Raw genomic sequence first — 277377 nt, forward strand, 5'->3', positions numbered from 1 at the left:
GACAGTCTTTCCTGCACCAGATTCTCCGCTTGGAGAAAAAAAACAGATCAATTAGCAGCAGACACATCTCCTTTTAGTGAACTGAACAAACCTTGAAAGACACAGACTTGTGATGTAGAGCATACTGTCAATGTTACAGTATGTTGTTTATGTAAAATAATGTGTAGGTTGCTAAGACTTTTCTTCGACATTGAGTTACATTGATTTCAGGATTACTTTGTTAGACAAATAATTTATAAAATTGGCAAACTTACGTGATGAGGATGGACTGATTATCACGGTCTGTAAATAAAAAAGTAACATATTTTCAGATTATTTACACAATTGGTCCATTTAAAATCAGCTTTGTCTACATTATTTAGTCCAACATTTGCTAGAAATGTACAACAATGATGTGGAGTTATAATAACCTATAATTTCAAGCCTTTAAAAACAAAATAAATAGCTTCTATAAGCTGCTACTTGCTTAATAGATGTTTTTAAAGTTCAAAACATTGGATATATACTGTAATAGTTGCTCTCTTCTCATATGATTTTCCATTTTAAACAAGCAAAGTTTTGGCGCACTTCTCACATACCAGTGAGCATGAACTGATAGGCGTTATCAGAGATGGAGAAGATGTGGGGTGGAGCCTCAATCCTCTTCTTGCCTCTGTATCCTGATACAACCCCTGAATCATACACTGGGAGCCACTTGTAGGGGTTCACAGTCACGCAGAACAGCCCTGAGTAGGTCTGTGAAGACAGACAGGATTTCTATTAACGTCTTTCTTTATTCATCGTTTCATCTACTGATGTGATGTTTAGGTCGCTACTCACGTAGATCATCCACGCTGCGTATCGCTCTTTGAGGTTATACAGCACAGAAGGCTCGCTGAGGTGGGTCATCATGGCCATGTCCTCAATCTTGTCGTACTTTGGAGGGTTCATGGGGAAGATTTCAGTGTCTTTAACAGTGAGAGTCTGTTACAAGGAGAGAAACAACACAGGACTTCAGTTTTTACAGTGGACTGATGATGAGAGCGAGCTGGTTAGTATTCATTATTATTTATATTACAGTCAGAGGAATCATAAAACCACTAAAATATCAGTTTAAAACAGATAAATTATACTGCTGAACATATTATGTTCTCTCACAAGACATGCACTTTATGCACTGGTATGTCAACAATTACAAAATAAAAAACTTCACACAGAGGAGCACACTGTCTGTCACTCTTGACAGTTTACTGTGAAATTAAAACTGTTCAACTTTTTTTTTTTATTCCACTGTCATCACGCTCACCTTTCCAGTGATCGTATCCACGGTGGCTTTGCCGCCTTCTTTCTTAGTGAGTTTCCCCTTGAGGTACATCTCTGCCGGCTCAGTCACAAAGTATGCAGTTTTAGCATCAAAGGGAGTGTTTTGAGATTCAATTCTCTCCTTTTCAGATTTCCGGAGGTAAATGGCCGCCGGGCCGAAACACTGCATCTCAGCGTCCCCACTCATCGTGACCCCTTACTGCATAAAAAGTATGTAAAACAGGACAGCAGTCATTTATTTCAGTCATTATTTCTTGTCATGATGGTACTTCACGAATGAACAAAGCTGATGAACAGAGAAACATGGACAAAGGTATAACTTTACTTATTTATGTTTCATGCTGAATGAAAAAGTTAAACACAAAAGCAGTTTACAGTTTGTAACAACAGGGGGAGATTGCTACTGTATAACCTTTTATCTTTGTTGATGCCATGACTTGTTACATGCACCAATAAATGCTTGTTTAAAAGTCTCAGACACTCTGGTGTAAAGTAACAGTGACAATTTCTTTCTTCTTTCTAATGATGCATATGTTTGTTAATTGATTTGCTACCGATTCCACACGATGTTAAGGTTTAATGAACATATAACAAAGTCTGACTTATCACATATATACTGATTAAAAGTGTCCTGAAACAAAATGAAACAGTGGTAAAATAAATAAATCACCTTCTTCCCTCCCCTCAGATGAACAGATATTGATGGGCTAATGAAGGTTCTGAAGAAAGACACAAATCATTTTAATTAATAACAGTAATCAAACAATTTCATATTGAAGATGAACTTACTGTACACTGACGTCCTGGCATAAACAAGATAGTTCTGTATTCACTTTGTGGTGTTTGGAAATTCGTGATCATGCCCTGCATTGTTCATTAAGCAGCTGGTTTTCCTCCTGCTAATAAAAGACTGGAACACACTCACCTTGACTGGGCGTCTGTCAGTAGTTGGGTGCGTCCAGCCTCCCTTCTTATATAGAGAGATCAGTGTTCACTCAGCAGAAATGACCTGCTCTATTTGGTCATGTACTTTTAGGCTCTCATGCTTGAGTATTTTTGCATCTAATCTGACCTCTGGCGTCTTTTGTCACAGGACAACACAGCCAGTTTATCACAGATTAAACGCATGTCGCTTTCACTTTCAGAGTCCCTGGTTTAAAGAGGTAAGTGATAAGAATTTAAATGAGAAATATGTACACAGACTATTCTTTGAAATGATTATGGTTAATCAGTGCATCCTCTACAGACGGCTTATTATTGGTGTCGTAACCAGAGGAGCCCAACTTTATCAACTAGAACATACGTGAACAGAATTTTGATGTGATGCTCTTTCATTAATAGGAATTTTAATCAGAATTGTTTGTTTTAAATACAAACCACTATGTCCTTAGTGGCTACAGCATGTGTCGAGAGTGAGCACATTAAACGTTCGTCTCATAGTAAACTATTTTACAGAAAGAGCATGGTGCCACACAGTCACAGTTAAACAACATACTGCATTTAAAGGTGTATAAATAGATCAAGACACATACAATGCAGCATTTTTTTTTTTAAATCAGTGTAAATATTGTTCTGGCAGCCGTATGGGTTACTGAAGTTCAGACATTGTTTTGGTCTTTACAATAATCTCCTTAATGCACCTTGGCACTGCAGAGGATCCGACTTTAGCCGTGGAGAAGCTCTCATGTGTCACTGGTATTCTGTTGCAGAAGCCTTGCAAGTCTTTCCTGTGACAAAGGGACAGAATTGGGCCTAACAGTTGCTAATCTAAGAACCTGTGAAAATAATGATACCTCATGATGGCAGAAACACTCGACGAGGTCTACGTTTCACAAAATCCTAAACTTAATTTGATTTGTTCTGTAGGAATGAAGGACAATGGGAAGAAGAACAATACTCGTATTTATAGCGCTTTAATTTCCTTTGTTGTTTAATTCATGCATCCAGGAGAGATCCAGTAAAACATGACATGTGTATCCTGTGAAAATAACTTGACAAACAAATGGTGATGGCATTTGCTTTGAAGTTCCCTTGATACAAAAGTCCACTACAAATCCCATCTGCCACTGTTATGTCAGTGTCATTACATCCAAAACTGCAAATAAAAATGTTACTATTTCACAATACTTTCATACACAATATGTATTTCTATACTTAATTTGCAGTGTGACATTCTGCCAGCAGTGTCATGACATGAAATCCTAAAAACTACTCCACTTTGAGTGATAAAGCCTGCCAAAGTGTTGAATTATCTCGTTATGGCATCCAACGGTGGAAATCTTCTGGAGCAGGGCCAACGTTTGAGTTAACGTGACAAGATTCCAAATGCCACATCACGGCATCACACTCTCTGAGTGAGAAATGTATGACAAGGGGTCAAGTAGAACTTTAGTTTGTTACAAATGTTGGCAACACTTTACTTTGAGTATTTTGCATTCATGAGCAGTACATAAACACTCAATAAATGGTTTATAACATACTATTGTACAATGTAGTTTTACAGTGTTGAATGTGTTTGTCAACAACTACATAACTAGAGGCTGGTGTATAAACAGTTAACGAATGACTATGAATATAGTAAAACACAGTTTTAATGATGTAAAATATGTCTTCATAGGAGAAGTTGTTTACAATACTGGACATTAATAAACATAAATGAATATCTGCTTACAACTACATTGTGTGTTATAAAGCGTTTATTATAAGTTTGTATAATTGTAATGAATACTAAATAATGCTGTATAGCTCCACATAATAGAAGGTATAACACACTTGTGCAATAGAGAGGGGATAATAAAAGTTGGACATTTTTTGTCTTCCCTGACACATTTTTTTGGGGGGATACAGAAGTAATTTCACTCGATATCCTTTAAACTGGTCTAACAAAAGCAGTCCTGTTTTTAGACATGACATATAATCCCAAAGAATTTGGGAATTTGCAATTACTGAGGAATATTTTAGGCTCCACAGCCATATATTGGCCTGATTATAGTGCATAAAGGAACAGACAGGCAATGATTGCAGGGGTCCACCTTCTATTTATGTACTTATTACTTTCCAGCAAGTCTGCAGTCTGAGTCATTGAAATTTGTATGAAAATGTGCAACACAAATAAACTTGATTTACTGCCGTCTGGAAAGTGAAGGGAGCTGGTGTGGACCTTGACCTTTTTGTTTGAACTTGGTTTCATGGAAAGGAAGGAGATCTGTAAACACTACAATATCATTCAGTACTCTCACAAGTGTGTTTAGGTGTCAACACAGTCATTTTCAATAAATCTAAACAAACCGACTTTTCATGGGGGCTCCAGACAAATGATTTGTAAGTGCAGAAATTAAAGAGGTAGTAGACGATTGTAAAAGAACAGGACATACTATATTTAAGAAGTGAAAACTTGTTGTTGCCATGTTTTCTCTCTCTGGCCGCTGATATTTGTATACATGACTATTAGGGAGCTGTCTGGAACGGAAAGGGTGTAAAGTTTATAATTCTCTACTGACAGTGCTCTAACACAGTCTGAGGCTTCATCTTTACTATTTTTGACCCAATTGGCCCTAAAATCTGAAGGTTGTGAATCCACAGAATGACAAATATTTAGTGGTCTGCCGGCTCAGATGTCTGACTTTCCTGTTGGTTTATTGGGGCTTGATGATCCTTGAGCCCAGACAGATGACAGGCATGTTCGTCCTAAATGGGGTCGTCTAGCTGGGTCAAAGGGCCTCAGCTTAGAGACCGTCTCTGAAATATGATATTGCGAACATAATTACACTCTCTCTGCCACATCACACAGAGAGGTATTGGAATATTTCAAAATGCTCATAGTTTTTTACCAAATTTATTAATTTTCAAATACACTGAGTTTGATTTTTAACAGTAATCTGGGTGTTTCTCAACTGATTATGATTCAAAGTACAACACCAGTGTTTACAAAAATGAGTGATGTAAACAGAACAACTGTACTACAGCATCTGATTCATTCAGGTTACAGGTTGTTTGATGAGTTCGACATGGCCACCATTAAAAATTGTGTATTTCAACTCTTTCTATCATTGTCACCTTTGTATATTTAGATTGTTGTAATGAATTGTTTATGTGTATTTGTGTTAGCACACTTGCTTGCCGGAAATTGCCACTTGGGAAACAAATAAAGTATTTTGACTTAACCTGATTAGAATTGACTTTTAGTTTATACCTTCATTATTGATAATACCTTAGCAGCCTGCAGTTCAAATCCAACCTGCGGCCCTTTGTTGCGTGTCGCCCTCTCTCTCGCCCCCTTTCTATGTCTATCTTAAGCTGTATATCTAATAAAGGTAATTAAATCCCCCCTACAAAATAATAACAAAAAAGATTAGCAAGCTAATGCAAAATAAAACTGAAGAACTACAAATTATTTGAAAAGGAGAAAAACTCCAGAGCATGATCATTTAAACTGGATATTTCTATCATTAAATGAAGCATGAAGGCTGCTTACTTCAAATAACAACCATATCAATAATCAGTTGTTAGTCAATGACCCTTTCATCTCCTCGCTGCTGAAAGTCAAAGTTAAAGGTTTGTTTTTAACAACTCAACTGTGCGTATCAGACATGAGAAACAACCACCTATCCTGGTGGCTCTTGTGACTCGGCTACGTGTTGTGCTTCATAAAGTCTCCTGGTTTATTTGTCAGTAAACGTACAGCTCTATTGTCCAATGTGAAATCCTCAGTGAACAGGTGATTAGTTTTGTGTCTCCAGGTTGTTTGAGACAGGCACTTGTGTTGTCTCAAGGGCGCAGATGTATTTATAAACCCTTTCTTTAAATGGTCTTGTTGTACAGTGTGTCCTGACAGATGAACTGAAGACAAGGCCATGCTTGTAGCTTGACCTTCCCTTAAGGCAAGTGTTTGTTCCCCGTGAGTGGCAAGAAGGGGATCAAGTTATATGATGTGTAGTAGTTTGCATTCTTTCCCTGTTGAAAGATGACCCTAAATTGGCAAAGATGGGGAGAGGGCATTAGGAGCTAAATACTGAGGACTTCACACCCTACGAAAGAGGTCTATATATTCAATAAAATGTGAAACCTGATCTCTTGTGCTCCCGGGTGTGCTTATTAGGAAGAAATACAAATATAGCTGTCTCCTCAGCAATGTTCTCAGAGCTCAGCCATTTGTCACTGCCTCAAGTATTATTGTGGGACAACCTTTGATATAAAACATTCCCTTCCTCGGTGGTCCTAGTCTCAAATATAACAAACACATTTATGCTTATAACAATATATCGTAGTCTTACGTCTTAAAATCATATTGTGTTTATTCACTGTGTGTCAAATCTTACTCAGCGCTCTGCTGCAGCAACTGCTTCCACTGATACCAGATAAATAAACACAATTTTAAAGGATTACTGATTAATGAGACGGAACAATCAATCACTTTTGTCAAATTTATATGAATGTCCAACAAGCTTTAGGACTCAAATAAAAGTAATAACAGAATGAAAAATGAAAATATGGAAATCGTGATGTACGACTTACAGCACATAAAGTAGTAAAAAGTCCTTAACAGATAGGGATATAACTGTCTATCATTGCAGAAGTAGTTACAACATCAACGTATATATCTCTGCATTCTCCAGAAAATCTGTTAAACCAGTTTGAAATGTCTGTTTTTGGCTAATAAGTGATCAAATACCTGACAAATCAAGAAACGTCATCACATTGCCCATAATGCCTCAATATTAAATCTATTTAAGAAGTAGTTACCTCTGTATAAATGTTAGAGGAAAATATCTGATGCTAGACAAATGCATATCTCCTCATGTTGTCTATTTGCAAGCGTTAGTATTCCTTCCTCCAGTTAAGTTTGTCTTTGTTCTTTCCTTCTAACAGTTAAATACTGATTCATTTCTCCTCTCTGTCCTTTTGCTCCAGTCCACTCTTCATAAAACCATTTCTAAACTATAGGATTTGAGAAATACATGCCAACCAGATTCATTCTGTTAATTATTATCGTTTTCTTTACTTCATCTTTTAAGAATTACTAGTACTAGAATATTACTTCATCCTGCCCGTAAGGTATTTTGCTTTTGATGCAGATCAAGATTTTAAGTCCGAAAACTTGTCAAGCATCAAGTAAGGTTGTAATTTCCTTATTCAGTGGACAGCAAAATGCTTTAGTTCCTATAATGAATCTTAACCTACAGTGTAGTTACCTAACCATAGACATCACTGTGCACAGACACACTGAGGTATCATTGTGTGTTGTGGTTCACTAATAGGTCTATTTCCATCACAACTTGACACAGTGCAACATGTGTTTTGAAGCCCATAAAAACTGTAAGGTCACTAGACTGTCAGTAACATTATCACCACGAGGCAAAGATTTGCAGTTATCTTAACCTGCAGGACTTTTACATGTTAACAGGCGACAGTTGACATCCCGCCTATTTTGAATGGTGGAGCTACACGCGCTGCTGCTCACGCTTGAACACTAAATACACAACTCAGAATCTGTTTATCTCCAGTGTTACTATTAGAAATTAGCTTTATGTTCTCCTGATAAAAGTTTGATGATTCGTCTCATTCCTTTTAATTTACTTTTTTAAATGTATAAAGAATGTCAATACTTGTCTTCTGCTAAATGAATCTCTGCATGTAGTTGGTGAATTAATGGAGTGAAATTGTTTTTCTGTAACACTATAGTATATACTTAATAATCCTCAAGAGTTGAGACATTGGCTTATTTGTTTAAAAATATTCTCTGTGTACTTTAAAAGAATATGACTTACATTTGAAAGTTCCGCTTGTAACGTTTGTGTTTTATTACCGCCATACATCCTTTGAATTAAGTGTGAAGTGAAACCAATATATTAATGACATAGAAAGGGTATTCAATTGCATGGAGATTTATTTCTTGTTACACATCAGACAAAAACATCATACTGTATGATTTCTTGTACTGTGTCATGTCTGATGCTCATTCTTCACCCTCCTTTCCTTTTTGAATCAATACAAAAGAGACAGTAAGAAGGTAGTGGTTAAACAGTTTGTCAAGATGTAAAGATACAGAAGTTCCTTGAATGAACATCATTGGTGTACAGAGTGAAAATAAATAAAAATGAACATACCCTGACGATCTCACGGCTTTTGGCTCTCAGCTTGTTCACCTGAGACTCAGCGATGTCAGCTCTCTCCTGAGCTTCCTCCATCTCATGCTGCACCTTCCTGTACCTGGACAGGTGAGTGTTGGCCTGCTCCGCCTGGAAAGCATAAAGTTAAAGCGGTGATATGTTGAACAATCTTTACAAACATATGAGATTAAAACCATTAGATGACGGCGCATTATGCTGTCAGTCCTATGGTGTTAGGAAAGGTGTCACTGGTGTGATGCCTATTTGCATTGCATGCGTCAAATATTTCACACTCACAGCCTCCTCAGACTGCCTCTTGTAGGATTTCACTTTCAGCTGCAGCTTGTCCACCAGATCCTGAAGTCGGGCGATATTCTTCTTGTCCTCCTCAAACTAGAGGCGGTATAGAGCACGGTTTGTCAGACCAAAACTAAAGCCAATACCATCCTCCCAACGTGTTTTAGGAGGATCTTTGCAGCATGCAGTACGATCCAACAGACATCTTCCAACAGGAAGCCACTTCAGAAAAATTGTCAAGAGCAACCAAACATCCTACAAACTCTGACAATATGAATTTAAGCACAACAGCAGATACAGTTACACAATGTCTGTCGGGAATCCTTCAGTCCTGTCAATCAAGCTGCCTGTGGGAATTGAGTTTACATGAAAGCGTTCCTTCTCTTTACAATTTTTCATAGTGTAAATCTGTAAAAATATCTATAAATATCAATCATTTGGTCAACCTAATCTATGCACATAACCACATGTATTTATAGCTGCAACAGCAGAATGCCTATATTTTAGCTGTGATCCACTCTTAATCACTTCAGTATATCGGAGCTTCAGACATATGATGGCAATTAATGCCCTCTAGGGGTTTGAATCATATTCCACATCCAGTTTGACTTTAGCAGCACACATTTTATGATAGGAGTTGTGTCGCTATTCAAATTGAATTGGTGCACAATGCAAGTTTTAGGTTTTGGTTCTCTGTACCTGGTAAGTCAGTTCCTTTACCCTGCGTTCATATTTGCGGACTCCTTTCACAGCTTCAGCTCCACGTCTCTGCTCGGCCTCGACCTCCGACTCGAGCTCTCGGACCTTGACAATAAGAGGTGCAGATGTTATGGTGACAGGACTCAATATGCTTGAACAGATGACAAATCTTTTATGAGCTTGTTGGGTAACATGTTTGTTACAAGTAGAAAATGCTGGAGGTTGTAAAGGCCCTGAAATTAAAGCTGAAATTCAGCAATTTAACACCAATCATGGTTTCATTTCAAATCCAAATTGCAAGAGCACAGAGTCAAAAAATAACTTAAATAAACAAATGAACTTACCCTAGCCTCCAGTTTCTGGAGCTGCTTCTTGTCGCCCTTTAGGGCGAGATTCTCAGCTTCATCCAGACGTTGCTGCAGGTCTTTCACTGTCACCTCCAGGTTCTTCTTCATCCTCTCCAAATGAGAGCTGGTGTCCTGCTCCTTCTTCAGCTCTTCTGCCATCATCGCGGCCTAAACATAAAGTGATTGTAAGAAGGGCAACGAGCAGAATGATCAAAGAAAATACACCTACTTTGTAAACCAATTGTAAAACAAAAGGGGAGATTGCTACAGGATAGTTGTAGATTTAACACCAGGGCTGTTCCAAATATAATTGTTGGGGCTCCGGAGCTTTGCTAGTAATCAACAGTGAATATTCAACTCAATCTGCAGCGTGTGCTGTGACAGCAGGAGCGCTTTACTTCTTGGGTTGTAGGCATCACAGACTGATGTCATTAAAGTAGCACAGTTCCTCTGCCACACGCTCACATGTTTTTGTTTTTTAAAATAGAAATGTATCATGATGGGTCCACGAGGGCCGTTTTTACTTCTCCAGTTATTAGTCATCAATTTAATTTAGCTGTCCTTTATTTAAAACAAGGGTACGGGAATGTCTCTACATTGAGATCCAATATTGGACCTTCGGTAAGCATATGGGTTTTTAATGAAACAATAAAAACATGCTAAATACTACGACAGAGCTCACATCAGTGATGGCCTTCTTGGCCTTTTCTTCAGCATTTCTTGCTTCCTGGACAGAATCTTCCACTTCACCCTGGACCTGAATGAGGTCAGCCTCCAACTTCCTTTTATTGTTCATAAGATTTGTATTCTAAAAAGGAAAAAAAAATATATAGTAAGGTTTCTACACATTTAGGGATTTATATTCAACAGTTGTTAAAAAATACAGATATATAATACCTGAGAGTGCAGCAGTCCCACACGCTCGCTGGCATCAACCAGCTCCTGTTCAGCCACTTTGCGGCTTCTGTCTGTTTGCTCCAGTGCAGCTCTCAGCTCCTCGATCTCAGCCAGCATCAGGGTGTTCCTGCGCTCCACCATGGCAACCTGCTCCCTCATGTCTTCCTGGCCTCTTACGGCTTCATCAAGGTGCAGCATCGTATCCTAAATGGTAAAACATTGAAAGATTTGTCAGCAAACACTTTCCGCTTGTTTCAAGGCAAGATGCTCTGCCACAAATCCTTGAGTGGATATACCTTAAACTGTCCCTGCACGTCTCTTAGCTGTTTCTGGGCTTCAGCTGCCTGGCGGTTTGCGTGGCTCAGCTGAATCTCCATCTCGTTGAGGTCTCCCTCCATCTTCTTCTTGGTTCTCAGGGCATCATTCCTGCTCCTGACCTCGGCATCCAAAGTGCTCTGCAAGGATTCAATCACTCTCTGGCAGTTCCTCTTGATCTGCTCCATCTCCTCGTCTTTCTCTGCAAGTTTTCTGTCGATTTCATTTTTCACCTGGGTGAGCTCGAGCTGGATACGGATGATCTTTGATTCTTCGTGCTCCAGTGTAGCCTACAAAATGAAATATACTGTATGTTGGATAACTTCAGAATTTAGAAGTTGTTAAGTATACAGAAAGTTGCAGTTTTTGGATCAAGATCAAGATTCCTAACTCCAGAGTTCCTCGTTTGGCTTTTTCTTTGCAAACAAGTTGATTTTTATACCTCTGCCTCCTCTAGGGCAATCTGGACTTCTGCTCTCTCGTTTTCTGCTGTCTTCTTCCCCTTTTCAAGCTCATGAATTGTCTTTCCTGATTCAGCAATATGTTCAGTCAAATCAGAGATTTCCTCTGTTGGAAAAAAAAACACAACACAAAATTCACATAATGCAATGTGCAATTTTTTAAGTGTAATTATAGTATTGCATAAATTATTTATCAAATTTTCAGATCAGATCAGACACAGGAGCCCAAACTTCAATATTTTGAGTGTTATGTTTATAAAAACAATTCAACTCACATTGATTGTTTTTCCTTAATTGTGAATGTTTCAAATATTAAGTAAAGAATGCATTTAATTTCAACAATCACATGCAGTATTTGATGTCTTACGCTGCAGGTTCTTGTTCTCTCTCTTCAAGGTCTCCAGGTGGTCCAGAGTTTCTTCATAAGAGTTTTTCATTTTAAACATTTCTGTGCTTAAAGCGCGAGCCTCCTTCAGAGCCCCTTCAAGCTCTGCCTGGTTCTCCTCATACTTCTGTTTCCACTCTGCAAGAACCTGAAAAGTAAGAAACAAATTAGTGTTTTCTGTCACCTCATGTTGAAACAGTACAATACGAGATATATCTAACCTTGTCAAAGTTCCTTTGCTTCTTGTCCAGGTTAGCAGCCAGAGCATTAGCTCTCTCCACGTCAATCATCATGTCTTCCACTTCACCCTGCAGTCTCTGTTTTGTCTTTTCCAGAGAGGCACATTTTGCATTCACAGCCTCGATGGATTCTTCTGCATCCTGAAGACGCTGGGCGAGCTTTTTCCTGTTAAACCATATATGTGATGAGTTATAGAATTGATACATGTGATAACAGACTCAAAGCTCCTATGGAGGTGAATCCCTCCCAAACAACCAACTGAAAGTGCGTTCAGTGCTACAGTGGAAGAGCTTAAATTTGTCATTGAAAGTGTTCATACAAAGTTAACATTGTAATGACTTACTTAGCCTCCTCCAGCTCCTCAGTGCGCTGAATGGCATCAGTCTCGTATTTGGCTCTCCACTGAGCCACCTCGCTGTTGGCCTTTGACATTGCCCTCTGCAGCTCAGATTTGGCCTCCTGCTCCTCCTCATACTGCTCTCTGAGCAGGTCGCAGTCATGACGAGCTGACTGAACAGCATGAGCCAGGGCGTTCTTGGCCTAATAATGACAAAATACATGATGAGGCAAATCAAATTTCGTCTTTGAAAAAAATACAATAGATTATTTGCTGCTACATTAAACAAAAGCATACTGCAATACCTTAACTTCATCCTCAAGGAGCCTTTTGAGCTCCTCAATTTGATGAATATAAGCCTGTTTTCCCCTTGTTAGCTGTGAAACTAGAGACTCCTTTTCTTCCAACTGACGACCAAATTCCCCTGATTGGAAACATTTTCTTAGGTTAGTGATCAGTGCTGACTTACATTGTAATGTTTTCTGAAAGGTTGAAGGCTCAGTTTGATTTAATATTCTCATCCTAAATGTTGCTCTCACCATTTTCAGTCAACAGCCTGGATCTTTGAACATTAACCTCATTTAACTGACGCACATGTTCTTCATTCTGGGTCTTTAATTCACTTAGTTGATCCTCAAGAGAACGGCACATTTTCTCCAGGTTACCCTACGGACACAAATCAACGTTAAGTTCACTGTAGTCATAATGCTAGTACTGTTGACGATAAAACAGAAATTGTGTTTATTTTTATTCTTTAAATAAAAGAAACATTTCTAAATTTTACTTTTGATTTGGCAATGGACTCCATATTGCTGCTGAGGTCATCGATCTCCATCTTGTATTCGCTTTTCTCTTTCTCCAGCTTCTGTTTGACTCTCTGGAGGTTATCAATCTGTTCTCCCAGCTCTGCCACACTGTCAGCCTGCTTCTTGCGGAGAGCTGCAGCGGTGGCCTCGTGCTGCAGGGTGGACTCCTCCAGATCACGACGCAGCTTCTGAAAGTCGGCCTCACGCTTCTTGCTCATCTCGATCTGAGCAGACGTTGCTCCACCAGCTTCTTCCAGCCTCTCGCTGATCTCCTCAAGTTCCCTGGAAAGATCAGACCTCTGCTTCTCCACCTTGGCCCGAGCAGCCCGCTCAGCCTCAATCTCCTCCTCCAGCTCCTCAATACGAGCCTGTGACAAACACTTATAAGTCTCAAGTAAAGCCCACGCTGATTATTGACGCTTGTAAGAATAATTCACTATTCCCAATCCTAGTTATGGCTATGGTTTTACAAATGGTTTAATTAGAAGCATGCAAGTGAAACAAAAATGTTGTTGATATATTTTAGTGAGTGTATTCCTGAATTTCATTCCATCCATCCAGTTACTTTCAGAAGATTACTGTAAATATATTTGTACATATTTTTGCCTGATACAATCACTAATATTCAATAAAAATTCCCTCAACAAAGCCTGAACATATATTTACACATTACCTGCAGTTCCTTGATTTTCTTATGAAGTTGAACACCGAGTGACTGTTCATCTTCTATCTTTCCAAGAAGCTGACTCATCTCAAAGTCCCTCCTTAGATGGAAAAAACAATGAGAAATGTTGGAAGCGCGCTGTTAATTTGGGAATTGTTATAAATAAGATTCATTATAACATACTTCTTAACCTTCTCGTCAGACTGTTGCTTGTCGTTCTCCAGATCCATTATGGACTCATGGGCCAGTTTCAGATCTCCTTCAAGCTTTCTTTTTGATCGCTCAAGATCCATACGTAGCTTCTTCTCTTGCTCCAATGAACCTTCAATCTAGTAAAATCACATATAGTGTAAACAGTTCAAGTGGAAATCCAGAAATACTTTAGTGCACTTGTTTTAAACAAAAACACAGCCTCTCACATCGTCCACTTGCTGCTCCAGCTTGGTCTTGGCCTTCGTCAGACAGTTGACTTTGTCTTCCTCTGCCTGCAGATCATCAAGGGTCTGCTGATGGGCCTCTTGGAGGGCTTTCTTCTCTTTGGTCAACTTGACAATGGTCTCATCTTGAGATGTCATTTCCTCAACCAGGTTTTTAACCTGTATTCACAATATTGTGAAAAATATTTTAAAGGGTTTAAGCTTTTTACAAGATCCGATTTCAGGCCTTAAGGAAGATTTACCAACCTTGTTCTCAGTGGCGTGCTTCTCCTTTTCTACTTTGGCCAGGGTGAGCTCCAAGTCATCAATGTCTTTCTTCAACTCAGAGCACTCGTCCTCCAGCTTCCTCTTCTTTGCAGTCAGCTCACCATTCATTTCCTCCTCATCCTCCAGTCTCTCAGACGTCTCCTTGACTTTGGCCTCAAGGTGGATTTTTGATTTAATGAGAACCTCACACCTTTCCTCTGCATCACTGAGGGTTTCACCTTCCTAGATTTGATACATGACATCAAAATGATAATTAATTAACTTTAAAACCAGGATCTCTGAGAAAGCAATTCCCACTTTCTTTGTAACGTACAGCCTGAATTTGTAGCTGCAAGTCATTCTTCTCCTGCAGCAGAGAAACCATCTTCTCCTCCAGTTCTTTCTTCTTAGCCAGAGCCTTCGCGAGATCCTCTTTCATCTTTCCAAAGTCCTCTTTCATTTGGACCATCTCTTTTTCACTCTCTGCACTCTTCAGCAGAGGCTTTATTCTGAAGTACAGCTTCATCCATGGCCAAGTTTTGACATTCATGAATGAGCGAATGTTGTACTGGACGGAGTAAATTGCCTCCCTGGGGAAACAAGAATCCAGTTTTTTAGAAACAGATGCTATTATTAAAAAAACTATTTCTTATTGCTGCAAACCTTACACCCCTTTTTGTGTGTTGAAATTAAATCTCAACAAATTAAAAACAAAGCATTGTTGAATTCAGGATACTGTGTTGTGGACAGTTGACCTCTGTGACTAAGTCTTAGCTGAGGAACTCCTGGCCAATGTAGGAAGAGCCATCAAAAGGCACCCCAGATGTGAACCCATTGAGCTGAGTTGCCACTTCTTCTCTGCGCTTTCCTCCAGAGCAGGAAAGAGATCATGTGGTCCATCTGATCAAGAACTGCAGTTATGTAAAGATTTACAGTATTTTCAAGACTCAATCTACTGTTATCTTTTTTTACTCGTGTTTTACTTGTGTCGCGTTGTGTAGCATGACTTTTCCTTGGCAGTGACTGACTCAATGTCCAGGGTATGAGCAAGAAAACAAAGCCTCACTGTAAGGCTGTCACACTTTATGTTTGCACTGGACTTGTTAATCCACCACTGTTACTGTACAAGTACAAGAGCTTCATGAAGTAAAATTAGGCCACGTACATGACACTAAACCTGCACTGATAATAATATAACATGCTGTTATCAAAAAAAGTTATGAATCAAAACATTTTGGCTGTGAGTGCCACAGTGCATAACAAAACAATCAGCCCACCTTCTCTGCATCATTTTGGCAAATTCTTGTCTCATGAGGAAACCTCTGCAGAGAGCCTGAGTCATTGTGACCAGTTCAACCAGTTTCTCATCTCTCATCTCCTCAAGCGTGCCCAGTAGTCCAGCCTTGAAGAATACCTGACGATAGAAGTAATAGCATTGATTTAACCAAAACGTGTTTTGTTTCAAGCTACACAGTGATTTAATTATATTTGATTGTAATGAAGTCTGTTTATTTACCTTGGTATGGCCAAATCGATACTGTGATTTTTCCACACTAATGGATTCCAGCAGTTTCTCTGAGGCCTTCTTGTTGTCAATAAACTGTCCCTCAGGGATGACACTAGCATTCAATACTTTGTATCTGAAAGGATTGGTTTAAATCAGATCATCAACAGAACAGAATCAAGAAATGTGGACTGAGAGGTACAGAAATAGCTTCTGCTACCTCTGCTTGAAGTCAGCGTAGAGGATTCTGCTGGGGAAACCTTTCCTGCAGATCCTGATACCTTCCAGCACACCGTTACACCTCAGCTGGTGGATAACCAGGAAGTTCTCCATGAGACCTTAAACAGAACCAAGCACACCAATGTAATCGCTGCTGATGAAGACCTTGTGCAGATCAGTGTTACATAGAGGTTTGTCATTTGCAGAAATCGCCGTGATTTCAAACAACGACTATGGGACAGAGAGCCTAACCATACACAAAATGAACAAGAGTGAGTTATGCGTTCATAAAGACCTCCCACATCCTAATTGCTGTGAGGAATTTGAGACTTCTGTTAGTTATAGACATGACATTTTTAGGACTAACCTGGTGTCTTTGATTCATTGGGAATCAAGCAGCGCACAAAGTGTGGGTGAGTGCTCCTCAAGTTGGACATCAGCTTGCCCAAGTTTTCCTGTGAATGACAAATCCTTTATTATACATATTTTCCCCAAAATCTTGACACTGACATGACTACACTATCTATAGTGTTTCATAACTTAGATAACAACACAACAAAAATAAATTGTGACAAATGAATGAGCTTAACATTGAAGTTTCAGTTTGTTCAGGTTGAATGGGAGAGGTTTTGTGGTACGTCTGAACTTAATTATAGGAACATTTATACATATGTTTTTGCTATTACCTCAGAATTTTTGTTAATAATAAATGTTTTGAAGATAATCAGAATGAAATTTCAATTTGCTGTATCAGAAGATTGAACCCAGACCATTCATGTTGAAGGTCTCCCTAATCAATACACTACCTTGATCTGCAGCAATGTGGATTCAGGTAACAAAACTGGCGTGCTACAAGAACAAATCTATGATTTTAACAAGTCACAACTACATGCTTGCTTCTTGTGTAAAGCTTAGTGTTAGGATCTCCTTTTATAAACAATCCCTGCAAAGTGGGCAGTCATTCATATAAGCATTTAAGAGTGACCACAAAATGAAAATACCCTGAAGAGAGCCGACACAGTCTGGAAGGAGCCACCCTTCTTCTTGCCGCCACCCTTCTTTCCACCTTTACCATCTGTAAAAAAGGATTTACAATTTTTATTTTCATTCTGCAATTTGTTTTACAAATCATTTCCAAGCATGATGGCATTCATGTTGCTGAATATTGGCTACTTTTTATATTCGTATCTTAAATTATTTGTACAAGCCCTCTTAGCTTTTCTGAAACCTTCCCTGTAAAAAATCTAAACTAGGATATACTGGTGATGTCTGACTGAAATGACTATGATGCAGTACATTTCCTTCGATACTTCATGTTGTGTAATTCCTTATATACGTATAAAAAAAAACTACCTTCTGCATGTGATGCATAGAGGTGAGACAACAGTTTGACTGAAGACTTCTGGTAGAGCTGAATCACTGAGTCATTCAGGGGGTCTTTGTTCTTATCCAGCCAGCCAGTGACATTGTAGTCAACAGTGCCGGCATAGTGCACCAGGGCGAAATGGGCCTCAGCTTTGCCTTTGGCTGGTTTGGGTTTCTGGAAGGGAGCACTTTTACCAAGATGCTGGTCATACAGTTTGTTCTTGAAGGTGATGTCTGTTGCCTTTGGGAACATACACTCCTCTTCAAGGATGGAGAAGAGGCCCATTGGCTGTCATGATGAAATGATTATTTTAAACAAAAGTTTTCAAGTCATCGGATAGTTTTCTGTTTGTGAATATTCAGCGTGTCTCTCACCTTCTCAATCAGCTCAATGCAGGCAGCCAAGTCCATGCCAAAATCAATGAACTCCCATTCAATTCCCTCTTTCTTGTACTCTTCTTGCTCCAGGACAAACATGTGGTGGTTGAAAAACTGTTGCAGTTTTTCATTGGTGAAGTTGATGCACAGCTGCTCCAAGCTGTTGTACTTGTGATGGGACAAAAGACACAGTGTCAACCTTCATTGTGCTGGTTCAATCTGTAAAAATTAACAAGTGCCATGTATTGTTTACTCACATCAAAGATTTCAAACCCTGCAATGTCTAAGACACCAATGAAAAAGTTTCTGGGCTGCCTGGTATCCAGCATCTCATTAATTCTGACGACCATCCACAAGAACATTTTCTCATAGACAGACTTGCTGAGAGCCATGACGGAATTATGCACCTAAAGATTGAAATAGTTGGAGTTCTGGTTATTTGGAACAAGGGGTATTCATATATTAGGTATTACATTTATGTTCATTCACTTATATTGTTTTATGTAAATTACCTGAGGCACCGTTTGACCTTTAACCACCATTTCATTGCCGACCTTGACTCTCGGGTAGCATAAAGCCTTGAGCAAATCAGCAGAGTTCAGGCCCTGGAGGTAGGCGATTTTATCTGCCTCTGAAAAACAAAACCCCCCAAAATGATCACTCAATAATGCTAATAAGTTACAACGGTGATTAACGACGATATAAAAATCGACAGTATTTTTTACAAAATCCATCCATTCATCCTGTGCTGCTTGTTTGGATCCAGGTCACTGTGACAGCAGGCTAAGTGCAGAATAAGTGGAGGCTAAGTGCAGAATAAGTGGAGGCTAAGTGCAGGCCATGCTAGACATTGTTCTCATCGGTCAAATCCTCCAGCTCATCCCCGGGAATCCTAAAGCATTTCTAAACCAGAAGTGATCCAGCATTTTCTGGGTCGGCCCCAGGGTCTGATCCCCGTTGAATGTCCCCAGAATACATTTCTTGGGAAGCATCTGGGAGGCAGCCTCAACGGATGGCCAAAACACCTCAACTGGCTCCTGTTAATCCAAAGGACCAGTAGGTCTACTCTGAGCTCCGTGGACCCCTCAGCCTGGCCTTAAGGGGAGGTTGAGACACCCTAGACACCCTAACTTTTACAATGCCATTATTCTCAATTGTGGAAGCATGATTGAATAAACAAATACACAGAATATAAGTTAAATTCTGATTAAATGTATGCAGTGACAAAAAAAAACATTCCAGTATGTTTGTAATGATTCATTGTTTAGTATAAAGAAGCATTTACCTTCAGTGCCATCGGGCTCGGCCTGCTCTTCACGCTGCTTCTGCTTGAACTTCATGTTTCCATGATGGACCACAGCTCCAGTCAGCTTGTAAATGCCTATTTTCTCTTCGCCAGTGAAGCCCAGGATATCAATGGCAGTCTGCAGAAACCCAGATTTCTGTTATTATTTTGTCTTTCAGTAAAGGATCCTCATTGCATACAAAGGTTTCCTGGTTCACTGTGTGTTGTCAGTTGCTCCAACAAGACATAATAATAACATCTTAGAAACCCTTACAGTATGTGCAATATTTAATCACTTTAAAGTTAGAGTGTAAATGTTTTGGATCTTGCAACATGTGTCCTCACATCAGTGGCAATGAACTCCTCAATATCGTCAATACTCTTGACAGTGATTTCACCGTGACTGATCATGGGAAAGTCGTAAGGGTTGGTGGTGATGAGGAGAGCCTCTGAAAAATATTTATTGGGTTTCATCATACAGAATCAGGTGACGCATGTGTTTATACTATAAAATGATCTATGGCAAAACGTCTCACCTATCAGCTCAGGTTTGTGGCCTGTCATGAGCTGATAGAAGATGTGGTAGCTCCTCTCAGCAGACAGCTGGAACGTCACTCGAGACTTCTCCAGCAGATCTGTAGAACAAGGTGATGATAAGCTGGTTTACAGTTTGTGCTTTCATGACACCTTCTGGATAACGATAGGCTGGAGGCTTACATGTTTCAATATCAGCTGAAGCCAACTTTCCAGTTGATCCAAAATGGATTCTGATGAATTTACCCTACAGAAGATAGCGGTTATCAGTGTGGGCATATTTGTGACTGGAGCAAGAACAGCATGCCTCTCAATTTTGATATTGTACAACATTCTATAGTGTAAAGACAAATACTGAGTAAAGAGTACTAGCATATCTTAAAAACAGCCACTATATTAAAGACGCAGGATTTTGTGAACCAAAACTTACAAAGCGGGATGAGTTGTCATTCCTCACAGTTTTGGCATTACCATAAGCCTCCAACAAGGGATTGGCTGCAATGATTTGATCCTCCAGCGACCCCTTAAAACAACGTCATATGACATGTGTTTGTATTCACACTTTCATATATATTATACATATTTACAGTATATAATATTATTTACCTGCATTTTTCCAGAGGTCTGCTCAGATTTCTTTCCTCCAGCCACTGCAATTGTCGCAAAGTACTGGATGACACGTTTGGTGTTGACAGTCTTTCCTGCACCAGATTCTCCGCTGTGTTCATAAACATAAATGGATTTTACAACAGTGTCTAATACTTACACTGTAGATAATATGTAAAAATGGTCACTTACGTAATCAGGATTGACTGGTTTTCTTTATCTGCAAGACATCAAAATGGTTAGGAGTTCTCCTAAAATGCACCTGCTATATTTCTGGACACACAATGGCTTGCAAACTGAGTGCCTGAGTACCTTGGAGCATGAACTGATAGGCATTGTCAGAGATGGAGAAGATGTGGGGTGGAGCCTCAATCCTCTTCTTGCCTCTGTATCCTGATACAACCACTGAATCATACACTGGGAGGTTCTTGTAGGGGTTCACAGTCACGCAGAACAGCCCTGAGTAGGTCTGTTATAAGAAGAGCACATTTCTATTAAATATCACCTTCATACTTGCATACTGTATAAACAGTGCAACCACTGGTCTTACATAAATCATCCATGCTGCGTAGCGCTCTTTGAGGTTATACAGCACAGAAGGCTCACTGAGGTGGGTCATCATGGCCATGTCCTCAATCTTATCGTACTTCGGAGGGTTCATGGGGAAGATGTCATCGTCCTTTACAGTAAGGGTCTGCACCAAAACAGTGAAGAATTAATTCTTAGAATGTGCAGTGCCATAATGAAATAAAGAGTGAGGATTTGTCGCATTAACATTACTTGTGTCTGTTATATTATATAACAATAGATGTCTACATACCTTCCCACCCTGAATTTCAACTGTGGCTTTGCCACCTTCCTTCTTTACTAGTTTGCCCTTCAAATACATCTCAGCGGGCTCCGTCACGTAATAAGCTGATTTGGCATCAAAGGGAGTGTTTTGAGCTTCTACCCTCTCCCTTTCAGATTTCCGGAGGTATATGGCCGCCGGGCCAAAACACTGCATTTCCGCGTCCGTACTCATGGCGCCTCTGTAATTAAAGTGTAAATTAAAACATAACAAATTGAATTAATAGAAAGACATTTTAAGATTCATCAAAATTAATCTAATTAAGTAACTATTTGCATGAATGTCATTTACCTTTTTGTTGCCAAGTGATGAAGTTATGTGGGTACTAAGAAAAAGTCAAAATCAGATTAGCATAAGAAACACATGCAACTTTCTGCAATCCTAACTCATCATTTAACTAAGTAAAAGCACTGATCACGGCATAAAGTGTGATAGGAGACTCACCTACGTTGACAGGCCGTCTGTCCAAAACGTCTGACCGGGCCTGGGAGTTCTTCTTTTATACTGAAATCTCTGGACAGCACACAGGAACAGCACTCCTGTTTAGGTCACTCAGCTTGTCTAGAGAACGATATCAGATGGCCTTCTTCAGCCAAACTGGTGTCACCTAATCCCATATGATACAAAAACAGCATTAACAATAAATAAAACCCCAGATTAAAATAGTAGATTACTGTCCAAAAACCAAACAGCTGATAATGACAATGCACTCTCAAACCTCAATGTGTTTTACTAAGTGGTTTAACGAGAAGGAATAATTGATATAAACTGTACTTTTCAGGTACATGTGTATAAATGAAAATTAGGAATTAAGATGTATTCCTCAAAATCTTTGTGAATGTGGGCCAGAAAGTCTTATTACAGGATTATGTTCTCTATCTGCATGCAGACAAGTTTATTACACCATCAAACTAACTTTCAGCAGTGACATTGTTTAAAACGTCTCTTGAGCATAGGGCCAAGTGTTCAGTTAAGGCTAATTTAAGATCCCATTATGGTCCATTATACGTTGTGTTTTCTCTCCAAAGAAAGATGACACCTGGGCCGCTGTGAAAGTATTCTCTTGTGGTGTGATTATGTTGCAATAAAAGGTGACATTCAATACCTCTGGCCTTTCTTTCGACTTATTAGGACTTAAAGCAAATATAGCCTCCAGCTCATAAATGCCCATGGTCTTAATATTGCAATTGTTGACAAATGCACTGAATGCTTCTGTTAATTACATGTCAGATGTATTTCAGCATCCTGTTACTAAGCACCTCAGAAAAAAAATCCAGGCTGTGAAGCTCCGTATTCTTGCTTCAGACTATCAGTATTGTGACTAGGTCATAACCTCATCAAGTTCAATTTAGTTAGGTTCTGTATCGTGGTAAGTAGAGATCTACAACAGAGTTTGATGGCCACAGCATGGTGCTAGCATTGCTTATTGTTTGCTTATTGTTTGGTTCCTGCAGAGGCCTCTGATGCTGGATATGCTTGTGCTGTATTTGTAAAAATGTGCCAACCAAATGAGTTGCGTGTAACCGAGTCATTTATGGTACTTACAGTTGATATTGTTTCAAATAACAAAGAAAACTCTCTGTATTTCTTAACTGTAGGCATTAAGCAAGTGCAGTGTGTTGGGTTAGGGAAAAGTTAGTTAGGAAAATATGATCTTGAAATTGTTCGATGAGAACTTCTTGTGGTTTCTCAATTACAATTAATATTAATCATAATTGTGAGTTGTGTTTATGTTCCAGTACGGCTTGTATCAACAAGCAGAGATGACAAGATAATGTGTTAATTTTTCCACCTGTTATCTTATCATTTTGTTGTATGGGATGGTCTGTATTGTGTAAGCCACTACTGTTATATCAAGTTTGCCGTTAACATGTATGTGCTAAAAAAGGTAAATGACAAACAAATAAAAAAAACCTGGGAAGCTCACAAGCATATATGAGATTAGATATGCTATAAAATATAAGATATATCTGACCAGTGCAGCTGCTCAAAGCCTAAAATTCTCAACACTAACAAACCTAGTTTACCATTCTCTATTTTCTAAATTGGTTGATTTATAAGCCTTCATCCACTGTATCAATTTGTTAAAAAAAAAAGAAGAATAAACTGCAAATATTTGCCTAAATGGAAACAGATCAAAAGCTTGTTCACATGATAGACCACCTGTTGGTTTTGGGTAAACACCATCTCGTCTTCAGGGTGGCCAAGACATTTTTGAAATCCAAAGCAGCTAATATTCCCATGTGTGTGATAAATAAGACATCTCTGTGCAGGTGTTACATTGCTGAAAATGTTGTTTGGTTGTGTGTGTGTGTGTGTTACCATTTACTCTTGCGTGAGAGAGACATTCATACAAGTGTAAGAAAAAGAGGAAAAGAGAGATTTTCTTGAGTCGACTCCAAAATAAAAACGGTCTGAATTTACAAGTGGGCCTTTGCATTTTTTGTTGTTAGTATACATGTGAAGTATAAAGTATTTAATATCATGGTTTTGTCTGCATTTAGATGTGTAGTATTCATACCATTGAATCGTTTACCTGTTGATGATGATAAAAAGACGTTTGTATTACCGTTATATCCATTTCATTTGAGGCTTTATGAAATTATACAAACATGCTTTGTATACAACACAATGGCTTTTTGTTGATAAGTGATGCAGTGACTGTATGATGAAACTCCCTGATCTGACCTGAGAGTAAAACTAACATTTCAAAGTATGTAGGGATTCCAGCCATGTAAAATTCATCTTCTTGTCTTCAGACTCTTAGTCATGTTCGACATATTTGTCTTGATGTGCTGTTAAATATTCAAAACTCAATACTTGCATAATTGAATAAAACCTGAGTGTCTTAATAAAGTCAGTGTTAAAGGCTTTTTAACTCTTATATAGTCCAAACATAATTGCTGAGTAATGATAACACTCTAAATTAGTTTGTGAGTGTGCATGTAAGTAATGTTAATTGTTCATAAAGAAAGCCTGTGACCCCCACTGACTCTGACTCTTACATCCCCAGGACATTTTCTTACTGTTACACACCCTTGGACATACTTTCTGTTTCTATATTTAAATACACTTGCCACTTTTATAATATACTTGTTTTAAAGTACTGTTATTTGTTTGCTTGTTACCACATTGTATTGTAAATTTTAATATTTTTAAATTATGCCTTGATCATTGTTTGTTGTTCATTGTATATTGTTTATTTTTATTTGTATTGTTTATTGTTGTGCACCAATCACCAAATCAAATTGTAACGTGTAACGTACCTGGCAATAAACGGTTCTGATTCTGATTCTGATTCTGATTCTGACATGGCGACGACTGAGCCGGTGACTAGCAGTCAACAATGTTAACAACACGCACAGTGCAAACAAGGGGAACAGTGCTGACAGAGCTAATTGTGTTTAACGGAGGGGGAAGAGGAGGGTGGGTGCTATGCTGCCATGATAATGCCGTCACTCAGGAAGGTGTTATCAGCAGTAATCACCCGTGTGAGTGCAGTGCAGAGAGGGGGCCATGAGCATCGGGGCCAACAGAGAGACTCACATGCACGAGCGGCCAGCCTGGCTACAAAAATAAACAAGAGAGAAGCTTGGATTACAACACACACAAAGAGGGAGAGCGACTTCATTGTTTGCTCAGGTGGACATTACTCCTGTATTGTATTGAGAACCTTTAACACAGGACGTTCTCCACACAACAGATATGCGGTTCAACACATTTGCTTGAATACACTCTTACAGTTCTGTCCATAAGTATCAGCTATGTTTAAGTATATAGTATTTCTTTGACAAATTTTAATAAAACGTAAGATTTCATTTGAATTAAATTCGAATAACTAATAAATATTACATATGCCCATCATAAATAATTGGCTTATTTGTCTCTGGTTAGTAATTCTAAAATATCACGTTTAATGTTTATTCTTTAATCTTTCATAACTACGTGTGTCCAACAGTTGTGGATTTCTCTGTTTATTGCACACATTGCTTCGTCTTGCATTTAGTATTTCATTTATATTGACTTGTTTTTAATTTCAGGTCATTTCTGTCCCCTACAGATAAGTGGTTCTTTGGAAGGGACTACAGATGAACATCCAGTTCTTCTCTCCACTTTGCATGTTTGCCCATTTCTGAATGAGTATTCACATCTTGCTGTATTCCCAAGACACCATTTTTTCATCCAGAAATGCTTTTTATTACAGGTACATAAAGTTAATTTGGATGATTCATTGAGGTTGTTAGTTTTATTTCCATTTATAATTGAGTATTTTGTCATTTTTCCTGGAACAATTTTAGATGTTCTCCAAATAAATTCCATAAAACTGATTTACAGCAGATTTAAGTAATAAATATCATACCTTCAGCTATCTTTGGTGTTCAGTTGACCTCGATCCATCTCACCCAGGTCTCTTTTCTTCTTCTTCCACTTTCTGTGTACTGTAGATCAGGAATAATACAGCATCAGTTAGTTGGTTTAGTTAGATTGTTTTCTATATTAGATAATTGGTTTTATTGATTAGAAAAGTGCAAATCAAGGGTTAGGGTTAGCTTTATCTTGTATGTCATTGTGAAATGGAGGTTAACTCAACCCATTTTAAATATGACATTTGGTTTAGTTGAGTAAAACACAGCCTGTGACAATTGCTGTAAAAAGTCTTCTTATTTTTAATAGAAAACCTGCATTACAAACTGTAAGAAAGTAGTATTTTTGGTGGTTGACCAATATTAGGGATTCAAAGTCAGGCTGCTTTGATAATGACCATTCCTCTTTTAAAAGGATAGTTTCACAATGTTCTTGTCTGTCTTGAAACTTGTAACATGCCGATATGAATATTGAAATAGTAAACACTTGTCTTAGGAAACGCAAAGACAGAATTTTCTTTTTACTAAACAGACTGTTGCTTGGCATTTGTAATTTGTCTTACTCAGGCTGTTTAAGCCCCAACCTCTACATTAATCTGTCTCTTGTGAGTTTCCCAGCTTAAAAGGATGTGTAATACTAAATAGCTGGAGTTCCTGTTTAACCAAAACATAACTGCCATGCTATTTTCCCCTTGGGATTGACGGACTAATGTCTGAGTGAATTGCTTAATGAATATTTAAGTGTCTATACTGAGTGCATTACATAAGCTGTATACAATAGGTGACACATAACCTTCTTGTTATGTGTCACTGACTAAACTCTGCGACTGGCTGAACTGGTTTTATTTTAGTTGCACATTTTAAATCATATTCTCAAAAAACGCAATATAAGAGCTGCCCAATATAAATTTAAATAATAAACTACAGTAGTTCGCTACTTTTGAAATTAGATAATAGTGAAGTAATGAATTAACAACTACAACTGGAGACAGGAAAGAAATTAATTGAACCATAATTTCCATATTTCAAAGTGAATTAAATGAAAACAGGCAAAGATGTGAACAGTGAAATACTGACATGTATGTACTAGAACCACCATCTTAAAAGGGTTATGAAGGACTGTCCAGGGCTTTTCTCTGCATTATGTCCAATGTGTGGTGAAAGAGATTCCAACATGTCTTTGTGACCCTGGATAGGAAAAAAGTAAAAATGAAACATTAGTAAATTCATAATTATAAATGAGTATTCACAACTTTTTATCATTAATGACTTAGTGTTAGAATACTTAACTCACTACTTAAGGCATGAGTTGGTGACATGGTGTAATGCCAAGACACTAGAGGTTGATGATAGATAGAGTAGCTGGTGTCAAAAGCAGCATGTTTGCGCCTTTGCAACTTGAGGCTCCCTCTGGTGTTTATACAATGGCAGTGACCCCCACCACAAACACGAATACACACACATCCTTGTTGTGACAGTCCTTCACACTGCCAATGAACTGACAGTGCCCCAAGCATTCACTCTCAATGTGGTCGTTAAGAGAAGTTGTTCCTGCACAAAGTTTTCGAAAGAGCAATTGATTTTCATCATACAAGTGATGCGGAAAGGCCAATTACAGTGTATCTCGAAAAAACTTTAAAACTTAATTTGCTGAGTGTCATGAGTGAGGTCAGAAGCTTCCAAAATATCATGTATGACTAATAGATTGTTGGAGTCCCCACCCACTTTTCACTCTAATCCCAGGAGCTCTACTGCAAGATGGATAAGTAAGCAGGGTCAGAACCCAACACTGAGACCTAATTTTAACCAACAAAGCCTAAAGGTTGTCACAAACAAAAAGTTATGACATTTTTCAAAATGAAAGTCACCAATTGCAAATACGATGTATACGTCCTGATGCATGAATTACACCAAAGCAGTTCTGATACAGACATTCTTAAACAGAACACATTCTCACACAAAAATAGGCTGAAAACAGCTTATTTCCAAGAAGTCTGACACAACTGCAATTTTGTTGTACTTTTATAATGGTAATAAAGTTCAAACACATGGGCACTGAAAGTTTGAATTGTTTTACTTCTAAAACAACCATAAGTACCATTCCAAATAGTCGGAATGATTGCCGTACCACAACATACAGCCAAACTCAAATACAGGGTTTGAAAGTCAGTGCAATTACTGAAGTTCAAAACGCAGGCACACCAGCACTCATCTATAAAATGTAAATGAAAATATAACAATGCAGATTTGTAATTACAATTTACAAAAAGTATTAAAAATGTTTGTACTTACAATGTTAGATATGGATGCTACTGCATATCCATGCTCTGTGACCAACTTGTAGACTGGAATGTTTCTCAACACTCACCTTGGTTTGTTATCCCGGGTCCAGTTGTTGCTGCTTGACAAATAAAGAAACTGACACACGGAGATCAAAGGACCTTAAAAAAAAAACAATAAACCTCTTGAGCATTTGGTTTGAGCATCAACACAAGCCTGGTGCTATATTTGAGTTTTGCCCTAATAAGACAGATGATTTCAGAGCAGGTTTCATGTAACACATGTTCATTGAAGACAGAGGCTCATTATATCTTGTTGGTAACCACTTCAGAATTTCTTCTTCTTAATCACTACCCAATACTCTTTCCAATGGAAATAGTGCCTGATAGCCGTCTACCCACACTTTTCTGTGCCACATTCTTGGCAAAGACATTTTGCCGTTGCGGAAGAGTACACTTGCCATCAACAAAAAGATCTCTTACCCACATACTGCAGATTTTAACAAACAAAACAGTTTGAATTCCCTAAACTTTAGGAAAAAGTGATACACAAAGACGATCACGGTGAGGTGACTTGTAAAACATAAAAGAGGTACTGCTGGAATCCATCACTCAGCTGCTCTACATTTCAGGACTGTCTCAGTCTCCCCTGTTTGTCCCCTAAGATCAAGAATGAGAACAGCTGTTGGCACTGTTGTGACAATGAATCCCTTGGGAATTGTTTCCTTTTCTTTGAAGCTCATTGGCACTCATTTCATTGTCTAATAATTTCTGACATGTAAGGACTCTGAAACAGTATATCAGTGACTTTTGAAGGCTTCTCCAAAGCATGGCAAGAGACTACTATTGTGTCAGGAGGTTAAAATGACGCATTAGTCACACCTTTGGACTGTCTGTAACTGCTGAACTAAGCTTGTGTAAAAACTGAACCAACTTCTCCTACCTTATTTGCATACACAGCAGTATTAAGATGTAGAACTAACTTCACATCTGCTTGCTACATTAATATGTCAAACTCATAGGTACAAAAAATAAATAAATGTGTGGTACATCTGAAAATATTGCTCTTATCTTCACAATTTATGACATTTATTACTAAAGGTAACACAACACGCCTAATAGGTTTTGCCAAAAATCACGGGAAAATGGATAGTATATATATATATTTTTTAACTCTATTTACTGCACATTCAAAGTCTGACAATGATCCAGCAAGGAGGACATCCCATAAACTGTGTAATATGATAGCTAGAAGTAAGACCTACTGCACAAGCATGATGCCATGCAACATGACCAAATACAGAAATACACGTACGACAGGCTCCCATCACACTGTATAAAAAGGCACAGCAAATCTTCACCAAGGACAGGGACCCAGCAAAGGTACGTTTCTTTAGTGTCTCAGACATATTTAGAGTCATTAAACTACTCCAGTAAAAGATATTATATACTACCATGCATCATTTTTATCAACTTATTGTGCTTAAAAGATAGAAGATAAACATTGTATTACAAAAAATGTTTGTAAAGTAATATATTTAAATTAGATTTCTAATTTTTAACCTTATTTTAAAATAGAATATGATCAATTCTCTGATGTAGCCTCTCTGAACCTTACATGTTTGTTCTTTTTATTTAGCAGAAGTCTGCATTGAAGTCTGTCAGAAAAACCCCCGGCTCACCTGGTATCATTCAAGGTAAATTACAGAGCTGAATGATTTTGAAAGAATATCTGATTGGTTTTATTACTAGTACACTCTATTCTAAAGGTTGTCCCCTATGCAAATCACATTGCTGAGTTCTGGTATGCTAGCACCTGTCTCTACTTAACCAATCGTAATGGTCAAGAATTTATTTGAGGATGTTGCAGAGGTCACTACTTGGGCACCCATCTATCTTCCCTTGTATTTAAAATGAATGACCAGTATTTTCATCTCTTGTGCAGTAAGGGGTCATCATGAATATCGACCCAGAGATGCAGTGTTTTGGCCCGGCGGCCATTTACCTCCGGAAGCCAGAACGGGAGAGGATTGAAGCTCAAAACACTCCCTTTGATGCTAAAACGGCATACTTTGTGACCGAGCCGGCAGAGATGTACCTCAAGGGGAAACTCACGAAGAAAGAAGGCGGCAAAGCCACCGTGGATACTATCACTGGAAAGGTGAGAATGAATGCACTAGAATTAACCGTTTTAGAGTGCTTAACATTTTTGATGTAGAATCTGGACAGCTGTGACATGTTAACTATTTGAAGTATGTAACTATATATAAATTCTACTGTCATAAATTGGTTTGCCGACGGACATGAATAATTTGTAATCAGTTACTAAGATTTTAAATCTGACATTAGACAACACATGACTGCTGGACAGCAACTAATCTTATTGTGGTGCCTTTTCTGTCCTTGTAACAGACGCTCACTGTTAAAGACACTGAAATCTTCCCCATGAACCCTCCAAAGTACGACAAGATTGAGGACATGGCCATGATGACCCACCTCAGCGAGCCTTCTGTGCTGTATAACCTCAAAGAGCGATATGCAGCATGGATGATCTACGTGAGCTTTGTGTTGGAGAGATATAACTTTTATTGCATATAAATGTTTTTGTAGAAAAATGTATCATTGTTTCACATTTCATACTGTTATAGACCTACTCAGGGCTGTTCTGCGTGACTGTGAACCCCTACAAGAACCTCCCAGTGTATGATTCAGGGGTTGTAACAGGCTACAGAGGCAAGAAGAGGATTGAGGCTCCACCCCACATCTTCTCCATCTCTGACAATGCCTATCAGTTCATGCTCCAAGGTACTCAGGCACTCAGTTTGCAAGCCATTGTGTGTCCAGAAATATAGCGGGTGCATTTTAGGAGAACTCCTAACCATTTTGATGTCTTGCAGATAAAGAAAACCAGTCAATCTTGATTACGTAAGTGACCATTTTTACATATTATCTACAGTGTAAGTATTAGAAACTGTTGTAAAATCCATTTATGTTTATGAACACAGCGGAGAATCTGGTGCAGGAAAGACTGTCAACACCAAACGTGTCATCCAGTACTTTGCGACAATCGCAGTGGCTGGAGGAAAGAAGCAACCTGAGCAAACTGCAGGCAAGATAAAGGTAAGAAAAGTTGGACAACATTAATATGAAATGTATACATTTTTTTTAAATGATTGCAAGTACATCAACAACATGAATGTTATTTATAGGGTTCACTGGAGGATCAAATCATTGCAGCAAACCCACTGTTGGAAGCTTATGGTAATGCCAAGACTGTGAGGAATGACAACTCATCCCGCTTTGTAAGTTTTTTGGGGTATTTCTCTTTCACTTGAAATCGTTTGTTATTTTGTGTTATTCACTGTGACATTAATCTAAATGTTAATCTATTTTTGTATAGGGAAAATTTATCAGAATTCACTTTGGGACAACTGGAAAGCTGGCTTCAGCTGATATTGAAACATGTACGATTTTTTTGAGGAACTCATTGAGAATAATCAGTTTTATTACATGGCCAACTCCTTCAACCGTGCTTCACTGGAGATTTCCCTTGTTTTTCCACAACTTAAATCAATACAGATCTGCTGGAGAAGTCTCGAGTGACGTTCCAGCTGTCTGCTGAGAGGAGCTACCACATCTTCTATCAGCTCATGACAGGCCACAAACCTGAGCTACTAGGTGTGAGATTATTAAATAATATTGTCAGTTATTCTACAGAAAGTGAACAACAATGGTTCGTCACAATATTGTTATATTTACATACTTTTCCTCCCTTTTCTTTAGAGGCTCTCCTGATCACCAAAAACCCTTATGACTATCACATGATCAGTCAGGGGGAAATCGCCGTCAAGAGTATCGATGACATTGAAGAATTCATCGCCACTGATGTAATGACAACTTCACTTTGATGACGCATTTACAGATACTACAAATCAGTCTTATGTTCACTTTTATGATTACTATTTTCTATAACGTGCACTGAGTTAACAATCTGTGATATCTTATACATCACTATTTAAAGTTAATTTTAAAATGAAGGAGACAGAATAGAACTAATAATAATACACCATTTGGATTTTTACCAAAATCCTGCTGCTGTTTGCTTTAAATCAAAGTAAAATGTATTGCAGCTGTTTACCTCCAAGACTTATCTAGGTATGTGTTTTAATCCGACTCTTTATTTCACAGACTGCTATTGACATCCTGGGCTTCACTCTAGAAGAGAAGGCAAACATCTACAAGCTGACTGGAAGTGTGATGCATCATGGAAACATGAAGTTCAAGCAAAAGCAGCGTGAAGAGCAGGCTGAGCCCGATGGCACTGAGGGTATGAAACCTAAACACCATGAACTTAAATGTAGTGGTCAAGTTTTTGCCATGTAAAAGAGAACATGTGATTTAAAAGCACATTTATGAAGTTATCCTAGACCAGGTTTTATAGATGACCATTTGTGTTCTTCTTCTAGTGGCAGATAAAATCGCCTACCTCATGGGTCTGAACTCTGCTGATTTGCTGAAAGGACTATGCTATCCCAGAGTAAAGGTCGGAAACGAGTATGTGACCAAAGGTCAAACAGTCCCTCAGGTATGGGAAGTCATCAAGAACACACACACACACACTCAATGAGAAAAAATGTTTACACATGATGACAGATGACTGTCTTCTATTTTCTCAATTAAGACACTTTAACGTATATTATGGCTTTCTTGAAGTTTGTTGGATTACACCTTTGTATGCTTTTTTCACCTGTTTAATCCTCGAAATGTAGAATAAATATTGCTAATTTTCACAACATCCTCGTTAATATAGTATTACTGATTTGTCTCAGGTCCACAATTCCGTCAGTGCTCTCTGCAAGTCTGTCTATGAGAAAATGTTCTTGTGGATGGTCGTCAGAATTAATGAGATGCTGGCTACCAAGCAGCCAAGACAGTTCTTCATCGGCGTCCTGGACATTGCTGGGTTTGAAATTTTTGATGTAAGTATGTTTGGCTGATTGATACTACATAATCGTATGCATCTTCATTTAAAGCTGTCACTAAAGGCTTTTTCTTGACCTTCGATATTTAAATTTGTGCAGTACAACAGCTTGGAGCAGCTGTGCATCAACTTCACCAATGAAAAACTGCAACAGTTTTTCAACCACCACATGTTTGTCCTGGAGCAAGAAGAGTACAAGAAAGAGGGAATTGAATGGGAGTTCATTGATTTTGGCATGGACTTGGCTGCCTGCATTGAGCTGATTGAGAAGGTGAGAGACACGCTGAATATTCACAAACACAGAAAACTATCCGATGACTTGAAATCTTTTGTTTAAAATAATCATTTCATCATGACAGCCAATGGGCATCTTCTCCATCCTTGAAGAGGAGTGTATGTTCCCAAAGTCATCAGATGTCACCTTCAAGAACAAACTGTATGACCAGCACCTTGGTAAAAGTGCTCCCTTCCAGAAACCCAAACCTGTCAAAGGCAAAGCTGAGGCCCATTTCTCCCTGATGCACTATGCCGGCACTGTTGACTACAATGTCACTGGTTGGCTGGAGAAGAACAAAGACCCCCTGAACGACTCAGTAATTCAGCTCTACCAGAAGTCTTCGGCCAAACTGTTGTGTCACCTCTATGTAGCACATGCCGGATCAGAAGGTAATCATTTGAAAGAACAAAAGTTGGAGGCGTTCTCATTAAAACTTAAAATATATTTGTTGATATGTAGCTACAGTACTCACTATTAATCCAATATAAATACAAATGTATCAAATTTGTTCAAGCTAATAATTCTAATTAAATGTTTATGGTACAGCTGAGGCTAGTGGGAAAAAAGCCGGCAAGAAGAAGGGTGGGTCTTTCCAGACCGTATCAGCTCTGTTCAGGGTAAGTATCACAAATGACTACCTCAATACATAACCACAATACGATATGTACACTAATAAATTCCCAAATACTGTCAACGGTAACATCCAGGGAAATAGACCATGTCGTTTTTTTTTATTCAGTAATAATTTGATTTCTTTTTTATATTTCAGGAGAATTTAGGCAAGTTGATGAGCAACCTAAGGTGCACTCATCCTCATTTTGTACGTTGTTTGATTCCAAATGAATCAAAGACTCCTGGTAAGCCTAATTTAAGTATTCATTCATTTATTCAAACACTACTGTAATTATGCAAAACAAGACTGAATTTGGCATGTCTTTAAGGTCTCATGGAGAACTTCCTGGTCATCCACCAGCTGAGGTGCAACGGTGTGCTGGAAGGTATCAGGATCTGCAGAAAGGGCTTTCCCAGCAGAATCCTTTATGCTGACTTCAAGCAGAGGTAATTATTAAGATTATTCATATCTTTATTTATATTATGACCAATTATTCATTGTTGATTAATTTCCCTCCAATCAGATACAAAGTCTTGAATGCCAGTGTCATTCCTGAAGGACATTTCATCGACAACAAAAAGGCCTCAGAGAAACTCTTAGGCTCTATTAATATTGACCAAACTCAATACAAATTTGGACACACAAAGGTAATCTATTTGTCTGTTATGGATGTGTGTTTTCTTTTTTTATCTACTTAACCTGATACTGTAAGTCAGCGTAACCATCACGTCAAGTAACTCTTTGTTTTAGGTGTTCTTCAAAGCTGGTCTGCTGGGAGCTCTGGAGGAGATGAGAGATGAGAAGCTTGCTGCCCTGGTCACAATGACTCAAGGTCGCTGCAGAGGTTTCCTCATGAGGAGAGAGTTTGTCAAGATGATGGAGCGCAGGTACTGTAGACAGATAGCTTTATACATCAAAAGGCACCTACACTTACACATTTGAAGATGACAACCAGATTGTAATTTTCAAGCCAAATATTTACTTTGAAAGTCCAAATCCCAAAGCCCCTCATCAATACAGCTTTAAGAATCTAAAATAATTTGTTTATTCACTTTGATCCCTGTTTTACCCAGGGAGGCAATTTACTCCATCCAGTACAACATTCGCTCATTCATGAATGTCAAAACTTGGCCATGGATGAAGCTGTACTTCAAGATCAAGCCTCTGCTGAAGAGTGCAGAGACTGAAAAAGAGATGGCCCAAATGAAAGAGGACTTTGGAAAGATGAAAGAGGATCTAGCGAAGGCTCTGAATAAGAAGAAAGAACTGGAGGAGAAGATGGTTTCTCTGCTGCAGGAGAAGAATGACTTGCAGCTACAAATTCAGGCTGTACGTTACAAAGAAAGTGGGAATTGCTTTTTCAGAGATCTTGGTTTTAAAGTTAATTAATTATCATTTTGATGTTATGTATCAAATCTAGGAAGGTGAAACCCTCAGTGATGCAGAGGAAAGGTGTGAGGTTCTCATTAAATCAAAAATCCACCTTGAGGCCAAAGTCAAGGAGACGTCTGAGAGACTGGAGGATGAGGAGGAAATGAATGGTGAGCTGACTGCAAAGAAGAGGAAGCTGGAGGACGAGTGCTCTGAGTTGAAGAAAGACATTGATGACTTGGAGCTCACCCTGGCCAAAGTAGAAAAGGAGAAGCACGCCACTGAGAACAAGGTTGGTAAATCTTCCATAAGGCCTGAAATCGGATCTTGTAAAAAGCTTAAACCCTTTAAAATATTTTTCACAATATTGTGAATGCAGGTTAAAAACCTGGTTGAGGAAATGACATCTCAAGATGAGATCATTGTCAAGTTGACCAAAGAGAAGAAAGCCCTCCAAGAGGCCCATCAGCAGACCCTTGATGATCTGCAGGCAGAGGAAGACAAAGTCAACTCTCTGACGAAGGCCAAGACCAAGCTGGAGCAGCAAGTGGACGATGTGAGTATCTGCATTTAAAAACAAAAGTTTAACTTGCTTATAAAATAGCAAAAATCTCTCTTTTACATTTAGTTTTCTTATGATCTCAGTCATGGTTGATTTGGTGACACCTGTGGTTACTGATTTAAAAGCACTGACGATATGACTGTTATGTTGCTTTATAGACACGTTTTGATTATCTATCACAGTTAACACTTATACAGCTTTGACACAGTGTTAAAAGAGTGAACAGTAAACACTAAAGCTATTACCAACTGGACAAAAGTGTACCAAACTATACATATCATCAAAAATGGAGTTTGATTTTCTGAAAATAATAACGATTATAACTTAAATTATATAAAACATCTATTTCGTGGACAGCTTGAAGGTTCTCTGGAGCAAGAAAAGAAACTCCGTATGGATCTTGAGCGAGCCAAAAGGAAGCTTGAAGGAGATCTGAAACTGGCCCAGGAATCTCTAATGGATCTAGAGAATGACAAGCAGCAATCTGACGAGAAAATAAAGAAGTAAGAATAAACAAACGTCATCCTTTTACCTACTTTCAATCAATTATTTCATTGGAGGCACTTCTTACACGTAACTTAAATGCAACGATTTATTCTGTCCCCTGCAGGAAGGACTTTGAGACAAGCCAGCTTCTGAGTAGGATTGAGGATGAGCAGACTCTTGGAATCCAGTTACAGAAAAAGATAAAAGAACTGCAGGTAAAATTTGTAGTACTAGTCGAAGGTCAAAGGAACATTCAAATATATTGAAAGATTTTAATTTGAACTCGGTGGGTTTCAGGCTCGTATTGAGGAGCTGGAGGAGGAGATTGAGGCTGAGCGGGCTGCTCGGGCCAAGGTGGAGAAGCAGAGGTCTGATCTTTCCAGGGAACTTGAGGAGATCAGCGAGAGGCTGGAAGAAGCCGGTGGAGCAACGTCTGTTCAGATCGAGATGAGCAAGAAGCGTGAGGCCGACTTTCAGAAGCTGCGTCGTGATCTGGAGGAGTCCACCCTGCAGCACGAGGCCACCGCTGCAGCTCTCCGCAAGAAGCAGGCTGACAGTGTGGCAGAGCTGGGAGAACAGATTGATAACCTCCAGAGAGTCAAACAGAAGCTGGAGAAAGAGAAAAGCGAATACAAGATGGAGATCGATGACCTCAGCAGCAATATGGAGTCCATTGCCAAAACAAAGGTAAAGTAACAACATTTCACTTGCAACAGCGTCAACTAAACTTACTCTGCCTTTATTCTGCTTACACTGAACACAACTTTCAATTTCAGGCTAATCTTGAGAAAATGTGTCGTACTCTTGAGGATCAACTGAGTGAGATAAAGACCAAAAATGAAGAACATGTGCGACAGCTGAATGACATTGGGGCGCAAAGGGCAAGACTGCTAACAGAGAATGGTGATATATATATATATATATATATACATAAATAATGTATTTTTTTTACTGGTCCTGATCTTATATTTCCAATACAATGCCCATATTTGCATTTTGATTAGTTTTAAATCTCTGTCTCTCCTTAGGTGAGTTCAGTCGCCAGCTGGAGGAGAAAGAAGCCCTGATCTCTCAGCTTACAAGGGGCAAGCAGGCTTACACCCAGCAAATTGAAGAGTTCAAGAGGCACATTGAAGAGGAAACAAAGGTATTTGCACATTGAAACCACGAACACCATCAAAGAACTGCAACGCTAAGTTACACACGTTTCAGTTAATAAAAAAGGTCTCTATTCATTTGTAAGGCCAAGAACGCCCTGGCTCATGCTGTTCAGTCATCTCGTCATGACTGCGACCTGCTCAGAGAGCAGTATGAGGAGGAGCAGGAGGCCAAATCTGAGCTGCAGAGGGCAATGTCAAAGGCCAACAGCGAGGTGGCTCAGTGGAGAGCCAAATACGAGACTGATGCCATTCAGCGCACTGAGGAGCTGGAGGAGGCTAAGTAAGTCATTACAATATTAACTTTGTATGAACACTTTCAATGACAAATTTAAGCTCTTCCACTGTAGCACTGAACGCACTTTCAGTTGGTTGTTTGGGAGGGATTCACCTCCATAGGAGCTTTGAGTCTGTTATCACATGTATCAATTCTATAACTCATCACATATATGGTTTAACAGGAAAAAGCTCGCCCAGCGTCTTCAGGATGCAGAAGAATCCATCGAGGCTGTGAATGCAAAATGTGCCTCTCTGGAAAAGACAAAACAGAGACTGCAGGGTGAAGTGGAAGACATGATGATTGACGTGGAGAGAGCTAATGCTCTGGCTGCTAACCTCGACAAGAAGCAAAGGAACTTTGACAAGGTTAGATTTATAGTTGTGCCTTTTTTTGCTTAAATGAAGACCCTAGAATTGTCAATTACTGAAACACATGAGTCTTTTTATGTTTTAAGGTTCTTGCAGAGTGGAAGCAGAAGTATGAGGAAAGCCAGGCAGAGCTGGAGGGAGCTTTAAAAGAGTCTCGTTCTCTCAGCACTGAGATGTTCAAGCTGAAAAATTCGTATGAAGAAACTCTGGACCACCTGGAGACCTTGAAGAGAGAGAACAAGAACCTGCAGCGTAAGCAAACTTGTAAAAAAAGCAGAATACTCAAATAGGCCACTAATTAAAAGCATTTAAAGTGGTCTGGTTGTACAGAGATTTCCAGAGTACATCAATGAAGCTGTGGCGTTTGCTTTGAATGAAGGGAAAGGAGGAAGAGTGTTCCCCCTAGTGGGCACACATGAGTAATGTGCAGGATCTATGATTTCAAACTAACATCCAATGAAATGCAATGTTGCAGTTAGTTTTTTTATGAATGTGTGAATGAAGTGTACCGTATACTAAATTCAAATGTCTACCAAGGAGACAAAACAAATAATTCAGCTTACACCTACTTACATACCGCTTAAACCTTGTTTCTTACAGAGGAGATCTCCGATTTAACTGAGCAAATTGGTGAGAGCGGAAAAACTATTCATGAACTGGAGAAAGGGAAAAAGATTGTAGAGGTAGAGAAGTGCGAACTCCAGACATCACTTGAAGAGGCAGAGGTACTTTCTAAGAAAATTTCTCTCATTAAATGCAACTTGAAATGATGCTGGGGCCTGGGGCTACACAATATACTTTTTTTTTTTTCTGTCAAGGCTACCCTGGAGCATGAGGAATCCAAGATTCTCCGCATTCAGCTTGAACTCACCCAAGTCAAGGGTGAAATCGACAGAAAACTTGCAGAGAAAGACGAGGAGATGGAGCAGATCAAGAGGAACTGCCAGAGAGTGATTGAATCCTTGCAGAGCACTTTGGATGCCGAGGTCAGGAGCAGGAATGATGCCCTGAGAACCAAGAAGAAGATGGAGGGAGACCTCAACGAGATGGAGATTCAGCTGAGCCACGCCAACCGCCAGGCAGCTGAAGCCCAGAAACAGCTGAGAAACGTGCAGGGACAGCTTAAGGTATGGTGGCTTGCTGAAAATAATTAAAATAAAGTTTACTTTACTCAGACTGCATGGCAATTATTTTATTTTTTTATAATTACTCATAAAGGATACGATACTGCACCTTGATGACGCTATTAGAGGTCAGGAAGACATGAGGGAACAGGTTGCCATGGTGGAGCGCAGGAACAACCTGATGCTGGCTGAGATCGAGGAGCTGAGAGCTGCACTGGAGCAAACAGACAGAAGCCGCAAAGTGGCTGAACAGGAGCTGGTTGATGCCAGCGAGCGTGTGGGACTGCTGCACTCTCAGGTAAGATTCAGCGAAGATTCAAACAATCACATGTGAAACCCTTAACGACCAAAAATAATACTTTGTAATCCAACCCAAACTATTATCGGTTTAGAATACCAGTCTCATCAACACCAAGAAGAAGTTGGAAACTGACCTCATTCAGGTCCAGGGTGAAGTGGAAGATTCTGTCCAGGAAGCAAGAAATGCTACAGAAAAGGCCAAGAAGGCCATCACTGATGTGAGTCATCCTTACGCAACTTAACTAGGGTTGGGCGATTGTTTCTATTTTCATATCGTCCAATCGTGGATACTCGAGATCGACGATAGGTGAATTGATCGCCAATGTGCAGCGCCGCGTGGCTCAGCTCTGTAGGAGCTTTGAAATAGAACCTTTAAGCTTTTTGCAAGGACAGTAAAAGTTACATGAATAAAACTTTAACAAAAGTGTAAACATTTTATTTAAAATATCTAAACATTAAAAACAAACCACTTTAATGGCAATGTCTCAAACAAAGGCAAACATTCAAATGTCCATGAGTCTGTGCTAAGTGCGACAATAGCACAGCATCATGTATCTTTATTATTACAATCCAAATCATATCACACCAGTAGTAGGGCTTCTCCTCAATGTCTGGTGCTCTAGGAGTTGAAACATCAGACTGCAATGAGTTTATATCCAATAATACGAAAATCAACAACATTTCAGGCTGCCATGATGGCAGAAGAGCTGAAGAAGGAGCAGGACACCAGCTCTCATTTGGAGAGGATGAAGAAGAACCTGGAGCTGACAGTGAAAGACCTGCAGCACCGCCTTGATGAAGCTGAGAATCTGGCCATGAAGGGCGGCAAGAAGCAGCTCCAGAAACTGGAGGCTAGGGTAAGTGCCATGAGGACAAACCTGTTCATATTTACTGAAAGTCAAGACAACATCTTGCTTTGTAAAATCACTCAATTCTTCTTCATTCAAGGTTCGAGAATTGGAGTCTGAAGTTGATGCTGAGCAGAGGCGGGGTGCTGATGCTATCAAGGGAGTGCGGAAATATGAGAGGAAAGTAAAGGAGCTTACCTATCAGGTAAATTGCTATTTAATTAAAATACTAAAACTTAAAAAAACTGCAAATCCTCATGATAAAAATGGTAATGAAAACAGTCGGCTTAATTTACTGTTGGGCCTACATTACAATGTTGTATTATTCCTGATTCACAACAGTTTGAAGAGGACAAGAAGAATATTGTCAGACTTCAGGATCTGGTGGACAAGCTGCAGCTGAAAGTGAAGGCCTACAAGAGGCAGTCTGAGGAGGCTGTGAGTACACTTCATTATTGATAACGACACACTGAAAATGTCACTCAGTCCACAGGTTTTGACGTCACTGTGGCTTGTCATACAGGAGGAGCAGGCCAACACTCACCTGTCCAGGTACAGGAAGGTGCAGCATGAGATGGAGGAATCTGAGGAGCGTGCTGACATCGCTGAGTCTCAGGTCAACAAGCTGAGAGCAAAGAGTCGGGAAATTGTCAAGGTAAAAAAGAACTTTCTGAGCTGAATCAATATTGTATAAATGCTCATTTTAAATAAGGATACAACTTTGCAATTTGTTTATAAGGGCCATTGTGGAGCATTTATTTTTATTTTCAACCTCATCACTAGATGCCGCAAAACCTACACACTGGACCTTTCAATTAAAATTATCTGCAAATGTTGAACATGCTTTTGTTCTGTCATTTCAGGTCAAAGATGCAGAGTGAAGAAGAAATCAAGGTTATACAGTAGCAAGAAGCCATAAAATATGAGTATCTTGTTACTTGTTCATTCTGGCATGCTAATAACCATGCTGTGAAAACCAAAAGTAAATAAAAAGTAGTTTGTTGCATCTTTTTCTTTTGTGTCCTTTCATTTTGATTACTGATTTAATGAGTGAATAATTAACAGTCTTGCACACTTAAATGTTCCAAGCCTTTGGGGGCTTACATTTTGATTCATTGTGTAGCTTAAACCACTTAACACGAGTAAGTTATATAATAAAATGTAAGAATCAAATATGGTCAAATATATATATTTGTATCAATTTCTATTTAATGAAGTCTTGGCCATTTATCTGAACATACTTTGTTTATGTTATATTCCTTTATTGCAAACATCTATTTAAAAAAAACAATTTCAAATAATATGTATAAGTAATTGTATTTATTATTTGGTTGTATATCCTTTGCAATCAACTGCCTTCTTATAGACATTGCTGCTATCAGCATATACCTGTTTTGTTTCTTTGATACTTCTTTGCCTGGTCTGTATACTTTTAGTGCACCCATCTATACTTAACTGTTCAGTTGGATTGAGATCAGGACTTGGTCAGTCAAATACATTGGGCCTTTCTCAATACCCAAGTTCACAAGTACGGACTTGTGAACTTTTGGAGTCTGGACTTGGAGTCCAGACTCCAAGTCCATACTCCAAAAGTTCACAAGTCCAGAGAACGCAGTAGGGACAATTGGAACAGCAGCTTACTTGATGACATCACCACCTCAGCTGGTCTTGCTAATGAGTTTAATCCGTATTTTTACTGTAAAGTATTTTTACAATCAAACTAAATATGACAACCCTGCTGTTTTCATTTTCATTTAAAATAAAAAATTATATATATATATATATATATATATATATATATATATGGATCAGATCCGGATTGCTGTACTCTTTGCCGACGAGGAAAACGCTACAGAGACGTCAATACCAGCGGCAAGTTTCAAAAAGACTCGCCGAGATCAGGCTGTTCTAGGCGGGCACCGTGAGCGCTGAGCCCCCGGTGCTGGCGGGGTTTACTGCCGAGATCAGGCTGTTCTAGGCGGGTAACATGAGCGCTGAGCCCCCGGTGCTGGTTTACTGCCGGTCCCGCTAGCAACACCTCACATCTCCGAAATCGTCGGAGCATATTTTTAAATCGGCTGAATCTTTACAAACCGACCACAGATTTGATGCTTTAACAACTAACTTCTCGCCTCAAAACATCCTAAAATTACTTTCTGTGACTTAACAACAGTAGTATTTAGAAAGTTTCAACTTCCAGTTGTGTGATTTCTCCTCCGCCATTGTTTCCTGTTGCTGGTGCAAAATGCATTCTGGGATATTTGGCTGTCCCAAGTACAGACAAGTCACCTCCGATGCATACCGGGTCAAATGGGCGGAGCGAGCCACATCCGGGCATTTGGACCGTGCTTGGCTTAATGTGAACTTTGAATTGGAACAGTACTTGGGCTGAGACTGATGACGTTTCAAAAGTCCACGAGTTCACAAGTACAGAGAAGTACGCATATTGAGAAAGGCCCATTGTCTTTTGTCCATAAAACCCTAATAATTACAAGTGAGAGAGGAGTATATGTTCATGCATGTATATGTGTCTGTCTAGTAGATCTTTATTATTGGACGTACAGTTTTTTTATGTTTTACACTTACTTTGGCAATGTAAAGAGACAGACAGAACGAGAGAAATGTATAAAGACAGGAGTGTGGTATTTGTTCAGGTCACCAGAGGTCACCATTGAGCGTTAGGCAGACTGTTGCCGTAAATAGAGCTCGGGCGATGGCGTATATATATTAGGATATACTGCAGACCGTGATGTTATGTTCTTCATGGTTTTTTTATCGTTTATTTTAGATAGTGATTATTGTACTCGGTTGATGCTGGATCAGGTGTATGGACCAGGTTTTCTGAGATGAGCTCCGCTGTGGTTTGGGATGCGCAGTGCGCCGCTTTGCGTCCGCTGCTGACTGGGGCTGCTGCAGTGTAAACAAGACTGTCCGAGCCTGCAGCGCTGCTGTCAGTGGGCGAAACGATAACGACACAGTGTCAATGGTAGTTGACTTCTCATCTTAAACGAGCACGGCTTCATAATGAAACCTCCGTGTTGTTGTTTTTCAGTGCGCAACGACTCAATATCTGCAGCGGAGAATCTGGCTTTCTTCTTTTTAATTCAACTGGACATCTGTCAGACAGCACATCTGCTCTTTCTAACTAAGTAGCCAGCAAACGTTCATCCTATCGCTGGATTAATCAGATGGACTTTGCTGTCGAGGAAGCAACAACTCCTTCTTGAATCAGGAAAATGAGTGACAACCAGGAAACATCAGATGCCGAGGAAGACACTACTCCGTCCGGGAGCGCGACCTTGCCGCTCCGGCCGCCGTGCGACCGTCTCCCTTGCAACAAGAGCAGCGTGTGCTCCCGCTCCTACTTCGTGGTAGTGATGGTCTTTTTTCACGTATACATCATTAATGTTATAGCACTGCTATTTTACGTTCACTATAACAGCGGGTCGGACGATGCCAACCAGAGTCGCGATGCTCCGAGCAGTAACCACCAGCACCCCGAGTCGCGGCGTCCGCCATCAAAGCCTGAGTTTCTGCGTGATGTTTCCCTAACAAGAATCGAGGGGATAAGGGTGAGCAATGTGATGATGCATCACTCATTCATTTATACCCTGTGCATTATCTCACACACACACACACACACACACACACACAATAAGCACCACCACATCACTTCTCTGATTCTTCTCTTAGGTGGGACACGTCCAGAAGGTGTCACTGGTGCCAAGCAAAGTGCATGAAATGCGGACTCTGAGTCTGAAACCGCTGCTGTTTGGTAAGAGCCGAAACACTCATGTGTCAAAACACATTTGCAGCTCACCCACATGAGCCTCGAGTGGCCAAAGAGTCTTTCCTCTTCTTATGATGATGTAAGCAAACATGCATTCACCACACACTCGTCCTTGTTTTCATTTTTCACAACTATCACCCTCAAACACATGGCCTAGTTTAAACATATGTGCACGCTCAGGTCGATCAAGGCTGAAAAAGGGTCAATAAGTCCTGAGGCTACTACCCCAGTTAAGAGCTCATATAAACAGATCGGGACATAACACAATTCAAAACATACATGTAGGCATTAGATGTGCTGGAGTAAAGATGGTATAAACATTTTGAAGTGGAAAAATGTAAAGCTTACTATATTGTTTGTTTTCGTCGTTCTCTTCATTAGTGTTTCGTTTTGGTAACAAGCATTTAACTGTTTATGACTGACTTTGATTTTGACTGGTTCAATGTTGATATGAATGGTTCCACTCTGGCTCTGCAAAACATGCAACTAATGAAATAATTGTCTATATTTGTGCTACAGCTAAATGTATTTCTGACTGCACATTTTCTGCTGATTATTTCCTCTATTAAACCTTACAAAATAGAGAAACATGTCTATTGCAATTTCGCAGAGGCCAAGCTGGTAACCCAAAGGCTTAAAGTGTACTTTCATGTGAGACAAAGTAGCAAATTCTTTAAGTGAAGTAGCTGGAAAAGGTTTATTAATTGAATATCGCAAAATTGCTGATTAATCTTCTGTTGTTTTACTAATTGATTAATTGACTTATCACTTTAGCTTTACTCTTTTTAAATGTTGAAGCAAGGGTCTGAGGACAGACGGTGTCGTATGCTGTGCAGATTGTAAAGCCCTTTGAAGCAAATTTGTGATGTTGGGTTACATAAATAAAATTGTCTGGATTTCTAGATAAAACTACAATACAATATGGTACGGTTGCAAATCAGAAAATTTGAAGCATGCAGCAGAGAAAATGCTGCAATCCTGTTAAGCCAAGAGATTTGACTCTGTGTATAACTGTCCGTCTGTGTTTTTCTACAGAGATCCCTGGGTTTCTGTCGGGGGATGAATGCCGTGTGGTAACGCAACTTGCACAGCTAAAGGGTCTAATGGAGAGTCAGCTAATGGTGCAAGACGGCCAGGAAGAGCTGGCCAAGGAGCTCAACCTCAGCCCAGAAGAGATCTTCAACCTTCTTGACATCAACCAGGATGGACAGTTGCAGCTCCATGAGGTGAATGTCAGTTAGTGGATCGTGAGCATGGACTGTATGACATGCAGTACTTTTTTTGGTTAACTCATCCTGTCGTTACTATCGTGCCTCCACTAGATACTGACTCATTCTCGAGTGAGGGACGGAATCTGGCTCACACCGGAGAATCTGAGAGAAATCTATGCTGGTCTCAAAGCTGACAAGGACGGTAATGGTAAGAAATCAACGTTGTCCTTTTTACAGAAATGCATCCATTTGCATAGCTATTATTTTGATTGACTATTTATTTTGTGTAAATATTTGTACTTCTTAAATTTAAGTATAATTTGAGAAATAATCTTAAACATTTTTATACACTTTACTAAAAGTGCTACCTAGTTTTACATCGCCAGGAGGGACAGCAGTGGTGAGTTTTGACAAAAATGTTGGGCAAGAACAATGAATATTGTTTGTCTCTGTATGGTAATATATTTTTAGTGTTTAAACACAGTAAAAAGTGCATACATTGACTGCACGGCATACCTCAGTAGTGTTACAAACACATTGTTTAAATCACTGATAATGTGCTTCCCAACCGTTTTGGCTTGTGACTGCTTAACCTGAGGCCATGTCTACTTATTACCCCTCTTTAAAGGTTAGGGTCTACTATGGACACAAGAGTCATTTTTAGAAGCATACGTGATACAGAGTATAGACACAGGTATTGAATATGAATGTGACCGGATAAAACCCATCTTAAACTAATTTTGGTCTTAGACTAAACATTGGAAATGCATCAGGACTCCAGAAAGGGCAGCAGGTCTCATTTAAAACACATCTAAACTAGATTATACACAGTATATCAAAGTGTAATGAAAAACTTTTTTCCCCTAAATTATGGTACAAGTTGTCAGTAACTCAAGAAATGAAAACTTACGCAAGGCATCAGAATATGTACATCTCATATTTTGGACAGGTTTGCTAAGTCTAGAAGAGTTCAGGCTTCTGAGCAATGATGCCTTCCAGCGCTTCCTGCTGCAGCGAGGGGTGAAGAGGAGTCAGCTGGTGAGGAACAGCAGACACACCTGGCTGTATCAGGGCAAAGGAGCACATCAGGTCCTCCAAGACATCAAGGCGAGGCAAGCAAGTCAAACCACTTTCTCCGATTGCTGTTGTGCTCGAATAACTGAAATATAAATAAGGTTTTTCACAAATCGAAAGGACAGTTTTAACACCTTTTCCCCCAGACTTCAATTTTTTTTTTCCATTACCTTTCTCCACCAAAGAGTGACTCGTCTCACTCGGCTCCCACCCGCATTAGTGGACCTCAGTGAGCCCCTCCAGGTGGTTCGCTATGAGGAGGGAGGACACTACCACGCCCACCACGACAGCGGCCCTGTGTATCCTGAAACAGCATGCACACACACGCGCCTCGCAGCGAACACCTCCACTCCTTTTGAGACGTCTTGCAGGTGAGATCCCTGAGGTGCACAGTGTTGGCTGAAGCAGCATTTCGCTACAATGATATCTATGAGTGTCCAGATCTGAATTCGTCTGCGCAGTGTGATTACTAAACTCCATTGTGACAGCTGGCATGTTAGTTTGTGTGACTCAACATTGTCAACCTGTAAAAATGTGTGTGCCTGCCTCTTGTTTGCAAAGTGTTGTATGTGTGTGTTTGTTTTTGCAACATACATGTATGTCAATTTAAATCTGTGTTGCACACCTAGGTACATCACAGTTCTCTTCTACCTGAACTCTGTCGAGGGGGGTGGGGAGACCGCATTCCCTGTGGCAGACAACAGGACCTATGATGAAGTGGTGCGTAATTGTGTGTGGGTAATGTGTAGGGAGAGCCCTGCAAAAGTAATGTGTACATACTGCGCATGTCTTTCATATCTGTGTTAACTCACACGTTTGTCAGCGAGTGCATGGCCCTGGCGTTGAACAGACTGTGTCACTGAGTTTGAATGTTTCGTTGTAGTCTCTCATACAGAATGACGTTGATCTTTTGGACACCAGAAGGAATTGTGACAAGAGCAACCTAAAGGTGAAGCCTACCAAAGGGACCGCTGTTTTCTGGTACAACTACCTTTCTGATGGAAAAGGTAGGATTGCGAACTTTGTTTCCATACTGTTGCAATGAAGATGCAAATCAGCAACTATTTCATTGTCATTTGATGGAGGAGCATATTTAGAATTTTTATTTCAAAAGTAACATTTTTCTTATATACACATTGTGTGCCACATTGTCTGTCAATATTAAAACACAAAGGTAAAGCCCATTTACTAACATTTAGTCTTGTAAATCCTATCACAAAATAATGCAAATTAAACCAGACTAAGAGATTACAGCTCTGCTAGCAGCTCTGTGTGAAGCTACACTTCGCCACAGTGGTGCTTTGAACTAGATGCTAATGTCAGCATGCTAACATGCTCGTGAAGACAACACTAACACACTGATGTTTGTCAGATGTAATGTTTAATAATGTATCTTCCATCTTAGTTTAGCATGTTAGCATGCACGCATTTGGTATTTATCACTAAACAGAAAGTACAGCTGATCGAGTGTTGCAGCTATTTGGCCATAAACCAATGAAGTGGACAAATTACCTTCATGGTAGCGCTAGATTAAACATCAGAGGATAATCAACGTCATTAAGATACATCGTCAAGGAACCATGAATATCTGTATAAAATCAATCTAGTAGATGTCGAGACATTTCAAGTGAGAACTTTGACTTAATGATGCCACTAGATGAAATGTTCGGGGTTCACCAACATTTTTATCACAATTCATACATAGTTACAGAGATCAGTCTGGATCATAGTGGCAGGCCGACATTGCATCCCTTAACCTGCCGCTCTAGCGTGAATAAAAACACGAAATCTGAAGTAGCAGTTTCTTATATTATTTTATTTTAATTCAATTCATCTTGGCAATTAACATGTCATTTTCATGTTTTTTGGCACAGAGTAAAAGTCGACGTATAAAACGCAGTCAAAAGGTTGAGATTCAAGCCCATAATCTAGAAAGACAGCTACACACAGTGAGAGTACAGCTCTATAAAACAGGTCATTTAAAATTGATTTCTGGCTCATTTAAACTAATAAATAAAATGAAATGTTAGTCGAGAGAATACAATTAATTAATATCGACCAACGAGTTGAGTGTGGTTGATAGTCATAACATCAGTGTGAGCTCTTTAAAGAACATGGTGCCATGATGTGAAGGATGTTGCTAACAAACATTCAATTATTATTATCATTATTATTTTTTCCCTAATAGGTTGGGTGGGACAGCAGGATGAATATGCACTGCATGGAGGCTGCGTGGTCACCCATGGCACTAAGTGGGTCGCAAATAAATGGATAAACATTGATCCGGATTACCAGCGGCAGGTTCGCTACCAGCAGCTGGTTTCACAGCAGCCAGAGGATGAGGATGATGAAGGTCCGACTCTGAACCCGAACCTACAGAGTTCTGATATCCATCAAGACTTGTAGCTCATAAACCAAATTTATACAAAAAAAACAACAAAAAATCTACCTAGCCTTCCTCAGTCATGTGCACAACTTCTTTGGCAAGATCCTCTGTGTCCAGTTTGTAGAGACAAGATGTATTCAGGGAATGAGGTCACAGTGGGTTTATGCAACTGTAAAGAGATGTTTTTGTTAAATATTGCTTGTATATTGTTATCTAGAGATGCACCAATACTGATATCTGTCTGATAATGACTCAAATAGCCGGATCAGGTATCGTCAATAGGCTGATCAGATACCATTATTTTAATAAATAACAGTTCAGTACATTTATATCTATATATTTATTTGTTACATTTTGTTTAACAAAGTTAGGAAAGCAATGTTTAAGTCAGGTCTGATGTTGCCTCACACATAAAAGACTGATCCCAGTCTCTTCCACACAGTGAGGCATACAGCTTATTCACTAAAATACTGGTATCAGTATCTGTATTGGGACCGAAAACGTCAGATCGGTGCATCCCTATTGTTATACTTCTATTTTTGAATCTCATATAATTTCCCTTTTTAGGAATGTTGCACTAGAAACTCATTAAAACAGTTGAGACAAAACAATCCCTTTGCATGCATTAGCTTCACAGATTGTCTGTTTGCTGTTGCTATGAGCAGAAATTGCACTTAAAAATTGAAATGGCTCCTGCAAACATTTCAATGTCCTTCCTTGTCAATGCTGCCATTACCAAAAAAGGCTCACACTGTCTGTGTGATGCATGTTGTCTTGTAATTGTTCCTTGAATTATTTTCTAACAGATTCTTCTTGAAAGGTATTGTTGAGAGGTTTCATTTTATTACTTGTATTTTTCTCAAAAAATGCACTCTATCGTCCTCCCACTTTGAATAAAGTTAAATTAAACTCATGTGTCTTCCTACTTTAAAGATAAGATTTATAAATATAAATGTAAGTCATCAATGGTTTTGTAGAGTTGTTCTGATGTCTAAAACAGTATTGTAAATGCCTCCGTTACAGTCTAAAATGCTGGATCAGGTATCGGAGATCATGTTATCTTGTCTTGATAACATGACATTATGCTGCATGACCTGAGCTAGGTCATGCAACAATGATAGCAATAATATCATCCATACAGGGTTGGTAGTATACAGCTGTTCAAAAATGAGAATATATATATTTTTAGTTTTGTAACGCACTGGTATTGTAATCAGTGTCGGGAAGGAAAAATGGTATCGGAACATCTCTGGTATCTATTCATTTACAAATAAAATGTCCTAAAAGTGTCTGATATTGCTCCCAGTCAATGTTGAGACAGTTGTTCAATCTTCAGTGCTGGATATCCAGTTTGGTTGAAGTCCTTAAAGCTTTGTGGTGCTGTATGTGTCCTGAAATCAAACAGTTTTTAGATTTAGTTAAAATGACATGATTAAACGTAACGTTTTTAGTTCAATGAAAATGATCGAGTTTTAACATTGGACCATCCAACTGAAGTGTCACCGAAACATGAGCTGAATATACTCACCACTGATGGCTCGTATCTGGGGAACGATGTTGCTCCGCGGTGGTCCAGACAGTAGAGCACAGCGTCATGAACGGAGACAAAGAGATGCCTCTTAGTAACTGACTCGGAGAAGAAGTCACCAAGCTCTAACTGTTCCACCAGAGTGGCTGAAGAGAAAACAGTTTAAAATCAAAAAAAATGACCACCGCAATGAGCCTTTTCATGTAGTAGAGGAAGTGATTTCACTCACGTTGACAACCAGCCATGTAGACATCTACGTCAATCTCACTGAAGTCCTGGAAAATCTGTCAATAATGTAAAAACAGAATATCTATCCTCATCAAAAGCTACCACTTAACAATCTTTAAAGTGCTACTAATCCTACTCAGTCTAATCTATCTCACAGTCAATCATACATGTTAAGTTAACGAACAACAGTAAAATATCATTTGTAACTAGAAGTTAATAAATTCCCATTTCAGTGACATCAGAACTTGCCCAGACTAAATTAAACCAAAATATTGAATCTTTCCCTTTCTCGTGAGAACAACAGGAATCTTTTTCTTCATTGTGTTTTTATCGTTTGAACTCAATCAATTTAAAAAATATGTCAGGACCGAATGATTGCAGACCTGTATTTACCTTTCTTATTGTTAAATAAACCTATCTTAAATCTATATATCAACATTGTAAAATTAGCTGTTAATAAGAAAACATAACTCCCAAGCTCTACTTGTAAGCTTCTCAAATTACACTTACAGTATTTATTAAAAGGATTCAACACCTGGATGACCTGAAAGCAAAAGGCTGTTCCCCTGAGGTTTCAAAACAAGGGAAAATGTGTCAATGAAGACCTTTTTAGTTATGTTTTACGTTTCATTCAGGGGATATTTCTCCCTGTTGTACTTACATTTTTCATAGTCTTGATAGCCACTGTGTCAATGAAGTTAGCCGTGGAGAGGTCGATAATGATGGAGTGAATGTCCCAGGTCCACTTGCCCAGTGACCCAAGAGAGACCCGCTCCAGATCGTGACTCAGCGTGTCCTCACTGCTGGAGCCCAGAGTGGTGGTGTCCCCGTCCTGCAGCTCAGACATCCACCCTAAACTGGTGGAGTCTGGTTCTCCTCCCTTCAGGTACTCCCATCTGCAGGGGCCGTCTGGTGTTTGAGGGGTGATAGGGATGACAAACACTGTCCCGTTCTCCCTCTCAGGCCAGCACTGCTCCTCCTCATCTGTAACGATCCCGTCCACGCATGTGGCCCCCCAGCGGCCGGCCTCTTCCTCCACAGAGACCACCGGCGCTCCAGACAGCTGTTTAGCAGCTCTCTGTGCCCGTCTCTGCAGAGTCGTATGTGAAAGAAATTATTCAAACTTCTGTTAAGTACTTGAGTACGTTGATTTTTTGGTAGCTTGGCCATTGGTCACCGACTGTAGTTCTGTCCAGTGTGACAGCAGGCACTCTTCAGACAACTACTTGCTATAACACACAGGACTGCGGTGCCACATAGAGGATAAGGTGACCAATAAGCCAAACACCAGAAAAAATAGTGTGGTCCATAAAATGTTTTGTACATTTTCTATGAACAATGGATTGTTTATAGCATACATACCTCTTTCTTGGCTTGCCTTTTTGCCCGTGTCTCAGCCCTTCTTTCTCTACGCCTCTGTTTGGCCTCCTGCCTCTTCTTGTAGATAATCATTTTACTGATGTCAAGCCCACTCTGAAAACAGATAAAGAAAAATAAAACATCATCTGCATCTTATTAAAATATAACAGGGAACAAAAACAAGAAATTATTGCTTTGATAAAGAAGAAATTAGAAGAGATTAGAGCGGGAACAATTAGTCAATTAGCTGATTAATTGATTGTCAGAAATTTAATCAGCAAGTATTTTGACAAAAGGTTAAAGGGAAAATGTGCCACCTTTTTTGTGTATGTCCTATCAATGTTGACGGTCGATTGAATCAATAAATTCCTCTGTGCGTGCTGTACTGACCCAGAAAGCAGCGCAGTTTGCAGCTGCAAAATCTGTTCTTCCTGCATCCAGCGCCCTCATTTGACATGACAGTGACGCAGTTGGATGGAAGGAAGAACTACAGACTATTTCAGCTTGGATTTCTGGTCTCCGCCTCTTCAGAGTTACAGTGTTTTGTCTGATTCGGATATTCAGCTGTATTTATTCAAGCCAGAGTATTCAGCTGAATAAATGCAGCGGAGAGAGGCCGAGGCCGCGGCTGCATTAGCCGCGCAAGAGAATATGGCCGGCGGGAACCCTCCGGGAGTCAGAATTGGTGCACAAGGCATCCTGGTATATGTAGGCACTGCTGGCACTGCTGGCACAGCTCTGAGAGAAGGAGAACTCAGCTTTTGTTCTCTTTCGCTGAGGAAGTTATTGCTTCAATTGACAACATTTACCATTTACACTGATCCACATCAAAAGTTGGCCTTTTTTTCCCCTTTAATGGTTTTAGTCAGTTTTCACGTAAAAACGCTAAACATATTTGTGGGTCCCGTCTCTCAAATGTGGGGATTTGCTGGTTTTCTTTGTCACATATGATATTAAACTGAATATCTTTGGGTTTTGGAGACCTTGGACATTTTTTACTTTGCATTGAAATACAATCATGAGATTACTAATTATTAATGAAAAACATACATCAGTTTCAGCCCTAGAGTAGATATATTATATAGTACTAGGAGGGAGAACAAACCTTTTCTTTCAGAGCCTCAAGGTAGAGATCAGCATTGGCGAAATATACCGTAGCAGAGGAGCGAAATATAGTAACACCTGGAATCTCTCTTGCCTGCCAAAAAGCAAAAAGTCATTAGCTTTTTTTGCGAAGTGAGAAGCTATAATGTATGATTTTCTATATTTCTGTCTCACCTCTCTGTGGGTCTCTATATCCACGTACAGTTCTGTACCTGGCACATTTCCCAGAACAGAGTATGTTGGCCTGAATGGAGTAAAAACAACATTATTATGTGTGCAATATGTTTTTATATAGTATTTAGTCTAATCTGGCAGTTCCTGCAGCCTAACATCAGTTACTATTATATTCTCTCTAACACACACACACACACACACACACACACACACAGTGTGACTCAGATATACTATGATGAGGTGCAGAGGAGTCTTACAGCTGAGTTCTGAAGATAACAGTCATCAGAGCAAAGATGATTGATGCTGCCAGACCCAGATCCAGATTGAGCAGCAAGGTTGACACCCAAGTGACCAACCACACCACCTGGGGGATGCAGTGTGACATTACGCATTCTTTAGTATGATTATGAAAAGGAAACAAGAATGACACATTTCCAGATTCAACACCACAGCAAATTCTGTCGCAGTTGGTGCTTTCATTTTTTAAATGAGTAATAAACTTCTCACCAGATCAATCTTGCTGCGTTTCCACAGTGTGCCAATGTCAGAGTACTGCTTGAACATCCCCTTTAGATTTACAAAGACGATTGCTGCAAGGACAGCCTGAAACAAGCACACCCACATGTTTACGTGATTAATCAGATGTGTACACAGAAGTGTGAATGAGGCAAATAAAAAAAATCCTTTACATTACACAAAAACATGTCATGCATCATAAATATTTACTGCAAATCGACAGAAAATATGAGTTGTAGAGCGACGAACCGTCGGCAGCTCCTGGAACAGAGGTCCAAGTTTCAGTATAGTCACCAACAGAATGAGAGCTGAGGCCACTCCAGCCATCTGCAAGAACAACACAAAGGTTGTTTCTGGTTTTATTGAAATATTGGTGTTTAACAGGCATATTAACATATTTGTTTGTTCATCAGAAATTAAGTCCATGGTTGGAGAATATCTTGACAGCACATATTACCAATATTTAGTACTCTAACAACTTTGAAGTCTGATTTTTAATACTTAATTGATTTGATATAATGTTCAGATAAATAACAAAAAACATCTCTGTGTACACAACGTTCCGGTATATTATCATTAGTTAACATTAGACAGGTTTACTGGTCTCCCTTCGGGAGCAATTTGGGGTCAAGTGTATTGCCCAAGGACACATCGACATGGACTAGAGGAGCCTAGAGGAGTCCTTCAATCAGAGCCTTCTGATTTTTTTTGTAGAGCATGGGCAGTTGTTTGTTTGCAATGTAACTAAAGTTTTGTTCATGTCTGACAAATGTGTCACCACTGCAACCACATTTGTTTTCAATAAAGTCCATGTGGACACACACACTAACTAACTAACAAAACTAACTAATTATGTTAATGCATAATACATGTTCAAAGGTAAAAACTACAGTACATGTTCTAGCATCCGTTTTGAATTTCCACATGATTGTTATAAACATAATGTGGCTATGTTTTCTTAAGGATCATTTCTTTTTTACCCTACCTCAATCATCCTCAAATGGGTCATATGTATTATATATTTGGAGTGTAACTACTGCATGTTGCATGTTCACAGTACTTGTGAGGCCATGCTGATGTAACCTTTTTACTTCTGTTGCTCACTCACTTGTGTTTTTCCTCCGGTGGTCTCTTGGATGAGACTTCGAGACATGGAGGCGCAGACAGAGAAGCACTGGAAGAAGCCTCCCACTGCATTACTGAGACCCAGCGCCACCAGCTCCTGCAGCATGGTGAGAACAAGAAACACAAGAATGAGCAGGAAAATACAGAGAGAAAGGAATGCAGAAGTATGATAAAGGTCCTGTATCTGCAGAATTAAACAGGACTTTAATAAGAGTTGTGGTTTACCTGGTTACTGTCCACATTGTATCCATGTTTCAGTGCAAATGTTTTGCCTAGTGAAACAGATATGGCATATCCAACCATGGCCAATGCAAAAGCGTCACCAATAACTTCTCCAAAAAGACTTGCATCTGGTACACTGGGATAACTTAGACTGGTGCAAAGGTAGAGGAGAAGGAAATGAGTTAGTACTAAACAAGCTGGAAATATGACTCAACAAATAATTACAGCGGTATAACTTGGACCCCAATGCTTACCCATTAGGAATTTCCCCAACAACTGAAATAGTGTAGTTGCTGTTCAAGTGGGTATAGCTTGATATTAATGTCGCTGCCACAATCTAAAGCCATAACAGAAAGCATACAGATCATAAACACAGACTCACACCAAAGCCAAATTTCACAACACGTCAGACCTTCAATAATTACAAATCTGGTGAATCATATGCTAGATGTGAACTTAATTATTAGCCATAAATAGTTCATTTTTTGCTGTGAACTGCACAAATGCAGAGGCCCGGGCACTACTGCTGATTCAGCTGTTTGGCTCCACAGTGTCTGTGCTTTTTCAGTGCTGCAACATCAGCAGCTACACAGAGCACAGAGGTGATAACATAAAGAGAGGCCGGAGAGTGTGTCCTCTTATCAACTGACCGTGATGAGCTCCACTGGGATCGGCACTGGCAGCTTCGGACTGAGAAAAGAGTTGAGCTCCTTGGCTGAAATCAGAAACACCATGGACACAGCGCTGACCAACAGTGTGGGAAGATGAGTGTGTGGCAGCAACATGCAAACATCCTTCAGAATCTAAAAATGGAATAAGGAAAAGCAGGAGATGGTTAAAGCCTACTACCGTACGCATTGAAACACACATGCTTAGCTGCACACAACTTATAGTTTTGTCATTTTAAGTCAGAATTCAGTATAAGATTACATATCCACCATGTTAACTTATTCACCAATGTATAACGTACACTTATGTTAAAATAAATACAAAATTTAGATTGTCATATATTTTTGCTTTTTATAACATTGTTGTGACCTGATGTCCTACTGGTTTACACATTTAATTGATCCGTGATATGTTCCACCTCAACAACATCCCGTTTCAAGCCCGAAGTACATCACAGCTCTGACCCCAAAACTAAACATGGAGAACTAGCATTCAGTTTTTATGCACCTGGAACAAACTGCTGCAACTTGCAGTTCTTTTAAATTAAGGCTAAAGACTTTTCTGTTGGCCGCTGGTATTTATTAAATCAAATAATTATTAATTCCTTGCACTGTATCTTGTATTATAACTCCTGTCTTATTATATTTGAGCTCGTTTTAAATCTCTATTCTATTCTAGTTTTCTACTATTTAGTGACGTTTTTTTATTCGTGTCTTGAATGTTACTTTTTTACATTATGACATTATCATATCAGTGCTGGTGTATCAACAAAAATGCAGCAATCAGAACCAAATCCTTGACAGTACTCACATACACCAGTGAAAAGGGCCCGCTGAATCGAATGGGTGAAACTCCAAAGATGTGCTTGAGTTGTGCCACCACAGCATGGGCTGCGGCTGCTGTTGTGTAAGCCCGCACCAGAGGTTCAGACAAGTATGTCTCCACAAATCCAAACTTTACCAAACCCAGTACCACCTATGCAAACAATAATTTATGTGAATGAGTATTGGCAGCTGTAAGAACGGAATACAACATCATGATTTCTGTGGGATGCTGTGTCCAGACCTGAATAAGTCCTCCCAGGACGGTGGTAGCAGCCGCCACCTGCACCCTGTACGAGTCCCGGGCAGTTATGTCCACCTCTGCAGTGACGTTGGTCCCATTCTTTATGAGGAAAGCCGAGTCTGGAGCAAGTCTCTCTGTCACACTACCCACCATGATGCTGAGCACAGTAAATGTACCTGAACACAATGAAAGATAGCAGCACATATCATTACAGGGGATATAATGGCTACAGTTACGTATCTCTCTCTCTTTCTACTTACCAATGGAGATATGGCGTGACGTTCCAAAAAAGAAGTAGATCAACGCTGGATAGAGGGACGAGTAGAGCCCAAATACAGGAGGTACAGAAGCCAACAATGCGTATGCCAAACCTGTGAAAAACAGAAGTTCTGTTACACCTGTCTCAGTATACTAATGAATATTCTTAAGAACCATTTTTTCTGTGGTATTACTGGCAAACGTAATCAGACGTCTTTGTGCAACATATTGCTTTTGAGTCAAAATGATACATTAGGTTTTTGTCATGTACCCTCATGTCATGAAATTCACTTATGTGATGACTGTGAAAAAATCTGACCTTTTTCTGTAGTATTGTGGATATAAACTCGACCATGATCGACTATTGTCATACCTTGTGGCAGGTGCATTATGCCCACACTGATGCCAGAGATGAGGTCTGGCATGCCGTAGTCCCAGATTGAGTACTTGGGCAGCCAGTACAACACAGGCAAGCTGCTCATCACACTTTGTTTCAGTTTGGGTGCTGTACATCTGGAAGAGATTTGAAGGATACACATTGACAAAAGTTTAGCTGATGTGTTAAAGCATAAATTTACTGACATTTTTTTTCTGGTTACTTTGACAAAAAGATCAGACCCGACATCTACATCAAAGTTACAAGATCAAGCCATAAAATGTGCCTTACCTTAAGGAGTCTTTAAGGCGTTCACTTAAAGAAGGGTGAGTGTCAGAGTATGTTTTTCTCTGCGTTACCTCTTCCAGTCTCTGCTCATCAAGCACTTCCCGCTCCACTCTGTATTTCCCAAGTCTGCGTGTTGAGTCCATTGAGCTGAATCTGTCAATATCTGTGTGCAACTTCAATGATTTTACTCTTTTAATATGCAGTAAAGGTGCTTTATTCCAAGACTTTACTACAAATGGTTCCCCAAACTGTCAAGAGGACAACTGTATCTGCATATGTACATCATATCGCCTAATGATTAACTATAGTCAGGCCGTTATGGGCAGAGCCTCTTCATGACAATGACGGCTGACCGGAAGAAGCAAAGGATGTAATTATAGTCTTAAAGTGGAAAAATATTAACTCTGTTGAATTTCAATGGATGTTTGACAGGTATTTTCCCCATGATTCCAGGTCTTTTTTTTCCCCATTCACTTGCAAAAGTAAAGCTAATGACCCATGAAGTGTAACCTTAAGCTCGAATTATATCGGACAAGTTAGTCTTTATGACGGCTACTTCTGAACAAAATACTTAAAATATTTAAAAACGAATCTACTAGTCAGTTAATATCCAACACAATGCTGGCAAGCCAGAAAGTAAAATGTATAAATACATAATATACAACCTTTATTATTATTATTAGTACAACAATTTTAATAATTCTGATTTTATGAAGCAAACTTAATAGATAAGGTCTGATTTTTGCACCGTGTGGGCATACAGTACACTGGGCCTTTAAGAAAGTGCCGTCATGAAATCTGAATCCGAGCTAGGAGCAATGTGTCATTTCAGTTATTCCAGAGCTGCACGCACGTGACCGAGGCAAACTAAGTAGAACAAAGAATTACTTTAATCTGTTATATCCAACATAATGGCAATGAGTCAAATGAGGAATGTCAAAATGATTCACAATATTTGTCACTGTCTTGGCTTAAAAACAAACACTCTCCTGGTCACTCAAACCCTTCTGACCTACTTGCTGTCCGCCTCAACAGTGTCTATTTTGGGTTAGCAGCTCAGAGGGCCACAACAGTGTAGGGGGTACATATCTTTGTCTCTTGCCAGAGCTCAGACCGTCTCTAACCCCCCTGACTGATACATTAGGCAACATCAACAACACGTGAAACACATGGATATTTACTTGTCTTTTTAGACCAAAGAGAGCAGAGGAGCTGGAGACTATGGTAAGGCTTTTTACAAGTGAATGCTGTATGATGTGAACAGATGTAATGCTAACTTATGAGACATTTGGACAATGGTGAATTTTGGTAGTATCTGTTACATCCAAAGCTAATTAGATATTCTGCTTTAATGTGTTTACAGGTTTGCCATTACTTAAGCCATTATGGGGAAGTGGTATTGTATTACTTAAATATGCGTTAATGGTTAAAATCTTTGTATTGTTACATTGATTTCTTATGGTTAATCAAGTAATACAATAATTACTTAATTATTTTATCTACATTTTCATTGTCAGAGTGCCAAGATTACCAAATGATCATAAATAAAGAGGTGATTTGACTAGCAGTTATAGCATTACAAGTACATTTCACACCAGCATGCGATTATTAAACTGCTGTCTGATATATTGATGGCTGCTATGCATTTGTTTCTGCTTTTTTTTCCAGAGACAACGTCCTGTAACTTTTTAAATATTGTTTCTAAAACAGTTGAGGGAAAATGGATCTCACGGCCAAACATGGGCTGGTGCTGCTCGACCAGCTGAGGAAGATGAGGGAGGGTGAGCATCTGACAGATGTGGTGCTGGTTGCCGAGGGCATCAGCTTTCCATGCCATCGGGTCGTTCTGTCCGCCTTCAGCCCGTACTTCCGTGTAATGTTCACATGCGGGCTGCGTGAGTGCAGCAACAGAGAAATATTCTTGCGTGACACCCCTGCAGACAGCCTGGCCCTCCTCTTGAACTACATGTACTGCTCCGATCTTCCTCTCACTAATGCCAATGTACAAGGCATCTCTATCGCAGCTTTTCTCCTGCAGATGGATGCCGTCTTCACTCGCTGCCAGCTGCACATGACCGAGAACATGGACGCCTCCAACTGCCTTGGTGTGTATTACTTTGCCCGTGACCTCGGTGCGGAGGAACTGGCTGACCATGCTCAGCGCTACCTGCGGCAGCACTTTGACCAAGTCTGCCAAAATGAGGAGGTCCTTGAGCTGGAGGCCCATCAGCTGGGAAAGCTCCTGACTTCCGATGACCTTAATGTTTCACAAGAAGAGACCATCCTGGATGTTGTCCTACGCTGGGTCAAACACACCACTCTGATGGATGGAGAGGTCCGTAACCTGCACCTTCCAGAGCTCCTGAGGAAAGTCCGTCTGCCACTGATAAATGCTGACTATTTAAGAGAGGCAATGAAGAGGAACACGGCCCTGGCAGATGCTGAATGTCTAGAGATTCTCAATCAAGCCTTGGAGGTCACAGCCATGCATCCCTCAGCTGCACCTCGTAAACTAAAGCTGCGGTACGGCATGGAGACCACAGATCTGCTGCTCTGTGTTGGAAACGACAGCGGCGGGATCAGGACAAGATACGGCAACTACACTGAGCGCAGCTTTTGCTATGCCCCATCCACAGGCCGAATCTACTACATCACTTCACCTCGCTATGCAGAGGCTCTGGGGTATGTGTGTGCCGGGGTTGTAACTGAAAGAAATGACATCATAGTGGCAGGAGAGGTAGGCGCACGAAGAATGGCCCGACAGGAGGACATGAATGTGAAGATTTACAGGTCAGATATTAGGTGACACACTTGATAACTCTATGTGTATTTGCACGCACACAGATGGCACTGATTGTTATCTTGGGTTGCCAGGTACAAAGTAGAGGCCCAAGGAAGCTGGGAGTGCCTGACGTCAGCCGAGTACCGTGATTCATACGCTCTGGGGTCACTGGGTGACACTCTGTACCTGCTGGGTGGGCAGATGAAGCTGAAGAACCAGTTTCTCATCACCAACTGTGTCGAGCGATGGTCTCTGCAAGGAGGACCCTGGCGCAGTGCAGCACCCCTGCCTATACCGTTAGCCTATCACAGCGTGGTCAGGATGAAAGATCGCCTTTATGTGATGGGTGGTCGAACTCCACAGGTGATGTCAAAACATATTTACACGCGTTAACTTCTTAGCAATTACTGTGAAACATAAAGAATCAGACTTGAACACATTTGACATAAGCTCGGTGTCTGTGTGCGACTCCTCTCTAACTGCACCTGTTCTGCTCCATCACCCCCTCCCTCCCCTTCAACCATCCAGTCATACCGGATGGATGATGAGCCCGACCGTCTTAGTAACCGCCTCCTGGAGTATGATCCAAACACAAATAAGTGGACAGAGCTGGGTCCCATGAAGCTCTCAAAGTACCGCTGCAGTGCTGTTGTACACAATGGAGAAATTTTCGTGATGGGTGATATTGTTTTGTTTTAATCTTTTAAATCTCTCTTGGAATGCATATATTGTGACATAAATTAAGCTGCATTGATTCCTGTAACAATTCTTAGTTACATCATATTTCAAAAGGATTCTTTTTGGTGATAAAACAAACTGTTTTGCAGGGGGTATTGGATGTGAGGGTTTGGATCGTGGACAATCACGCCGCTGCCTCGATGCTGTAGAGATCTACAACCCAGATGGAAATTATTGGAGGGATGGACCGCCTCTCCCATCTCCACAACTCTCACTGCGCACCAACGCCTCAAACGCAGGAGTGGTGGGAGGCAAGATCTACGTGTGTGGATACTACAAAGGAGCAGGTAATGAAAGAATAGACATATCCAATCATATTCAATGAATTAAGACTACATTACCCATTCTATTTCTTAACAACCTTTAGATCGTCATGATGACATAACGAAAGACATTTTGGTGCTGGACCCATGGGAAAACCGGTGGACTGTGGTGGCTCGGCAAGCTCTGATGCACGACAACTATGACGTCTGTTTAGTGGCAAATCTCAACCCAAGGGGACTTATGTCCCCACCTGCAGACTTGGTTAAACAGTGACACCCATGTCAGATCAAGTCAAAGTCTGTGTAGGAGAATTAGCGAAGGAAAATAATTATTAATTATTAAAGCACTTATTGCTGGGCCAAAGGCATTGTTTTTTTTTCAAGCAAAAAGGTTTTACTGCCCAACATGAAAGAGGATCTGCGGTCAGTGATTTGCACGTTGTTTTGAGAGATTGAGAACAGAAACACTTGTAAATAAAGTGTTTGTTATTTTAAATCTTAAACATCTGCAGAGATTGATCACCGGAATCCTGCAGCTGTTTGGCACAAAGTATTATCAGCAACACCAGGACATTATTTCTTGTGAAATTAACCAGACATACATTTTTGTTATAATTAGAGCTTCAACGATAAGTCGGTTGACAAAATGAATCGGCACAATCGTTTCAGTCACATTTCAAGCAAAAATACTGAACTTCTGAGTCCAGCTTCTCAAAACAAAGAAACTGAATATTTGCGTCTGAGAAAATGTGAATAAATGTGTTGACTATTTAACATTTCAGACTAATAAATTAACTAAAAGATAAATTGCACTTTATATGATAATGTATACAGCTCTAATTATAAGTATGGACTTTGATACAAATTATACCAAGTAAAAAAGTATTTGATCCATCTACTGCAGTGTAAATACTAACGATTTATCATAAATGAAATTGACAGAATACCAAATTGAATATTTATTGTATCAATTGTTCTTTTTGTGGAATGCTTGCTAAAGCATAATAAAATGTTTTCCTGCACCTTAACATTTATGGAGCATGAGTGTTTATTTGAAACAGACAATTCTTTGTTTATTTTTTAATATCACATCAACAGTATAAGTACAGAATAAATAAATATTTAAAAAAAAAAATCAGCTGACAGTTTAGTAAACAATATGTATTCTTTTATGTCAGCTGAATAACTTTAAATATGTTATTGTATTTGTGTGTGAGTCTGTGCTAAACGTACTTATCATGAGTACCTTTTAGACTCCTCCACCATAAGTATAAGACAACATTTATCAATGTTTTCATTCTTCAAGAAACTGAATCTCTCTACAACTATTATAACAGAGGTCATAAGTAATGATAAATAACACACTAAACCTTTCTGACTTTTACTCCAAACATAAGAGCACAGATGCGTCACTCTTGAATCCGTCACTCATCCTCTAAAAGCTTGAATCACAGTCCTTGTCAAACAACTGCCAGAGGCTTTCAGGTTTCACTGGGGTCCCTCTCTCGGACTCCGATGAGAGCTTCTCTAAAATGGATTCGATTCCTGCGAGGCACACGGAGCTGTTGCTGTCCTGAGACCAGCAGCTGAGAGGGGTGATGAAACACCCTTCAGCTATGGATCTCATACCCCTGCTTGGCATTTGAGGACAGTCTGGGTTGAGACTCTGCTGGCTGGTTAACATGTTCGGATCTCGACGCTCACAGAGTGATGTTGAAGCATTTTGTTGTTTGTCACAGTTCATGAGCGGGTCACGGTTTTCCTTCTTCACAGTGGACTTACTCCTTTGTGACAGCACCAACGGTCTCTTTTTGCGCTTTTTGTGGCCTCTCGGAGTGAATTTCTTCTTTATGATGTCGCTGGGATGCTGAGGGGGAACTTCGGCGTTAGTGTGTTCAGTGTTGTATGACCTGCGTCTAAGCTGCATGCCTTCCAGCTTGTCGTCTTGCAGGATGGTGGAGAACGGCTGCTCCAGCTCTGGTGACGTCTGGCTGGCATTGTCCGTCACTCCCTTGGGGCTGGCTTTGGCCGAGTGCTCTGAGACTAAGGTGCTGAGCAGCTTCAGAGCCTCTTCCAGCATGTTCCGTTCTCTCTCCTGCTCCTCTCTCAGACTCTCCACAGTACCCTTTAAGCTTTGCAGATTTGAACAGAGTTCTGCTGTGGTGTCCCCACGCTAAATGGTAAAAAATAAGTTTTATCTATAACATTTATTAACCACCAAAATCTACTTTGAGCCAACTGAAACTTCAGCAATCTTGTCCAAATGCTACAAACCTTTTGCGCAGTCTCCCCCAATTCAGTTAACATCTCTTTCTGGGAGTTCACTTTAGTCAGTAAAGTCTCAAACTGCAGAGAAATGTCACTCTGGAGACTGCTGAAATTATTTTGCACTGGAATGAATGAACAAAAAGACAGAAATCTGCTCAATATAAATTTTTAAAAAGTATGGAACCGTATATAAAATGTCCAAATTAGATGAAATGATGTGTGACCAATGTTTAATTATTGTGCCAAGAGCACCATCTACTGGCAATAATACATGTTTGCTCGTGGCCTTTTTTTACAGAATGCAGAGAGCAACTAGAAGTTCAATCATTCCAACAAGAAATACATTTTAAAAAAAATTAGGAAACTTACTTGTTGATGCAAAGTTGTCAAATTTTTGAAGGACCGTTTGACACACAGCAGTGTTTCTCTCTGTGCCAGTGACCAGTTGTTGGATCTGAAAAAAATGGCAGTGTTTGTTTTTAATCTACAAAAAAGGAACTGCATACTCCAAAAAGCAACAGAATGGATGCTTATCATCACTTACATTGTTGAGTGTTTCTCGAAAATGAGTACATTCTTTGGCTAAAATATCACTGTTAAAGCAAAGGACAGATATTAAAATATCAGAAGTGATTAGTCCGACTTCTTTTATAATCGTGTAAATTTGTAGTGAGTAGCATGTTTAAGTCACACCCATCCGTTTTCTCTTTTGCCCTTTTCTTGTCCTCTTCAAATGTATCCAGTATTCCAAAAGTTTTGCTCTTGTCCTTTAAGTCTCCAAACAGGAAAGGTTTAGTGTGATAACTGCTTGAAAACTTTGGGTCACTTCCCTAAATTAAAAAAAAGTAAAATGAAGTTAAGAGCTGTAGACACAAGACATAATTAATGTTCACATAATCTGAGAGATGATTAATAAAACTGTATGCACTCATGGTCCTATACAGTGGGTCAAGTTTTTCATATGATGCCATGTGTTAAGTGGACTAAAGAGTTTCACAATAATGTGGAATGCACTATACATTTGCTTGTTACCAACAAGCAATATAACAATCTCTGATAATTGTCTCCACGTATATACTTCCATACTGCACACACAGATTCTCTTTTATTAAAAAGTATATTCATATTTTTATGCATAAAGTTACTAAAAGGAAAAGCACAAAAAGGTAAACATCTTGTTTACTTTTCTCTTAGTAGGCTACAACACATCTGTAAATATACTATCAGCTTCGACCCATTACTGCACCTGGTATAAATATTACACCAGGTATACGTAATAATGCCTTAAACCACAGCGATGTGTCCGTAGATCAGGGTACTCCAACATATTACTGCCGCTTGTAAAATTGAGTTGATAAACCTCACCTCTTGTGAACTTTGTTGGGAGGTCCTGGACGACAAACTCATATCTTGAGACAGGCCTTGAGAGTTTTCAGGCCAAAACTGAGACCCAAAGAACAACTGAGAGTCTGTGAAACTGGAGTAGCCGCTGGTAGCCCCATTTCTGTGGATTGTTTGATCCCCACAAGGTTTGAGGAGGAAAGAAAAACACAAAAAAAACACAATTTCTTTGTGCAGCAAAACAGAGAAAGCGTTTGTATGAATCAGGTAAAAACACACATAACACATTGCTCTACAAATGTAGGGCTTGATTACAGTGTTTTACTGATTCAAACTATGGATCACAGCTTCATATAACATTGTTCACAGAGAAGTGACCTAAATAGCTAATAGGAGTCATAGTTAAGTAGCACACTCAAGCCAACTACCTGTTTCCAGTTGGGATGCTCAGCATCTCCTTTATGTTCCTCGTATGATTCATTGCGTTTGATTACCTGTAAAGACAACAAGTTAGTAGTAATTGTAGCTGGCTATGTCTTCGGGCATCATTCAATGTGTGAGCTAGTGTTAGCGTTAGTTAGCATTGACGCTAATCTAGAAAATGTTTCACTAGCTAACTTTAAATAAAATGGAGTCAATATAAATTTAGAAAATCTCGTCAAAAAATTAACTATGCTATTCTACTTAAAACTCGTTGTGTGCAGTGGTTGTCGTGGATTAAATACAAATACGTTAAGGATTAAATACGCTATAAACACTAAAATATATTTTTAATTGACTCACATTCCGCAGATACCGTGTTGATGACGAGTGGGAGGTTGACAACGGGCAGTAACCTCGCGAGGATTTAAATCTCCCGCCATGTGACCTTCTCCTTCCACAGCGAGGCTACATTCAGGGTCCCTCGGAAAAGTTAGACAGTTAGTTAGTTAGCAACTATATTGTCCACATTGTAGAAAAGTGTCCTTCGGTTTACCACATACTGGTAAAAACAATTCATGATATAAGAAAATGATGAAGTGGTACATTATTGTCGCTAATTCAATAAATAAATGTTTACTATCAATGCATCTGATAATCCAGAGGGCCCCATAGACTGAGGGCCCCCAAAAGCCCTAAATTCCCTTTACTGTTGTTAACTGGATGTGTATTGTATACAGTTTCTTCCCGTCTTCAGTTGGACATTAACAAAGCCAGAGACCCCCACTGACTCTGACACTTACACCCCCAGGACAATTTCTTCTTAAACACCCTTGCACTCCTTTCCCAATTAATATACACTTGACACTTTAATAATATACTTGTTTTAATATACTCTTATTTGTTTGTTTAGTTACCATATTTTTACATTTTATTGTAAATTTCAATATGTTTCTATTTTTAAATCATGTCTTGTATTTTGCACTGTGTTGATTGTTTAATGTTATGCACCATCCACCCAGTCAAATTCCTTGTATGTGCAACATACTTTGGCAATTAAACAGTTCTGACTCTGATTGGATATCAACTAAGCCAGGCCCTATAGTTTAATTAAATTATAATTAATTAAACTTATAGTGTCATAGTAATGCTGAGTGCAATTGGATCTAATGGGAGCTTAACAAAAGGGTACATATACAATGCACATATGGCCTAGGTGTGGTGTCAGTAGGGGCCCAATAGTTAAAAAACAGTGTTTCCTAGGGCCCCTGTAACAGGTTAATCTGGCCAATATAATGATTTATTGGCTGCATTTCATTTAGGTGCAGTGACACTAACCCAATAAGCATGCAGGCTAACTGGCAATGTAATGGAGCCATAATTATTGTTATTAATTGCACCTGTGCCTTTTCTTGCCAAGACGTGTTGAATGGTTTTAATGTTGTATTATTTATCATATAATAGGCTTCCCAAAGAGTACATTGTGAGTAAAAATGATCTGAATGGAAGTATTAGCCAGAACCTCTTCAGCATATTTAGCCAAATTAACAACAAAAAAGACAATTCAATAAAAAAAAATTGTAATTCACAAAGTTATCCTTTAATTTCAATGATATTCAAATTCAATCAAGTTGCAGTGATATCAATTTCATCAATTTCAGAAACATGCATTCAATTAATTTCAAAATATTGTATTAAAAAAAATATTTTGTTAACGGGAAGTTTCATTGTAAATCGATTTTGTCCTCAGTGGGCCTTTTTTGACACACCATATTTTATTAATATTATTGTTATTATATTCATTATTATCAGCAGTAGTAGCAGTAATAGTATATTTTTATAAATATTGTATTTGTATTCATTTATTTCATGTATACTACGCAGACATAGTCCTACGATAATGAAGCATGAACACTGTCACACGGTTTTATTTTGAAAATTGCACCCGGAAGTGTCCGTGCTAAATGAATTGAAATCAGGTAGCTATGAGCTACGCACTGTAGGAATATCAGTGGTTGAACTACGGAGGCGTGTTGAGGACAAATCTGCCAAAACTACAGGTGACTTTCTGAAAATACCTCTGCAGCGGACCTGACGTCGCTTAAACCACACCTAGGAGCCTGGTCTGCCCAAAGCCTGGTGCCTGGCTGGTGAGTTAACTTTTTGTTATGAGTCTGTCATTGTAAACATACCCGATACTGTTGAACAGATTTAAATGGATTAGCAAATCTGCCTCTATAACGCTGACACAAACACGATTTAACTTCACCCCAGTGACAGGTGCTAGCGAGCTAAACACCTTGGTTGTATCCTGCATTACTCGACTGACGTTAGCACGTTTTTCATGCCATTTTCCGAGGCATGTTGCTTAATGTTAACGCTTTAAAGTGACAATCCTTAAGGATTTGGTTGATTTCTACTTGAGTGAAAACAATGGATTGTGCTCAGAGTTCACAAGGAGATCCTCCTTGTAGCACTGGCTCCGCAGTGGCAAGCCTGATGCGAGCGTCAGGCAGGTGTCAGGAGGACAGCGGCGAGCAGGAGGACCTCGTTCGGCACCCGTCGAGCGGGCGGGGCCACACTTCCTGAGAACCGCAATTTGTTGGCACGACAGTTCCACTGCCGTAAACCGGTTTTTACACTAAAGTGTTATATTATCTATTATCTATCTAAGACAAAATTTACATCTACTACTACATTTCACTTGATAATATATTACACTACTAGCTTTTATTTATTTGTTTATTTTTAAAAAATGTTACCAAATGTTATATAACCACTATTTGACTTTCCTTTGAGGAGACTGCACGGTTAGTCTAAGCACAACACTGGAATTATTTTACACCGCGCAAACCTGAACACGACCTCTACTCTTGAGCACAACTCTAGACATTCAAATTAACTGGGAAAAAAAACGTTCCCTCTACAAATAGATCTAAAACCCTTGAATATAAACATGCTCATTGAAATCGGCTCCGAAATGTAACACAATGGTCAGAAGCAGTCAATCTATGTAGCTGGCCTAAATATATATAGGTGTCGGTATAGTGCCACGAGCTGTCATATACGTGCCACTGGTTGCATCACAGATCAATATCAAACAAGTATTCAGCTTAACCTATCCTCAGGCAGAATATGTGAAATGTCTTGTGATAGTGTGCCTCGTCAAAGTCGGTGATGTGTATCTAATTCAGGTCTGTTTGCTCTTTAAGGGTTGAATATGGCTCTGTCATTCCTTTTGGTCTTGGCTGCAACTGTGATTCTGATCAGACCCGAGACACCTGTAACTAAGGTAGAAGATGGATGTCACTGAGCCAATGTGTGCTGTATTTGGGCTACGCTTATTTGTTAATCAGTGAATGATGTTCCGTCTGTAGGCTTTACATCAGAACTCACTTGAGTGTTGTGGCGAGAAACAGAGGGTGAACAACTCGTGTTCAAATGACACCCACTGTGAACCAGGTAATGTGGATGTTTCCTTTTGACCTTTTAACGTCACTATTATTTTATCGTCATCGATTAGAGATTAGCCAGAGCAAGCTAATGCTATGACCATTGATCAATTTATCTTGTATGATTACTTTGGTGAATTCAGAGTTCCTTTAAAGACATAAGGAGTGAAGTATTGACGTATTAAAATACTTTACACCGGCAATCTACCAAGAACAGATTATTAGTGACACACTATACAAACATTGCAGTAGTGCGGAATCAAGTTTAATGTCTGTACTTTTTAAAAGAAGAGAAAGTATGAATTTGAGACAATTTGCGCCTGCAAGGACACGGTGAAAAGCACTGGAACAGCCCGTCCCTGTGCTTACGCGGTACTCTTATCCGTGGCAACGTATGAAGAAGGAAAACAATCTTTTGTTTTTGCTTAACTTTAAACTAGCAATTTAAAAAAAACTAGATTAATTTAGTAAAGTGTTTCTATTTTGATGAAAACCAAGACATCTACTATAAATACAGTATATAAAATGTAAGAAAATATAAAAAGCATGTTATTTTTTTATTGTTCACTTCTATCCTTGAGTTGAGTAGAATGTGGAATTAATACTTTGTTGGTATCTGGGTGTCAAAGGGCAAAAAATGTGAAATATGTTCTTGTTTTGATTTCTTCAGGATGCTTCTTGCGTGTCCTTGAGAACAGCAACACCGTTTGCATATTCTGTGACTCAGCAGCTGTGGATTTGGAGAACATAACAGTCTGCACCTACAGTAAGGACAGAGATCTGTTTTTTAATGATAATTTAAAAAAACTGAATTATTTGAATTTTTTTTAATTTTCCCCTTTTGTGTGCTCGCTAGACTACACAGTGGAGAGGAAAAACCACACAACCGTAACTACTGTCATTCCTAAAATTGGTAAGAAATCAAATCCACACTCATTAATAACTGATTTACAAATTTTTTTGGCCTTAGCTTTAATGTTTCTATGAGTTTAAATTACTAGAAAAAAACCTGTAAATTATTTTCAAGCTAATGTGTTTTGAAGGAACCGACTTCAATATAGTCATTATTTGTTACTTTCTAAGTTTGAAGTTAGATAATAATAGAGTATTACCCCTTTCCGTGGGTAAAAGTCTGTGTATGATGAAGATAATCAGCACGTTTCTCATCACTGTTTTCTGTTTTGTGCTGTTTTTGAGCAGGAGGGCCGGGTGTGGCAGCCTCTCTTCTTCTGGGAACGCTGTTGATCAGCCTGTTCCTGATCCTCTCTGTCGCCTCCTTTTTCTACCTCAAACGCTCCAACCGACTCCCGAACATCTTCTACCGCCGCAACAAGGGTAAGCACTTCACAGCTCTGATACACTGTAATTATACAAGCAGGGTTTTATCGACGCACCGCACCCGTTAAACCCATTATAATAAAGCATGGAAGTGCTGCGAGAGCATGGAAACACAATGTTATTGCTCTGCTTCAGTGATTCATATTTGACGTTCAGTCAGTTAAACCCAAATGTAACAATATTTCTTTGTACTTTTACAGCCTTCATATTCCAACCGAGTGAGACAGTAAGTCAATTTTATTGTTAGTTTCACAGGTAATCACACACCACAGTACATTTGTGGCCTTGTGTGGCGACTGAATGCATTTATTGTAGCCTCAGCAATGTTGTCTTTTCGCACAAAGACATTCTTTGTAAATATGTCTCAAATAGATGGTTATAATTTGTATTTTTGTTCCCCCTACTAGGCTGTCATGATCCCCTCCTCGACAGGTAAGACGACTGTCTTAATCTGTAAATTACCTGTTTTTCAACTGTGACTCTGACCTCGAGGAACAGGTTATAAGATGATGTAATGCAAAGCAGTCAAATAGTACACGGAAGTATTAGGCAACGTTGGTGAGGAGTGTTAACATATTTTAGGGCTGTTATAGCGATGACGGGCTTATAGCACGAAACATGCTAACGGTTAGCTCAAAGATTGAGACTGAACGAGTGATTCCAGTGCATGTCTCTTCTTGATTTTCCTCACAAGTGATTATATGTTCCTTTTTGTTTTGTGTTTCCTTTGAAGTGAGGAAGCCAAGATATGTCAGAAGGGAGCGGCCCTCTGCAACATCAACACTGAATAGTGCCACCGTACCCACCACATCCACCACGCAGGTCTATAATGTGTAGTCGTGGGAGGGCCGGCGCAGGTACGAGAGAACGCTCAGGAACGATGTCAGTTTTTGTTTTTGTTTCATTCTTGTCACTCGGGCTGTTACTTTTGTTTTTTCACAGAAAAAAACTTCATCATACCAGGAAAATAGTTTCAGTACTGCTCTGTACATTTGAAACCGCCCATGTCGGTTTGTGTTTTCCTCCCACTCGTGCAGCACTTCAGGATCACTCGACCTGTCTTTTGAAGAATAGTTCAGGGAAATGCAAGTATTCACTCTCTTATCTGATTAACACATTTTATCTATTTTAATCCGTATACCCCCCCACACACACACACGCACACACACACACAAAAAAAGTGGGAAAAAAACACAATTCTCTATCGGACTATAAGGGTGAATTGTCATTTTTCTGCTTTGTTTTTTGTTTGCATTAAACAAACCAGATACAACAGTGTGATCTTTGTTGCCTTTGGACAGAGGCTAGCTGTTTCCTGTCTTTATGCTAAGCTTAGCTAACCAGTTGCTGGCGATAGCCATGTTTTTTACAGATCCGAGATGATCTTCTCATCTAACTCGCTGCAAGAAAGCGTGTGAGCATATTTCCCTCTATTCCTTTAAGATTAATTGTGACAGTGATCAAGTTGAGAAGCAGTGATTTGTTTGTGGGGGACAAAGTGACAGCCCAGTGACATTTGATGGAAGCCTGTGTTTGCTAAGGATGATATTTACATGCGTGATATTTATTTACATTTTGTAACTGTGCACTGAGCTTTACTGATGACAGTCAGACCAACAGAATAAATGATGTGTCTAATAGTAGAGTTCTTCAGGTGGGCCGGGATATTTTAGGGAGAGTGCTGTTGGTGCTGTATGGACGATTGTTTGATTGTTTTTTTGGTTTTATTGTTGCATTTGCATTTTTTTTGTTACCTTAAGCAAGGTGAATGTATTACACAAGTACAACAAATCATGTATCGGAGTTGCATACTTCATGAATCCACAACAGACCTCGTCCAACATGAAAGAGCTGAAGTCATTCTCAACAACAGAATCATTATATTTTCACTGGAAGGTCTGTGATCGTACACATCTTTTTAAAATGCCATGTTTGCTCCATAAAGTAGATTTAAAGTCCAATAGATTTTTATCTCAGAACCTCAAAATTACTGAATCCTTGTGCACTTTATTTGTCTGAGGTCATCCGCTAATGTTTATTTATATACGACTAGTTGCCATTAAGTGTGAGGGAGATTTTTTTGTTGTACAGATGGCAACATTATTGTTGCATTGTGAAATTTTCTTGACTACTATTAACCTTTGCCAAATGTCTGAAGAAAATGGATTTTACTGTGTGCCATTACTGTGATTACTGTGCCATTATGAGCTTTAAAAGCAGCCAGGAGACGTTTAGTCATGATGTGGTGAATGATTGGGTATTTGAATTATATCCAGTGGCCTTTATATTTACTGTACACTATTCTAAAACAAGTATCCTAGTTGTATTTGCTACATGCTATTTAATTACATATAGTTTTATATCTTGACAACACTAAGGCTTTCCTCCTTCAGTATATGTGAAGCAACATGAAGTGAACCAGATAAAAAGGCTGCAATCATTCCATGAATATTCCCCTTTTTGCATAATGTGTCTGCTGTTGTACAGACAGCCGTAAGCTGAAGACATGTACATATTGTTTTATACAAATGATGTATTGTTTTTGTAATAATGTACATATTCTAGTTTTAATGCCATGAAGAATGTTCTGAAGATGTAATGTTTGGAGAAATAAAGCACCTTTCCATTGCCAGTTTTTCTCTCTGTGCGGTTATTTGAGCTCTCACGCTGCTGTTTTTGTATGCGACACTAGTTAGCTTAAATTTTCATATTGTTCAAAGACAAATTTGAACAATCCCCCACAGCGCCACACTGGGTGTTTTCTGTCTGTTCCTGGACACAGATAAGACCTGCAGTGAGGTTAAACCCATAGTGAAGATGTTCTGATGTGGCTGAAAACGGCTTATTTTGGGGTAATCGAGACCTGTAGTGAATTTGTGTCTGGTGGGAAGTTGCAAGGTTCTGAGTTTGCTTCTGGCCTCAGATGAGTGAACGTTTATTAAGTCGCAAATTACCTCCACTAAAGATTGTTGTTTATGTTTATTCTATATCTATATGGCTTCATTTGACAGCACTTTGTGCTGCGTTTCTTGTATGAAAGGTGTTACACAAATAAAGCTTATTATTATCTCTCGTGATTTCTGCTGCTAATAATGAACAATGCTTCATTGTGAGCAAGACAAGAATATATTTCTACAAGAATGAGAAGTTTACTGAGAAATGATTTAAAATGTCCCTGTTGGGTTATTGAATTTATTGATTGGCTCCTAGTAGATCGACAGGAATTGGCGTACTTTACTTCGCTTGATTGTTAACATTACAGTATGTAGCAGAGTGGCAAACAAGACATCAAAGCAAGTAGTAAAATTGATGGTGCATTTTGAAAATCTGCAATCGTGTTACTTATTTCAAAAGGCTTTCGAGGTTGTTTTTTGTGTAATATTTGAGACGAAGGCTAGATGTTAAATACTCTGGGATTACTCGGACTGACCTGCAAAGTTGTATGATAATAAAAAATTAACTTAATTATAATTGGGGTAAAAAAAAAATCCAAATTAATGTAAATTAAAAGAAATAGTGTATGCATGACTTTGTAGAAAAGATTTGACATTAGTTCAGATTTTGTCATTTTAAATAAATACATTATGTATGAAATATCCATGATCCATCCAAAATGGTTCATGTGTCCTTGAACGTCTATCACGTTAATAATGGAAGTGAGTATCGATCTCACCTCTAATAACTGTACGAGGGCTTGTATTTTAAGGTACTGAAATGTCATACCTCTGGTAATAGAGGGACAGACGTTTGCAGCTACATGTGACTGGACATACTACTCTATTTATAACAGCTGAGTGCAAGGCCCCGGTGACACATATGCAAGGACAGACGGACATCAGAGCTGAAATGTCCCCGCAGGGAGAAAGTACAAACACCTTCAAACTGGACACTTCGTCCTTCTGCAAAAGGTAGGTTTTCTTTCTACTGCAGAAACACATTAACAACAATGTACTGTAGCTATGTGCTTTGTGTTGGTTGTGTTGGTGACGTAACAACAATGTAAAAGACAAGACCTTTACCGACTTTGACGTAGAGCAGTTGAGGGGCGTTATCGGCGATCCTAATGACTCCACACCTGACAAATAAAGAAAGACCTTTTACCCTGTCGAAAAACAATACCACTAAAAACTACTATAAACTTATTTGAGTGTTATTTGAGTTGCTGTAATTTTAATTAAGATGATATTTTAATATTTGTATCTTACATTGCATCAATGACCCTCACTGAGTATGTTTGTTAAGATGATACAGTATGTTGGGCCCTGACATTGGACATCTGAATTATTTTCAGGTCATATGACCGGAGTATTTCGGGGTCTGTTATGGATCTTGTGACCAGGATACTGTAGTGTTGCTTTGCTGCCCTCTGGGGTCTTCAACTCTCAAGCTTTGAACTAATACAGCAGTTTGTTTGCGTTCTGCACAACAGTTTCCTAATGACAGCTGATTACAAGCAATGTTAAGCTTCAGATAAAGACACGCTCTATATTTAACTCAAATGTGTTGATGGAACTTCAACGATAAGTTAGGGGTGAAACCAAGGATGTACTGCTACACATTACATAAAGTCACTTTCATTACTATTCATGCATAATACCTGAATCTGCAGCCGTCTGACACTGATCGTTTTTGTTTGTGTATTTGTATTTTTCTTTTCAGATAGAGGAGCATGTGAGGGATCAAAATGGATGATTTAGATCACAGCATGCACATTGCAGAGTATGACTGGACAAGCTTCTATGAGGAGAGTGAGGAGTGTGGTCTGCATCAACCCTCTCTTGCCTGCCCTGATAGCGCCAATCTCAGTGATTCAGAGGATTCAGGAAACTCAAGTTCAGTCTTTAGCACAGGCCAAAAGGGGCCACAGCAAAACTTTGCTGCAAACAGTGATGAAGCTGAAAGCAGCGCTGCAGGATGCTGCATGGAGGAAGAGAACTACTCAGGTTGTGTAAAGTATATATCAGGGCAGACCATTCAGAGTGGTGCAGGAGGAGGAGAAGATGATCTTACAACAAAATGTGAAATGTCTCTTGATCTTTCTGTAGGAACCGCCATCAACACAACAGGGCACATCACAGAAGACACAGATGACAACACCACAGCCACACTGCAAACTGAGCAACCGAGTGTGCAGTATTCAGATGAAGAACCATCAGAGCTGAAAACAGAAGATGGAGATGCGCAAATGGAGAGTGACATTCGTGAATTCAAATCCATACAGGAACGTGACCCACTTTCTTGCAACCGAGCAGAGATAAATGTGAAGGAGTCGCACACTTCAGACAGAGCTGTGAGTGAGGATGTGATTGCCGTTGCTTTAAGAGGAGAAAAAGAGCGCTGGTTCGTCACAGTGAATGACAGTCCTGCACAACAGCGACTGCGTGCCGCCTCTGTGAAAAAAAAACGAAGACAAAGAAAAACTCATAAGAGCAATAACATGTGCAGACTTGGACAAGAGAGATCAGTTGGAAATGGCTTAAAGTTACAGATAATGAAAGATAATTATGAATTTGAGGGAGGGACTGACACAGAGTATGTCACACCAGAAAACCAAAACTCTGTGAAAAAATCAGGAGGGTATCCAAGTGCTGAAGAAGATCCTGAGAGCACTCAGACGGGAATAATTTCAGATGCATCACAAACGTCTTTAACCTCTGGTGAAGAAGACCTTTTGTCAGAAAAACTGGTGATGTCTCATTTCCCCAAATACAATATCATCGAGCCAATGATAGACAGAATATCACACGACACATTTACACCCAAAGACCCTTCACGGTCGGACAGTGTGCAGTCTGACGTTGTTGAGTTCTTCTCCACTCACAGTTTTGATTCTGAAAGCTATCTGTCCGCTGCTGAATCACTAGAGGAACTCCAGCAACTTCTCGTGGAACAACAGCAATTGCAAAGCTCATTATCTCTGACAGAGAACAACAATCTGTTCAATCTCACTGAGAATACCGACGCAGACGATACGCAGGACAGAGAAGTGCATTCCTGTGATAGCCCTCTCTCTTGCAATGTAACAGCTACTAACTCTGAAGGTCATGAAAGGGCCGATGTTCAGCCCACACTGACATTCCCATCTGTCAGCGAGAGTGTTGACAAAATGCCAGATGACAACGCCACGTGTGATAACGACACACACAGCATGCTGCCCTCGGATACACGCGGACTCCAAAAACATGAAATGAGTCTTTCAGCATCTGGTTGCTCTTCAGGAGATCGTCTACTCCCCGTTCCTGATGTAACTGTAACACCTTGCTCTGTGGCCGACAGCCCTGAATCATATGCTGAAGCTGCGGGCCACATTCGGCCTGTGTACGCCATTTCTGCCTTTTGGGATGAAATGGAAAAATTGACGATAAATGACATTTTGCAGCTCAGGATGGGTAGAAGGACCCCTCCCAGGGAAACACAAGAAACCGTGACACCAAACATAGATGATCTCAGCTCTTTGGATGACACTGTGGAGTATAATTTGTCTGATGTCGGTCTGATGGACACATCCGACACTGCTGACTCAGACTATTTCACACAGCCGGATGAATCCAAGCCAGATCCTTCAAGCTGTGAGTTTTCTACCTCCGATATTGAAGAAGAGTACTCGCAGTTTCTCGGCGCCAGTAGGAACCCCACACCTGACCCTCGAAGCAAAAAACAACGACGCACGAGAGACTCTCCTATCTTGGCACATGAGGAAGAGGAGTCCACAAGCTCTGAAGGAAAGGAGACACCTGTGCCTTCAGAAGACTTGGCAAGGAAGTGTTTCGAGGATCAGGACTCAAATGCTTTAATTTCAAGCCAACTTGCACGGCCGAGACAAATAACAAAAAGCAAAAGCGTGCACAATGTACAAGCTCTCAACACAGAGGATTTATCTTTGCAGTTGCTACTTGGTAGTGACGAGAGCAGTCTGTTTCTCAGCAGCTGTCCGTCTCTGGAGGAAAACGTGTTTTTAAAAGCGCACGACAGCCTGTTAGCACTAATACCTTCACCTTTTATGGAAGAACATTGTCAAATATTCTGCCCTGAAGTGTTTCAATGCTTTGTCAGAGAGGATAAAACAAAGAGTGACTTCCGCTGTGTCACCGTCTATGAGCCAGAGGACATCTCAGTGGCTCCTGTGATCGACTTCCCTCTTTGGACACATGAAATGTCATTCTCTTCCCTCCACGATTTCCAGCGCAGCGAGGAGAAACCCATCCCCATTTTCTCTTGTTCTCATCCCACCGTCAGAGAACTCACATTCCCAAATCCTCACTATGTTTTCTTGAGTGCAGACTGCAAGGAGGAGGACGACATCTCTCCATTCAGAGTCGTGTCTCACTCCTTCATCCAGGGCAGTGATTGTGGGGCAGCAGCATCCATAACTGGATTTCACAGTTGGAACAATTTGATGAGGAAGATTCGCTTCCCGGACAAAGGTAGCATCTGGTGCAGGAGATCCGGCGCCTGGGTGTTTCCAGTTGAGGCTGAGAGGATCACCATCAAGAATGCAGATCCACCATTAACAGCGCTAACTGAGAGAAGAGTCTCTTTTACTCCTTCTCAGCTGTCTAGAGAGCTAGCAGTACAGCAGAGAGTTTTGGAAACTATAAAGACAACAAGTAAGTCTGAGCTCTCTCATACACGACAATAACAAACACTCAAAGCAAAACTACAATTAAATAAAATCTCCCTTTTTGTGCGTGTTTGTCTCTAACAGGACGAGAGGGCATCTTCTCCACACTGAAGCAGTCAGATATGTGTTTGGTCTGCATTGCTTTTGCCTCCTGGGTGTTAAAATCTTCTGACCCAGAAGCTGCTGATGCCTGGAAAGCAGGTATGAAACTCCTTGCAATGATAGTCTGGTGTTACAGTCTACAAATCTATTAATTTAACTAAAACCTGGTGTCTAGAATACAAACATTAAAGACCCCTGGAAGCATCTTCCCCAATCAGCTTCTTCCTGAAAGGTGATGTCACAGATTTCTGTGCACCAATCAGCTCAGCAACACTGGATTTAAAATCTGATGACAGATGATGTTTTTAGCTGACTTTTTGAGTGTTGAACACTTGATATAAAATATCTAAGAATATTTATTGTTACAGAGACAAACGTAAATTTGAAACCATGTCCACGGGGGCTTTAGGTACTGAACATGAAGAGTACTGTATAACTTAGTGAACTGACATTCAATTCTTCAAAGTGACCTTTATTGAAATCCTGTTTAGCTCTGCTAGCAAATGTGAGTGCGCTGTCGGCCATCCAGTACCTGCGGCAGTATGTGAAGAAGAAGAATCCCTCTTAAGATGATCCCTGATACGTATAAGAGAGAAGAGAAGTCATTTCCAAACAGTTTCACCTGGGTCCATCCGTAAACATGTATCTCCTGTATAAATATGTTGCAGTAATACTTCTGCTGCCTCAGAGTATGCGTTGGTTTCCAAGTTACAATACAGATTGTAAAGGTAGAAGTTTGCAAACTTATGTTTTAAGTTATTTTCAGTCTGAAGCTATAGTTGGACATTTTTAGTTAAAGGAAGTTAAAGTCTGGTGATATTCGGTTTCTTATTGTTCTTCCAAGAGACAAACCAACAACGAATTGATCTCAATAACTAGTCTGTGCCACCGAAGTCTATAGATGTAGCTTATTCCTCTAAGACCTCCATTGTTGTCCAAATACACTTGGACGCTTACAATGAATATGGACGCTGCAGAGGGAGTCGCACATACAAGATCCTGCTGCCGTCAGAACTCACTAACAAATCAAGGTCGTTAACATATTTCCCAACAAATGCACTATTTCAAGATTCTAGATTTTTTATTTATCCTTCAAAGATGGGGGGGGGGTGGGGTATTCAATGTGCTAAAATGCTTATTTGCAATACTTATAATATAATATTATAAAATATAGATATAGATACATGTTGAAGCGCATATTTTTAGCATAGGTAAAAATGTATACGTCACATTTGTCGGCAGACAACATAATTTAAAAAATACTCGCTCAGACACACATCATCCTAAATGGTTACATTTGCTAAAAACTATAGTGCCCAGTTGATTAAGGAAATTGTTTAGCTTTTTTTTTTTTATTTCTTATGTAATTGAATCAGTATATACGAGACCTAATAGGAACAAATTGGCTTGGGGTGGAGAGCCACAGTACAGATGGAAAGTATTGAGGGATGGACTAACACAGATGGTTTTGGTCTTTTCATTGGATTTGTTGACAATAAGAAAAATATAACTTATCACCAGACTTATTCTTTAAATATGTAAACATTTGAATAACTTTTGATTCATCAGCTCTGGTTAAACTGACGTTGATGTGGACCATTATGTAAGCACAGAAGCTCACACTTTTTTAACACGTGCCGTTTGTGAATGTCATGGCTTTGTACGTCATCAAGCTAAGTTATAATGGCAGCTTGTAGAGTTCTTCAGCAGATGCAAAGTGTTTGTGGGGCGTCTTTGTAGAGCATGAAAGAGGGGATTCAACTTTAAGAAAGTTGTTTTGTTGAAAGATATTGGTCTGATTTGTATGTATGTTGTAAGAAAAGGTTTAGTAAGTGAGTAGCATGAGCTGTGCTTTATGGGTAAGCATCGTCTAAGTAGTTCCCAAACCTTTTGGGCTTTGAGCCCTGTTAACACAAAGCTATGTCTACTTATGACCCGTCATCACAGGCTGCACGAGTTGTGAGCAGTTCAGAATGGTTTTCCACTTTGAGACCATTCGATATGAATAATGTTAGCCAGGTCTGGAGTAGTAAAACTATACCGCATTAAACTACACAGAGAAGAATGTAACTCTGTGTAGCAGATTTTACCCACTGTTCTAAGATACTGTGTAGTGGAAAGGCCAGCGTCACATCCTGTGTTGATACAAAATGTAAGCTTGAAGAAAAGCTAATATATTTGCCTTTATACATATTAGTAAAATAAAATTGACATAATATCCCATATGTGTTGCTGTCTCGGATGCTTTTATGTATTACCCGTATATGATCTGCTGCTGGGGCCGTCACATTTTGTGAAAATGATTGGCTGGGTACATATGATTTTACATATATGACAGATTTTGTGCAATGAGTGATTTAATGCAATAAAGTCATGAATACACCCCGCTCCTCTCTATCTAAGTTGATGAGTGCAGGAAGAAGCAGCGCTAACATGAACCCATACTGTCATTCTCATACAGTATATACACACACACACACACGCTTTTGCCAGTTTATTTAGTACACCTAGCTAAAATCAATGCAGTTTAAAACATTATATTACACAAATAGGTGTTCCTGCTATGCAGCCCTTATTGATATTAACGGGGTGGACAAAATAACAGAAACACCTGTCAGTACAATGCAATTCAGTTCAACAGCACCAGACACTATATCCTCCAACATGACCATACAGTTATATCACAATCTCTCTAAAACAGTACCAACAAAAACTGATTACAACTTCCATGAAGGTACAATGTATTGTTGGACTGTTGTAATAGACGGCATTAGTTTTAGCAAGGTGTACCTAATAACTTGGTAATACCACAGGCTGTTGTTTCAGAGGAACTCCAAGTGCAAAGAGGATAAGGTGTCATTGCAGAAATATTTATTGAAATAAATATGCAATGGATACACTTTCAAATTATGTCACATAAATATTGAATTCAAAGGCCGTTCTTTTAAAAATTCATTAAAATGCTTCAGATTTAGTGTCTCTCCAATTCATTTACTCTCATTAAAAATGATGTAAATACATTATTTTAATAAAACTTTCTGTCTGTAGTGACAGATCATGGTCCAATTAACAATTGTCTCGCCTTATAATACTATATACTGTTTTAGCTTATGATTTATTTAATGCTATCGTGCTGAATCGAGGGTCAAGTTTTCACATCTACTGCTATATCAATAGTACTCATTCATATAGAATATTGTGAACATGTAATATTTACAATCTCAAAAATGAGCGAATAAAAGCTTCGGTTATACTGTGAAAAGATATCTTGATATATATAAAACTTTAGGATTTAGACAAATATTTAGCAGATTTAAGAGTAAAACCAACCTCTACTATGCTTTCAAAGTCTAAACACCACAATGCAACTTGCTACTCTAGTTTGGTGAAAAATGAAGGTTGAGTCATGCTAGGTCGTTACAATCATCCAGACACAGATTTAAATGTTATTCTGTACAAGGAAATCATAGATAGATATTTAAACTTAGGACCGAAGTCAGTCATTTTTCACATCCTTTATAAGAGCTATAGTTTAGCAAATTCATATCACTGCGTATGAAACAGTTTAACAGTTTGTTAGAGAAAATCTGTCATTTTAAATCTCACATGAATGTGTGAGATTGTTCGTTATTTTGATAATAAAACTAGTATGAAGTCTTAAGCGATATGAAAATCTCAGATGGACTTTGACAGTCTCATTAAGTGCTGAACAAGGAATGCACATAAAGATCCACAAAGATTTCTCTAAAATATATTAAAACAAAAGAAAAAGACACAAATATTCTTTTAAAGTCTTAAAAAGTACACAGTATTCTATTGGGTATGAGTGTAGGGTTTCAGGGCATGCACCACCTGGCACTCAAGATGGTTTGTCACCTTCTTTCTTCAGACGGCTTCAGAGAAAAGAAACAAGGAAACACATTTTAGTTTAACTGAGCAATGTGGAACGATTTGTCTCCATAGTGGAGCAAGTGACCACTGCACAAATACTAAAAGTATTTTATGTGATGCTTTTAATCACGGAAACACATTCTTTACTCTCTGGTCTATTCCTAAAGTAAATTGTTTCAGCCTGTGCACTAGATAGGACATTGAAAATCCTCACCTGTAATAATCTTCCTGACTCGGTAGAGGGCCGCCATGCAGGTGATGCCCATGCAGCCACTGCTGCTCCATAGCCATCCTCTGCAGCTCTGCAGACTGAGCATGCATGGCCTGGAGCTGGTGAGCAGCAGACATCTGAGGAATGTGGCCCTGCAGCTCTCTGGGATATGCAGCTGGAAAACACAGATACAGAAAGACCAAATTGGAGGAACTGGACTCAAAAAGATACTCAAGTTGTAGGCTGTGAGTTGAGATTACAAACCAAACATTGGGTGGCGCAGCATCTCATGATCATGAGGAAGATCGCTGAATAACGGGTTGTGGATTGGGCCGCCGGGGAAGGGGAACCGGGCCAGACGTGGTCCTGGTGCCAGAGCGTCCAGAGGATGAGGGCTTAAACCTGGATAAAGAAATAAAATCATACGGTAAATGCAGGTCAACTTCTCACCACCAGATACATCAACTGACTAATTCACTTCTCAAAAGCCATCAAGTCAATCAGTCCAAACTCACCTTGACCGAGGGGATCCTGTTGGTGCAGGTGGAGGTGTGAGTGAACGTGAGAGTGCTGGTGATGGTGCGGCGTCACATTGAGCATCTGCAGCCTGGCAGCAGGGTCTGAAGCCACAGATGCCATCCTCTCTGCGTGGAGCCGCTCCGCAGTGAGTCGCTCTGCGTAACCCATCTCAGGGCGCAGCTGATGTCCTGCCAGCATTATCCTCTCCCGCTCCAGTTGGTTCAGCCCGGGATGGAAGGCTGCGAAGTGGTGGGGAGGCCCGGGTATGTGAGGCAGACCTATCGCCCCGTGTCGGGCAAAGTGCTCCATGGGGTTGGCCGAGGGGTGTAACGTTTCCATGTCTGGGGGCTTGACCTCGTAGCCGGGCTTCATCCTCTCTCGGAGCTCCCTCTCTCGCAGGTTCCTGAGCTCGCGCTCTCTGAGGCTGGGCTCAGCGCTGTACAGACCGGGCATGTGGTAGGCCAGCAAGGGGTCGCCAGGGCTCAGCGACACGTAGAAAGGGTGGTTGCGGTTGGAGGGCGACATGACATGGGGTCGGGCGTATTCACTCAGGGTGCGCAGAGCTGGTGTATCAGGGCCAATGTAGGGGGGCACCGCGGCGACAGTGGTGGGCGGCTGCTCAAAGGAGTGGCGTCCGTGGACCTGAACCGTCATCTGAACATCACTCATACGACTGTCGTGGGAGGAGCTGGAGGCTCTCTGGAAGCAAAGACAGCGTGTGAGACAACTCAAACATGATTATGACAGAGACGATGTTTAATAAAAGAATGAATGACTCACCGCATTTCTATCTGCCTCCCTTTCTCTCTCTCTCTCTCGGTCTTTCTCTCTTTCGCGTTCTTGTCGAGCACTGAGCTCCGCTTCTCTCCTGGACTTTTCAACAGCCTCCTCCCTTTTCTTGGCCAGCTTGGAGGCTGAAAGTGGAGTGAAGAACAGGTCTGTTCTGGCACAAGAGTTGTAACCGCGATCCAAATGTTTGATGAACCTGAAAGGAATAGAAGATGGCCATTCTTTTTAGTATGACTGATAAAAATAGCAACATGATTCATTCAAAGGTAGTTTTGGGTAATATTCCTGTCAGCTATAAGGACGTTTCAGGCTCCAAACTTGCTGGTGCAAACAGTTTCAACTCAGTCAACCACAATTAATGTAGTTATGCAATAACAAATATTGGACACTTATATTTGTCACAGTAACTCCCAATGTAATCTAGTGTTGCTCTTAATCTGCTGGATGTGTAAATAGGCAACTGTCTACTAACAAGTTCCCCTTATCCACTTATTAAGTGATAATATGTCAGCTTGGTTTCGCTGCCCCCCCAAGTGGCCAAAAACTATTCAGTTATCGCAGATTGAAACTGAGGGATTTGTTTGAAACGTCCGGTTGTCTGACCACTTGTGTTGCTTTCCATATTGTAAGTAAAATGTCACCATAACTGGTGGAATTTTTCTTTAAATTGGATTCTCAATAAAACAGAGGCATAATCTGCATTCAAACACTGTTCTATCTGCTTTCACAACAATACACAGGAACGTAAAAACCTTCTCCTAAGAAAGAACGTCTCCGGGCGTACCGTGCAGACTGGCTGGCATGGCTTGCCACGCTGACTACGGTGGGCTCTGGCGAGGGACTCCGAGGAGGAGACGGTGAGCTCTCAGCCTCTTCCATCTCATCCAGTGGCTCTTCTTTAATCTGAATTTGGCATCCTCCTGCCATGGGGCTCGCCGAGGGTCTCAGAGGAAGAGGCGGGAATGACGGCTGGAGGCTCGGGACAGGGCCAATAGCGGAGGATGTTGCAGAGGTGAGAGGGTGTGAGGCTGCAGCAGGTGGATGAGAGGAAGCCATGCTTTTTCCAGGGTGGGTCTGCACCTGAGAGATCACTGGAAGTTGAGTCGGGAGTGACTGCATTGGCAAAGGCTGTGGCATGAGCTGAAGAGGGGGAGGGGGAGCACCCGGAGGATGCTGGTTGGGCAGAATATTGAGTGGCTTTAAAGCAGGGGGAGGGGGCAGATTAGAGGGCATCTGAGGGAAAGGTGTAGCAGACTGGTGTGGCATCTGTTTGTGTGAAGGTGGAATGGGAGTGGTGGGAGGAGGCTTGACTTGTGGGCCAGATGGAGGAGGCTGGGGGAGCTGAGACTCCCGAAAGAAGGGTGTGGGTCGCTGGGGGGCCTGAGGTGATGGGCCATGAGGCTGCGCAGAGTTGAGAACAGGTGGGAGCTGAAATGCTGTAGAAAGAGGAGAGTCCTGACCCAGTGCTGGTGGAAGAGATGGTGGACCAGAAAGAGAGTGAGGAGCGGGCTGGGGTCGGCTGTTTGGGCCCGCTGTGGCAGCTGACTGACCAGCAGCTGGCTGACGGGGGTCTGGAGAAGGAGGAGGAGGGGGGCTCTGAGCAGGATCAGCTGGAGGGTTGCTTTGCATTGGCTGAGGAGTGATGGGATGGCCCTGAGAGGGGAGGACCGGTAGGATTGGCGCGTCAGCCAACACTGCAGCAGGAGCAACAGGCTCTGGTGGGGCGCCGTTCGGCTGGGCGGAGGAGTCAGAGTCGCTCTCGTTGCCCTGCTGAGGGCTGGGAATGCTGGGAGATGAGCTGCGGTTGTCCTGATCGATGTCTTTGGTGTCACTGCTGCCGTCGTCCTGAGCACTGCGGCTTTCTGAAGAGCTTTCCTCCTCCACCTCGGCCTCTCCATCTGACCGTGAGCTCCGGGGATCCTGGAGGAACAAACAAATAAATGATGTAAACAATTCAGCTGACCGCGATCATTTTGCATAGTGTAAATGTTGCAAAAATAAGTTTTTACACAAATGGTGTTTGACATTAAGTGTTCCCTCTCACCCGTGTCTTCGGCCTTTTGGGTGCAACTTTCTCAGCCTCGTCAGGCTCCTGAGCAGGACTCTCCCGGACACGTTTTGTTGTCTTTGGTGACGTTACCTCCTCTTTTATCTTCTGTGGACACAGCATGACATTTACAGTGTGGTGTTAATTACTGACACAGAAACCTCAGTAAGTGAACGACAAGCATCCACGGCTGCAGCATTATTACATGAATTCTCAAAGGGACACATTTTTTACATTAAATATAATGTGCGTGTATTGTTTTAGTCACATGTAGGTTGGGACTAACTAAAGTCTCATCAACACAACGGCGGAATTCTTTGAAAAATGCAAACAACCCTGCTGGTCTGGTGAGACAACGTCATACAAGTGCAAAATGTATATGAAATGTGTAGATTATGTCTACCTTGTTGGTCTTCTTGCTGGATTCATTCTTAATATCTGTGGAAGACGATCTCAAAGAATTAGAGGCGGTCACACTCGGGGAGGGCTGGCTACTGGACTGGTGATCCTCACTGGTGGGGGAACCTGTGAGCCTCCTGTGGCCACTTCTTAAAGATGACAGCTGCTGTAAAATAACATTCCCTAGTTAATGTTGTTAAAACACATGTAAGAATAACATGAATGCAGAGTTTCCAAAACAAGTTTTCTGGAGATTCACTTTTTAAATTTCACAATAGGCCGGATCTATAAATCATGAGAAGAGCGAATTTGTGCGTAAATCAACGTTCCTGATCATTTCTACTGCCAATCCCCCACCACCTTATATCATCTTCAAAAAGTAAACCAGACATTTTTTTTTTTTTACAATTTTCACAATGCAAACATTCATGCGGCTCAAAGGTGTACTGCAGATATAAATGTTAAATAAAAGACTGCAATAAATTCTGCCAATTTACTTGGCGACCCTAATAAAATCCCCTGCGACCCACCCGTCGTTTGGACACCAGTGTTTGGGAATGCCCTAATGTACTAGGTATGTTCCTAGCTAAAGAGTCACAGTAAAAACTTTTGACAGATTCAATAAGGCTGTGAAATCTGTTGTTCATCATAATGACATCTTAAGTGCAAAATTGCATTTGCACAGACGTTTTCTTGTGAATGTTCATTACTGGAAGTAAAGTTAACAGTGTGACTGATCTGCTAGCCTCAGGCTTACAGGTGCTCTGCTCCTTCGTGTCCTCATGCCATGCTTGCTGTTCACCTCTTCTTCCTCTTTGACAGGTTTAAACAAGAATGGGGCGCCTGTGGATTTTGGAGCTGGCGGCAGACATCCATGTTTATTTTCATGTGTGCGACAAGTAGTGCACAGCAATGGGTTGTCTCTTCGCCCCTGGTGCAAATCCTTCAAACCTGAATAGGAAAAAGAAAAAAACACTTTAGGCACAAGTTTTCCAAACATTTTAAAACACTATCAGGTATTTTTTTTTTTTCAACATAGGAAAGACTCTTTTACAGAAACCTGTAAAACATTCGTATTCCAAACAGTAAATCGCAAATAAAGACATGCACTCACTTGTTGTACCACAGTGGCTGCAGCTCTTGATTTCCTGTTCACTGTCTTCACTATCCAGATCATCCTCACTAGCAGAACTCGCATCCACTGCAAAGGAAAAGATCAGGTTCGATGAAGACGTCCAGCTCACACGACTGCCACACTTTGTATGAAATATGAACATCTGGAACAAAAAATGGGGAACACTTAGAGCTCACCTGAATAATTTCGTGATGGGGTGACCGGAACTGCAGCAGAGCGGGTCTTGGCTTTGCGAGAGGACGGCTGTCGGCGTTGCTGTCGATAAGCTCTCGTGCCTGCAGCCTCGGGAGTTTTCTTCCAGTGGTAATAGAAGGTGATCAGTTCCCCCTGATGAGAAGATACCACAACTTTTAGGAACAATCCAAGTTGTGTTTCAAATCAAAAATACAGCATTCATAAAAATCACAGCAAATCACAGCACTGCATTGCAAAAACGGTGTTAAATTACAGTCTTTTTGCTGGGCAGAAACTCCTTCCGGATCCGAAAGAAATTCTTTCCATACTGTCTCAGACCTTTGATGAAGCGTTTCTGGAGGGAAACATGAGGGAGGGTAGTGGATCAGATTAAATGATATACAGTTGCCAGTCAAAAGGCTCCAGTATAGATCATGTGCATCTTGTGATGTATAGCAGCATTTGTTAAACAAGTACTAGACTGACCTGCCATTTAAAACTAAGGTAGCGGGTTAAAAAAAAACGATATTTTAGTGCAGGGTTGTATCAAATTTTAGTGTACAAAGATGAGTAAACTGCATATTTCTGATGAGAGAACTATATTTTTACACTCACTCAATATGCTAAGCATAGTTAAAATGCATCAACAGTTTGCATCCTTTTTATCAGCCTGCAGAAACACTGTTCAGGACTAACAGTGACTGACCTTCAGTGCAGTACTACTAGCTAAAGGCGTCTCACCACATCATCCTCCGACCAGCACTTCTCGATTAGTTTCGGCAGAGGCTTCTTCACCAGACGCTGGAGAGCTTTGGCTGCATCATAATGACTAGCATGTAGCTACAATTGAGAAAAAAAACAAAAGAAGTTTGTAAATCTGCAACGCAATATTGGAGTTCCTTGACTTTACTGGATACTGATGAGTATAATTTAAGTTGTGCTCCGCACCGTGTTGAGTGCGTTGAGCGTGGTGTCATCACGGGAGGCTGCTAAACATCCATCCTCTGTGGATCCGCCATCACACATCCCCGCAAACGCTGCCATGCTCCTTAAAAAACAAAAAGGGCAAAAATATATATTGAGGGTGCATTTCTAAGTACCCTGTCAAAGAGATAGTAAGTAACACTTGTTATTTTACCAGTACCAGTGTAGTGCAAACACTGACCTGGCAGCTCTGAGGTACATGAGTAGGTCACAGTCATTGACTCCAGGCATCCACATCAGCTCCTCAACCTCCGTCTGAGTCTGTAAACCAGGAGCAGACCGCGGCTGCATCTCTGGAAGTTTGGCCTGCAGTGAAACCATCAAACACTTATTAGACCACCTGAAGAACGGCAACAGAACGTCCTGCAAAGATTCATGTTTAAAAAGGGGAGAATTACAGGGCTAAATCACACATATTCACAAGGTTTTCAAGACTCCCTTTTGGGTAAAAAAAGTCATTTTAAGAGTCAATAATGTGCCGTATTGCAATGTGTAATGAATTATAATTAAATGGATACAATATTTTATTATAATCAAATAGATATTGCTGCTGCTTCGTAAGAGTACCTGCTAGAATCTGTTTCAAACTGAACAGGCAGGTCTGACCTGTTTTATAATGAGCCTAATAGGACACCAAGACACTCAGCAGGCACACATACTTCTATAACATAGTCCTAGACATAAATCAGTTCACCTGATGACTCGGTCCCACTCTTATCTCGCCCTGTGTGCTGTTCAGGCTCCTGAAATGGTAAAAAAAAAAAAAAAAAGCATCACACGCTGCATCATATGCATTAATAACTAGTTTGAACGCACAGTTTAGACTTTGGCAAAGTCTTTAGAGTCAAGGAAAAGTAAACTCAGTTTAGGTCACACGGTTTAATGTCAGTCTGCCATGTATGAAGCGTGAATTATCAGGTGATTAACGCTGCACGGTGCACACACACACACACGTATGATCGATATGTGTACAAGTTGGCTGTCAGAGCAGCTTCACCTCCCACTGCACAGTGATTTCAGCAGAATAACATCCCGCCCCTCCATCACTGCTGAGCCAATCTCAGCTTTGACCTGCGCCGTTTCCTTTTATTACATGAATGAAACCCGACGCCAGCTACCGCTAAAGACTGTCAATCAATCATACACGAGCCGCTAATTCTCTCCGGTCACCATTACGAGAACAGTGTGTGCTACTTTAGGAGATCCTAACAGGTTGACAGAAGCTGGCTGACTCCGTCTCGTGGCTAACTGTTAAGCTAAAGTATGCGATCGATAATAAATATCAACGTTAGCGTCCCACAACATGTCGTTGACACACAAATACCGACAACGACCAGTGTCAATACACGTCAAGCCCAGAGGGACTAACAGATTTATTAAAAGGATGCACAACGTTAATCTGCTCTACTGACACTATTTGAAATAAACGCTGCAGACCAGAGCTGTAAGCTAACACCAAAGCGCACAGATATCCATTATTAACAGGAGCTACTAGCTGCTATCAGACAGTAACCGTTACGCTGGTATTTGGCTAGCTGGTTAGCCAGGCACGAACTTCGTGACCACTGACACTCCGACTGTTTGATACAAACGGCTCTTAAAGTCACGCTACAAAGCACTTAGAGACGTATTAAATAAATAACTAAAACACGTTTAAGTTGATCAAGTTACCTCCGCGGACTGAACAGGTCGTCCATGTCGAGGGATGTTTGGATGTGGCTTGTTGACACTACGTAGCGCAGTGGGCGATACACACAAAAACTATGCGAATCCCCTATTACATGGCTATTCAAAATGGAGGCGGTGTAGTGGAGCGAGTCAGTCTATTTTTTTTCCCAGTGCAATGACCTCAGCAGCCACAGCTAAGCCTTCAAAGTTGTCTGGGTGTACATAACTGAGCATGTGCCGCGGATCAGCAGCAGGAGCAGGAACCACGGAGCCTGCTCATCATCAGCTGCTGCACACACACACACACACACACGGGCCTCCATGAATCAAACAACATATCACACTGTGTGTGCTGCTGAGGTTAATACACATTATTATGTAAGATATGACATTAATCTACCACCGACAGAAACAGTGCTGTTAATGTGACACTGGTGTAGGAAAAACACTGACTAATAATATAACGTTATTTATCGTATTTACAGCCCGACTGTGTGTGTAGTATATGTGTATATAGTGTGTGTGTATATATATATATGAGTGGTTATATATATATATATATATATATACACACGCTATATATACACATATACATATATATACATACATATATACACACATATAAATATATATATATATATATATATATATATACACATAAATATGTATATCTATTTCCTACTACTCTGCAAAATATGTTTGTCCTGCAGAAACGTTTTGTTAAGATTGCAACCCGATCACACACCTCATCTGCTCCTCTATTTCAGAAACTGCAGATTCTTACTATTTATGACATCAATATTTCTCAAACTTGTGTTTTTATTTATAAGATGCTTTCAGGTGAAGGGAATATTCCTGATCATTTCAAGACCTACTATAAAGTCAATTCACAGGTTCACTCTTACTCAACTCGTCAATCTTTAGATCTTCATCCTCCTAAATTACTTACCAGCGGAGGTCAATTTTCAGTAAGATATAGGGGAACCAAATTATGGGATGACTTTTCCCACCCATTACAAAAAATGTTCCTCTATAAAATGTTTCAAAAGGTGCCTAAAAGAAAATCTAATTGCGGTTTTGTAATTGCTTTTTTATGTATTATTGTTCATGTCTTTCTCGTTTTAGCTGTTATATTACATTTACAGTTGTTTCACTCAGAGGGACTTGTAGCATTACTATTGCTTAGGAGTTACTGCAGGTGTATAAACCGACGTCCCTGAACAAACACAAGCCCACACTTACTCTAACACACACACACACACTCGACACAATTACATTATTTAAATGTTTTTCTTTTGTTTGTAATGTATTGATATTTCATATCTTGTAAAACATCTTGTCAATAATATTTTACATAGTCATATCTTATGCATGTTTATTTTATGTTCTCTGTAGGTACAGGCTTCAAATAAGCCCAGTTGGCTTTTTGCCTCTTCCTGCACACTGATATTAATTTATCTTCGTTATGTTTGTTTATTTTTTTTCATTGTTTGAATTGTGCAAAATAAATAAACTAAACTATACACATACAAAAAAAAAAAAAAAATATATATATATATATATCCATGTAGCAGCATACAACAAGCTTGAGTCTTATGAATCTCCTTGCAAAGGTGCAGAGGACTTTAAAATGATGAGTGTGTGTGAATGAGACGAGTAAGAGATAGAAAAGAGCATCAGGTGCTGGAGTTGAGTGAAAATGCAACAAAATAATTCCCCAAGATAAACAAGTTTATCATTGATTTACCACAAGGTTTTAAGACTTAAGAAGTATTTAGTATTAGTATGCTGTTAACACAGGAACAAACATATGAATAACACTGCATTGACTTTGTTACTGTAATAATGTCTGTTGAGACATTTGCAGATTGGGATAGTTTACATCTTTTTCCATATTTTGGGTTTATTTAGGGCTCCGCAGGTCCCTCTCTATATCTTAATAATCAGATTGAATTGTCCCTTTGCTTCACTTTATTATACATCTATTTAAACTGGCGAAATAATCAAAAGATGTGGGACGTCAATCTCCTTTCAGGAAAGCACCTACCACCACAGCAGAATAAAATGAAACATGGGAGAAATAATCACAATCAATTCTGTCACCAAGAAAACTTTATTAACTGTCTCCAAGTGCAGCGTTTATGATTACAGTTTGTGAGGTCTATTATTGTACTCCACATGAAAAAACATGGCAGAATACAGTGAAGACTTGATAGTCAAGTGTTACAATTTCAGTGACTACAGTAAGTTCTCTCTATAAATTACACCATCACAAGTAGCTCTACATTATCTATTATTGCTTTGATATGTTATCCAATGCATCGTTATGGATTTGCATGCATGAATCCATTTCTATGTGAAGTAAATGCTTCATCATCATTTACTGCGTCAATGGTTTTCTGAAGTTTTTTCCAGCAAAAACAGCCTTGTCTCCCAGCTCCTCTTCGATTCTACAGGAAAGAAAAGTTAAGTTAATTTCCTCTTTATAATGTATGCATTTATCTTTTACAACAAGTAGGTCCTTCCCCCTGTATGTAATTACATTACAAGTTTAACTCAACATCTCCATCAAAGATTTGAGCAAAGTACAGACACAAAGCTGTTTAACGGATCAGAAACGATACAATACACAAACCAAAACTACTAAAACAGTATCATTTATGTAGTTTTCCATTTATACAGCATAAGTAGTTGAAGTTAAGCAGAAAGGCATTGGGGGGTATTTGAAAAATTAAAGAACACAACACGCAAGATCACATTTTATACTTTTAAAAATTGCACAAATGGATAAAAAAAAAAAAAAATCCTTATTGTGTATAAGAACGAGACTTACCTCAGAATCTGATTGTATTTGGCCAAACGCTCAGAACGACAGGGTGCCCCAGTCTTGATCTGAAAGGGACAAAATGTGTACAATGATTTCAACCAAAGGGATTTAATGTCTCCATTAAACTTTGTCCAAGTCATTATAAATCCCATCACACAGATTTGATATTGGATTTTGCTTATTCTGACTTTTATCAAAGTAGTTTATAGAGTGGCAACAATTTCCCAATGTGAACATGAACAGAGGAGATGAATCAATATTTTTGTCATAGAAGTCCAATTTATAATTTTTTCAAAAATAAACAGTTTTATTATCTGATTTTACCTGTCCAGTGCACAAGCCGACCACCAAATCAGCGATGAAGGTGTCTTCAGTTTCACCAGAGCGATGGCTGACCATCACACCCCAGCCACTCTCCTGAGCCATCTTACAGCTGTGAGGAAGACAAATGGGAGACCATCAACTTCTAGACATTGCAGGTCATTGTATGTATCAAGTCTAAATTTAAAATGAACCTGGGTGTATTGACTTACGCTCGCATGGACTCAGTAACTGTGCCAATCTGATTTACTTTAAGCAGCAGGCAGTTGCAGGCCTTCTCCTCCACAGCCTTGCTGATGCGATTAGGGTTGGTCACTGTGAGATCGTCTCCAACAACCTGGAGGTCCGTGCTTCCTGTGAAGTTGGTCCAGGCCGCCCAGTCGTCCTGGTCAAAGGGATCCTCGATGGAAACCACTGCAAGCGTAAATATGCAGACATTCCTCATTGGATAGTGAAACAGATGATCAATATGGCTTCGAGTGAAATATTTCTGATTACGTTCAACTGATGTTTCAAAAGATCCTTCAAACAGATTAACCAATTACAGTTTGTAATCAAACATCAAATTATATTCTTGTTCCAACATGGCAGGAAACATGAACGATGAGACAATCGGACAATTCAACAGGGTCATAAGGAAGTCAACAGTTTAATCAGATTATCTGGAGTAAACTATTTTATTTCGAGGTAAAACTGAAAGTGAGCACACCCAAAAATGCCTGTGAAGTCCCCCAGTACACAGGAAAACTGTGCTAGGCCAAATACTGTATCTCAAAGTTGAACCAAGAAATTGATCTATGAACTGTGATGGATGTTTACAATTTCAGCTTTCCAAACCTCAGGGTTTGTTTAAAACCCGTCTGATCGTCTGAACGCTCATGTTCCCGCGGAGCTCCCTGCAGGTAACCTGGTCAGACAATGTTATTACCACCGATAGGAATCACGGCCAAAATTATGAAAATAAGACCTAAACAAAACCAAAATATCCTGTCATTCTGAAAGGACCATGGAGAAATTGGAACATCACAGTGTATTTACATTAGATTATAATCTCTTTACTAGGTACAAACATGCTATAAAAGGGTCATTTATTAATGTACATAAATACATCTGTAAATATTTAGCTAGCGCTGGGCAATATATCAATGTTATATCGATATTGTGATACGGGACTAGATATCGTAGGTGTTGGATTTGGTAATATCATAATATGACAAAAGTGTCTTTTCCTGGTTTAAAAGGCTGCATTACAGCGAGTACAATCTTCTGAACTTACCAGACTGTTCTAGCTGTTCTATTATTATAGATCAAATACTGATGGTTATTTATCACAATCTCATTGTGTAAATATTTTGTAAAGCACCAATGATCAACCCTACAATATCATTGCAATATTGAAAGCTGTATTTGGTCAAAAATATCAAGATACTGGATCACGATCCCGTCATTGGAGCACTGAATATTGTTGTACAAACAGAGAAGATTGTTGTGACAAAGATTGAATTCAAGCTCCTGTTGAAATTCACAGGTGCTTGCCTTGATGAATCAAAGCACAAATCTGTCTAATCTACATTTTAGCAAGTGCTTTGATTAGGTTTTACTGGCTTCAAAAATAAGATGACTTTCAGCCTTTGCTTTCCTTAAATTAAAAAAAAAAAAAGTTATATCTGTTAGACTTGAGCTTTCTCAATGATCAATGCTTTCTATGATCTATTTGAAGATCCAAAAAGCAGAGATGATCTCTGAAAATTGCTGTTTTTTTTAAAGCATTCCAAGGATGAAACAAATGTTTGGTGTAGTAAACCAGTGTATAATAGTACACAATAAATTTGTTTGGCCCTCTAAGAGGGTGAACAGATTAAAGATAAGAAAGGTACCCAGATAGTTACAGAACAGCCAGATCCCTCCCCTTGTGAGATTATGTTGGAGCTGACATTACTATTATACTGTGTGTCCTGCTCTTCGCCTGCTACATAGAGTGTAAAATGAGAGAATGTCTGAAGTTTACCTGGATAATCCTTCACAAAGCTCTTGTAGAGATCAGCCAGCTCGTCGGGAGTGATGTAACGGCTCGGGTCGTCGGGAGACTTGAAGTCCAGGTCGTATTTTCCCTCCCTGTAGAATTCAGAGGCTGCCACATCCATGCCGATCACAACCTCGTCTGTGTATCCTGCTTTGGCGATGGCCTCCTTTACCAACTCCAGCGCTGCAGAGTTAAACAATCGAGTATGATTTACGCTTGCATGGAGCACCACCGAAAACAACGAATGATGATGATTTCCACACTGACTCCAACACTGAAATGCAATCCAACAGTCCTGAAACAAATTCTACCTACGAAACATACATTTTATCTGTTGACTCTGTGTCAGAACAATGTTGTTTTAACATTATTCAATATTTATCTTGTATGTGTTTTGCAGTATTTTCTGAGGTCTAATATCTTTGCTCCACCATGTATGTAAATGAAGAGGACCAAATATTAGAAATGCCTTTCAAGAGAACACACTCCAATTACAACACCACCACCAACTGCATTCTCAAAGTGCACCATAGAAAGTCTTAATAAAAGAAATTGTCAGATGGCACAACTTGTACTTGCTGAATAGTAAATCAGGAGACTTGAAGACTTGAAGACAGGGGGTCACACATTATAAGCTCTTTCACAGGGAGGAATCCCTGATGAGTATTGTAATGGGAAAATATGTCATAGTCTCATGTGAAGGTTTAAAGAATGTAAGTCCTAAAAGAGCAGACACCAAACTGTAGTTTCAGTAGATGACTTTAATTAGTTTAGTATCCAGGTGTCTTGTTATCTGTTATCATTGTGCACTGTTTCTTTCTTCTTCGTAAGACAGAGACACAGAGAGGCCTTGATTAACAGAGATCCTCTGTTTGAAATACTTTTGACTTCCTTTGCTGACGCGTTATCTGAAGTTGTAAAGGCGTAAACCTTTGCATGCAGATATGATGTGTGAGGGTAAAGAATGTCTATTCTGTCTCTGCAATGGTCATTTTAACGATGTCACAGTGGCTTCAAAGGAAGCATCTGTTGTGAGTTTAAACTGATTATTGTAAAGCAAACTGTGAACAAAGGGATTTGCAAACAGGAGATAAAGCATCTTCCTGACTGTCTTAAATGATCAAGTATACTAAGGCTCGAAGGATGACCTGCCTTTAACTGTGTTCTTTGTGTATTCTTGTTAGCTAAAGCAGATAACAGGAAGCTGTCTGAGTATAAATGTCCATGCATTGTGACTGTTATGCAGAGCACTCATACAGATCACTGCAATGTGTCTGTTCTCTTTGCTTGCAAGCAAATAAATTGACTTTACAAACTTTGATCGTTCATCAAAACTCTGTTTTACTTTATATTGATAGAAAACCTCAACTTTCTTCTCCCGACTAGTCATAAGAAATATTCCACAACAGTATCTCGGTAAACGGCGTATTACCATGCACGAGTTTTTGTTTGAGTTCAAGCAACTCGTAGAACTTTCCTTGTAGTCATGCTCGTTGATGTTGGCACACAGGTTCACAAAATAGCCTGTTTCCACATTTTCTCCACTATTTATAGCCGGTTTCCTCTAAGTGCAACAACAGCTTTGGTCTGTGAGACAAATGCAACACATAAAGTAAAGGTTTCTCTTACAGCTGCACAGTAAGTAGAACCGTGTGCATAATTTATCAGTCTAACCATTTACAGTGGTTTTTATGTGATAAAAGTAGTCTGACTTCACACTGAGCAAGTTTTTTTTCTTTTTTCGAAAGGAACCTGAAAGCTGCGCTAATTTTGCAGTTGTAAGAGACTTTGATTTATCAGCATTCCTCTTGCATACCTTCCTGGTTCTCCAGGATGTTTGGAGCAAAGCCACCTTCATCCCCCACATTGGTGGCATCCTGGCCGTATTTCTTCTTGATGACGTTTTTGAGATTGTGGTAGACCTCGGCTCCAATGCGCATGGCTTCTTTGAAGGTGCTCGCGCCGATGGGCAGGATCATGAACTCCTGCATGGCGAGCTTGTTGCCTGCATGGGAGCCACCGTTGATCACATTGAAGGCCTGGTGGGGGGGGGACAAGAGCTGTGACTTCACAATGAACTGGAAGGGGAACTGAATAATGCGGAATAAAAAAACAGTTATTGACGCATGCAATTTGGCACACAGAACCTCACCGGCACAGGCAAGATGACCTCCGAGTTTCCTGCTAGGTCAGCAATATGACGATACAGGGGGACACCTTTCTCTGCTGCACCAGCTTTGCAAACAGCCAGGGAAACACCCAGGATGGCATTCGCTCCAAATTTGGCTGTTTGAGAATAGAAAAACATCAACAATTATTAATCCTTATTTTAAATCTGTTTTGAGTCTTTATTTGAACTCAATTCATCAGAGCAGGTGTTATATTTGTTAATGCAACCACCAAATGCAGGTCAGTTTTAAGCAGTGGTGGATCAAATCTGCAAAAACACACTTAGTAAAGTTAGGGTATGATTGGCTGTTGAATCTTACCTGTTTTGACAACAAATTCTAATCGATAACCATAAATTAAAAGATGCACACAAACATACACACCCACTCGGTACTGTTTCAACCTCGTGTATCACTATCGTCTGAAGGAATAGCTGTTGGCAATCGGAGTGGAGAATAAATTAGCAGTAAGGCTGTCAAGTGGAACTGTGTAGGTTTCAGTTTGCCCATGAATAAACACTGCAGCTCCACAAGAAGGTTAACTTCCTGTGTCTTGCTTCAAAACATTATAAAAGGTTAATATTGTTTTCTGTTTCTTTGTTGACCCAGGCTTAATATTCTCTGTATGAAGTGAAATTTATACTGTATTTTTGTACAGAGACAGGCGCATTCATGTATGCACATGCATGTGTATAGTACCCTCCGACCCCAAAAAAAAAAAGTTTAGTTTGTGTTGTTTTTTTTTTTACTTAAAGCCACGATGTAATTTGTATACTGGAATTTACCATGCATGTAATGTTTTTGTGTAAATAGATCAAACATTGAATTCCAGCATTTGATACATTAAATTATGTGAATTTTACTTCATTTAGTGCATTGATTTCAAAAGTGGCAGATAACATTTTTGAGTGGCAAAGAAAAGCTTGCCTGTCACAGCTAGACGTAGTGAAAAAAATTAATTTTAGACCCTGAACAGAAATCTGCCGTAATCCAGATAGTTATGAAGACTGCATTGCAATGTGTATGGTTGTTTTAGGTTGCTTCAGATTAAACACAACAGTGTAATTATTGTCACTTACATTTGTTCTCTGTGCCGTCCAAATCAATCATCATCTGGTCAATTCTCTCCTGCTCAACCACAGATACATCCTGAGGAGACAAAATCAACACAACAATGAAAACTTAGTTTGTACAAGATTTGGGAAACAAAACACAGACAGAGAGGGAGAATTATCTTCTTACTTGGCCAACAAGCGCAGGTGCAATAGTTGAATTGATGTGTTCTACAGCCTGTGAGACTCCTGCAGCAGAAATATTAGTGTGATCATTCTTTCACAGCATTATGGGCAATTATTGTAAAGCCAATAACACAAACATAGGTTTAGAAGCACATGCAAGTTTTATTTCACATTTACAGAGACACATGCAACAGTATTTCTTTTAGAATTTGTTTTAGATAAACAAACTTCTGCAGTGAGAGCATGCTTTATTGACAAATCCCCACGCACATCAGATCTGGTTGATTGCCAAAAGCATTCAATGATGAGTTGTCATGTTGTTGTGTAAATGACCATGTCATTCATTTTTCTCTTCCGTCAAATGGACAAATTTTAATTTATAATTGAGAGGGCCAGGCAATGCAAACTCACTAACCCTTTCACGTCTGGCAAAGAGAAAGAGAGACAACACAGAAAGATAGAGAAAATGACAAATGTATAAAATAGTTTTTTTCCTTGAAATTTAATTTGCTTTGAACTGCAAAGGCAATAAGGGTTGTTTATATTTGGTGGTAAATATCAAAACCACACCTGTCATTTAACAACTTTTATCTTATTAAGAATAAAACACTAAAATGGCAGACACACCTTTTCCAAGGTAGCGAGACTTGTCATTGTCCCTGAGCTCCAGGGCTTCGTAGATCCCAGTAGACGCTCCGCTGGGTACAGCTGCCCTAAACAAGCCTGTGAAATGTACATGGGAGCAGAGAGAGGACACACAAGTGGTGACATGACTGTCACTAAATATGATGTAATAAATATTGTTATAGAGGCACATGGGCAATACCTTTATACATTGTATAATAAGTCATGTTGTTGCCTACCTCTGTCAGTGTGAAGGTCCACCTCTACGGTGGGGTTTCCACGAGAATCAAAGATCTCTCGGGCGTGGATCTTGACAATTGACATGGTGTAGGAACTTGAGATGAGACAAAAAAGATGAACCTGTTACTGTCTGATCTCTGACGATCCTCTGACAAAAAAAGAATAACGCAAGTTAAAACTCAACGCTGTCTAGAGGTCTATTGTTCTGTCACTACTGGCACACCTCTTTTACTCTCTTTCGTCCTTGTCGCTTACTCACAAAAATACCCTGACCTAGCTGCAAGCTTAGGAGTGCTAACAGGCATGCTACCTTCCTAATTGGATTAGACCTTCTCATCTGATTAATCACATGGCAGTGAGGATGTAGAAATTGCTGCATCGGTCTCGGTTAAGCTGGCAGCTACAACTAACCTGTGTTGCTGCAGTAAAATGTAAATTTAATATCTAGCATGGAGTCATAATGATATTTTGATTACAATAAAATGTATACCATAAAACTGCTGATGCAGATAAGACAGGGCTAATCTAACTCAGGAGCAAATAGATTCACTTAATTCACTTCAGATCAAAGACAAGTTAATCAAACCATTAACCATTCAGATAAACTCAGTGGCGACTGAATTTGATAGGAACACATTTCCCTTTCATTCTTTTAAAAATAGACTGATAAATAGAGCTGAAACGATTAGATGATTTAAAAATGAACTATAGCTATGTTGATAATCTATTATTTATTCATAATCTATTAATTGACTCTATCTAATCTAATCTATTAATTAAGACTTCCTGCTTTTCCTATTCTTATGATATTAAATTAAAAATACATGTATGTAGGTTTTTAACTGACAAAACAAGACATTTGAATTTGTGTACTAAAACTCTAACATACTTTTTCACTAGCTTTAATCGAGAGAATAATCAACAGATCAATTAATAATGAATATTTGCTCATTCAGCGCTACCTTAGAGTAGGCCTATCAACAGTTACACTTTATGTCAAGATAGACGCACAGCCGTGAACACTGTCAACATTTTGCAAGTAAGTCTCAAGTCTTTGCTTTGAAATCTGAAAAGTTAAAGTAGGATCACAACTGTAGATATTATATAAACCTAAAATAAGCCTGTTGACACACTACGCCCTTAAAGAGAACCAAACTAATTAAATATGATAACGAGGGTGCAGAAAACGCAAATAGGTGACTTTACCTTGTTTTCAACTGTAGACAAACTGGTACAACTCGGTTGAAAAGTCGAAGACTGCGTTCAAAGCGGTGTACAAGCAATTTACATGTGAAGTCAAAGAAGAAGAATGTCTTCTTCTCCATTTATATATCTGTCACGCTTGACGCTGTTCCGGTGTGTTGCTGCCCCCTGTAGTTTATAATGTGAACTGCATCAGATGAACAAAACGTCCCACGTTGAAATGTAGACTGAGTGGATGTATTTTTAAGGTTGGATAGAGCGCTGAGATTATGGGATAACACAACAAAATAACGACATCTACACTCAATCCAAAATATAGGAGGTATGTTAAGAAATAGGGGAACTACTTATAAAGACTAAATAGAACAAAAACAGGGCGAGTGGAGGCTAATGTAATGAAGTTTAAAAAAAACTACTGGACTAATTACACGACAGTAAAAAAGGACATTAATATTATTGTAATTGTATTGTGTGTTGGATGCCACGTCAAAGATGCCAACTGCCGTATTGTGTTCACTAGAGGGCGGTAAACTGATGCCGACTTCCTACCACTCACATGCAGAGGAACGACAACCACAGAAGAAGAAACTCCACCCTGAAATGAATCAAAAGAACGTGCTAGTCTGCTAAATCACGTACTTTTTATTCAAATACGTTTGTTTAAAGTCTATCGAAGGCTACTGTTTTGGAGTGATAATGTCGGGGATACCTGCAGACACATGGCAGCCGCCAACAGTGGTTTTAGAAACGACGTAAGTTAAAACCGCTGAATGCTAGCTCAGCTAAGCTAGCTCTCAGTAACGTTGGCGGTTTGGTGATGTTAGTGAAGCGTTGGGCTTGATACTAAAACAGATTGTAGGGCTTTGGGGTAATCCTTAACACACCGTCAGGGTTCTGCCTGTGCCGTTGAAATACGCTAAATACATAACTACTAACACTGAGCATGCATTGCAGGATGGGACCGATTGTGGTGGAGCTGTACTGGAGACATGCGCCAAAAACCTGCAAGAACTTCGCAGAGCTGGCCAGAAGAGGCTACTACATCAACACGAAGTTTCACCGAACAATCAAAGACTTCATGGTGCAGGGAGGAGACCCTACAGGAACAGGTGGGTTCATCACAAACACTATTATCCAGACAGTGGGGTGTCCACGTACTTTTTGGGTTATTTTGGTCTGTTTTTCAAGGTTTGGGCTAGCGATAGTTTACTGTTTACTGATGGTTAACTACAAACTGGCACTAGGGTCAAAGGTCAAAGTGTTCAATTATTATTGTGACATTCACAGGCAAACTTACAATTCAACATACTATATATGGAGAATTTCTTGTTGTTTTTTTTTTTTTAAATGAATGTTGGAGCACCAAGGAAGTTTCTCTAGAAATCAACTACTGTTCAAAAACGTAGTCTCTGGTTTTCCTTAAATTTGTACTAAATAACATAGTTCTTACAATGAAATAACGATATTTGTTTATAATAGTGTGGCTCCAAATTTATAGCACCAGTTTTGGGAAGGTCCTTTCTCATTTCGAAGTGAAACTTAAAGAAATATACAAATTGTGTTACAAGTCTGAAAGAACTAGACTGGCCTGCACAGAGACCTGTTTGAGGTGGGCCACTGATGCAGCCGTGTTTCTTATGTGTGCAATCTTCAAGCGTCGACATATATATTTTGGATATGTAGTGTATCTATTGACTTGTGTCTCAATCAAACCTCTCTAAATTGTGTGGGCCTTGTGTTCAATCATGAGTGTGGGGGTCTTACACCATATGTAGTTACTCGTGGTCATATGTTTGTCAACGTATCAATCACATTCACTTTACTTTGTAAAGCTTGTCACCCTGAAAACCCATTATTAATCTGAACTTCATCTCTTTGGCAAAATAAAGAGTGTGAAATATACACGAGACAAGTTGAAACTCTCAGTTAAATGTTCATACTTGAATATTGTCTTGTTCCGTTACCTCACTAGATAATAAATCTGTGTTTTACTGATCTTTGTTCTTCCAACAGGTCGCGGTGGTGCCTCCATATTTGGTAAACAGTTTGAAGATGAGCTGCACCCAGAACTGAAATTCACAGGTAATCGCAGTGGAACAATCTTAATTAACTACAAGGTGGTAGATGTGGAGGAGGCAAATATAGGCTGGTAAATAAAGAAAAGGCTCCTGCACCCTTTATAATTAATTAATTAAGTCATGAATTAGTATCTGAGTCCTTGATGTTATTTTTGAAGACAAAAAATTAAGGTAGGGATTGTTGCAGGGCTGTTGTATTAAACTGAATTAGTTAGCGAGGTACATCCAAGCAAATCATAATTAATGATAAAAATAATTAACACATTTATTAAAGTCGATGTACCAAATGTGAGCAAAAGTTGTGGTTTTGCCTCAAGAAATTCTTTATTTGAAATCTGATTAAATGGACCAATTTATTGTTTCAGATTCCTGACATTTATTATTTGTGTGATACTACGTTTAACAGCAAAAGGTCACAAAATTGTAATTTCTTTGATTTCATTTGTGTGTCTATTAGGTGCTGGTATTTTGGCGATGGCCAATGCAGGACCAGACACAAACGGGAGCCAGTTCTTCTTCACCCTCGGCCCCACTCAGTGGTTAGATGGAAAGCACACTATTTTTGGAAGAGTAGCCCAGGGAATGGGAGTGCTGAACCGAATTGGGATGGTAGAAACAAACGGTCAAGATCGGCCAGTCGATGACATAAAAATCATCAAAAGTAAATAAACAAATACAGATTTTTTTTTACACTGATTTTTTTTTTTATTCAATAAATGTTTGTTAAATGTTTCGATGTCATGTTTTTTAATTGTGTGAGGCTAGCCTAGTATGGAAATGGTCAATCCATGGCGTTGTTTCATTTGTACCGACTGAAACGTGGAGAAACAGACAAAAGTTCAGAGCTAGTTACATATCAATGTCAATTTAAAGCAAAAAAAGCCCCAAAATTGATTGGTTGAGGTTAATAAATATGAGAATTTGCTGCTTTTCTTAGTGTTCACAGTAAAATGAATATCTTTTGGGCTTGATTGGATTAAAAAAAGTTATTTTAAGATGTGACTTAGAATTTTCCTGAGTTTTCTAATGTTTTATAGACTGAACAATTATCAAAGAACACATTTATCGATAGTCGTGGAATAAAGAGATTTAGACAAAATAATTGCTTATTCTCTATAATGCTTGATGGCTGCTGTTAAATATAATACTGAAATATTTGGTTTTTAAAAACTTAAAAAGACAATTGTAAAACGGTAAAGCCCCTTCCAGACAGAACGTGACAACAGCACCACTGCACTCTGAAACTCATTATTTCCTAATAGTATTCGCCGCACCACAACCCAGTGTACGCGTAATCTGACACCCTTTAGCTCGACGCAGCAAAAAGCTGTCGAGGTGTAGCGCAACAATTAATAATTGGTTTCAGAGCGACGTGGTGTAGTTTTCGCATCAAATGTGAATGTCAAGCAAATTCAGTCAAAAAATGTATCACTGTCTTCATCGAAGAGTAGAAAAAGTCTTTATTTTAGTACAAACACCTCACGCACATGTAAACATAATGAAAATGAACAAGCAATATTGCCCTAAAAAGTATTTTATTATATAAATGTAAAGTATTGAACAAAGACAAGTATATATTTAAAAAAAAAAAATAATATGGTGATTAAAGAAATACAAACCTAAAAATAAAAGTTTCGTTGAGGCACTGGGATTTGCATTATAAATTCAAGCAGCACGCATTTTAACATGTAGTTTGATGGCTTCAAGGAGGTATATTTATTTGGCTTAATATATGTTGTAAAAGATACATTAAATGTGAAAATTATTAGCCAAAGTAAAAGCACCAATATATCATAAGTCAATATCGGTCAGAAAGAAAATGCGGGTAATTATATGACATGAGTTGGAGTAAGCTATTTAAAAATCCCCATTCCAGTGTATTTGCTTGTTACAGTTGGTTTAAGTTTGAGGTCAGAACGGTAAGAAAATCGACTTCTGCCTGAGAAATCATTGAGAGTATTGGTGCTGTAGTGTCAGGACCTTGAGAGAATTTCACAGATGGAAACGCATGAATGACTTGGTCAGTAAAGATAAAAGAGTCACAGCTGATCAGGCCTGTTCAGTTAGAAAAACAGGAGAACAAAGGGGCAGAACAGCTACAGAGGTGAACAGTTATGTGTGTCTGACCTGAACAAAGCATTGAAAACGTGTACACAAGAGGTGGTTGTATAAATTTAAACCAACTTATCTGTAACTAAACCGAGTCCAATTACTTGAGCTATTGCATCAATATAATTACTACATCTTTGAGCTGAGATTGTTTTGCCACACATCCTGATCCTGAAGACAATCAATAACTTCCATGTGTCGCTAAAACAAAAAACAAAAATAAATCATAACCATGAAGCATACTTTTCTGTTTCAGGTCAAATAGTTTGATAATATGGGATATATGCTTATTCGCTTGAATGACAAGATGAGAAGATTGATACCACTCTCTTAGCTTAGCGTAGCTTAGCATATAAGCAAGAGGAAACAGCTCTGTCTCGAGGTAAAAGTTAATAAATAAAAAAAGACCAATAATACTAATAATCCCTTAGTTCACTAATTAACTCTAAATTGGTTGTCTGGTAACCTTAAAGTGACTCAGTGATAGAATGTAATTAAAATTAGCACTTCCACGGCAGTAAAACATGTATTGCAGCAGTAAAATTGATCCAAAAACAGAAAAGTGAAACACTGACAGGGGACATTTTACTGCACAATAAGTACTTATATTTGAAGTACTTTTAATTTATTTTGATGATACATAAATACTATTACTTAAGTAAGTTTTCAAAGAGCTATCACAGTGTGGTATTAGCACTTTGACTAAATTAAAAGATCTAAACATTATTTCACCAGGAAGACACTGCACCTGACCAATACATATACCACTTTACTTTTGGTATATAATAAGAAAACAGCATACAATGTGTTAATTCGTGTGCTTTAAGAGGTAATGGGCTTTTTTTTTAACCTTTTGGTTTCCCTGTTTACGGTTTTTATGCTAAGCTAGGCTAATTGGTTTCACATAAACCAGGCAGACACGACAGCATCATTGATAGGGATATAAAAAATATGGAACAATATTGGTTATTTCACATGAGTCCATGAGGTTTGTGTCGGCTTTGCTGTATGTCGTCCCTTCTCTCTCTCCTCCGTTCCTGAGTATCACTATCAAATAAGAGAAAAACGCCCCCCACCCCAAGAAATAAATAGACATCCCACTTTTCGTAGTTGTAAATAAAACTTTCGGGAGAGAGAGATGCAAGCTGTAAACAGCTGTTACATGTGCCGCAAACAGCACTTTCTACCGCCTCACCTTGTTGACTTTGAGAGAATCATTCAAAATAGTGATAGTGCTACTTTCTTATGTGAGTGCTCTGATTAATACATGTAGGCCTATTCTTTGGTTTTGAAACAGCCATGTTGTTATTTAAAAATGATCCTTCGTTTCAGTGCCACCTTTTCCAGTCACTACAACGATTCGACCATGAGATTGGCAGTCAAATTAGGCTCCTTGATCAAATAGTCGACTATGCGGGGTCACCCCTATTTACATTAGACATATAATGTACTGTAAACCTTAACCACACCTTACAACAAAAAATATGTAAATAAATTCTAACCACCATAACCTGCTCCAACCATAATCAAAAGGATTGGCATTTCATTACACCTTGCCGTCTTGTCCAGCATCCGGGACGTGTAGTGAGGCACTTAAGCTTGCAATTTCCTTTGTCACCACTGGAAAGTCACCTGCAGGTTGGGAGGTCATCTTGAGACGCTACAGGAAGGAATTAACATTGTCAAAGAAGAGCACTTGCAGCAGAACATGCACTATGCACAAGCAACAAAAACACTTTACCTCTCCCAAAAAGTACAACGTTACTCAGTTTTGAAAAAAATCTGTGAACGGCAGAGGACATAAAATTGCCTTTGTCCTGACATGTTTTCTATTTCAAACTCCTGTCCCAATATAAAGAATTCCAAAAAGAAACCAAATGCTTCAAATCTGTAAATTACCAACTATAAAATAACACTGACAACCACCACTGACCTGCCAGAGAGTCCCTTTTACTTTGGCCAGTTTCCAGACCATGGTCACTGGAATCATCATAAGAGATGACATGGCCAGAAACCAACCGATACAGTACGCCCACCAAGGATACACATAGGAGTTGTTGAACTTCAGGGGGGTGTATCTCAGGAGCAAAAACACAAGTGTGGCCTTTAAAAGGAAACAACTCACAATTAAACATTGTTGGATCAATCGGAAAGCTAATTTCAATGAACCATCCCATAGTTGTAAATGTAAACATACCAAATGTGTCCCAGTTTACTTCCTGTAGTAGTGTATGTGAATGACATGAGCTGACAGGAAGTAAACATGAACCCAAGCTGTAGCTAAGAAATAGTCTATACACAGAGTAAAATATCTTTTTGGCTTTCTTAAAACACCTACACTGCAAATAAGAGGGGTTCCATACAACCAGCAGTACTTGATCAGTGTTAGAGGTCTGTACCTGATCATGTCCTCAATGTTGTCACAGAAGCGGTCAGCACCTTGGACAGAGACAAACACATCACACATAACAATACGCAGTATATTCAATTTCACTTTATGCTTAATTTAGCCCCTTTTACAGGGCAATAGCATTATATATTCAAAGCTTTTATAAAAATACATAGTATGGAATTGGGACATTGGTTAAAAGATTGTACACTCAGTGTGATGTAAGATATAAAAACCAAAGACAGCTGCACCACTGACAACTGTTTCTTACCATAAATCCATCCAATAACCACTGACTGGAAGATTGCCATCAGAAGTAGAGTGGGACCACTGCAAACATAGTGATCGAAGATCTGCAGAATGTATGTGCCACCCTAAAATTAAAGCAGGCAATAAATTGGTCTGGATACCAATTGTCTTTTATTTGGTGCTAATTAAACAGCTCCCACTGATCTCAGTCCTAAACTAGAGGGGGGCCATGATCGATCTCACACACACACACGCACACACACACACACACACACACGCACGCACGCACGCACGCACGCACGCACGCACGCACGCACGCACGCACGCACGCACGCACGCACGCACGCACGCACGCACGCACGCACGCACGCACGCACGCACACACACACACACACACACACACACACACACACACACACACACACACACACACACACACACACACACACACACACACACACACACACACACACACACACACACACACACACACACACACACACACACACACACACACGTGAAAACAATACCAGTGGTGCAGCTGGTATTAAGAAAAAAAGTTGTACATGCTGTGTATTGGTTGTTAATTGATCAGACAGCAAATTACTCTCACATGATGAATCGCTTACGTGACCACCAATGAGTGCGCTTCTCACCTGTGACACCAACAAGAGGCCAACCATATAGCCAAAAACACAGATTAGCATCAGAAGAAGCTCTCTGCGAAATCCTTTTCGGATCTGGGAAGGGTAGACATCTGAGAGAGAAGTCATGATGCTTTCAAGCCCAATAAACTAGAAAACAACAGAAAGACAAGTCAGCTTGGAGAGCAGTGAACAAAAGAAGAAACATTGGAGGACATTTTTGGGAGACGTAAAGAAGGCTGCAGCTGACCTGTCCGTCTATTCCTAACAAGATGATCATGATGAAGAAGCACACAGACCAGACCTGGGGCCACGGCAGAAGGGTCACTGCTTGTGGGTAGACTATGAACACAAGGCCAGGGCCTGCAAAGGGAAACCAACAAAAAGTAAGCCATTGCTGTCTGCACAGTGTCTTTTTGTAGCAATGTTTGGCATCAACGTCAATGCTTATAATGGATCTATTGTGCTTGTTCCTTACTAGCAGAAAAATAGTAAAAGATAAAACTGAACATTTTTATAATGAAGCAACTTCATATAGTCTGACAGTTTGAGGTATTTTTTAATAGGAACAGAGGAGATTCACATTCATACCTGACTCAGCAACTAAAGAAATGTCGACACCCTGTTTTTGGGACATGTAGCCCAGAATTGAGAAAATGGCAAAGCCAGATATAAAGCTGGTCCCGCTGTTCAACAAGCAAAGATAGAAGGAGTCTCTGCAAATCAGAAACAACGCACATTTGATTCTCTCTTGGTAACACAGGCCTGTTAAAAATATAACTGTAAAATGATATACAGAGCAGGCTTAAACTCAATTAAATACAATTGTGTTCAGATTACTCGAAGCAAAAATGACAAAATAAATAAATGGAAGCAAACAAATGAAAACTAGCATAATGAAAGAAAACAAACATCACATTTACGGCGCTGATAGTGTTATATTCATAACATGGTATGTCGCACAACAAATATTTGGATGCTGTTAGCTTAATGCAACTGTAGCCACTAGAATAGCAGTACTCACCTGTAGCAGTTGTTGTACTTGTTGTAGCTGCCAAGCGTAGTCAGGCATCCCAACCATATGGCATAGGAATAAAATATTTGGGTTCCAGCATCTATCCAAACCTATAAACCAGTGACAAATGATTAAACTCCTATACTTCTGCTATGGAATAATAATTCCAATGAAAATTAGAACATATAGGCTGAATGATACCTGCGGGTCAGCGAGCCGTGCAGGATTGGGGTACAGGTAGTACTTGATACCATGGAAGGCTCCAGGAAGGGTAATTCCTCTGAGAAACAGCACCGCCAACATGATGAAGGGGAATGTCGCTGTGACGTAGGACGCCTACATTTAAGCAGATCATTATTTTGTTACAAATGAAAGAAAACTATGATTATTGAAAAGTTTGTAAGAGACATTAGGATTCATGTGATGTCAGTTGGTCATTGTTTTGGTAGTTATGCAATACACTGCAGCTGCGTAAATTGACTTAACCTGGGAAATATCTAGCTGACCCACTGTGCGCTGGACTGGGCATGTGCGAAGCTGACAACGAGTCACACAAAAACTGTTCAGTTTACAAGTGGAAAACGTTTATCAACTGTAAGGGGCTGAGGTCCAGGGTAGTTAGAGGGATCTACATTTCAGCCAGAGGGTGGCACTCACTCCTTTAGGAGAGCATTGGGATCAGGTGTGGGAAGAGAGACACCTGGAGCTGATTTCCTCATCAGGGAGATGAATAAATGTGAAGCAGGAAAGCTGGTCAGGAGAACATGCGGGAGGAGCAGGGTCCCTCCTGACACTATTATGTGTCCTCCGGTCCGTCCTGTTACACAAGGAAAGCCAAGCCTGCCAATTAAGTTCAGAGGATCTACTCGTATACTTTTTTATTTGAGGCACTGGGGAAAAATGATGGGCGTAAGGAGTGAATCGTGCTCTGTAACTTTGGAGCACAGACAAACACGATCTATTGCAAACGTATCACTTACGGAACAGTTTGTCAGTCAGCGTTTCTGACATGCTGGACACACGTCTGCTGAGTCCTGAAGCTCCTACCCCCGGCGCTTGATTATTCAAAGTTTATTAATATTAAACGTCTCTAAATTGCAAAAAAAATACGACAAAAGCACTTCCTTGGGTCCCCAGTAATACACCCACCAAGTTTAAAGTAGATCGAATGAGCGGTTTGTAAGATATGCAAAGGATATACAGACAGACTGAGATTCCTCACAGTTAGATAAACGCTGGTTACCACACATTCGCCTCAGGGGGTTTTGAAATCTGTACAGTGACTCACTCCAAATGAAAGCATTGTTGCCCGTTTTCACACCATAATGAAAAACAGTCAGTCATAATAATTTCTTTCAATTCTCGAAGGCTTGACAAATAACGGCATGGGAGAACTGCATGTTCGCATGTCAGGGTAAACCGCAGGTGAAATCCTTCAAGAGCCAGTATTCCATAACTGCTGCAAACCTGTGTGCCTGTGGCCAGGCATGTCAACACGTGATATGCCAACGTGCGTGAAGTTAAATCCATCAAATGGATTACTCTGGCAGGTTGTAATAACACATAATTGATTTGAAAAGAAAGCTTCATGACTGGTTTGAGATGATATTTCAGACTGTAATGTTAGTGACAAGCTAAAAAAAAAAGGCTTAGTGTTACAGAGTCACCAAAGTAAAATTAAAGATTTTAAAGATACTGAGGAACTTTTAGCTGGTTACGAAACAGTCCCAATTTTATACTAATGCATCTATATGACCTACATAAGTAGATTGGACCATCAGCAAGAAGACTACCGTATTTTCCGCACTATAAGGCGCACTTAAAAGCCTTTAATTTTCTCAAAAAACAACAGTGCGCCTTGTAATCCGGAGCGCCTTATATATGGATCAATTGGTTAATTGGTTGATCCATACTGGTTGTACACGGCGCTCTGTCAAAATGTTTCAGTACGACTGGTAAACTACAAAGCCGCACCGCGGTAAACACCGGTACTGTGCTTACTCCTAGTCCAACACCACTGGTGTGTATAAAGACCCCAAAATGGCACCTTTCAAGAGACACGCTTACGACGCTATTCTATTCTATGCGCCTTATAATCCGGTGCGCCCTATATATAAAAACAGTTCTAAAATAGGCCATTCATTGAAGGTGCGCCTTATAATCCGGTGCGCTTTATAGTGCGGAAAATACGGTAGCTATTTATATGTGGTTATTTTTAAGCCTGTCATTGGGTCTGATTCCCCGCGAAATCAGACAAAATGGTTTACAGTCGCTAAATTCTGCTTCTCCTTCGGCCAGGAGCAGAGCTTCTGGTAGCCCACGCCACGCAGCTGGAGGCCCAGGCCATATTCTGGGACCGCTGGAGGGAAGGGAGGCACGGGAGAACCAGAACAACCTCACAGGGCAGACTGTCAGACCCTGCTGCACTAAAATGAAAGGTTTTCTAAAATGACTCTGGTGCTCAGACACATGACCACTTTTGTCTACAGGGACCGCCAAAATCAACACAAAGAGAAAATGACTCGTAGTAGCTTTAAATACAGACATTAAAAGTGAGTTTAGGAAATTAATAATAAACAATACATGACATTTCTGAGTCAGGATTTATCGTTTCAGTCTTACCTTTCCTGTGGATCTCACTCCCTTCCAGACACAGAAGTAGCAGATGATCCAGACTAGAAGAAGGCACAAAGAAAGCTCCCACTGTATGTTTCCCAGATCCTCTATGCCAGTGGATATATTGAGCACCCTTCGTCTGTAAGGACCAAGGTACCGTTAACCAATTATTTGGGGAAATATACATTTTAGCAGATCTATGAGGCTACTATGATTGACAAGCCAAAAAGTCCAACTTGAAAGGTCTAATGATGTTGAAGCTCAGCAAACTATTCATAAATGCATGATTGTGCAATTAAAGGAACTTCACACCTTCAGTACACAGGTCTTTTCAATGATTCTGGCTGATTAGACCTCTATTCAAGGTGAATTAAGGGGAAGCTGTGCTGGGAGCCAGGTGTAAACCGTCCTGGCCTAACAGATTAGGTCTAGTCACTCAAGATCGATGAGAACGCAGTGCTTGTGCGTGTATGAGCTTTTGTTGCAACAAGCCGGATAGCTTAGCACTGATGGTGCATTTACGTCACATTGGATAGATGGCAGAAATGGAAAATAACTCCCATGCTTACAACTGGGAGTGGGTTAAAAATAATGTGCAGATAATACACTATACTAATCCATACAATGAAATTGGGTTAAACTTTAATGGCAATCTTTTGCCAACGTAAGGCATCCACATTTGTTTGCCCTTCCTGGAATTCTGTATCATATGGGATCTTTCTGGAAAATCGTAAATACGTATTTACAAGTAAGAAATAGATATAGCTCTGATGAATCCAACTTGGCTTAATGTGGAAGCACCTGAAAACCAAACAAATATGGATGCCACGCATCAACCATTTTATGGTGTTACTGTCAACATACTGTATTTTAATCCTCACACTACCACTTCTGCAAACATACTGCAAAAAGACTGTCTTAGTGATATGAACCCTCGCAAGTTGTTAATATAGGAATACATATGTATATAGGAATATATATATATATATATATATATGTATCACCCTCAGAGAGGGTGACTGGCTGCAATCTGCCGTCCCTCCATGACTTGTTCGCCTCCAGGACTCTGGGGCGGGCAAGAAAGATTGTAGCCGGGGTTATGCTTTGTGATTTCCAGATCAAGTAACCTCAATTACTCAACAAATCTAATAGATAAAACTGTAATTTTAAAATAGTTGTTTTAAAAAACGGTGTTAGGTCCAGCATACCCACATTATTCTGGCCGATTGGTACTCTGTTCTGGTTTAAATCAGATGGAGCTATCCGAAGAATTACATGAGGTCAAAGAGGCAGCTTCCACCTATGGGTGTGAATGATGACATGTAGTGTTAAAGCGCTTTGAGTGGTCGGAAGACTAGAAAAGCACTATACAAGTACAAATCCATTTACCAGCCCTAATATGTAAAAATACAATATCAGCGAATCAGTCACACTTTGCAACTAACTAGTGTTGCGCAGAGGTCCAATCTGCCATAATAAAAGTGAAGCAGGGGCGTGTAGGCTCTCTAACATTCTGCCAGTGTAGGACAATACCTCAATGTGTGTGAATAGGTACATGATATCATTTTGGAAAAGCACTGTTTTCCGTCCCCATCAAAATGCGAATAGCACATGTCTTTCTTACTAAGTTTATTTACCTCATAATCCTTTGATAATATGTGACAGATTTCTACTCAATTCAGTTTAATTTGGAGTAAAAAAAACTTACTGCCAGAACTCTGATACAGATGATGACGCATTCACAGGCAAGGTCCAGCTAACAGTGGCATTCAAGTTGTTCAATACCACACAAGAATCTAAAAAATATCAAAGAATTGTTAAAGAGCATTGTAATGCATGCTTCTGTAATTGCTTAAACCAGACATGCAATGAAATAAAGCAACATTTTCCTTGTGCTATTAAAATCAATTGTGATAATGATAAAACTTGATGTTTCTAATAAATGTGTATAACACTTCAAACAAATAGTGGTGAATGTGTAGGATAGAGGTTACGGTTACAATGCTTCAAGAAAAACATTCAATTTACCTGAATTACATGTGTTATTACAGGTGGCCCATGGTAGCTCACCAGAGAAGGAAGAGAAAAGGTAGAGAAAAGCCCAGGCTAAGATCACAATGTAGCTGACACATCCATAGAAAATGATCATTTGGCTGGCGTATCCCATGCCTGGAAACAACAGAAAATGTTAGCATTGCATTTCCGTATGTATTTCCGTCTTAACTGGCTAAACTCCTGATATGTACGTATACCTCACCTTCAAACAAGGGGCAGATCTTCCTCCAGCACATGATTCCTCCCTGACTGGTGTACTGGCCCAGTGCTATCTCCAGTATGAACAGAGGAATGCCACAGACTGCAAGGAACAGGATGTAAGGAATGAAGAATGCACCTGCAAGTGTGAATAAAGCATTGTAAACATGCATGGTACACCACATATACAAAGAGTACCATAATCACGTTAATGTTTTCTGATTTCTGAAACTACTTTGATATTTGACCTTCAAAATAAATTGAAACATGTAACCGTTAAAGTTTCTGAGCACCCACACAGGTGTTTTAGAGACTAATTGAGTGACATCTTACTGAGTCTCTTGGCTTTGTTAAACCTGTTAGGGCGGGGCAAATTGCACCTTTATCAATCTTATTGGTAGATGAAGATTTGTGAGCGAATAAATTCCCATCAAAGCTCTGGCCCTGATCAGAGGTCTAATCGGCCATAATAACTGAAAACACCTGTGAGGGTGTTCAGAGCCTATTGGGAAACTATGGAATTACCATTATACACTTTTAAATAATGTCTTGGAAAAAATAATCAGAAAAAATGTCCCTAATGTGTGTTATGGTAAGGTTAATCTTTTCTGTGAAGTTAAACTCATAAAAGGTGGATTATTTGCAAGTAAAGCATGTTGTCAGAAGTTAATCAGGTGGCTAAGCAAAGTGAGGACACACATGATATAAACTGCCCCATGACAGGCCTGGCTCCACAGTCCGTGAAGGGACTCAGACACAATGTTTCTCAGGGATAATATCGAATTCCATGTGGTGCTGATCTTTGGTATTATTTTTTGACGATCAAAGTGTGGCAAGCAAATCCTGCTGGTGAAACCATTTCAGTCACATACACAGCTAAGACGAAAAGAGAACCAGATGAAGATGTATTAGAAATTGAATTAGATCAAGCAGCATGATGTAGCAGCACCTCTCAATTTCCAATAGTTGGATAACAAATAAAATAGTTGCTTGATCTTTGAAGACGCCAAAAGAAGAACATTTCATGTTCAAGATGATGACTAAAGAGGATCAACAGGAACATTCTTGGAAATAAATATAAAATATATAGCTGGTTAAAGGCTAAAGTGAAGAGATAAGTTTAATCAATTAAAAAAAATATTGAGCGAGCTGGCTCCCCTGATATCTATAGGTAGTGTGTCCCATAGCTTTGGGGCTTGACAAAGGCTGCATCTCCAGTCTTCTTTCGGCTGTTGCTGGGAACCTCCAATAAACCAGCAGCAGATGGTTACAGTGTTTTTGAAGGCAGATCTTCTACAAGGGAGTTAGCAATGTAATTTGGTCCTCAGATTTGTCTGGACTTGCATGGAGTCGGCATGAAACGCTAGAGGCGGAAGTATTTTAAAGAGTACGATTCTGGCAAAAATGCATGTGTTTGGGAATTAGTGAGAATACGACAGGATAAACGAGACTTGGATTATACTGCACGAGTTGTGTGAGAGTTTGCAAAGGGATGTTTTGATATAGTTTAGCTGTTGTAAAATGGGGCCTCCACTTCAATTCATCCAGGATTTATTCCGTTTTCGTCCGTTTCTGGGTTCACGATTCACCGTGGAGGCACACGAGAAACGATTTCTCTTCAAGAATAGGGATGTCACAATATGAAATTTTGATATCATGATTATTGTCAGAGGAAATATCGCAGCTTCACGGTTTTCACATTTACTAAACTGAATATTTGTAATAGGCCTATAGCTAATGAATTAATATGTATTATCATTAATTATATCATTTTACATTGTTATAGCCATCTATAGTGGATATATGTATACATTTATTTGTCGGCTTAATGACTCTGAAAATGTCATCATCTTACATAAGCTCCATAATACATAAGCTGTGATCTTACAGTTCATCCGTTTTCCTAAATCAAGCACAGGAGACACATTGGACATGCCCACTCTGGAAAGAGTTGAGAGTTGAATGGAGTCAGGAGTTCTTTAGGAAAATCACAATTCTTTTGGAAAAACTGGGGAAAGTTTAAATGTGCCACTATTAAAAAGTGGTCTTAAAGCTATTCAATTGAAATTGAACTGCTTCGCAGGTCAGCTCCACAATAAAATTGGTTTCTCAGCCATTGCGACTCACAGATTTACCTGGAAGGAACTTCTCTATCGCAAGTGTATTGTCTTCCCCAAATAAACAAATATCCTTTTATTGCATGTCTCCTTTTGACTTGCTCTATACTCCAAACTCATCATGGAAGGGACCAGATCAGTCCAAGCAGGTTCAGTGTAACACCAAAGTTTAAAACAATAACTTCACCATCCTGTAAACAGCACTGCATTTCCAAATCTGCTATAAATCTCAGGGCTTCAGCACAGAATGTGACTCTGCTCTCATAACCTGTCGCATCGGTAATCATCAGGTGTGAAGTGGGAAAAGACAGAGGGAAAGTAGGAGAGCTTTACAGTGTATAGCCCTCAGGGTTTGTGAATGTATAAATAGTGTTAAAAATAATAATGATGCATTCCGCAAGTAATCACATGTTAAATACGGTGTTTTCCAAGCTTAAGAGCTGTCGTTTCTCTCAGTCCACTGTCGTTGTTTTTGTTTACATCTCCAGTATTTTTATATTTTACAGTAACAAGTTCAACAGGCCACCTAACAAGTAAAACAATCTTATATTTGTGTCTTGGTAAAATAATACAAGAGTACTCCAACCGTTTACCATCAACTTCTTTATTCCTCTGGATGAAAGAGTTAAAAAAGTTTGCATGCAATATCTGACTCTACGCAGCACTTGTTTTAAAAGTAGAGGTTGGAGTAGCAATGCTAAACTGGGAGAATAGTAAAAAGAAATACTCACCACCACCATTCTTGTAGCACAGATATGGAAATCTCCACACGTTTCCAAGTCCAACAATAGCACCAGCCGCAGACAGGATGAACTCCTTTTTACTGCCCCATTTGTCACGGTCCTCGACTGTTTGTGAAGTAGCCTTAGGAGAGAAATGGCACATCCTGCAGAGAGAGTCTGCCATACCGCTGAGGGAGAAGTGCTCTAATGGTGTGACTGGCCGGGGAGTTTCTGATGCAGATTTATATGGGGTTACCTAATTGACACGGTATTTAGCCACTAGGGGGACCTCTAAATGTGTGGCAAAAGTATCCACTTACAAAACAAAAATGCTCCTCAAGCCAGATACAGAAGAGTGATATATTTGGTGTGACTAATTGCTGTTTCGACATGGTATTGAAAGCTTTACAACAGGATTCTCCGCCTCACACATATATGAATAACTGAAAACTAGAACTGTTTTACCCGAAACAAAACTCATTTTAACACATCACAGATCCAGATTAGCCTGTCAACCTGTCAACTCAATTGTAATATGTAAGGCAAGTGTATAATTACATGGTTATGTATAAAAAAAATCACAAGTGAGCCTGTTTATGTTGCTTTCCACCTGCTTCAGCTCTATAAACTTCCATGTACCAAGTTACCTTCTAGTACAGTTCAGTGAACTCATACAATGTTAATTTCAAAAAGGAAATGTATACGCATTACCATATAATTACTATATGATTTTAGACTCAAAAGCTTGAAGTTAAACGCATACCAGGGAGACTAGGGGAGAGAGACACACGGTACATAGAAATTGCGTGCTTGCATGTGATAAACATATCCAAAAATCCAAGTCAAACATGTCACTCACACTGGTTTTATGTCAGTTTGGATCCTAACATATGATACATTAATCTTTTCTGTGTAAGTGTTCCAGGGTTGAATTACCTGCCAGTCATCCTTATTGCTTAACCCAAGGCAAAACTGATTTCAGCCTTTACTCAGGTATTCATTTCATTTACAATAATGTATAGTATGGTATGTGTGAATATAATTATCATCCAGGTGTTAAAGGAGACATATTATGCTCTTGTCCAGGTTCATACTTTTTTCATGCTTTAATGTTCAAAAAGTATTTTTTGTGTCCAAAAACTATTAATCTATGATAAGTAGCTCTTTTTCAGTTATTACTATGCTGTTTTCACTGTGAAATACCAGTTTATATTGTTGCCTTCATGTACTTCTGCTTTTTTATTTAATGTTGCATATAAGTAAACTCCAAGTAGGTCCTTATCTAATGCAGTTGCTCTCATGCAAAAGCACAGTTCAACCTTTCCACTTTTTTGCTCCACCAGCACCATTTCAGTGCAGCTCAGTATTCTAAGGTCACAGCAGGGTGCACTTCAGATCTTTGGTGGTTCCTTTCTGTGCAGAGTGACACCTCCAGCAGCCACTGCTTAGCGGTTGTCAATGTGGGCTTTTCAGGTTTCACTCTTTTCCAGACAAATCTCTTTGATATACTCAACTACCAGTGGTGGAAGAAGTATTCAGATCATTTACTTCAGTAAAATTGCCGATACTCCACTAAATGCATAAGTTGAAGGAGCCGTATTAAACATTCTGATCATTAATATAGCACCAAACAACTATTTGTTATGCTAAGGTATAGTGGAGTAATGTCTAAGGTTACCTGAGCAGAGAAAGAAGTCACTCTCCCTCTGGGTCAGGCCGGCCTCGCATGCTTTTAGTGCATGTGAGTGTTCCCCGCTGGTTATCTCACAGCCGCTGCTGACTGTCCCGACCGACAGCGTCGCTGCGGAAGAGCACTTCTTTGTTGACCCCTCAGGTAAACACTGTTAGCTCTGTCACCACTTTCAAGGTGTTTTGCGCTGTTAGCACTGTTAGCTGTGGCTAACGTTGAGAGGCAATCGAAATGCGCCCAATCTCAAATGCTTTTAGCTACTTTAGCTGTTTGATAAATCCAGTGAAGTAAAAACATGAACATAAAATGCGCTGGTAAAATACATGTACCTCAAAATCCTTCTTGAGTAAATGTGCTTAGTTTTTTACCACTGTCCATTATATTATCATTTTAATTCTCTTTCAGTTTGTCATAGAGAAATATCTTCTATTTGGAAAAAGGGGTGGAAAACAAGACTGTTTCCGGCTTGTTCAGGTTCCTCTTGTAGTCAGTGGAGGAAAACTTAAAGGAAACTACATTTGGTTGTGCCTCATTAAATAAATGTCCAGTCCAGGATAATACACAATAAAAAAGAATGTGAATATAAATACAAATAATGCAAAAGAAATTCAAAATTAGCACGATATCAAATTTATTGAATTCTAAAAACATGTATATGATTTGACAAAATATATTCTACATTGCTCATACAAAATCCACATTAAGGCACCCGACAGCTTTTGTGAACCATCTTCACTCTCCTGTCGATACATATTTGACGTTGGCAAAAATTCAATGTCAGTTTTCCAGGAATGAACTGTTATGGATCTCTACAACATTAACAAGACAGCTACAGTGGGGTTCAAAAGTCTGAATCGACTAACAAAAAAAGGTGCATATATGCCACTGAAATAGATCTGAATATATTGTTTGCACAACATGAACTCAAGACCTTTTAAAACATCTGTCAAAGGAGGCATTTCCTGTGGGCAGAGCAGCAGGTTCCAGAAAGATTTCTAAATTCCTATATATACATGTTTTAAATCATGTTTGAAGGTCATTTAATCATTTAAGGAATTTAATTATACAAAAGGGTTAACGCTATTGGTTATAAACACTTCCACTTAATGTATACTATTGCTTTTCTGTCAGTTTAGTATAGATAATTGTTCCAAGTACTACAGTTCCCATGAGCCTCAGCACCCCATTGCTATGGGGAAATCATCCACACAGAGGCTTGAATCACAATTGTTACAAGTTCTGAATGCTTTGTTGTTGCAATAAAGATCAACTACTGCAAGACTGCTACAAGACTACTTCAGTGTCGTTGTTGAATTAATCCAAAATCTGAAAGTGAAGTGACTTAAATTGCTGAATGTATTAATTGTGTGCTACAAGGAGAACACTTCAGACTCCCATTAGTGTTGCTGGCAACAGAAGTTTGTGCGAAGAGTGTCATGAGAGTGACTGCCAAGTGCAAACAGGGGGCATGTTGGCAGTCAACTAACATTTTCTATACAGAAAATAAATACTAGGTCTTTTACTTCTGGAACCCTGGAGATGCTTGAAAGTCTCACTTTGCTTCTCTATACATGTAAAACAGTAACCACCTACTAAGCAGAGCAATCCCAATCCAGCAGTAACAACCTCAGTGCCGTGTCAAAACGTAGGTAGAAAGAAACAGTAGTAGAGAGTAGGCTACTCTTTAGTCTGTTGTATTATTTTAAGTAGAATATTTGTACCATCTGCACAGTACATCCACTGTAACATTTGTGAGTTTGAAGACCCGTAAACAAACAATATCATTAGGTGGGATGAGTGTGGTGGGCTTACACAATAAAGCAAAATACAGACTGAACTGTCAGAAGCCGTTTGTCTCTTGGTAGCAGATTCTGGAAATTATCCCCATTCAATTCTAACTTAATCTAATAACAGATGCAGGTAAATAAATGTAACAGCAAATATATACTATAGAGCAGACATAGCTAATAGAGGAACATATAATAATATAATGCATAAGGCAAACCGTTTCAAATGTATGTGTGTATTGTATATGTATATATATATATATATATATATATATATATATATATATATAAGGTGGCATCCTGTCCGCCTGTTGCAGCAGCTGCATAACTTTCTTTAAAGTACTGAACATGTTTTTAAAAGTTATCTATCTATCTATCTAATATTATGGGATGGGTAACAGTGCATGTTAGTAATGTTCAAAATTGGCATCTCTTGATCCTCTGGCATACTGCAACATGAAAATGATAACTTGATCTGACACATTAAAGGTTTGCTTTAACTAAAAATAGATATATACAGACAGTAAAGACATTTTACAGTGACACAAGACTCACTGCTTATTGCGCAGGTTGCAGACTTGGTATAGTAACCCAACAGAGCTGCTGCTCTTCAGAAGTCATTCCTCATCATCATTTCTTTAAAATGCTTCACTTGTGAAACCTGGAGTTTAAAATCAGAATATCACATTTGAAACATTGTCAAAAATGTTCAGTTTCTCACATTTGCATCTCCATCTCAGCCCCACCATTTGCTTTGTATTCATTGGCAGCAGGAGTAAGAGAGTTGTCTGGGTTCAGAGGGCATTGCTCAGGTTGCTTTGCTTTGCCGTGCGTCTTGATTTCAGGGTGACAAAGCTGCCTGAGGTTCTGTAGAAACAAAATCAGTCGGTTCATGTTAGTAGAATTGTTGAGTTACAGTGCAGTAGGTTTCCCAACATGGTCAGAAGAGACACATACAGAAAAGGAGGAAATTAACACAAACCGTATCAAGGCTTCCTATTTGTTAAAGTATTGCTACATTTGTAACAAACTGTACAAATGTAAAAAAAAAAAAAAGGAAAATAAATCAGTTCAACAAAATGTTGTTGTTTGCTTTGAACTACATGATCATCTCAGTCCATTGACCTGTCCTTCAACCAGTCAAATCTAATGGTAAGAGTTTAGCTGTCCTGGCTGAGGTTTAATCTGCCAGGAATTTGCAGGTATTTTATAGTCGCAGTGCGTCGCTGGATGATGTTGCAATGAGTTTTTCGGCAAAAGTTGCTTTGCATCCATGCCCTCGCTGTGCCAATGCAGTGTTGACATTGAAATGATGACGAGGGTGAGGTTTTTAAATTCTTTAAGTGGTGCTGTCAAAGTGTATGTCGACTATTCGTTTGAAATGGTTTTAGTAGAGCTGAAAAGATTAGAATGGCAAAAAATGAATCAGTAGTTTAAAAAAAAACAAGCAATCAGAAGAAAATATAACTGTTTAACCGATAATGACTAATTGTTATTGTCAACAGACTTACCTGACAAATAAAATGGTGAGACAAAAATATGAGCCTGTATGTAGCACTCAGAAGCTATACAATATACAAACCGAGGCTACATAAGAAAGCCCTGCCTCTCACCTCTAATTTGTCACACTTTTACCCGTCATTAGTGTCAGGTTGAGTATTTTTGTAGGTATGTGCAGCTGCATCTCCTTGACATGCACGTTTGGCTGAAGGGCCTCGTTGAACCACTGCTGTTCCTTTTGAAAACTTTTAAAGCTCCTGTATGTCAGTAAGTGGACTCTGCGTGTTGTACAACAGCACTTGTACTGTAATTCTTGCAGTAAATACTTCTCAATGTTGGAATATTTTGTAATTAAGTAACCGGCCTTGTATTTTCTGCACTGTAGGAGCGAACTGTTACCTCACTATGATTCAGATTTATGAGGGACAATAAAAGTTCTTCACTGCCTCAAATCAACCATAACATCTATTTACGGTACATGGTATTAAAGTACTGTTAAAATCTTTCGATGCTCCATTGTTTCAGTCATAAAGGTACATTAGGTACATTAGGTTATTACCACACAGTCTTATCACCTACTGTTCTCCCTTGTTCTCTGACAAAGTCTAAGTAATTACGATAAGCAAGAATTAAAGCAATGAAATGGAAAGTACACTTGAAAATGATTACTAAAATGAGAACAAAATCAAACTATTAGATAAGTCGGGTTGTATGTAAGCCTAAGCATTCACAAACTAATCTAATACTGTAATGATCCCATTGGGGCTGCAACTACAGACTGTTTTCATTATCGATTAATCTGCTGCTATATTTCACAATTAATCATTAGTTAAATTAAATGTCTAAAAATAGTGAAAAAACGCACCTAAGAATTTCCCAGAGCTCAAATTGACACATTTCAATTGCATGTTTTTGTCCTACCAACAGGTCAAAATCCTAATATATTCAGTTTATTATTGTATAAGACCAAGAAAACATTAGAGGAGCATTTTTTGGCAATTATCTGTTGATCGACTTATTACTTTAGCCCTAGATCACTTAAATATTTATATTGCATGTTTTTGTAATAATAATATTTTATTTATTTAATCTTTCTTTATTGAGTACATACCTGCCCTATAGTCCCTTTCATCCGCGTAAGTTTAAAGATGATCCACAGAGGAACCAGGAGAACGCAGAACAGTCCAAGGCACCAGCCCAGAGCATAAGCCCAGGTCGGATAGACGTAGGTTTTGTTGAACTTGAGAGGCTTGTATCTCACCAATGAAAAGATGAAGGTAGCCTGTCAAGGAAAAAAAGCAAACAACTATTATTTTCATCCATTTTCAGTGAAATCAGGTCAGATCTCAACTTTTACCTCCTGATGTCCAGTTTATTAAACATTGTCTCCTTGAAGAATGTTGTGTTTATTATCAACACATGGTGGCGTCTTTTCATTTATACTATATGAGCAAAACTATTTGAACACCCCTGTCCAGATACTTTAGTGCACTTTTGGTCTGGGCGGGTTTGTCACAGTTTGAGCTATGCTGTAAAATCTAAATTTGCATGTCATGATAATTTAGACAATAGTGTGTTTCTAACATTGTGGAGAAGGCTCGTACCTGTTTCAACATAAATACCCTTTAAGAAAAACAAAGTCCCAAAATAAATAGTTTTCTGTTCAACAGAAGTCGACTGTGGGTATAAGCCTGCTATTATCAGTGTATCTCACACAGTATTCTCCTCTTCAGCTATCTGCACTATTTTGCAAAGATTAACCTCCAAGGGCACGGGGCTATATTTTGGGGGATTTGGTGGAGCCAGCTGATATCCGGGCCAAGACTTGTGCGCTGCTTGTTGTTTACATTCTGATTAGCAACATTAGATACAAGACCGAAGTTGAGGGACGACGTGTACTACTTGGTTGTTTTACAATGCCAGTTTACAAGCTAATTTAAAACCAATAAAAAACTAAATTATAGCCTTTGGGTTCCCAGATTGCAGTTCAGCGAGTGCTTTTAACCTCTTTTGTTCTCCACACAGACTGTTGCGTTCAACCAAAACCTGCTCAAACGTGATTGATATAACACTGTACAAACTACAAACAGAAACCAAAACTGATACCAAAATCTTTTTTAGCACTGACATAGTGCTAAAGAAAGGTCTGGCTTTGGGGCTATGTAATTAATCTTGACTGGTCTGCGGAGCCCTGAAGCCTGTTTCCCACAGATAGACTTCATTCAACGCTGTCTGGTTCTTAACTATCTTAAGTCGGACTCATTTGCCATAAATTCTGAGTAAAATAAACCCCATCAAACCACTCAGCTCCCTTCACCCCAGCAGCCTTTTTTTTTTTCAACATTTTACTGAAAGGATTTGGTGATTCAGTTTCACAGCACAAGAAACTTCCAGTGCAGTGCAGTCCTGCAGCAGAGCTGAGATGCTGTGGCTTTGTACTGTGGCAGAAGTCACTCGTCATTGTTTGCTCCACACCATTAACCAACCACAAATTATGAGCCACGTTTTAATCTTTTTTGTCACCACGGGCCAGCAGGTGTCACTTTTTTTCATGGGAACATGTCTCTTAGTTCAGAGTCAGCCTTGGGCTGTCTCACTTTTTAGGCTTAATATTGGCCTAACTCTTTCTTTTTTTTACTGAAACTTTGTTGCATTAGACTAAGAGCAAAACTGGCCTAACACTAAAAACAGCTTTGTGAAACCAGACCCTGACCTCCACACTATTAAAAACGCTCTGGGAGAAATTGCGACACGAGTCAAGTCTTATTGCACATCAGAGCCAGGCTCCAAAATCTCCCAGAAGAGTGGAGGCTGTTATTATCATATTGTCAGCATATCATTGTAAGTGTTTTTTTTTATTCCATATACTTTATTCAGGTTCACATACTTTATTTTTTTGGCTTTGTTGAAAAGAACATTGTTGTCATTTCTTGTTTGAATTGCCCAAACTTTGAACGTTTGAAATAATAATAATAATCTTTCATTCGTCCCTCCCTTGTTTCTCTCTCTCCTTCATCTTATTGTAAGGACCCGTTTTGTTTGCTCTTGTACTATAGTTTAGTGTTAGGTAACCATGTTAGGCAGTTGAACTTGAGACTGTATTTGTTCTGTTAAATGTCAACATGTGCCATGTATTACTGAATTATATACCATAAAAACAAAGGTGGCAATATGATTCTCTTCCCTCTTTCCTCTCTCTGTTACCTCACAGTAGGCAAAAAAAGTTTTTCTGTAAAATACACTTGTTACATCACTCTTAATAACAAAGAAAAGAGTGCCCCTGTCCTTCCAAACAGACATCACAGCTGAAGCCTGAAGTCCAAATAAGATTCTCAGGAAACTCTCTTCAATCCACATTTTTTAAATCAACCTTTCCATCATGAGTAAGAGGCAGTGATGAGATTTGAATCTCAATGTAAACTCAAATCATCATCGAGTTGCCAAAATAACTTAGATTTCCCTTTGTTCTTTCTCAATCACTTTGCCATCTATATTATCCACAAATACATCAAACTACACGTCTTTTTTTTTACTATTTAAGGGATTTAAAGAAAGTATTTCACTCACCAGACAAACGGTGGGGGTAATGTAAAGCCAGCAGTACTTCATTATGGACCATGGACGATAACCTACCATTTCTTCAATGTCGTCAAAGAGACGATCTGCACCTGGTAATGAAAAGGAAAACAAGCAGCCTGTTTTTACCTAAAATCTTTAGATATGAAAAAACATTCTGCACAGTCGCCCAAAACACAAGTTACAACACAAACAAATGCATGATGTAATATATTGACAACTGACAGTGGCTCCAAATCACACATGTATGTAAATGGTTAATGGTGGTATTTAAGAGAAACTGTTGTGGGTGCTGGTGTTACAAAATGTATCTATTTTATCTATTATTATTAATTGTTTTATTTGTAAATAAAATCTTTAGCATTTAAATCCCAGTTGACAAGGAGGCAGTGCGAAGGACTTGTCTTATAGAGTGTAAAGCCACAATAGCGGCAACAGAATGTAAGTTATGCAAGGACCGGAGCGTGAACACTCACCTCAGTCAGTAATGAACAAACAACTTGTAGGTTTAAAACTCTGGGAACTTCAACAGTCAAATGTTGTTTTCACTGTAATTTAAGTGTTGTTTAACCTTTTGTTCAACCAGCCTGAACTTAAACCTGATTCAATGGGTTTAATGTACTTTTAAGCCCCAACCCAGCATATTTTCAGCATATAAATTAAGATTTTTGAGTCTGCTATCGATATTTTGGACCAACACAAGACCATAATCTTTTAAATAAGAATCCCTCAAATTAGTTTTTTGACAACATCTGCAATAGAGCCACTGTTTCTAAATGACCTCAAACTAATCTTTTTTTAATGCCATTTCTTATTACTTTTATGCCGACAAAAACACAGATACTGATGTATTGGGCCTGTTTTTCTGCTGCTGTTTACAAACATCCCTAATGTAAACAAAAAAAGAGTAACTTAATCAACAGAATCACTTCACTATTTTTGTGCTTTTTAATTTTTAGTTTGACTTCACTGTAGTCCAAAAGCAGGACCGACCACTGAATGAAGGCTTTTAAATCATCTGCCTCAAGGAATAACTACCTCGGTATGAGGAGCTTTTTGATCAGAACCTTTTACAACTTCTAATAATTTGGTCGAAGATCATTTCAATAGGCACAAAAACAAAAGCTGTAACAAGAACATTATACGATTAATGCGGGATCACCTTAAAGACTCACCGTATATCCATCCGATTGCTATCGACTGACACACTGAGAGAAGGAGAAGATTGTTGCCACTACAAACGTAATGGTCAAAAAGCTGAAGGAAATATAAGCCTCCCTGCAGGAAGATAGAGGGTAGATTTTTACTGCACATCAAACACAAAAACAACACAACAATTGTGCTTAATGTTCAGATGCTTAACATTTTTGCTTTGCTTAAATTAGATGACTAAAGCGATTCAGCACGCTGCAGGTCCAGGAGAGATTGCATTGGCCTGTTTTTGGACAGTGCACAGTTTTGCTTTTATTCATGGTGTGAACACACCCACAAACACGAGTTCTCACCTCTGTGACGAGAAGGAGGCCGAGGAAGAAGCAAACAGAGCAGAGACAGAGCAGCAGCAATTCTCGACGGTAAGCTCTTCGAAACACGGTGGGGAACATGTCTGTCACGGTGGTCATCAGGCACTCCAGACTCACAAACTGCCAGAGACACAGAGCGATGAGTAAACTGAAACGCTTGGAGACAAAAAGCTGTTGTCTGCAATCAACACAGGTTAAATAGTAAAACTACTTTTAAATCTGCTTAATGCAAGTGTTTTTTTTAATCTCACCTGTGTATCTGCACCCAACAAGATGACCATGACGAAGAAACATATAGACCACAACTGAGGAAAAGGCATCATGGCTACTGCACGTGGATAGGCAATAAATGCCAAGCCAGGTCCTGCAATTGAGAACATGCAGATTAAACTTTTGATTTGACGATATACTTTGAAGGGAGATCATCTTCTTGTGTAATAATGTAACAAAGACTACCACAAACAATCTATTTTGGCCTTTGAAATAGATACATTTTAATTATTTAGTCGTTTACAAAGCTCATTATTTTTGTATCTAAATGTGGTCAAAAATTCACATTTTAATTTCTATGATCAGTTGCGTTTGAATATCACCACACCAATCACTCACATCGTCATGAAGAGACAAACGAGTTTTGCCACTGTTAGCTAGCAAACGTTCCCTTGGAAGAAGCGACACAGTGAGTGACTGGAGGCACAAACAAAATCCAATACCATTCTCCTGTCTCAAATTTTGGTTATTAAAGCCGACAGTGGCATAACACATATGTACAGCCCAGTTTATTTTTCCTACCTGTTTTGTCATGTTGTGTTTTTTTTCCTCATTTATTTTTAAAGGAGGACCTAGTAAATCTGTTAACAATCAGTAGTGGGCCTTACGTTATACAAGTTTGAGAACTTCTATTAAAACCACACTAACACACATTTTTCAGCCAGTTACAGGCTCCATATTCAAGCAACAGCTAAACTCTCAACCCTGTGTATGTCATTATTTCTAGTGGGAGCTCTTTACCCAAACAGATCATTAAATGTACTGTAACAGAAGGGGTGTAGTGGTGGTCTTACCGGAAGCAGCCACTTCAGATATTGGCAGTCCTTGTTCGTAGGACATAAAGCCCAAAACTGAAAAGATGGCAAATCCTGCCACAAAGCTTGACCCTCCATTCACCAAACACAGAATAAACGTGTCCCTGGGGAAACAACAAAACAAAGAAGTGACTCTTTGGTAATATTGTTCTGTTTTAAAAATTAGTGGAATTGTGTAAAAATTTTACAATGAGAAGAAAACAATAGAGCATGATGGTGATAATGGTGAAAGTGAACACAGTGGCTGCTCAAGACGACAATTATTATAATGATATATTCACGTTTATCTATACATACGGGGATGATGAGTTTTTAACGGTGATGCGGTGGATGATCGTCTTTATATGAAACCAGGCGTTATTGTCTGCCTTTCATTAACTCTGTCTCGATGAAGAGCATGCAGCTTGATTATCATGCCTGACTGAAAAAAGGCTTTTACTTTACTGTACCTCTTTCCCTCTCAACATTTCTAACTTTGGTGCCCCCCCCCAGTGACACTGTGGTAGAGAGCAAAACATGCTGAAAGCGAGACATAGAGTGCATCAGTTTACACCGAGAGATCACCTTATACTTCTACAAACTAAATGTATGCCAGCTAAATAAGTTGCTATAATCGTTTCCACACATAGTGAAGAATTCCATTTGAGATCTCCTTCCTCCTATCCTTTATCGAGCACTTGACTCTTTGCATCTTTTTCAAGTTTTCAAAAAAAACATTGTATCACAACTTTAGGCAGCAAATGAGACCAAAGGTTGGAAATGATACATTAAGATAGAACAACATAGCACAATAAAATATGTCACATACTCTGTGCGAAACATTCTCTGATTGCAGCTTCTAAAACTTGAGGATTTGCTGCTTCTCTTTGTTGTATACAAAAGTAAACGTTTTTTTTTTCTGGTTTTTGACTGTTAAATGGACAAATCAAGTAATTCAAATATGTTGGCTTGGAAAATGTATTCATCACATTTCATGATTTCTGACCTTTTTTTTTTGAGCAAATCAGCATATAATTTAATGACAGTAATAGTTAAGGAATAAGTCATAATACTATGTTAGAGAAAGCAAGAAATACGTCTTTTTCTTTGCGACAATCTCAGGTTAAATATGTTTTAATGATGCATTTAGATAAAAAAGCAGAAGAAAAGCAGAGAGCACTTACTTGAAGCAATCATTATTAAATTGATTGTAACTGCCCAGAGCTGTCAAACTCCCCTGACAAATCCCAAACGAGAAAAGAACTTGTGCTCCTGCATCCATCCAAACCTAAGCAGATGTCAAAACATACATATTAATAAACGTTCACCACTACTGTAAGAGAGCATATATCGTGCAATTTAAGTATTTTAAAGTATTTGGGCTTTCAGTGGGAGGCGATTGAGCGGACAGCTCGTCTTAATTTTATTACTTACTTGAGGGTCCACCAACCTTGTCGGGTCAGGATACAGATAGAATGCTATGCCATCCATAGCTCCTGGTAAAGTGACTCCACGAACCAACAAAACCACCAGCATCACATAAGGGAAAGTTGCTGTAAAGTAAACCACCTGTCAAAATGAGACAAAGGCAGTTTTCAAATGATGTTTTAAATCACAATTGATTATTGGAATCTGACAAGAAGCAGCAACAGAACAGCAACAGAAGAAGCACAAGTCCCATCACAGAAAAACAAAGGAAATATTTAGGGGACATTTGTGAAATGTTATTTCCCCTTGTTCCTTCTCATAACTTATTCCCACCGTCATTGAAAACACATGAAAAATGAGAGTAAAATGTCCTGAAAACGTATAAACCTTTTTACCTTTACCTGAGAACGAACTACACATTATCCATCAGAGCTTCCTAAAACAGATAACAATGAAAGGGCTAGCCTAAGTTATGTACAGGATCATATTAATGTTCAAATGGTAGGTTATGCACGAGATTATCTTGAATAGGCGGCTCCTGGTTACATTGTGGAAACGCTGTGAACACACCCCTAAGTAATGTTACATGGTAGCACATGCAAGTTGCCGCTTGAGTCAAACACTACGCTAAATACCGACTAATTGTACTTTTGTACTTTGCTGCATTGTTAAGGGAAGAGAGACCATAATGTGAAATGACTAACTTTTGTAGCACTGGCTCACAATGGGTGATTGAAGTCGTAAAGACTCCACTTTGGCTAATATTAATAGAAAAGGCGCTAAAGTATGGTGTGATAAACTAATGAAAGTCTTCATTTTGTTAATACCTTTAGTTTACTTTCCTCAAATTTGGAAGTCTATTGCAATGTAAATGGCTATAGTGGACACAAAGCAGATGTTGCATATAGACGGCAAGCTAATGGCCCATGGCTAATTTCAAGAGAGATCGACTGAGGGAGCAGCTGAGAGAAAGAAAAAGGCCAGTCAAAAGGTCAGTAAAAGGCCGTACCTAACCAGAACAAGGTTAGGAGTGGCTGTTTGTGACGTCATTAGAGTGTTGTCGCCATAGATGGAGAGGTTGACGGACGGAGAGAGCAAGAAAAACGGGAAGAAGGTGGAGACGGATAAATTGCTGTCCTTAGGCTGACCTCAGGTCAGCTACATGATCCAGTGACTCGCAGCAGTGGGCAGTTTCTCTCATTAACATTATTTCCTAATCTGTGCTGAGTTGCCAGCATCGTACACAATGACTCTCTCACATAATGTAATCAGATGCAGAATCCAGTTTAGTGTTTATAATAGGTTTTCAGCAATTTGCTTTTTGTGTGCTGGTGCATAACATAAACATAGTAAGAGAAAAAATAATCAAAAATAAAAGTAACAAATATAGAAGAAAAATTACAATTACAATTAACATACTATGAAAATATGTAAAATATATCTTAAATAAAATTACCTTTAAAAAATATCAGAGCAATTTTTAAGAGTGATAGTTTTGTGCAGAAATGTGCAAAAATTGTCTAAGAAATGTGAAACAGTTCACAGTGTGAAGCATAAATAGACTTTGCACTGTACAGTCAGCCCTCTATGGAGGCATCTGCATTACTATTGTTTCATTTATTGGGGTGTTTCCTTTACTTAGTACCTTTCCAGTGGATCTCACTCCTTTCCAAACACAGAAGTAGCAAAGGATCCACGCCAGTAAGAGACACAAGGCCAACTCCCACCTCAGGCTACCAATCTCATCAATCCCTTTAGATATACCCAACACTCGTCTCCTGAAAAGAAACACATAACATTGTCAAAAAAGAGTCAGTGTGGAGACAACAATCCTTGGAACATTGTTCACGACTATAATTCACTCATAAAACAAATAAGGTTATTATGATAGTGAAGAATCAATGGGACTGATCACATGGTGTTATTGCTACATTCATGTTGAAAATGAGCAAATATTTTTTGCCTTGCAGAAGTAAATTTTCAGTTTCAGGTGGAAATGAGTAATCAAGATATTTTTGGCAACACTAAAACAGTAATGCTGCTTAAAAACTAACCACTAATTATGCTACTTAACATTAGAGAGGCTCTGCACACCCATCAGCTCAGTGCAATCAAATAAATAAATCATTTGTTTTATTTTGTATCTGGCCCCTGTGTTAATTCACTTTTACATTCTTTCATTTTCAGCTCAGCATGTGACATGGAGGAAAGATGGATTAGGACTTTTTTTGTCCATGTGTAGCTCGCCAGCAAGTTTAGAGTATCAAACAGAGTCTGTTTCTCAAACAGTATCACCTAACTTAAATCAGCCTCATAAATCATAAATGGTTCGGGGATAGGAAAACCTCCTGCAGGGACACAGTTGTTCATGTGGTGTATTACTGAAAGTGTTTGTATTGCCTTAACAACATTCATAGAGTACTGAATGTTCTACATGTTATCTACTGAGAAAGGTTGACCATGACATAGCAAAATAAATGGAATCACATATTCACACCCTGTTTTTATGTATTTGCTGCCAAATAATATTTGTAAGTATTGGCAACGATTCTTTGTAGAATTCTGTTGCGATCACAGAGAATGTTGTAAAGTTTGGAAATTTGGAATTATGAAACAAGACCACAGCCTTGCTAACAGCTCTGTGATGCTTACATTTGCATTTAGCTGTACTTTGAGCTAAATGTATGCATAGTTGTGAATACTCTGAATCCCGTATATTGCACCTTTAAGGCCGTTTTCTCAAAATTAGGTTTTTCTAATACTGGGGTGTCTCCTGTTTATTTCTCGTGTTCATTCTTGTATAGTTATGCATACTTTCTATCCTTATTTTAGTTGCATATACTTCATATTTCATTTTTTTCTTTTTAAATTCTCTTTTTATTTGTACTTATTTCAATCTTTGTCGACCCGGTCTCACTCCCAACTCGTCACATACCGACGCTTGGTCAGTTCCCCTTAACGTCTGATCCCGACGCAGCACGCTTTCAACTGACTCTAATCTAAACCCACTCTAAACCCACCCACGTCATTATTAGACTAGTCAGAGCAACTGACGTAGTATGAAGAGAGATATATATAATCCACACAGGGCAGATGGGAGTGGATGCATCCAGGAGACTAAAGTTGACATTTTGTCACGTGAGTCGTCAGTGTCATTAGTTATGTGGGTCCTTAGTGAATTGACTAATTTGGCACTTGGTAGTAATTTGACTAATTGGTTCAACAGGCTGCTATAGACTCTGAAAGAGGAAAGACAAAGACAAACGCGCAAAACAACAGGGTGCCAATGCACCTTTAGTGATTCAGCTTCTAAAAACATGTGACATAGGCTATAAAGATAGACAGGTGTGAATTAAACTTACTCCCAGAATTCTGTTGCAGGCGTTGTTGCGTTTGCTGTCCAATTGGATGACGCATTTGTTTTATCAAATTCAATACAAAACTCTGGGAAAGAAACAGGAGGAGATCTTTTCATCGATCAAAGCGTAGATGAATATTTGAAAACATAAAGACAGATACAGTTCTACTCACCAAATACTAAATTATCCTCAACCATTTAATAGTAATTTTAGCTGTGCAGGATCCTCCACTGTGGCAGTTTTAGTTAACTAACTGTACCTTTTGTTAGCTACAGGGCTTCTATGAAACCAATAGCTTCATCAATCAATCAAGCAATCAAGAATTCAAGCAATTTTCTAGAGATTCTGGTATTTCTCTAGCCATTTTCCAAGCGTGTGGGCCAGTTTCTCTATTGCTGCTGTTATAAAGATATGAGATTTTTAAAAAAACGATGAAGAACACGTAGACACAGACATCTGTCATGCACATAGTTCATTTCTGCCCCTGTCTGCATGTCTACCTGTGTTCCAGGTGTTTCTGCAGCTGGCCCATGGGATCTCAGCGCTGAAGGATGAGAAGAGGTAAAAGAAGGCCCATGCCTGGATGACAATGTATGACACGGCAGCATATGCAATCACAAGCTGGGTAGCGTAGCCAATCCCTGAAAACACAGACAAGGTGTGGACAATGTAGATTATTAATAATGACGGGCAAAATAATAAAGCATATAGGTCTAGAGCAGGGGTAGGCAACCGTAGGTACGTTTGGATACCGTAAAAACCCACATGGGCAGAGTTTCTTTCCACTCTGCCAGCTGGCACACCTGCCACAACCGGAGTTAAGTGACAGATTCTTTATCATGCATGGCAAGGAGACTTCCAGAAAGAGAAACCAAGTGAGAGGTGTGTCACGGAGGCAAACGCTGCCAATCTGTGTCCAGTTTGTTTTTAGTCTCTATTTTTGTTGTTGTCGACAAATTCCATGAAAAGACCAAAACCAACAATGAATTGATTCTACTAACGAGTGTTGCATGATCTTAATCCTCTGTGCCATAGGCCTCCATTGTTGTCCAAAAGCTAAAACACATCAATCCGACACACTGTTGCTCTGGGCGACATGTTCCTTTATTTTGCACTTTATGTGCACTGTAGTTTATTTTGAGTCAATCCCACATCCTGCTGCTGTAAACTCACCAGAGCAGTGATTCCCAGCCAGGAGTACTTGTGGAGTACTTAGAGAGTAGTAGTGTAACTCCACTAAGAAAGATAAATAAATAGAAATTGTGATTTGATTGAAAGAATATATCAGCTAAATCACTTGAACTCTACATGTTGCAGTTATGTACGAGTGTGTGAAAATGAGTTAGCAAGCAAACACCCAAGTTTAAACGTAGCTGAAAGTACTGAATATATGTTTTTTTGTCACTTGGGTCGCTTCGTGGGAATCAAGATTTTAACACTTCCTTATATGTCCGTTATATCTTGACATTCAAAATTTTTGGGTGTGTCTCAGAGTCTGTACTAATCTCTCGATCACATTAGGTCGGACATTTTGCCAAGTGGGGATCAGCAACAGACACACCCGTGTGTGCACACAGAGCATCATTCAGTTCGTGAAACGGGACCTTTGAACACACGCGTTGACTATCACAGCTGATTCAGTTGGCTCTGTACTATGGGCAAGTTGGATGTGCCAAATGCGTCCCTGAGAATAATCAATCAATCCATACAAATTTTACAATATGTCGATCTCAACAACGCATGAATGAATGAAAGCATGAATATGCTATTGAGCATATTGGTAGCGTTTCGGATGAAAGAGAGTGGAATCTTATAGTTCTCCTAACGGCCTCCTGAAACGATGTCCTAACCCTAACCCTGGACCTTTTTTGAGTTAGCATCAACATGGGATTCAAAGCATAGTTTGTCATCAAGAACAATACCCAAATATCTGTAGCTTTTTTTTTGGATATTATACACATATATGTAATTGTGAAATGTGTCAATGATGATGATTATCCAAACTAGTCACATGATGCATTCATTTTAATACACTGACCTTCAAACAAGGGGCAGAAGTGCCTCCAGCAGGTAATACATCCTTGAGATGTGAACTGTCCCATCGCCGTCTCCAGGAGGAACATCGGTATGCCACAACAGAGCAGAAACAAGACGTAAGGAATCAGGAATGCACCTGAGAGAAACATGACAAGCATATCAAAACACTGTTTCCCCTGTAAATCTGATAAAGACCAACGTCACACATGGGAATTTCTGTTGTAGAGAGATTATACAAGAAGATTGCTGTTCATGTCGTTTTTTTTCTTTTTAAACATCTGGTTACGGTAAAAACCCACATGGGTTCTTCTTATAGAATGTATCCCGTAAATTCTAAAGAACTGGTAAAACATCAAACATCTCTATCTGTATCCTTAAAACAGATCAAACAGTGATGAAATGCCTGCAGAGTAAAGCAAGACATAGAATGACTTTCTGATGAATATAACTTGTAATGCTTTTATGTAAATGGAGATTTACTCATTTGTCAAAACAACAAAGGTCTCCTTTGTCCCCTGAGCTGCATTTGATTAAACCAAGACAAACGGTTCCTTTAATAACAAACAGCTGCCTTGATCAACGCCTGAGCAACTTCCTTATCGCTTAAATCTATTAATGCCGCCACAGTTCTTTTTCGTCATTGTTGACTCATTACATTTTTATTAAGTGCACCTGCAGAATAGTAAAAGCATTGTATGTTTTTTTTTTGTTGCATGGGAATCATGCTTACCTCCCCCATTTTTGTAGCACAAATAGGGGAACCTCCAGAGGTTTCCCAGCCCAACCAGGGTTCCTGCTACAGCCAACAGAAATTCCAACTTGTTCCCCCACTGGCCTCGATCCAACAGTTGTGTCTTCTTCACCAGACTTTTATCCTGGCCAGCCATCTCAAGGCTGTTTCCTTTGAGGAATTGTCTTGACATGTGCAGGAAAAGCAGCAGATAAGCAAATGCAATGATGGAATCTGAACTGAACTCTCTTTCAGCCTCTTGCTCATTTCTGGAAAAGTACTGCGAAACTGTTGTAACTCGGGGTTATGTACAGAGACAAAACTACTCAGCTGATTGTTTGGCACTGCTCATGAGCTTTGTTTTTTTTTATTTTTTGAACTTGAGCTTGTGGGATTACCAGGAATGGAAAGTTTTCACCGGAAACTGTTTATCAGAAAGCTGCACTTATTGAAGCACATTTTAGAATTAAAGCGATGCATTTAGCAGCCAAGTGTAAAAAAAGAAGGTACTTACCCCTCCATCACAAAGCAACCTCCCCCAAGAGTTGCTTACAGCTTCAGCAAACTGATCAGTATTCCTCTCAGCTGGGTGCACCACAGGATCTCTACACAAACATGTCATGAGCAGAGCCAGAGTGAGGAAAAAAAATGAGCTAGGGTTTCTTTTGGCTCCTCTATGCTCTGACTATCTGTTGACCTGGTCTGCACACCATGCCGTTTCACTTGAAAAAGTGTTTTGCTTTGACAAAGGACCAAGGTATACCACTTCCTTGCTGTATTTTTCCACTGAGACAGAGCAGCGTGAGTCATTGCGATTAGCACAGTTGCTTACAACTAAACCAAATCAGCTGAGCCATTTCTGTTATGTCAGTGCTCATACGGGCTGCAGTTATCTGCCAATTTGGGAATTTGTTTAGAGGCATAAATTGGTCAAATACCAACGACTTATTTAATGCAAGCACGGCTTTATATCTGTAGTTGTTTTCCATTCATAAAATTGATGCTGCTTTGTATTGTTATCTTCTTGATCTCTGACTTAACTGTACTTTTTTTCTATTGTACTATATTTTACTGACTTCCTTCTTAAATTGTTATAGTCGTCAGCTTTACCGTACTACATCAATAAAGTGTATCTTATCTCAACGTTATGAATAACATCTGATATTGAGTCTGTAATGTGCTTTTGAAATATTTATACACTTTTTCGGTGGTTGGTTGTAGTGAGACAACATAGTGATGCATTTAAACTATATTTAAAATACATTGTTTACGGAGTAAAACTATAATGTAACTCACTCAATCTGATGATGAATATGTGTGGATAGATGAAACAAACAGCTTCTATATTGAGTGAGAGGGTTGGACTGAAAAACCCAGCTCATGTTATGCCTAGTTAAAGCTCTCTCTTCAGTGGCAGGCGCAGCACAAATATTGTTTCTCTGCTAAATAAGGGTTGTCATATGGCAGCAAAACATCAACCACTTCCACTGAGCTGGTTGTTGTGGTTAAATCCACAATGTTTAGACCACACAAGTTTGAGGTCTCTTCAAAGCTGAGGCGTAATTTCCAGTGGGGAAATGCGAACATGTCCCCCCCTCTTTCGCCCTTCAAACACATACTTTCAAAATGGTATTTTTTTTTTTTTTTAACCACTCAAATCGTGCTTAATATGCTAAGGCCTATCCCTTGCAGGACGAGCAGACACACGCAGCCTGTCTAACCGATTGCACAGTGCATTTTGCCGTGGATGGGGACATGTTTTGATGCACACACACTGGAAAAATGTATCACTGAATGACCTGCAGCCTCTGTTGAAGCAGGGCAGCTTCAGTGCTCTGAACAGAGGAGGCTGAAGACCTGGCTGAGAAGCACGATGGCGCAAATTTGCATGAACAATCTTGCAGTCTGCCACATTCACATGTTTGCACTATTCACTATGCTGCTGTAATCCTGTAAATGTCCCCGCTGCGGGACTAATAAAGGATTATCTTATTGACATAATTTGTGGATAAGGGAAATCAGTTAAGTTGCATTTGACTAATTACAGCAATTTACATTTCAGCTGGCTTATCTACAGTTCAGAAGCTACCAGAACCTATGTTTTGTATCTTAAATCTCTTTTCCTTTATTTGGGCAGCCCTGCCCCAATTTCCTGTCACACACGTGCAAACATAAGAACCTGCCACTGTTTGTTACACAGTGGCGAGGCTGAACTGTTTGTAGTGGAAACTCTCCGGGGGAAACTGGAAATTCCAGCTGATCATATTTCATGTACCCTACATTCAGTCGTCGAAAGAAAGCCAACACTCAAATGACAACCTGTAGTGTTCTCATGGAGGTTCACGACGCCATGCGCAGGCATCGTCCATCTACCGGTTATAACAAAATGAATTATTGAGCGCTTTAGCTGAGACTTAACATTAGTGACACCAAGTAGAGTAGAAACAATAAAAGCTCTGCTTTATTTGTGAGGCTCCTCTTTTGATACAATAATTCAATAACCATAAAACAAGACGGACATACAAACACAAGACAGCTACTATTTAAGGCATATATTTACAGTTCGCTGTGAATCGCTAGAGCCAACAAGGACCATGCTCTCTGTACATCAAATTATTAAAATTATTTACACATTGGCAGACACTAATTACATGCTGAAAATAGGTTAATGTCCAACTGCAAAAACAATTGTGGAATAAAATCATGATTTAATTTCTGGTTTGAGCAAAAATGGGAGAAAGGAAAAACTTGGATAATATTCGTATTCTATCCTGGGCGGGTTGCTGAGTTGGATAGCTGTACATATTCTTAACGAAAAGGAAATCTACTTTTACTGAATGGAGTTCACACAGTTCACATAATTTCTCCCCTCAGGTTACAGACATCTATTACGCAGCTGTCGGGCTGGAGGATGAAGGATTATAGCCACACAATGGTTTGAGTATTGCACACACGGTCAAACCGTTATACGTCCGTCTTCAATGTTTCTCCAGAAAACAATAAATAGAGCAAACAAAACATTTCACCTCCAAAAGTCATCAGGTTTGATCAGCTCAAAAAAGGTTCGGTGTTCACACAACTTGTGTCGACCAGACTCGTTTCTTTCTCTCTTAAAAAAAGATTATTATTTTTTTTTAAAGTTTTGTACGGTTCTGATTGTTGCGCAGACTGTTCAGGTATATTTTATAAAAATATTCTAGGAATACCTTAAAAAATATCTAGTAAATGTTGTAATGTTAAAATTTGTACATGTAATGAACTGAAGAGGTACGTGATCCTGGAGGGAAAACGCTTTGTTTGACTCAAATACATTTATTGATTCTTTGAGACATTAAAGGTTTGACGTAAAGAAAGAAAAAATAGACTGTTTAGTGCGCAATAGGATATTTTCATAGCTTCATTTTAATATTAGAATTACATTTACATCTTGGACAAATCCACACTATAATTTAGGGTAAAATCCACCAAATGTCAGGCTCACTTTGTTTTGGGACAGGGTGGGATGAAGAGGAGGTCAGATTACATACAGTACATCTGTTGTCTGGAATTATTCAAGAATGAAAATGACCCAAATACTTCTTTTTGACAGTCCAACAATAGAAGCAAATCAGCTTTTTGTATTCACTTCTAATAACAAGATGATAAGACCATCACTGCATACTCATTTATAAGCCATGGATAGAAACATACAACAAAGATATGAAATGTACCCCTCTTTCAACAAAAATATTTAGCATGGCAAAACCTTCAGCTGTGCATTCGTATCGCAAGTAGAGTCTACAACAGCAGCGAGTCACTGGAGTCTCATTCGATGAGTCAGAAAGTACCTGCGGTTCCTCATAGGTACCGGAGTTTGTCATGCTCAAGCATATTTGGCACTCAGTCGATTTGTAAATTGATATAATAGTGACAAAAGTTCAGCCAATGCAACCTGTATGCAAATACACACAAATGTACAGCTCAGACCCGTACATGTACATCACCCTCTGGTGGCGATCACACCCTTGTACCAGACAAAAACAACAAGATTAAAAAACAAACATAATAATATTACAGTTTTCTGATACTTTCAGTATTTTGACAGAGATCTATCTCATAGCGTGGACAGGAAGTTGAGGTTTTACAATATGTCATTTGTGATGTTCTGTCATTTTAAAGATGACACAGAATCACTTAAGAGTTGCTGATGACGAACCACTGATGAAGACGTGTCGCATTGAGGTGCACACCGTGTCGCTGGCCTTTTTTCTTTCTGCTCTTATTATATTCGTTTCATCCGACGCACGTTACACATTTTCAGTGGTTACAAATTGGAAAAGTATCGAAAAAGAAATGTCTCAGGGGACTTTTATTTTCACATTCTTCAGCACTATGAGAAGAAATGGCAGCTGATGAGGAATCGTGGAGTGCACCGTAGCCACATGATGTCAATCATGACTCATGTAATCTCAAAAAAAACAAACGACTCATTCAACTTCAATGACGCTGAAGGAAATGTTTGCAGATATTGACGTTCTTGGCAAAGAGTTCGATGAGACGGTTGATACCACTCTCATCTAGTATCGATTAAATGAGAATGTATTTCGTGCCAAATTATTTCATTCGTGACTTTCTGGAGTTTCTGCTGTCTGCCAACTGTTGACCCCTTCCCCTAAAATCACAACTTATTGTTTTTACATTTTGTTATAGATGAAATAGAATAAACAAAGGAGACATAACAGCTTTAGAGGGGCTGGTGGGCAGATTTGGAGTCAGGCTAGTCGTTTGCCCCTGATTCCAGTGTTTATGCTAAGCTAAAGGAACCATCTGTGAGCTGTAGCCTTATATTAAGCGCACAAACATGAGAGTGGCATCGATCTTCTACTCTTACTCAGCAAGAAATGTGTTTCCAAAAATTGTAAAACCTTCCTTTAAACAGACAATTAAAAAAAAAAACAGTATGGTGTAAAACAATCAAGAGTGGGCCCTTTTTTCAACAACTTGAAGTATGAAACCACTTTGACTAAAGCCCCTTCCAACTTTGTCACACTTTTTTTTCCACAACAGGTCGCCCTCTTCAAACAGCAAAGGAAATAATACGCCAGCTTGAAAATGAAAGGCACAGTGAGTTTTTTTTTTTAAATGGACTAAATGGCATTCATGTTTGTACAGTAAACACAGAGCAAGCCCTTTTGTTAAACAACCCATTCAATAAATTCAGTTTGGGGAACTTAAAGATAGATGTTACCTCGACCTTTGGCCCCTTGCCTTGCAGAATGAATCACACCTGTGAGAGGTGCGATCTAAATTTCACAGACACCCGTGTGAATAACGCCTTGAGCATAAACACTGAAGGTGATGAAAACTAGAAGTTTGAGAGATAGCATCAACCCCGAGCCAATAACAAGCCAATGAGTTATGCGGTGGGAGCGGCACTTCATTTGAACTCAAGTGCACTGAGATCACATGAGCGTATTTTTGAAAAGCAACGACTAAACACATCTATTTATTTTGATTATTAATCAGTAAACAGAGGAGTATGTGTTGATTATGCCGTGATCACCGTTAACTGGTTTGGGTGGTGGTGGTGAGGTTACTGCGTTATAACAAAGATAGTTAACACATTTCAACATGGATATTTTTTTTCAAATGACCATAAAACCACATGTGACAATATTCTGAGAAATTAGATGAAACACTTTCTGATCCCTGTATGAAACATGGTTTGCAAAGATTAATACAATGAAATTGAATTTAAGTACCGGCAATGGCCACCTACTGTATGGCACCGTTAATGTGAGTTCAAGCAAACACAGTGTCAGACAATCAAGAAAACAGGCATCTTTTTTTTAAGTTTTTTTTTTTTTTTTTTTACTAGCTGGAATTGTACTATGAAGATTGAAAAGTAAACATTGTACCTGAAATAAGAATAAGAATGCTGATTCACAGAAGAACAGGCGGTTAAATACACTAAGCCCACAGCTCTATAGACTACTATTTAAATTTCACACTTCACACATTGGTCTGAATTAGATTGACAAAAAAATAATTCACCTATTATTGCAAAAATGTAAACATCCTTTCAATGTATCATGACAATATCTTTGCAAATACAGTCAAACATGTCCTCTAAAAGTTGGCCTGTCTTTTATAGAATATACTTCTTTTTTTTAAATGTCATATTAAAGTATGATGATCAAGCAAAAATACAAACCATCAACTTTTGATTTTTTTTTTTTTAAAGCTTCTGTGTTGGGAATGTTAATTAGAAACTAAAACTCTCACATTATTCCTTCCATCTAACCAGTGGAACTTACATTTATTACCATTTTCTTCCTTTTCTCTGTGAACAAAATAGTCATTTCGATTTTATAAACCAAAAATGCCAAACATTTGCTTTATTATGTGGACTTTTTCAGTTGTATGTCATTGGAAATTGAATCTCTTTGAATTTTGGACAAAATGAGATGGCCCCCCCAAATGTGAGAAAATTAAAATGTATCACATCTGAACATAATAATGTGTGAGTTTGGGAACCATCTGATGCCAAACTTTCCCTGAATCTAGCTTTAATCTGACTGCTTTTCACAGTTTTCATTCGTAATTAAACATCTCAGTAAAATGTTTGAAATGTAAAATAAATATCCATAAAGCACCGATCAGAAGCAACAATCACAAACTTGAAGCCGTTTGGTTTTGCTCGAATGAATTTAAAGAAAGCATCTTTGATTTGCACCTCATGTCACACAGAAGCCAAAAAAACCCTCCCCATCAGAATTTGAGAGTTTGTAGTTGCGTCCCTTATTGATCAACAGCTGAATGCCACTGCCATCTGTAACTCGCGTACACTTGACTATCCTACGTCAGCTGAAAATATCACCTTGATGTGAGCGCTCAGCAAAAAGATGAAAGCATCAGTGGGCCTGTGCTTCCGTTACCGCTCCTATCAGACAGCCAGTTAGTCAAGAAAACACTCAATGAAATGAAGTATTGGCCAAATGAAACATTCTCTGAAATGGTACATTAAATATTTCTACTGCTCAGAAATGATCTCAGAAGAACACAACAATGCTACTTCTATTAGCAATTAAACATATGGTAAAAGATCTGACATCGCATAGGTTAAAATACGTACGTTTTCATTTTGACAAGTACCTGTAGCTTACACGGGCTACTGTTAGTATGTACATGTAGCAGCATAGAACCACCCTGGCTGTGATTATCAGACTACAAGATTACCATTCTTATATCTCGCTCCCAAATGGCTGTCAATGTGGATGAGGTGGAATGTGTCGTTAATCTATTCTTAAAAAGTTGGATTTTTCTAAAAAGTTTGTGTCCTGGCCGTTATCGCCTCATGCTTTCCTACAAGTCCTAATGGCACGTTTGATTTTATTCATCACACAGTTTGCAAATAGGTTTTGGCACTTCAAATATAAATACAGTCTTTGTTTTTTTTTTTCTTTCCTTTTGAAAATATAATTAAGCAGAGTTATAACAGTAATACACCAGAGTCCAGTGATCATGTGAGGTGAAACTTTGGTCTCCATATTACCAACTGGATTACAAAACGCTGGTCATCAAATGGAAAACAAAATGATTACAATTAGAAATAAAAGAATTCATAAATAAATAAATAGATAAATATCTGACTACGATTGATAAATAGCCTCACATAAGTCGTCACTGCAGGACTTTGCGACATACTTGATTACCCTTTAAGACCAAAACAGACCATTCACACCCGATAGCCGACAAATTATAGATTCAGCACTTTTTATGTGAGGTTATAAGCTTAATGCCACTATTTGAGGTTGTTGATGTCTCCATCAAAACATGTAAATAAATCCTATCTGCGATGCCGACTACGAATGTCCATGAAATATTTGGCCCCCTGCTTTTGGTAAAAAGGACACGGTCGAACCTGTGGCTCTCCAGCGGAGTGGGAGTAGAGACAAAGAGCGTTTCAGTGGCCCAGGGTCAAAAGTGCAACGTGACAAGCGTAAACTGCGTGGACCTCCTGCAGGTCTGGGATGATGTGCAGGAGGTGCGATCGAAGATGATATGCTACTTTTTCCATTTGCTGCGTGTGGATAGGAGGGAGCGAAGCTCGTTTAATCCATGTGTGCTACTTTTACCATCATTCAGTTTAGTATACTTCTGCTAATATCACCATCTCTTCTGTTCATTTCATTCTTGGACTGGACGAAACCATTCCCTAAAATATGATAAAATACAATTCCATAGGATTGTGTGCAAAATGCTCTACAGGCAGTAACAAATAATGGTCTCTACCTCTAGCCTCATTATCAGACTGTAAATGCTTGTGATGAGGTATGAATTTTGGCCAGTATCTTGGAGGAACCATTAACCTTCCGTCATGTCAACAACTACTCTACTTCTATTGTGGTGAGGGTCACGTTTTTGACTCCCGTAGTATTTGAGTAAAAAGCCCCGTTGATGTCGAATAACTAAATGATGGGAACAATAATATGTGTGAGTGGAGATGGATTTATGAATTAAAATCTGCTGATACAGTATGGCAATGACAGCTTCCACTGAAAACAGAGGTCTCTGCTCTAAGTCACAGCAAAGCATAAAATCTTATATATATATATATACACACACATATATCTATATGATTTTATGCTTTTATATATATAAATATTCATATATCCAGCAAACAGCTTTGCAGTAAACACTGCAGACACACATATCTAATAAATAACACAGAATAAAATGGCAAATTCTCCTCAGAGATTCCTCATTTCCTTTTATACGCACAGATAGGTTTCAGTAAGTTTCTAATTAGGTACCTGTACTGTATTAGTCAGCCCGACAGTTGAATGGATGGATGACAGTGAAGGGTCCGGTGTGCTAAAATGAGGATAAGCCTTCGTCTGTCTTCATCGTTCCTCTTCAGTTTGAACACCGTTTACAGAGGCAGGTCTGTGCTGTTGTGGCGAGTCTTTCTGGAAGTCCCATCATCCCTGGGCAGAGCTTTCTGCAGGTTGGACATGGCAGCGGTCTTCTTTAGGTCGATGACTGCGTAGCATTCACTGCGCCGGGGTGCCTGTGGGCCACATTTTTTGGGTGGTAGGCGCTGGTGCTGTGGCTGGGTCTGGGCACCCCCGCTGCTGAGGGCTTGGCAGGGAGGTTCTCCCTCTAGGTCCACCTGGATGTAATTCAGCTGCCGGGATGGAGGCATGTGGCCGTGCTCACAGCCTCCGACGCCTGACCTCGATCGTCCGCGGAAATCAAAGCTAAATATTCGCCCCCCTCTGTCTGGCTGACAGGGCCGTGGATGCGGGGGGCAGGCGTGTCGGAGCCGGGGCGGCTGGACCTGCTCTGTGTTGACATAGTTCTGCAGGGCATCTCTGTGGATGCCCCGACCATCCTGGTGATACCCGTTGGGTGTCCCAGGGCCCTCTGAGAACTCATACTCATCAAAGTCTTCCTCCTCTTCCTCGTATTCCTCCTCATCCTGCTCATCATCTTCCTCTTCCTGCTCGTCGTCCCGCTGCAGAGCGCTGTACTCCCACACCGGCGGCAGAGAGGGCAGGTTCTCGTAGTTAAGCAGAGCTGTCCGACGATGACCTCCACCCATGCCCCTCTCGCAGGCGTAGCCCTGCGGGGGAAGAGAAGACGGGCCGAGGGCGTGTGGGTGCAGGAGGGAGTGGGTGTGACTGTCCCCAGTGCTGCTGCTGCTGCTTGAACCCAGAGACTGCGACACGCTGCTGGGACTCAGCCGCTGCTTACGGCCGCTCCTCAGCCCGTTGATGTTCTCGTAGGTGAGTTCGCCGCTCTGGCAGCTGTCCGAGTGCTCGAGACCCGGGTGCCGATGCGCGTGGTGATGGAAATGGTGGTAGGAGTGAGAGTTGCAGAGGTGCATAGAGGGCTCCTCTCCCTCCGTCTCTGAGCCTGTTGCACCCTCTACTGGCTGAAGGTTGTGAGGATTGTGCCCGTGCCTCTCCCGCTCTCTCTCCCTCTCTCTCTCCAGCAGATGGCGTTGTGCCGGAGTGGGGCCAAGCATGAATTTGACCTCCTGCGAGGACGGCTGCAAGAACACCTGAGGATCGTTGTGCTCCTCCAGGGGACAGCACCGCAGGTTGGACGGGGGATTTCCTTGACCCACGACAGGCATGGCTCCTCGTGCTGGTTCAGGGAAAGAGCCGGGCCGCACCTCGGGCAAGGAGTGCACACAGTGACGCATAGAGAGATCCCCCTCCATACTAACAGTATTTACATAGGTGTGGGTCTGTTGGGGATAACAAAAATAGAGTCACATTGTGAACTAGCACAGATAAAGTGAACTGTAAGTAGCATGAATCAGTCTTACCTGGTCTTCCAAACCCATGAGGCCATGTCCATGATCATCAGCAACAGAGGGTTGGGAGGAATCTCCTCTGACTGGATAACCAGGGTATCCATTGGGAAAAGCCTGGACAGGGAACGCTGGAGCTGCAAACACATTTATATGACAATATGAAGACACAGAGAAATGAAATGCAAGATGGCCCGACAAACATGCTCAGAGAACCCAGAGAAAATGATGTAATGAATAGTATCAAGCTTTAAAAAGGGCATAGAGAAGTTGAAGTAAATACTGTCTTTAAATCAACGTATTTTGTCATCTACACTCCAGTTCTTATGTTCTCATGTTTGAATTACTCAATTTATTGTAATTTCATGAAGCATTATTCAAATATTTTTGCTTTATAAATGTAGCCAAACCCCGGCATAGTTAAAAAGATTTATTGTGGCTACGGAAAAGTGAAAATAAAAACAGGTCCTCTCAAATGAAACAATAAAGGGTGTTTAATCCCCAGATATTCCCAGCCATCCTGCCTTCATCAGGTTGGTCATACATGCCAAATGACTGGTATCATATATGCATTAACTTAGTCCATACAGTCTCAGTTTCCATGTTAGCTAATCTTTTAACTGTAAATACTTTACCTCGTTAACAATAATGATCATGTTCTCTGAAGAAATAAAATCACTAATTCTGACATAACCGATGTAATTCCAAATGACATCAGTCCTATAATTCTAACCCAACTGTCCACCCGCTTTACTTTGTTTACGGCTAAACTCCCATACCTGTGAGAATATTTTAGATGTCACCTTTGTTGTCTTAAGACTCTATTTAGATGCTCTGAACACGACGGATCACATCAGTGTAGCTTCTTGGCAATGGTTTTTGAGACCAATATTAATATAAATCTTCCAAAAACAATCTGAATTTGATACCGTACCGGGTAAGATTCAACTTAATATTCATTTAAACAGGTGTGCTTTGAGCCACAATCTTTCAGCTGGATATAAGCGGCATAATAGCAACTTTTCACCCAGCCCTGACTAGCCATATGAAGGGTGACTCAGTGTCACAGGTACAAAGTGTAAAAATCTTCAAAATTGACTGCTCTATTGCTGCATGCAAGTTCTACAATTAATCTAAACTGTATAATTAGCTGTACTTGTGTGTGTGTGTGTGTGTGTGTGTGTGTGGTGTGACTCACTGTTGGGAGTCTGTGGTGTGCGAGACATTTCCATCTCTGGTGTGTGACCACTGCGACTCATCATCATAGACTCTTCCACCACGTTGATGCTGTTACATTGCATCAGCTCCTGAAGCAGATTGAAGATCTCTTCTGCCCGGGAACACTTGAATGCAAAGATTCCTAATCAAACCGGCAAATTAACAACATTGTTAGTTACAATTAGTCGCCAGTAGTTATGAAGGGACACAGAACTCCCTGGCTGAAGGATAGATGTTGTATCATAGTCACAAAAAAATATTTTTTAAATGATGATAACACACCATACTGAAAATGTCACTTTGTTTACAAAGTAATATTTTGTCCTTCTAACCCTCGAAAAAAGGTTTAACATCTGAACATCTTGCACTGTTTACATTACAAGGTGGTACAAGCACACATGGGATGCCTCCTCTCCATAGGCGGATTACAAAAGAATGTAATTTGCCAAAAAAAAAAGAACACTTCAAATGTATCATGATGGTTTCTTTCTTGTTACATCTTCAAATTGAATGTTTAGGCTATTTCTTCAGTTTTTCAGAAGGACTTTTAGGGCCCAGTTATTGTAAGAAATGACAACGAATCCTTTTGGGGGCCCCCTGAGCTATTGGGCCCGGTAGGCCCGTTCGGTAATCCACCCATGCTGCTGTCCAGTAACACTACATGGGTAAACACGAGCGATGTGTAACACTTATATAGTAAAATGTACCATCATTCCTCCTCCCCTTCTCCGTGTTAAAGGGGCCAGTATACTCGGTTAGAACTGCTTATTGGATGGACGAACAGCTTCAGAAAACCCTTCCTCCCACACCTTTTTGACATTGCATTAGGGGGGGGGATGTGTGCGACCATTTCTGTAGTTTTCTGTAAGATGAAAATCCGATATTCACACCCGCTTCCTGCAGTGATTGGCCAGCTGTGCAGAGATGAGATAGGAGCCAGGGTTTTAACTTCTCTCTCAAGCCCTCTTTTTTATTCTTGACACAAGTATAATTTCAAACTAAGCAAACGGTTGAGTACAACATTATGAATGTCCTCCAGGAGGGACTGTCGGGAAATGTAAAATGTTATCTTCTGTGTTTAAATCAGGTCTCCCCTCTTTGTGAAGACGGGCTTTCTCTATAAACACTTTTGATTTCCGATGTAGTAGTTTTGAATGAGTAAACCCAACCTAGTAGTGTGCTACAGGAATGAGACCTAAAACCGGAAATGAGTTAGCTTTTTTTGAACGTCTGGGTTTTTGGTTAGATGCCTGAAATAAGGTCTGTGGTTAACAGAAGCTGAAGATTTTATAACGTTTTGTTCTACCATATAAAATACATCAGTAAATACCCCTCTAGAGAATTGTTGAGCTTTTACATGTCTTAAAAAAGGCAGCTGGTTACAAGTGGCTAAATTAGACTACTAAACGTCGGCACGCCAAACATTACTTGGCCTTTATAACCTCGTTGTGTATACTCACGCTCATGTGACCGTGGTTTAGTTAGCCGAACGTTGGCTTTTTAATTCTGCCGATTGCATTTGTGATTAAAAAAAATCATAATAAGTGGTGTAAGATAAGATTATCTTGCTGAACAAAACTTGTAAGTGTCTTTATGTCCCATTGGCTTTTTGTCAAGGGGACCAGTGCGATGCTAACTTCTGGGGTTGGCCTACAAAAATACGTCATCCCTGCAGCACTCTGCTGTGCACGAAAGCCCGCTTTGTGCTCCTGTGGGTTAACGTCGCAGAACTCATGATAAAAGTTATCAAACAGGACGAGAGAAATGTGTAAATATTGTGTACTCTGAATACGACGCGAGTCTTTTTTCACAGCAGTTATTTTGATTAGTCACAGTAGAAAAAGCACAGGTCTAACTAATAACATGTGTGCTCTGTTCTATTAAAGTGTGCCGGTAAGTCATGACGGTGTGCCAGCATGCACAATAACAGGACCCTGAAACTGAAGCAACTACCTGGAATTCAGCCATTACTGTCACTAGAAAATCATCATCATGACCAGGGCCGGGTAATATATTCTGGAATATTGATATTGTGATTTCATGAACTTAAACTGTTGTAACTGTTCTATTATTTACCTTTACCCACTTATTCTCTATATCCACTTTACTGATGATTACTTAGATCGTCTCAATATTGATATAGAGGTATTGGGTCAAAAATACCGTGATATTTGATTTTATCCATATGGCCCAGCTCTAATCATGACTCCGCGGTTGTGGCACTGAAGCAGAGAAACAGTTGCTTACCCTGCCCAGTCTGACAGCGACGACCGCTCTCAAAAGAAAACAGGTTGGAGTCGTAGCCGTAGCGGCGCAGGCAGAGATACGGCCACCGGATGGCGTCTCTCTTACGCGTGTGAAGAATGAGCTCGGTCTGGGTGAGCTCCATGATCCCAGAGCCCAGCTCGTTGCCCTCATCGTCCACATTGGTGACCTGGCACAGAGAAAAGAAATATATTACATGGAGAGAAGGAATTTTAAGTGCAGATTATTGCAATACACTTAGTGGGGATACACAGGTGATTACTAGCCCAAAGATCCAAAGAAATGTGTTGAATTTAAAGTAAATGTGGGATTATTTACCTTGAATTTGGTGAGATGGTTGTCTCGGATGGAGTCTTTGTACAAACAGCTCCAACAGCTCCCCATAGCTTCAGCAGGCCAGCTGAAACCTGTCATGGAAGCAACCATCATCACCCACTGCCATTTAACAATATCAGCAATTGAATGCCAGTTATCCAACTCAGACAACACAACATTGATCGTCCAGCTTCAAGGAACAGACACACACAAACGTCTTACTCAGCCCAGGCCATCAGCGTAAAGGGATTCACGTATCAATCCCAGGATCTTCGACTGGGCATCGTCGTCACAAGCCTGTTCGTTTGTTGGACTGACATCTTCAAGAGAAGCATCATGTTCTCCCCCCTGAAACCGTTAACAACATTCAGGTTTACAACTTTTATGTACATAAATCTCCCCAACAAGCAAGCATCAAATATCATTTTTAGCAGGCAATATACGTGGACTCAGGGCATCCCGGGGGCCTGAACCTGCTGCATGTCATCCTTCCTCTTTCTTCCCTCATTTCCTGTCACCTCACTATTATTCAATGTCAATATAAAATGTCCGAAAAAGCCTCACTTTTAAAATCATGATTGCAAAACATCTAGCAATATTACTTTTTGACAACAATTACAAAGTTACAGTGACAGTTGGGAGCTTTTGAGTTTCTCCCCGTCTGTCAACATAATGAAATACACCCCATAACGAAATAATAGAGTTAATGTCTTCATTCCACGATGAAGACCGTGAGATGTGGTGAAAAGGAGGGATGCTCTCACCAACAACTCTGACCTTACCTCGCGGATTGTGTACCAGCCATGGCATGTATTCAGTTTCTTTGTCAATTTTATTATGAAATCAATAACTTCATTTTTACATTCCCAGTGGGCTGCTGGCTTAGATTAAGTCCCACAACATGTTGCTATAAATAGAAAACATGGTAGCCAGATTTTAAACTGAACATGGCTGATAGCCTGAGTTCAAGTATCGCCGGATCGGGATAGAAATAGCTGACCAGTGCATCCATATGTACAATCACAAACAAACCAGACCAAATATTATAAATGATTAAAAGAATACTATGCTTTTTTTCTTAAAGTACAGAGTTTCCTGTAAAGTTCTTACTGGAAATCACAAACTATGTATCTTTAAATCAGGAATGAAAAAAAACAACACTTCTAAAGCAATCTTAGACATCTGTGCTTTGAGCTCAAGACAATAACACATTAGACAATAACACACAGCAACATCTCCTGTTTTTGGTTTTTGGTGCTCACATCTGCTCCTGTGATTTCTGCTCCATGTCACCCTCACATATCCCTACAAACCGATTTCAGATCAACACCGCCGCATTATGTGTACTGTAACCTGGGCCTCCACATCTGACTGGAGATGCCAGGCTGGACTACACACCACCAATTCACAGCTAGTCTATGTAAAAAAGAAAAGAAAAGAAGAAGAAGGCTAGGCTACTTTATAGACACTTGTCATACATCCCATTGACTGAATGGGCTTTCCCCTACATCTGGGCTGTTTACAGCAGGAAAATCACAGCCTTTTTTTTTTTTTTTTGCTCAATTAGCCAAGCCGACGCAGAGCTCCCAAAAACAAGCCGACAGCGAGGCTTCATCTGCCCCGTCAGTGTGCAGAGACTTCAGCTCAGCCACCGTGAAACCAGCACACTGACTCTAAATGCACAACGACACGGTTCAATGACCATTTGTTCTCATTGGTGAGAGGATACAACAGCGTGAACACATAGCAGTCAGGACGACAGCGATGGTTTGCTATACTCACATGTCTGGCACGGATTCTTTTATATATATATATATATATATATATATATATATATATATATATATATATATATATATATTAGCCCTAATGCGAAATAAGCTTTTGAGACTGCGATTAGTTGTCGGCGGCGGCGGCTGCTGCTGCTGCTGCTGCTGGTAGCGGCATGTGGCTCTCGCACGGCAGAGACGCGGCTAAAAGATGCAGTGAGGGCAGTAAAAAATGTTGTTATTTTTTCCTCCTTTTACGCCCCCCTACTGCAGCACGGGCCTCTGCCTGTATGACATTTCCCAAGCAGCTGGGGTGAGAGTTCACCGCCAGACAACGAGGCTGAGAGAAGCGACAAGAAGGTAAGAAACGCTGGAGGACCACAGAGGAAAGGTGTGTCTGGCTGACGGACGAGGAGGAGGGGTGACCACAAAACACACACACACACACACACACAACTGAACTGGGAAGAGAGAGCATCTCTACCCGAGATTTTACTCCAAATATCCCCTCATGAGTGTGTGCATGACTTTAGCGTATTATTAAAGTCATCCTCCAGCTTATTATTAGCCTACTTCTCTTTGACTTTCACTGTGTTTTCACATTTATCTTCTCTTTGATCACTGAAATGAATAGTTTGATATTGTGGAACAAATATCCTAATTCACTTTCTTACTGGGAGTTAGATGAGACGATACCACAACAGGCAGCCTGGCCTAATGCACTTTAGTACAATTTTAAGGTAGCCCTACTCGTACTTTACTTAAGTATTTCCATTTTCTGCTACTTTATACTTCTGCTCCACCATTTATTTCATAACTTGTTGCAGATTCAGATTAATAATACAAAATATTATCAACAAATAATTAGTGCGTATTAAATGTAATAAAGATAAGACGGCAACTCTCTCGTTTACTCCCTAAGAGACATTCAATAATTCACTCTACTCAAGGACAATTTTGACATATTTGTACTTTACTTAAGTAAGCTATTTCTATTATATGCTTTTTTTATATGCCTACTTCTACTTCACTACATTTCAGAGGGAAATATTAACTTTTTTTAGGCCATCCACTAATACTTAGATACTATTACTTTAGTAGCCTATGATACTACTACCCAGTATACTAAGTATCTAAAATTGGCTCCACATTGACGAACTACAACATCAAAATTATCTTGTATTTGTAAACAGAATAATATGCCATATCAATAACATAACACTTTAAAATAGCCATTCTGCGGAGTGAGTACTTTTACATTTGACACTTTAAGTATATTTTGCTGATAGGACTATCTTATTTCGACTTTTACTTCAAGGATTAAATGGTGCAACCATTTTACGAGACTCTACATGTATGTAGGATTGCTTTACATTACCATTTAAATGTGTTATCAAGTTTTACTAGCCAGAATAATATTTATGGTAGCTTTCCGTTCAAACTGACCTCACATAGGAACAAAAGCTAAATATGAGAGGGACTACGGGCAACTATCTTGACGTTTTTGTAATCTCTGCTGCTGCCTCTTCAGTCACGGATCCAGTTGTGCCTGTTTTGGAGTAATTCAAAAATAAATACGTAGAAACAGGCCGACCAAGAAGTACGGTAGTGTTTCGTGATCTTTGGACCTTTTTAATGGGGCACGGTAGCTGGCGTTATACAACATCATTATTTCGCTAGCTACCCAAATACTCCCCAACCGCCAGTCCTCTCTTGAGTTTGTCCTCGCGACCAACCAGTTGGTACCCAGGCTGCGACGTCACATTGTTTGTCTGCGCGTGTGCGCGTGTGCGCGTGTGCGTGATAGCATGGGGAGTGTCTGTTACTGACCGACCTGATAAGGTGGCCCTGCCCGTTCAACAAACTATCACGCTGTCGAGGTGTAGCCTCAGTTAGTCCGACTAAACAATATAACGTTACATGCAACTGTGCGCAGGAGCTGACAACTGACTGAGGGGTACGTAACATGTTGTAACTTATAACCCAACAGTAGTTACGTTACTGTCAATATATAAAGACGGTAAATGTATCTTTATCTAACTTTGCGCTACTGAAACATTGACTTAGCTAACGTTAGTGTCGTTCAGTGCTGTCTTACCGCCATAAATCGAAGAACGTACCGATTAACGTTAGCTCTAAACTAGCATGTGTTGCTGTTATAAAACGTATTTCGTAATTTCCTATTATGTAGACCGACAGTTACGTGACTCTGACGTTTTGCCAAATACTTGGTAACTGTTTTCTAAAGTTTATAATTCTAGGTTTATGACTTCTTTAGCCAACAGACATTGGTCGTCATTCTTTTTACATTTACATACTTGAATTAAATGATATTTCAGTGATTTTCCAAGTCGTTCTGCTTGCAGTAATAACTGACAATGAATGGGGCTCCTCAGTAGTGATGAAGAATTACCACCTCCTCAGCTCTGTGTCTCTTATTGTATCACGTGTGCTTTAATTTCCTTGTTGTCATTATTAATAATCCAGTGCCACATGTCTCAATACTCAAATAGTGTTGAGGTTTGATACCCAGCCCGAGCAGAGCTCAAACAGCTATAATGTGTCTGCTGCTCTTTATCACAGAACATGTGGCTGCCCATGCTTGGAATGACTGCCCTGCCCCACCTGGGAGGGCTCTACGGGGGTTACATCACACGCAAAGAGGTGAAGACCTGGTACCTGACCCTGCAGAAACCATCATGGCGTCCACCAAATGCAGCATTCCCCATAGTCTGGACCTGTCTGTATACAGGAATGGGGTAAGCGTCATCGTGACTGGCTCATGCAGGGTCTGAGATCTACAACTTCTGTTCTTTATTCAGTGATGCAACCTCCTTATCTAAATTAGCATTTCTTTTTAATTTTGTTATGCAGGTATGGATCCTACCTGGTGTGGAAGGAGCTGGGAGGTTTTACTGAGGATGCACTGGTTCCACTGGGACTTTATGGGCTGCAGCTAGCTCTCAACTGGGCCTGGACTCCGATCTTCTTTCGTGCACACAAGCTGAAATTGGTAAGTTTCACACATAAACTTTATTTGTTTACCACATAAGATTATGAGGGAGGACAGCTTAATATCCTTCATCCACATGTCCATTTAACACCCTCTCATTGCCCAATTTAGGCACTCATGGAAATTGTGCTTCTTACTGGGGTTGTTGGAGCCACCATGGTGTCTTGGCATCCCATCAGCAGCACTGCCACACTTCTGATGGCGCCCTACCTGACCTGGCTGTGCCTCGCCACCGCTCTCAACTACTGCATATGGAGAGACAACCGTGAGAACACAGAGTAGGAGACAGGTGGTGGTGCTGCCACAGTATGTCTAGCAGATGTGTTTGTTTACAGTCATCTGCAGCATATTAAGGAAGGATAAGACAACCTGCCTCTGATCGGTCATTGTTTTGTTACTCAAATTCAAGAGATCCCTGCTAAAAAAAAAAAAAAGTGCATTTGTTCAAAGCTCTTACTCATTTGCTAGTAAATCAGTTTTTTGAATATCCATATTGTACACACAAAAAGCCATATTGTTCAGGTTACCTGTTTAAATTGAAGTGAATGAGAAAAACCTTGTCATATGGGTTTATAAATGAAGTTCTTGGTGTGTTTAGAATAAAGTGTAAAACTGCATTTATTTGCTTTTTCTAAATAGTCTCATTTTGTGTGTGCATTTATTACAAAGTCGTGTGTTATAGTAACTGCTGAAACTCAATTTATAATAAAGATCTCGATCTAATTCACTGTTGAATCCATTCCTTATGTCACAGCAGGTCACCAACTCTACATCCAGCGAGGTTTACACATTTTAAATTTGAGTAAAAGATAACAGAAGTATCGGATCAGTAGTCGGTATTTACCAACAAAATGTACCAGATATTTTTTACTTCTAGTTAATTCTGTAGTGTGTAAAATAATGAAAATATTCATAGAGATCCTATTATGTTAGAAATTCTTTTAAAAAGTCTCAAACTAAAAAATACTTTGTTCTCGGCTCATAACTGTAAGTTTAACCAAATTGCATTCAAATCTGTCAAACAGACAGAGAATGAATGAACAAAGAAACAAAACCTTGGTGGAAGTAGAGTTCAACTTAGTTTCAGTCAAATACATATTTGTAGGAATTCCTCACCAGTCTTTATATTTTGTTTTGATTCCTCAAACGCTACAAATGATGCAATTGACACCTGCAGAGTTCAAATAGTTTGAAAAGCCCATCACAGTAGATCATAATAACAGTCCTTAAAGTTAACAACAATAAGCTTTATTTCTATACATGTCATGAGAAAAGAAAAGAATGAGAGGTTATTTTTCAGGAGCTTTCTCTGGAGCGTCTTCTGGTGATTTGGAGAATCTTTCCATTAACATCTTCCACAATCCCTTCTTTTCCTCGTCCATCTGCTGCACATTTCCTGTACAATGAAAATAAAGTTAACTGTAATAAAAGTGTGTTTGATAAATAGTCATAAACAGAACTGTGATAATGTTGGTCCATACCTGACAAAAGCAGTTTACACTCTTCCACTGTAACTCCAGTAAAGCTTGTGTCTCTTACACGAGGGAACTGTGAGCAGATACAGAGACATATTTGCATTAGACACACCAAAGTCTTTTTATACCTTTTACACTCCTAACCGCTGAGGGAATACATTGTTTTGAGGAGTACTTGATGCAAATTATCTTTCTGATGGTAAACAGTACACTGAGGCGCTGTTGTAACAATAAAGAATTGAGAACTTTGTACAAACTATAAAAGTATTTTATTGTCCTCGAATGCAAAAAAGTAACTGTCACACGGTTCTCTTTACAGTCTTGAACACGACAGAGTGTAAAGTTATTCCTTAGCTGATATACACTTCATGTTACAAACTCTGGTGGGGGATTGTATTGCAAGGATTTATCTTTCAGCTGTTGCATTAATGCGCACACCAAAGAATGTCCTCCATTAGGCAACAAAGTAATTCATTAAAATAGCTCTAATGCGTAGATGTAGCAGATACAGCAGCACATGAGATACGTGAATAATATAGTGTACTTACTCGTTGTCTGTAGAAATTATCATTAATGCGGGCCAAACTTTCATACATGTGGTCACACTTCTCTGGACCGGAGATCTAATGGGAAAAAATAAAAATGATATATAGATAGATAGATAGATAGATAGATAGATAGATATATATAAACAATGTGAATGCTAGCATAGACAGATTCCATGGGAAAAATATAACTTATAAATATAACTTATAGCTATTTTACTGACATTTATAAGAGAACAAAAGTATAAAAGTGCAAACAGATGAAACGTGTTTTTTTATTCACTGTATTGTAAATTGTTGTATATAGATAATCATATTCTACAAATTACTGAATTCAAAATACAAGATTTGTTATATGAAAAAAATGTAAGTAGAGTTGATTTGTGTGTTGATGAAAGAAAGTAGAGAAAATAAAAAAGAAACATTCACAATAACAATACGAAAAAAATACTATAAAATGTGTGCAGTACATCTGCTGTTTTTTTTACTAGGAATGTACAAATATACAGTAGTATATATTAGAACTACTTAAGTGCAAGTAACGTCACCTCTGTAGGCTACTTGAACAACTATGAAACACTGTCTACGTGATGAAAGCCTTTCTACCTGGTTCATTATTAAAGGTATACACTGATGATTACAGTGTTGATCATAAAGAGGCTTCACAGGTATCAATCAACAACCAGGCAAGGTCGACGGCACATGATCCACTTAGCTTAGCTCGCTGTGTTATGTAGCCGTGTGTTGTGTTCACGTAAAAGAAGTACCTGTGTGTTTTCACCCTCACGGAAGGCTGAGGCTACTCTCTGTCGCAGAAACGTCCCCAAATCCCGTGCTTTCTTGGCGTCGTCCCGGGGCCATTCCTCACACAGCTTCAGGAACCGACGGTACCTGGTGGCAGACATCTTTACATATAATGACAATCGCGTTTGTTTTAAGGACGCGTGAGTTTTGAGCTTTATCGCTCGCCGTACTTGTGTCACATCTAAACTCTTCCTCTTCCTGTCGGCTCCCCTCGTTGTAGCTGCATCTGTCGTTACAACAGCACGATAGCAAGATGAGCGGAGTAGACGGTAAAAAGGGTCCTTCCGCCAGTGTGATGGAGTGGATCGGCTCAGCTTGTCGGTTTGCAACGGACAAAAATGACTTCAGAAGGTGCGTTAATGTGGATGAATGTGTGTGTGTGAACAGTGTGGTTGTTAGCCGCGTTAGCTAACGTTAGCACACACTGCGTCGGGGAGATTTGTCCTTGCCTCGTCCAATCTCTCTCAGTCAAACCACTTAGTCAGTATCAAGGCTGGATTACCAACGGGGTTTAGTTGGAAACTGCTCCGAGGTCTCAACATTCCAGCAGCCCTCGAAAGGGCTTTTGAGTGTATGTCAACGGATTCTTTAATTGATTTGATCTGCACCACTAACGTTACAGCTAAACACTCCCATGACCCCTGTGCGGGTCCTGGTTTATCACCTGGATTTTAGGGTCCTGTCATATCCCTCTCTCCTCTTTCAGTTACAATATAGTAACAAATAATTACCTTTATCTAGTATCATTATTTAGATTTTCATTGATCATTCATTTTGCCATAACAATCCAGTACTGGTCAGGCTATGTGTTTAATCAAATCACCACACAAATTACAAAAACCTTTTTTGCTATTTAGTGTTTTTATTTTCAGCTGGCTTGTAAATGTAGTTTTTGTTCTTTGTTTAAAGCTTTAATCTTGTCAATTGTGACTTTCCAGGAATCTGCTGGTCAACCTGGGCTTGTTTGCAGCTGGTGTTTGGGTTGCAAGAAATCTCTCAGATTTTGACCTGATGTCTCCTCAGCCCGTGACATAACATATTCAAAATACATCACCGCTAAAACCAGGATAATGGTGAGATCATCTCCTTTTATCAGAGCCAGAGGGAGGTGTGGTTCAGTTCACTATTAAGCAAATCTTATTGTAGCAACTTTATTCATCTTGAAAATCAGAGCTACATGTTTGTAACTGTAACACATTTTTGTCACTTTAGGTGTCTCGGACCAACAAAGAAGAAACGAGGGTCGTGAATGAATGACTTTTGTTTGACTAGTTTTCCTTTAACAAATCAGACCCAAATCAGCTTCATTTTCCTGTCGAATATTTTTTTCTCATGTTATTGTAGGAGGCCTGAAGATAAATAATTACATTGAATCAGTGTCTCGGTTCGTATTGTTTTGTCCCATATTCTTTTTAAATAACTAAAATCGTATGTAACGCGATTCCTCCAGCTATGTCCACTCAGGAGCTCTTTCTTGCTGCAGCTCGTAGATGTTTGTCTGCTGGTAGAAAATCTCTCTCCGTCCCTCAGAGTCTGGATTTGGCTGCTCAGGTCTCGGCTGTTGATTTGGGACTGAAACCGGCTTTATTGTACGACAGCAACAGCGCCGGAGCAGATCAGGTGCAGCAGTATTTGAGCTCTTTGCAGTCTTCCCAGCTTGTGTCTAAATCACTTCTCACACTGGATTTGAATGGAAACAGTCTTATTGTTAATACACTTACAGTCGGATCAAATGTAGAACAGCTGTTGCATGATAACAATGTGGCCGTTATTGATATCTGCCACACGCTGGAGGAGCCCATCATCGCTGACTCGCTCAGAGGAGAGACACAAGATTTACTGCTTCTCCTGAGAGGGCTTGAACAACTGAAGGAGGCTGAGAAACCTCATTACGTTGGAGAGAAGTCGGATGAGTGGAACCTGTGCACAGTGTTTGGTCTTTTGTTGGGTTTCCCTGTCACTTACTGGTTTGATCAGACCAAGAGCTTTGAGAACTGTCTGTCTATGACTCCCCTGATAGTAACTACAGCTTCAGCAACATGGCAGGCAGACTCTGCAGGTCACAGGTTTTGTCTGTACTCCTTCAGCTTCCCGGCTGTGCTGCTTAAAGCGCTGCAGTCCAACCTGGAACACTGGAGGCTTTGTTTACAAGAGCGATTTAAGCAGCAAAATGTTCTAACGGATCTTACGTTTTGTCAATCCACAGTCACTCTGCCCTCAGTCTGTTTGTGATGCTGACATGAAATTTGTCTTTAAAATAAACTTAAATAAACGTGGTTTTTACTTTATTTCTACATTAAACAGCTCTTTATTTTTTAACATGCACTGGTTGACATGATGCAAACACACAAAATACATTTCATTTCATGGATGAGGTGCTTTAATGCTTTGACATTCATAAAATAGCATGTTTGTCATGACTGAATATAAATATTTGCATTAGTTTCAGGTAAAATATGATCCACTGCTTGACAGGATGTAGTTTGTAATTTAAAGCCTCATACTTGTAGTTATATGTTTAACATATTAAGAAAATGTCGATTCTGTTGACTATGTTAACATTTAAAATGTTCACACATCAGTGTCGGCACCATTATTTTAAAAACACACAAAATTATGCCAGGATAGTGCAAATCGAATCCCACCCTTTAAAACCAGTTGATTACAGTGTATTTTACATTTTCTCCACTTGAATTAGTTTCTAAAACATTGTCAAATTACCCGCTGTGTCTTACTGCAACATGATTGTTAGCTTTGTGCAATAACAGCCTGCGGTTTCACAAACAAGAACACTGCTTCATCGATATTTCCAATAATCTAAATAAAAGCAGCATCGGTACACAACGTTGAACAGAGCCTGAGTAGACGAACCACGTGGCCCCATCCTCCAATCGTCGTGTCAACTCTGGGCCTTCAGACAGTGAACCACACATGCTGCATATTCTATATGGTATTTAGCCGGTGCTAAATACAGTACAGCTCGAGGCTTCTTGTTTCCCCTGGCAGAGCAGATGTGTCGCACCAAGATGATGATCAACTGACAGCAATCTGTAGTGTGAAGAGAAGTTGAATTTCCAAGACAGGCACACTTGTTTTCACTGGTTCTGCATAACATATGTGAGAGTAGATATGTTAGTTATTGTCCTTTGATAATAGCAGCAAATTCTTTTCGGCAGAGAAGTGTAAATGCTCCTGGTTACTTTTATGTAGCTCGAACAAAGTGCCAGTCGAGACATTCCTCCTGAAGTTGATGTCGTTTACCAGTTTGAATCTGAGGTAGTTTTGACCATCTTAATGTAGATTACCCAAACTGCACGTCCATGACGGTCAGAGAGGTTGGATGACCGACAGCACTTCACCACAGCGGCTGCTCACTTTCAGCTCAGCCAGGTGGTCAGCCCTCGTGGACCCGATGTTCACGATGGCAACGGACATTTTCCGATCACCAGCTGCCAGTAAAAACCTGTATCCTGAATAAACCTTGTGAATAACAGAGAGGGACACAATTACACACACAAGTCCAGCAGAGGTGTGTTGTAATACAAGTGTTATGTTTGACCAAAGTGCCTCTAAAACCTACCTGTAACGACGACCCCACCACCAGTACCGCGTCCGACTCCCCCAGTCTGTCGTGCACAAACTGTACCGTCGCTTTGTTCACGGTGTCTCCAAAAAACGTGACCTCGGGCTTCAGTATCCCTCCACAGCTCTCACAGGAGGGAACTCGGAAATTGAGGACCTGGTCGTCCTCTATGAAGACATCACCATCCGGAGCCACGCCGCCCGTCTGTGCTCTCCAGTCCGGGTTTAGCGCTACAAATTGCGTCTGCAGCTCCTCCCTCGCTGAGATGGCACCACAGCCAAGACACAACACCCTGAGGACACATATATCAAGAATAATAATGTATCTTTATGATGACTTAAAAGGGTCAGTTCACCCAAATTACAAAACATAGAGTGGTGTCAATAGATGCCCAGGTTTTGTGATATCTGTCTCTGAGATATCACCTCTATTGCATTTGGGTGGCAGCAGGAAAAAACTGGCCAAATAATCCAGAACTAATAAATATAACTAAGGGTGAAAATGTTTTCTTTCATTGTTGTTTATCATTTGTATTTACACCAAATCTAATGACATACCATGTGCCAATATGTAACATTTGTCATTTTCCTGGACAAAATAAAGCAAATTTGAAGACTACAATCTTGACAACCACTACAGGAGGCTCATGATTAACGTGTCAGGTGTTTTTCTCACCTGTGGGCACAGCCGTGGAGCTCGGTCAGTCGTTTCTGTCCTGCCTTTGAATGAAGAGCATCCACATTCTGTGTCACCAGCCAGTGCAGCTTGCCTCTCCGCTCCCACTGCTGCAGGGCCTGGTGTGCGGAGTTCGGCCGATGGGAGGAGAACTGCGGCCACCCGACAAAGTTTCTGGCCCAGTAGCGCTGACGGGACTTTGCGCTGCGGACAAACTCCGCGTGCTGCATGGGTCGCCTGTCTGTGCGAGCATACAGCCCGACGCCCTCTGAACGATAGTCGGGGATCCCTGACTCGGTGGAGAGTCCGGCTCCACTGATGACAAACAAGCGACTTGCTCGGGACACAAAGTCCTGCAGCAGCTCCAGGGAGTGGGTGTCTGCGGTGCTGCAGGCGGGGACAAAGCTCACCACAGGGACCGAGGATGCCCTCCTCACAGGTGCTGCGTGTAGTGTGAGGAATCGCTGTGGTAATCTCATCTACAGCGAGACAAATTGATGAACATCAATAAAAACCGCATGCATTTTCACACCGCCTGCTCCATGTTCCTCACAGAGGGGCGGGGACAAGTCACTGTACAAATCAGACGTTAGCTAAGAGGCCACTCACAGCGGACACACACTTTAATTACCTTATAATGTCGTTAAGATGGTTAATGCCAACAAAGCTTGAATATATGCAGCTGAATATTGAAATATAGCAAGAAATAGTTGAGACTTCCCTAAAGTGTAACCGGTAGCTTAGCTCACAGCTGGCTAATGTACTCACTTAGCTAGCTTACTATGTTTAGCTAAGTCGGTTAGTTACTATACCTTATCAGTTTAACGGTAATAACGGGCACGGCAAAGTGTCAGCAGCTTCAACGCGTTGGTTGAATAACTTGACAACAGGCTGATATAAGATGGGAACTTTTCTCACAGTGGCAGAAACCGGAAATACCAGGTTTTACGTAACACCAAACACAGTCGCGCTGTAGTCTGGGAGTTGCAGTTAAAAAAAAGTAAGATCCAGATTGCCGGGGTGTTCAGTTTTATTTGCCTTCCTTTCTGAAGAAATGATCAAATTCCTTCTGACATCACTATATTTATATTTATTCATACTTTGAAGCCAAGTTAAATCCTTTTTATTCTTGATAACAAATTGTAGTCCAAAGGAATCAATATAGTTAAAGGAGCTGTATTTAACATTCTGAACATTAATATAGCAGAAAACAACTATTTGCTGTGTAATAATATATAGGGGAGTAATGTGTACCTGAGCAGAGAATTAAGTCACGCTGGTTAACTCACTGCCGCTGCTCTGCACTGCTCTCACATGGCTGTTACAGCTGATAATACCAGCCAACCTCTCAGGTAAACATTGTCAGCTCTGTCAGCTGTTGGCTCGCTGTCAACATGTTGAGAGCCATTGGGAGGCAATCAAAATCCTCCTAAATCTGTAACTTGCACCTTTAAAATCATTTATAAAAAGTATTACTTTAACTAACAGTAAACACAGACACAAGTAATAAAGAAAAAGATGACATAATTGGATTAAATACGTTGTGTAACGTTGTTCAACACAAAATGCAGTAGTCCTAGCTGTATTAAGCTGTATTCAGTGTTTTTCCTGTGAAGTTTGTATATCTTTATTTAAACCAAAGCTTCAATGTCAAACATTCTGTAAGCAAGTTTCACAGTTTCTTTAAAGATAATGAATAGTAAACATTGCTTTAAAATGGCATCCCCATAGATCTTATGTTCCCAGTCTCACACTCATGTTGTTATGTATTAACAAATACAGTGCTATAATTGGTGTGTGTAAAAATGTAACACATGGCTCCATATTCTTATTCTACACAGATCGATTTTAAACCCATATGTGTGCCATTACACAACACAACATTTGAAGTTACAATGGAATCTGAAAGTTGATTTTCTCTATCCTTTAACGTGTATTAATAGTAATGACTAATCACTTCAATCAGGCAGCAACGTTTTGAATAGAATGTCAGCCGTGAACAGGACGATGCCACTGATGGTTTGCAGACGTCGGATGTGGACGAAACAAGATTGTGGATGAAGGGTTGAACCACTGAGTAACACAGAGAAAAGTAACTTTTCCCTCTGCGTGTCCATTAGAATATGCTGCACACGTCCTGATTACAAAACTCCAAGATATCTGTTATAAGGAAAACACATGCAAACATGAGCGTTATCAACATGTGTGGGAGCGGTGGTTTGATTATACGTTTGACACAAACAAGCAGAAGTATCTGATTACAGTCGTACCAGAGTGTGTGCAGTTGAAGGCGGTTTCTGCCTGACTGTAAAACTCCTCTCCGAGGATGGAGCGGTAGTCCATGTGGCTTGTGTGCACAAAACACTGAGTTGCATCTTTGAACAGCAGATCACTCTCTCCATATTGCTGAGACTCAAAGAGCTTGAACTCCGTGTTTGGGTTGGCTGCAAAAGTTTCCTAGAAGGTTTAAAAAGAGAGTAAATAAGCAGTTAAACACTCCCCTGTTCCTTTCCGCAATGCCAAAGATCATAGTTTAACCGTCTGTTCTGATTTCAGTCAGCATAAAACAAAAGCTGGAATCAAATGTCTGGTCAGATTTGTACTCTTGTCTACTTTTTCTTTCTCTGCTTGTGTTTAGACACTTTTAACATCTGAGATATGAGTCATTTTCTTTTGTGTTTATTTGTATATTTCTCAAAGTAAAGCATCAAACTGTGACCTGAAATAAACCTATCCAAAATGCAATGGCAAGCATGAGGCTAACCAGAGACAGACATCGTCAAGACTTTCCTATTTCCTATCTGTCCCAAACTGCAGCTTTAAGGGTTGATAGTCCACATGAGGTGTAAAAGGACAGCCTGATTTGAAACACTCACATTTATTAAACAAAAATCTGTTCACATAAGCTGACCTGTGACTTCATGAGGAAGTCGTACACGCGTGATGTGAGCACCGGTCGTGTCATGATGGAGTTCGGAGGGATGGATCCGAGGTTACAGCTCTCCCACTCTGACAGCGGGGCCCGACGACCGTCACCACACAGCAGCTCGTAGTCGGATGACGTCCACCCCTCTGCCCAACCAGTGGAACTCAAACCTGCAACAGCAACACAAAGGCATAATGTTACTTAACAAACATAAACTACATGTTAGCATCAGTGTGTGTGTGTGTGTGTTCATGTCAAAATGCCATCTTGATTATCTCACTGAGGATGTTTGCAAGAAGGTTGTGTTGCTCGAGGAAGGCCACGTCGCCGTAGCTCTTACCACTGGCATCTCCAACCAGACACCTATGAACAGTGAGTAAAGGATTAAAGGGTGTCAAGAGACATCCATGTCTCAAGGGTTGAGATATTAGTCTGTAAACACTTTGGCCTCTACTTAAGAATGGAGGCAGACGCCAAACGATTTTAAACTTTCTACCGGAGAGCCGTAAACCACAACTGTCCTGATGGCTGGATACCACAAAAGATATTCAATCTTCATAAAAACGGTGTAAATGCACATGAACAGCAAAGCCTTTGTTCAGGTCAGCACATACCTCAATGCCCCCATGTTGCCATAGTAACGCTCATTGTGGTTGTCAGCACAGCGTTTGGTGGCAGCCTCCCCGGTGCCGCCCACACACACTTTACACAGATTCCCCTGAGAGCCAGGAAGGCAGCCTTTCCAAAACACGTCGTTGTACACTGAGAAAACACACATAGTGACAAACTGCAGCTGCACTTTGTGTGTGTGTGGTGTGTGTGTGTGTGTGATAGACCAACAGCACAAAGTGTAAAGGCCAAGAGGTCACAGCACACAGAGAAGAGATAAAACACAACGACGACTGCTGTTGTAAATATAAAAATAAATTCAGGTGTGATAAAGCTTTTTATGCAGCTCCACATGAACATTGTCAGATTATGACACAACGAGCCCCTCTAAAGAGACACGCAAAAGGCCCCGCCACCTCTCCCACGTAGGAGCAAGACACACAGACTTTACAGTTGTACAGCGTCTTTTTGTTGTTGTTTTGTGTCCCTTTGTAGTCAATTTGAGTCTCTGGTAGTTAGACTTTGTCGTCCTTTTGTGTCTCTCTCTCTAGTAATTTCATGTTTCTTTTTGTGGTTATTTTGTGTATCTTGTAGTCTATTTCTGTCTCTTTGTATTTGTTTTGGCCCTTTTCACAGTCCTTGTTAGTCTCTTTGGGGTCTCTTTGCAGCTATTTTGCAACACCTTGTAGTCTTTTTGTGTCCCTTTGTAGTCATTTTATGTTTCTTTGTTTCATTTTGAGCCTCTTCCTGGTTGATATGCGTGTCTTTGATTGACATGTTGTGGGTGAAGGTCAGGCGGGGGCCCTAACACTTTGTAATCCACTCATGCACATGAGTGTTTTGAAACAGTACCTTGGTTTGGATCACAGGGGGAGCTGCAGTTATGCTCCAGGCTTAACGTGTGTCTGTATGGCAGCAGCCAGCCTGCGGGGCTGTACATGTGGCCAAGACAGGAGCGGCGGCCTCCGAGGTTCCCGATGAATACGTTTCTGCTGGAGCGCTTTGCGACTGCCACACCCACCACTGAGGGCAACACTGAGGAGAGAGACGGTGGCCGTTTTAAATGTAAAGACGACAATCACATCGGATACCAAGATTATTGTATGAAAGGTGCTTTATGTATGAAATGTGTTATGATTATTGCAAGTTGTTCGTTCACTGGGATGTCTTACCGTCTGTCTCCAAGTGGGTTGCTCCCTCAGCAAGCACACACCTTTCTCCTGAGAGGCCAAGAGAACACAGTGGAAACAGATCAACGTCTTTTAATCAATGAAGACCATGACTGCAGATAATGTAATGATGATTAAGTGTTTAGTTTATAAAATGTCAAACAATAGTGAAAAACTCTGGGTAGAAAATTGTGGTTAATTGCAGTATTAGGTGCTGCAGGCAGAAAGGCAACTGATGATTGGATTTTCCTCAATTCAAATATCTTAATGATGAAAATAACTTCCTGCTTTGCAACAGGACACGTTGTAAAGTTGGATCTTGTATATTTACGTCCATTTGTTTTCTGTAAGATTTCTATTTTGTTGATCTACATCTTTTAATTTCAATGCACTTGTGTTATCATTTATTATTATTATACATTTTATTATCATGGGCAGTCATGGCTTCTCCATTTTGAACGGTTATGTTGTTTGAAAATTGCCTTATTATTATCATTTGTACAAATCCAATAATGACGACCATTAGTCGATAATATAAAGTCGAAAAGGCTCCAACTTGGTTTCGGAGAAGCCGCTCTGCTGTGAGTAAATGTATTTGGAGAATGTCGGCAGCCTCACCGTAATATTCTGTAACTACAGGGACAAGACCACATTTTCCTGCGATGAAAGAGTGAGTTGCATCCAGCGAGACGGCGTCCACCTCGTCCCTCTGTAGACAGGTACAGTTGCAGCTTGAATTATAGTTGTGATAGACCTATAACATCCAGAGATCCTGCGATTCATGCTACTTGAATGACTTACCTTAATTTTCTCGATACACTCGCGCATCGAGACGGCTCTGACACACACCAGCGGGTCTGACTTAATACTCAGAGCCCACTGCTCACATTTATTCTGCTCTGCGTGGCTAATACAGCACCACCGTACAACGCTGTCCTCCAGTGAGCTCCCTGCACACATACAGGTTCAATGAGCTCATGAAATCAGCCTGTCTTTAATATAAAAATGAACAATGTGGGTACAAGCACCTTCATGTCCAAGACCTTTGAGGAGTGCCACGTAATCCAGCCCCAGCACCTGACTGACATCCATGTCATCTTGAAGAACAGCTAGTTTATCCGTCACATCCTTGAAGAGAAGGTCGCTTTCTCCAAAAGAAGATGAGTTGAAGAGTTGGAAGCGCCGTCTCTCTCTCCCTCGTCGGCCAAACAGCATCTAAGCAACAATAAAGAATCATTTAGGCATCTTTTATTTGGGTATACGGACATGTAGCACGGAAACAAAAGTGTGTGATATTTGTGGGCAAAAGTGGGGGGAAAAAAACGATTGAACAAAAAAATAATTACCTGTACCGTCACCAGAAATTTGCGAGCAATCTTGCGTAAGTTAACTCTGGTGACCGCGCCGCCTCCTGGACCACGTCCCAGGTTACAGTTTCTGTAATGGCCGAGAGGAGCCTGTGTGCCATCTGCGCATAACAGCCTGAACTCATCTCTATCACTGTCTGAGAGAACAAACAGATAATAGGAAAAGAGTCTTCAGCAGGATGTTGTGCAGTTATTATTAACCAGCTGTTTTGTTCCAAATGTGTTCTACTGAACTGATTTTAAAACGGGATGTTATTTGATTCATTTAATTATATAAAATAATATTTTCTACAAACAAGACATAGTGATCCTCGAGTTGTCAATATTTAGGTTTGCATTTGTACTTCTACTGTATCACTATCACTTAGAGTGGCAGACACTGGACATTTCAATCAGTACCAGCCGTGACAGGGACGCTGGTATGTGTGTGTGTGTGTGTGTGTCGTGATGACAAAATGTGGTCCTGGAGACATCTACTGTAGCAGGGACTACCACAGAAGAGTTTTTCAGTACTTTGCTGTTCATATTTCTGTCTGTGGACAGATTCTGTCACAGCGATAGCGTGACAAAAGAGAGAGATATGGGGGATTTGCTACTACAATCTGGACTCAAACTGTGTACGTTGCAGTGACATGGTTAGTATCCTAAACCCTTCGGCCCCCATGTGGCCTCAGATTGTAACAGAATTGTAACAGAATAAATGAATGGTAAGACACTATAGTGGTCTATTAGAAGATAGCTTACCTTCAATACTTTCAAGAGCTAAATGGTCCACAAATGCAACATCTCCTGCTCCGCTCCTGAGACATCTGTGACAGAGCAAAATAAACAATGACGGAAATTAATTTCTATGCTGGACCTGTTTGAAATATAGCAAATGTGTGTTGTAAGTTGAGAGCTTTGTTGATTCTTTGTTGAAACCCGACCTGAGGGCCCCTTGGCTGTTGTAGAAGGGCTCGCTGTGGGATGTTTCGCAGTTGTAATTCTTCTGGCGAATGTAGGACTTCTGGCCTTGGCACAGAGAGCACAGAGTTGGTGCCATGGCAGCAGCTCCGGGAACACAGCTGGCATTGAAAAAGGTACTGACGTCTGGTCGAGTGGAGAAAAACAAGTCAGGGGACCATAAAACTAGGGATGCCAAAAATAGAAAACAGAAAGAATAACCTTCCACACTCTACTGTTCTCACTGGCAGCTGATTATAATCGCATCACCATGACTGAGTGGCTGCTCCTTTGACCAGCTCAGGTAGTTGCGGGACAGCAGGAAGCCGAGGGGAAGACTCCATCCAGCCGTCCATCGAACCCCACTGTGACAGCTCCTGAGGCCCCGCAGGGATCGTATGTCCAAACTGCTGTTTCTCACCACAGCCACAGACAGAATACAGCCTCCTGTAGGACTCAGCGTGGACACACACACACACACACAGACAGGTTTACTGACTCAGACACTTGTGCTGTAAAGACATGCTGAAGCGTCTCAGAGATCTGAAGTAAACCTACCGTCACTGTATATCTCTTTGGCGATGGCGACGAGGCCAAACTGCTTCACAGCAGAATAAACTTCTCCTGCATCTAACGTCACTATATCAGCACGGTTTGCCTGAAACAAATAATCAACACGGTGAGTTTTAGTGACAGGAGGACTCAAAGAAGAACTCACTAGTTAATAAAGGAAGGGTTTTCATCACTCTGAGACATTTTGTTGAAGCACCTTTTCAGTTATGATGGACAATTAACTTTGGATCGTCAATCCCACATACCAACCTCTGGCCCCTTAAACAGGTTATCCAAAATAAAGGTAAACTGATAAATCATCGACATATATGCCAAAGCAACATTTAAGTAATTGAGAAACAGTTTATCTCCACTCCATCACATCTAATGTCCATCAGGGAGCATTGACAAACGCTACTCACAATTTCTTAATACCAAATATAAGTGATTCTTATCAAAAAGTTTATACTGAAAAAACAAAATTGGTTGCTTTATTGTTATCAGATTTTCTAAAACCTCAATATTGGTTTTATAAATCCGGTATCAGTCGAGCTCTAAACACAACTAACTGGCCTTATTCCTTGTTACAGAAAGCTTTGTAAACCTCCTGCCCTGATCTGTGCTACCGCAACAGTTATCTGTGAGACTTTATACGATAAGTGTAATATTATATTTTTTTTAATTAACCATCAATCTGTTTTCTATACGTCTCTTTTCCAACTGAAGTTTTTCAATTTATCTCTGAGACTTTGTTAAGAAGAAATCAACAGTTATATTTTCAATCGATTTTTATGAATAAACAATAAAATGTTTTACTGTATGAATTCAAGCTGAAATTCACATTCAAATTCACAACTTCATGCAATTTCTATCTGCTACAGTGACTTCTTCGTCCCTTGCACACCTTCCATGACACTGCCATTCAGGCTTTACGGCTCACCCTGATCCTATCGATGCAGTCAGTCGTGCTGGACGCTTGTATGCACGAGAGTCTGCCGCCTGCTGCTAGAGCAGCAGGCGGCAGCACCGCCACCAGAGCTTTAGCTAGTTCTGCACACTTCCTCTGTTCTGGGTCCGACACTGTGCACCACCGCATCTTCTTACCTAACATGGAAGGATTAGTTTAAGGAGTCCACACAAGTTAATCAGAATATGACAGAATTGGTTATTTGTCAACCATGCATTGTTTTTGTAAGATGCAGTTATCTAATGCATTTCTTTGTGCATTCATTCATTAAGAAAATCTAAAACAAACTAAAACAAAATTTAGTTTGGTGTTTCTATTTTACAACATCTAGAACAATGTTTAAATCAGCTTTAATAATATCCACAAAAAGCTCCAAAAAGAGGGCAGCAATCTTGCCATCAACAACCAAAAGTCAACATCTACAAAAGAATCAAAACATTTCGAACATTCAACAACATGAGACTCAATTAGAACATAAATAACTTAACAGTGAAAGTAATGAACTCGTTGAGTGACATAACTCACCTCTGATGCTGCAGACAAAGATGAAAAAGAGTAAAACAGCATTTAGCCCTCGCATTCTGCCCTTCTGTAAGTCAAAGATTCAGACAAATCTGTCTGTCTGTCGTCTGCAGAGCTCCACAGACAGCTGTCCTCTCTGTTAGTCTGAAATCCCTGAAAGTAGTTTCGAGGTATCGGTACTAATGGATAAATAGAACGCCTATTGTGCAAGGGCAGCTCCTCTGAAAACAGCTAAGTGACTTTTTTCAGACACATGGAAATATTTAGCACCATCTGTCACAAGGACGACCCCTATCCAATGTTTTCGCAGATTTTAAGTGTAAATCTAGTAAAAGCTGCGGTGAGGAACTTGGCGACAATGCTTTGCTCAGCCAATACAGTTTATATGGCATTCAACAGGAATAAAAAGCAATATGTGGACATGAAGATATCAGAAGAGTGCAGTAGAAGTATAAATGTTTATTCTGAAATATGCATCAGCTGGTGAACAGTTTCCTCATTCAAGTCTTGTGTCAGTGTTCATGTTATTTTAAGAAATGTGATCTAAGCAGATAATGTAAACACAGAGCGATCTGTTTCCGTCTCTTCTGATTTGTGATGGAGGAAAACAGCTCCTGAAGCCTGGAGGGCAGTCTGTAAATGCTGGATCCTCTTTGCATGTAGCAGCATTGTTGGTTTCCGTTTTGCCAGTTCAGCGGACAGACTGTCGATGCGCTCCTCCAACTGTCAACATGAAAAACATCGGCTGTGACACCAGTAAAACAACTTGGAGTGTCAGCGATTTCACACCGCTTCCCCTCATGTGATCTCCGATTGTTGGCTTTTTCACAGACGATGATTTATTGTTCATACGGAAACCCAAAAGAATGCATGAAAAGTGGAAGCGATAAGTTGAAGTGATTTGGGAAGCTACCTTGAAATAACTTTCCTCATGATCAGCACTTTACAAGCCCGTCTCTTTCCATAATAAAAGAAACTCGTACGGTTAAATGTATTTCCTCTGATTATGAACTGCATTCATTCTGGCTCATTTTCAATCTGGTCAAACTATTTTTTATTTTTTTATTTGCTTTTTTAATTTGTTAGTCACGGTTGGTTGTTGTGAGAAGACGTTGAACACTTAAAGATAAAGATGTGCTAAATCACGCTGAAGGAACACACAACATCACAAGCATTGATGGTTTCTAGATATTTGGGATGCAATAATTAAGGAACAGTATATCATTAATACAGTATCATCTCTAAAGTGTACCAAAATTCTGCAGTGCAAGTGTTGTTCCCAGTTTAATAAAAAACAAGGACAGATTTATCTTATCTTCTTACCTCCTTCAACTCCTCACAGACAGCATCTTTTTCCATTTGTTCTTCCTTTCCACTGGTCTGCAGCCAGCTTTGTAATACCTCTTTTAGTCTTTGCCATGCCCTGAGTCAACACACAATCAAACATCACTCACTGTGAACTGTGTTCAAGAACCTGAGAGGAATGGAAAAACTGCTGTCACAGATTTCATACCGGAGCTGCTTCCTGTCCTGTTGGTATGTCACCATGTCCAGCTGAACACTGAGCAGTTCTCCGGTCAGCGCTAAAGTTGGATCCGACTTGTGAAAAAAAAAAAAAAAAGCAGACGTTATAACCAAGTCAAGATACTCAATTTAGCTTTGAACGCATTCGAACAGGTGACTATTACCATATCTTTGGTCACAGTGGTCATGAAAGCAGAAGGGGGTAAAAGAACGTCTTGGTTTTGGGTTTCCTGAGTTGAGTCCACAGTGGACATGTTCGGCTCAGAGGGCGACACGTTAGATATGATGATGCTCTGACGTGTGGATGGAGGACGGAGGCAGTACGACGCTGTACGACGGCCTTCCTGTGAAGGACGACTGAGCTGCGAGGGTTTTGGAGCTGCTTCAGCGCTGGCGACGGCAGCCTGATTTTGGGTGCTGAAAAAAAGAAAAGGAAAAGCTTTTGTCAGCAGCTCATTCCGCTGAGTGAGAAACACAATGTTTAAATAACAGCCAATTTCTAACTTGAAATACATGTTTAGTTTTAAGAAATGTAGAGATTTTTTGTTTAACTATATTTTCAGTGGAGACTCAAACAGTTCCTCGCAGCGTCGTGGCTGACGTCGAGGCGCACGGCTGAGTTGTCTGCAAAACAATGAAAAAACTCTGTTAGTCCAACTGTTGAACACAGATTCACAGCCTGTGAAGGCCTCAGACTCACCGCTTGCTAAGGACTCCATCTTCAGCTTCCTGCTCCTCCGAGTCAGAAGGGGATACACTCTTCAATCCACATGTAGTCAAACAGAAGGTCATGCTCTTCTTGGGTGATTGCCCTTTGACCTCTTGCTCTCTCCGTGGTTTAGACAGCGCCCGCTGCTTCCACCGCATCGCACAACGCTTCACCACTCTGTGGAGATGTCGTGACCTCTGCAGGAACACAGGCAGCCTTGATGAAATGATACTCAATTATTATTCAATCATTTTACGTCTGAAGTGACACAAACTCAACAAACCTGCTCTGGGCTGTGCTGCGTTAGGCTCGTTGTGAGATCGTTCATGTGAGCAGCATATGTGAGGATGCACGTCACGCCCTCCCTCAGCAGCTGGTCTCTGTAGACCAGAGCAGCTCTGGCCGCCTGCTCTTGTTTCCTGCGCTGCTCTGTGACCTGCAGCCTCCATCCATACAACACCTGCAGCAAATTCACAAAACAACATCAAGACCGCGTGAGCGCCAATTCTGCAATTCAGTGCTCAATATTGCAGTGAGAGGCGGCTGTGCAGGCAAGGGTTACCTTGGCCTGAAGAGTGAGGGACCAGTGCCAGAGCGCTCGCTCCGTCTGCTTCGCTCCTCTCCGTCTGTGCTGCAGCTGTTTGCGGGAAGGAAACCAAAGTCACGGCCAGTTTAACTGCATTATATCAAATCACAGATATTGATCTGACTGTCTAACCTTGCTCCATATAGAGACATTATTCAAGTAAAACTACATCTGGCTGAGATTATCTGTTTTAAAGGGGTACACAAGCGATTTTATACTTCAATAAAGTTAGGGGAGATGTGAGAGACACTTATAAAGTAAAGAGTAAAATAAAAAGCAAGAGTAGAGGACGAGATATCCTGACTTTTAGTCACTAGTATTGGTCAAGCCAAAAAAAACACACTTTAAAAAGCTCCTCCAGAACCAAAGAGGACATAATACAACTGTTTTTACTAGCTGAGTTCTTAATGACAAGAACAGTCATCTTTATGTGTGAAGAGTTAAGAGGCTAAAGTGTGTGAAAAAGAAACAAACCTTCATTTTCCACTGGTCAAAGTACATCTGGTACATCTTTAATCTCAGCAAAAGGATTCCCTGTCGTTTCATTACCTGTGAAATAATCACATTTTTAAAAACTCATGTCGGGAAGTTTACAGTGTGGCTTTATGTAACAGCTCAGGGATAATAAAGTCACAACCTTGTTTTTCTGTAATTGGTTGTGATGGTTTTTCCAGGCTTTCAGTGCTTTGGAAAGGAGCGTGGAGTCGTGGTGCTGCCTGGCTTTTTCCATGCACATCCTCTCTCTCCGAGCCTCCCTGGTCTGCTTCCTCCATTGTTTGAAAGACCGCAGGAGCCGCACTAAACACAGAAAACATCAATCTAAAAACCTGTACCTGAACAAGGTACATGTGCCTAATCTTAACAGTATCCTGACACAACAACAACTTAATAGTTGCCAAATCTGAGGTGTAATACTATGAAAACATTGATACAACAGACAAAAGTAGAAGACGATGGCTCACATTTTTCTGAGACACAAAAAAACATTTTAGAAAGGATTCATTTTGAAAAGAAGAAGTTTTTTTGTAATGAACATTTAAAAATCTTAAAGTTTTGCACTTAATTTGCAATAAACTGTTTTGTTTGGTCTGTATCATTGGGTTTTTCCTTGTGTGAGGGTGTCTCTTCATCACAGACTGTGTTGTTTTGTGTGTCATCTTTAAAAGTCAGCTGTCAGCAATAAGAGTAAGAGAAAATCAGTTTGCATTAAACTTCCAAATACTTTCTAATAAATGTAAAAGGGGGAAAAAATAAAATAATATAAATGTGTTTACAAAAAATAAATAATGCTTCCTAACTATGTTGGTGTAAGAAATATACATGACTACCAAAATACTTGTATGATAAATATAAAAGTATATATATATATATATAAATACATAATATAATAATAAGTGACATTCATGGAAGAGAAGTGACATTCAGAAAAAAAGTGGATCTGAAACAGAAAATAAAATGACAACGGTCTTGAAAATAAACTGCATGTGTCGTTACCTTGATTTATGGACCTCAGAGCCTTGTTGACTGCTTCCCCCTGCTGGTGTCGCTTTGAAGCTGCACATGCTGTTGCTTCTCTCCAAGCAACAAACACCTGAACAGAATCAGTGCAAAGACAGCAATAAGCAAAAGTTCCCACAAAGGAATAGCTATGACAGGTTTTCATACGCTTTATAACCTTAAGTCGAAGGCGGTGCTGAAAGTGATTCTGTGCTCGCTGCTCTGTGAGCCTGACTTCTGTCCGCAGCACTGCGTTCTCCCTCCAAACACACAGGACCTTCCTGAAGAGGCATCATTGAGGTAAAGCCGACATGAATCATTTAGATGGAGAAAATGGGAGCAGACGTCAGACCTTGTAAAGGAATAAAGGTGAGAATATGTGTTCAATACCTGAGAAATATCTGTTGATGCTGCCAGTAACGTTCCTCTACGTGACGGTAGATCTGACACATCTGTCGGTGGTGTTTCTGTGAATGCAGCAGGCGACAGTGCATCAGCTTTATCTTCAACACTCCAACCTTAAGAAATCACGGGATTTCAGACGCTCGTGTACCTTCCAGGCCACAAACGTGTGTTTGAGGAGTTTAACTTCATGGTAACGCTGCATCTGTTTCAGTTTGCTTTTCTTCACTCTCTGGCACTGAACAAACTGACCGAACACATAAGAGCCATTAACACACACACACACACACACACACACACACACACGCACCTGAAACTGATAACTGTGTATGTGATTGCTGTTGGTATTTTATAATGTTGAACAAATTAAAAATAGTTTCCAAGTTTCCAGACCTAAGCAGGTCACTTTCTGTCTTTCTTTAAACCTTGAGCAGATGTATATCAGGTACTACGTCAACAAATGTTGTGCAAACTGAACGAACAAGTACTACAAGAGTTACCTTTTTCCATGTATCCACAGCCAATCTCGTGCAGCGCAGGTCACCCTGATGACAAGCCTGCAGCTCTCGATTTCTCCTGACACGCAAACAAGAGTATTCAAAGTTTGTGTTAGTCAACAGACCAGCAAGTTTCCCCACACTATACGCAAACCCTTCTGCAGCACTTGGGTTGCTTCACCTGTCTCTTATCTCAGCGCTGTTGTCCTTCCACTGTGTCAGCGACTTGTGGAGAAGTCTGTGAAGGTACAGACGGCCTGAAGCCTCCTGTTTCTCCTCTTCGTCAATTTGCTGCTCTGTCCGTTGCCTCCAGCGAGTCCAGGCTCTCTGCAAGTGGCAGCGCTCCTCGTGCAGAATTGCCTGGTAACAGCGAAGTTATCCGTCAGTATCTGATACACACCTGAGCTCGTAATAAACAACATGCAGTCGTTTGTGTACAGCTAACGTACCATCCGCTCAGAGAGCATCCGCTCCTTGTGTTTCTCTGATTGTCCCCACCAGGTGTAAAACACCAAAGTGTACTGACGCTGCCTGATAACACAGCGATCAAACAAATCATGTGGAAGCAACCGAAATAAATCACAATCACACGTGTACAAATCGCGGGGTTCGTAACTCACTGGTTAAAGACCTCTGCCTTGTGTCTCCTCTCTTTATGGAGTCTTCTCTGTAAAGTAAACTCAACCCACAAGTTGAAACACCGAGGCACCATGCCTTCAGCGAACCAAACGTCTGCACGATGCTCCAGTTCCTGCAGAAAGTTTGCAATTAAACTATATGTAGGAGTTAAGGTCACATGTCATCACTCATATTTCACCTACATTTTGAATTAATTAATTCACTTTTATATGATGTGTCCTGATCTCTGCTCTATAAGTATTTCTCGTGTTGGATCTAAACACATACCTGCATGTGTCGCTGTTCAGCGAGTTCATCTCTCCAGTGGTGAAAACATCTGCTCAACAGAGATGTGCTGGAAAGACAACAACAAGTCCAAAATTATATAAAAATCATGCAAACAGGAAACACTTTATACGAAATATGCAACATCTTCGTAGCTCGGATGCTACAACATAAAGCAATGACAAATGTAAATAAAAGCACCTGTGGTTCGTCAGTGCCATTTCTTTCAGGGGTTGAAAACTCTCGTCTTCAGCCTCCTCCAAGCGGTCCTGCCACAGCTTCCAATAGTTACACGTCATCTACGGAAAAAACAAAAGGGACATTTTTAGAAACGTAACGTGATGTATGTTTCGACTCTGTATTATTATAACGATAGAGCGCTCATCAATTACGGTTTGATGATAATGTTGGACAGCCATGTTGTTGTTCAGTCGGTGTGTTTTGTTCCTGATGACGTGAAGAGAAAGTCCCTGCAGTCCAGCACGCTGCAACAAGACAACGCACAGTGATCAATACATTGAATGATGGCAATCTCTACTCATACGCTTAATTTGCTCTTCATCTTACCAGCAGATGACGATGATGACTCTGACTTGCAATCCTGTTTCTTTCAGCTTCTTCTCTGCACAACGTCACATCTACTGACAAGCTCAAGAATCAAACAGCTGTTCTGATTTTTTACAAGCCCAAACGATCCCTCACTGAACTACGTTTGATGCTGTTGTTGGTTGAAAATGAAAGGTGTGTTTATCCTGTGTTTGGCTAAGGATACAAGCTTTCCAGCGCTCCAGTGCTCTGCGCTGGGTGATCCTTATGGCCAAATGCCCTGCAGCTTGCAACCGGTCTTCCTCGCACCGTTTACGATGCAAAGCACTGCTCCATTGACTCCAACACATCATCACCAGGCGGAGATCGCAGGCTCGCTGCGCCACAGCTAAAAAACGAGGAATTAGAAAAGAAAATTGAGTAATCAGGCTTAAAAATGAGAACAAGAAAAGTATAGCATTGATGAGTGTTTGGTTTATATTAAAGGAAGAAAGACAGGTAGTTTATAACAACCTTGTGACTTTTTCTTGGTTTGGAGGGAAGACACATAACTTTTCCAACAATGCAATGATTTTCTTTTCAGTCTGAGGATGAAGTGAAGTGCAGCTTTGGATTCTTTCTCTTTCTGGCAACAGGCAGTTGTGTGCATTTCTTTCCACTGAAACCAAGTCTTTGACAAAACAAAATATATAGACATTCACAAATCGCCACGCAGAGCGCAAAGGAAGGAGATCAGCATTCATCACACAGTGTTGACAGCATATGGGTGATGTGTGTGTGTTGGATTATGTCTTTACTCTGCTCTGTAAAGTGAGCGCCCTCTGTTTCAGGGCTTGATCCTCTAAAGTGTGAAGATCTTGATGCTGCTGCAGCCGAGTCCGCCATGATCTCCACGCTGAACTGCACAGGTGAAATAAACATAATAGCATAATAGCACCGATGATCCACTAAACATTATACGAGTCTGATTTGTAAATGCAATGAATGATCTTACTGTAGGGTGGCAAGTCTGTTCTGCTCAAGGGTAGATTCAAGCATTCTATTCTTCATCCGCCTCATTTCTGTGAAAACCTCCCATCGTTCCCAAACCAGACGCATCCGATGCCCGTCAGCTATTAAGGAAATAATTATAACAAAACAGCTGCTTGTGATATCTAACACAACATCAGGCTTTGGGATTAGATACACTCTTAACTATGTGTTCAAAAATCATACCAAATGATTGTGCAGTTTGGACTTTGCGCTTCTTTTCCCTCTGCAGTGACATAAATGTTCGCCAGCTATGGAATACCAAGTTATACAGATAATACCTGAAACACAAAACACTTAATTAGAAGAAACAACCACGGTCTGTGAACAGCTGACTGAGTTACAGGACTGTTTCATGTACCTGTAGTGACACTCCGCCCGCATTGTGAGACTCCACTCCCTCCTGGACGTCCACCACTCATCTCTCCATCCTGCAAAGGCTTGTCTCAAGACCACGGTGTTGTAGTGGGACCTGCGACATGTAATATTCCCTTGGATTAGATAACTCAGGGTCAGATAGCACATTTGAAAGTGGCAAACAGACTTTGATCCTAGCTTTAAAGATACAATTATTTCTTATTTGAATGAATTTGCAGAAATTAGTTTAACATGTTACTTGGCTTTATGAGGAAGAATTCGGCCAAAGGTGTTCTGCATCCATATCTTCAGGAACTTTCTTGCCAAGTGCCTTAAGTGGTTGAAACAGTTTGTTAAAGTTATCAATGACAAGATAAGAGTGATAATACAGTAATTCAAGTGTCTCGGCGGCACCTTATTCTCAGCTCCTTGAGTCTTCCACCTTTGTTCCAGCTGTATCCAACTCTGTACGGGACCTTTCTTGTGTGAACTTTGCGCACTTGTTTTCGTTCACCACCAGAACTGACACTGCTTAGACGTGGTCTCACTGGATCTGGCTTTCTGGCGTTACTTTGCATTATATTACACCAGACCACTAGAGTACAGAGCGGTAAAACCACAACATCACATCTAATGTAAACATGAACACCAAAACTTTACCACAGTGTTAAGTATCATACATAATTAACACCCTTCATCAATGTGGACAATTTGTTTTGGTAACTAAGTGCAGCGCGTTTATTTTTCCTCGTCACGTGACTGTAGTAGGGTATGTTCCAGTCACAGTCAACGGCAAAATGTAACGTTTTCAAAATGCTGCGCTGAGTTCCGGTCGTGGACGTTAAATGTGTCTCTCTTGCATTTGTACACTGTTAAATAATCTCCTAAAGATGGAGCTGATTCGAATGTTATAAAGCCTCATTTTGAATACAAGGTGTTTCACTGTGACATATTTATTCTCGCTTTGTTGTGGTGACCACTACTGCTAACAGGAGGTCTGGAACGCACCCGAGGTCCTTTCAGGGTAACGGCTGCGCGCAATGTCAACCCTAGACAGCCCGTGCGGGCGGGGTCTTACATTTTCACACGAAGCACCGGGAGACGGCTATGACTGAGTGTCAAATCGGGCAAACCCCAAGATAATGAATAGGTGCCCCAACTATTGCCTTCTGAATATTCTAAATTGAGTGTAAATTAAACCCCTACAAATCAAGTTAGATTTTCTACTACACATAGCTGCACAACAAATATCTTACTAGCAAAACGTAATTCCTGTATTATGATTTATAATATGAGAATACAACACGGCCAACGCACACCAGATTATATACAATTATACAAAGGCGCAATGGGCACAATGTAATCTTTCCTAGGACCTTCTTAAAGCGGTGATCAGAGGAAAATTGCTGCTACGACTTAGAAAACAGAGAAAGAGCAGACAATGATTTGAGATTACACAGTCACCGTGTGAATTAATTTGTTGCCTGGACTCGTTATTTTGTTTAGTTACCCCAGTATAGTGTGTGTTTGCTGATACCACTGCAACAACTCAACCAGTTTAAGATTTTGGCACTCGCTGGGTGGGCATTATCCCCAATTCCCCAGCTAGTTAGCTAGCTAGCTAAAGGTGCTAGGTTAGCTAGCTAGCTAGCTAACTAACGTGAACTGCCGCTGCTCGGCCGTGAGCAACCAGTATTCCACGCAGCATTTAAACAGTAAGTTGGTTGTTTGTGTTTTTCTAAACATACTTCCTTTGTTAGCCAACCGTTTGTACAAATTTTACGCAAGATACCCTGGATGATGTTCAGAGTTAACTCTAACTGTGTTGTACGCTAGCTTAGCTAACCAATACCTGGGGTAATTGTTAGCGTATATTTTCCTGAAACAGTTAAGAGATGATTCATTTTAACCTTAGCAACAGAATGTACCAACGGTCTCTAACGTTACTGGCTCGAGATGTATTTATTAACGGCTTCGTTAACGGTCCAGATACTAACTTTACAAGCAATTTGTCAATTAACGCTACGGCTAGGTAAATAATGGTAATTGACGTGTCACGTCCCATGTCAGCGTTCTATGGCTGTTGTCAATTAACTTGCTAATTGGCTAGCAGCGTTTGATAAGTTAGCCTGACGTTAGGTGAAGTTTATTGATCATATGTTTATCATTTTTGACTGTATGTTCATGTATGTGGCCAGTTTTCTTTTCTTGTCTATTGTTTCCAAAGAAGTTTAAAATAACACCAATAAGCAATTCAAGTGCTAAGTTTATCAATAAGACTATATTGTCCAGACCTTTCTAAATTAACTCAATGGAGCTGCATGATGAACTTAAAAACGTTCAATATGTTTTCAACAGGAACAAATTAATTGTTGGGCTGGACACGGTTTGTTGCTTCTGAGAGAGCAGTCATGGAGAACGATGCTTGTGTCGAGCAGAAGACCGGTGATGGAAATGCTGCTGTGGACCAAGTTAACCAGCCAGCAGCCACAGCTCCTTACAGATACACCAAGGTGATGAGAAATACCAACAATGTAATATAGAGGCCATATAGTGTTCTTCTGTATGCACACAAACTATTAGTTTTACTGAACATACTGTAAACTGAAATGCTTATACTATACATATCCACTCACAGCATTGTATATAAAGCAACCGTTTACTTTCGTCATTATATATTAATTCTAGCATATTTACACGGCACCGTTGCACTATTATATTATTGTTTGCAATGTACCTGTTTGTGTGAGTGAATAACAATAACCAGAGTCAAGTTCTTGGTAGTTGCACCCATACCTGGCCATTATAAACTGATTCTGATCATCAATTATTATACAGGAGGAGCTTCTGGAAATAAAAGAACTGCCAGTCTCAAGTGAAAGGCCAGAATGTCTTTCTGATAAATATGACAGGTAAGAATGAGTTTCCTTGGCTGTTATCCACATCATACACAATCCACATGATAATCTGATCGTATATAGCAAACTTTGTGGAATGTGACTGCTTTGATGGGCATCATTGAAAAACAGCAACTTTCTTACTTCTCTTTGACAGTAACTGACTTAGTTAGGTGTCTGCTTTGGTCATAGTTATGTGTTCACATAAATCATGAGCTGTTCAGAATGAAAAAGCTTTAATTCTGAGTCGAGAATATTTACTTTCCTTGGCTGTTATAAAAGAGCGTGCTGGAAGGTGTTTTTGATGAGCGTTAATTGATCATTTTGGTAATTTTGGGCTAAGAAATGATTAACATTCTAAGATTCCATTATAGGATATGGTGGTTTGTCTTGGGGGGGGGGGGGGGGTTCAGTATAGAAAACAAAGCACATGTCCCTGCATGCCTCTGAAGTTAGACCACATCTCAGCATAGAGATCAAAGTATGCATCAAGCGAGGCTTTGTCTGATCATATGTGCCACTGGAACTGTGAAGTGTGTAGGATCAAATGGTTTTATATAAAAGTTACTTTGAACGACTGGGATTATGATGTCATGAAGTATTTTACTCACAACCTCAAACAATTCTATAACTCAAATTAGATTTGATAAAAATGTAAATTTGGGAGGACCCTGAATAACCTTCGGATCTGCTCTTATTTAGTCACATTTACTTCAGTCTTGAACAGAGCAACCCATTTCAATTCCTAGAGGAACTATTGACGTAACACTGACAAGTGGCTAGTCAAAGATGGGTTCTGATGTTAGGTGGTGGTTAATGTCTTTTTGAGAGTAAAAAAGCATATAAAAGTGTTTGGTTTGCAGATCATTTGTATTATTTTATTATAGTTTGTACATTCTAGAGGCAGTGTCTAAATCAAGGAAACTGTTTCTTCCGAATATTAGTCCCTCACCTAATCCATAACAGTGTTTGTGTTTTCTGCTTAAATTATTGTCGATCCTGCAGATCACGTTTTTATTTTAGACGTGGATGATTGATGAATATCATTAAATATCTGGTATGATAGGCAAGAAGAGGAATGCTACTTTCTAACAGAATAAAGGTTCAAATCCACTGTTATAGTTGGTTGTAGATTATGTTGGCCATGCTAACTGTTACTAAGTGCTTTTGTGGGATTGTATTATAATTGGTCTTTCTAATGTCCAGAAACAAAGAAACTATATAATATTAGATGTATAAGCTGTTCCCTGTATTAGCCTTTTTATATGCAACATGTAAATTATCTTTTACTCGGGTGAGATTTCTTTTTTGTGAATCATTTTAGTGAATTGTCTTGTTTTGGTCAGCTGGTTGAGTGTGTGCTTTAATTGTGTCCAACGGTGTTTTGATACAGTGATGGTGTCTGGGACCCTGAGAAGTGGCACGCCTCACTGTATCCCACTTCAGGGCGTAACTCTCCAGTGGAAGGTTTTAAAAAGGACTATGTGGATGACAGAGTTCCTTTGAAACGGAGAATTCCAGGTAAATGACCCGAAGCCAGAAATCTAAAGGTTAAGATTTAAACCAAAACGTAGGTCATAAAATGATCTTGCGCTCTGTAGCTGGACGTTTATGTCTGAGGTGTTGTGATAAATCATAATTCTTATCCAGAACAGGTTTCTGTATTTGTAATGCTCACAACTCCTGAATATTCAGCAGCTAAACAAATATTTGAGCAACATGGTATTGTGTTGATAAGACGACATAAATGAGGCAGAAAATAATATTTCTTGTGAGAAAATTGGAAGATATTCTTTAAGCTAGGCTTTCTTTGGATTATTGGTTTGGTTATGATGTGACCGTTGGTGTTAAATATCTAAAGCCAAGCTTGTTTGCTGCGCTGTATTCAGATCCTCGAGAGCGGTTAAAGGAGGATGATCTGGATGTCATACTAAGCCCGCAGCGACGCAGCTTCGGAGGTGGATGTCAAGGCAACGCTGCGCTTGCACCCCATGCCCGTCGCCCAGTTAGCCCCCTGGAAAATAAGGAGAATGAGAGTCTTCGTCTAGGAGGGGCACGCAGGATCGGCAGTGGCCGCATAATTCCTGCCCGAGCCTTTGAGAGAGAGCCCCGTGTGGAGAAAGAGAGGGAACGTGAGAGAGACTTTAAGGATAAAAGATTCAGGGTTGGTGTTCATTGCTTTCAGTCCATCCATAATGTATTTCCCTATAGTGTTTGGACAGTGAGGCATTCAGTACATTGAGGTTGGCAATGTTTTGCAAAATATGTCCTGTATTTTGTTTCACAAAACCCCCTGTAAAGATTATGAAGCTAATGAAAAGAGATGTATATGTGAGGAAAAAAGCCTCAAACTTTGAAATTGTATAACTGCAAACATTTACTTTCTACTTAGTAGAATGAGCAACATGCTGCTTGGACATAAGAGTCCCTCTTAATCGGTGTGCTTTCTCTGTACAAAGAGTTTATTCCAAGAATGGTCCCTTCATTTAATCAATTATTTGCATGTGATTTTTTTTTTTTTATTTCACACGGTGACATTATATTGTCTTGTATTTGCAGAGGGACTTTGGTGACAAACGGGTGTTTAGTGAAAGGAGAAGGAATGACTCTTATGCAGAGGAGGAGCCGGAGTGGTTCTCAGCCGGTCCCACCAGCCAGTCGGAGACAATTGAGCTCATTGGATTTGACGATAAAATCCTGGAGGATGATAGGCGCCGTTCCAAGCGCTCAAGGAAGCGGGCCGAGTCCATAAGAGAAGGCATGTCGAAGCCTAATGCAGTTTTAACTTTTTCATACTGTTTGTATAATCTGTTAACTGCCTGGTATTGTTTTGATAACTATCGTATTGCTGCTGCTATCACATTTGGGAATACTTACGATTTGTTGTTGTTGTTGTGCAGGAGTGGAATGTAATGGTGGACAGGCAGTTGAGCGAGATGCAGGTTTGCAGTCTACTGCTGATCAGGAGGTTCCCCACCCGGATGTTCTGCCCGAGCAGACGGCCGGAGACTTTGACTTCAATGAATTCTTCAACCTGGAGAAGACCATGCCAGGACTGGCCTCTGTAAGTTTTGGGGTGCACTGTGTGGTTCTGTTGGTGTTTTTTAAAAGTGTGAATGTCACAAATTGGATGGCTTCTAAAAGTCCCGTTTCCTGACGTAGTCTTCTAATCAGGAGCAACTTTTAACAGTAGAGGTTTTCAAGTGTTTGCCCCCCACCCCCCCTCAAACAAACTCGCTGGACATTTCCATCATGTATTTATACAATAAGAACAATTTAGAGACTAGAGTGACCTGAAAGATTACATAATCTGCTCATGATTTCCAATGGATGTAAAATAAAGAAGCCTTTTTGAAGCCAAGTATTAAGTTTGCAGATACTGTGTGTCGGCACAAGATCTCTGCTGCTGCTGGTGGGGATTATCACTGAATGTTGCACTTTCCAAATATTGTCAACGAACTACTGCATGGGGTTAAAGATGGGTTCAAACGGTATCAACAATCAAAATGTATGCCCATCATTGTAGCTATATTAGACCTAATTGGTGAACTAAATAAAGTGGTGTACAGACTGGTTTGAGGCATTGAATCAACAGTCTTCTAGCACATTTTGTGCTAAATCGAGGGGAAAACACCCTAAACGTAAGTGCCACCTTTTGTCCATGTACCTTTCGGCCTGCTGTTATTTTTGTTTCTCACTCTGTTTCACAGGCTCCGTTTTCTGTCTTGCAGATGATCGAGGACGTTTTGGGGGAGGGCCCCGTATCGGCTAGTCGCTTCAGTCAGTGGTTCTCCAGTAACCTGAGCCCTTCAGGCAGCCGCTCCAGCAGTCTACGCTCCACTCCGCATGAGGAGCTGGAAAAACTTGCAGGTAATAATTTGATTTCCTAACGGAGTTTCATTTAACTCCGTAGCCTAAAACCAGACACTCTTTGGTGAAACTGTGTTCATATGAAAACATCACGATCGGTGGCTTTTAAAGTGAGGTTTATGAAGTATTAAGATAACCTTCATATTTGGTTTCAGAAGGTTTTTGTATTGAGAAGGATTCAGATTGTTGGGCTGTGAAACCTTTGATTTCTTGATTCAAAACACTTCTTTGTACATATGGGATTTTTTATTTATTTGGAAAAGTCATATCAACAGATTGCAAAAATGTGAACACTCAAAAGCAAAAGGTAACATTTATTCACGCTAAACTTACTCATATAAAACATTTTACTAAAAGGGTTTTAATATGCACACTGACTTGAAGAATGACAAATTCAAGTTGTATGAAAAAATTATAATTATTACATAAATCAAATTGGAAGGCTAGCTGCCTTGTATTTCTTAAAAAAATGCCAATTTCAAAAAGAAATTGTACACAAAATATCACTTTAAAACTGGTAAATATCACGGTATGAAATGTTTTTCTGTCAAAAAAATAGTACAAATGTAGGAAGATGCCAAGTACAACGCCATCTTGTCTCAAGTCTGAACTGGAGCCTACAGCTGATTGTTGGTTTGATACTTGGTTTGTTTACATGATGAGGGCAGTTCTCGTTTTTAATTATTCCTCATTCAGCTTGAGCTCTAACGTTGCATTTCATTTTCAGTCAATGAAAGTGATGTTTTGGGACTCCCATCATGCAGTGCATTCTGTGTGGGAGGCAGACTAATTCAAATGCTAATTCAAATTAGCAATTCAAATGCAATATCTGTTTCATAAAAAAACGTTTTAATTGATTTTTGGAATTTGTGATCAATTCAGACTCTTACAAGATAAGAATCTTGATTCATACATAAATCTTTTTTCTTTATTTTTTTATTTTCGATTTATCTTTTTCTTCTCCCACTCCTACAGATTAAGTACATTTGCTTCACTGAACGATCTCATTTGTTCTCTTGTTGAAGCTAAGGCTAAAGGCGAATACAACATTCAGGCATATTTTCTAGCCAATCTTGACTGACCCTCGATCTGGGGGTGTGGCATTCAAATCTTGACCTTGGGGTGTATCTTGTTTAAAAATGAGGCTTTAATCTTTGTCAACACCACACTGCTGCTTTACCATATCACGCCGGCGCTATTTGATTACTAGCCTGTTACATTTTTTGCTTTGTAATGTACATTCCCCCAAACACGATGTACTAAATCTTTGACCGTTTTTCTCCTCTGAAGGGTTTGAGCCACGCGGCACGTCCTCGAGCCAAGGCCCTGCCTCATACTTCACACCTATTCAGTCATCGGAGTGCAAGGAGAAGGTGGACATCCTGGAGCTGCTGCACAAGGCCAAAATAGACCTGAAGCCTCTTCTTTCCACCCTGTCTGTCAACAAAGCTCGGCTACGGGAAAGCAGTGAGTGCCGGATCACTGTAACAATTATACCATCACGCAACTTTACCTGGGAATATACTGTCCACTGCAATCTTTGTCCATGTACTGTTAGGCAATATGGATACGCTTGAAGATCTGTAGTAGCAGTACATGCTGATTATAGTACGTTATGAAAATTGATGATCAGACCAACATTAGCACTACATTAAAAAAATAATATAATGCACACCTGTAATAACAAACCACTGCAGCCCTAAAGTTCTAAGTATGCAGTCAGTGTCCTATTATATTGTATGCCATTCTCTTAATTAGCATTTCCATTTACTTCTACAGCACTAACTTGTTTTAGTTTTATAGTGTGCTAGATGAAGTTGAATGGTATCCATCTGTCCACAGCTAACTGTGGCGCGGTGCTCTCGCTGGAGGAGGTGGAGGGAGGAATGAAGGGGATGAAGCTGGGCTCAGAACCACAGGTGCGAAAAGTGCCGCCTCCTCAAAGAGGGAATGGCACGCCCTTCATGGCTCAACATTTAGAGGAAGCTTTGACTGGTGGCTCAAGTGCCCGTCCACACTTCCGTGACACGGATATGTCGGCCTTTAATAAACTAGTCAACAGCATGAAGGCAAGTGGAACTCTGCCAACTCACCACAAAACCACCACAAACAGTGTAAGTATTTATATTTCTTAATCTATATTGTGACACAGGTGTTTACTGGATAAGTCAACATGATGTGCATGTTTCAATGCAGCTCCATCCCAGTGTGATGCTGCATGCAAGCTTTTTCAGCACAACCTAGACAACCCACTTTTTGAAAATTTCATAGACAAAGTGATGAGCATAAATTTGTTTAAATGTTTTGGAGGTTGTTGTTTTTTGTGATGTATGAAATCTGCAAGTGTCCTTTTTTATAGAAGTCAGTCACTTTCTGAATTTGTAATTGATTTATTTTTGTACTGAGACAAGAACACTGTTGTCTTAGTCATTGTGTGAATGCTCATTAAGGAACACAACAGTACACGTGTATCCAAAGGCATACCTGACTTGCATGAGGGACACTTTGGTTGTCACTCGTGTACAAATCCATCTCAGTTGGCTTTCAGTGGTGCAGTTTTGAAGAGGTTCCACCAAAGTCTGTATAAGATGCATGTCCAAATATTCATGGAGTTCACTGATACTAGTTTCTATGCCAATTTCGTTTTGACACACTTCAAAATGTCTCCCACACACACTACATTGTTCACTGAGATGGGTTTTTACAGGGACATGGTTGTCTTTGATTGCATTGCACCGGCCACATATTATTTCTCCCCGTACAATGCAGCAACCTTCAGACCCAGCTGTGGTGACGATGTGTGACACTCGGGTGCCTCATCAGCAGCAGAAAAACATATTTCAGGTGTGTATGTTGACTTTCCTCTCAGGCTAATGCTGACAGATGTTTAGTCTAGGAGTGTACTCGGTCCCATCTTACTACGGGCCTCTGGTTCTATGATTATGTGGTGCGTCATACAGATGGAGAGTGTAAACTGAAGTTCAGGGGGAACTTCAGTTTGAAGAAGCACCTGCTTTCCACAGCAGGTGCTTATTAATTTGTGGCACAATTATTATGATGCCAGAGTTGTATCTATATTTAAGGTCTTTTTGGGGCGACTTCATTTTTAATTGTGTCCACAGATCTGTTTCTAATTTCCAACCTTCTGACTGTCCTCCGGGCCCCATCAGATTTTAAACATTACATAAATAGACGAGGAGTGTTTTCTTCACAGCATGGTGGCAACATGCTAGATAACTATCGGGTGAAAATAAGGACGCCATAGAAAACTACCTTAAATTCTGACTCAAAATAATGTTTAGTCAAGGACGGGCTTAATGCAAACTGTAATAAAGGAGTGTAAGTTCCCATGGAATTTTTATTAGTATTGACTGTTACATTTCTACTATTGTTACATCTGTTAAACCCATTCTGTGAATACTATATGAAATATACAGTCCATACCAATCAGAAGAGAATCGGTGTGTTTTAAAACACCAAAGACCTAAACATGAAGATTAATGTTGAAGGACACTAACTTTGTATCCAAGTGTGTGCAAATTGCCAGGGTGAGTTTGACGGGTGAACCGAATTCTCCGTCCCACATTCTCGGGATGATGGCTTTGCTTTTAAATCTAAACTGGCAGACTAATGACGATAAAGGGAATTGTGACATCTTTGGAAATGTATATGTATGTTTGTATTGTAGGAGCTCTTGGGAGGTCCTGCTCGTAGTGGCTCTCCTACACTACTTGGTAATCTGTTGGCCCAATCTGAAGCCCCAACAAACTCCGCCCCTCTACATGGCCGACTACACAAGGGCCCGTCCCCCCCTCTCTTTCCACAGAGGGCCCCCTCACCCGACTACTTCAACAGTCGGATGCATCCTTCAGCAGGTAATTTAATTAGAAAAGTGACATGTTGCAGCAAAGACGTGTAAACCTTACCTTGGAATGTAAAAGAACGCGTACTGTATGCATCGACTTTCTCTCCATCAATGGGCTTTACTCACAGAGTTCATGAAATGACCCCACAAGGATTTGGACTCTAGTGGGATCCCAAATGTTTCCTTTTCATGAAATGTTTCCTCATTGCTGCCTCTAACAATGTATTAATGCTGATGCAACCCAAAGGTTATTACAGCTTTGATCATACGCCGTTCACCCGGTCTGTGAGACGTACAACAGGAATGTAGGAGTGGAAGGAATCTCAGAGGCCATGTTCCACAGGAGCTAAAAACGTAGTGAAAGCTCAACATTGAACAAAAAATGAATTTTAAAAATGTTTTGTAGTTTTCAGCATGACCAAATGTCAAGCCAGTTTACGGGTATCTGACTGCAATTAAAGAGCGCTGTTGTCATTTCAGCAGCCAATATCTTCAGTTTAAATGTATTTATAAGTCGACGGTGTTTGTGGAGCTGGATCATATAAAGGTTGTTTCTCCCTCTTTGCTCAAGGTTTTCCTGTTAGTCATCAGCCCATGCTGCCAGAACAGTTTGATGTTCACAGGTCTATCAGCCCTGGATCTGCTGCACAGCAACAGGTAACCTAAATAATAGCTTTATTGTTTGATGACTGAAAAGATATTTTACACACGATCAATTCTTTATGTAAATTGATATTTAATAGAAGACTAACCTTATTTTATAAAATGCACATAATGGCTCGGTTTACAATATTGTGTTGTACATTTTCAGTGAAACCGATAAGTCACAACGACTGGCTTTATTATATGGTATATGTATTTAAGTGTGTATTTTGTTTGACCAGATGAGGCTGCTCTCGATGCCTGTGAGTCATGCAGACCTGGAAGCTCTGGCATTTCAACAAGACCTTGCTCTACATGCCCATCACTCATTCCAGTCTGGCTACAAGCCACCACCGGACAAATCCTTTCGAAATAGGTTAGTTTTTTAAAAAGGTATTTGGATACTTCACAGTATCTTATCATGGTGAAATAATGAATTGAATGTAGTCTCAATGTATCAAGAACACATTTAACTTGAGCTACGTGTCTGGCTTGTTCATTTTAGCAACTGGAAAATGACAGCTTAGTGTAATACATGTTATAGAGGCACTGCTTACAACTTTACTTTGGTCGTTCTGCTCTATATAAATATATTTAGAGTAAATGTAAATCTCTGAACAATCATGGAACATATTTTTCCATGTATTGGCATACATCGGTGTCGTGAATGTATGCACCTGAACCCGGTAGCGAGGATTATTTAGCATGTTCTCGTTGCGTCCGGCTGATGTGCTTGTGATCCACAGACTGCAGCGTGTTAATTGCTCCCCTGGTCCAGGCCCTCAGGCTGCTGAAAGACACTCTCCAGGCAATGCTGTCACCAGCATGGTGAGCAAGAACTGTATCCGCCCAGCTGTCATTGTTCACACTTGTCCTGTCAAGTTGCACTTTTGTCTGTAATCTCTAAACACTTTTTGGTATTGCTGGTATACATTTTTTTTTTTTCCTTTCCTTTTGTTAACTACAGTTGTCCCCGTCGTTTACACCTACATCTGTGATCCGCAAAATGTATGCAACAAAAGAGAAAAGCAGAGATGAACAATCAAGTCGGTCAGAGATGAAGGAAGAGGCAGCAGGACACACTCGAGATGGTACAGAGCGTTACTTTACCCACAACTTCCTGATTTGAGGATCAGTACGTGTGTTTTCAACACTGTAACATTGCGATTTGGGTTATGCGATTACAGACGGCAGCTCCCCAAATCTATACCTGGAGGTGATGGATGGTAGTGCTGCCCATTCCGGAGGACTAAAGGCTGGTTCACAGACCTTGCCAAGCCAGAACCATGAGCGTCTCAGGCCTGGCTCTGCTGGACACCATATGCCCACCATGGCACCTCCAGGACCCTCCTCTTTCCCTCGTCCCATCTATCCCGTACCGCTGCTATCGCATGTCCCTATGGTGCGCCCTCCTCCCCAGCTCCACCCTAATGTGGTTCAACGGATGCTGGCGCAGGGTATCCAGCCCCAGCAACTAGGCCCTGCTCTTGTGCAGGCAGGTTAGTGGTGGTTTGTTTGTTTTATCCTCACTTTCTCAACTTTTTATAACTTTTATTTAACTGTGAATTGACCTGATGTTAAAACTTTGACCGTGATAACCTCTGATGGAAGTCTTACTTGTACCCACCAGGTATATTTCCAACACACGTCGACCTTGCCCAACTTCAAGGCTTGCCTCCTGCCCTGCTTGGACAGCAGCTGTATCCTCTAAGTGCAGCAGGGCATCCACTTCTACCTCCTAGAGCAAATACTCAAATGCAGTTAGCAGTAATGCAGCAGCAACTTCAGCAACAGAGACCAAGTGAGTGGAAGTCAAATATTACGACTCGGCATGTGCTAGTGAAAGCATTACATCCTCTCAAAGGTGTTGATTACTGATTACTGCCACAAAGAATAACCTAAAATAAAAGGATTTCCTGTTTAAGTTTATGTAGGATCAATGAGAGCAGAAATAAGTAAGGTACATGGGACAACAAAGTTGTTCCTCAGCTCTTGATTAAACTGTCCTTTTGTCTCATCAGTGCATCAAGGTGTCTCACAGAGCCATGGCCCTCACCGGACAAATGGCTCCCAGCAACACGGGGGCCCCAACCCTCCAGGCCTCGCCAAGTGGTTTGGATCGGACGTGCTAGAACAGCCACTACCCTCCATGCCGGCCAAGGTCATAAGTGTCGATGAATTGGAGTTCCGGCCATAAGAAAATGAAAAAACACTGCTGGAAGCAAGATATTTTTTTTTTCCTTTTTTTGCCCATCTCCACCTCCTCGTTACCATACAAATGTGAACTTTAATTTGAAAGACGGTGCACAAACCTGGACAGTCTAACCTTGCCATGCTTTGTCTTCAACCTTGAAGTCACTGTTTTTTGAAGAGGCTTCTCAGCAGAAAAGGGAAGACGAATGATGGCAATATGTTTTGTGACTGAGTGAATTATTTTTTTTTTTGTATTAGGCTCTGCGCAGTAAATAATGTATAGGCCCAATTGTACAGACCATGGGAAAGAATCGTATTCTCCCTGTATATAGCTATTTTTTCTTTTTCTTGGAATGGGGAAGGTGAAACGATCCTGCAGTTCAACTGAAAACTGCGAGACAAAGTCCCCACGAGCTGGTAGCATTCCTTTGTCTTGTCCAAATTTAATTTCCCTTGCAGAACTGCTCTAAGAAAGGGCTGCTGCTGGTGAGAAATATTGAATTGTTGAGTAACTTCAGTGTGTACTCGTACGCTTTTTGTGGCATGGGTGTAGTGGCCCTTTTCTGTAGATGTGATTGGCTGGAACATTTCAAGACGACTCCGGGGGATGCAGCCAGCGCTGGTTGTGCCTTTCTTTGTTTTTGTTTTTTTTCTTCCTTAAAGTGTATCCTCCTATCCAACCTGTCACTGGGGGTGTGGGGGGGGGGGGGCAGCACTGCTCACATTGTCAATTTTTTGAGGGTGGTTGGGATTCAGTTTGTTTATGTGCTATTAAGTTATAAAAAGCACAAATAGAATTAATAAATAAAAGTCCATAAAACACAAGTTGCTTAATTGTTTTAAATGGTTTTGTATTTCCTATAATGAATATGTACAGTCAGTGGCCACCTCATTAGTTACACAATCGCGCAATCAAATACAAACAGCTCTGCCATAAATTCTGCCTTTGCAAAATGTATGGTTATTTACGCAGTTAGAAATGTGTTGATTCATCTCCTGTTAGACTGGACTGTATTCGGTGTATAGATGCATGAGAAACACGTTTCAATTCTAATTTGTCTAGTGCAAAATCCAGGCTACACGGTTCATTTATTGTTGAAATGCAGTTTGTAGTCCCGTTTTGCTTCAAAATGAAAGTGCTAAACAAAACTATATAGAGCAACGACCTTGATATTAAAAAGTTGAATTTATGGCACAGCTGCAGTCTTGGATTGCATTAGAGGCTGTACAGGTGTACCTTCAGTAAAGTGACCAGTGTGTGTAAGTCTGAACTCACAAACACTGAGCAAGTGAGAGAATGTCCTTTTTTCTACTGTTGGCTGTACTTTCTAGGAGAAATGCTGGAAGTTGTCATGCAGGTTCTTTCTAAGCTCATCCAAAATATTAGTAAAAAGTAAAACCACTTATTGCATACAGTATGTAAGGATACTCGGTAACTATGGTTGTGCTACTTGAGATTTAAGAGTTACCTGCTGATTTGGTTCAAGTCTACAGTCCAACGTAGAGAGCTAGGCTGATTTAATTTGCCAGGCCGATGGGCTTGTTGCAGATATCACAGCATTGGTGAGTATGTGGGCCAATATTTGACAAGACATGTAGTTGCAGAAAGGTCAAATATGTTGAGGTCTTACTGGATAATTATCTATTTACAACTTCTTGGTCACAATTCTTTAACGATCACATTTAAGAAAACCTAAAAAGCTATGGCATTATGGAAGCTTTTTTGTTTTTAATTGGTATCTACCTTGAAATATGGATAAGGCTCTACTCCAATGCAGTGGGCTACAGTAACGCCAATTTGTTGACACTGTCAGGTGTTTTGTGGTTATTTTCCCCATAGTGGTGGAATGAATTGTATTATTAAAGATTGTATTTAAGTGTCAGAAGTGCCCCCTTGTGTATAAGAGTGGACACATTTATTGGAATCTCAATGTTTTCAAGTATAATTATTTTGAAACTGGTTATAAAATGAAATTGATCATTTAAGATCCTGTTAAAAAATGCCAAACACTCATCCACAATCTCCAAATTGATAATCTACTGTTTAATACTTTCTACAGATACTAGAAGTTGACGTTTACAATAACACCGGCGTCTACTCATGCCAGACGTTGCATTTCACGGACACCTTTGTTCTTGTAGCTTACCCCCGCTGGCTCGTACAGTATGAGGCTTTACATGCGTACAGACTGCACTCGCACAGAGGAAAGGGGGTGTTTCATTATTAGTGGTTGGTGTGTTGGGGGAGGGGTTTCACAGACCGACCAGGCAGGAAGAGACCTGCGTGTTAACGTTCCGGCTTGAAGACGTGAGAGACCCCTGCGGTGCTGGGGCTCTAACGTTACTCCTATAACCGTTATAATAAGATATTCATTAAACAAAAATACAGAGTTAATATAAACCCCGAGAGAAACATTTTTCACCAAACAAGAGCGACCCCCACCCCTCAAGAAACCAGGGTCAGAGTTCACAGGAAGCTGGGGGGCTGCCATTTTTCCCTGCTACTGCTAACGTTAACGGTAGATGCTAAAGCGACGGGGAGGGGCGGTTGGTTTTGGATTTTTGTAGCTAGCTGGTATCAACTGATCGAAATCGTTACACCGAAAAACCGTCATTTCTCCGACCGTCGTCGCTAACCATTGTTATTGGATGCATTCGGCATGGAGAAGGTAGCGGAGCCGTCTTGGACTTCTTCGTACACCTATCAGGTGAGCAAGCACAGTGCGGAGATGCTACACAACCTCAACATTCAGAGGAAAGATGGAGGCAGGTTCTGCGATGTGATCTTACGCGTCGGCGAGGAGAGCTTCCCCGCACACAAGGCTGTGTTAGCCGCGTGCAGCGAGTATTTCGAGTCGGTCTTCAGCCGCCAGCTGGAGGGCGACGGTGACACCAAGGAGCTGGAGATGCACACTATCAGCCCCAAAGTTTTTAAAGACGTCCTGGACTTCGCCTACACCTCCAGGATCGTGGTGCGACTGGAGTGCTTTCCCGAGTTGATGACAGCTGCCAAGTTCCTGCTGATGCGGTCGGTCATAGAGATCTGTCAGGAGGTAATCAAGCAGTCCAACGTTCAAATCCTCGTCCCGACTTCACGCGGAGGAGATGCCAGCCTCTTCCAGGCCACGGTGGCCACGCAGCAGGGTCTCGTGAACGGAACGGGAATGCTGGTGAACGGCCAAGGCTTCCCTAACAATGCACAGATGCATGTGGATGGGAGTGGAAACACCACTGTCGTGTTGTTGGAGGGCGGCAGCGAATCGTCGATGCCAATATTGGAGCCCGTCGAAGGACTGTCCGTGTCCCCATCAACGGAAATGCTGGGCAACACGTTTCAGCACGACGCGGGCTCCCCGGGGTCCAAACGAAACCGGGGGAGACCAAAGAAAGCTGGCGGGGTTGTGGAGGCTGTGCAGTTAAACAACAGCACCCAGAAAGACATTGTGCTGTTTCCTTGCGGGACTTGCGGTAAGGCTTTCACAGAGGCTTCCCGGTTGAAGAACCACGAAGCGCAGCACGGAGCCCACAGCGGCGATGTAAACAACGTCGGTGACAGCCTGTCAACGGCGGGCATTTCTTTAATGTCCCCGTCTGGTCTGGTGGAGAACGGCGTGCAGTTACACGGAGGGCTGACGATGGACAACGGCCGCAAACGGGAGAGGACCAGGCGGCACGTCGGCTGTGACATTTGCGGTAAAGTTTTCCGCGACGTTTACCACCTGAACCGACACAAGCTCTCCCATTCTGGGGAGAAGCCGTACGCGTGCCATGTGTGCGGGCTCCGGTTCAAACGCAAGGACAGGATGTCGTACCATGTGCGGTCCCACGACGGCTCAGTCGGCAAACCATATGTGTGCCAAAGCTGTGGTAAAGGGTTTTCAAGGTGAGTTTAACTTTTTTTATCACACTGACGGTATGTTGTGTGTTTTGAAGTTGTAGAACAACTGTGACTGTCCCCCAATGCCCTCAAACCACACAGGACACTGATTCTCACAGGTGCAACTCTATACCTGCACGTGAGACGCAGGTATTAAGTGATGTATGCTACATGAAGTCCTTCTTTTGAGTTGCTACTAATTGATAGAGAGAGAGGGCATAGTTCAAACCCAAAAGTGTGTGTGTGTGTGTGTGTGTGTGTGTGTGTGTGAGACACACTCTCCAACAACAGAAACCTACAGGTGTTCTCATACACACACCTGTAGGTTTCTGTTGTTGGGGAAACTGCTGAATTGTTGACTTGTCATCTGAGTCATTTGGCTTCAATGCAGTTTCTCAGGCTCACTGTCACCATCTACTGCTCTGGAGGTTAACTGCTAACTGCTAAAAAATAATCCCAAAATGTGATGAGGGAGAGGGTGGAAGTTTTTCACCAAATGTTTGATGACAAGAAGTGTACTGGTCTTTAGGTGTGTGGAAATATGTTGAAATTTAGATGAATTTTCCTTTTTTCTTTCTAGACCAGACCACCTAAATGGACATATCAAACAGGTTCACACAACAGAGAGACCCCACAAGTGCCAGGTAACATTCAATATATATATCTCCGAGTCTCAGCGTTAATATATTAAACTATGATATGTGAGAAAAGAGTTAACAAGTTTATTTCTGTATTTCAGATTTGTAATGCCTCTTTTGCGACAAGAGATCGCCTCCGGTCACACCTCGCATGCCATGAAGACAAAATCCCCTGCAAAGTTTGTGGCAAGTTTCTGCGAGCTGCCTACATGACGGACCACCTCAAGAAACACAGTGAAGGGACGCACAACTACTGTGGCATTTGCAACAAAGGTACTTGTTTAAAATACATCAGCATGCACCGCACTGTTACAGGCTCCTCTGAAACACCTCCGCCTCGTGTCCACACAAATATTCAGTTGGTACTGAAGTCGTGAACATTCAGAGGAGAACAAATTGCCGTAATCCGGTTTTGGTATTTGTCTGGCTCTGCGTTGTGTTCCAAGAGAAATAAAGAATGTCTGGAGTTACGGTCATGCTATTGCAATTAATACATTTTCATTGAATTACTTTGTTTATTTGTAATGTAAAATTAGTACTCGGTCCAAAACACTTCGGATCTCCTGGCCCACTCTGAAGGTAGACCGTCATGAGCGTGCCATGACTGTAAAAGCGTAACTAAAAAGCTCCGGTTGACCAAGAGTTGTCTAAGAGTTGATCCGTGATCTATTGGTGCAATGTGTCAACTATTCAAATAAGTGCAAGTGCACATAGGACATAAAGTACATCCTAGCACGAAAGACATAACATGGGAGAGAAAGTCACACCTCAACGTGTGCTGTTGTTTTTGTCTGTGTTGGCACCTCCACTGTGTATTTATTTTCTGCCACAGGAGGAAGCATAAAGACCCCTGACATCTCCCAAAGTCTTGTTCAGGGTGTGTGTGTTGTACGCTCCCTAAATTGATGGTGCCACTCAAATGCAATGTTTGTAAAATTGTGTCTTTCAGGGATAGGTTGGATTGAGTTGCACAAAATATTTATAATTATCTGTCTGTAGACGAGATGAAATGCACTCACTGAATGTCCAAAATACGTGTGAAAGTTGGCCCCTATTTTGTACATTCAGTCTGGGTGCTACATGCTGGAAACGTTTTTTAAGCTTCCTAGGCTTCTTCTTTTTTTGTGCTCGTAGAGCACTAGAGGCCAATACCATTGGCTGTGGCCACGACACCAAAATCACCTCACACCCTTGGTCTCCTCCTGTCGCCTTGGTTGCACTCTATTTTTTGTTTTTTTTGTTAGTTTAACCTTTATCTATACAGAGAGGTCAAATAAACGTTGTGTATCCTGTTTTGCGCTTTGTACGCAAGACAATAAAAGCAGTGTTAGATTTACAAATACAAGTACAAACAAGATAAGAGTGGAACATGAAATGCACAAAGCTGCAACTGAAAGAATAATGGATAAAGTAGGTTAAAGGGTAAAGCATAAAAAAAAAAAGCCATCAATAAATATATTAAATTGAAGATGGTGGAGAAGTGCTGAGGTAAAAAGAAATCGATCAGTGGAGGAGGTGAGATAGCTGGTCAGCGATATAGCCAGATGTGTACCTGCTGATGCATCTGTAAACAATCAGAGAGGGAAACAAGAATGAAAGTATTGTGATCATTTAAGAACATCTCTTTACGATGTGCATCACTCTTGGTTTGGTTGGGGTGATCACAGTGACGCTCTTCACTATTGCGAGATACAATTCAAAGCGATAAATATTAATTCAACTTATCCTCAATAAATCATTATTGTTTCAAAGTTGTCTGGGTCAAACCAATCGCGGTATCTGACAGATCGTCGACAGCAAATAGCCAGGGCGCCCCTCCTCATAGTCGAGGCCTCGAGGTGTGTCAAAACAACTGCCTTGTTCTCTGTTCTTCTGGTCCCAGGTTTCTCCACTGCGTCCTACCTTAAGGTGCATATAAAGACACACCATGGCTCTCCACTGCCCCCCTCTGCCACAATGCACACCTTCCCTGAGCCAAGGGGGGAGCTGCAGATGCACAACGGCACCCCTTACCACATGGGACGCCAGTGCTCAGTGGAAGGCAAGCAGCCGCCCGCCCCGCCCCAAACTCTCATGTTTCTGGCTTTCATTTGCTCCGCTGCTATTTGGAGAAACATGCTGCTGCATTGTTTGTGTATGTTTTTTTAAAAACACAAGCACACGTCAACATCTGCTGCCAAGCTTTGCGCTCAAATATTTTGTGCTGGTTGTCTTTCTGCTCGCTAACTGTCGATGTCTTTCATCCAGAGGGGGCAGAGTGCACCGAACCACAGCTTGTAGTATTTGACACTTCCTGTAAGGATATTCTCTCTATATGATTAGGCAGGTAGTCAGGGTTAGGGTCGCTCAACATACTGGAACATTAAGAGCTAGAGGACTGCTGGAAGTACCAGTGTGTTCTCAGAAGTTTCACTGACTCCATGTCAAAGGTTAGAATTGTTAATTTGCTGTATCTATGAGCAGTATTCTCTTACTATAGAATACAAGCAAGTCAATGGGCAGACAACTCCTTTACTCACATACAGAAGTGAAACCATGCCCTTTCTGTAGTTTAAGTAAGGACACCTGCTACTATGTGCACCTCTGGTACTAAAACACTACATTATACAAAACTTGGCTCTTTATAAGGCGGGACATTTGGGAACGTAATACAAACACATTTTAAGTTCCCTATCGTCACATACACGTCATTGAAGATGAAGAAGTTGTCTCGACGTCATAGTTCTCTTACACATGACCATGTATGATTTTGGAGTGCTAAGTCACTTTTTTTATGTGTGTGTGTGTGTGTGTCTGTCCGTGTGTGTCTGTCCAGCATGGCCATGGCATCGTCTGGTGTTTCTGCTTGGCTGGTCCATCAGCAGTTGTTCAGCAATGCACAGTGTTGCATGAGTGTCCTAACGTGTGCTCCATTCGCCCAGGATTCATTGAAAACATGGTAGAACCAGTTGCATAGAGACAGTGCACAGCGAACTGTGAGCCACATTTAACATTATGGCAGACAATATTTACATCCGTTGATTGCACTTCTTTAAATTGAATTATGTGAATTACGCATGAGTGCAGAGCATTTGAAAAATATGTTATTTGGCTAGTTACCAAACTGAGGTCGGCTATCAAAAGTTATTGATTATCATGAGAGCTGCTTCTGCTTCTAGAAGTGATAGACGGTGAAACCATTAGCCTCCAAGTAAATCATTAAAACCAATCATGGTCACCTTGTTTAACATCATCTAGATTCCATCATGATAGGCAAGTGGTTGCAGGTGCATTAACACATGTTGGTATTTGCCATTATCGGTTTTTTGAGCTAGAGTTAATTTGAGAAACTGTACAAGCCTCTTTTTTTACTAGTGGTATTATCATTCAATCAATAGTTTACCTTCTGGCCGGGCAGGTGAAAAGCAAGTTGAGACGTGACAAGCTAATTAGGAGTTAGCAGTTTCCTTTGAATCCAGGATGTTAAAATCAATGTTGGCTCCCATTGTGTTCGCCAGCAGGTTTGAGACAAGAACAACATGTCGCACTACGCAATGACCCACAGATCTACCAGGTCAACATGTTCCTGCATTAGGTGTCAAAAGATGCGGCGTATTTTTCATGTAGCAACATCGTGTTTTGTTTGCTTGCTCAGGTTATGCTGTTATGCAAGAATTGTCTTTTTTTTCTGCTTCTATCCAAGATGGTTCAGTAGCAAAATAGCATTGTTGAAGCTATGAGAGAACTAGTGGACTTATGTAATTGGTTGTGGAGTCATTCTCTGGTGATCCTCCCCGATTCTCTCCTGGTATGAGTGTCACTAAATGAGCAGACCTCTTGTTGCAGTCGTATAAATGTGTTTTCCTTCAGCACCGTGGACAGTTGACCGACTGTCACATAGCAAATAGAGATCAGCTAAGCAGATACCAAAGTTAAAGCTAAAGACTGTGAATATTTGAATAATGAATAGTACAAATTGAGTGAAAACGCAATGGAGTTTGCAATCATTGGTTTTAATGATTTGGTTAATTGAGTGATAAAACACATCAGATACATTTTAAAGCTGAAAACGGGATTTATCCTTGGAAATGGCCACGTCCTGAAGTGTGTACTGTCACTATAATTAGTCTTCATTAGGTGTCATTTCATTTGTGGGAACAACAAGTTGTATGTGTGAACATTATATTTAGTTATACACAGTATGGGCTTTTCTCACAGGGATATGCTGACATGTTACAACAGGACACACAGGTGCAACTAATGACATTAACGATGACTTTCTCATTCAGGTGTGTCGGTATGCACAGTGGGTCCCGGCATTGTTACGGTTGTGTTATGTTTTTAAATACGTCAAAACATCCACTGTGAGAAAGGTCTGCACTGAAATGACAATTGATGACATTTTATGTGATGAATGTAGATTGTTTAGTAATATGGAGGATTCACTTCTTGTGTATTTTCACAAATAATATCTGTTTTTAGTCGATAACTAATAATTTCAATAATTATTTGTGTCACAAGTCACCTTGTTCAAGGAGTTGGTGTTTTGCTGGAAGGGTGAAGAGGAAAAAGTGAATGAATGAATCGTTGACAGCTTTAGTGATTGGATTCACTCGACAAGGATTCATTCAAACTAGCAAAACTGTCTTGTTCACTTTGTTTAAAAAGAAGCATTTCAAGTGCTAGTGATAAAATGAAGGTAATTCTCTCCGTATGGTTTCCGCCGGCCTGTTATGTCTGCCCCCCCTCCCCTTCCTTTCTCCCTGGCCGGGTGTTGTGTAGACCTGTGCGCCAGTCGCCAGCTGCTTCTCACCTCGTCTGAGGCAGAGGTTCGCTTTCATGGGCTCTCTGGACACCCAGCTCTTCCCCAGCCTGGGCCTCCAGCCTTGGGCCTGCAGCCTGAGCTGCTCATGGGGAAGGCAGGTGGGGCTCCATATTTCTGGGATTGTCGCTCTGGCGGGGTGCCGGGCTTCCCCGTCCATGGGCCTGCTGCAGGTCAGTACAGTCCAGCAGGAGGGAGGGAGGGTGGGTGGGGGGCATGGTGCTAGCGCTGGTAGGAGGAGCGCAGCAGAACTGTCAGTGGACGCTGGTCACATGGACTGAGATAGATGATTGTATAGTTTAATGCTGTAGCAACAGTTTTCTTTTACTATATTTAGTGATTGGTCTATAAAATGTAGAGCCACAATTTGTTCTACTTGTACTTGATGCCTTTTCACTAAAGTAACTCAAGTTAAATGTTTAAGCTTTTGCAGGTGCCAACCACCTACTGGATTAAAGTTGCAATATTCAAAACCTTTTACAATCCATTTGTCCTAATTCATGCCTACCTTTTCTCCCATTTCTCTCTCTCTGTCTCACTCTCCTTCCTATCCATGCTGTGCTTACCACAGACGGGCAGGAAAACACTGGGAAATGTCCTCATCTGGAATCAGAAGAATCCGATCCTTCATTCGGGGAATTGTCCAACGGTGACGAGCTTAAATCTCCACACAAACCTGACGGGCCGGAGCTCGAGATGCCCTCCTTAGCCTGCAACGGAGCCTCTGCGGAGGCCTTGGGCTCCCCGGAGGGATCTAAAGCCAAGACGGATCCCGAGAAGAAGTTTACCTGTGGCATCTGCGGTCAGGCCTTTCGCACCAAGTCCTACCTCAACAAGCACCAGCACAGAGTTCACAAAGCCCAGAAGGCCCAGGGGGTTTCAGGGTCGGGCTTAAATGAGCTGTCCCCCTCCCTCACCTCTCCCTTCTCCCCGCAACAAAACATGTCCCTTCTCGAGTCTTTTGGCTTTCAGATAGTCCAGTCTGCTTTTGCCTCTTCACTGGTGGATGCTGAGGCCGGTCAGAGTGGAATAGACTTTGGAGGGAAGTGACATATTTGCTGAAGTTCTAGCAAATCCCCTTTTCTTCGGACAAAGCAGCCTGGTCGCCCACAGAAGACGCTCTGTATTTGGGAATCACTTTGACTCCAGGCTACTTTTTCTGTTTTGTTGCGTGACTCAATGTGTATCCAATATTTTTCTCACAGACTGCCATACGATTCCTACTTTTTCTATTTTTTCAGAGCATAAAAAGTGAGTGCACAGTGTTTGAATTTCCTTTATAAAGAAAGGACATGAAGGTTTTATTTCCTTTTATCTGATGTGGGTCTGTTGAAGTTATGTTTGGTATTCTTTCATTTGTTTTTGGCTTGTGTGTTGTTTGAGCTTTCTTAGCTGCACAAACGTTTCTTGACATGAGAGGAATTATTTTCCGCAACCTTTAAAAAAGTAATTGCTTATTGTCTGTTCGCCCACTTTAACTGCTCTGATGTACCTCGTAAATCAACCCTTGGCCGTTTCAATGACTTTAATGCTTCACAATCCTCCTTCCCTTAAAAGCTGTAACCAGATGTCTTTAACTCAGAGCAACAAGAGGGCTGAATTCTGTATTTATGTTGTTCTCTGCTTCTTTTAAGATTTTGTTTTGGCCTCAATTTTGATAGCAGGTTTTCTGAGACACATCCCTAACAGGCCCACGGCATATTTCATGACACTTTTACTGTTGAACTGATTTCTATCAGTTTGCCGGCCTCTGAGAAGCACTGCTAGCTGTCAAGGACCTTAATTAATAACTATTGTCAGAATCACAGTTAAGAAGCACTTTTAAGACCTGTGTTGATCCAATTTAAAAACTCATCTGGCACCATAAAACCTGGCCAATCACAGAAATTAGAAATGCCTACAAAATGGAAAAAGTAGCGTTGTTTAAAGCTCTACTAGCACCACAGCTTTCTTATAGTTTAGTTTTTCAGAACCAGAGCTTTAAAAATGCTTGTAGTCCCACTGAGAAGCATTTAACAAAGCCTTTGACGAGTTGTCATTCACCATTTACCTGAGCGGGCGTGAATCTTAATCGGGGAGCAGAGTTACACTGACGTAACAGCTGGAGGGATTTATGTTCGATGTGTACAAAAATGAAGTAAGGAGTGGAAAGCCATGATAACTAAAAATGAATAGTGTGCAGGGATACTTTTAAAAATGAACTTTCCCAGGATAATATATTTTTAGCCTTTAATTTGTCTTGAAACATGCCTTGAGCTCGTTAGGAATGAGACACCCCCCCCCCCCTTGTTTGTTTGGTGTTAAATCAGCTGTGTACATTTAACAGGGACCAAGGTAAGGTATATTTTCACTATATATTTTAAGAAATGTAGATTATATTTTATTAACTTATTCATGCCCTCGGTTTTGTGTACTTAAAAAAGAAATTGTCAAACAAAAAAAAAAGAATCTTGTGATTTTCTGGTTTTGATAACTTTTCACTCTAAATTATGTTAAATGGAGATGTGTGGTTGTGTGTGTGTGTGTGTGTGTGTGTGTGTGTGTGTTGTGCAAAAGTTTGGGGGGTTTGAAGACGGGGTCACACCCTGATCCACCAGCCTCTGGACCTACCAAAAGTAATGCTACTTTTACAGACTAGTAATTAAGCTCACTTTATTTCTCTGTTCTTTCTTCTTTATCACCTGCACTTCTTGTATTGCTCACCAACCTGCTGTCAGATTTGCTTGTGCTGACAGCAGACGACTCGTCTTGTGTTTGCACTAATGGTCGCGAGGTTAAGGCGTAAGCTATCCATCCGAGTGTCTTGCCGTCAAAATGTGTTTATCCAAAATGTTGAACCGAGACATTGCTGTGATGACGACAGACTAAATTGAACGGTTCCTCAAATCAATACACAATGGGAGCCTCTCACACACGTTTCTGCATTGCTTTGCGTCATTTGAAACCTCGCTCCACTTTCACACCGTTATGAACATTTCTACGCTGCTGAATTAGTTTTTTGCATCTTTAATAAGTAGACCGTATGTTACTGATTAGGAAAAAAAATGTGTGAAGATCAATTCCCTGCAAGTTAAATTCATTTGGTTTTGGTTAAAACAATTAAAAATTAAAACACAGACCCTTTTCACAATCATGACGTACTTCCCCGTAGTCTTGTAAATACCCAAACTTGGCTATACTATAGAAAATTGGCTTGTCAGAAGACAAACTAAAATAATTCAAAATTAAAATGTAATCATCTTGTATCTTATTGACCTCTCACATCAGTTGATTAACATCTTTTTCATAGGTTGGTGTTTTTTTTCTTCTTTTTCTTGTGTTGTAAAACCTGTATCATGATGCAAATCAAACCGTGTGCACGCTGTGTGTGTGTGTGTGTGTGTGTGTGTGTGTGAGTGAGAGAGAGAGAGAGAGAGTGAGTGTCGTGATTGTCTGTAAAAAGTTGTTTCTGTGTTTCCTGCTTTCTGTTTAATTATTATTTGTGTGTAATTTAGGCTGTTAAATTCAGTACATTCCTATATTATTTATGCTTACGTTGTGATTGTAACAAGTGTATATACACCATTCATATACACATTCTATAAATATATATATATATATATATATATATATATAAATATAAATATATATGAACCAACCAATATGATCAGTGTTTGTCAAGGGTGGTCCTGTACATATACAGATTGTTTTTCTTGTCCATGTGGAGGGATGTTAAGTTATGGCCATTTGATTGAAGGTGTAAACTGGATGTTCTGGCCTGCGAGCTGAGCTGGGGGCTGAATGTCGATCACTGGTTGGTGGCAGTAATAGTTTCACTGTCGCTCTGCTCTGGCAGCGCTCACACTGCCAGCTGCCAAACTCACGTCTTAACCAAGTTTTTTCCTCCTTTTTTGATCCACTCTGCACTAGTATTTACTCCTTAAAAGTGATAAGGGTTGCTTTTGTTGTTGTTTATTTTGAAAACAGGTGGAAGATGCTGTGAGGAAATAATGTTCCTTTGTTTGTGTTCTTCACCGGGATGTATGATTTTGTTTCACTCGTGTTGGTACTCGAGTGTAAAAGGTGTTTTCGTTGAGTATTTAGGCCTAAATGTGTTTGCTTTCTGCTTTTGGTCCGTTGCAAAGTGCCTTCCAAATACTGATTGTGCACAGCAGTGGATTAAAAAAGGTCCTCTTTTCTAAAGGTTAAGAATTGTACAGAGTGACTTGCATTGACACTTTTGTATAAAAACACACACAGAAAATGTACAATATGTTAACTTGGTATTTTATCATCGTACTCAACAAGATTGCTCTTCAGAAACATGAGCTACATGTTTTGTTATAACGTCTTTGGACATATTTCAATATAAGCATACTTTTCTATAGATATTTGTTTTTGTACTCTGTCATTGAGTCTCACCATTCTTGTTGGTACAGAGATGAGAATCAAATAAATTGCAATTGAAAAAGTTCCCAACCTTTCTCTTGAAGTTATTACTTGTGGATGATGAAAGGATGAATCCATCCAGGCCCAGTCTGGATATCGGGAGCTATTTTACAACTACTCCGCAGCAGCATAGACAAACACTGACCGCAAGCCTGTCCGCTACTATTCCAGTAGGTACAGGTAATATGATTCATTAATTCACAGTTAACTAATGGTGTATTCGTGTATATATAGTAAGTGCCTGTAGAGGTAGCTAATGTGATTCACATGATCACAGCGTTCAGATGCAGAAAGAAAGTGATAAATAAACTATAAAAAAACATGTTAAAATTGAGTTGCAAGATCGACATCAGTCCTTTCAATGTCAGCGCCCCTGTTCTTGAAATTCAGTTTGTTGAAGTCCTCCATGATCTCTATCATCGTCTTTCCTTTGGTCTCGGGGACAAAATATATCAGAAATGCTGCACTCAAGATGGTGTAAGCCACGAAAATCAGGAAGCAGAACTGCCCGAGTCCATTCTGCAAAGATACACATAAAAACAGAGATTTAGATAAAATAGAGGTATAATATACTGTATATGGAATATTTGAAATAAGATTCGATACAAAGCAGCTTTCTCACCACAATATAGCCGAACAACATCCCCACGAGGAACATGCAAAGCCAGTTGACAGACCCACTGACCACATAAGCAGAAGGACGCCAGGCTTGTAGGAACAGGTCCGCAGGAAGAGCCATAGACACTCCAGCTTTAACAAGAAAAAAGAAAAATAATAATATATATTCATATATATATATATGAAGTTATTCACTTTTGGGGAACAAGCAACAGAAAACTCACAAGGTCCAAGTCCATAAATGCAGATAACGCAAAAGATCAGAGCGATGTTAACATACGGGATCCATGAATTCAGATCCTGTAATAAAAGAGAAACATTTATCATTATATATTTATAATATATTATCTGATAGGGTGCAACTGATTGAGTATATTTACCTTGATGGATAGCATGACAGTAAGTACACACATGGTGATACCCATCAGTAAATAGCCATAGCCCATCAGCTTCTTTCTGCCGGCACGATCTATCAAGAAGGACTGAAACACAACAGAGATGTCGAATAAAATATATATTTTTATCACACAGGACTACCCGTTCTTCAGTACAAGTAACTAATCATTAATCAATTACTGTTTTTACCCATTTGTTTTTTGTTTGATTATATTGATTGAATTTTTCAAGCTATGTACCAAAGAAGTATGCCAGCGTACTGGTAAGAAAACCCGCAAATATAAAGAAGAGAATATCTCCCCTCCAACAGGCCACAACAAAACATTACAGTGTAAAATCATACACCACTGGAATCCTAATATAAAGAGAAATTTCTCTACCCAGTGACCATGGAAAAAATAACACATAAAAGATGTATGTAGCACTCAGTATCCTCACCAGGATGGTAGTACTGAACTATCTTTCCATCATCACCTGGTCAGGTTGTGTACAGTACAGGAAAGGTTCATAAACTGTGATATCATTTAATGTGCATCCAAACTCAAAACCCAGATTTTAGAATCCTTCAAGACCAAGCACCAGTCTCACTAGCTCTAAGTTGTTTTGTGCTGCATTGTTATCTTCTTTCAGGTGTTTCATGATACAGTTTCATGCTACTTTGAAGAGATACTTACACACAGTGTTACGGTGACGAGCTCTGTTGCTCCAAGACCGATGGACAAGTAATGCATCTGGTCCTCTGGCACTCCAGACTCGCGGAAGATGTCAAAGGCGTAAAAATACAGCTGGATGAGAGAATGAAATATAAGCCATTAAACTGTATGAAGCCGAACATTAAACATGTGCTAAACAAAACTCAGTTGCTAATATATATTTTATATGATAAACATACAGCGTTGATGCCGCAGAGCTGAACTCCAGCACAGGGGATGATCAGAGTCAGTAGCTGCCATCTCACACGACGAGAGCGGAGTACATCCTTCACAGACTTCGCCTTCTCTCCCTGTGTGCTCTCCCTCTCTTTCTGCATGTCGTCCAGCTCCAGCTTTAAGTTGTCCTCCTGCCACAGCCACTGCAAGGCTTTTACATGCATATACATACATATCCTGGGTCATACTGGAGGTTTGTGTCTATATGCTTAACCTGAAGCGACTTAACACACTTGTTAAGCTTAAAAAGATATGGTGCAAATCATCCATAGCTGGATAAGTTGCAGGAAGAGTTATTAGAGACCACACTCATCCAGGCAGCCATTTGTTTTGCCTTTTACAGCAAGGTAATGTTAATGGAAAATTGTATCTAAACTTGCAAAAATGACTTTGTAAATCTTATGATCTTGTGTGGACATCTAGGTACAGAGTCTGCTGTGTCCACTCACCTTTTTTGCTGCCTTCAGTGTCTCCTTTGTCGATGTAAAGGTATCGAGGTGTCTCAGGGAAGAAAGGCAGAGTCACAAACTGCAGGATGGCAGGAATACCACCAATCGCTAAGAGGTATGGCCACATTTCTTCTGTTCCCATGAGTTCCCTAAACAGTGTGCAAAACAAAGTAAATCTGATAAGTGGCAGGAGCAATTAAGATATCTTTATACAGAACGTTGTGCTGATCAACCTGACTAATTAGGAAAACCAAGTTTACATTGTATTGCACTTAAGTTTGAAACCAGAAAAGTACTTTTTCTGCCCAGTTTGTCTTGGCTTTTTCTTGCTATAAATACTAAAGTGGATACTAGGAACAATCAGTTCTTACTTAATGCCAATTATTTGACCCATGACTTTTCCAAATCCGATGAAGATTGAGCCTGTGAGCGTCATGACACCTCTGAGTTTCTTTGGAGAACACTCCCCGAGATACATGAGGTGTACACTCAAGCCTAGACCTGTGGAGAACAACAAGATTAAGAGAAATTACAATAAAAACCTCACAAAAACTATTTAAAAAACACTAATATACACACTTCACATTATCAGAACATACCAACATTATATCCATAGAGAAATCTTCCCAGCAAGATCATCTCAAAAGACTGGGCCATGCGACTGAAGAGCATTATGAGAGCAGCGACAATCGCCACAACGTTGTTGAACAAGAGAGTTTTTTTCCTGCAAAATCAAAAGAAACACCAAATATCTTTTGACTAGTTTGACATCTTAGGAAATGCACACGTTTTTACTTTTCAGCTGAGATTCAGATGAGAAGATTGACAACACTCGTTAGCTACCACCAGCAACCAATTAGCTTAGCGAAGCACAGACAAATGGGAAAATGGGGGGGGGGGGGGAAACAGCTAGCCTGGCTCTGTCCCAAAGGTAACACACTTCTTATTTATCGCACGGACATGAACGTTGTATCCATCTTCTTATTGAACTCTCAGCAACAGAGCGAATGAGTGTACCAAAACCTGAAACTTGATTGGTTAATTATATTAATACTAGCAACAATAATACATTTGCTTTTTAGCTTTTGAAACAATTAGCTTTACATTTTTAAGTAATTGTATTTTAAACCGTTGTAGCTGAAAACGTCCCTTGATTCTGGTCGGTTTTACTGTGTGAAAATGCTTACAATAGAAAATAGACCAGACTCATGACGTACTAAAAGTGAACATTAATGTTCTTTTGGCTCCAAGACTATTTGCAGGTCTGAGAGGTTTGTAAACCTGAGATGTCAGCAAGTAATTGTTGAGTGTTTGCTAATAATTTACAACCTCATGTAACCCACAGATTGTGTGTGAGTGTGTGTGTGTTCGCGTGTGTGTCTCACCTGCCGTAAGTGACAGGAAGGCTGCCGCTGTGAATAGCCCCGGCCCAGGCACCAAGACTCAACACAGCCACGATGAAGGACCAAATGAGCTGGTTGGTGGCATCATCCACTGGAGCTCCGTACCTCAACTGCCATGTGTGGTTCACAAAACTCCGAATATGCTGCAGAAAGGTCAGAGAGGTCAAGGGACATGTTGAAGTGGTCTCCTGATTGTCAGGTTGACAATTTAATCAGAAACTTGCTTCAGGTAAATGATCCATCACAGTGAAAAATACATGTATTGATCATTTTTCAGGTAGTTTTCTGACTTTCTCTCCTTATGACATGTTTTCAGGGGATTATTTACTGTTCTTTATAGAAATAAGAAACACAATTCACACCCTATGTACAATATAGTTACAATGAAATAGGAATTTGACAGAATCACCAAAAAAAAACACATAATATTGACTATGTTACATGATCTACTCGGGTCTGTTAGAATAATGACAGCACGTGGCTTTTTCTGAAGGGAAGAAAATGAGACCTGATACCTCTATCTACACTAACTGTGTGCAGACACCACAGGAAATAATGAAGAAGAGAAACAAAGGGCGTAAAGTGAGAGGGTTGTGTTTCAGTTCATACAGCAAACCTTATTTTTACATGCATTCTTTGCATCTAACTAATATAAATCTTACCACTGCTGGAGAAGCGATGACAGAAACTTGAATCCCATACTGGAACGACCCCCCAATTCCCAACACCAGCGACAGCAGGTAAAGCCTCCAGTGCTGCAGCTGAAATTTCAAGTAGACCTCATATATACTGTCGCATCCTTTTTTTTAAAAACTAGACAGTCATATACATTTAAGACGTATAAATCATATGATGAATCATAAAATGTTATTTGTGATATAATATATAATTATAAACACTAACAGTGCTCTTTTTTTCTGATTTACGAGTACTTCTACTTTTGATAGTTTAAGTACATTTTGCTAATAATGAAGTGATATGCAGAATTTCATTTCAGGTCGGATTCTGTGGTTCAGATTTTTATTTCACTGTCCAGTGAAGACACAAGTTCACAACAAAGCCTGACCGGAGTGAGTTTCTGGCCAGGATTATGTGTTAAGTAGCCACAAAATCGTGACCCATTTGGTCACGGACCCCCACTTGATAATATTTTACAAGAATTATAGTTGAGGAGACAATCGTGGAGGAAGTGAAACCGATGTTGGGTCAGAAGTTTGGCTGGGGCTCTTTTCAAATTACAAAAAAGCTGTTAATCAATGTAAAATAATTTCTATCAAAACAGAGCTACAGGTACTTTAACTTAAGTTAAATGTTTACAGCAGGACTTGTACTTGTAATGTAATACTTTTACTTGAGTAAAGAAGAATACATCCTCCACCACTTCATGCATGTACAGGTCATTTGTAGCATACATTAAGTAAATGAAATGCATTTTATAAATACAGATTGACTTGCAGGCATTTAAAAAAATACTGTGGATCACAAGTAAAGATAATCTTTTTTCTTGTAACAATGTTCACCTACCTTTCTTGATTCCATCTTTTTTGTGCTGGCTCTCTGGGTGCTGGCTGCAGAACAGAGTAGGAGAGGACCATTTAATTTAAAGGGGGCCGAAGTTACGCATCAGGACTCTTTGGTTGTCCATTCATGGTGTTAGAAGATCATAATGTCCATGACGTGCGTAAAAGGGGTGACCAACCGCTGCTCTAGAATCAACCTGGTCTGTCTGGTTGATTCCTCTGATTGTTACGAGAAAGTGCTGCTGGTAAAGTTAAACATTACTGGGAGGTGTCTTAAAAAGAAAATAAAAAAACCACACACACACATGCAAAAAATGTATAAGATTATGTGATTTTAAGATTATGTGAGATTAACACAGGTCAGATGTATATTTAAACTCATGTTCAGTTTGTACATTATTAGTAATCTTATGTAAATATAGAACACGCACATATAGAAAAATTACATCCACTGATTTATGAAGATCAGGTTACTCATTGAGGGATGTACAACTCATCCTGTTAAAGACGTTGCATGATGTCCCATCTTACTCTGGAGGCGCTTTGACGAACATGAGGAAATAATAAACTTCACAAAGGTGCTTCACAAAATAAATCACCATACAATGAAGGTGCAAAAATACAAAGAGCATCAGAAAATAAAATTAAACATGCAGTGATTTCAATAGTGGTCAAAGATAGAGAATATATATATATATATATATATATATATATATATATATATATATATATATATATAATATATATATATATTATAAATGCCAGTCTAAGAAGGTTGTTTTTTAAACACTTTTTAAACTGAGGCACTGACTCAGCTGATTTGATTTTGAGGAGGAGTTTGTAGCTCAAACAGTCACAGCATTATCCCACTTTGTTTTAAGCCTGGACCGTGGAACTTTTAACAACATTTGATTCTCTGATCTGAGGGGTCTTGGGCGCAGATGAGCAGACACAGACCATGTTGGGATTTAAAAGTTCTCAATAGAAACTTTATTGGAATTCTGTAAGGAATTAGGGGCCAGTGTAATTTGTCCAGGACTGGAGTGATGTGTTCCCTACGTTGAGCGTTTGTGGGAAGTCTTTCTGCTACATTCTGCACCAACTGTGGACAGGAAGATGACTCTTATGATGTCATAGTGATGTCATCAGGGTTCTCGCAGCTTGGGTTTAGAGATTTTTCTGATTATTTTCCACATATGACAAAATCATATTTTGGAATTGGTTGTACAAAATGTTAAATGTGTTAATATTTATAGCCGAGGTGCTTTACTCATGAACCTAATATTCTTGATGTTTTGTGCACAATTTTAACAATTCAGCCTTACCTTTTCCTGACTTATGAACTTTGTTTTTCAGTTAAAATACTCGTATAACATGTGAAAAACTAAATACAATTAATAGAAAGCTTGATTATTGTCGTATGTTGTAAGGAGAGTAAATAAAAAAGGAGCATTTGTGCTCACCAAACCAACAGTGAATAAAATAACTTTCTTTTGACTCAATTTGTATTTGATGTCACTTTATTATTGTATTATGTATAGAAGGCACCTTTTGATGATCACATTGAAAGATGCAATATGAAAAGGGATGTTCATACAAGATACTTTATTGGTTCAGAGAGTTAGATCATTAAAACAAAAACATCACAATTCAACATAAAAAATTGCACTTATTCCAATCATGTAAAAACTATACATTTCAGTCATTACCAAACGTATAAATACTCAACATCATGATACCTTTTTTTACGAATGAGGTGTGCACACTGATGCTTGCAGTATATATTTGATAAGGTGCAAATTAATATCACAGTTGATCTAAATACATTCTCTGTGATTTGGTTCACCACCTACCTCACAGTAAAGACTTCAGTACTCTGTAGGTCGTTTAACTGCAAGGCCTAATGTGCAACTTTCTCTGACCTTTGACCTCCAAAATGAGAGGATAAAGCAAGGACGTGTCTTCGATAATTTTGTCTTATGTCAATCAGTGACACAAAGTAGCAAAACCTAAGTGCAACATGAGAAGATGTCAAAGATAACTCCTTTAAATCTTCTTGACACAAAACACACTCAAAATAAAGGGGGGGATAATAGATCCAAGTTGCTTTCGGTGAAGTGAAAGTGAACATTCTTTTGTTCACAACGTCTTCCTGCTCAAACAGATCAGGTCAAAGTGATGCATATAGTGGATGTGTCCGTGTGTGTTTCAGCAGAAAAGGTCTGTCTACAAGGCCGTGGAATGACTCACTTCACCCAGCTGATACTGAGCTTTAGCTTGCGACGCACACTTTTCATCCTGGCCTTTGAAGTTGAGCTTGTTGAATTCACTTGTGATGGCTGACAGAGACTTCCCCTTGGTCTCAGGCAGAAACAGGCCGACAAACAAAGCAGACAGCAGGCAGACTGCTCCGAAAGGCACAAAGCAGTACTCACTCAGCCCGCTCTGTAAAAGAAAGGCAACAGAAAGTTATGAGACTGATGTAGGAAGTTATATAAATTACTGCTGAAATGTCTAATTGTGTGCTTCAATCTTAACCAACTCCAGGCCTGTCTGTGTGTTTTCTATTCTTGTATATATACATGTGCAGATTTACATACCTGGAATGAATGAACTAAAACCGTAACCTCAAATTCAATAAATTAAAAAGATCAGTAGGATCAGAGATACAGCCATGAGCAGCATGGCAGAAAGTCCCTTATTCCCTCAGTTTCAGACTCTGAGCTCTGAGAGGCGCTATAGGGTGACTTTTCCTATTCGAAGAAGTCGTCAATGTTGCATTTTAACCTGCCTGTTAGCTCGTAGTCCCCCTTCTCATGCCAGGTTCTTGAAAGATGTTTCATTTAAAAATAAATGTACCATTAAAATATGTTATTTTTAGATTTTTGCCTGTTATTAGATGTCGTAAAGTTGAAGACAGGAAGGAGGGAGATTAGTATGCACCAGTAATCCCATAAAAAACACACTTTGTTTTAAAATGGTTTAAGCGTATTTATGCTTGTTCATTGTCATTGCACTTTTGGTAAATGGATGGATGGATGAAGTGACAGACTGACCACTAGAAATGGAAAGATCGTCCCAATGATGAAAAGGTTGAGCCACATCATGGAGCCAGCGATCATGTAGGCTGCTGGCCGAGCGGTCTGATTGAAGATCTCTGTGGGCAGAACGCCAGTCACTCCAGCTGAGAAAATAAAGACAAACAGTCATATTGAGTTAGCTTCATCATCACATCCTTAAAAATAGAAGTAGAAATATGAACATTAGCTATTATGGCCTGACATACATTAAACATTAAACGTACCTGGTCCCAAGCCAAAGCTGAGAATGTAGGTGAAGATGCAGGCCATGCTTATGTATGGCATCCAGGATGTATAGTGCTGTTTGTAGCAAAAAGAAAATAAACCAGATCACTTTTATATTTCACAGATTGACCATTGACTTGTAATGCTCAGTAATTATTAAAAGTTCACTGTAGAAATCTCACATAATAATCACAATTATTACTTTACTTTTCATTGTTCAAGGATACATGCATGATTTGTCTTTGGAAAAGTTAAATATGTAGGTTATTATGTAGGTCAATTAAGTGATTTATGATACCTCGAACAACAGAGCAATTGTGAAGACAACAGACCAGACGGTCATGAGGATGTATCCTCCCATCAGCATGAACCTCCGACCTTTGCGCTCTACCAGCAGGTTCTGAAAAACATTAAAATATGGAAATCAGACTCTGTTTTTCTATAATTATAACAAATTAGGCTTTACAGAAAGTTACATAAAGTCCTGAGCAACAGCCACTGAACAAATACAAACAAATTGAAGAAATAGTTTGACATATCGGGAAACATCCTTATTCACTTGCGTTCAGAGAGTTAGCTAGTTTAGAAGGTTGACTATCAAGTCTGTGCAGTAAATATGTAACTGGAGCTAGCAGCAAGTTAGCTTAGCATAAAGCCTGATCACAGGGGGAAACAGCTAGCCTGGCTCTGTCCGAGTGCACCAAAATCTACCAACCAGCACCTCTTAAATTTAGTAATTAACACATCAAATCTTGATTGTTTAATCTGTACAAAAACTGAGGGGTGGTGTACCGCACTATTTCTTGGCTAGGTGCAGGAACTTCTTGAAGTCCTGGTTGCCAGTGGAGACTCCAGTTTCTTACAATTCTGTTTCTGTAAACAAAAAACATATAATTAATCCTTTATGCTGTGTACGGAAGCCATAACATACGTCAAGTTGAGTATGAAGTGTGTTCCAATTACAGAGTTTGTGGATTTTGTGTATGCAAGAAATGCCAGGATGTATACTAGATTAGCAACAACTGCTTTGCATTGCGTCTCTTCAGACTGTGAAATGTCAGAGAGTTTGAACCAGACTAAAAGCTAATAATAAGTCACTTTATTAAGTTTTAATATATTTTCTGGGGGAACATTTGCCATTTGGAATCCGAATATGTGCTCAGTCTATCCAAATAACATCTGTTTGCTGCAAAGCTTTTGGAGACGTCTGTGATACAGTCATGTGATGAGGTCACATGATGGTCTTGCTTGAGAATACTACTACAGTATGAACAGTCTGCTGGTAATACCCATTTAGTAGGCAGTATGCAGTACTGTTTGGTTATGTAGGAGGCAGTACATTAGTATGATTTTGAACACAGCCATAGTGAGTTTTAGAGGGACTAGTATGATTTAGCTACTTTTGGACAGAGCCAGGCTAGCTGTTTCTTAGGGCCTGATTAGAGCGTGTTTCAGCAGCCTACCACTGCTGTTGCTTTACCGAGCGCCTCGTGTTAAAAAAACATTCAAGCAGCCTTCGTCTTAGTGCTAAGCTAAGCTAACGAGCTACATGCTGGAGCTTTATATTTAACAGACAGACATGAAAGTGGCGTCAATCAACGTAGCTAACTTTGAATCAAGAAAGCATATTTACCAAAATGTCAGACCACACCTTTAATAACATAATATCTTCTTCTCAAGTGAGAAAACATAGTCCGTTCAAAGATATAAATAGCAGTTAGTTCCAGTTCCTTTCTTCTCTCATTTCTTGGTAGCTACTCAGAAATTTGTAAATCCTATTGTTCATATTGTGCTTGCGTAACATCATATGTCTAAGTATTCTCAACTGTGAAACCAAATATAAAACCTGTTGTATGTAAACTAGTGCATTGGACTTTACTTTGTCCTTAGTCTCCGTTAAAGCTTTAACAGGAATGCAAACAACAGTCTCTTTGCCTCTAACCGCTTGCATAACATGTGCTTTAATGACGGATACTTACACACATTATACACGCTGTCAATTCACATGTACCAGTGCCAATCGTGACATATTGAATTTTATCATCTGATATTCCTGCCTCTTTGAATATGTATGATGCATAGAAGTAAATCTGAAAGAAAAAGCACATAAGATCATATTAGAGTGCTGCGGAGCATCATTACAAGTGCTTCAATTGTTAATAAGAGGATTAATAAACCAGCATCTTGTACAAAGAACAACTATGTTAATACCCTGCCCCAGTCCTTAAAACTGCCAAGCACGTGGTTAAGAGCCTTGAAATACAGGAGTGTTTAGTCAGCATTTTCTGATGAGAAAGCAACTTGTTGCAACTCTGAAAATAAGTTTAGATTCATTATTAAATCTCATATATACAAAGAAAAAATGACAAAGAGACGACAAAGCCTTTTAGTCAAAACAATAAGTTGTCTTAACACATTATTCCGTGCACATTACAGCAGGGGATGATGCTTCAGCACCGCTTTACATTATTAATACGATCTGCAGGAAAGTAAAAAACCCTACACACGACACAAACCACTGATGGAGCATCTCAAATTTCTAATCAACCTTTTGCCATTGCAGAGGCCAAAAGAACATGTGATACTGTAGCTCGGTAGCAGTAACACTGATCTTCATGGCTTATATAACAATATGTTCTATCTTTTCTTACCGAGTCATTACCACAGAGCTGCATGGCACTGCTGATGATCATGACAGAGATGAGCTGCCAGCGCACTGAGCGATCAGTGAAAAGCTCCCAGGGTCGACGGGGCCTCATGCCTTTGGTTTCAGCCTGTTCCTGCAGGATCTCATCCAGCTCGCTGCTTTGGACCTCACAGCCTTGCAGCCGTCTCAAAGCTGACCAAGAACAGAAAACACAATTTAAATTACCTGAGAAGTTGCAGTTCTGACTTTCTGGCTCACTGGCTATAACGTATTGTTCTTTACTTTTCCTCAATACAAAAGAGATTCAATACAAGTGGCGGAGGAGTAGGCAGATCCTTAAGTAAAAGTGCCAATACAACAACGTAAAAATACTACATCACATGTAAAAGTCCTGCATTCAAACTCCTACTTTAGTAAAATACACTCACATTTTAAAATTTGCAGTGCAGATTCAACAATGCGTATGAAGCATTTTAATGTTGTAGCTTTTCATATTTTAGACTTTTCTCCAATGTATGCTTTGTTTTGTAAACTATTAATAATAATTTGAACTGTTATCTAAATGACACATCTGAGAAGTTTAGAGGGGAAATGCCTCTTTGGTGGAACTGCTAACAACTCATAGAGGTCTGGAACGTGACAAAAGTCCAATATTTCCCTCTTAATTGTACTGAAGTATAAAGTAGCATACAATGGGAATACTGATTTCCATTAAAATTGTACTTTAGGGCAGTATTTAGTAAATATACTTACCTTCCACCACTGGTTGACATATTACAGTACCCACCCTTAATACAAGCCTCCTTGTCCCCCCTGTCGATGAGCAGGTATCTGGGGCTCTCGGGGAACCACGGCAGGGTAAGGAGCTGGACGAGGCCAGGGATGGCATTACTGGCAAGAAGATACTGCCAACACGGCTCACTGCCCAGAATCTCTCTATAAATAAATAATCCAGGGTGTTACTGTGCATATAATTGAAGTCTACAGCTGATTCTTTTGGTGTAGGGAAATGTATTTTGACAAATAAAAAAAGTCTGCCAGCTTCCATACCTGAGTCCGACCACCTGTCCTAACACAACACCAAATGCTGTGAAAACAGCTGATGACAAGGAGATAGCCCCGCGTAAGTGCTTTGGTGCACTTTCTCCAAAATACATGGGTTGCACATTCATGCTGATCCCTGAAAAACACACAGTGGCTTTCTGTGAAGTTATTAATAAAGTTTCTGTTGTTTTTAAAATGATTATTACGGCAGTATAGCAGGTATTTGAATGCAAACACAGACATTTAGTGACACAAATTACATACCGGCATTTATCCCAACCAGGACACGTGAGATGATGATCATTTCAAAAGACTTGGCAGCTCTACTTGTCACGGCTAAGAGTGCTCCAGTCATGAGGAAAATGTTGTTCAACAACAGGCATTTCTTCCTTGGGAATGGAAAAGAAGACAAAATGAATACATTGCTCACAACTCGGAGAGAGTTTCAGTCTTACGAAATGTAGTCTCGTGGACCGTTTTGCCATATTGCTGGGATATCATGTTGGTAGACGTCTTATTGTATGGAAATCATTTATATAATTATAAAACCATTAATCAAATGGTCCTTATAGCATTATCTACGTAGTTAAAGCCTGATTTACTGTATTGCTTTGTGCCATAGAACTCCATAATTTCCAAAAACTATTTAAAAAACACATCAGTGGCTGTTGCACTGGGTGACCTTTTCCTTCAGTGTAAGAAAAACGGGCATTCATTTATTTAGAGTCACTCCCACACAGAAATTGCAGCTGCTGTAAAAACTCAATGGAGCATCACATGTGTATTCATCTTCATCTGGAAATACATCCCAGTAAATGCACTTTTGACTCCTGTTTGAATAACATTTGCTGAAAACCACGGTGCCCAGCTGTTTTAGGGCATTTAAAAAAAAGGAAATATTGTTTTTGTGACCCGGGGTACATCTTCAGTATGAAAGAATGGTCTTTGGGAATGGAATTTTTTATTTTCACCAACTAAATGCAGTATGCAAGCAGGATTGATGTATGTGTGTTTCTATGAGGTTTAAAATTCATTCCAGGGTCATATGCATGTACACCCGTGATAGAGGAAAGTAAATGGTTAAACTCTTTATTCATTCATATGTGCATCTATATCAACAGGTCAATCATTCACTCTCTGTGTGTTGCAATGAAAATGTCAATGTGTCATTGTGGATCGAGACATTTAAAAAAAAAATTATATTTATCAGGGTAAGGGGGAAATGTGTCTCTGCCTTTGACCCATCTCTGTACATAGGGAGCAGTGGCTGCCTATGACAGGCGCCATTAAGGGTTCAGTGTCTTGCTCTGCGACACATGACAAGTCCAAGCCAATGATCGAACCGTTGACCTTTCAGTTACCGTACGACCCTCTTAACCCAGTGAGCCACGGTTGCTCACTGATTCACTCATATTACCTCCCAAACCGTATGGTCATCGGTCCTGCGATAAGAGACCCCGCAAAGCCTCCCAACGAGAAGATGGAGACAATAATTGTCCAGACCAGAGTCACCTGGTAATCCTCCAACTGGATGTCCCACCGCTCCAAGAATGTCTCATTGACAAAGGTCTGAATAAACTGTGTGAAAAGACAAGACAGTCAACCTTTAAAGTTTTACTGAGATTGAGTGCAGCGGTTAAAGCTGACACTTATTACCTCAGTTTAGTTGTCTGTGTGTTTGCACTTTGGTGGTGAGAAGCTGGACTCTAAAGCTTGAAGGGTCAATTCGCAGCATCAATATATCAATTGAACTTTCATTCCAAATGATCAGAATAAAACATTTGCAAAATTGTTTGTTGATGATGGAAGTTTGTGCTCTTTATTTGTAAGTGCAGCTAATTGGCTTAATGAAACAATGAGGATCCTGCATTTAGAATTAGTTTCTATAAAAAAATACTAAAATTGGATGTGTTACAATGAGAATGACTAATCACACAAGTAGCAACATCTCTTGTGTGTGCCAATTTACACTGTTGATCACTGTTGAGTGTTTTACATTTTCATATTTTCATATTTTACGTTTTAAATCTTATACTATTGCAATGTATTTATTGTTATGCACCCGTTACCAAGCCAAATTCCTTGTATGTGCACACGTACTTGGCAATAAACCAATTCCGATTCTGATTCTGTCCAAAATGTGAAAAAACAGTAATGCTGGTCAGCACAGCTCAGTGCAGCATGTGAGCACACACACAAAATACACTTTCAGATAAATATCACAAATATCAATTTAACACAATGTTAATTCATGTTCACGCTGGTCGATGTAACTTTTAAAACACTTTTTTAACACCATGCAGGACTTTATCAGTATTGTCAATAAGTAAATGTAATATATGTACGTCTATATTCCACACTTGAACACTGCTTGAACACACACATACATGAATTTAAATTGGCAATTAGACTCAAAAACGTACAGTTGTGGGAGCATTCATTATTGCGAGGTTGTAGCCATATTGAAGAGTTCCTCCAGAGGCTGCAGAAGCAACCATTAGCACCAATGTCAAAGAACTTCCCTGTTTGTATAAACAGATAGATATTAGAAAAAGGGAAAGTATTCATAATGCAGAATGGCCCATTTCAGAATAATATATTTATCACATTACTGGATTAAATTAGTGATGCATTAGTGTGTACTTTAATGTTGTGGCTCTTAATAGTGGGGCGCATTTTCATTACTTTATGTTTTGCTAGGTAGTTTAACATACAATAAAGCATCAACATGTATTAGTTGATTTATATTTTGCATTATAGAAATCTGCAGATTAACTTTAGCTGTCAGATAAATGAAGTGGAGTAAAAGTATTAGTCTGAATTGTGGTGCAGCAGAAGTATAAAACAGCATCAAATGGGAGTGATGGTTGTTCTGATGTAACTTTGTCTAACAATGCAAGGTCGTGTGTAAAATATTGTCACATCAAAAAAACAATAGATCAAATAGCACTGCACCTCTTAGGAATTACACAGCCACCAAATAATCCAGTTTTTCTGCAAGAATGCCCTACATAATGCTACCCCAGTCTAACCAAACAAGCATTCCGGATTAAACTCCAAAATAGATTCCTTATTGAAAAGTAGAATGTGTTTATTTACCTTTTGTGCACCGGCAGGCGACATTGTTATTTAAAGGAAGTAGTAAAATGGTAACAAAAAAATAAATTTAACTTGATGATGTCAGGCAACAAACCACAAAGCTCAACCCACCTAAATAACGATCCCCTATAACACAAGCTCGAGCACGCGCTTAATGCGTGCGTGTGGCGCGCCTCTTACGATTGGCTGCAGTTGCGTAATCAGCGCACAAATGGACAAACCTTGAGCTGACGTCTTACCAGCGTTCTACAAATACCACTACAATGATTTACTCACACTCTATGAAGAAATAGATACAAATAAAATCAATCATTTGCATTCTCCTGACGCAAATTAAAAAATGCACAACGGGATCCCTGTGTTGCACAATGGGAATAAATTATCCTGGAATCCCCGAATTGGCATTAATACTGTATTCATCTAGACAAAAAAGTTCATTTCATTAGAAATGTTGTCATTTTTCTGTTTTTAATTGTAGAATGAAGAAAGACAGTTAAGTAACACGGAAGTAAAAATAAATATATCAAAATAAAAGCCAAGAGGATAGAACGACAGAATGTCCATTCAATAAAAGTGCATCTCAGAACGCCTTCTGGTCTGACGATGATAAGCAGACCATATGCACATGAGGGAGGGAAAAAAATAGAGAACCATATCCAGGGATTTTTCAGAGAAGAGTGTTTAATGGTTAAACTTATGAAAGGGATTAATGATTCAATTAAATAGAACAGGAACAACAGGAAGAATGTTTCAGTGGATAAAAGATTGTATTTGATAGATATATTCGGATTTAGATGGGAACAGTGTTATCGACCATGTATACGATAGAAAACAGAACTCCTCAGGGCAGTGTGACCAATACTCTACCCATTTGGATTAATGATGTTCTCTGATATAAAATGTCGGTAGATCATTGTTTGCTGATGATGGGGCCTGATGGGACAGGGGGGGAGAATTTAACACTAATCCAAGAAAAGACACAAGAAGCAGTTCAGAGTAGTTGAGAAGTGGTCATAGTCATGAGGATTTGGGTTTTCAGTGGAGAAGAAGAAGGTATAGTGGTACTTACTAGGAAGAAGGTAAGAGAGGCTGGTGTAAAGATGTAGAGAAGGTAAACACATTTAATTTGCTTGGGGTTATATTTGACACAAAGCTGAGTGACATATAAATAAGATAGATAAAAATGTCAGATGGTTCTAAATGTAATATGTCTGACAAAGTCTGGTTGGGGAGTAAGTAGGAATAATTTGGGGCCTATACTGTATATATGTAGCAGTGATTGATGAAAGACTAATAAGAGTGAATAAAACATTTATTCCAATATTTATATATTAAGGAAAGAACACCAGATAACTTAACAGTATGAAGTCAAGATATATAAGCTATTGTAATGGCATTGCAGTGGTTAGAGAGAAATAAGTTACGGTCATATTATACTCATACTCTTTATCAACGCTGGTATCATTGCAATCCATGTCATCCCAAAACAGACCGGATTTATGAAATATATGAATCTCTATTCTTCACATCGTGAAACAGCAGTCAGGTTTATGTGGATGCCAGCTCATGGGGTCATCAATTGCTGATTCTCTAGCTAAACAAGGATAGACAGGACAGGATAGAATAATGTACGGACCTGTAATTGTGGACGATGCAGTTTCTTTACTTCGCCCCTGTCATCCAACGGTTTCTACTGTATTAACTCAGAAGGCTTAACAACCCTTAACAATCTTTAAGTCATAAAAAAATGTCTTTATTTACTGAAATCTGACTGAATAAAAACTAAAATATCTTTCTATGTTGAGTGCACCAGTTTTGTTCATTTCATGCTGTAACACTCCTCTGTGGTCCAGTATTGATTTAATAAAGTTGTGAAAAAATATAAATTGGATGTCTGTATTTTTGTAAGACTTTGTATGAATGACTTGTTTGGTGAGAAATGAGGACAATATAATATCTTGAAGAACCATTAAAATAATTTAATTCTTTGGCACAAAGTAAACTTACTTTCCAAAATATCTTCTAAATCTAAGTATGTAAATTCTGTCCTCAAAGCCACAGATTCAGATTTGAAGCCAGGCCCCTGCTGGACACGGTTTGGATCAAGAGGCATCAACTTTACCAGTTGAGCTACCTGGCACCCCTTATGGTGCTGCAGGGTGGACAAAATATTACAAAACAAACAACTGAGTTGAGAAGTTCAGGAGCAGTTTGCCAGGGTGAGGTGCTAATGCACCTGATACTGTCAACCAAGAACCAAACCCAGCTCTGTTTGAGGAAAGTCCATTCCGTTTCCACATTAGACTTAAAACACTAAAAACAAAACTTAAGACCTTTATACTGGAGATTGGTTCTTTATTTTTAATTAAATCTGTAATGTGGAGAATAATCTATCATGCTGAAAGACTGTGTTAATGTTTATGCTATTGAGTTAGACAAAGATGCTATCACCAAGTAGCTCAGGTAACTAGTGGACTGCTCAGAAGACCTGAGGTTGTGGGTTCAAAGCCTGTGCAAAATTTAAAGATCCAACAGTGAAGAACTCAAGTATGAAAAATCTGTGAAGTATTAGATCAGGTAGCTCAGAGTGATAGAGGACTGGATTGAAGACAGGATGTAAAAGGTTCAAATCTAACGTGATTTGGTCAATTTTAAGGTCCAACACCTAAAATGAGGGAGTTAAATACAGGAAGTGTGCGTGTAGCGGTGGCGTGGAGGGGCAGCTTAGTTCCCGGTCAGGAAGGTGCCGGGTCAGAGTGGACACCAGTGTCCAGAGCACAACTGTGAAGCTGGACAAGAGAGTATGGGACTGTGTGGCTTCCTGTTGTGTAGAATGAATGGAAGTAGGAGGTTATGGAATGAAAGAACACAATTTTCTTCACAACTTTTTTATAAAAATGTGACATGGTCCTGAATGGGCCCCTTATGACCCCTCTGAGTCCATTCATACAGTCGAAGAATAAGACGAAGACGTGGATGAAGTGATAAAGAAACTCGGTCGTCCTCAGTTTTAGTCCCGAAACTCTGCATCCATCCGGGGAGAAAAGAAGAAAACATATTCACTTGCATTTTTAATAATACATTTACAAACATCTGTGCCCATTACTACTTCACAAACTATAACCACTAAAACATCAACTGCTACTTAAACTACAACAGCTACTGCAACAACTTCTACAAGAGCCATTTTAGTTTCTAGAGGTTTTGATGACTGAGTGCCAATTTAGGGAGCCAGTATGTGATTGAGGGTTGCACACGAAACGTGTATTAAGACATTTTCACGAATCACAACAGTGATTTTTTGATGGCATACTATACTGTCACATTTTTCTCACATTTTTAGAACATAATATACTGTCACATTTTTCTCACATTTTTAGAACATAATATACTGTCACATTTTTGGTAATATTTGAATGGCATTAAATACTATAACACTCAAACCTTCACACCCTGGACACAAGCTGTTCCGCCTCCTCCCCTCTGGTAGGCGCTACAGAGCTCTGTACAGCAAAACCACCAGACACAGGAACAGCTTCTTTCCACTGGCCGTCACTCTGATGAACAATTAATCAGACATACTGCATCTTCATTTGCACTATTACCACCATTCTGCACTAAAATCCATTGTCCATCGTCATTGTTGTTGTTCTTTATGCTCATATATATTCTTCGATATTTATATTGTACATAGTAGTAAAATGTTAAATGTTTATGCTTAGTTTCTCTGTTCTACTTTGTTGTCTTTAATGTCCTTGTTTTTATATTTCTCTCGTTTATTTGTATATTCTATGTATGTACGTTGAGAGCAATCTGAAAACCGGAGTCAAATTCCTTGTATGCGTACGCATACATGGCCAATAGAGCTGATTCTGATTCTGATTCAGTCTGTCTTTAACTTAGTCAGATTCTGTTGCATTTGATAAGTTATCCCAGTAACTACAAGCAGCAGCACCAAGGAGTGTGGGCAATGGTGTACCCAAACTGCCTTCATCCTAATCAGAAGTAGCCTGAGCAGCCACTTCAAAACATCTGCACCAGTCCTATTTTCCATCTCCCTTGAACACATGAGGAAAGTATCACTTTGAATACTGTGGCATGGGTTGTGTTAGAGCCAGGAGGAAATGGCAGTTTGGCAAATGTATGGTGACTAGCTATGGTTAATTATCTATAACTGGAAAAAATAATCCAAAATCCCATTGTTTTTTTGTGGAGAGCACCAGTGCAATGCTGACTTCCAGGATCGACCTACAATAATATGTCATCCCTGCGACTCTCATTCACTCGTCACACGTTTTCTTCATTTTCAGGCTGGTTTAGTGGATTTCGAGCTAGTCATGGTTAAACGTTAGGCCTGGGGTACGTGTTATAGTGATACTCATTAGAGGCTGGAAGGAGATTAGGTTTCTACGTAAAAACGAGTATGGCCTCGATCACACAAAGACACGACACTACAGGCGCGGCCGCAAAGTTGAGGATATTTTAACTTTAAAAAAAACTTGATGTGCAAGAGAGGAGCGCACGCCAGGCCATAGGAAAACAAAGCTTTTTGCCGGCGATGCATTTCTAGCAACGCATTTGTGATCAAGCCTATGTTAGCACATCATTAACTATCGTTTGCAATTCTATGCAACACAAGCTACTGGAGGTATGGTTCATTTTTACACTGTGATGTTCTGCTTCTTCCGCTTCTATCTCTATCTTGGTAACCTGTCTTTGCTGCTCATTTAGTTTGACATCCTGGATCTCTCTAGAATCACCTTTAATAATATACAATATATATATATATCATAGAGTGCAGTTAGTAACAGTGTGGGCTCCATGATAACTATGGAGTAGCGGTGGGGAGGAGGCGGGGCTTAGCAAAGGGTCAATTTGAAGTTCAAGATGGGCTTTTGCAAATTAACTGCCGGTTGTAGCATGAGTAGGCCGTGAACAGCTTTTCCATGCCACCGTCCCACACAGACAGGTTCACAAGCAGCACGAAGCATGAAGCAGCGTGAAAATCCACGGAAAGCAGAAAAAAACATGTCCACTTTGCTAACCTCTGTAACTCACATGTGTTGTCCTTTGTTATCTTGTTGATTAAATGTCTGACAAAGTCTGTTTTGTTCCACTAGTAGAAAGACTGAGTCACTAGCTTAGCCTTTAGCTTGCAGCAGAAGCAGTCCACAGCAAGCAGAGAAAAAAACGCACAGGAAGTTAGCTCATTAATCCCTGGCAAAACTCAAAACCCTGCAAAGAATTGCAGACCACAAACCTGCTGCTGCCACCTGGTTACTCTTTTTATGAAATAGCAACTTGTATCGTCAGTTGCTGGATTAAAACTATACATTCGGTAAAGAAAGAGCACCTGCACAGTGTGTGTGGGTGCTTTAATGCCTATCTCCACGTTCAGTCAACTGAACACTGGCAACAAATGTCTCATATCATATCATATCACTCCAACAACCTTTAACATTACTAACATTACAGGCAAGGTGAGCCGTGTTATGTAGTTTTATCTAATTTAAAGAACAGAATACAATGCGTATAAATGTAGCTATAGTTTCAATAAACATGAGAAGGTAATCTTCAAAATAAATCAAAATAAACCTTCACAAAAATAAATCTCATTTTACTATACTACGACTACAAATACTACAAATACCACTACTACTACTAATAATAATAATATTCATAACAATAATCATTATTTCCATGCAGTTATACTTTATCTTAAATTACTTAACTTAATGTCGCTAGTTTTTTCAAGTAGAATTATAAAACTGCACATTATATTATTTTGCATTATGTCCTGTAAATGGATAAAAACAAGTTATGGAGCAGGAGGACACACACTCGCTTTCAGATTAAATTATCCTTGAATTAAATCATCTCATACATACAATAAAAACTATAGTAGTGTCAAATTTAGGTAATAATGAGATGACACCCCCTCCTCTCACCCCTCCCTCTCCGTCTCTAATTGGTCAGCGTCTGACAGGATTACACGGGTTTTCTCAATTGAACACGGTGAAGTTAAACGCTCGGACATCCTGTTAAAGACTCTCCTGCTTTTGGCCAAAAAAAGAAAGGAAAAAAAAAACTCGACCACAATTACTTTTCTACGACACTCTATCAAATGTGTGTAAATGACTTAAGTCGACAGGTCTGTGTTGTGATCACAGCATTAAATGTTGTCTGTGCTGATGGTCGCTGCCGCTGCAACACTAATGTGGTTTCTTAACACACGCCCGCATTTCGGAGAAGCTGCCCGTCAATTGACATTAGTTTAGACCGCAGGTCGTCATGATGACTCGGATTTTCTGGGATACAATTTTTCTCATAAGCGGTGAGTAACTTTTGTAGGAAAATACGCTTTTCATTTGTGTCAGTGTCTTATTCTGAGATATGTCTTTACGTTGTATTGATTATGATTACAATTCTCAGTATTGTCCCCTGTTTGATTCTACTATTTATTAATTAACTGGATCACTTCATGATTTGCAATGACAATCAGAAATCTGTTTCGTTAATCATGGTACTCCATATTAATTTGATTAGTTGTATTGACCTTACTGTGCTTGATAGTGTTTATCCTCTATATTTAATTAAACTTAAGTGTTATTTTGATGGATTTCTGTGTTATATGTACGGTGCGAAAAAATTATCATATTTCTTATAATTAAAATTTAGCACCCCCTTCTTTTACAACAAACCACCTTTTCTGTGTATAGGAGCAGGTTTCAATGTCTAGTTGTGATTGCGACCTGCTGTGTGTATTTATAGTGCTTTGGTCTCATCCTTTTAGTGAATGCTTGACCCTGTTACTATTGTTGGGAAGCAGTTACTCAATGAAGCATCGATATCACACAAGTCACATGATCATAGCTGCACAGGGGAAGATTACTGAGACTAACCCGCAGGTTGTTCATCATATAGTAGAATATGTGACACCTGGTTCTCCTTATTTTGGAAGAAAATTACAATACAATACAGTAATATATATTTTTTATATTCCTATAGGTACTTTTAGTATGTCTGTGGTACTCAATGGTGAGTGTACAGTGAGCTCTTTGGTACTTTTGTTATTATATTCCTGCAGGGATTTGTTGTTATTTCTTTATATAACAGCGTTTTATGTTCCGCTCTGCAGGTTCCCTCTTTACTTTTGGAGCAGGACCGAGCAATTCGACAATTATTGAATCCAGCATTTCCATCAATACGCACTCCACGGGTGCACCAAACACAAGCAGCTCTGCAACAACCAGCAGCAGAAGCGCGACTACCACAACTATTGCACCCACTACAAAAACCAACATCCCTCCAGTTAAAAGTAAGTCTAAATACAGTCATGTTATGTCAAAATGCAAGTGACGGTTCAAGCTCATTGTCAAGCCTTCTCCAGTAAAACAAAGCTTGTATTTCATATTCCCAAATTCTACGAAGACCTTGATCCACTCTCACTGCAGTGTTGCTTCCACAGCAGGTGTTCTTAATCTGATGTTATATTCCTCCAGCGACTATTTCTATATTTTTCACATCTAGATCATATCATATGTTAAGAGCTGTTTATTGTCCTCTCTACAGGTTCCCTTTTTATATTTGGAGCAGGACCGAGCAACCCGACAATTACTGAAGCCGGCATTTCCATTGATGTAAACTCCACTGGTGCTCAGAACATTTCATCAAGCAGCTCTGCAACAACCAGCAGCAGAGGCCCAACTACCACAACTACCACTACAACGACTAACATCCGTCCAGTTAAAAGTAAGTCTCCTCACATTCATGTTATGTTAAGATGCAGGAGAAAGTTTGGCTTATTGACAGTAAACCGAATCACTGTATATCAGATAAAAACGTGTCCTCATTGCTGCCCTTGATCCGCTCTCACTCCAGCGTTGGCTCCCCAGCAGGAGTTCTCAACACTGTAAAGCTTCCCATTGGGCTGCAGTGCATCAACACACGCAGACAGTGTGGCACTCACTGATACTTGATCCTCTTATCGTGAGTTAGGGCAGATATTGTGGTAAATTAAAGATTATGAGCAGTATACTCAGCAATATCACGAAAGCTGCGGCTATTGAATTATGATCTGAAAAGCACTTCACACGCCCTAAAAGCTGGTTACTGTCTCGATGTTCCTCTCGTTCCGCTGCCAAAATCACATGGAAAGGGAGAGGGGTTGGTAGGCAGATGCCTCAGGGACAACGGAGGGCTTTCACAGAGTCTGAAAGAAGGAGACAATACATGTAGGCTGCAATCCAAAAGCCCATTTACCGTTGGAATGGAGTGTGTGACGAAGGCTGTAATGCAGCTATCTGTCTGCATGTTCATCCTCCTTCCCACCCTGAATGCAACACTGTGCATCTGTTTCTTCTGCTCGGGGAACACTGACCTTTGTTTGAGTCAGTTATGTAGGAATTTGTCTGACTGTACAGCTTACGTGGAAGAAATGCCCTGGTTTTTTTTTTTTCTGGGTGTTCCTTTATTCGGATATTATTTTTCTGTTGTTTTGTCAGAGTGAAAAGTGAGATTGTGGCTTGAAAAGAAAGAGAGTCGGGTTTTAATTTCTGTTAAAGGGATCTGCGTAATAATGTGGGTGGATTGACAGAGGTTTTTGTTTGTAGCGTCTCACCAGGACTTTTCTTGACTCCAATTGTCCCTCCCAGGTAAACTGAGAGATGTAAGCCACCATAAATCCACACGCAACTGGTAACAAAAGGCTTCAGCCTACCTCTGGTGGCGTGGGTGTCAGCTTTAGGATTTAGTACTTCCCGTTGTTTCAGGTCTCTGCAGGCTTAGGTTATTTTTAGATTTATGATATTCACCTGTGTCATGTTTTGTTTTTGGGCTAACTGCACTTGGATTATATTTTATAATGTAATTCAAGGTCAAATTCATGCTCTGAAAAAGGACTTGGCTGATGGTTCATCAAGTGTTCTAGTTGTAGTTAACAACTGTACTCTCATTTCATGTGACCCACTTAAATATTAGTAGATATATTAGAGATTCATGGTCTTTCAAAAGTCTCTGAAATGTCAGCAATATCTTGTTTTACAACCTCACAGAGTTTGTGGCAGCGGCTGTTCGCTCTCATTTTGATGACTGTCCAGACTCCCACCACCATTTCTGCTTCCACGGCACATGCCGCTTCCTGATATTGGAGGAGACGCCTACATGTGTGTAAGTCGTTACTGTCTTAAATATAAAATGCCAACAGTGTTGAGTGCCGTCGTTCACTTGACATGAAAGCTGATAGAATGAACTAAGCAGCTGACATAGGTGAAACTACTCTCAGAATGAAGTCTGAGAGACTGTACAGTAAAGTTATAGTAATGACACCATTTCACATTATGTAAAAGAATATTTTACACTATTTGCATTATCATTTTTTGTTATTTTAGCATTTTAAAGGACTTTGGCCTTTATTTTGGACTGGACTTTGCTGAGCAGTGAGGTCTGACATAATGTTGGAGCAAAATGCTGCTGTCCTCCAAAAGAGGCATTAGTGAGATTTTAAAATCTAAAGCTATTTGGGACAGTAACCAGTGCAAGAAGGATGGAATTGGGGTAATTGCGGTCTCTGTGTTTCTGGAGAAGCTGCAGATAAGCAAGGAAAAAAATTAACCATGGACACCTTTCACAAATCAGTGTTTTATTTTCTAAATGATTAATACAGAAATCAGGAGCTGTATGACATCACATCTATGTTTTAATAGGTTAGACTGACTCAGTACCTTTTTAAATAATTGCAATAGATTTAGTCTTCAATATAAACAGATGACTGGAAATAGTGACTAGTGATAAATATCAAAATAGAATGCATATCTAGACATGCATGGCCTAAGTTATTTTGCAGTGTCTTTGAGTGAAACTGTTCCCCATGATTTTTCACTGGACTCTTTGTCTGTGGATCTTTTATTTACTAATTGTTTACCAACTGGAAAAGTAAACTCCTGAATTAAAGCAGTTATATATAAGTGTTGGGACTTCCCCTCTCAACCAATATCACTGTGATTTGAGCTACTTGTATAATCTATTAATTGCTATTTTTATGTTTCTACTAATACTTTGCTTACCCAATTTTATTTCCCCTCCTTGTTGCAGGTGTCATCCAGGCTTTGTTGGGATGAGGTGTGAGCATGCAGACCTGCTTGCTGTAGTAGCAACTAATCACAGACAACAGACAGTTGCCACAATACTGGTGTTGTGTGTGATTGGGTGTGTTCTAAGCATGGTGCTGTGTACACTTTTACAGTGAGTAACATTTTGTGGCATATTTTTTACCTTTTACCAAATAGAATACATGCTTGCTCGGATCATGGCTGATAAACTGTTTGTATTTAGGAACAGTCATGCAGCAATATGAGACAAGTTATTTTTTTCATCTCAGGGATGAAGTGATGAACGTGACGAGGATTCTTTTTAGGATTTTGAGTTTGTGAGTCTTCTGTTGTGCAGTTGCTGGTGGAGGCAGGACTGTCGCAGGCGGAGCCACGCACGTCACTACGTCACAGAGAAGAACGGAGCATCCTGCCATCTTTCTGAGAGTGGTACTTTATTTATGATATACACATTAAGGTATAAGGCTAGTTTATATTTTACTAGTTGTCAGCAAATCTCACGAGAAAAATTAAAAAATGTCCAACTCTCCTGCTCTTTCTCTCAGCGCGCCAAGCCCATTTGATCCTAATGGAGATGTAACCCTTAAGTAACAGGCTACAAATATATTGTTTCATTATTTTAAAAAAAAGAAGAGAGATTTAAAAAAAAAAAAAAACAGCTGGGCACTGTAGTTTTAAACAGACTTACTCCAAACACCACTCAAACAGGAGTAAATAGTGCATGTGTTGGGGACTATTTTCAGCAGCGGATTAATCCACATGTGGTGCGCTAGTGAGTATTTACAGCAGCAGGGCAGTAAATGTGGGATTCACTCAAAATAAACTACACTGCACATTTTCAATAATCATAATGAAGGAATGTGTTACCATGCTAGGGTAATTGTGTAGCTAATTTATCTGTTTTTTTTTAATAATGTTTGGAGAAAGAATGAGCTCTATGGCACAGATGAATCTGCTAAATCAGGTGTTGGATACACAGAGACGGATGAGATTTGTTGACAATAATAGAAATCTATAATACTGTCAGCCCTGTTCCTAAAAGGCTTTGTGATCCTTACGGGAAACAACCAACGTACCTGTTTATTATTTCCCTTTCAGTGGTTTGAGAAGACATCTTGCTGGAACATGAGCTGTTTGCATCGTGGCGTGTTTAGTTTTACTCATCCGCCCGGCCCACAAATCGTGAGGATTGCATCCAAAGAGGTATACACATGTTCAGATCAAGCAGACGTGGCAAGTGGCTAAGAACTATTATCGTCAATGTGGCTAAGGTAGGCCTGCTGGTTGACTGTTCCATGACATTTTTTTTTTTTTTCCACCAACTGGGACTGTGGACCTAAAGCACCGTAGGGACATGTTTACTTCACTCTTTGATTCTGTGGAAACACGCACAGAACTGCAACAGCTTGTTTGAAGCTCTGAGGATGAAGCTGCCTCCAAATCCTCCATGGGAATAGCTCTGCGTGTCCTGATTATTGTTTATGACTGGCCTAGAAGACGCGAGAAATGATATCTGAAGCCATTAATCATCCTGTGTGGATGTCGAAAAAGGAAAGGTGCTTATTTTGGTCTGCGGGACAGTAATAGTTAATTTAAGTCAGAAGACCCCAATTCCTATTTTGTCTTTAAATAACTTTGAGCACTTTTCATCAGAACTCTACAAGCACACAGGACATTTCTAAGAAATGATGGTGGGGGAAAACTGATGCTTTAGTGTCTGTTTTTAAAGAAGGAACTCACTTCACACGACAGGAGAAGGAATTGCTACATGGGCTGACTGCTAATGGATTAAAATCCATGGACACGCAAAACTTAAAATTGTTCCAATATGGTTTTGATGACTCCAGCTGAAATATTTCTCAGTTTAGTTTTTTATTCCTGAGCTGTATTTGAACGTGTTCATGCATCAGAGGCGTTTTTGATTCGCAAGCTATAACTGTGTCGACACATGCACATCCTGGGTGTCGCATTACTCCACAGTCACATTATTTCACAGTCCTATTGTATTGTTTCACTTTTCTGCAAGCTTTGCTCACTGTTCATAAACAAAACTGCACTTATTGTATAATGTAGTCACTTGAAAAGTGTCCACATAATGAGAGATGCCAAATACACTTTCTAACTTTGCCTGAAGGAGCGCTGAAGGGAAGAGGCACGCAGTTTGTACATCTAAGCATGCATGCTCTAAAATCACAGTTTATATTTTTAGAGAACACGAAACACTTTTAATTTCAAGAGTGGTGAGTGGTTATAGCATTGTGTCAGCTTTGAATTTAAATACTTTTTAAAGAGAGAAAGCGCCTCTGAGGGTTCATCTAAAACATATTCGATAATAATTAATCATCTTAATAATAATCGGTGAGGGAATACAAAATGGTGAACGCAAATTGACTGGGATATAAAGTGTGTATGCGCTTTTTGAGATAAGACGGAACAAAAAGAAACATGTAAAATGACTGTGACGGTATTTATATGCCAAAAAGACTCTGAGGGGGTTGTACACTTGTCTTTGTTTACAGAATGTGAGGATATTTACATTCAGGATATGTTATTGTTTGCTCTTATGTGTAAATATCAAAAAGATACTTAAATAATAAATGTGTATATATACGGTGTCAATACAAAATCCCCTGGACAGGGTGATCCTCTCATGCATTAACCTCTTACTTTGCCAGATTTATGTTTTCACAGTTGGAAAGCCTTTACTCTGTTTGTTTTCCAATGAGAAATTAAAAATGAAAGTGTGTATGTGTGCATATTTTTTATTTATTTATGTGCTTATTTACCGCTGCTCGGTATCTTGAGTCTGTTACCCGATTCATCGCGTGACCTTCTTTTCACTTCTGAAGCTCTTTCCTTTTCTCTCTCTCTCTCTCTTTAAATACCTTGATTTTCTGTCTCTCTGCTCCTCTATTTTTTCTCTTCCACTGAATATTTCAAGACACAAAAATGGCAACTCTGAACCTGGGGCACAACTGCAACAAAGAGCCGAACTCTTGAGTGCTTTTATAGCTGAAGGAAATGGTTTAGCCCTCTTCCATATTGCCATTCAGTTTATTTATTTGTCCTTTTGAGTTGGCAGAATCTACACCTATTCATGTTAAAGCCTTTGTTCGATGTGCAGGACTGCGCCATATACATCTTTTTTTTTTTTTAAATGTCCATTGTATGTCCTTGGGTTGAGATCTTCTCTCTTGACATGCTGCATCTCCTCTGCTCCTTCCCTTTTGCTCTCGGCATGAGGAGCTTCGTTTTGATTTACAATCCCATTATGTCTGCAATAGGCTTTCTGTGGAGCTCTTAGAGCTGTCTGGCTGAGCTGCTAAACCAGCTTTGAATTAAGCAGCTCTTGTGGCGCTTCCCTAAAGATGCACAATAGCCTTGAACATACAAAGGAGAGCAAGGGGAAACAAAGTCAATCAACTGGGGAAAAAATGCAAAGAAAAATCAAAACTTGTTAAAAACTCTGATTCATATTTTGTGACACAAAGTGGAAGGATGTGTTGTCATCATCAGGAAATTCTCTTGAACTCTTTAAATCTGATTTGGACACGTGTCAATCCCTATTCCCCATAAGTGGCTGGAGCTCTGCTTTGAATTGCGATGACATTGTTCTTTTCCCTCTGCGTCCTCTTCTGTCCCCTTTGATCCTCAGTCCAACATTCCCAGTATCTGCCTCTGACCAGATGGTTTGAAATAAGAGTATTTACAAAGGTATTAGGGCTAAGCAACCCTGCCTTGTTCTCTTCGCTGCTAAGCACTGACACAAATTATGATGAAAGCTCAGAGCTTCAGTTAAAGGGTCAGTTCACCCAGATCACATGAAAAAGGTCATTGTACACTGGGAGCTGATCCTCAAGGGCCGCTCAAATTACTTCATTTCATACAGCATGAATGTGATGTCATGATATTTCAATTCATTATTTGTAAATTGATGACTGACATTTGCATATGTTTACAGAGTTTTACATCCATTTCTAGACTTAATATGAGGCTTCAGCAGTCTGAGTTAGACAAATCAAGTTGGTATTGTCCGGAGTTGCAGCTTTTTGAGTACAGACTTCCCTCTTTGTGTTTCCCCTGGACAATGTTTACTTGCTGTAGAGAGGAATCTCCTTCTAAAAATGACTAACAAGACACACTCTTGGTTTGACTACCTCGGGCGGCTAAAGCCTCATAGCGAGAGCTGACCTTTATTCTATTGTATAAAGAATGAGGACTGACCGTTGTCCACCATTGTTTACAGTGGAATCACATTAGGAGACTCTTCAGGGCCAGTACGGATGAACATTTAAATTAGCCAATAACTTTCACTGTTCATATGGGCGTATATTATTTTAAAATTGATTTAAAAAAATAAAGTGAACTTGACCTTAAAGTTGAGTAAATATGTTTCATTGTTAAGTTCAAGCCACCAATTATGACAACCTCCCTGTTCCTTTGTGCTCAGATTATGAATTTAAAAGGAAACAGAACAAAAAAATATATATATTAGTGATTTGTACTTCTCTCTACCCCCTCATTTCCTGTTACCTCTCTACTGTCGACTTGTGATGAAAGTATAAAATACCCCAAAACAACTTAAGAATAACAACCAAAGGCCCTGAATAAATTAGAAGACAATCAAACAAATGCCTCCATACAGGAAGTTCCATCTGTTCCCTTAAGAAGCAGGTGTCACTATAAATCAATACAAAGTTCAGAGTGATCAATGTTGAAACATCCTGATGGCAGTAGTGTATTTTCAGGACAACACAGCCCCCATCCATGTGGCCCAGGGGTAACTGAATCATTTGATGAGTAAACTAATTTTTACATTGCATTGTTGTCATTCAGATTCTTGCGCTTTTTGTAAAAGGTGTTTATTTTTTTTAAAACACCATCTTTTGTTAGTGCTAGATAATGTATTAGCACTGATGATTGTAGTGTTGTTAAATATCAACTTTGTCTCAAAATCCTTTAATGTTGTCATCAAATGAAAACATGCAACGGGGCAGTTCTTAGACAAACTCTATAATTAATATATATTTATTTCTCCCAATCTATTTCAGTCATTAGTAAAAGAGCATGATAATTACAGCTTTTATATTAAAACCCATCATTTTCTTTTCTATAAATATCTGTGTTGTCAAAATACTAGAATTTCTAACTTTGATACAATATCTTAAAAATATCCATATTTGACAGCATTTTTGATTCCTTGGAGAAAAATTGACAATATTGAGAGCACGAAGTTTGAGATAAATAGAACGAGGCTATCATGTGACAACGACGACTTGTCTTGACTAGCAGCAGAGAACAGCAGAGTGGGTACTGCAGCGGTGTGTGTGTGTGTGTGTGTGTGTGTGTGTGTGTGTGTGTGTCAACTCACTGTTGGAGAGAATAGAGAAATAGAATGTGCAGCTGGTACCGGTATATCGAAAATAAGTATTGAATCCGTTTTAAATTAATAATTAAACAAGCTGAATCCATATTCTTGACAACAGTAGCAGGAGTGTTTAATTAGAGCTCTAAAGTGGTTGACCGCTCACTCGGGTCATCATCCTACATCCCAGAAATTAGTTCAGTAACTAAAGCAGTCAGGCTGAGTAGCTTTGGAGTCCATGCCTGTTTGGACTTAGTCATTAGTGCATGTGCTGCTGAAGCAGTGACGGCAGCTCCTCCAGAGAGCTGAGCCGATGCTCTTGAGGAACGTCAGGTTGGCTGTGCTTGTCGTGTCTGTCTAAAAGGAACCCGTGGATGCCCACAGACCTAGAGGCGAGGTAATCGTTCACATAGTGGTCCCCAATATGAGCTACATTAGCAGCTAGTACTCCACATTTCTGCAGTGCCTGATCGAAGATGGCTGGACTCGGCTTCGCTATACCTGCTTCCTCTGATGTAATCAAAAAGCTGAAGTGAGACAGCAGGCCACAAACGCGTAAAATCTCTTCTAGGCGGCTGTCAAAGTTGGATACCACACCCAGCTCCAGTCCTAGAGAAGAGCATCTCTCCAGGGTCTTCTGTGAGTCTGGAAATACCTAAAACAAAGCGACAATACACAATTGTAAGTTGACATTTTCTGTGCTTCTTCATTCACGACGGTAAACATTAATATAAAAAGCAAACAGTAGTAATGCACAAAAAATGCTTTACAAAAAGACAGTTTTAAACACAACCAAAGCATCGTTTGACGATGACTGTAATCGTAAATCAGTTAATTTCAAAAGTAACTATTATTCATTCATTATTATTTATTTTATGTGTATGCCACATGTCATCTGCAATTTACCTCCCAGTTCTCTGCATTGCAGAAGTTATGATAAAGGTTGTGAGCCATTGTATTTATCAGGGCTGGGTCCTGTACCCTGCACTGGCAGAAAGTGTCCCGCACCACCCTCATCCACCAGGACCGTCCATCCAGGCCCTGAGCGATGCCATAGTTTGGGTATCTGCTGGAATGATGTCGATATGCCTGGCGGAAAGCAGCTTCAACCTCCACAGGACTGAGGTTCAAGCCCACTCGTTCAGCCTCCTTGCAATACTGCTCTCCCACAGATGCACGCACCTTCAGCAGGGTGTCTTTCACATCCCATAACACCCAGCGCAGAGGAGCTCGCATTTCACCTAGAGAGGTAACGCCACAGACATAAGACAGAGGAGTGTCAAAGCAAAAAGATTCTTCAAATCAAATGATTCCTCCCCAGGTTGTTTCTATGTAAATGACTCAACTTGCTAGTGTTAATCAAATTCTACATAGTGAAGTAAAATTATCCCAATGTAAGGCAATATAAAAAATATTGTACAAAAGGCCTTTTTCAGACATTTTGACATTTTAGCACAGGTGTTACTACATTAAGTACCAATAAAAATGATAAAAGTGTAAATTGTCCTGCCACAAAGGGTGATATATAATCAGGTAGCTTAAATAGATACTGAACACTTAAACATTTTAGAACTGTAAGCTTAACTATATGACTGTACTGTGATGAAACATCAATGCTGGTGCTAATATTGACATTTCTAGCCAAATTGAGAGGATAAATCGTCATTTCATGGGTTGAAAATGGCTCAACACGCCATCTGCTGTTTTAAACTAACCCTGAACCTTGCAAGGCCAATGCTGACAGAGTTGGGACTTATCTATGTTATGAAATGTATGTAAAAAAAGAATGTTAACATCCTCTAATAAAGAGGCCAGGAGATGTCACTGAGCAACCCCGGCCTCAGACATCCACACCCCCTTCTTAGCCCTTTGACCATTCTTTATTGTTTCCATGTATCAGTGGGTAGTGGGTCAGACTCAGACCTGGAGTTGCACATTAATGGAAAACACCTGCGTGCCATGAATGTTTAGTGTCCTAGTAATATCAGCAGTGACGATACCAGCACCCTGAAAACGAAGCAACTACATGTAATTCAGCCACCATTAATTATTAATTATTCACACGTCTTTGACCCCTTCAAGACACAAAGGTGCTTTGGTTTAAATGGAAATGTCTGAACTGACAGTGAACCAGACAACCCTGTGCTATGTTAGCGTTACACATTATCACAGAAGGTTAATGTTAAATCCCTGCTGACGCTCATTATGACACACACACACACGTAAAACGTTACGCCACCTAACTACATGCTGTTGGGTACAAGTTCTGACCGGAATAACAAATATCATACCTGGCTAACGTTACGTAAAATGTCCTTGAACTAGCTGTGTTATTACATTTACGTTTAACAACGTTACGTTTTCCATACTAGCTACTTGTCAGCCTTTGTTTGCACAGAAAGCTAACATTACTCAAGAAAACACACTACAGAGGTTTTAAAGTTTAGCACGTAAAGTTACCGAAGTCAAATCTTCAGAGCTGTCAGCGGCTGTGTTGTAAACAAGCGTCCTAGTATTCTTCTTCGCTGGTTCTTTTTACGGCAGCTGTTACCATCGTCTGCAGTGGTGTGGAGTTTTAGCTCTTCTGAAGTCCACTCCCTGGTTTAATTCACCCTCCCCAAAATGTGTCAATTAACAAACCAATCCCATATTATCGCTAATTGTTATCCCAGTGTCTGCTTTAAATGTGGCTGGTTGAGTAGTAGTAGCATTGTCTTTATACATCCAGTACAGCAGGCGGCGGTATGTTCAAAACAGTAGCTACCAAAAATGTCATCTACCAGAGGTGTACGCATGCGCAAAAGTTAACACGCATGTAGTCAAGTGGAGCAAAAGCAACCGAAAACAAACTCCTACGCGTGCGAAGTATCAAGAGCTGTCACCTAGCTGACCTTATATCGTTTCACTAGTTCAAGAAGAAGGAAAGACCTGATGTTACTGACGTAATGGCAACTCCAGCTCTTCGGATGTTTCGGAGGTTAGAGGGTCTCTTTTGTGTGTACAAACCCTCCGGTGTCCACTGGAAACTCGTTCGGGATACCATTGAGACAAATCTTCTTAAAGGTGAACACAACATATCCTTAAAATCCTACCCTGCGGTCCATCAAACACTCGCAATTACATTTATTTGCCTCCTGTTAGGCATGATACCGTTAATGTGCAGATTAACATTTGACAACCAGACACTCAGCATTCTCTTTAACCTTGGGATTCCATGTAAATCACTGTATCCTGCCCTCTGTATGTGTCCTCTTACAGGTTTAGACGCTGCACCGTCCCAGCCACTTCCTCAGGAGGTTCGCTTCTTGGCGCACCCAGTCAGTGAGACTGAAGCACCCAAGGGACTCGCACTGTCTGCAGCCTCTGTGCCAGTACTGTCCAAGCATCCTCTGGGTATGTGTGTGTGTGTGTGTGTGTGTGTGTGTGTCAGCTTCTCCTGGGTCACCTGCTTACTGTCCACACACATCAGCACACAAGTCTTCTCATGTAATGCTGTCTGCCCTAAGGACTCAAATAATTAATATTTGTTGCTGCAGTGCTTTAAAAAAACAACTCTCATATACAACTTATCCCATGTGTAGTTTATTGAATCACTCAAGTAATGTGATTTCAATTTGATGTTAGTAAAAATCATGACGTGGTTAATATCTTGTCTGGTGAGCCAACATTCTGCCATTATTAAAATGCAGACATACAGGAATATATTCATAATTGATTGAATAAATCAATTCACTGCAAGGTCACCGTGCACCTGTTTCAGTAGCCAAAACCATGAACACCCCCTACTCATGAATTGAGAAAAAAAATGTTCAACTGTTAACAATACTTTGTCAAGTATTTTGATCAAGGACATGAACGGTTTGTTTCTTCTCACGCATGTTGCAAAAATTAAATGTAGTTTTAACTTTTCCCAAACTACACTCTTGTTGTTGTTTTTTATTGTAATGTTAATTGCACTTGTTGGACATGTCACAATGGCTTCTCTGGAAAAAATATCTATTGAATTATTTTTTTTATTTTCCTGGACATATTAAGATAAACCATGTATGAAGTCTATGCTGATGGCTCATTAGTGACTTCAGAAGTGCAGGTTGATATTAGCTGGAGTGACAGTCTGTGCACATTGACTGTATATAAGTGAATAAAATGTGTTTCCTCTCGTGTGTTTTAGTCACTGGACCTGAATTCCAGCATATTAGAGTTGGAGTAGGACATCGCCTGGATGCATTCTCTTCTGGTGTTCTGGGTATGATTTTACAGCTGAGTTTTTTTTCAGACCATGTTGTATTTAAGTTACGAAGTCTTTCCGAATATTCACACCGTTTTTTTAACTTTAGTTCTTGCTGTCGGGAACGGAAACAAGGCTCTGAATGATTTCTACAGAACACGAGTCACAAGGGTAATTTAAGATTTCTGCTGGTTTTACATCGGATACAATGAGGATACAATATACACATGTTTGTTGTTACAGGGTTACACTTTGGAGGGTGAATTTGGGACTGCAACAGATGATTTCTCTCACACAGGCAGAGTTGTGGAAAGATCCACTTACGGTATGATAGCTTACCTTTTTTACCTGAATGTATTCAGTTTCAACAGTTGACTCTGTTCATGACACATAGTTTTAGATCATTACAATTAAGACAAAGTATTGTATCCAAAGCAACACAATGACGTTAGCTCACTACTGATATTCAATAATATGGTCTCATATCCATTCGCTCTGTTATACTGTACCTGTAAATAATTGCATTATTAGATTATTTTTTTTTAGTTAGTATCTATTTAGCATACTAGTATTTGTAAACATGCCTTTGCTACATTTACTAATCACAAGCTAAACAAAGCTTAAGCTCACTTTATCAGTTAATGTTCCTTGTGCTGTTTCTCACCCTTAAATATCGTGTTCAATAGGTCACATCACACAGGATAAGATGGACAGAGTCTTAGCGATGCTGGAGGGAGCCAATCAAAAGGCCTTGTTAATGTAACTAAACCTAATATTTTTTTACATTTCTATAAACATAAAATGAATGAAATAAGTTTTGCTCTTAAGTTCCTTCTTATTAGACTGTTTCTCTCTGTGCTTTACTCTTGAATCAGACTCTATGCACATATGATCAGTCCACAAAGTTACTTTAGCACAGCCACAGTAAAGTGCCTAATTATTATTATTTGTACATGCAGGTAGATGACTGTTTTTGTTTTTGTATAAAGGTATTCCAACGTGGACATGCGCTCACAGGAAGCCTATGAGATGGCTGTGCACGGTTTACTGGGTCCAGAGGGGAAATCGCAGCCTATTTTGACAGGCTTGCGTTGTGTTCGCTTCCAGCCCCCCAACTTCACTTTAGGTAAATAATCTTCAATTGAACACACAGAAAACCTCATTTCATGATTTGAAATATGCAAATATTCAGGGATACCGACTGATATTTGTGTGTCTGTTCTTACAGAGGTGCAGTGTTTAAATGAAACTCAGAAATATTTGCGCAAAGTCGTGCATGAGATAGGACTCGAGCTGCGCAGCACAGCAGCGTGTAAAGGAGTTAGACGGACCAGAGACGGACCCTTCACCCTGCAGGATGCTCTGATCCATCACCACTGGACTGCTTCGGATGTTATACAGGCCATCAGACAATACCACTCTAAAAAAGATCAAAAATATTCTCACACACAGATCAAGGACCCAGCATTTCAATCAACAGAAGAGAGTACGACGACTCAATGCAATGAAACTAGCGACGAAGCAGCAGTAGGCACAATTAAATAACTTGTTGCTGTGTTAATACAAGTCACAGAACTGCTCACTTCAGTTGGAAAAGAGATGTGAAAGAACACAGATCCTGGTTCCTGAAAGAGAAACGGTATTTGTTTTATATGCAAAGTCCTCTCCATCCACAAAGACACTTCCTGCATCTCATATATATTCCAAAGTGTTCACCTTTGTTATGCAGGTAAAATGTTATACGGTTGTGCATGTAATATTAACTTAATCCCAAAATCATATTATGACATTGTTTGTTTTTGATGAAATTAAAAAAGAATTTGACCAACATTTTTAAGAAATCTTTGTTTTTGCTGCAATTTGATAATTTTAGTTTGTCAGTGTCTATAGACAAGATATTAAACTGTGAATTAGTACGAAGTGGCTTTTTGTATGACAAGTAAAGTTAAATCAACACTCTTGAAGGTCTGTTAGATGACACGATGCACATATTTTATCAGCACAAAAAAAAAAAAAGTCATTTACTACTTGCCATATCCTGTTTAACAACCTCATCTCTGCTGTGGTTGTTTCTCTTTCAAACAAAGTCAAATCAACAAATAACCAGCCAGCCAGCTTTACCACTGTTGACACCCACCATGCATTGCGTCTTTGAAACAACTCATTTCACATGTCTGTAGTTCCCCATCATTTTTAGGGGGTTTCCTGGAAAGAACTTGAAATGTGACACTAATTACGGGGAAAATGAGACTTTCCTTGAAAACGGTAAAGATGAATTAAATATTCATAGTTATTGAAAACGCTTTTCTAAATATGTGTTCATATATTGTACATAAACCAACTTCACGTTTTCTCATGTTGAACAAAGTGACGATGTTTACATGTTCCAGACTAAAACTGAATTATCTGAATAACTTAACGGCAACAAGATAAATTCTCCTGCTGGGTAAACCACTCATATTGGATTTGGTGTAAACGTCTTGTGTTCTCTGATGATGTTGGAAGACGCTCTCAACAATTCTGTTTCCCACAAAAGCTCCTCTGGGATGTTATGAGGTTATTGCAGTGGCGCCATTGTTGTCATGCTCTTCATACCATTGAATAACTTATTGTTCCCACAGGAACAATGTTGTCTTTCTCTGGAAACACTCAACTTTCACAAGGACACAAATTAACTATGTGAGCATGCAGTCGTCCTTCTGGAGGTTTATTAAGCATGAGGCACATTAGAACAATTTGATATAAGGCATTAAGCCACACAAGTTACAGGCAAATACACAAACACGATGTGTTAACTGATAGTTATTTTACTACCTCTGTCTTCAATTATAGATGCATGAAATGTATTTATGATTATCTGGCAGCTGTGTGACAACTGCAATGATGCCAGTCATTAAGAACAGATGCCGAACATACAAAATCAAAAGAAACTTAATGTAATTATTGAATAACACTCTGCACGAAACAGCTTCAACAATGAAAAGATGCTTTTGTTCGCAAGGTTATTGCACAAGATACTTCGAATCACGGAAATATTCATTTTGGTAGATCCTTGATAAAATCAATGTGGTACCACATTTTGTAACTTCAAATTTGTAATTTGCCAGTTAAGATTCAGCAACAGCTAAATGTTACATGCTACATACACATTTATAATATACATTTGTTTCATTAAAGTAAACATTTTAAGTAAAACTATATAGACATGATAGAAGATATACTCAATAGCTGCACAATATGGAGGATTCTCTTTGTTGAAATTTAGGTGTTTTTTTTTTAAATATAAAGGACCTGAGAGACTTCTGAACAGAACGTGTTTAAGTATGAAAAGTTAAGTTTCTCAGTGAGATTAGTTAATTCATCTTTAAATGCAACTACCTCAGTCTGAACACGACTGCAAATACTGACTTAACGCATTCACTTCAAATTGCAGAGAAATCAGTCTAACAAGATAAAACAGTGCAAAAATGATAAAAAGAATACCATTATTTATTATGTAATAACTACTTGCTTGATCAATTACACCTGTTCACTGACCTGCCTCTAAAGTGAGCCCGCACCAGCTATACAGTATAGTATATACATGGAGGTATACAGTAAGTACACATCAAAGCATATCAAGCTCATCTGTAAATGCTCCATTTTGAGTATATTTTATGTCTTACTGGGAAAATGTAAGAGTAATATCTTACTGTTAAATGTTGCAAAACATGTTGCAAAACATTTTGGGTGAAAAACAAGGGGGCAAAAGCGGTTTACATTTACATTTACATTGTTATTGAATTTATTGTAGTATAATTATTTGAGGAATATATATATATATAAACATTAGTAACTAACAATACAAAATATACATCCTACTTAGCCCTGCAGTACTCCATAGTGCACCATTTGAAAACACAGCTCTAAATCAATAATGTACTTGTAAGGCTTGGTACAAATAACAAAACAGCATGTGTTGATTAAAAGATGGTTGTATTTCCACTTCAGGGAGTTTTCATCCTGTTCAGCAACATCTTGATGTTTTTTGTTGGGGCTCTTTGTGTAACACCATGGCATCATCTCTTGTGTCAACATTCTGACTCAACATCCTGGCAATAACCCAAGAACAACACGATCAGTTGCATGGATGGCAAGCAACGTTTCAGCACAACGAATATCAAAGAACATTATTAAGTCATACAGGCGTGACAGATGGCACGAGACAAAGGAAACATTGTGCGTTACCTGGCCACAGTTTCCAAAGACTCAACCACATTTTCACCTGTGGCAGCGCTGCACTCCATGAATTCAAAGTTGTATTCCTGTGGAAATAAAACGTCCGTCTTTAGTGCGACTGTTTGATCAGAACTATGTGGGTAAATTCTGAGCTAAGAGTGTGCAAGGAAGTAAGATCACAGATTCATACCTTTGCAAGGATTTCCGCCTCCTGAGTTTTAACCTGCCGCTCTGCACGATCACTCTTATTGCCAACAAGTAAAATGGTCACACTTTCTGCAGCCCCTTCCTGCAAAATTGTTTGGATATCAATTCAAACATCTCTCTACAGACCAATCTGACTAGTCTGGCTTACATGTTTCAGACAACTAGGTCCGTTGTGCTATTGATCCTTATGAAGCTGTTATTTAGTTTGCTACCAAATACATAAGTGACGACTGAAAATGATATCCATCACACATATGAATATTGGAATGCAATGTATGATTGATATTCAACATGTTTTATATTGCTTGTAGTTGTAAATGAGTGCTACAGAGCACAGGTGCAACTTTATAGTTTGTCTGGCCTTGAATAATACCTGTAACAAAAAAACATTATAAACAAAACCAGTGACAACATACCTGAATACACTTTGCCCAGTAGCTGACTGCAGAAAAGCTCTGAGAGGAAGTGATGTCATACATCAAGAGAAATGCGTGGGCTTTGTGGAACATCTGTCTTGTGATGCTGTGAAACCTTTGAAGGATAAGAAAGAATGTAATCTGATTACAGTTTGCCAAGTGACAACTTTTTTTAAATCAGCAGACCAACGGTGAGAAACACCAGGTCTAAACAGCCCAAAGGTGTTTAGTTGTGTGCCTTCTGGACACCTTTCCTGGAGGGACACACTAATTGCATAATTGCCTCCACAATGTAACACACATAACATGTCGAGGGAATTTCACTCTACATACACCCGCGTTATTATATAGGGCAACAAAGTTAGTGTCAAACTTTGCATTTTCTGCATATGAAAAAATGAAATGAATAGGAGCCTCTTGTTGACTCCGGGTTAAGTTTACATAACAAAGATTTGCGTGGACTCTGTGGACTCTATAGGGACATTAGTGAACTTCTGCATTCCCCAACAGCCTTTTCACTGTCAACATCTGGTGCGCTAATTCCAGCATACACAACATTGCTGGGGTGTGGCAAAACCAGTTCTGAAACAGATTACAAACTGGCCTGAGGGAGATTCGTGTGTTTGGAGCACATTGTCAGCACATGTTCTGGAAGGCCGCTGCCAGTGCTAACTCATATGTACAGTATCTGTGCTCAGCTTGTTGCTGAGAACCCGGGATGCTGCCTTCAGATTGGGTGACAATGAGAAAACTTGTCCCAGACCACCAGAGAGGCAAAGTGCTTCTATCCAAATGCTAAACAAATGACAACCGGCCTGTAGCAACAACACCAGTCATGAAGTGCTTCATTACGTTAGTCATGAGGCACACATTTATATTTCCGTCTTTAAAGGCAGCTTGCTCAACTGTAATCTACCTCAATAGGGACAGATTGAGGGACACCGAAACACTAAAATAGTTATTATTAATGCTGGATGTAGTTTGACCCGTTCTACACCTCTCTTATTTCCTATTGCAAAAATGTCTCATTTATTACAAAAAAGTGCTTCCACCTTTAGTTCATGTTTGATTCCAACAGCAATAAGTGGAAGAAGTGCCCCATTAATGCGCTGTAGAAGGATCCTTACCTTTCTTGACCCGCTGTATCCCACAACTCCAGCACCACAGGCTTTCCTTCCACTACCACGGTCCACATGCAGGAATCAAGTCCTACAAAATGCCTTTATGAAACATTATTCTGTATATTTACACACATTTGTGGGAATATGATAGGATAATGATCAGGATCTTACCAACAGAGGCGGGTAAATCTAAAGAAAACTTCCCACTTTGAGCTCTTTTCATGAAGGAGGTTTTGCCGACACTGCTGTCTCCAACCATCATCACATTATGAGCGTTTGATCTCAAATCTGCTCGACGTCCTGCAAACAAGAGCACCTTCTGGTCACACGTTGTATTTCTCCATTTAAACTTCACTCTCTCATTATCTCTGACTGCTGTGTGTGAGTATGAATGTCCTGTTTACCCGGAGAAAACATCTGTTGACTCTCTTGGCTTTGGATTTCAGCATAATGGTGTTGAACTGGAGACACTGGTTCAGGTGTCTTCTCACTGTTGAACAGACAACCAAACATAGTTCAAACAAAACACAGCACATACAGTGGCATGCTAACAAAATGTCACATTCAGGTGTGTTTTTAGTCGTCAGACATCTGTATCCTCCACCAAACCACATGTTATATTTGAAGTTGAGATAAAAAACAAAAAATACAAAAAAAGGAAAAATATTTAAGTGTCATCTTTATCAACTTTAATGAATAATATTAAAGAATGTTAGAATTATTATACTGATTTATCCAAAATACATGAAGCGAACACACTTAAAAACAAGATTTTCAAAACACCTCCCCCAGAAAAGGCCCACTTTAACAATTTAAAAGCCTACAAACACACATCTCTCTCGTCTCCTTACTCAGACCAGCAGTGAACTCCCTGTGATGTGCTAATCAGCCTGTTAGGAGGCTGGATTTCGAAACAAAAACTGATAAAATGAATTATGCTGTAATAATTTTTCCGACATTTGGCCCATGTTGATATGAATGAAGCATCTTATCTGATAGTAACCCAACAGCTAGCTAGCCGGACGAGGCTCGTTGTTTAGATCTCTGTTCCTCAGTGTCAGACTTACCTCACAGGCCTCGAGTGCTCTCCTTCCTTTGAGGCGCTGAGGTTGGATGATGGCTTCTTGTGACTTTCATCAACCTGAACAGACAAAAACATCTCAAACATGAGGTGACAGTAGGGGAGATTCTACTTTCGATTTGCAGATTTCACCTTCAATCCATGACTTTTAGATTATCAGCATATTGTTTTCTCATTTATTTTCCAAATAATAAAATGTTAGTTTTCATTTGTTTTATGTTAAGTTCTGGACAGTCAACAATTGCTTATCCAAGAATTAATGCTCTTGCACACACACAGAGTGAGGCGTTTGTTTTGTGAAGTTTTAGGAGGATATTATAAGATTTTCAGGAATTTGTAGGCTACTGTTTGTATAATGAATTCATGTTACAACCACTTAAATATGACATTTTATAGAAAGGAAAAGTAACCAGGCTTTTATTTTAATACGTGTACATAAAAAGGGTATTTTTTTATATACTATATATGTGCATTACTAGTAAAACATTTGGCCTTCTCTCTGTCATTAAAGTGAATAAAAACAAGCTGAATGCTTTAAACAAACACACCCCATATTAGATCAAGAAGCAAGATACATGTTTATGTTCTCCTTTTCAGCATGTGAAACGTTTCGTGTGGGCCACATGTTCCTCATTTTGGTTCATTGGGTCATTTTGTTGTTCTTGCAACACGCAATTGACTGGTGTGCAAGAAGATTTTTGCAAATGGAAAGCACAGCACAACATTTACTTACTGTGTGAAAGAACAAATGTTCGTTAATAATCATTCACTTCAGGCTAAAGGCTCAAAATTATAAATATAACAAAAAGCTGCACAATGTTTAGAAGGTTCACGAATAATTGGTCATAACTAATAAGCTAACTGCAGTCTGTTCATCAGTTTCAGTTCACTGTGAAACAATCATAATGGAAGATTCCTACAAGAAACTATTGGATTGTAAAGGAAAAAGTACTCTTTGCTGCTTACCTTTGGTATTTGGTCCGGGCCCAAACATTCTTCTCTCAGCTCTTCAGTCTTGATGGCACTTTCTTCTCTGATACTTCTGACATCTCTCTCATTTCGTGTATCTGTTATTCTGTCCCCTCTGGCAGTTTGGTTTTCATAGTTTTGGTGTCCATGTGACTTCCGGTGAGATCCCATTTTTCTTCTTCTTCCACCAGATGCTGATTCTGATATTAAATCATGTTTGGGAGAAGTGGATGGTATTGCTGGGAGATAACTGGGAGTCAGTTGAGGCTCTGTTTCTAATAGTTGGCCTTGAGAAACAGGATTTTCTTCAAATGTCTGGTGGGCCAGAGGTTTGTGAGACTCACCAGTGTCGCTGTACTCCATTGTTTCAGTGCCACTCTCTTTGGGTTTCACGTGAAGTTGTAGCTCATCTCTTATGATGCTTGAGGAACTTTCAGTCTTTACATCTCTAACATTAGTTGCAGTCTCTGTTGCTTCATCATTCACGTCCTGCTTTTGATGCAAGTCTTCTTGTTTGGTTCCTGTTCCGAGATTCCTGCGGGTGGAGCCCATCTTTCTTCTCCTGCTGGTTGAATCTAAATGTGAACTTGCATTCTTCATCTCAAGATTTTTATTGTGAGCTCCTTCATTTGCGTTGTCCAGCTCTTGTTTACTCGCAGATTGCTCAGGAGGGAGAGCCTTTGAATAATCTATGACTGAAATCACATTGCTCTGCAGGTCAGAGCTTTGTAGCTTTTGCCCCTTGCCGTCCACAGTGCTGGTTTCATTGGTTTCCTGTTGCACAAGACTTAGTGACGGTTTTGCATTTTCATTCTGTGATACCTCCGCAGTTGCAATCATTGTTAACTCCTCCACTACTTCCATGGTGTCAAAAATTCTCATGTCAGCTTCTGTGTCACTTTCTTTTGTTTCTACTCTTGTTTCCTCTGGTTCTTTATGGAGTTGATTCCGGCGAGTAGAGCCCATCTTTCTCCTCTTCTGGTTGGATCTTCCTTGCAATTTTTCAGTGTCATCTAAATTAGTTTTTTCTTGCATCCCTTGCTGGCTGGAAATTCCACTTTCCTCAGACACGTCTACAGCTGGCTCTGCTCGCAGGTTTTCATCCTTAAGGCCAATGTCAAATGTAGCCAAAGTATCAGTTCTGTTGTGTGGAGCAGAAAACAGTTCAACATGCGTGATCTCCTTTGAAACATTAATTTCTTGGGCTTCGTGTTCTTCCTTCGTGGGATCTTCAAATTGTTCTCCATCTTCATCCTGTCCATAAACGTGTACATACATTGAACTATCCGGTCCTGTTTTACAGTCTTTAATTGTGACATTTCCAACAGTTTCTGATGTATCATTTGTCTGTTGCATAGTACTTTCTTTGTCAACATCTTCAGTTTCTTTTATGGGGTGATTTTGCTCTTCAGTCACTTTCTTATTGGATTTGACAGAGTCATCTTTGTCTGAGCTTGAAGTAATATCTGTTGTCAAAATTGTGTTGTTAACCATCACATTCTGTGATAACATTGTGTCATCCTCTGACATATTTTCTGTGTTTTCGTTGTCATTTACAGTTGATCTATTTTTTCTCATTCCCCCAGCAGATGTGGAGTCAGAGTCTTTGACGTGCTGTCTTCCTTTGTTTCTACGACTAGACCCCAGTTTTCTTCTGTGCCCAATGGGGTGTAAGCCGGTGTTGTTTTGCTGAGGTTGGGAGTCAAAAGGAGCATTTATTTCTGATTGCAGGGTTTGTAAAGAAGATGCACTCTCCTCTATTTCAGAGAAGAGTCCTTCCTTCTCCTGAAAACCTGCTTGTTCAACAGTGGGTTTTATATCATTTTCTACTTGGCTTTCACTACTTTTTACAATCAACTCTGATTGGTCTGTGTCACTGACCTCAGTTTGATCTTTCGGGTTTCCAGAAATGTTTTCAGAATTTTCTGTGGCATCATGAATCACATTTTCAGATGAGAAATCAATTTGAGGCATTTCCTGATTTTCTGTTGGCTCAACATCCTGTTCATGCAGTGTATTTAAAGTGCCCCCTGCATGATGATCACCTCTGACTTCTTGACTCTGAAGAGTGTCAGATTTGTCTGCTCCTTCCAGCGTGGCTTCCACTGATTTATCAGACACCTCCACTTTAAAGGCATTCTCTCTTTCATCATGATCTTCTTGAAGATTTTCACTTTTAGGACTTGAACTTTCCAGGACAGCCTCTGGATAGTTTTTTAGAGTGGGGCTCCGAACCTCAGAAGAACAACCAGGCATAATGGCTGAATACAAAGAGCCGTCATGTGTCGCAGGCATGATATCATACTGACTCCCTTGACTTAATTCTTCGTGACTTGTTCTCTCTATTGGCAATAACATTTGTACTGTTTCTAAGGCTTCATTACCCCTGGTTCTTTCTACATCTTCTTCTTTGTGTCCATGGTCTGATTCAGTAGCAGAGTCTTTGACGTGCTGTCTTCCTTTATTTCTACAACTAGACCCCAGTTTTCTTCTGTGCCCAATGGGGTGTAAGCCAGTGTCATTTTGCTGAGGTTGGGAGTCAATAGGAACATTTATTTCTGATTGCAGGGTTTGTAAAGAAGATGCACTCTCCTCTATTTCAGAGAAGAGTCCTTCTTGTTCCTGGTGACCTGTTTGTTCAGCACTGGGTTTTGTATCACCCTCTACTCTGCCTTCAATCTCAAATACCTGACCCAGTGCAGTGTCAACTCTTTCTATGTCACTGATTTGTGGTTCCTTGTTTTCATGAACATGAAGATCCTTGTTTTTCTGCTCTGAGGCCTCAGAGTTGTTTTCTTTTGCAGGATGTTCATCCTGTTGGTCATCAGGATTTGAATTGTCCTGATTAGTGGGAGAATCATCAATATCTTTCACTGTCAACTTAGATTGGTCGGTGTCACTGACTTCAGTTTGGTTCATCGGGTTTCCAGAAATGATTTCAGAAATTTCTGTGGCATCATGAATCACATTTTCAGATGAGTAATCAGGTTGAGGAGTTTCTTGATTTTCTGTTGGCTTAACATCCTGTTCATGCAGTTTGTTTACAGCAACCTCTGAATGATGATCACCTGTGACTTTAGGTAAGTTGAAGATCTCATTTTGTTCCTCAATTGTGAGCAACTCCTCTTTTGGTGATGACAATATCTCTTGTTCAACACTGCATTCAGGTTCTGTATGCTCTCTGCTGCTGTGTTTTTCTGTGGTTATCTCCAGTGTGATAGAAGACTCTGTATCTTGACTCACCAAATATTTGTCCGGTAAATTTCCATCCTGCCGTAACCATTCTGTGTCCTCGTCTCTTTCCTTGTTTTCATTTTCTGTTACAGAACACACATTGGGAAGTTCTTCATCTGGCATCTCCCTGACATTTGATTGGTCGATCGTCTGTTGATTTACTGTTGAACTTGATTGTAAACGCAAACTATTGAGATTGGAGATGCCAACAAGTGTGCCAACTTGTGCATTTTCTTTAACTTGATCACTAACATCTTCAGTCTGAGCAGTGTCAAATTCGTCCGTTCCTTCCAGCAAGGTTTCCATTGATTTTTCCTGCACTGCTGTCTCTATTGTTAATGTCATTTCTGTTGTTTGAAGAGTTTCATTATCGCTGATATTTCCAACCACATCCTCTGTAGGTTCATGGTCTGATTCGGCAACAGACTCTTTGACATGCTGTCTTCCTTTGTTTCTACGACTAGACCCCAATTTTCTTCTGTTCCCAATGGGGTGGTAGCCGGTGTCGTTTTGCTGAGGTTGGGAGTCAATAGGAACATTTATTTCTGATTGCAGGGTTTGTAAAGAAGATGCACTCTCCTCTATTTCAGAGAAGAGTCCTTCCTTCTCCTGAAAACCTGCTTGTTCAACAGTGGGTTTTATATCATTTTCTACTTGGCTTTCACTACTTTTCACAATCAACTCTGATTGGTCTGTGTCACTGACCTCAGTTTGATCTTTCGGGTTTCCAGAAATGTTTTCAGAATTTTCTGTGGCATCATGGATCACATTTTCAGATGAGAAATCAATTTGAGGCATTTCTTGATTTTCTGTTGGCTCAACATCCTGTTCATGCAGTGTATTTAAAGTGCCCCCTGCATGATGATCACCTCTGACTTCTTGACTCTGAAGAGTGTCAGATTTGTCTGCTCCTTCCAGCGTGGCTTCCACTGATTTATCAGACACCTCCACTTTAAAGGCATTCTCTCTTTCATCATGATCTTCTTGAAGATTTTCACTTTTAGGACTTGAACTTTCCAGGACAGCCTCTGGATAGTTTTTTAGAGTGGGGCTCCGAACCTCAGAAGAACAACCAGGCATAATGGCTGAATACAAAGAGCCGTCATGTGTCGCAGGCATGATATCATACTGACTCCCTTGACTTAATTCTTCGTGACTTGTTCTCTCTATTGGCAATAACATTTGTACTGTTTCTAAGGCTTCATTACCCCTGGTTCTTTCTACATCTTCTTCTTTGTGTCCATGGTCTGATTCAGTAGCAGAGTCTTTGACATGCTGTCTTCCTTTATTTCTACGACTAGACCCCAGTTTTCTTCTGTGCCCAATGGGGTGTAAGCCAGTGTCATTTTGCTGAGGTTGGGAGTCAATAGGAACATTTATTTCTGATTGCAGAGTTTGTAAAGAAGATGCACTCTCCTCTATTTCAGAGAAGAGTCCTTCTTGTTCCTGGTGACCTGTTTGTTCAGCACTGGGTTTTGTATCACCCTCTACTCTGCCTTCAATCTCAAATACCTGACCCAGTGCAGTGTCAACTCTTTCTATGTCACTGATTTGTGGTTCCTTATTTTCATGAACATGAAGATCCTTGTTTTTCTGCTCTGAGGCCTCAGAGTTGTTTTCTTTTGCAGGATGTTCATCCTGTTGGTCATCAGGATTTGAATTGTCCTGATTGGTGGGAGAATCATCAATATCTTTCACTGTCAACTTAGATTGGTCGGTGTCACTGACTTCAGTTTGGTTCATCGGGTTTCCAGAAATGATTTCAGAAATTTCTGTGGCATCATGAATCACATTTTCAGATGAGTAATCAGGTTGAGGAGTTTCTTGATTTTCTGTTGGCTTAACATCCTGTTCATGCAGTTTGTTTACAGCAACCTCTGAATGATGATCACCTGTGACTTTAGGTAAGTTGAAGATCTCATTTTGTTCCTCAATTGTGAGCAACTCCTCTTTTGGTGATGACAATATCTCTTGTTCAACACTGCATTCAGGTTCTGTATGCTCTCTGCTGCTGTGTTTTTCTGTGGTTATCTCCAGTGTGATAGAAGACTCTGTATCTTGACTCACCAAATATTTGTCCGGTAAATTTCCATCCTGCCGTAACCATTCTGTGTCCTCGTCTCTTTCCTTGTTTTCATTTTCTGTTACAGAACACACATTGGGAAGTTCTTCATCTGGCATCTCCCTGACATTTGATTGGTCGATCGTCTGTTGATTTACTGTTGAACTTGATTGTAAACGCAAACTATTGAGATTGGAGATGCCAACAAGTGTGCCAACTTGTGCATTTTCTTTAACTTGATCACTAACATCTTCAGTCTGAGCAGTGTCAAATTCGTCCGTTCCTTCCAGCAAGGTTTCCATTGATTTTTCCTGCACTGCTGTCTCTATTGTTAATGTCATTTCTGTTGTTTGAAGAGTTTCATTATCGCTGATATTTCCAACCACATCCTCTGTAGGTTCATGGTCTGATTCAGCAACAGACTCTTTGACATGCTGTCTTCCTTTGTTTCTACGACTAGACCCCAGTTTTCTTCTGTGCCCAATGGGGTGGTAGCCGGTGTCGTTTTGCTGAGGTTGGGAGTCAATAGGAACATTTATTTCTGATTGCAGGGTTTGTAAAGAAGATGCACTCTCCTCTATTTCAGAGAAGAGTCCTTCTTGTTCCTGGTGACCTGTTTGTTCAGCACTGGGTTTTGTATCACCCTCTACTCTGCCTTCAATCTCATATACCTGACCCAGTACAGTGTCAACTCTTTCTATGTCACTGATTTGTGGTTCCTTGTTTTCATGAACATAAAGATCCTTGTTTTTCTGCTCTGAGGCCTCAGAGTTGTTTTCTTTTGCAGGATGTTCATCCTGTTGGTCATCAGGATTTGAATTGTCCTGATTGGTGGGAGAATCATCAATATCTTTCACTGTCAACTTAGATTGGTCGGTGTCACTGACTTCAGTTTGGTTCATCGGGTTTCCAGAAATGATTTCAGAAATTTCTGTGGCATCATGAATCACATTTTCAGATGAGTAATCAGGTTGAGGAGTTTCTTGATTTTCTGTTGGCTTAACATCCTGTTCATGCAGTTTGTTTACAGCAACCTCTGAATGATGATCACCTGTGACTTTAGGTAAGTTGAAGATCTCATTTTGTTCCTCAATTGTGAGCAACTCCTCTTTTGGTGATGACAATATCTCTTGTTCAACACTGCATTCAGGTTCTGTATGCTCTCTGCTGCTGTGTTTTTCTGTGGTTATCTCCAGTGTGATAGAAGACTCTGTATCTTGACTCACCAAATATTTGTCCGGTAAATTTCCATCCTGCCGTAACCATTCTGTGTCCTCGTCTCTTTCCTTGTTTTCATTTTCTGTTACAGAACACACATTGGGAAGTTCTTCATCTGGCATCTCCCTGACATTTGATTGGTCGATCGTCTGTTGATTTACTGTTGAACTTGATTGTAAACGCAAACTATTGAGATTGGAGATGCCAACAAGTGTGCCAACTTGTGCATTTTCTTTAACTTGATCACTAACATCTTCAGTCTGAGCAGTGTCAAATTCGTCCGTTCCTTCCAGCAAGGTTTCCATTGATTTTTCCTGCACTGCTGTCTCTATTGTTAATGTCATTTCTGTTGTTTGAAGAGTTTCATTATCGCTGATATTTCCAACCACATCCTCTGTAGGTTCATGGTCTGATTCGGCAACAGACTCTTTGACATGCTGTCTTCCTTTGTTTCTACGACTAGACCCCAATTTTCTTCTGTGCCCAATGGGGTGGAAGCCGGTGTCATTTTGCTGAGGTTGGGAGTCAATAGGAGCATTTATTTCTGATTGCAGGGTTTGTAAAGAAGATGCACTCTCCTCTATTTCAGAGAAGAGTCCTTCTTGTTCCTGGTGACCTGTTTGTTCAGCACTGGGTTTTGTATCACCCTTTACTCTGACTTCACTCTCAAATACCTGACCCAGTGCAGTGTCAACTCTTTCTATGTCACTGATTTGTGGTTCCTTGTTTTCATGAACATGAAGATCCTTGTTTTTCTGCTCTGAGGCCTCAGAGTTGTTTTCTTTTGGAGGATGTTCATCCTGTTGGTCATCAGGATTTGAATTGTCCTGATTTGTGGGAGAATCATCAATATCTTTCACTGTCAACTTAGATTGGTCTGTGTCACTGACTTCAGTTTGGTTCATCAGGTTTCCAGAAATGATTTCAGAAATTTCTGTGGCATCATGAATCACATTTTCAGATGAGTAATCAGGTTGAGGAGTTTCTTGATTTTCTGTTGGCTTAACATCCTGTTCATGCAGTTTGTTTACAGCAACCTCTGAATGATGATCACCTGTGACTTTAGGTAAGTTGAAGATCTCATTTTGTTCCTCAATTGTGAGCAACTCCTCTTTTGGTGATGACAATATCTCTTGTTCAACACTGCATTCAGGTTCTGTATGCTCTCTGCTGCTGTGTTTTTTTGTGGTTATCTCCGGTGTGATAGAAGACTCTGTATCTTGACTCACCAAATATTTGTCCAGTAAATTTCCATCCTGCCGTAACCATTCTGTGTCCTCGTCTCTTTCCTTGTTTTCGTTTTCTGTTACAGAACACACATTGGGAAGTTCTTCATCTGGCATCTCCCTGACATTTGATTGGTCGATCGTCTGTTGATTTACTGTTGAACTTGACTGTAAACGCAAACTATTGAGATTGGAGATGCCAACAAGTGTGCCAACTTGTGCATTTTCTTTAACTTGATCACGAACATCTTCAGTCTGAGCAGTGTCAAATTCGTCCGTTCCTTCCAGCAAGGTTTCCATTGATTTTTCCTGCACTGCTGTCTCTATTGTTAATGTCATTTCTGTTGTTTGAAGAGTTTCATTATCGCTGATATTTCCAACCACATCCTCTGTAGATTCATGGTCTGATTCAGCAACAGAGTCTTTGACATGCTGTATGACACTTTCAGATGAGTAATCATTTTCATGCACTTTGTTTACACTGTCTTCTGAATGATGAGCACATTCAACTTCAGCTAAATCAAAATCCTCATTTTGTTCCACTTTTGTAGGCAACTCCTCTTTTAGTGATAAAATTGTTCCTTGTTGAACACTGCATTCAATTTCAGTATTTTCTATTGTGGAGATTGTTTCTGTGGTTATCTCCGGTGTGATTGAAAAGAACAAATCTGTGCTCTCATCTCCTTCCTTGCCTTCTTTTTCTGTTACAGAACACACATTGGGAGATTTTTCTTCTGGTATTTCCCTGCAATTTGATCGGTCAATCAGTTGCTCATCTGCTGTTGGACACGAAAGAACACCTAACTCAGAGATGCCAACAAGATGTGCACTTTCTTTGACTTCCTCACTGTGAAGGTAGTCAGATTTTTCAATTCCTTCCTGCGTGGTTTTCACTAATTTAAAAGAGTCAGATATTGCTTCAGAGTATGTCTCATTTTCATCACGGTCTGCTTGCAGATTTTCACATTTGGAACTGAAACTCTCCAGGTCAGCCTCTGAACAGTTTGTTGGAGTAGCGTTCTGAACCTCAGAATAATAATCAGGTGAAGCGCCTGCCTGCCTCTCAGGTTGTATAGAGTGTGTCCTGGTCGTATGCTCAACTTTATCTCTAGGTTCTTGGTATGATTCAGTCACAGATTCCTTAACATGCTTTTCTTTATGCCTTCGACTAGACCCCAGTTTCCTTCTGTTCCCCGAGAGTTCAGGTGAAGGTGGATGTTGGGTTTCAGATTGTGAATTGTGAAAATCAGCCAATACATTTAAAGATTCAGTATTTTCTTCTGGTATGTGGCGTTGAGCTACAAAGGTACTGTCCGTTAGGTGCGAGTCATCAGTCTTGGATATTTCATTTTGGTTTGCTACCCTGCGACGTGAACCAAGCCTTTTTTTCTTTGCACTTTGAGCAGACATGTCTTCTTATCTTCTCTGTTAAAGCCTGAGACATTCAAATCAAGTTTACATCTATTACACATCCGCATCAGATAACATCCAGACTTTTAACTACTTATGTAATACAGTAAATACAATAGTAATTTATGTCTCCAATAAATGCATTTAAACATTCACATCAATAATTGTGCTCAAACAAAACATTGAAATGCATTTTTGGTATTTACCACAACTACCATACCACTAACTTCAGTTTCTTTAAAAAAATAAAAAAGTTAACATTTGTTAATCAGTAAATACATTTGGTTGAAGTAACAAATTAATGTGACAAGATGTCAAGCCTTCTCCGTAATGGTTACGACGCCACATACACTTACCTCCCAAAACTCTGTCGTCTCACATCATGGGCTGCTTTGCAATGTCAGGTCATCCGCCTATGCTCAACGGCAATTACATTTCACAAAAGGGAGGAAGTGTTCCTTTACTGGAACCATGACTGAGAACTTCCTGTGTGGGTAACACTTGCAGGCTTTAGCAGACGATAGCAGCAACATGCAGTACTTCCTGAACAGAATAAAGCTTTATGTTCCATATTTACTTTACTAAATGGCTATTGATTATTGGATTAGGATGATTTTTTATTTTATTTTTTTTTACATACAATTAATCTTATTTGTTTATGCAACCATCTAAAAACACAAAGAAGCAAGTTAAGTCACCTTGGAAAACCATTTATTGAACAAGTTGTTTATCTGCAGCACAAATTGTCAGTTCAGAGAGTCAAGCAAAGTTGAAACGAGTAAATGCATTTTTCTTTTTTTTTGCAAAAGTGACAGATGTAAAACACAGAATTACAGATGTTTTTGGCTTGAAGGATAGCCTGCAAATAACAGTGCCAATATTGAACAACATTTGTTGCCAGTTTGATTTCTATCACTGCTATAACGTATTCTCCTACTGGTGGATCTCACATGAATCCATTGCCGGTAATTTAAGAGTCAACCAAGAATTTTTAAAAAAAGCAAACAAAACAAATAAAAACATTATATGAGCTTTAATTCAAAAGTTTTTTTTTAAAAAACAGGATGGTAATGTAAAACTAAATAAAAAATAAAAATCCAGTATTCCATTTCAAAACATGCAGGGTACGATAGAATTTGCTTTCGGAGAAAAGGACTACAGTCCTTTGTTGTTAATTCAACAGACTGCCAATACACAATATGTAACTTGATCAACCCAGGAGAAAAGAAAAACATGACTATAAAAATTAGTATTTCCCCCCCCCCCCCCCCCAACAACAGCAAGATCCGCAGATGAATGATCCTCGAGGTCCTCATTTTCTGTCGTTGGACCGGGAACGACTGTAAAACAAACAAACTAGTCAATAACTGCAAACAAAAATACTCCAGCCATCATGGAGTCCAGTATGATAATAATAATACTTGCCTCCTTGACCGCGAGATGGATCTTGGGCACTTCTTGTCTCTGGAGATAGATCGTTGTCTGCCTCTGTCTCTTGAAAGAGACCTGGTGAACCACACCAAAAAACAATTCACATGAATTTTACCATTATTTAATCGACAAACACATAGTTTAAATAAAAACCGTTACAATCTTACCTGCTGCGACTGCGGCTCCTCCTCCTATAGTGTACATCAAGTAAAAAAAAAAAAAAACGAAGCAAAAAAAATAAAATTAGGAACGATTTTTGCCCTCCTATCACTAATGAAAGCTGGTATTCCTGATCCTTAGAGACATGGATAACACGTGGAAACCTGGTTACACGTAGTGTCTGTTAATAGAAGGACCATCTGCATCCATGAACTGCACCAAGATCAATTCATTTAAAAGGAAACTTTGTCCAATGAGCACCAATCATGGAGCCAGATTTCAGAATATAGAACAAAATCAGGGGTCGACATTAAGGCTTGCCCACACACACGACTACATTATGTTACAAATTAAATTATGACAAATGGGCAAAACATGTTCTTAAATCATCCGTCTGCTGCAAGGCTGCTATAAAACAATACTGGAGGCAGACAGCCTTTGTCAGTGATCTACACAGAGTCCATGATAAAAGTAAATGGTTCTACACAGTGGACCGGATCACAAACAGACTTTGGGCTTACTTTCAGTTCAAAGAAACTTGGATACAAGACATTTTGTGAACCACTGAATTGTGACTGTAGCATCAAAACCACGAGTAAGCTACATGTGTTGCTCTATTGATTGATGCAAAACAACTTTAAAAACAATGACTTTAAATGAAGCACTAGAGGTAAAAAGATAAGGGAAAGAACATTTAAGCTAAAAAAAAAAACTAAGTACAATCTAGTCCAATAGTTATCACCCAAGATTGCTTAATGTCGAACCATGACAATGCACTCTGTAGCCCAATTACATGGTGAACATCAGATAAACGTAGTTCATCTTTGCAAATAAAAATAGAAGACTAACGGCAAAGTTCCTTGACCACAACTCTGATCTGTAGATTTGTGCAGCTCTGCACTTGCTCTGAAATACTTAACTGCTGAGCGAAAACCGTCAAGCACCTTTGAAAGCTAGAGTAAGCATCAAAACTACAAAGAGCAGGATAAATGCAACTTACTATTTTGGGGGATTTGGACAAGATAGATATGACGCAAGGAAGCCAGACTGATGGTGAGGGAAGTCGAATTGCAGAGAGGATTTGCCACATGATGCAAATGTTGGCGATATGAAGTTGCTTGGTGGCTGGTTGGAAGGGGTAGTTGTAGATTTTTCCTGCCTTTTTTGGGGGGGAAGGGATGTAAGCCAAGGGCTGTTCCCGTTGATACAGTAGTTGTGTGGAGAATAGAGAGTAAAGACGCTGATTGGTTGATAATGTGAAGTGGGCCGCTGTCGATTGGATTAAGGTTGGAGGACGAGGAGGAGGATGTTGCGAACTGCATGCTCAGGAACCAAACAGTTGGTGGAACCTGACGACTGGCGGTGCGCCTTGGTCATGTGACAACACCAGCCCAGCTGATTGGGGCTCCCTGGTCAGCAGTCACATGATGCTGAAAGAAGACTAGTTGACTGACTCAGATGGTGAGAAGCGTGGTGGTGACTCTGCAACGGGGTTCAGTTTTATTAATAGATGGCAACTGAACTCAGAAAGAAAACAAAATGTACACCTGCAGAATGTAATTCTAGAAATTACCTATAAAAATGTTGGATGGATTATGAAGTGCCTCTTAAGATGTCCCCGTAAAGCAATATCACTCTAGTAGAGCGTGGTCTTCTTACAGACATACCATTATAAGAGATCATAAGTGCTGACTTAAGCTGTAAATTTAGCAAAGATTAAAAAAATACCCCTGGAAACAATGAAACTATGAAGAAAGTTTGTTTTAAAAGTGTCACTCTGGTTAATGTAGTTTTATATTTTAAAACACAAAAGTGAGTGACATCAATACATCCAATCCTGAAGCAGTCGGATACAGATTCTCCATTGATGAGCTCATTTTGTATGTGTGCTAATAATTATTTTACTTATTTTATTGATTTACAGCACTTAAGAGTGATAATTAATTTTAGGCCACAGCTATGATAAACTTCCTACTTCATTTTGCCTTAAACGTTCACTAAGCATTAATTGGTCTGAGAGTTAAATAATAGTCACTGTGGGAAGTTGTCAGACTTAAACAGCTTTGCCAAACTAACTAATATTTTGATGAGAGTAATAAATAATGCTTATAATGTGTGGGGAATATAAATATGCTTTGTCAATTGTGCTTGAAAAACAATTTTAAAAAAATGTAAACAGTGCAAATGAGACAGTAAACAGAATAGTTAAGTAGGAACTACATACCTGCGTCTGACCGGAGGACTACGTCGACGACTTACATCGTCGCGAGGCCGTCTACCCCAGGACGGAGGATGGCCACGGCTCCTTGAGCGCTTCTCCCCATTGGATAACTCGACACGCACCCGACAGCCACACATGTGTCTAAACAAGTCATCACATTAGTGGAAAAGCGCAAAACATGCACTACAAAGGAACAACTACTTGAAAAATGTGCAGACTGTTACCTTCCATCCAGTTCTTTCACAGCATCGTTTGCATCTCTGGGATCTTCAAACTCTACAAAAGCAAAGCCTGGGGGATTCCTGGCAACCCAGACGCTTCGTAGAGGACCATAGTACCCAAAAGCACTTTCCAACTCAGTCTTGTTTCCATTGTTTCCTAGATTCCCAACATACACCTTGCAGTCAAGGGGAAATTGGTCGGTTTGACCTAAAAGAAAGAAATGCAAACATGGAGGGATACATTTAATGTTGCCTGTGCATCACAATAACTTACTCTGCATCTTCCAATTAAGACTTGCAACGCTGGCATCCTGATCAGTTTTCTTTCATTATGAACAACCAGCCCCCCTATATGCCAACACTGTTGTAATTAGAATAATGATAATACTTTAGTTTTATATAGCACTTTTCTAAGTACCCAAAGACGCTTTACATGGTGCATAAACAAACAGAACAAAAAACAAAAGAAAGAAACAATGAGAAAATGCCATATACACTTACTAGACATAATTGCATAAGGTTCAGTTAGTAAATTGATAATTAATCTAAGTACGTCATGTTCCAGGTGGCTTATCACCTGAGCTGAAGAACGTCCTGGGGAAACACCCTGTAGTGTTTAGAGCTGAATCAGATAGTACACCCTGTCATTAACGTTAAGTAACAAATCAACGTGACTTACTCATTTCACCAGATTAAAATGTCTTCTTTATTAGAGTCCCACAATCAGATGTGCCTGAAAGGAAAGACAGTCAGACGTTATTAGAGCCACATACCTGACCTGTGTGTAAAATACATTTCAACAATTCAATTTAATGTCCATTTTATCTCGGTCTCGTGTTTGGCGAACGTTCTACATCGATAGCTTGCACGAGCGTTTAAAAGAGCGGTTTCTATGAGAGGGTTCAAAAACATTTCAAATCGCAATTTAAATCAAAACCGTGCAATCAAAACAATACTGCAAACGGATTAACTGATGCAATTACCAAAATAAAGTGGGCTACGTTAATGTTATAACGTGCTACTTAAATGCTAACGTAGACGTGCACATTAGCAAGCTAACGCTAGCTAGCATGTATTTGGAATGTGTTAGCTTGTGCGTCACAACGTACCAGATAACCCTTACTACCGTTTAATGTTGTTGGTTAGTTTACAACGCAGATCTGCCTGATTGACATATTCACTAACGTACACAACCCTGATACGTTCGTGTCCAACTTAGTTAACGCTAAGAGTTACTACATGTGTATGTAGCCAGGATTCCCAACCCCCGCGTACATTAATGCTAGCATTGTTAGCAGCATGTATTAGCATTAGCGAGCAAATTTAGCATAACCGCGACGACGGTTAAAGAAAGAAAACATCTCAGCCCACTAGCACACTAACCGACCTCGCGTAATATAAACATTGAGGGAAACAAGCAGATCGGTATATTTAGGACATGTAGCTCACCCTTTTGTATCTGCTATTCGATAAAACGTTAGCAGCAGAGAACACGCCGTCCGGTTCAACTGCTAGCTTAACTCATTGTGTCCATAGACACCACCCACACGTACATATAGACCGACACGCTACATCCGGTTTGTGAGACATGGAGAAACTGAAATGGAAATAAAATATATAAAATCGAGTTTCCCAATATTACAGTGATAGGGATATGAAATGCAGTGATTAACCCAAATATAGCTTTTATAGCTTAAGAAGGTTCAAATGATCCACTAACAGATATATGCAACATGGGCAGCAGTGATGACAGAAAGTAAAATACAGATCTGTAATGACTCGGAGTAGAACAGGATCCGCAAGGAATCGTGAAGACTTTGTATATGAAATGTTTACTAATTACCTAATCAGTGTCAAGAAAACGAGACAATAGTGCGCGTCCTAATTCCATGAGGAAGTATGAATAGGAAAGAAGGGCTATGCTTACAATGCTACAGGGGCAGTTAATACGAGGAGAGGCCAGGATTAAAGTAGATCGACAGTAGAGAGACCATGCAGGGGGAGAAAGGGGGTATACGGTTTTAGAAAGCAACCAGAGTGGTTGCTCGATAATCGGCTACAATAGAATAGGACAACAGTGGATGGTTATAGCCAGTAGTGGGAGCAGTAACACGCAACATCATAGAGGATGTCATCTCCCAACGAGTGATTTTACATTTATGTAATAGGGTTTGGCTGGAAGGAAAATTACCAGGAAGTGGGAAACAGTCATAGTTATCAGTTATAGTACCCATCAGGAAACCAGCAACATATTCCACCAATCCATCTAACTATAGACCAATAGCATTGACTTCCCACATGTGTAAAAGTATGGAGCGTATGATGACAGAAAGACTAACATATTATTTGGGAACAAGAAATCTTAGGTGAAAACATCAAAGTGGATTTAGAAAAGGAAGAGGAACAAGGGATCCAATATGTCTAGAAGCAGAGGTGAGGAAGGCACAAGTGAATAAGGAGGTAGTGGTAGCTTTAACTGGCAGAACAGCAGCAGCAGCAGCAGTAATCCCATAATTCAATGCTGAGTGTGGGAAGAGACTTGGTGATGATTTATCTGTGTTTGCATGTGAGATGATGGCCATAGTTATTGTCTTTCAATGGGTAGAGGACCAGAGAGAGTGGTAATTGCATCAGACATGTGCAGTGTCAATGAGCTTGGAATGTTGCCAGAAGTAGAGAGGATTTATTGTGAGAAATACTACAATGACTATTCGTATTCAGAATCCATCAAATGTGGGTGTCTGTTGTTTTTGTGTGGGTCCCTGCCCATCTTGGAGTTGATGGAAAGAGAAGGTGGATAAAGCAGAAAAAAGAGCTTTGAAGAGTGGAAGAAATAACATTAATGTAAATATAAGTAAGTCAGAAGCCAAAGTGGTGATTAAGGGACAAGTCAAAAAGATATGGCAGAACGAATGGAATAAAGGGAGTAAAGAAATATATATTTAAAAAAAATAAACCATTGGTTAGGAATGCAGGCTCTAGTGGACAGATTAGGAAAGAAGAGAGGATTATAACAAGACCAAGGAATGGTCATACTGGCTTTAACAGTTCCCTCTGTTATTGGAAAGCATAATAATGGAAAGTGTGAATTTTGTGAAGAAGAAACTGTGAACCATGTTTTATTGTCCTGTCAGAGGTACGATTCAGGGACAGAAGTTTCGAAGAATGGAATAAGAGAGACTGGAGAGGAAAATATAATTAATGTACTAAAGAATATTTAGGGTCAACAAGACTAATGGATTTGAGGAAACTTCAATTTTTTGCTTTCCTTTCCTTTTCTGTCATTCGTTTCATTTTGTTTGGTTAATTGTTTTATTTCCTTCGTTTGATTGTCGAGAGGGTATCCTTATCCACACTCCGGAGCAGAAGGTGGCGGTACTGCACCAATAAACTGGATGCCAACAGCCGTAAAACCAGAAGAAGAAGGAGATCCTGTTTGTGAGCCCCGTATTGTTGTCTGTCCCTGCAGCGCCGCCCGGGAACAGCTCAAATTAAAAGAGTACACAATGCCAGACTTTTGTGCTGCCGTCGGATGCTCTCATGAAAGAAATTCCAAAACCGAGCAGCAGGAAATAACATTTCACAGGTGAGAATTGATCCTACGCTGATTCTACCGTGACGAACGTGTGGATTTGTTATATAGCAATAACTAAAATAATCCCTGGTGCACACGAGAGGATTTTGAAATAGTAACTGATATTAATGTGGATACCACATGCTTGGTATTTGAATTATTTCAAAGAGGCGGTTCTAGGGAAACTTGAATAAATAAACGTATACTAGGTTAGCGGCGCTGCAGGAAGCTAAACTAATGCTAACGTTAACGTTATATTCACGTCGCGATCACACCGATACTCTAATATAACGGGCACATGGCTCATGCTTGAATTTTAGTCGTTGTTGTTGTTTTTTTACCCAAAACTGTATTTAGCAAAACAATACACGCCATGTACCAAGTAACACAATACAGAACAGGAGCTGATAACACCAACAATATATACCTATTTAGAACACAAGTGAGGGCTATATAATAAAACAACGCAATGAGAGACAAATACATATTCTTATGAATTAAAAATGATTCAAGTAGGCAACATCCGGTTGGTAGTGCTTCCCAGTCAGCTCGCTCTCATTGGCTGTTGCGGATTTCTGGTCAATATTCCATTGCTGTTATTTTGACGCAACATGATTTCAAGTCAAACACATAAAACATGTAAGACTCCGATCCAGTCGGTAAAAGTGGGATTATGTCTGTAAACCTCTCACACCACAGGATCATTTGGGCAGATAATATTTGCAGACCAGTCTCGAATCTACAACACCTCCACCATTGTCGGGAGGGTAAAATCATGCCCAAAATATGCCCAATTATTCTCTAGTGTAGGGCCTGCATTTGTGACTGTGCTTAAGTTAGTTAAAGTTAAGCTCATGTCAGATCAAGAGGAAAAGATGAACAAGAAAAAAGCCTGTACTAGTAAAATTATATTCATCAATCATGTGTTATTGAGTAAAGCAGTCCTAAATGGTTAGTTCACAACAGTTTCATGGTGATAACGTATACAAAGTGCCAGAATTGAATCAACAAAAGCATGCAAAATTAAATGGTGTTTTCAAATGGATTTTTTTTGTGTATAGGTTCCTAAAAGATAAGGTTAAAAGACAGGAATGGATGGCAGCCTTGAAGAGAGAGGACTTTGAGCCAACTGACTGCTCGGTTATTTGCAGCTGCCATTTCCAGTCAGAAGACTTCGACAGAACTGGACAGACAACTCGTTTAACCTTTTAAAGGTGAGTTTCATTGCTTCTTCTAGCTCTGTATCCAGTTAAACCCACCAGACAAGCTGGATTTCATAGGACACATGAGTTAGCTGGGTCCCTTAAACTTACCAGCTACCATATAGGTTGTTGTTGTTGAAGTAATGAACGGTTTGACTTGCATTTAAACTGTATGCTATGGCTCAAACGTTAGCTAGCTAGCATTTGGGTCATTCTGTTGTGGCCCTTTTATTATAGCCAGCAAACAGTGATATCTTGATGATTGTTGTGACGTTTAATCAAAATCTTATCTTTACAGATTAGGGTGTGTGGGGATCATTTCACTAAAAACTGCTACACCAAGACCATTCTAGGAATCAAGAAGAGGAAGGGGGGGAATGTGTCGTCCTCGTTTGTGAGGTCCACCACCAAGTCTGGCAGGAGGAAAGGGATCAGATCAAGGTATACGGGGTTTACCGCAAACAACTTGCTGGTGCAAAACTGCCACCCACTGTACAAGAGTGTGTAACATCATATAATGTCACTTATATTCTGCTCGCCAACACGTCATTTAAAAAGGTAAAGAGAGCCATCCTGCTACTCTCCTACGCCTTCTCCCTCACCATCTCATTTTTCCCGTTCTCAATGTATGTTGTTTTGAGTGTCTCTCACCTGCCAGTAGACATGTCTACCTCTCACTGAAATGTTTTGTCATCTATCATTACAGCCTTAAAATAACAAACACAGACTCAGTGATACCAGCCAGAAAATAATAACAATAATCATGACAATAATGTTCATGCTGCCATGGTTGCAGGTGACCAGAATTGTTTACCCGCCACATCCAATATTTTACTTGCAAATTAAATTCTCTGATCAAATGCAGAACCCTATTGTCTAATTTAACCAAAGTCATGTTTCTGTTTTTCAGTCATGCAGATGCTGCTCCCTGTGGACAGGATGCACCTGAAAAGGACGTAGGCTGTAAATCAAGGTAATCCTGATTGCCATGTTTGCAGAGCTTTAATAGTGAAGATCTTCTAGGAAGATATAAGCTAATACTAAAATGGTCGCATAAAACATCTTTCCATCTTTACTCTGCACTTTCAGAATAGTAGAGACAAGTATGCCGTATGCGGATCATGATTACAGCCAAAGACCCCCGTCATTGGAGGAGCAGCTTCAAGAGGCCCAAAAGACCATTGCATGCCAAGAAGAGCTTTTGAAACTAAGAAAGAACCGGTTCTTTCTTGAACGATTCCAATGTGATGACAGGCTAATTATGTTCTACACGGGGTTTAAAGATTATATAACTCTCATGGCTGTTTTTATGGCTTTGCAACCTACAGCTGAAAGCATGTTAGGATGGGGCCAATCACTAGCAGATCAACACATTATAAGAAAGGGATTTGAAGAGCAAAGCCCACCTCTCATAGACCAGTTTTTTCTCTTTCTGTGCCATTTGAGGCAGGGTTTTTTAGTACAGGACCTTGCTACTCGTTTCAATGTATCACAGGCAACTGTCAGCAGAATTTGTATCACTTGGACAAACTTTCTCTATTGCATGTTAGGATCTATCCTTGTTTGGCCTTCACGAGAAAAAGTAAATGAACTCTTGCCTCTTTCTTTCAAAAATACGTTTCCACGTACAAGAGTGATATTAGACTGTACAGAATTACATGTAAAAAGGGCCACTTCAAAAGTACTGAATTCAGAAACCTACCCCTATTATAAAGGAACAATCACATTTAAGTCCTTAGTGGGCATAAGCCCATATGGTGAACTTACTTTCGTCAGTGACTTATATATGGGGTCAATATCGGACAAAGAAATCACACAGACGTCTGGGATTCTCTCTTTGTTAGAGGAAGGGGACGAGGTAATGGCAGACAAAGATTTCTTTATTGGGGACCTTTTGTCTCCCATTAATGTCCGTCTTGTAACACCAGCATTCTCAAAGTCTAATAGGAAGCTTACCCCAGAGGAGAAGTTGCAGACACAAGAGATTGCTCGCCTTAGGATTCATGTTGAACGGGCCATTAGAAGAATTAAAGAGTACCACATTTTTGATAGAACATTACCCATGACCACGTTGGGGTCTATAAACCAAGTCTGGACGGTGTGTGCCCTCCTCACCACTTTTCAAGGACCATTATTCTGAACCTTAATGTACACAAAACTGCCTTGACTTCTCTACATGCATCTGCTATTGTAGTGTTTATTTCTTGTGACATTGTTCAGGCAGTTACAGGCTACCAAATTACTTTTTAAATATTTTTGTATAAAAGCATCTTCCAAAATGCATACATGTAAATAAACTTGCCACTTGGGAAAAGTTAAGACTTGCCTTTGTTATTTAGGTAAAAAAAATGATAAATTGCCATCTAGATATTGCTTAATGTAAGAAAAAATGTAGGCTGGATGCTGTGTATTTTTCTGCAGCTACTAGTGCCATTGCAATGACCCAGCATTGCTTATTTTTTTTTCCAGAAGCATAGCTTTTGTTTGTACTGTTCTTTTATACCTCCGTAAATTGACAATGCTATCGAAGTCCCCTTATCTTGAGCACACCCTTTTAAAGTTCGTCGATGTAATACCCTCAGAACGAATGACCGATCCTAGAGTAACAAAACCATCAAACAAAAAACAGGTTTTGTGTCAGGTGTGCTACAGTAGAATTGTGGAAAGTATTAAGAGCTGGACTGGATTGAGAACTCTGTTCTAGCTTTAGACATAACTTGACAAACAAGCTCGAACACGTCAACCATCCTGTCTACATCTTTTCTCATGGACGGAGCAGTACACCTGTGCTCTCTAAACCTGACTTAAAAGGAATGGGATTCACAAAACCAGAGAAAGCCATTAGAGCGGTTAAGACGTCACGGATCACCTGGCATTCTTTTTTTGTTTTCCCGGTGTCTTAGTCGTCAGCTAGTTGGTGGACGCCTGACACTGCTATACACGTTATGTAAAACGTGTTTCGCTTGGTGGCTGAGCTGATCACTGTTATGTATACCACAGAGAGACAAAGCTAGATAACAATGGCAATAAATGATATTCTCCAGCATTATAATTGTTAGCCAGCTTCTTGTTCACCCATCCTAGGTAAACATTCAGCTGTGCTATGGTGACAAATAGCTAACTAGCAATATTGCATTACGTTCAACCCTTTTAATCACAGGGCTATCTCTGACATGGTACACAGAGTTTGGAAATCCTGTAGAGTTTTTCTCAGAGGAAAATCATTGTTGTCTGGGACTTGGTATGGAATTTATTTTTAAACTTAAGTTTTGAAGTAGACCGATCTTTTATCACATCCTGTAGGCTTTTATAATTGAAACATGAAGCTCAGGTGACATTTTGAGACACCGGGTGAAAGACTGACAGGAATGGACGGTCCTGAGGGAGTTATAAGCGGAGCGAGATGTTTTAAGTGATTCACAGTTTTCTGCCTACATCGCCTGTTGATGTGCAGGAACTATGTACAATCATTAATCAAAACGTCACGTTTGCTGTGCACATGAGCATGGAGGTTTTAGTGATAGTTTACATTTTGTGCTGGTTGCACAAAAAAAAAAAAAAAGCTTTTAGTTGGACATGTTGCACCTGAGCATAGAAACTGTCCTCGATGTGATGCCAAATGGTTAGTCTTTTGTGAGTGAGAGTGGCAAGCGCAAAACATCCAGTCAGGCAACAAGAGAGTTGCTTGAGTGCACGAGGGAAATGAGGCAGAAGGACATGAATGAAGAGCGAGGCGGGAGGAGTCTATGACAAGTCTCCAGGGATGGAGATGAGAGAGAGGGGGAGAGGGGGAGAGAAAGGGATAAGGGGAGCTTCGCTTGTAGAGAGCTGACCTCTGTACCTTTTTTAAGATATCTACTGAAATAACCCAGTACCAAGTAGTATTAAAACATCTCACTCATTCAAACGATACCTGCAATCAAGCCTTTTTGTGCCCAGATCTAGAAAAAAAAATACTATTTGTAGAATTTAGCTCGAAGCCAATCACAGCAAATAATCTTCAATATAATGCGATGCGACTACAACAGCAGTTACAACCCATACAAACGTGATTGCCTGCCTGCATACGTCTTTGAACACAGGGTTTTCCTCAGTGGGCAGCTAGAATCTAATGTGCTAACAGAGCTAACAACCGCAACAGTGCTGACAGAGGGCGTTGCGCCACTGCGACAACATGGTCCCGCCATTCTCGGTTGCAGGGCGGTGTTTGCAGCGGTAGCCGCTGTGCAATACGACGGCAAGCAAATCCAGTGCGACAAACACACACAATTTCCATTCATAGGATGGGTATCGAATGCAGCACTCTCTTGGTATTGATATCAGTTTACGGGTACTGGTATTGGTATTTTTTAAACGATAATAGTTGTAAATGCACCCCTTTTGTTTGCTGTGATGAGCACAATTGGTTTTTCAAAAAAAGTCCTACTTTCACCAACCAACCGGCTGTTAAGTTAGGGCCTAAGGTGTGTGATCACATCCTTACAAACTGTGCAAAAACTCACAGCAAACAGGTTTCCCACTGTCTTTTACTTGGTAGCCAATGGTGGAGGAAGTTTTCAGATCCTCTACTTCAGTAAAATACTAATACGACACTTAGAAAATGATCCACTACATGTAAACATTTGACATCAAAAGCTTACTAGAGTGAAAGTATGTAAGTAGTTGATGTACTTAGTTACTTACAGTTACCACTACCGAGTATGGGGGGGAAACAAGCCTTTCACAACAGAGTTACAGTGCTGTATGAGATGGAGCAGCCACCACTCAAACTCACGTAAGTGTCTCTCATAAGTGTTCATGATGCAGAAATCTCCCAATCTCATTTGCAAATGTTGGCACTTTATGTAAATACATCTGTATTGTGTGCTTTGATGAGCACTGCATGTAAATGGTTGACTGAGTTCACCTTTTTGTTTGCTTTAATGGGCACATTGACAATTTGCTTGCCCAATTTGACATGCTTATAAAGCTTCTGTCTGCAGTTAGCAGTTAGCACATGCAAATACCTAGTCTCTAGATATACTGACTCCATTTAATAGTTTGTTGTGAAATACTCTCCAATATCCCTCTTCCTGTCCCATAAGAAACATTTCTTATCAAATGAATATTGGTGTTTTTATGTCCACCACATTAGTTGTCCCCTTATTATTCACATCAAACATACCTATTAAAGAGTACTTAGGGCATATTTGGGGTTTATAATGTACTGCATGGTCAAATGTTGAACATCGTGCGCATCTTTTTTTAAACAATGAAACACGACTTGAGTAATGTCCATAACAGACAGTTTATATTGCTGCTGTGTGAACAGCTCTCATTAGCATTACACTGCAGTCATTTCTTTTACAAAGACATTTCCACTTCCCTTTCAACCCTCCAAAAGCATGTTCAACAACACAACAAGCGCAACTTGTTTTTTCAGTTATTTCACAACCAGTGTCAGGCTGGGGTTTCTCTGCAGTCAGTCCCCAATAATGAAATGGCCTTCATCAGTTCCACATGTTTCTAATTCTGACGGAGAAGAATTAGTGGTGCTGTCCAAAGACCAAAGATGTGATTTTCTGATCACATTGGTGTTACGTTCCCGTCCAGGTTGTCCAACATTTATGTCCCTGAAAATCCCTTTCAGATCTACAACAGCTTTTAATAAGATGTTAGTGTCGACCTTTTCTGTTGCATAACAATATGTTACTGTGGATGTTTTAGTATAAGGATGTGAGAACCATCTATCGCACCCACACACTGAGGAATTCCAAATCTGTCCTCAAGATAATCTAACCTCTCAGCCAGCTTTACCTTGTTGGGTGTTTGAATTAATATAGGCCGAAGGTGTGACATCACAGCCTTACAAACTGTGCAAAAACTCACAGCAAACAGGTTTCACACTGTCCTGTCGGCAGTTGAAGCCAGTTTGTACAGTGCAATGATGTGTCTTGACGCTGTAGTGCAAGCTTCAGTGTTGCACAGATGTATTTAAATGTTTCTCTGGAAAAACTGAAGTCGACTAGCCACTTATCATATGTGCAATTTTGCGCTTTGTTCTCCCACTGAGCTGCGGGGTAGGCCCACACCTTTGATGTCCCGTTTATGAAGTAATGCATGATCTGAAGAATAACAAAAGACAAAGGTACACATTAGTTGTCAAGATATGATGATGGTATGGGGGATCATTATTTAAGTAGACCACATATTTGAGCTTCCATATACATCATTTAATGCTTTGTAATTAAAGTATCCAACATATTATTTAAAAAAACAAAAACATTTGTAAGAATACAGGCGTAATCCAATGTTCCACAATTTTCTGTAGGGTTCCAATGTCTTTACTGTATCTATTTTCTCGTGTACGTTCTAGTTCAAATCATACAATAATATTCACTTCGACATCACCAGAAGATTGAGTTGATGGTTTTACACGGTAACAGTTTGGCTTGTGAGGTTGCCGCTGTACCAGCATACCTCCGTGATAGCTAGTCACATGCTAACATTGAAAACAAGGAAAGCCTGATGATTCCAAGCAAAGCGTTGCACCCGACAGACCACAAACATTTCATCTGCAGCACATCAGTACACCATGTCCCTGGTGAGCCGTGTTGTAGCAGTAATGTTTGTTCTGAATTTAATAGATTTTTAATGTCCTCAGTAAAGTTAAAGACATTTTAATTCAGTCACAAGTTCAGACTTGATGTTTCCCCATTATGTCCTTTCTGCAAAAAGGAGGCTTGATTATTGTATCTTTACATATTCTAGTAATTTTTGGTTAAAAATGTCTTTAATGATCTAGGAGACTCACAGTTTCATGTTTTGTGTTTGACTAGTTATTGTTAAGTTATTCTTCCCTAATACTTCCTGTGCTCATGTATTGTAATATTTAAAGTATTGTAATGTTACTGAGAAAACCTTTTCCCCAGGATGGTGTAGGCAAGGCCCGCCCTACTCAGCCTCTGATTGGCTAGTACTCATTGCCTTGGTTGGTTGGAGTGGTTAGGTTTTAGCGTTTATGAGTTGGAGCCTTTTTTCTTCTCTGTGTGTTGGTGGATTGCAAACCAATGTTCAATGCAAATGCCGCCATCTACTGTACTGGAGTGTACACACTCAATACATTAAAGTGTATCATACCTAAAACATAAACTTTTAACCAGACATATTTTGAGAAAATGTTTCAACAACTGTGTTTTCTTCGTAATAGGTTCACAACACCACCTCCTGGAAAAAAAAGTACTTCTGGAACATCTCCACTAACAATCGTTTTAAACTATACTCAGCATTTATTTAAGAGACAAATAGTGTAATATTCTGGCTAAAATAGTGAATCAACAACCCACTGTTGAAGTTATTGAAAAATAAATGTAATCTATGCTATTTTACATACTGTAGAGAAAGCCTATGTGTTGTACTCATGCAGGGGCAACAGTCATTCAGCCAAACACCATCTCTGTCCTCGTCAAAGTTAGACACTTGGCAAAAAATGTTCCCTATTTCTATCAGCATAACCATCCACTACACTGTGGATAAAAAGATAGAGGCTACTTTATTAAACTCAATGGGAAATTGCTGTGTCTAAGTCACATAAATCACAAAATAGAAGAGATGAAAGCAAAAATACAATAAAAGCCTTACATTATTCAATCAATTAGAGTAAAGTAAAAACTATAGTGTTATACTGTATGTGTATTGAATGCACACCGTACGTGATGGCACAGTAACACACTTCACTTTACTGCAATAATGCATTATTACAATGTGTTATAACTGTAGAGACACATTTTGTTTACTTGTGCCATCCTCTACATTTGACTATTTTCTCTGTCCTCTCATTGATGACATTCATTTCAGAGCTTGCTTTTCCTACGGGAAAAAAACCCATTTTATAATACTCTATAATTCAGAATCAAATATGAATATATTATAAAAATATATTTTCTTTTCCACTGCATTTGTTTGGCAGCTATAGATGTAGATTCAATCTTTACACTAAAAACATATCAATTCATAGAGTACAATGAATTGTTAAAGATGTGTTTCCAAAACTTTTTGGCTTTGGACCCCTCACAAGAAAACAATGTCTTGTTGGGGTTCCTTGTCATGTTTAAGATGTCTTTGAAATGTTCGTTTCACCAAACCCTGGTTTCGTAACCACTCGATTAAACTACCTCACCTATCAAGTATTTAAAACTACTTCCACCCTCAGTATTAATAATGTTTATTATATCTATCACAAAGGGCAGATTTTGTTCAAAACAAGTATTATTTATAATACTTCAAGTAAATTTAGCTTATAAAACGTCTATTTATTAGGATTTGAGTACCTTTTTCCACCACTCATTAGAGGAATAAGAAAATTGCTTAATTTCAAGAAGTTTACATTTTTGAGATTTGACTGCAAATAACTAATCACTATCACATGTGTACAAGAAACAATCCATAGCCTGAATAGTGAGCCTGAGGAAATTCCCTGCCATGTTTACATCTTGTTCCATCAAATGTATCGCTGGTACAGAAGCACACAGTACATCATTTAGCTGTTGTGTCTCATGTTGACAGGAAACACACTTTATTCATACAGTTACTGCTTGTATGTAGCGATTACAGTACAGGCAACATAAATAAATCAACCGAGCACTACGGTTATTGCTCAACGGGAGAAAACACCACAAACGACCCTTTGTAAGTGTTCAGATGTGTGGTTGAATACTGTATGTATACATTTCCTGTATCGACACATTCAAGAAGTTGGGGAAGTGGTGTGAGTAACAGAAGTCTTTCTGACCCTGAACCTCTCACTTCTCACATCGTAAAATTAAACATAACATGACGGAAGATTTCTTCAATCCATGCCTGAAGTGGAAATCTGCATACAGTTGTAGTTGATATAGAATTGTGTGTTTAATTTAATTTTGTTAATAATCATCTTATGTTTCTGCACTGGCCCAAAATGTAGTCTTTACAAACATTTTTTAAAGAGATTATGGTGCGGTTTACTTTGTTTTGAAGGATCCTATTTTGTAAACCAAACATATCATTACTCTGGTTTGTATATGTTTCTTAACATTATTTTTTGAAGCATTTGTCCCCTCATGTGATAGAGGACAATGGGAGAAAGAGGGGGTATGAAGGGCATGCAACAAAGGTCCCAACTAAGGCCAGAATCAAACAACACAACAGATGTTAAATGGTTAAATGTTAAGTGGTTAAATGGCTTAGCTGCAACCATTTGGCTACCAAGATGCTCCTTGTTTGAGGTAATTAGACGATGTCAATCTTTAATATGTTTGGATAGGGCTCAAAATGCTATTGTGACCAGTCAAATTAGTAATTAAGCCATCACTCTTTGTCTAAAGCTTTGAATAATAGTTGTCTGACATGACGGATAACTATGAAATTGCTGTTTACTACTTCCCTGTGACTGGTCATTTAATGAAGAATAATAACACCCTAGCACAGGTTTGGTGAAAGAGAGTTCTTTGCAGCAGTTTCAAGTTTAGCACTTGTGTTTTGGTGACATTGGGTTTACCTCCTCATTGTTTAGGGTCCGCAAACCCCACTGCTGCCTGTTTAATAACACCTCCAAAATCAATTTTCTTCCTTCATATTTTTTCTTCTTTTGTTCTGACCCTGTTAATCTGCATTATGTAGAAAATGATTGAAGTGTCAATTTCCCTTTTGTCACAAACTTTATTTCCACATTGGATGACGGTGACAAAATGCAGAAATGACCGTGAGGCATTGTTTCACACCAAATACGAAAATAAGTGTGCCAAACAGAACATTAGGGTTAAGTTCCTTAATAATAATATTTATTTATGACCGGAGTATAAACTGACAAAATGACCTAACAAAAGGAGCCACATATCTGGCAGTCTTGACACTCTTTTGTTCCCCTCGTGCATGAGAGTAATTCAGTGCAGAGGCTACTAAATAAACAAACTCCCACAATAGTGAGGGGGAAAATTCGATATACAGGGAGATCATATTTATAAATGAATACAGTTCATTTGTATGTCTAAAACCGTCCTAAGCTAACCTTTCGACCGTTCCAAATGTATGCGTATATGTGTCAAATACAATTTTGAAGTACGTCTACCTGTACTTTACTTGAATTCTCCAATTCTCCAGCATTACAATTATTCTTACACTTCATAATCCAATATGTTAATATTAATGTGCTGTACTTTAAATACATTTTATAATATGTTGCATTACTTGTAATGCAGTATTTTGACACAGTTGTATTGCAACTTTAACTTAAGTAGAGTATGTGAATACTTCTGTCATCACTGACAACTTTATCTATTTAGTAAATTAATCTTAACTGAATATCTAAGGAATTAAAATGAGCACCAAATCTTCTCAAGAATAAAACATAGTCATTTAAGGTTCAAGTTGAAAAGACCTGTCCTGTTAGTTACTGGTCCACTGTGTTTCTCTTCATCAGCGGCAGTGAGGAATAATTCATTTCGGGTCCTTGGTAGACACAGCAGTAAAGAACTCTTGCTTCAGGGGGCAAAAGTTCAGGGATAAAAGGGATCTCTCAGGAGATTACTCCCATGTACGTAACACGGATGCCTAGAACACAAAGAGCATTATGTTGCCCAGCTTTATTTTAGTGCAGCGTGCATGTTTGTGTGAGAGCGACTCCTTTTCTGACCTTATCCTCACCAGTTGTCTTTTAAAATC

At 39.8% G+C, this 277377-nt stretch overlaps 28 protein-coding genes across 40 annotated transcripts in view; 12 read left to right on the forward strand and 16 right to left on the reverse strand.

Annotated features, from left to right (window-relative positions):
• The window catches only part of LOC142970415 (myosin heavy chain, fast skeletal muscle), a 10549-nt gene extending 9060 nt beyond the window's left edge, over positions 1 to 1489 (reverse strand). The window contains exons 1-5 of the mRNA XM_076110624.1: positions 1286 to 1489; positions 820 to 963; positions 579 to 735; positions 255 to 282; positions 1 to 28 (exon numbers count right to left, since the gene is read on the reverse strand). The exon at positions 1 to 28 is cut by the window's left edge and continues 87 nt beyond it. Coding sequence (XP_075966739.1) covers positions 1 to 28; positions 255 to 282; positions 579 to 735; positions 820 to 963; positions 1286 to 1489 — 561 coding nt within the window. The remainder of the gene's footprint in view (positions 29 to 254; positions 283 to 578; positions 736 to 819; positions 964 to 1285) is intronic.
• Positions 1490 to 8170: 6681 nt separating this feature from the next.
• Positions 8171 to 26837, reverse strand: LOC142970414 (myosin heavy chain, fast skeletal muscle-like). Its single transcript, XM_076110622.1, has 44 exons — positions 26725 to 26837; positions 25644 to 25722; positions 24830 to 24850; positions 21728 to 21890; positions 21575 to 21608; positions 21254 to 21464; positions 20984 to 21127; positions 20746 to 20902; positions 20626 to 20653; positions 20434 to 20545; positions 20258 to 20350; positions 20011 to 20074; positions 19830 to 19928; positions 19639 to 19742; positions 19294 to 19432; positions 18521 to 18639; positions 18266 to 18415; positions 18006 to 18176; positions 17619 to 17919; positions 17267 to 17340; positions 16633 to 16720; positions 16267 to 16384; positions 16059 to 16182; positions 15820 to 15956; positions 14877 to 15132; positions 14543 to 14785; positions 14279 to 14455; positions 14043 to 14188; positions 13869 to 13959; positions 13174 to 13563; positions 12929 to 13055; positions 12695 to 12813; positions 12396 to 12592; positions 12034 to 12217; positions 11795 to 11960; positions 11409 to 11533; positions 10948 to 11256; positions 10652 to 10855; positions 10437 to 10562; positions 9752 to 9922; positions 9408 to 9512; positions 8709 to 8804; positions 8409 to 8540; positions 8171 to 8277 (listed from the first exon to the last, which is right to left on the reverse strand). The coding sequence occupies exons 6-44, from the start codon at positions 21455 to 21457 to the stop codon at positions 8245 to 8247; spliced, it is 5823 nt and encodes a 1940-aa protein (XP_075966737.1). The 5' UTR covers positions 21458 to 21464; positions 21575 to 21608; positions 21728 to 21890; positions 24830 to 24850; positions 25644 to 25722; positions 26725 to 26837; the 3' UTR covers positions 8171 to 8244.
• A 3045-nt stretch (positions 26838 to 29882) lies between these two features.
• LOC142970355 (myosin heavy chain, fast skeletal muscle-like) lies at positions 29883 to 41290 on the forward strand. The gene is made up of 39 exons (XM_076110537.1): positions 29883 to 30087; positions 30339 to 30482; positions 30575 to 30731; positions 30824 to 30851; positions 30932 to 31046; positions 31136 to 31228; positions 31327 to 31390; positions 31506 to 31604; positions 31710 to 31813; positions 32115 to 32253; positions 32393 to 32511; positions 32756 to 32905; positions 33008 to 33178; positions 33267 to 33573; positions 33731 to 33801; positions 33954 to 34041; positions 34126 to 34243; positions 34321 to 34444; positions 34548 to 34684; positions 34871 to 35126; positions 35218 to 35460; positions 35548 to 35724; positions 36088 to 36233; positions 36341 to 36431; positions 36514 to 36903; positions 36993 to 37119; positions 37245 to 37363; positions 37460 to 37656; positions 37835 to 38018; positions 38108 to 38273; positions 38622 to 38746; positions 38840 to 39148; positions 39240 to 39443; positions 39538 to 39663; positions 40132 to 40302; positions 40394 to 40498; positions 40636 to 40731; positions 40817 to 40948; positions 41157 to 41290. The coding sequence occupies exons 1-39, from the start codon at positions 29884 to 29886 to the stop codon at positions 41172 to 41174; spliced, it is 5814 nt and encodes a 1937-aa protein (XP_075966652.1). The 5' UTR covers position 29883; the 3' UTR covers positions 41175 to 41290.
• Positions 41291 to 42987: 1697 nt separating this feature from the next.
• Positions 42988 to 49667, forward strand: p4htmb (prolyl 4-hydroxylase, transmembrane b). The gene is made up of 9 exons (XM_076110536.1): positions 42988 to 43865; positions 43987 to 44068; positions 45119 to 45309; positions 45406 to 45502; positions 46244 to 46406; positions 46554 to 46739; positions 46998 to 47088; positions 47252 to 47375; positions 48557 to 49667. Exons 1-9 carry the CDS (start codon positions 43530 to 43532, stop codon positions 48772 to 48774), a joined length of 1488 nt encoding a protein of 495 aa, XP_075966651.1. The 5' UTR covers positions 42988 to 43529; the 3' UTR covers positions 48775 to 49667.
• slc26a6l1 (solute carrier family 26 member 6, like 1) lies at positions 48628 to 57809 on the reverse strand. Its single transcript, XM_076110535.1, has 19 exons — positions 57670 to 57809; positions 57376 to 57515; positions 57005 to 57115; positions 56745 to 56920; positions 56490 to 56654; positions 55661 to 55813; positions 55265 to 55347; positions 55014 to 55161; positions 54772 to 54885; positions 53913 to 53990; positions 53655 to 53750; positions 53405 to 53511; positions 53148 to 53217; positions 52975 to 53067; positions 51873 to 51983; positions 51172 to 51600; positions 50512 to 50566; positions 50283 to 50428; positions 48628 to 50145 (listed from the first exon to the last, which is right to left on the reverse strand). The coding sequence occupies exons 1-19, from the start codon at positions 57807 to 57809 to the stop codon at positions 50119 to 50121; spliced, it is 2442 nt and encodes an 813-aa protein (XP_075966650.1). The 3' UTR covers positions 48628 to 50118.
• A 1577-nt stretch (positions 57810 to 59386) lies between these two features.
• Positions 59387 to 61982, forward strand: kbtbd12 (kelch repeat and BTB (POZ) domain containing 12). The gene is made up of 5 exons (XM_076111174.1): positions 59387 to 60456; positions 60541 to 60811; positions 60977 to 61127; positions 61276 to 61473; positions 61554 to 61982. The coding sequence occupies exons 1-5, from the start codon at positions 59387 to 59389 to the stop codon at positions 61721 to 61723; spliced, it is 1860 nt and encodes a 619-aa protein (XP_075967289.1). The 3' UTR covers positions 61724 to 61982.
• Positions 61983 to 67452: 5470 nt separating this feature from the next.
• Positions 67453 to 72894, forward strand: cunh1orf159 (chromosome unknown C1orf159 homolog). Its single transcript, XM_076110686.1, has 9 exons — positions 67453 to 67628; positions 68691 to 68770; positions 68856 to 68940; positions 69601 to 69696; positions 69787 to 69843; positions 70131 to 70265; positions 70469 to 70494; positions 70676 to 70700; positions 71002 to 72894. The coding sequence occupies exons 2-9, from the start codon at positions 68699 to 68701 to the stop codon at positions 71103 to 71105; spliced, it is 600 nt and encodes a 199-aa protein (XP_075966801.1). The 5' UTR covers positions 67453 to 67628; positions 68691 to 68698; the 3' UTR covers positions 71106 to 72894.
• A 7576-nt stretch (positions 72895 to 80470) lies between these two features.
• On the reverse strand, positions 80471 to 89984 carry rereb (arginine-glutamic acid dipeptide (RE) repeats b). Of its 4 annotated transcripts, none has more exons than XM_076110796.1 (17): positions 89812 to 89984; positions 88835 to 88883; positions 88322 to 88446; positions 88105 to 88204; positions 87898 to 87996; positions 87431 to 87511; positions 87159 to 87309; positions 86962 to 87048; positions 86650 to 86798; positions 85852 to 86010; positions 85446 to 85556; positions 84186 to 85321; positions 83393 to 83597; positions 82609 to 83311; positions 82358 to 82495; positions 82097 to 82268; positions 80471 to 81884 (listed from the first exon to the last, which is right to left on the reverse strand). In XM_076110796.1, the coding sequence occupies exons 1-17, from the start codon at positions 89835 to 89837 to the stop codon at positions 81851 to 81853; spliced, it is 3525 nt and encodes a 1174-aa protein (XP_075966911.1). In that variant the 5' UTR covers positions 89838 to 89984; the 3' UTR covers positions 80471 to 81850. The 4 variants fall into 4 exon arrangements, with proteins under 4 accessions (XP_075966911.1, XP_075966910.1, XP_075966909.1 ...); XM_076110795.1 differs by having other exon boundaries at positions 85852 to 86013; XM_076110794.1 differs by having other exon boundaries at positions 86605 to 86798.
• A 1918-nt stretch (positions 89985 to 91902) lies between these two features.
• eno1b (enolase 1b, (alpha)) lies at positions 91903 to 100566 on the reverse strand. The gene is made up of 12 exons (XM_076110826.1): positions 100456 to 100566; positions 99249 to 99343; positions 99013 to 99108; positions 98390 to 98448; positions 98227 to 98296; positions 97132 to 97265; positions 96796 to 97018; positions 94965 to 95162; positions 93169 to 93370; positions 92960 to 93068; positions 92642 to 92700; positions 91903 to 92258 (listed from the first exon to the last, which is right to left on the reverse strand). The coding sequence occupies exons 2-12, from the start codon at positions 99331 to 99333 to the stop codon at positions 92189 to 92191; spliced, it is 1305 nt and encodes a 434-aa protein (XP_075966941.1). The 5' UTR covers positions 99334 to 99343; positions 100456 to 100566; the 3' UTR covers positions 91903 to 92188.
• Positions 100567 to 101018: 452 nt separating this feature from the next.
• ppil1 (peptidylprolyl isomerase (cyclophilin)-like 1) lies at positions 101019 to 103262 on the forward strand. The gene is made up of 4 exons (XM_076110376.1): positions 101019 to 101204; positions 101407 to 101561; positions 102466 to 102534; positions 102988 to 103262. The coding sequence occupies exons 1-4, from the start codon at positions 101149 to 101151 to the stop codon at positions 103197 to 103199; spliced, it is 492 nt and encodes a 163-aa protein (XP_075966491.1). The 5' UTR covers positions 101019 to 101148; the 3' UTR covers positions 103200 to 103262.
• Positions 103263 to 103966: 704 nt separating this feature from the next.
• Positions 103967 to 117378, reverse strand: slc6a11a (solute carrier family 6 member 11a). The gene is made up of 14 exons (XM_076110375.1): positions 116654 to 117378; positions 113810 to 113944; positions 113581 to 113721; positions 113261 to 113348; positions 111559 to 111691; positions 109138 to 109272; positions 108946 to 109046; positions 108513 to 108637; positions 108172 to 108284; positions 107934 to 108071; positions 107300 to 107402; positions 106978 to 107078; positions 106573 to 106743; positions 103967 to 106299 (listed from the first exon to the last, which is right to left on the reverse strand). The coding sequence occupies exons 1-14, from the start codon at positions 116826 to 116828 to the stop codon at positions 106186 to 106188; spliced, it is 1773 nt and encodes a 590-aa protein (XP_075966490.1). The 5' UTR covers positions 116829 to 117378; the 3' UTR covers positions 103967 to 106185.
• A 1570-nt stretch (positions 117379 to 118948) lies between these two features.
• LOC142970260 (sodium- and chloride-dependent GABA transporter 2-like) lies at positions 118949 to 136157 on the reverse strand. 2 transcript variants are annotated; one of them, XM_076110373.1, is made up of 15 exons: positions 135853 to 136157; positions 135339 to 135523; positions 134610 to 134744; positions 133072 to 133212; positions 132575 to 132656; positions 130858 to 130990; positions 129219 to 129353; positions 128969 to 129072; positions 127785 to 127909; positions 126972 to 127084; positions 126703 to 126840; positions 126373 to 126475; positions 125189 to 125289; positions 122733 to 122903; positions 118949 to 120988 (listed from the first exon to the last, which is right to left on the reverse strand). In XM_076110373.1, the coding sequence occupies exons 1-15, from the start codon at positions 135858 to 135860 to the stop codon at positions 120839 to 120841; spliced, it is 1824 nt and encodes a 607-aa protein (XP_075966488.1). In that variant the 5' UTR covers positions 135861 to 136157; the 3' UTR covers positions 118949 to 120838. The 2 variants fall into 2 exon arrangements, with proteins under 2 accessions (XP_075966488.1, XP_075966489.1); XM_076110374.1 differs by lacking the exon at positions 135853 to 136157 and having other exon boundaries at positions 134610 to 134679; positions 135339 to 135481.
• frs3 (fibroblast growth factor receptor substrate 3) lies at positions 135853 to 151222 on the reverse strand. Of its 2 annotated transcripts, XM_076110372.1 has the most exons (7): positions 149662 to 151222; positions 149443 to 149531; positions 149107 to 149293; positions 146840 to 147001; positions 145657 to 145778; positions 144134 to 145575; positions 135853 to 135943 (listed from the first exon to the last, which is right to left on the reverse strand). In XM_076110372.1, the coding sequence occupies exons 2-6, from the start codon at positions 149506 to 149508 to the stop codon at positions 144253 to 144255; spliced, it is 1860 nt and encodes a 619-aa protein (XP_075966487.1). In that variant the 5' UTR covers positions 149509 to 149531; positions 149662 to 151222; the 3' UTR covers positions 135853 to 135943; positions 144134 to 144252. The 2 variants fall into 2 exon arrangements, with proteins under 2 accessions (XP_075966487.1, XP_075966486.1); XM_076110371.1 differs by lacking the exon at positions 149662 to 151222 and having other exon boundaries at positions 149443 to 149538.
• A 1783-nt stretch (positions 151223 to 153005) lies between these two features.
• tspo (translocator protein) lies at positions 153006 to 154944 on the forward strand. Its single transcript, XM_076110377.1, has 4 exons — positions 153006 to 153165; positions 153792 to 153967; positions 154083 to 154221; positions 154333 to 154944. The coding sequence occupies exons 2-4, from the start codon at positions 153795 to 153797 to the stop codon at positions 154501 to 154503; spliced, it is 483 nt and encodes a 160-aa protein (XP_075966492.1). The 5' UTR covers positions 153006 to 153165; positions 153792 to 153794; the 3' UTR covers positions 154504 to 154944.
• Positions 154945 to 155453: 509 nt separating this feature from the next.
• uqcc2 (ubiquinol-cytochrome c reductase complex assembly factor 2) lies at positions 155454 to 157188 on the reverse strand. The gene is made up of 4 exons (XM_076110378.1): positions 157009 to 157188; positions 156245 to 156319; positions 155703 to 155769; positions 155454 to 155617 (listed from the first exon to the last, which is right to left on the reverse strand). The coding sequence occupies exons 1-4, from the start codon at positions 157144 to 157146 to the stop codon at positions 155511 to 155513; spliced, it is 387 nt and encodes a 128-aa protein (XP_075966493.1). The 5' UTR covers positions 157147 to 157188; the 3' UTR covers positions 155454 to 155510.
• Positions 157189 to 158261: 1073 nt separating this feature from the next.
• Positions 158262 to 159333, forward strand: cunh1orf74 (chromosome unknown C1orf74 homolog). The gene has a single exon (XM_076110726.1). It carries the CDS (start codon positions 158498 to 158500, stop codon positions 159275 to 159277), a length of 780 nt encoding a protein of 259 aa, XP_075966841.1. The 5' UTR covers positions 158262 to 158497; the 3' UTR covers positions 159278 to 159333.
• On the reverse strand, positions 159323 to 162215 carry sirt4 (sirtuin 4). 3 transcript variants are annotated; one of them, XR_012959279.1, is made up of 5 exons: positions 162116 to 162215; positions 161304 to 161782; positions 160626 to 160920; positions 160246 to 160525; positions 159323 to 160149 (listed from the first exon to the last, which is right to left on the reverse strand). XR_012959279.1 is itself a non-coding variant. In XM_076110725.1 (5 exons), exons 2-4 carry the CDS (start codon positions 161780 to 161782, stop codon positions 160373 to 160375), a joined length of 927 nt encoding a protein of 308 aa, XP_075966840.1. In that variant the 5' UTR covers positions 162116 to 162215; the 3' UTR covers positions 159323 to 160093; positions 160351 to 160372. The 3 variants fall into 3 exon arrangements, 2 of the variants coding, with proteins under 2 accessions (XP_075966840.1, XP_075966839.1); XM_076110725.1 differs by having other exon boundaries at positions 159323 to 160093; positions 160351 to 160525; XM_076110724.1 differs by having other exon boundaries at positions 159323 to 160525.
• A 1077-nt stretch (positions 162216 to 163292) lies between these two features.
• On the reverse strand, positions 163293 to 170415 carry sxph (saxiphilin). The gene is made up of 17 exons (XM_076111159.1): positions 170361 to 170415; positions 169809 to 169972; positions 168875 to 168974; positions 168587 to 168763; positions 168301 to 168463; positions 168119 to 168183; positions 167354 to 167511; positions 167036 to 167222; positions 166809 to 166957; positions 166626 to 166716; positions 166011 to 166058; positions 165691 to 165873; positions 164844 to 164991; positions 164510 to 164592; positions 164215 to 164399; positions 163574 to 163760; positions 163293 to 163463 (listed from the first exon to the last, which is right to left on the reverse strand). The coding sequence occupies exons 1-17, from the start codon at positions 170413 to 170415 to the stop codon at positions 163420 to 163422; spliced, it is 2187 nt and encodes a 728-aa protein (XP_075967274.1). The 3' UTR covers positions 163293 to 163419.
• A 386-nt stretch (positions 170416 to 170801) lies between these two features.
• Positions 170802 to 179259, reverse strand: sfi1 (SFI1 centrin binding protein). 2 transcript variants are annotated; one of them, XM_076110735.1, is made up of 30 exons: positions 178822 to 179185; positions 178667 to 178738; positions 178412 to 178522; positions 178237 to 178331; positions 178016 to 178133; positions 177819 to 177921; positions 177535 to 177691; positions 177248 to 177409; positions 177043 to 177113; positions 176868 to 176960; positions 176677 to 176774; positions 176479 to 176545; positions 176193 to 176323; positions 176022 to 176103; positions 175754 to 175932; positions 175576 to 175651; positions 175227 to 175322; positions 175064 to 175140; positions 174852 to 174954; positions 174671 to 174767; positions 173814 to 173974; positions 173651 to 173725; positions 173153 to 173227; positions 172874 to 173050; positions 172582 to 172787; positions 172434 to 172505; positions 172046 to 172298; positions 171871 to 171956; positions 171681 to 171780; positions 170802 to 171080 (listed from the first exon to the last, which is right to left on the reverse strand). In XM_076110735.1, exons 1-30 carry the CDS (start codon positions 178983 to 178985, stop codon positions 170901 to 170903), a joined length of 3537 nt encoding a protein of 1178 aa, XP_075966850.1. In that variant the 5' UTR covers positions 178986 to 179185; the 3' UTR covers positions 170802 to 170900. The 2 variants fall into 2 exon arrangements, with proteins under 2 accessions (XP_075966850.1, XP_075966851.1); XM_076110736.1 differs by lacking the exon at positions 172434 to 172505 and having other exon boundaries at positions 178822 to 179259.
• A 532-nt stretch (positions 179260 to 179791) lies between these two features.
• On the forward strand, positions 179792 to 192699 carry eif4enif1 (eukaryotic translation initiation factor 4E nuclear import factor 1). Of its 2 annotated transcripts, none has more exons than XM_076111080.1 (19): positions 179792 to 180122; positions 180766 to 180920; positions 181246 to 181319; positions 182698 to 182825; positions 183194 to 183468; positions 183864 to 184062; positions 184205 to 184368; positions 185015 to 185174; positions 186465 to 186641; positions 187017 to 187288; positions 187944 to 188018; positions 188863 to 189049; positions 189611 to 189696; positions 189924 to 190057; positions 190428 to 190509; positions 190649 to 190772; positions 190869 to 191180; positions 191312 to 191482; positions 191703 to 192699. In XM_076111080.1, exons 2-19 carry the CDS (start codon positions 180819 to 180821, stop codon positions 191876 to 191878), a joined length of 2898 nt encoding a protein of 965 aa, XP_075967195.1. In that variant the 5' UTR covers positions 179792 to 180122; positions 180766 to 180818; the 3' UTR covers positions 191879 to 192699. The 2 variants fall into 2 exon arrangements, with proteins under 2 accessions (XP_075967195.1, XP_075967196.1); XM_076111081.1 differs by having other exon boundaries at positions 185036 to 185174.
• A 1455-nt stretch (positions 192700 to 194154) lies between these two features.
• Positions 194155 to 205643, forward strand: patz1 (POZ/BTB and AT hook containing zinc finger 1). Of its 3 annotated transcripts, XM_076111082.1 has the most exons (6): positions 194155 to 195757; positions 196332 to 196395; positions 196491 to 196662; positions 198272 to 198430; positions 201151 to 201363; positions 201762 to 205643. In XM_076111082.1, the coding sequence occupies exons 1-6, from the start codon at positions 194535 to 194537 to the stop codon at positions 202238 to 202240; spliced, it is 2310 nt and encodes a 769-aa protein (XP_075967197.1). In that variant the 5' UTR covers positions 194155 to 194534; the 3' UTR covers positions 202241 to 205643. The 3 variants fall into 3 exon arrangements, with proteins under 3 accessions (XP_075967197.1, XP_075967198.1, XP_075967199.1); XM_076111083.1 differs by lacking the exon at positions 201151 to 201363 and having other exon boundaries at positions 194156 to 195757; XM_076111084.1 differs by lacking the exons at positions 198272 to 198430; positions 201151 to 201363 and having other exon boundaries at positions 194157 to 195757.
• A 268-nt stretch (positions 205644 to 205911) lies between these two features.
• On the reverse strand, positions 205912 to 210952 carry LOC142970455 (solute carrier family 2, facilitated glucose transporter member 11-like). The gene is made up of 12 exons (XM_076110680.1): positions 210938 to 210952; positions 210076 to 210174; positions 209396 to 209556; positions 208610 to 208734; positions 208382 to 208511; positions 208011 to 208159; positions 207525 to 207712; positions 207307 to 207417; positions 206617 to 206718; positions 206461 to 206536; positions 206241 to 206368; positions 205912 to 206137 (listed from the first exon to the last, which is right to left on the reverse strand). Exons 1-12 carry the CDS (start codon positions 210950 to 210952, stop codon positions 205943 to 205945), a joined length of 1479 nt encoding a protein of 492 aa, XP_075966795.1. The 3' UTR covers positions 205912 to 205942.
• A 2207-nt stretch (positions 210953 to 213159) lies between these two features.
• On the reverse strand, positions 213160 to 221052 carry LOC142970740 (solute carrier family 2, facilitated glucose transporter member 11-like). The gene is made up of 12 exons (XM_076111161.1): positions 221029 to 221052; positions 220353 to 220451; positions 219347 to 219507; positions 218194 to 218318; positions 217936 to 218065; positions 217673 to 217821; positions 216890 to 217077; positions 216218 to 216328; positions 214537 to 214638; positions 214238 to 214313; positions 213990 to 214117; positions 213160 to 213378 (listed from the first exon to the last, which is right to left on the reverse strand). The coding sequence occupies exons 1-12, from the start codon at positions 221050 to 221052 to the stop codon at positions 213160 to 213162; spliced, it is 1512 nt and encodes a 503-aa protein (XP_075967276.1).
• Positions 221053 to 227322: 6270 nt separating this feature from the next.
• Positions 227323 to 231638, forward strand: tgfa (transforming growth factor, alpha). The gene is made up of 5 exons (XM_076110675.1): positions 227323 to 227362; positions 228167 to 228346; positions 228622 to 228780; positions 230082 to 230196; positions 231121 to 231638. The coding sequence occupies exons 1-5, from the start codon at positions 227323 to 227325 to the stop codon at positions 231272 to 231274; spliced, it is 648 nt and encodes a 215-aa protein (XP_075966790.1). The 3' UTR covers positions 231275 to 231638.
• Positions 231639 to 233885: 2247 nt separating this feature from the next.
• Positions 233886 to 239211, reverse strand: hdhd3 (haloacid dehalogenase-like hydrolase domain containing 3). 2 transcript variants are annotated; one of them, XM_076110673.1, is made up of 3 exons: positions 238963 to 239211; positions 237409 to 237743; positions 233886 to 237157 (listed from the first exon to the last, which is right to left on the reverse strand). In XM_076110673.1, exons 2-3 carry the CDS (start codon positions 237736 to 237738, stop codon positions 236762 to 236764), a joined length of 726 nt encoding a protein of 241 aa, XP_075966788.1. In that variant the 5' UTR covers positions 237739 to 237743; positions 238963 to 239211; the 3' UTR covers positions 233886 to 236761. The 2 variants fall into 2 exon arrangements, with proteins under 2 accessions (XP_075966788.1, XP_075966789.1); XM_076110674.1 differs by lacking the exon at positions 238963 to 239211 and adding an exon at positions 238794 to 238925.
• Positions 239212 to 239298: 87 nt separating this feature from the next.
• On the forward strand, positions 239299 to 242560 carry trub2 (TruB pseudouridine (psi) synthase family member 2). The gene is given in 9 exon segments (XM_076110898.1): positions 239299 to 239565; positions 239761 to 239895; positions 240674 to 240748; positions 240840 to 240901; positions 240974 to 241055; positions 241417 to 241489; positions 241720 to 241856; positions 241959 to 242226; positions 242228 to 242560. Coding segments are annotated over 9 exon segments (984 nt in total). The 5' UTR covers positions 239299 to 239447; the 3' UTR covers positions 242262 to 242560.
• An 856-nt stretch (positions 242561 to 243416) lies between these two features.
• On the reverse strand, positions 243417 to 261700 carry rab44 (RAB44, member RAS oncogene family). The gene is made up of 12 exons (XM_076110389.1): positions 259491 to 261700; positions 259318 to 259398; positions 258249 to 259232; positions 248740 to 257917; positions 247760 to 247833; positions 247097 to 247182; positions 246864 to 246992; positions 246699 to 246780; positions 245572 to 245686; positions 245139 to 245237; positions 244958 to 245034; positions 243417 to 244821 (listed from the first exon to the last, which is right to left on the reverse strand). The coding sequence occupies exons 4-12, from the start codon at positions 257890 to 257892 to the stop codon at positions 244737 to 244739; spliced, it is 9900 nt and encodes a 3299-aa protein (XP_075966504.1). The 5' UTR covers positions 257893 to 257917; positions 258249 to 259232; positions 259318 to 259398; positions 259491 to 261700; the 3' UTR covers positions 243417 to 244736.
• Positions 261701 to 264341: 2641 nt separating this feature from the next.
• On the forward strand, positions 264342 to 269019 carry LOC142970741 (uncharacterized). The gene is made up of 5 exons (XM_076111162.1): positions 264342 to 264357; positions 266198 to 266265; positions 266999 to 267141; positions 267611 to 267673; positions 267790 to 269019. The coding sequence occupies exons 1-5, from the start codon at positions 264342 to 264344 to the stop codon at positions 268838 to 268840; spliced, it is 1341 nt and encodes a 446-aa protein (XP_075967277.1). The 3' UTR covers positions 268841 to 269019.
• The last annotated feature ends 8358 nt before the right edge of the window (positions 269020 to 277377 follow it).

This window comes from Anarhichas minor, unplaced genomic scaffold, assembly GCF_050575085.1.
Source record: "Anarhichas minor isolate MPS153535 unplaced genomic scaffold, ASM5057508v1 ptg000043l, whole genome shotgun sequence".
Classification (NCBI taxonomy): Eukaryota; Metazoa; Chordata; class Actinopteri; order Perciformes; family Anarhichadidae; genus Anarhichas; species Anarhichas minor.

Bases quoted from the DNA above. Each gene is read 5' to 3' on its own strand.
- LOC142970414 (XM_076110622.1), bottom strand. From the start codon at position 21,457: ATGAGTACGGACGCGGAAATGCAGTGTTTTGGCCCGGCGGCCATATAC. The intron at 14,189-14,278 runs GTGAGAGGCTGT...TGATTTTACTAG, and splicing joins TGGAGCAGCAAGTGGACGAT to ATTGAAGGTTCATTGGAGCA. The intron at 8,541-8,708 runs GTGAGTGTGAAA...TATGCTTTCCAG, and splicing joins AGAGGCAGTCTGAGGAGGCT to GCGGAGCAGGCCAACACTCA.
- LOC142970355 (XM_076110537.1), top strand. From the start codon at position 29,884: ATGAATATCGACCCAGAGATGCAGTGTTTTGGCCCGGCGGCCATTTAC. The intron at 33,179-33,266 runs GTGAGAGACACG...TCATCATGACAG, and splicing joins GCATTGAGCTGATTGAGAAG to CCAATGGGCATCTTCTCCAT. The intron at 38,019-38,107 runs GTTAGATTTATA...TTATGTTTTAAG, and splicing joins AGCAAAGGAACTTTGACAAG to GTTCTTGCAGAGTGGAAGCA.
- p4htmb (XM_076110536.1), top strand. From the start codon at position 43,530: ATGAGTGACAACCAGGAAACATCAGATGCCGAGGAAGACACTACTCCG. The intron at 43,866-43,986 runs GTGAGCAATGTG...TTCTTCTCTTAG, and splicing joins CAAGAATCGAGGGGATAAGG to GTGGGACACGTCCAGAAGGT. The intron at 46,407-46,553 runs GCAAGCAAGTCA...TCTCCACCAAAG, and splicing joins CTCCAAGACATCAAGGCGAG to AGTGACTCGTCTCACTCGGC.
- slc26a6l1 (XM_076110535.1), bottom strand. From the start codon at position 57,809: ATGGACTCAACACGCAGACTTGGGAAATACAGAGTGGAGCGGGAAGTG. The intron at 55,348-55,660 runs GTCAGTTGATAA...TTATGGCTTTAG, and splicing joins TCCCAGTGGAGCTCATCACG to ATTGTGGCAGCGACATTAAT. The intron at 53,068-53,147 runs GTGAGACAGAAA...GCTTTTTGGCAG, and splicing joins ATATAGAGACCCACAGAGAG to GCAAGAGAGATTCCAGGTGT.
- kbtbd12 (XM_076111174.1), top strand. From the start codon at position 59,387: ATGGATCTCACGGCCAAACATGGGCTGGTGCTGCTCGACCAGCTGAGG. The intron at 60,457-60,540 runs GTCAGATATTAG...TTGGGTTGCCAG, and splicing joins ATGAATGTGAAGATTTACAG to GTACAAAGTAGAGGCCCAAG. The intron at 61,128-61,275 runs GTGATATTGTTT...ACTGTTTTGCAG, and splicing joins TGGAGAAATTTTCGTGATGG to GGGGTATTGGATGTGAGGGT.
- cunh1orf159 (XM_076110686.1), top strand. From the start codon at position 68,699: ATGGCTCTGTCATTCCTTTTGGTCTTGGCTGCAACTGTGATTCTGATC. The intron at 68,941-69,600 runs GTAATGTGGATG...TGATTTCTTCAG, and splicing joins TGACACCCACTGTGAACCAG to GATGCTTCTTGCGTGTCCTT. The intron at 70,495-70,675 runs GTAAGTCAATTT...TCCCCCTACTAG, and splicing joins TATTCCAACCGAGTGAGACA to GCTGTCATGATCCCCTCCTC.
- rereb (XM_076110793.1), bottom strand. From the start codon at position 89,837: ATGGACGACCTGTTCAGTCCGCGGAG. The intron at 88,447-88,834 runs GTGAACTGATTT...GTTTCACTGCAG, and splicing joins GAGTGGGACCGAGTCATCAG to GCCAAACTTCCAGAGATGCA. The intron at 85,322-85,445 runs GTGAGAGGGAAC...TTGTTCCTCCAG, and splicing joins CCAAAAGGCCGAAGACACGG to GATCCCCGGAGCTCACGGTC.
- eno1b (XM_076110826.1), bottom strand. From the start codon at position 99,333: ATGTCAATTGTCAAGATCCACGCCCGAGAGATCTTTGATTCTCGTGGA. The intron at 95,163-96,795 runs GTATGCAAGAGG...TTAACTCTGCAG, and splicing joins CATCCTGGAGAACCAGGAAG to CGCTGGAGTTGGTAAAGGAG. The intron at 93,371-94,964 runs GTAAACTTCAGA...TTACGCTTGCAG, and splicing joins CTTTGTGAAGGATTATCCAG to TGGTTTCCATCGAGGATCCC.
- ppil1 (XM_076110376.1), top strand. From the start codon at position 101,149: ATGTCGGGGATACCTGCAGACACATGGCAGCCGCCAACAGTGGTTTTA. The intron at 101,205-101,406 runs GTAAGTTAAAAC...CATGCATTGCAG, and splicing joins ACAGTGGTTTTAGAAACGAC to GATGGGACCGATTGTGGTGG. The intron at 102,535-102,987 runs GTAATCGCAGTG...TGTGTCTATTAG, and splicing joins CCCAGAACTGAAATTCACAG to GTGCTGGTATTTTGGCGATG.
- slc6a11a (XM_076110375.1), bottom strand. From the start codon at position 116,828: ATGGCAGACTCTCTCTGCAGGATGTGCCATTTCTCTCCTAAGGCTACT. The intron at 109,273-111,558 runs GTAAGACTGAAA...GCTTAAATGTAG, and splicing joins GAGTGAGATCCACAGGAAAG to GCGTCCTACGTCACAGCGAC. The intron at 107,403-107,933 runs GTGAGAAGCGCA...CTTTAATTTTAG, and splicing joins GCCTCTTGTTGGTGTCACAG to GGTGGCACATACATTCTGCA.
- LOC142970260 (XM_076110373.1), bottom strand. The intron at 129,073-129,218 runs GTAAGTAATAAA...ACATCTGCTTAG, and splicing joins CAAGGTTGGTGGACCCTCAA to GTTTGGATGGATGCAGGAGC. The intron at 122,904-125,188 runs GTGAGTGAAATA...TTTCCTTGACAG, and splicing joins TTACCCCCACCGTTTGTCTG to GCTACCTTCATCTTTTCATT.
- frs3 (XM_076110371.1), bottom strand. From the start codon at position 149,538: ATGACAGGTTTCAGCTGGCCTGCTGAAGCTATGGGGAGCTGTTGGAGC. The intron at 149,294-149,442 runs GTAAATAATCCC...TCTCTGTGCCAG, and splicing joins ACCATCTCACCAAATTCAAG to GTCACCAATGTGGACGATGA. The intron at 145,779-146,839 runs GTGAGTCACACC...ATGTGTTTGCAG, and splicing joins CACACCACAGACTCCCAACA to CTCCAGCGTTCCCTGTCCAG.
- tspo (XM_076110377.1), top strand. From the start codon at position 153,795: ATGTGGCTGCCCATGCTTGGAATGACTGCCCTGCCCCACCTGGGAGGG. The intron at 153,968-154,082 runs GTAAGCGTCATC...TTTGTTATGCAG, and splicing joins TGTCTGTATACAGGAATGGG to GTATGGATCCTACCTGGTGT. The intron at 154,222-154,332 runs GTAAGTTTCACA...TGCCCAATTTAG, and splicing joins GTGCACACAAGCTGAAATTG to GCACTCATGGAAATTGTGCT.
- uqcc2 (XM_076110378.1), bottom strand. From the start codon at position 157,146: ATGTCTGCCACCAGGTACCGTCGGTTCCTGAAGCTGTGTGAGGAATGG. The intron at 155,770-156,244 runs GTAAGTACACTA...ATCTGCTCACAG, and splicing joins ATAATTTCTACAGACAACGA to TTCCCTCGTGTAAGAGACAC. The intron at 155,618-155,702 runs GTATGGACCAAC...TTCATTGTACAG, and splicing joins GTGTAAACTGCTTTTGTCAG to GAAATGTGCAGCAGATGGAC.
- cunh1orf74 (XM_076110726.1), top strand. From the start codon at position 158,498: ATGTCCACTCAGGAGCTCTTTCTTGCTGCAGCTCGTAGATGTTTGTCT.
- sirt4 (XM_076110725.1), bottom strand. From the start codon at position 161,782: ATGAGATTACCACAGCGATTCCTCACACTACACGCAGCACCTGTGAGG. The intron at 160,921-161,303 runs GTGAGAAAAACA...ATGTGTCCTCAG, and splicing joins CTCCACGGCTGTGCCCACAG to GGTGTTGTGTCTTGGCTGTG. The intron at 160,526-160,625 runs GTAGGTTTTAGA...GTTATTCACAAG, and splicing joins TGGTGGGGTCGTCGTTACAG to GTTTATTCAGGATACAGGTT.
- sxph (XM_076111159.1), bottom strand. From the start codon at position 170,415: ATGCGAGGGCTAAATGCTGTTTTACTCTTTTTCATCTTTGTCTGCAGC. The intron at 169,973-170,360 runs GTGAGTTATGTC...CTTCCATGTTAG, and splicing joins CTTTGTCTGCAGCATCAGAG to GTAAGAAGATGCGGTGGTGC. The intron at 165,874-166,010 runs GTAAGACATCCC...CTCTCTCCTCAG, and splicing joins AACCCACTTGGAGACAGACG to TGTTGCCCTCAGTGGTGGGT.
- sfi1 (XM_076110735.1), bottom strand. From the start codon at position 178,985: ATGCAAAGTAACGCCAGAAAGCCAGATCCAGTGAGACCACGTCTAAGC. The intron at 176,546-176,676 runs GTGCTTTTATTT...TTGTCTTTCCAG, and splicing joins ATGGCACTGACGAACCACAG to CACATCTCTGTTGAGCAGAT. The intron at 172,788-172,873 runs GTTTGTTGAGTT...GTGTTCCTGCAG, and splicing joins CGCAGCACAGCCCAGAGCAG to AGGTCACGACATCTCCACAG.
- eif4enif1 (XM_076111080.1), top strand. From the start codon at position 180,819: ATGGAGAACGATGCTTGTGTCGAGCAGAAGACCGGTGATGGAAATGCT. The intron at 184,369-185,014 runs GTAAGTTTTGGG...TCTGTTTCACAG, and splicing joins CCATGCCAGGACTGGCCTCT to GCTCCGTTTTCTGTCTTGCA. The intron at 191,181-191,311 runs GTTAGTGGTGGT...TGTACCCACCAG, and splicing joins CCCTGCTCTTGTGCAGGCAG to GTATATTTCCAACACACGTC.
- patz1 (XM_076111082.1), top strand. From the start codon at position 194,535: ATGGAGAAGGTAGCGGAGCCGTCTTGGACTTCTTCGTACACCTATCAG. The intron at 195,758-196,331 runs GTGAGTTTAACT...TTTTCTTTCTAG, and splicing joins TGTGGTAAAGGGTTTTCAAG to ACCAGACCACCTAAATGGAC. The intron at 196,663-198,271 runs GTACTTGTTTAA...TTCTGGTCCCAG, and splicing joins CTGTGGCATTTGCAACAAAG to GTTTCTCCACTGCGTCCTAC.
- LOC142970455 (XM_076110680.1), bottom strand. The intron at 208,735-209,395 runs GTGAGACACACA...TTGATTTTGCAG, and splicing joins CTTCCTGTCACTTACGGCAG to GAAAAAAACTCTCTTGTTCA. The intron at 208,512-208,609 runs GTATGTTCTGAT...TGTTCTCCACAG, and splicing joins TCTCTATGGATATAATGTTG to GTCTAGGCTTGAGTGTACAC.
- LOC142970740 (XM_076111161.1), bottom strand. From the start codon at position 221,052: ATGTCGCCTGCCGGTGCACAAAAG. The intron at 217,078-217,672 runs GTGGGTACTGTA...GTTCTTGGTCAG, and splicing joins CAAGGAGGCTTGTATTAAGG to CTTTGAGACGGCTGCAAGGC. The intron at 216,329-216,889 runs GTAAGAAAAGAT...TTTTTCTTTCAG, and splicing joins AGCTCTGTGGTAATGACTCG to ATTTACTTCTATGCATCATA.
- tgfa (XM_076110675.1), top strand. From the start codon at position 227,323: ATGACTCGGATTTTCTGGGATACAATTTTTCTCATAAGCG. The intron at 228,781-230,081 runs GTAAGTCTCCTC...ACAACCTCACAG, and splicing joins TAACATCCGTCCAGTTAAAA to AGTTTGTGGCAGCGGCTGTT. The intron at 230,197-231,120 runs GTAAGTCGTTAC...TCCTTGTTGCAG, and splicing joins GAGGAGACGCCTACATGTGT to GTGTCATCCAGGCTTTGTTG.
- hdhd3 (XM_076110673.1), bottom strand. From the start codon at position 237,738: ATGCGAGCTCCTCTGCGCTGGGTGTTATGGGATGTGAAAGACACCCTG. The intron at 237,158-237,408 runs GTAAATTGCAGA...GCTTTGTTTTAG, and splicing joins GCAATGCAGAGAACTGGGAG to GTATTTCCAGACTCACAGAA.
- rab44 (XM_076110389.1), bottom strand. From the start codon at position 257,892: ATGTCTGCTCAAAGTGCAAAGAAAAAAAGGCTTGGTTCACGTCGCAGG. The intron at 246,993-247,096 runs GTAAACAGGACA...TCTTGTTTGCAG, and splicing joins TCAACAGATGTTTTCTCCGG to GACGTCGAGCAGATTTGAGA. The intron at 245,238-245,571 runs GTATGTTGTCAC...ACAATTTTGCAG, and splicing joins ACTGGGCAAAGTGTATTCAG to GAAGGGGCTGCAGAAAGTGT.
- LOC142970741 (XM_076111162.1), top strand. The intron at 266,266-266,998 runs GTAAAATCATGC...TTATCTTTACAG, and splicing joins CCTCCACCATTGTCGGGAGG to ATTAGGGTGTGTGGGGATCA. The intron at 267,142-267,610 runs GTATACGGGGTT...TCTGTTTTTCAG, and splicing joins AGGAAAGGGATCAGATCAAG to TCATGCAGATGCTGCTCCCT.